This window comes from Camelus dromedarius, chromosome 14, assembly GCF_036321535.1.
Source record: "Camelus dromedarius isolate mCamDro1 chromosome 14, mCamDro1.pat, whole genome shotgun sequence".
In the NCBI taxonomy this organism is placed as follows: Eukaryota; Metazoa; Chordata; class Mammalia; order Artiodactyla; family Camelidae; genus Camelus; species Camelus dromedarius.
This window is the reverse complement of record NC_087449.1, coordinates 42,116,466-42,327,219: the sequence shown is the minus strand read 5'-3', so window position 1 is coordinate 42,327,219 and position 210,754 is coordinate 42,116,466. Positions and strand designations below refer to the sequence as shown.

The 210,754-nt window shown below is 42.2% G+C and overlaps 7 protein-coding genes across 20 annotated transcripts; 6 read left to right on the top strand and 1 right to left on the bottom strand.

The window, feature by feature from the left end:
* The first annotated feature begins 901 nt into the window (after positions 1-901).
* Positions 902-46,164, top strand: SMAP2 (small ArfGAP2). Of its 5 annotated transcripts, none has more exons than XM_031464887.2 (10): positions 902-1,428; positions 27,400-27,533; positions 28,779-28,864; positions 29,835-29,913; positions 33,583-33,669; positions 34,882-34,963; positions 35,989-36,098; positions 36,878-37,043; positions 37,668-37,984; positions 42,432-46,164. In XM_031464887.2, exons 1-10 carry the CDS (start codon positions 1,326-1,328, stop codon positions 42,555-42,557), a joined length of 1,290 nt encoding a protein of 429 aa, XP_031320747.2. In that variant the 5' UTR covers positions 902-1,325; the 3' UTR covers positions 42,558-46,164. The 5 variants fall into 5 exon arrangements, with proteins under 5 accessions (XP_031320747.2, XP_064349768.1, XP_064349770.1 ...); XM_064493698.1 differs by lacking the exon at positions 902-1,428 and adding an exon at positions 1,964-2,221; XM_064493700.1 differs by lacking the exon at positions 902-1,428 and adding an exon at positions 20,051-20,112.
* Positions 46,165-57,741: 11,577 nt separating this feature from the next.
* ZFP69B (ZFP69 zinc finger protein B) lies at positions 57,742-69,203 on the top strand. 5 transcript variants are annotated; one of them, XM_064493696.1, is made up of 7 exons: positions 57,742-57,832; positions 59,051-59,408; positions 60,073-60,345; positions 62,628-62,713; positions 64,178-64,304; positions 64,562-64,657; positions 67,767-69,203. In XM_064493696.1, exons 3-7 carry the CDS (start codon positions 60,222-60,224, stop codon positions 68,933-68,935), a joined length of 1,602 nt encoding a protein of 533 aa, XP_064349766.1. In that variant the 5' UTR covers positions 57,742-57,832; positions 59,051-59,408; positions 60,073-60,221; the 3' UTR covers positions 68,936-69,203. The 5 variants fall into 5 exon arrangements, with proteins under 5 accessions (XP_064349766.1, XP_031320745.2, XP_010995255.2 ...); XM_031464885.2 differs by lacking the exon at positions 57,742-57,832 and having other exon boundaries at positions 58,937-59,391; XM_010996953.3 differs by lacking the exon at positions 57,742-57,832 and having other exon boundaries at positions 58,937-59,408.
* An 8,220-nt stretch (positions 69,204-77,423) lies between these two features.
* ZFP69 (ZFP69 zinc finger protein) lies at positions 77,424-91,731 on the top strand. Of its 2 annotated transcripts, none has more exons than XM_010996952.3 (6): positions 77,424-78,058; positions 79,195-79,680; positions 81,128-81,213; positions 86,040-86,166; positions 86,500-86,595; positions 90,383-91,731. In XM_010996952.3, the coding sequence occupies exons 2-6, from the start codon at positions 79,554-79,556 to the stop codon at positions 91,516-91,518; spliced, it is 1,572 nt and encodes a 523-aa protein (XP_010995254.1). In that variant the 5' UTR covers positions 77,424-78,058; positions 79,195-79,553; the 3' UTR covers positions 91,519-91,731. The 2 variants fall into 2 exon arrangements, with proteins under 2 accessions (XP_010995254.1, XP_031320748.1); XM_031464888.2 differs by having other exon boundaries at positions 86,497-86,595.
* A 5,590-nt stretch (positions 91,732-97,321) lies between these two features.
* EXO5 (exonuclease 5) lies at positions 97,322-102,137 on the top strand. 2 transcript variants are annotated; one of them, XM_031464892.2, is made up of 2 exons: positions 97,322-97,461; positions 100,643-102,137. In XM_031464892.2, exon 2 carries the CDS (start codon positions 100,650-100,652, stop codon positions 101,760-101,762), a length of 1,113 nt encoding a protein of 370 aa, XP_031320752.1. In that variant the 5' UTR covers positions 97,322-97,461; positions 100,643-100,649; the 3' UTR covers positions 101,763-102,137. The 2 variants fall into 2 exon arrangements, with proteins under 2 accessions (XP_031320752.1, XP_031320753.1); XM_031464893.2 differs by having other exon boundaries at positions 97,325-97,461; positions 100,624-102,137.
* Positions 97,322-122,632, top strand: LOC116147049 (zinc finger protein 684). Of its 2 annotated transcripts, none has more exons than XM_031464891.2 (5): positions 97,322-97,461; positions 114,780-114,817; positions 118,470-118,596; positions 118,919-119,014; positions 121,053-122,632. In XM_031464891.2, the coding sequence occupies exons 2-5, from the start codon at positions 114,803-114,805 to the stop codon at positions 121,940-121,942; spliced, it is 1,128 nt and encodes a 375-aa protein (XP_031320751.1). In that variant the 5' UTR covers positions 97,322-97,461; positions 114,780-114,802; the 3' UTR covers positions 121,943-122,632. The 2 variants fall into 2 exon arrangements, with proteins under 2 accessions (XP_031320751.1, XP_064349765.1); XM_064493695.1 differs by lacking the exon at positions 97,322-97,461 and adding an exon at positions 113,152-113,435.
* A 9,727-nt stretch (positions 122,633-132,359) lies between these two features.
* LOC105103378 (zinc finger protein 684) lies at positions 132,360-144,141 on the top strand. 2 transcript variants are annotated; one of them, XM_010996955.3, is made up of 5 exons: positions 132,360-132,805; positions 133,545-133,621; positions 136,578-136,744; positions 137,057-137,152; positions 140,687-144,141. In XM_010996955.3, exons 3-5 carry the CDS (start codon positions 136,600-136,602, stop codon positions 141,604-141,606), a joined length of 1,161 nt encoding a protein of 386 aa, XP_010995257.1. In that variant the 5' UTR covers positions 132,360-132,805; positions 133,545-133,621; positions 136,578-136,599; the 3' UTR covers positions 141,607-144,141. The 2 variants fall into 2 exon arrangements, with proteins under 2 accessions (XP_010995257.1, XP_010995259.1); XM_010996957.3 differs by having other exon boundaries at positions 132,361-132,805; positions 136,618-136,744.
* A 23,144-nt stretch (positions 144,142-167,285) lies between these two features.
* Positions 167,286-206,740, bottom strand: RIMS3 (regulating synaptic membrane exocytosis 3). Of its 2 annotated transcripts, XM_031464894.2 has the most exons (8): positions 206,438-206,739; positions 190,825-191,003; positions 185,163-185,410; positions 179,645-179,786; positions 176,691-176,803; positions 174,461-174,562; positions 173,985-174,124; positions 167,286-173,259 (listed from the first exon to the last, which is right to left on the bottom strand). In XM_031464894.2, the coding sequence occupies exons 3-8, from the start codon at positions 185,377-185,379 to the stop codon at positions 173,047-173,049; spliced, it is 927 nt and encodes a 308-aa protein (XP_031320754.1). In that variant the 5' UTR covers positions 185,380-185,410; positions 190,825-191,003; positions 206,438-206,739; the 3' UTR covers positions 167,286-173,046. The 2 variants fall into 2 exon arrangements, with proteins under 2 accessions (XP_031320754.1, XP_031320755.1); XM_031464895.2 differs by lacking the exon at positions 190,825-191,003 and having other exon boundaries at positions 206,438-206,740.
* Between the last annotated feature and the right edge of the window lie 4,014 nt (positions 206,741-210,754).

Sequence of the window (210,754 nt, the reverse complement as noted above, 5' to 3'; positions counted from 1 at the left end):
AAGAGAAAGACAAATACCACATGATGTCATTTATATGTGGAATCTAAAATATGACACAACTGAATTTATTTATGAAACAGAAACAGACTCAGACATAAAAAACAAACTTATGTTTACCAAAAGGGAAAGGAGATGGGGGAGAGATAAATTAGGAGTTTGGGATTAGCTGATACAAGCTACTGTATATAAAATAAACAGCATGATTCTACTCTATGGCACAGGGAACTATATTTAATATCCTATAATAAATCATAATGGAAAATAATGTGAAAAAATTGCACTATTTCAGGAAGATTTAGAAATGAAACAAAAAAGTGTCTAGGCACCAGGAAAAACAATGTCCAAAGATGACATTAATCACAAGAGGAGGGCTAATGAACGGGGAACAGAATTCACCAGAAGCAGGCATTCCAAGTGAGAGGTAACTAGAATCCTCGGAAAATTTGGGGAGGGTGAGATGTCCCCTTACCCTGGATTAGGAGTTTGGGCCCATCTGTTTGTTGAAGAAAAGAATAAGCTAGAGGACTTCGGAGTATCCACAAGTCCCAGGTTACATAAGGATGGTAAATATTTAACTCAGAGACGTTTGTAGGATTATATTGAGATGGTTCATATAAAGCGCTTAGCACAGTGCCTGGGACATAGTAAGAGCTCAGGAAATGTTAATTGTGGTCTTCGTTCACTTTCTTCCACTCCCTCCACTTCCTTTCCGCCGAGCTCCATTCATTCTTTTCCAAGGACATGCAGGGGGCGTGCCCACTCCTCCCTCCGCCCCACCCAAGCTCCGCCCCTCACTTCTGCCCGGATTGGTTCCTGAGAGGCGGAGTGGAGGGAAGAGCCCAGTCCGAAGCGGTGGGGGCGGGGCGCATGCGCGGGCTGGGCTGGGTGGAGGAGGAGAGGAAGAGCTGCCGGAAGTAGGCAGCCGAGGTGGTGGCCGAGCCGGAGGCAGCTGCCAGGGAAACCGAGGCGCGGGACGCACGGCCCGCAGACAGGCAGGCCGGGGGGGTCGTCGCTGCGCCCGGCACGCGGGAGGCCCGAGCGCCCCCCTTGCCTGGGCTGAGGGTCTCTGCCTGGTCCGACAGCCTCGTCGGGACTCGGGCCTTTCCCTAAGCCCGCCAGGGGGCGCCGCGCTGAGGGGCTGCAGAGTAGGAGGCAGGCGCGGCTGACCTGAGAAGGGGCGCCGGGCCGGGCCGGGGGAGAGGGCTCTCCCCCGCTCAGGAGGTGCCCCTGGGCGGGGAGCTGGGAGTCCTCACCTCCGGACTGAGGCAGGGGTTTCTGGGGGCGAGGAGGGCGCGTCGCTCTCTGCCCCCGCCGGCACCCTGGCCATGACGGGCAAATCAGTGAAGGACGTGGATCGGTACCAGGCGGTCCTGGCCAACCTGCTGTTGGAGGAGGATAACAAGTTTTGTGCGGACTGCCAGTCTAAAGGTAGCGCATCCCTCTCGGCGCCCGGGGGGTCCAGGCTCCAGGTGGCGCCGGGGAGGTGGCCTGTGTGGGGAGGGGGTTTCTGGAGCTTAGGTGGCCTCGATGATCTAAATGGTAACGTGTGCTCCCCTTGCTGATGAGGCTGGTAGGGGTTCTGCAGCGCCGGGGTTGGTGTGGAGAGAGGTTGCGAGGGCGAGTGAGTGTGGTTGCAGAGGCGGTGATGGTGGGAGTGGAAGTGGTGTGGTGTGTGCAGGTGAGAATGTCTGTATTTCAGGGCTCTGAATGAGTTCTGGGCCGACTGTGAGTCCAGAGGCAGTCCAGAGCTCGCAGCCTTTCGCTTGCGAAGCGGGGGTTGAACTGCAGTGTGTGTGTATGAAAGAGAGACAGAGACAGAGACAGAGACGGAGACAGAAAGAGAGAAGAGGAGGGAAGGGGAGGAGGGAAGTGAGATGACGGAGACTAAAACTGCTTAAACGATTTTTAAAGGTGGTGAGCGTTGCAGCCTGCTGGTTAGCAGCTCTTTCTGTCATTTTACAGTCTTGCTGAGATCTGACAGAGGGCTTAGGTGGCTTTCCTCTTCCTGGATGTATGGAGGGGGAAACTGCCTTATGCAGTGACACAGTGCGGATTTCTAGACAGCCTAGCCCTGGCTCGTGGAGTGTTAGAGGCCTGATGTGTGTGTGGTGGCTGAAACTAACAGATTGTGGCAGCAGTGCAGGATCGGCTTAATCAGTGCCAAGAAGGAAGCAAGGGATGCATCGAATTTGTTGCTTCCATGGCGGTCACCCTTCTAAAGGTGAAATATGATCATTGTAGATTGGCAGGGCCATTTAGTCTTTGTTTTCTGTGCCCTCAAAGATTCATGATTTGATACAATTACAAATCAGTATGCTAGGAAAGCTTGGTTATTAGTGAAATGTTTGTGATCGACATTTATTCTGTTTTCTTTCTTTCTGAATTCTTTGGAATATAATTGGAGGAGTTGGGAAAATTCTTTTTTGGAGAGAAAGGGATAGGTTTTGGGAGCTATCGTTTACTTTTGTTCATAATGCAGTCGATTTGCCTGGGTTGTTTTCCATATAGCATGTTGGGCATATAGTACACAACAGCTGTATTTGCCTTTATCAATATTGAGAAAGGAAGTATGCTCTTAATTGATATTTTCAGTTAATTAACTTTTATTTTAGAGAAATAAGGTTATGTAAGGAGAACAGAGGAGGGATACATTGATTTGGACACCTCATAGTATATTTTAGTGCCCTTGGCCAAGAGATAAATGACATGTACAGGTCCCCAGATGTCTTTCTTGAATTTTTGCATTGGCAAGAATTCATTTTAAAAAGTACTTTAGAATCAATTTATGTTGAGTAGGTTAATTTCTTATAGTTGACTCTTGTGAGATCTTGTGCTAGATCTGTTGGAAGATTCGGTTTAAAATTTAGGAGTATATCTCTTGGCTTTACTCAAATTCCCTTGTGTCCTCAGTTGACAGATCTTGAGTCACAGTAAAGCACATCACTGGAGTGAGCATTGCTACACCTGGGGAGTCAGATGACATTTCGATGATTAGTACCACCCCCCCCCCAATTTCGCTTACCTCTTTTATACTTACTCATATTCCAGTAAAATATAGCACATGGAAGAGAGGTTGATTCATCACTTCTTCCTCCAAATTTTCCATTGCTCTTTATCAATAGAATTACTGGGGATCACGTTTGAAACATTAGTCAGTTCTTAATGAGAGCTAGTAACTGCCAGCTTATAAACTTTATTAACTGCTCTTCATGATAGAATCCTGGTTCCTGAAACAATTTCTTTTCACAGATTGGTTTTACAGTTTAGCTTGGTGGCTTCAGTGACTTGGCCATCGTATTAAAAATAAGATGACAATGTGTCAAGCATCTTCCAGTTTAATTAAATAAGACATTTAATTGTTGTGGCCTCGGTTTATCCAGCTTGTGAATTAGCTAGCCCTTTCTACTCTTTCAACCCCTCTCACTCATTTTCCCCCTCCTTTTTCCTAATTTTGGTTGTCTTAATGATCATGTGGACAACTATCAGATCACGGAGGGAAGAGACACTTGGATCCGTAGATTGTTACCTGTTGGCGCCGGTTAAAAAAAAAATTGGTGGGAGGAGGAATTTAAAAACTATGGGCTAAAATGAGTTTTGAATTTGAGTATTTATTGGTCTGTCTCATGTCCTTTCTTACTTAGAAAGAGCTTGAGAGCTCAATTGTATGGAATCTGGTGAGTGACTGCTAATCCACTAATATGAAATCAAATGATGTAGCCCTGGATTGCAGAGCTATGAGTGGGTATTTTTGTAATGTTCCAAAATAACTCTGGCTGTGACTCTTCTTTTAAAAATCTTATACTGATTTAAGAATGATATTATCTTTTAAGTATGTAATTTGAACATCAGAATAGAGAACAAGCGTGTGGTTTCTTTATGTAGTGCAAGTTTTGTTGGTACTGGGTTTTTTTTTTAACTCCCTTGAGCACAAGACTCACCAGTTTCCTGGACCTCTAAGGCACTGAAGTAATTTCTGTGTGAGAACGGAAGCTGCTTTGGTACTGCCTTAAAAAAAAATACCATGACTTTTTTTAGGCTGAAAGATATGGTTTCATCACCCAAAACCCTTAAGTTATTGTGACCTTTAGGGTAAAAATTTCGGACTGACTTAAGTAGTGGTAGAACAGAGGACAAACATACTGAAAATTTCAGATGTGTCAATGGTTAATTCCACCTAGTTGCGGCCAGATCCCATTTTTGGATAGACCGTTGGTGGGGCTGTACTGGTCCAAGGTTTAGTCTTTAGCTCTGCAGTTCCATATTTTATCAGTGTGCCTGGAATACCTCCTCATCAACCTCTTCAGAGACTGGTTTAAGCTGGACACTCTCTTATTTACCGTGGAAGGCTTTACCTTTCTGATGACCTGAATACTTGTATCCTCGATTAGGACACACTTACCTCAGTATCAAGGTTCATAAAAAAACTGAGAGCTGTTTAATGAGCAAAGAATTAGAATGGAAGAAATTTGATGGTCTTCAGGAATATTTACTTCAAACTGTGAAACACCACATGGAATTATGGAGTCTGACAGAAACTTTGGAATATGTTTTACTTTTCTATTCTTCTGCTACATCCTATCTCCGAAATGTTTCCCCAAATCACCTAACCATTGCCTTTGTTCCAACTCTCATTATGTATTCTTAACTTTAAATATCCTTTTTGAAAAAGGTAGCACTTTCATGTGGTTTAAAATTCAAAAGGCTCAAAAGGGAATATGTGCCCTGAAAAGTTGTGTTCCTGTCCCTGATCCCTTAGCCATCATTTTTCAGTGGTTCTGGAAGTACCCACTGTTGGTAATCTCTTATGTGCTTTAAGAGATAATATATGCATAGACAAACCACTGCATTTAAATATATACCTTTGCAGTGCTTTTATGCAAATAGTAGCATGTTACCCAGAGTTCACAGCAGCTTGCATCTTTCAATGGAGAGTGTAACATGGAGGGTGTGAAGATTCCCTCTGAGACACATTAAAGAGCGTCCTCATTCTTTCAAGGTATTAAGTTGAAGGATATGCTTAAGTAGCTTGGAAACTCTCTGTTCTCATTGAAGTCATCTTAGAAAGTGTCCTAAGGCCCATCCACAGCACATATAAGCTCACCTTTCAGGTGGCAAAGAATCAGAGTAGCAGAAGGAGCTGTAGACTTGATTTTGGAACATCCGGTTCAACTCCAGTTAAAAGGAGTTAAAAGTTATTTTAACTTTGTGACCTTCAGCACGCCACCTAACTTCTCAGTTTAATTTTCCACGTTTGAAAAATGAAAAATGCCTCATAAACTAAAGTGTTAACACAAATGTAAGCATTATTTATCATTACCATTGCTGATCTTATTTATTTTAGCTTGGTTTTATTCATTCCACTTTCTGACTTGATTCCATTCTGGTTACTGGAAGCCACAGTTAGAATGACTCACCCAATAATTCCCTAGTTTTTAAGCCAAAACCATTTCCTATATATGGGGTTGTAGCATTTTTACAAATGTACTTTATGGTACCCTTGAGGATGCTCTCTGGATGTTTCCTGACTCTTCAGAAGATTAGACTAGGGAATCTTTGTGTAGAAATGTAAAAATATTACCTGAGTTTTAACTCTGGTAAATTAATCTTTAGCTTTGCTTTACGTTTGTTTTTTGTCAGTAGCTAAATCATTGCTTGTTAAACATCATTCCTTAGAACATCAACATTCCTATCATTTTAAAATTGTTTTAGCTGTATCTGTGGCCCCTTTTAAGAGATTTTTAAAAATTCCATCAGATCTGGACAACAGAAGGAGTTTTGCTTCCATCTCTAGTTGTTAAACATCCTTCTCCAGCCAAGATCAGATTACTCTCCAGGTCTTTACAGCTAATGCACCTTAACTCTGACAGTCATGGCTAGGTTGACACAGTTTTACTCAAAGTAGTTTATCAAAGTCCTCATTAGATTGTCTTTTAATATCAACTTGCTAAACCTGTTCCCTGGGAGATACTTTCCTATTCAGAAAATAGTTCTTAAGCACCTACTTTGTGTCAGACACTGTACCAAGATATGTAGGTTAAAAGATAGGGCTTTTGGTCTCAAAGATTTTATAGTCTAAAGGGGAAGCAGATGTGTAAACAGATAAATGATGCAGTGTAGTAATTATCATTGTGGCATTATGCACAGGGAGAAATGAAAGCTTTGAAAAAAGCAAGCAAGTCTGTCTCAGGAAGTCGTGGCTCAAAGAGACAGTTAGGCTGTGTCTTGAATGATAAGCATGACTTTGTCAGGTGAGTTTAGGAGACTTTGCATTCCAGACAGAGGAGACAGGATGTACAAAGGCTCCAAGATGTGCCATCCTGTGTGCATGATTTTTCAGTATCTTCTGACTACATTTGGGGATTGGTAAGGGATAAGGTAGGCAGGGACCAGTAAGGTTAAAATCCTAGCTCTGTAGTGACTTGCTGTACGGCATTGACATTATGAATACGCTGTAGACTCTCTGTTGTGTAAGAAGCCCACAGTATTGGAAGTCCACCTGATACTCAAATGTAATTGTAAATATTGCAAACATGAAATGCTTTCTAATTGCTGAGTAGTAGAAAAGGTCTGAGTATTGTGCCCACTAGATCCCCTGGACTTGTACCATCATGACGATGTTAAAGTATCTTGGAAGAGTCTAGTGAAATGCCAGCAGTAGATGTCATGCCATTTCTGGAGTTGATGATGTTGATTTTTGAGGCTAAACATGCTTTCCTACTCAAGCAGTCTAATAGTGTTGAATATTTGATGTGTGCTTCTTGGTTGCTCAGTGCTTAGGATGTATAAACAGGTAGCTGCAGCCACATCTCTTGGGTACACTTTTCAGCAAATCGATTGCTTTTAAATAAATCAGAAAACTGTCTTCTTTCTGCATTTTTCATCTGACGTCATTATGGTATGTAGGTGGCAGCTTTCTTGGGCACAGTTGTCTACATAACTGTTCACCACATGAGTCATTGTCTGTTTCTGTTCTGCCTGAAAATTCCATCTCAGAAATGATGTCATGCAGTTGGAGATCACAACACTTGACTCATTATGTACATTGTATGCTATGCTTTGTATGTTATGTTGGGACTTACCTGTGCCATAAAGAAGGGATAAAGTGACTTATTATGTGGACTCAGACTCAGTTCCTCTGAATAATATCCCCTGTGAGAAAGATGCCCAGCAAGAATCTGTATGAAGCACATACGTTTTACATCTAAGCATTACAATGCCTGACTTTTGTTATTGTGTCTGCTTAAATCCTTATCACAGTCATACTTCTGTTTAATCAAGCTGCTAGTTTAAGTAGATACTAACTTGGAAGAAGTTCTGGACCTTAACGTTACTTTATTTTTACCAAATTCCTCTGTTGTTAAAGAAATATTCCCGTACTGGTCAACTTTTTAAAATTGTAATTTGCCACAGTTAACACGTCCACTAGAATGGAAGCTCCCCGAGGGCAGGGGCCTTGTGTCCGTTTTTTTCACTGTAGTATTCCCAGCACATAGAGCACCTCTTGGCGAAGATCAGAGCCTCAATAAATACTTGAACAATATAAAATCTTTGTTTCTTATTAGAAGACACCTTTTATAGGTTATCCAAATATTTGTATAATTATTAGGAAAGCTAAATTTTAAAATGTATTTTAGGGGGTGAGGCTATATAACTCGGTGGTATAGCACATGCTTCGCATGCACCAGGTCCTGGGTTCAATCCCAGTATCTCCATTAAAAAAAAAGTAGCTTAATAAAATATATTTTGAAGTCAGGGATCCTTCAGAGAAACAGAAACCCTTGGTGGTGGTACAAGCAGAGGGAATTTAATATGAAATAGGTTGCATAGGTGATATAAAAGCCAAGAAGGTAAATGGGCTGGTGAGACAGCCTAGAGATTGGCAACACCTGGGAGCTCCTAGGTCCCTGAGGAAATTAGAAGGTGCTGGTATCACCAAAGGCCAGAAGCCTGAGCCGTCTCCTGTGAGCCCGAAGCGTGGAAAGAAGAGCTGTCTGGTGGCAGCTGGAACTCAGACCAAGTATGACAGAGAGCATTACCCTGGCTCCCGCTTCTCCTGCCTTATCCTTATTGGTGCCTCCCGTTGATGGCACTTGCCCAGAAATCAGTTGACAAGGAGCCTGGGAGATGTAATTCCCTTTGATGGGTAGGATCCAAGCTGAATCAGGCAAAAGCACCTAGGCACTTTAAAAAATCTCCTAGATGTAATTGTTTCTCCTTATTAGTAAATAGTTGAGTTATTTTGGACAAGCGATAAGAGTTTTCAGGCAGATACAACCTCTTGTGCTTGGAAAGGATCTTAACTGTTGCTGAAACAGTAATTAATCCTGGGGAATAATGTAGCAACTCAGCCATTGCCTATATAGTCAGGATATGTGGCTTCTGTTGACTCTATATTTGACTTTTGGTCTCTTCCAGGAGCAGTTTATCGTTTGGTTACTCAGAAAATAAGTTCCCACCCTGTTAATTCTGAGAAGTCTTAGGCATGATGTGTGTACATTGAGCTTGTCCCATCTACAGCTCAAAACTTGAGTCAGTACCACTTAAGATGTACAAAGAGGGTTTTGAGGCTTGCAGCCTTAAAACATTGTACAGATTAGACCTTTCTTGACTGTTAAGGTGGAGCCAGTTTTCCTTGACTCATGTATCTTTGTCTGTTTTTTACCCCCCCCCCCCACTTCAGATAGGTTAGCACTGGGGGAGAGAGGTGAGATCAGTGGATTTACCGTCTTCTATACTGGACCTGAAAAGTGTTATTCGGAAGGTTGCTGCTGCTCCATTTAAGGGCAAAACTTCTCAGCTTATTGCTACTAGTTTTCTTCTTGATTATAAAGTGTTTAATGATACAAGTTTAGCACTTTCTAGAAGTACTTTTTTCGTCAATCAGGTCACCTGCCTTTGGGCTCCTGCCACATTAATGCAATTGGTGGCACTAGGCCAGCAAAGGCTTTCAGTGGAGTGTGAGTGTGTTTGCCTTCAGACTGCTATTTTCCACAGAAGCTGCGGATAAGGGACCCTCACTGAGTAGTTACCCACAGTAAAAACACAGGATTCATTGTTTTTCTCTTTTCCCCCCAAATTAATTTCCTCTTCGCAGGTACTTCTGTAATTCACCGATGTAATTAAAATGTAAGTTGGTATTGTACAGAGCGTATCAGCCCGTTTCCCAGAGTACCAGTTCTCCCCAGCCAGTCCATTTCACCTTATGACGTATATCTGTGCGTTTCTCAAGCCTCACGTTGAATAATTACCATATTTCGTTACTGTATTTGACTCTTCCATTTTCCAAACTTTCTCCTTCCCTACCCCACTCTTCTGGATCCTATATTTCCCCACAGGCTTTGTGGATGCTGGTCCATTGATGGCTGAACTGCAGGCCCCTTCCCAGTGGAAAACCCCAGAGATAAGCCAAACCTCCCTTCAGCTGTGGCCACCCGTCAGCATAAGGTTGCCTGGTGGTTGTCTTCAGTTTGTCCACTGCTCCCCTAACCCACCGTGCTCCCTCCTGTGTGGCTGAAACTTGCCCTGGAATCCCACCTTTGTAGTGTATTGCTGGGTGATAACAGGATTTTGTTACTCACCTTTGTAACACGTTGCTGGGATTTTATTATTACTGCTCGTTTTCGTTTTCAAGCAACATTAACTAGTTCTCTGACCATTTTTGTTGACCACGGCCCTCTTTTCCCCCATTTCTATATTTCCTCTGGGTATTCTGGTTTGCTTTTAAATACCTATGGGATATGGTTTATTTAGAAAGTGCTAGGTTTCATAAGCCCACTTGGAGAATGCTTTGTTGATCCTTACTTAATTTCAGGTCAAAACTTTCAGAAAGAAATGTCTTAATCTGAAACAGTAAGAACTGGGTACCTCATGCTTCATGTCATTTCTCCTCACCCAAAAAACAAATGTGTAACTTTCTCATTTTAGAATGTACTGAAAATAGTAAAGCAAGTACAGGAGGAAGAGAGACCTACTCAGCTGTGGCCGATAAGCCTGTCCCAGCAGAGTGATGTGAGAAAACAGAGCACCTTTTCTTTTCCTCTATTTCAAATAGCCATGCTGTCTTTCGCAGCAGTTGCTAGAGACGGGAAGGCCATAAATCCCCAGGCCTCTAGCACAGAGCTTACATCTTTAGATGTGGGTTTCTGTGTTAATCCTAAAATGTTACTTTCTGAAGTGCACACGAAGTAAATTTTAACTTCTTCCTCTTTTCTTATCTTACTGGAAGTTCCCCACTATGAGCGTGGATTTAGACATGAGTTCTCTAGTATTTCAAGCCTTGAGTTTAAATTTTCGTCTTAATATTGTTTCTGTGCTTATATCTTTGGAAAATAATTCCTTACAGAATTTTCCATGTGAACTGGTAACATCTTATGCTGCAGTATAAAGACGGTGAGAGACGGGGCATTGGTGTGTTTTTCTTACTGATAACTTTCCCAGTTGGGTTATAACTGACCCAAGGCCTCCAACGAGAAATAGGAAGGAAAATCCCTGTTCTTATCATGGTGCTTGTGTTCAAAGTAGCTGTAAACAACGGAGCTAATGGAAATCAATTTAAGTGTGACAGCTTATTTGAGAAAGAATGAAAAGATTCAGGCTCTTCTGTGATGTTGAAAGCATTTTTACTGAAAGAATAGCTGTTTGGAACTGGGGACCTTGACTCTCTGAAGGTAGGCATGAGGAGCTGGGTTAGAGGAACTGTTTCAGACTGAGGAGAATTTTGAGAAAAGGTCTTTCCTATGGTGTGAGTGTTAGATTAATGTTTCCAGCTTTTATGTGAAAGTAAGCATCATTAGATATAGCATTGGAATCAGGAAGACTCCAGATCACCTCCTCTGAGCATTCTGACTTGGTTCTGAGCCTAATCTGTGAACAGGAGCCTGACACAAGTGACTCAAATTGAGGATCCATATTATGGGCAGAGTAAAAATAGGCTGTTTCATTAGATTTCTTATACATTTAAGGAGAGAAAAGATTTGTTACCATAGGAACAGCCTCTCAGACGAGTTGTGCTTTTTTAGCTAAACATCATTAAATGCTATTTCTCTAAAAAAAAAAATAATTTTTTCTCACTGTGAAAGTTATTCATATCTCAGGTGAAAATCATTGGAAAGTATGGAAAAAGTACAACAATGCAGAAGATACTTTACACAATCCTATCACCCATTTTTTACTCTAGCTTATACTGTAATCATTTTATATTATTGTTTTGCTTAACATTATCATAAGCATTTTTCATGACATTAAAAACATTTAAATGCCTTTATTGTATTCCATCATTTGAATACGTCATTACTTAACTTTTGCCCAATTGCTGGACATTTGGGTTTTAATTTTTCAGTGTTATAAAGTAATGGGACGTTGTGAATTTTTGTTTTGCTGTTAGACTGATGGGTTATTGATGTGTTCAGAGTTGAATAGTTATGTGGGCCCTCTAATTTTAAAAAGTTGTCAGGGAGTCCTCTGGGTTGAGCCCATGCAGAGACAGCCTTGCTGTGGGGGCTGTCATTTTGAACTGCTTCACTATTGTGGGCATTTGGGGCAAGAAGCAGAGAGCTGGGGGGAGTCCAGGCTCGACCATGAGGAACACATATATGGAACGTGGTCACAGCAAGACGGGCCAAGGTGTAGGCCTATATCTCACTTACAGTCTTCCGCATTATCTACTTGACATGTGGAAATGCTGTTGTGCCGTTATCAGCATCTTATCTTGTTCATTCAGGCCTCCTTCACTTAAATTCAGTCCACTGGGAAGGAGGATTGGAAGCCCTATATTGGTGGAAAGGGAGTAACAGCTACTGGTTTTTGTTTTTTGTTTTACAAGGCTTTCCTTGAACTGGAAATTCCACGAGCACAGGGACTCTGTCCCGTGTTTACCTGTTACCTGTTACCTGACGCGCAGCATCTGGTACATAGTGTGTGTCTCCATCGTGAACACTATTCCAGTAATGTGTGTTCAGATCATAATCTTTGTTTTGTTTTGTTTTCTGAAAGTCACCTTCTTCCTCTTAGCTTAGATGTTTGAAGCTCTGTGACATTTCAGGAAGCCGAGCAGGTAAATCTCGTGGTTGCTTTGGGGGAATTGCTTCTTTGTGCCATTTCTTTTGTGTGCTTCTGGCATCTGTGCCGCATTGAAAGCTGGAGCCAGTCAGGAAGCTAGTACCCTGCCTTTTCAGTAGGAGGTCTTAGTGTGATACATCATCTTGGGGAAAATGTAGCAGGGGGTGTGAAACAGGAGGCTAAACTATCAGTCCCTTAGTCTTTTTGTGGGATGGGAGTAAATATTTAGACACCATTCTTAGGTGCCTTACAAATTAATAATAACCTTGCAGCAGTTTTAGAAGCTCTCCTTGTCCCTGCTGGCACAGGTTTGTTTAATTTGAAGAACCTTGCTTTGGCTTTTGTGAAGCTGCGATTTTTTTCCCTACGGACCTGCCCTGGGTTCCTCTGCATAATGTTCCCTGTGCAGGAACTTTCCATGCACACAGATGGCATAGCTGCCCTGGCCCTTGCACCACTCCTTCTGACCTGGACCTCATTATACCCAATTCTGAAACACCTGCTTTTGACCCATTGTAGTGAATGTCTTCTTTTAAAAGGGCAAATCTTCACCTCTTGCTCTGCGCCCTTAAGCCCGGGCTGTTTTGATGACTAACATGCCACCGGACTAACCGTCTGTACTTTGATCCCAGAATTCATTTCTATTCTGCTCTTTGTTTAGAAATGAAAGTTCTCTAGCTTGTTTGGATATGGTTGTGATTCAGTTAAACTGGCACTGATTTTCTGTCTGTTTGCTGCTGGTTGGGGCTCCTCTGATGTTCTGGGAAAGCGGCCTCACACCGTCGTGCAAGAGAGAAGTTCACGAGTCTGTGGTCTTGCACAAGGCTTCGTTTACTGACTTGGAAGTTTTTCTGAGTGAAAAGGCTCTGCCTGTGTGAAAGGCATGAGATTCCATTCAAACAACTGAAAACCAAGTTCTGCCTGGCTGCTGGTTCTTGCGCTCTAGTGTGTTACACTCTTCTCCATTTCTGGGCTTCTTTGGAGGAAGCAGAATGTGGGCATGAAGGGCTGTGGATAAGAGCCTTCACGCACAAGCTCAGATGTTGGGCTTCCCTGCAGCAGGGAGTGACTGTGTGTGGTCGTAGGAAACAACACCTGCAGAACAGGACAACCGTGTAGCGACTGTTACTGAGCATCTGCCGTGTGTAACACACAGTTGGGGTGTAGAAAGATGATTCTCATTCCAGTCCAGCTGATGATTTCTCCTCTGAACTTGGGTAAATGACTTAACCACTCTGGGCTTTAGTTTCTCCAGCTGTGCTTAGGCTAGTTAATCCTTCAGGATCTTTCCAGTTTGGGAATTCTGTATCTAAATGTTTATCTGTTCGTTACAAAATAAGAGAAGAGGCTTTTCCACAGAATTGGTACATTAAGTATATCTCACATGCTCCAAACCGAATGGCTTAAGGATGGTTTCTCTAGAGCAGGACTTCTCAACCTCAGCACTGTTGACATTTTGGATCCTTCTTTGTTGAGAGGTTGTCCTGTGTGTTTAGTAGCTTTCCTGACCTCACCCACTAGATACCAGTAACACCCCCACTTTCTGCCAGTTGTGACAACTAAAAATGCCTCCAGATGTCATGGCCCCTTAGGGGGACAGCTGCTTCAGTTGAGAGGCACTGGTCTAGAGGGAGAAGAGTGGAACTGTTTGAATGTGGGCTACTTTTAATATCTGTTTTCATATTGGTTCTCCTCTCCTTATTACCAATCCTGGAGATGGAGGATGAAGAGCAATCTCATTGGTCAGGAGCTCTGTCACCCACCTTTGGTAGTTTCTTTTGAAGATATGCCTCCATCAAGTGGGCAGGCTCACTTTTCATCTTCAGTATGTTTTTTCAGAACATGAGTAGATATTGGTTGTTGCAAAGAGGAAGTTAAGGTTTTAACTGGAAGTAACCAAAAAAAAAAAAATGTAAAGAACTAAGTGTCCCCAGGGGGTGAAGATAGTAAATTCTAGTGAACCAAGTTGACATCTGTTCCCTGAAGTGAGGTCGTGAGTGATAGGAAATTACTTTAATCATAATGTCAAGTTTTGAAATATCAGGTCCACCAGGCAGACTGTGAAATAATTCCCTAGCTATTAGCTCAGCAGTCCATCCCTGCACACTTCCTCCCCCAGCCTGCTGTTAGCCGTTGAGGCAGTGATTGAAATGTACTAGCTCTCTTATAAGGTGTGGTTTTTATTCTTGTTACTTTTGCCACAAAATGTTGGTTTTAGGTTGAATTACTTTACATTTGCCCCCAGTGCCATTTTTCCTCTTCTCTTTGCAGTCTGCTTTCTTAACTGGATTTGGTGCAGAATGATGCTGTTTGCTGTTTGGGGTAGAGTGTGTTCTGTGAGCATCCTTGCCGGGATGCTCTGGGATCCCAAAGCCACGACTGAGACACTCGAGCCTGTGTCAGTCTCTGTCCCTCAGTCCTGGCAGGCCCCGTGCTCCATTCCAGCTGAGCCTTTGCTGGAGTAATTGGCCACATGGAGCCTTCAAGCTAAACAATTGTTTGTACTGAGATAGTCTCACTGTTTAGCTCCTAGTGAAATAATCTCCTTCCTGCCCCTGATGAAAGCAGCTATTTTTTATTTCCTCCCTCCCTTTTTCAGAGAAGCCGTGTTTCAGCTACCACTCTTCTAGCTTATTCATAAATGCTTTAAGCAGGGTCTTTGTGTAGAGGAAACTGGCTAGAGCCAAAATATCGTGGGCTAACTGGGATACAAGGAACATTAAGGATACCCTTTCCCCTAATTTTCTATGTAGGATATTTCAATTACCTCTGTGTGGTTTTCTGAGTAATAAGCAAATCAAATCCCAAGTCCACATAAGAAAAATACTTACACTAGGTTTTTTTTTTTTTTATAAGTGTACTAAATTAGGCAGTTGTTATCTAAAGGAGCTCACAAAATAAAAACAAACATAAAACCCCAGCACAGAATAACCATAGCTGAGTGCCACAGGAGAACAGCAGAGGGCTGTGGGAGTCAGAATAGGAAGGAAAAAAGGCTTGGTGGAGAAAGTGGATGGAGCAAGATTTTCATAAAATGATGTTTTGCAAAAAAGAAGTAATAGCCCACGTAGAGCTATTTCTGAGAGATCTTAAGTTGATCTGGAAAGTGCAAGTAGTCCAGCTTTCCTTATAGGTCAAAACTGAGAACCTCCAAAATACGAATTCAGGAAAGAGAATCCACAGGGAGAGATGGCAGATTGTCCAGGTGGCCCCAGTGTGTCCTACTTCCCTCTCTCGCTTTGGGTGCGTCTTCTGGATTATGCTTGCTTTCATCACGCTGCTGCCTCTGCTCTAAAGCTATGGCTCGTGTATGGACACAAATCACTTTCTTTGATTCTTTTCCCTTAGCCCCGTTAACACCATTCAGAACTTTGAATAGAAAGGGGGAACCAAAAAAAGGGAACTTTTACAAAATATGTGAAACTAAGAAAATAGTCACCTTTTGAAGGTTTAATTGCTGGCTTACCTGGGATTGTTCTCAGTCCTTGTTCTGCTTCATAATCCTAGGGTCACTTGCCTTGGCTTCATAAGACCCGTGTAGATACTTAATTACCTTGCTTGATTTCTTTCTCCTCAGCACCAGGCCCTGTCCCATGTGAAAGGTGCCATCTAAGGACCCACCACCCAGCAATTGTCTCTCTAGAGAACTTGTCCTAGAGGATAAAGCCAAACTAGCCTTGTTATGCTGCTGCTCACTTTGGGCTCTTTTACTCATTTCTCAGTGAATGGGTATTCAGGCCCCTCCCTGAGGTTACTGGCATCCTCCAGGTGGAACTCAAGATTCTTCAGCAGGAGAGGGGCTTCCCACTTGGAGGCCCAGCACTACATACCACAACTTTCATACTGGTCTCTCAGGGGACCATTTACTTAACAAGAACTGTGGACATACTTTTTTTCTTTTTTCAGAAGGGAAAACTTTGATTTTGACTGCATAAAATTTAAAAACATTGAAACAGCAAAGTATATGCTAAACAAAATAACAAAGGTTAAAAAGAAATTTAAAAATCAAGAAACAAATAATTGCAAAGTGTCAATTCCCATAATCTTTGAATTTAGGGCTAAACTGATAAAAATATTACTAAGTTTAGCTGGGGGTGTTGTTTAGTTTTTGTTTATTTTACATTGTTTTAAAAGCCAATCAAAATTTATTGGGATAAATATTGTTACTTTTATAGATTTTTTCATGACAGCTTGTTGCATTTCCTGTATTGTCTCAAATGTCTCCACCTGGTCATGTCAAACTGCTATTAATGGTTTAAGTAATAGAGGACCTTTTATTGCAGTCGAAGTACAACAGTAATACTGTCTAATTCTAGAGAGTCCAATGAAGTGGAAATAATATGTTCTTAAGCATTATGTTAAACCCTATCATAGGAATTATAATAAAAGCAAGTTTAGCATCAATTGAATAATAGCCATTAACTAAAAGGAGAGAAATAAAAATGACTTTTAAAGAGAGAAAACATAGGCAGATGTCCTGCTGTGGTTGTGGATGTTCAGGGGTGTCTGCTGTGGAATTAAGTCAAACCTGGACATGACCCTGGGTCCCTCAGTGCTCATGATTTAGCCTCCTCTTTCCCTGGAGACCCGATGAACCCCCGACCCGCTCAGGCCTCTCCTTGCTGAATAGCAAAGTGGAGGAGCCACTGGGGGAAAGCTGAGATTTAAACTCTTCTTTAGCCAATTTGTGTCTCCTGCAACCATATCTTTTCTTAGCTCACTGAGCTTCCTCTGAGTCGACAGAGATGCCAGCCAACTTTGTTGAGGTTTTTTTCTCATGGGACATGATCCATCTTTGACAGAAGGAAGTCTTTCCAATTCTCTCTCTAGGTCTTTGGCCAGCTTTCTGTAGGAGTTGCACTTCTGGTGTATACTGCTGATGTTTTAGTACACTTTGGGAAGTTTCTTCTTTATTTCTAAGCAGTGAATTCCCTCCTTGGTTAACTTTCTGCAAAGTTTTATTATATGTTTTTGATGTAGTTCAGTCTGTAATTGAAGTTTCAGCTGAAGCTTTTGAATTTCACTTTCAATCTATGAATATTCAAATTGCAAAAATGACTGCTTAATTTGGGACATTTCTCATTTGACTTGTAAACTCTTTTTCATTTGATTTTCTTTATGTAATTTTTAAAATGTTCCTTGCTTTTCTCCTTCAAGCCTTTTTAAGGGAACATTTAAGTTAACAGCATGGATGAGTTTCTTCGAATCAACTTCTGACTCATCGTCTAGATGGTCTCCATTTTCTGATGCATTCTTTTTGTCTGGTCCCAAATCAGCATCATCCATGTAATCTCTAAAGAGAGCAGGCAAATTTATCCTCTCCAGCAGTTCCAGTCATAGATTTTTAGCTGGCTCTTTTTTATCATTTACAAACTTATTTCATCCCATGTATGTGGGTTTTCAAGCATTTTTTCCATAGTTCCACACTCTTTGCTTCCATCCTGCATCTTCTTGGGAAAGCAGCCCTAGGCTTTCCTGAAAATGAGTGTTTTCAACCATACCATCCATTCTTTCCCTCTGATGTTGTTCCACATTCTTCTGAGATATTTTTAGGGTGTTTTGGCACCAGTCACTAGGAATTGGAGAGATTTTGACATATCTTTGAGTGACCAGGTATGTCCTTGAAGGTAAGCCATCATCACTCTGTGAAATAAAAGTTTAGGGGACTCACTTTTAGTTCTTTCTTGAGAAAGTCTACTATGTCCTCAGTAAAGAGCTGGACCTGTTCAGATTTGTATTGGGTTTTGCCATACTCAGTGTCTGTAACGTCATAGGACTGGCCTCCATTGGAAGCATCAGCTTGTGTGATCAGTCTAACCTTCTCACTGACTTTGTGAGGTTCTTCAACTCGGGCTAGCTCTTTCCCCATCCTTAAAATATATCAGCTCTTTACTGTGGAAAACAGTCATGGCATCATATACCAGAACCTCCCAGGAAACCCCAAGAGACTGGGGCCTTGCCTCACACTTTTAGACAGCACCACCAACAGCACTGCACAGCTCCTCCAGGGCTGGCTGGAAAGACATCTTTGTGGCAGTCGGAGGCCCTCTGGTTAGAATCAGGGACTCACTTTGTCCAGGAGTCCCTTAGTCTGCCTCTCATCTCCAAATCAGAAAGAGGCCTCTGGGTGTCTGTGGGTAGGAGTCACCCTCTCAGATTTCTCTGTGTGGCCAGAACATGGCAGCTGGCACTTTGGCACACAGTTTTAAGGCGAAGTGATGTCTTTGTTGGGGTTTAGAAGTGAGAAGAGGAGTAATAAGAATTGATGCTAGAAAGGACCAGATCATGGAAGAATTTAAGTCATACCTAGAAGTTTGGAGTTCAGTTCACAGTGGAGGTCTAGTTACATGATTTGAATGGGCAGTACCATCATCAGAACATACCTTGGCAGAATGTCCTTATTCAGAGCTACACACAAAGAAAGTTCAAACTAGGACCTGGTCCTTTTCCTTCTGAAGAATTCTGGGAAGTAGAGTTGAAGTAATAATAGTACAGATTGGTTGACTTGATAGTTCTTTATTACCGGAAACATCACTGAAATATATACTAGTTACCATCCACTAATGGGATAGCTGGAAAGGAAGCATTTCAGCCTTACCCACTACCTTCTAATAGTAAAATAAGGAAAATAAGACTTACATGCAGCAATATTTACTAAAAGTTAACTGCCCACCCTTTAGTTTTTTCAGAGTAGTTTACTGAATTTTAGAGATACCATTACTATCTTTTGGAAGAGGAAAATTTTAAGAAATAATCTAATCTAGGTAAGGACATTGACTCTCAGAAAAGTGAATTGACTTGTCTAAAGTCACACAGCTGATTAGTGGCACAGCTTAGGTAACCCATATCTTTAGCTTTATGGGGCCAGGTAGGTAGCATGAGATATGTATAGCATGTTACTGGACTGATTCAGTGCAAGTACTGATTTTCCTAGGATTTAAAGGAAATGAATAGCCAGTGTATAGTGAAGCTGAGAAGGCTATGGCACCAAGCTGTGGCATGTGCCTTGTTTTGGTCCTGACCCTTTGGCTGTTTTATTGTTTTAGACTTATTCCTTTCTGTAGACTCTCTTTCAGTGGTATTTAATTGTGTGGTCCGCCCCCTGCCCAGAGCAGAGCAAAGTTAAGGCATATCCATTGTCTGTAAGCACTGCTAACAAAAGAAGATGAAGAATGTCTCTTTCCTAGTGGGGTCTAGTTCCCAGTCTGCTTTCCTGTTGCTATCCTAGTGTTGTAAGTTTTAATGTCTTTAGAGAAAGGACATTATAAGTTAACTGCAGAAATAGATTTAGATAGATTAACTAACCATTTCATCAGTGAGTGCTTAGCAGTGTTCTACTTCACTAACCTCCTTTGTCTGGTTACCTGGTAGGAGGATAGTGTTGCTTTGCTTCATTTCCACTGATGTCATAGCAGTCTGTTTGCTGCGTCTGTTCTATCATTGACCTCCTGGATTAAGTTGGCTCAACTGGCTTGTATTTTGGTTGAGTGTATGAATAGCTGCTCTCTTCTGTTAGAGTCTCCAAACCTCTATCTTTATCTTGTACTTTTTGTTATTTTATACAAATATGAGAGGAGTATAGAAGTGGCACCAGAAGGTAAAAATGGTAAGAAGGCAGATTAGTGGGATTCAGTATAAGGAAGGCATCTCTACAATTCAGTGCCATCCAACAGTAGAACAGCCTTCCTTTTGAAATGGTACATAACTGACTTAGCACCAGAGCTGTTGAGGAAGGTACCAGGTGGTCACCTGTAGAAGGATCTCCTGCCTGCATTCAGTGGGAGGTTAAACTTAATGACTTCTAATATTCTTTCCATCTCTGAAATTCCCATTTTAAATTCCTTGGTATAGTATTTACCTTTATTCTCAACTCAATCTCAAAAATCTTTCAATGTGCTGTGTCTTAAACATTTAGAAAGCTTAACTTCCGCTTTTTTCAAATATTTGAATGTGAACAGTGTCTCTTTTTGACAAAAGGAAACAACATTCTTGCAAGATGGACCGGATGGAAAGGGACTTTTCCTGCAGAGCATTCTGGGAACAGAGGTTGATTGAGTAAGCTCTTATTTTGGTCTCAAGCTTCCTTAAAATGCTTGTACTTACAGAAATTCAAAGTTGCTGTTTATTGTTATTTAGGAATAGGGAACTAGGTGAATTCCCTTTTGTGTAGGTGGAAAAAGCCTAGTAAACATACCTCTTGGTAGCCCTACTTAAGTTCTCCAAGATGGCACAGATGTTTTTGTGTATTCTTTGTGGTGAATCAGGGGTTGAAAGGATATTCTAAGTGGAACTGAGGTAACTAGCATTAAAATTGTTCTTAAATACTGCTTCTTCACTTTGTCTCCCACTTCATGCTGGAGTTAATGACAGGCCATATCAAGAGAAATTTGCCTCTATTTTCAAATCAGAGTGTGTTGGTTTGGGTCCTTCCTTATGTGTCTATCATATTTAAGCCAGCTTTCAGTGCCAGTGAGAGGCTCCATGAACCGAATTTGATTTCAGTTTTTTTTTAGGTTCATCAAGAGCTAACGTCTTCATAGATAATCTCATGTCGCATTTTCAGAATCACTGAATTTCAAGCAGGAAGGTACCTGAAAATTTCCTACAAGTCAGCTAGTAGAACTGTAGTAGCAGAAGGGACTTTACAGCTAGTGGTTCACCCACCCACTGCGCAGGGATCATTTCTCTGCCGTCCCTGAGAGGTGATCATCTAGCCTCTGCTTGAACAATTGTGCTTACTGGGATTCTACTATTTCTGGATATGCTGCATTTGTTTTCACACAACCTTAATTATTAGTTAGAAAATTCTTCCCCAGAGTGTGCTAAAATCAACTTCTACTCATTGGTACTAGTTCTGCCTTTGGAGCCTCACCAAAGTAACCTAATCTCTTTACTGTGTAGTATCTTAGCCTTTAAGGTGTTTGAAAACTTCTCCCTTCATTTTGCAAAACAGGCACAATTGTATACTTTTATCTTACTTATTGATGACTTCATTTAATAAATATTTATTTTGTATGCACTATTTGCAAGCCTTGGGCTAAGTGCTTGGATAAACCATGAAGGGACGTGTCTTTGCCTTCTAGAACTGACAGTCTATTTAGGGCAAGAGAGGCTTGTAAGCAACTAACTGTAATAAGATCTGAAATATTAGAAGAGCAAAGTGTACAGAGGACTACTAGCCATAGGGGAGGTCAAGGTTTATTCCATTGAGGGCCTCACAAAAGAGGTAAAATTGGACTGGACTTTGAAGTTTGTCAAGTAGGGAATGGGGGAGAAAGCCATTCCAGGTGGGTGTAGGCAATGAGGCTTGAGTCGTGGCATATTTCAGAATGATTATTACTCAGTCATATGCAAATTACAAGCTCTTAAAGGGCTTATTGTCATGTTAAGGATTTCAACTGATCCTGCAGCTGGTAAGGAGCCATGGATGGCGGTGCCCTTTTATTTTTGTTTTTGTTTTGGGTAGGGGGAAGTAATTAGGTTTGTTTGTTTGTTTGTTTTTAATGGAAATACTGGGGATTAAACCCAGGACCTGGTGCGTGCTAAGCAGGTGCCCTTCCACTGAGCTATACCCTGCCCCCTTAAAATACCTGTACTGTTTTTCTCATTACACAAGTCATACAAGTTCATTGCGAACAATTCAGAGAGTATATTAAAAAATAGAAAAGAAAATAGATATTTCACAATCCCATTACCCAGAAATAATTGCTTTTTAATATCTTAGACATATTATTCTAGATATTTTTCCTGTGCATATGTATACAGTTATTCACATTCTTAAACAAAAATGAATAGTTCTGTGTATACTGTTTAAAATTGGATTTTATAATTAATATAACATGGACATATGATATTAAGAGCTACAAAATTTTTTCCCTTGTTTATGATGTCATAGTTCCTTTATGTAATCTGTTGATGTTTCTAACTTTTTTAAGAACATTAATATATTATATAAACATTCTTAATACATTTCTTTGAGTACTTGGTCTGTTGTTTCCCTGATGAATTCTTACAAGAGGTGGGGGAGGGAGGAGTCAAAGGATTTACTTACTTTTAATTAGTTTTTAAACAAATTATGCCTCTCTGCTGTGTGTGAGGAACTGTGCTGTGCCTGGGAATGTAGCAGTGAACATCACCTATCTGCTGTCTGCTCTTGTGACGTTTATAGTTTAGTGGAAAAGACGTGTCAAACCATCACGCAAATAAATATATGATAAAATATGGTACAACTTAGAAGGAAAAGGTAAAGGGTAAATGAAAGTTTATAACCTTTTAAGTCCTTTTAGAGAATGTACCAAAGTATATACAGATGAATTGGTATTATATTTGGAATTTACTTTGAAATATTCCAAAGTTGGGAGTTGAATGTGTGGGAGTATAGCTGAAATACGATTGGCCAGAGGTTGTTAATTGCTGAAGCTGCTAGTTAATTATACTCTGCTTTTGTATATTTGAAATTTTCTGTAATAAAATGTTTTTACAAAAATAAAATGTTTTTTACCAAAAGAAAAGAGAGAAGAGAGAATATAACCTCGTTTAGATGGGGGCATCAAGGAAAGGCTCCTTTGAGGGAGAAACTTTTCAGCTGAGACCTTCATAATATATAGGAGTTGACCAGGCTGGAAGTGGTGGATGGTGGTTGGGGAAAGAGCTTCTAAGGCAGTGGGAACCGTATGTACAAAGGCCAGAAGCCCTAGGTAAGGGACGTGTTGGTGTTCTGAGGAAATGAAAGAAGGCTGGTGTGATCAGAGTTGAGAGGATGGGGAAGTAGCCATAGGCCAGATCTTGTAAGACCTTGGAGAGCCTTGTTAAGGATTTTGTCCTTTAATCCAATAGTGATAGAAGGAAGCATTCCATAGAAGGATTTTAAGCAGCTGAGTGATAAGGTCACTTTTGCTTCTTTCAGAGCTCAAGCAGACTGTTTTGTAGAGAATGGTTTTGGTTTGGGGTTGGAGGAGAAGTGAATGTAGAAGTGGAGAGACATTAATTAGGAGGTTATCACACTGGTTCAAGAGATCTGTTGACTTTGGATTAGAGAAGTAATGTTGCAGATGGAGAGAAGAGATACTGATTTGAGAGACATTTGGTCTTGGTGATGGTATAGATATGGTGGTTGAAGAAGAGAGGTATCAAAAGTGTTGGATAAATTTCTGACTGATGCATTTGAATGGATGGAGGTGTAATTGACTAAGATGGAGAAGAATGGAGGAAGAGCAGGTTTTGTGGCAAGAGACTGAGAGTTCGGTCTAGAATATGCCATTCATAAAATTTGCTCCAATTTACACTTTCATCTCTATATATGAGACTACATGAAAGATTTATATTCAGGGCCCTGATATGTATTAGTTTGTGTTTTAGAGAGATAATTCTGATGAGAGTCTGGAGACCAATTAGTTGTTAGTCTATGAGCTCTTTGAATTAGGGAATCTCATCTTAATTGCCTCTGACTTTGTATTTCTGGTACTTAGGAGGCAGAGTGCTTGGCACATGGTAGGTACTTAATAAATAATATTAAAAGAATGAATGCTTATAGGTGAGCTATGAGAAGGTCCATGTAGAAGTGTGTAGATTCTGGGAAAGTTTCCAAGGTACATTCAACAGGGCTCAGATGGGGGATGGAAGAGAATTGCTCTCCTTTCCTTGGCCCTTCCTATTAAAGAGCTTTTCACCAGCTTTGTGATGCTGGCAAGTCTAACTATGGGTGTCCATTGAAAAAACATTAATGTTTTTTTTTTCCTCAACATTTACATTTTGAAACTCCATAGGTTAGAGATCAGTGAGTTGTAATTATTATAATAGTAGCTTCAAGCTATTTGTAACTCTAGTTCTCTTCTCTCTGCTGACTTCTCAAGCCCAGAACTCTTCTAAGCCTAGCAGCTCTGGTGATAGGGGAAGTTTTAGCAGCAAGAGAAATTTGCAGCCAGGCAGCAATAGTTACTCAGTATGTAGAAGCTGTCCAGTAGTTGAATAAATTGGATTTACTTATATGCTTTCCATTTTACAAATGGAAAAATAAGCCCTAGAGAGACTTGTCGAGAGGCATGCAACCAGGCAGCGTAAGCCCAGATTTCCCTGATACTGGGCTGGTACTTAGTACAGCCGATTTCTTAACAGATTAACCAAATCCATATACTTTCTTCATTTTCACTGATTCCTTATTGCAGAGTGATTATATGTTAGTTTTAATATTGCTTAATGCTTCCTGAGCCTGCTCAGAGGCCCCTGAATATGCTCACTTAGCCGTGACCTTGCTATTGTGTTGTGCTAATCACTACCAGTTTATATCCTCTGCTTTCAGAATTGTTTGGAATACTGCCTCTCAGAGTCTCTTTCCATGTTTAACTTCAAAATGGTATCTTTCATATTTTCTCCTCGGTTGCCATGACCAGTGTGTATTGAACAATTGGGTCATCTTTGCACGTATCCCATATTTAAGTAGGCTGGCCCTGTAGCGGCAATACCAAACCCTGTGGAATCCAGGCACGTCAGGTTGTCACCTTTCCGCCTTCCTTTGTGTGTGTAGTGGAAGTGTGTGGGCACAAGGGCAGGGTGGGGGTGTACAGCAGAAAAGGGGAGCAGGTCAGGGTTAGGTGGAATAGTTTCAAGGAATATTTTGAGAGAGATAAAGGAAGCTGCTTAAAATTTCATGTTTTCTAGAAGACTTTGAAATTGTATCCAGGGTAAATTTCTTCTTTCTGCTATTCACTCAGTTGATTCTGGATCTGATGTTTTAGGAATGGAACTCATATTCCTGTCTAACAAGCAGCATTCTCTAGTGCTGCACAGTGTTGGTATATATGTATGACGGGGTTAACCTGCCCGTGTCGGTGAAGAAGACGAATGGGAAATGGGTTCTGGAAATCTCAGTCTATATCGTGTTCTTATATGTAGCTCTCTTTTATTATTACCCCTCCATACTCTAAGCACCGTGAGGTGGATATTATTGTATCCATTGTGTAGGTGAGGAAACTGAGGCTTAGGAAGTTTCAATATCTCTCTTAAGGTCACACAGCTAATCGTTGATGGAGGTGCCCTTCAAACCTAAGCTTTTTTCTGGCTGCAAAGATTGTGCTTTTAATAACAACCCCATTTCCCCACATTGTCAGCCATATAAGTAACTCTCTTGTGTTTTCCTTTTCTCCAGTTTCAGAATCCTTTTGGAACATGCAGTTACTGATTAATAAATCTAGTTGCTTAAAGCTTGCCGAGGCTGAGTCTCTGAGATAGAACTGTCAGTATTTCACAGGAAAATGTTATAGGAGGGATGTCAGAGGGGGCAGAGGAGGCTTTCCTCTGACTTCTTATGAAAATACCATTGCCTGTGTTTCTGTACTGAGGCCTTCTTAGTGGCTTCAGAATATCAGGACGTAGCCTTGTAGTCCTCAGAGGCAAAGAGGCTTTAAATACTCTGGAATGGAATCAGGAGAAATTCCACAGTTGTGACGATAGCTTAGATGTACAGGAATCACCTTCTCCAGACTTAGCCCAGGAAGCAGAGAGCGTAACATTCCACAGCTAACTTCTGATTAGTGTTTTTGGCTTCTGATTTTGTTAGCAAACAGCCATGGTTTAACTATCTTATTGTGAGTTCCAGAATCTAGAGCAAAGGGAAAATAGTAAAGAAACATGAAATGTTAACTTTTGGCCCCATTTTAAATCCTGGGCAGCTTAGATTTTATCTGAGTTCCTTTATGAAAACTGTAACCTGAAATAGACACTCAGCACCCTAAGGAACCTTATTCACATCTGTTTAGGTTTTTTGTTTTGTGTTTATGTAACTCCTTGTCACTGAAGGAAGTGTGTGGATTATCTGTGTGTTTATTAGCTTCATGGCAGATCTACTGTGCAAATCTGTGGGGATTTGAAGGGACTTGAAGTTCTTTTTAGAAGATAAATCTGAGCCTCTTGAGAGTATAGCAGTAAGAAGGTATTGGGATAAAATTTCAGGCTGAGAACACCACCTGGTGGTCATAAAGAGGACTTGAACCTTCTGTATTTGTAGTTTTCACCATAGTATATGAGTGATAGCTTTGTCCAGAAATTACATTCTTATTTATAATAATTGAGGATTCAGATTTCTAAGAGTAATTTTCTGCAATATGATTCTAGCATTCCTTCATTAAAACTGCTGTCAAAACTGGCAGGCGAACCAAATCATTGGGTCCTGCAGAACTGAAATCTTGTGTCCTTTGTTGTTCCAAGTGCAGGTCCGGCTTATCTCTGTGGAAAATCAGTTAGTGTCTTTGCACCTCTTTATCACAGTCTCTAGCTTTGACATCATGCTAATTTTACATGGTTAATTTCTGCCTAGCGGAATGATGGAGAAGGAAATATTAGTGATTTTTCAGTAAGTCTTTGGTAGACATCATATAAAAGTAAGTCACTTTTATCCTGTATAGGAATTTTGAAGAGGAGTTTGATAATCTTCCAGAGTGATTGTTAGAGTGAGCAAAGTTGGCAAGAGATGGGAAATTATGTAACAGTTTTTTACTGGAATACGTATCTGAGGTTTCTTTTTTATTGCAAGAAGCATCTTTATTATTCGACAGTCTTGAATCTAGATCATTCTGTAGTTGGGTAAAGTAGGGACATCAGCCCAAGGGGAAAGGATCCTATAAAGTTAATCTGGATGCATATTTTATAGGCCTGGTGGGGAGGGGAGGATAAACAAAGTTTTAAATTTCAGGCTGAGCCTTGAGCTGGCATGGCATGTCTGTATCTTTTTTCCTAGTAGGAAAACTGAATCCGGGCCCCACCACCATTGAAAAGTTTCTTGAGGGAATAAATAGAATGTGACATGACTCTGAACTGTTCTCCTAGGATTTTTTTTTAAATATAGAAGTAATAGTGTTACAATATTTGCATTTCAACACTCATACTATCAGACACTGTAAAAAGCTGCTCCATACACAAATGCCCACATATTATATAATTCCATTGATATGAAATGTCCAGAATTGGCAAATCTACAGAGACAGAAAGTAGATTTGTGGTTGCCAGTGTCTGGGATTGAGGGAGGTTGGGAGGAAACGGGGAATGCCTGCTGATGGGCTTGAGATTTTGTTTTGGGGTGATGAAAATATTCTGGAATTAGATAGTTTTGATGGTACACCACTGTATGAGTATACTAAAAATCACTGTGTTGTACACTTAAAAAATTTAAAACTTAAAAGAAAGCTAATTCTTGGAGGAATGAACAAAACCAATAAAAAAGGTGAATATGGTAACAATTCTATCACTTACGTACTAGCAACAATGTTGTCTGATAATATAACTATTCCAGTTTGGGTACTGAATGTTGTTTTAATTTGTTCTTTACTGTCCTTTTCCTGACCTTCACAGGGCCACGATGGGCCTCCTGGAACATTGGTGTGTTCATCTGCATTCGATGTGCTGGAATCCACAGGAATCTCGGGGTGCACATATCCAGGGTAAAATCAGTTAACCTCGACCAGTGGACTCAAGAACAGATTCAGGTATTTACACAGCCCAAGGGTGAGTCAACTGCTTCCACATTTCCATATAAAAGTAGTTCCAGATGAATTTTAGTTCAGTCAAGCTTGGGCACAAATGTGAAGATAAAGGAAAGTTTAGTTATCAAACACTTTATGTCATATTTTAAAATTTTGATCTTTATATTTAAGGTACAAGTTATTCTACTGATATTTTATCTCCTTCAAAACACAAATATATTTAAGGTACAAGTTGTTCTACTGATATCTTATCTCCTTCAAAACACATGGATCCAGGAAGGTATAAAGGGTGCTCTTTGGATTATTTTCTAGGACCCTTGGCATTTGCAGATCTAATGTTTGTAGTTTTAGATATTCACTGAAAAAAAAACCCTCCAACATGCAGACTTATAATAATGTTTTATTACAAAATGCATATATGAATTTTGCTTGCTGTTAGGTTGGTGGGTTGGGAGTGAGACCCTTAAGTTAGTGAGTTCAGCCTGGCCTAAGATCTGCACCTTTGTGTGGCTTTGTTGTTCTCTATTCTCTTCCTGCATTGAAACTTGTTAAAGCAATTTAAATTTTTGGGGGGGAAAAGAAAGGCTCCAGAGAAAACCAGCTACTAAAGTTGGTGATGGAAATAAGAGATTATGTTTAACAGAAAGTGGCTATAGAAGTTACTTTAGATTATCTATATATATTACTATCTATATATAGAATTGATAAAGATTCACTAAAGGTCTGAAAGTTTAGTTATATTTTTCAGTTATACGTTATTGTATCTCATGAAGGAAATCGCATGTCATGGAGGTATTTGGGAATTTGAAGATTTTTTCTTTAATCTTGGGATTTATCCCTCACAAGTGTTAAGGAGTCTGTTTCAAAAGCCTAGTGGGAAACACGTTTATTGGTAATACAGCTGAATAGGTTAATTACTACTATAAACCCAGAACTGTAGTTATTGCTGATTATTGCCTTCCAAGTAGATATTTTGATTGGCAGCTGTGTGTCTTGGACTTTCAAATAAGATCTTGTCAGACAAATCTTTCAATGAAAGGAAAGAGGGTGGCAAGAAAGACAGCAGTGGGAGCAAATGGTTGGGAGCAGAGAGACTCATGGACTGGAGATCAGAATACACAGGTTTGAATCTTGGTTCTGCCACTCTCTGGGTTGGTTCTTCAATTGTAGAATGGTGCAATCAGGTGACAAGATTTTCAGTTCTTTCCTGATCTGACATTCTGTGTTTCCACATCTCTTCGATCGCAGTGCATGCAGGAGATGGGCAATGGAAAGGCAAACCGACTTTATGAAGCCTACCTTCCTGAGACCTTTCGGCGACCTCAAATAGACCCGTATCTTTTCTGGAGCAACTTAGAAGACTGAGTGGTTTTTTGGTGTTTTGAGAGAGTCATGTAAGACTCAAGGCCCATGATCTGTCTGGGTCATCTTTATGTGTGGATTAGTCAAAGTCTTGCTTTTCCTCTCTTCTGCAGCCAAGACACATGGAAAGTACATGTCCACTTTCTCATGTCAGAATGGTGGGGTCCCATGGGAGAAACTCATTCAGGAATTAAGACTGCAGTGATTCACTGTGAATTCTTCCATAGAGTGACATCTCCAATAGTTTTTGGATCTCTGAAACTGTTTGATAAAAAGAATAGTTTATTGTGCTGTGTTGAATCAGCAAAACTATTGTTTTTAATGCCTTTTTATGTCCTAGCTGAAAGAATTAATTATTGTTGGCTTAATCAGTAACTTTCTTCCTCTACCCCCTCAATAGGAGAGAGCACCCCCTCACAAAACCAGACCCCCTGAAGGCACCACTTCATGGACTGTGGTTTGTGGGCCCTCAGAGTTGGCTTTTGGGTGGGTGAAGGTGGAAGCTGTTAAAATTCAGATTTGGTGCCCTGAGGGAGACCCACTGGTCAGAACCTGGTACAAGAGTTTATATTTTTAAGGGGCACCCAAGTACCTTTGTTTAAGATCTGTTGAACTAAGGGCTTTAAAATGGATAATTGACTGCTTTGCCTGTATTCTAGAACAGTCACAGTCTCCACTGATGTCAAAGTGAAGGTTAATCCCATTTGCTACTATCATTACTCTGGAGGAAAACCCTAGGTAATGGTGATTCCCTGCAGTAACCAGGAAGGAGGCACTTTAAGGTTGTGGTCAGGGAAACTGCATGTGAGGAGACAGGAGCCATATGCAGACACCAGGCAGGAGGGAGAGAGGAGAGCAGTGCTCCACGGGATGCACCCTGACCTTTTATGTTCATACTGGGAGAAAGATTCATTTGATTTATCCTTAATAAGCTTTTTGCAGGGCTGTTGAAGGATTTATTCGAGATAAATATGAGAAGAAGAAATACATGGACCGAAGTCTGGACATCAATGCTTTTAGGGTTGGTTGTCAATCTTTCAAACTTTGTTCATAATAAGTCATTTGATTATTAATCAGGCCAGGGAAGAATTTGAAGAAAAGCTACCAAAATAGTCCACAACCATCAAAAAGGAAAAAAAAGTAGAGGAAAAGGTCAATTACTGAATTGAGACCATGGGATATCATGGAACAAACTTTTGCCTCAGGGATGGACAGGGCAAACCATCAGTGAGTTCTTTGCCTTGATCTGGATTTGGGTGTTAGTGATTCCCAGTTCCAGATTATTTCTTCAAATGGACACGCTGGGTCTACTAGATCTGATAGAATAATGTCTGTGTGTAGGTATGTGTGTTTGCAGATATACGTGTGTATGGGCATTTTTTCCTGTAAATGAAGTCAACAAAATTGGATGTAATTAAATCACCAGAGTTTCCTTCAGTCTGACCAGCGTATATTTCCATTGTGTTGATGGACTGATGGCCAACAGGACCCTTGTTCCTGGAAAGGGTTTTAGGAGACTCACTAGTTGCCAAGTATACCTTCCATCCTAGGCCTGTGCTTAGGATCTGAATTATAGTGTGTGATAACTAGGGCAAGCATAACATACAGGCGGAGGTACAACGTGGTTTCCAGAAGAAGAAAATATGCCCGACTAATGACAACTAAAGGAGAACTAATAAATACGACTGTTTAGTCCTTTAGAAAGCCTTTGGCAAGATTCTACAGTAAATTTGCTTTGGAATAGCTGACTGTCCCTCTAGCCATGGAAGTATGGAGAAAATGGGATTCTCTAGTTCTAGCACAGGACCCATCTATCTGTCTGTCTGCTATTTATTCAGTTATTTCACTATTTATATCCTGACTGTGGGCCAGGGATTTTTTTTGAATTGAAGTATAATCAGTTTACAATGGTGTGTCCATTTTTGGTGTACAGCATAATGTTTCAGTCATACATACACATACATATACTCATTCATATTCTTTTTCATTATAGGTTACTACAAGATATTAAATACAGTTCCCTGTGCTATACAGTATAAACTTATTATTTATCTGTTTTATATATATTAGTATTATATATAGTATCTGTAAATCTCAAACTCCCAATTTATCCCTTCCCACCACCTTCCCCCTCTGTTACTTATTTTAATGGAGGATGTCCTAGCCAGTGAAATAATTTAAGTTTACATGGGCTCTAAGCCCTTCCAGGTAATTTAAAGTCAAGCTAATTGGAATCAGCTCCAGACTGATCTTTTGAGCTTGTATAAGAAGGGGCACTACTGGAAGGTGAATTTCAATGTAAGCAAGTAAGTGAAGGGTAATATGTGTAGTTGGGTAAAGATAATTACTTCTCAACGTAGTGTGAAGAACTCTTACAGTCATCCAGAAAAGGGACCTAGGAGTTACTGTAACTGTTCCAAGAAAAAGTTAACCCAGGGTACAGCTACGGCTTGGATAATATCATCAAAAAGTGTTTGAAACCAAAGCATAAAAATTTCCTTTTATTGTAGAAAACTATGGTCTGTCTGCTTAGCTCTGTTCATGGTGCCAGAACATAAGAAATCAGATGAGGTCAGAAAGGGTATCGGAGCTAATCCAGAAGATGAGAGAAGAGGGAAGAGTTGCTATGTGGAGATAGTGTTCATTGGTAATTATGTTGCTGGTGTCCTGTACCCATGAAAACAGCCTGTTTTACTGAATGTTTTCACTTAGGAAGGAAATATTTCTGATGTGCCAAAGAGCTACTTTACAAATTTTTATTTGACTTGGCAAAAAAGAATTTTTTTTTAATTTGATGTACCTAAATTAAAAAAATATATTTTTGTGAAGATTTATATACCAAGAATTAGTATTTGCTAAGTGAAAACATTTAATATCAAGTAAAAAAGAAACTGACTTTGTTAATTGAAGAGTATTCTTTTTAAATGGACATATAAAACATTTTAACTACAAGAATAAATAGTGTTCTGTGTTAAAGCATCACACGATGTATGAAACAGACATGGCTGCATGTGTTCTTTGTGATTATAATATCACTTTACAGATGATAATTAAAGTGGAAAATCCATGCCTGCTCTTACCTTTACTAATGATTATCATCTTGGAGTTCCCTTTTTTTTTCTATGTCGTTTCTTTTTTGTTTTTTTTTTTCGTAAAGTGAAAGCAAATTTATTTAGAGAGATACACACTCCATAGACAGTGCAGTCAGTTCATCTCACTCAAAAGGGAAAGTGGCTTAGGAGATACACACTTTATAGGCAGAATGCGGGCCATCTCAAAAGGCGAGAGGGAGAGAGGCTGAGAGGTGTAGGGGTGTTTAGAGTAAAAGCAGATACAAACTCCACAGACAGAATGCTGGCCGTCTCAGAAGGCAAGAGAGCGAGCGACTTATGTAGTTACTTTTTGAAGATGTAATTATAATACAATGATATAGAATGACCCCTGCTTTCATTCGACTTAACACATCTTGGGTTGTTTTTTTTTTTAATGTTACTTTTTAGTTTTCACAACTTATAATTGTTGCATCTTACTCAGTAAGGAGCTACGTCACAGTTTATTTCACTATTCTCTGTGGCATAAAGGTTGTTTAAATTTTTCTTCAGCGTAAATAATTCTGGGATGAAGTTCTTGATGTATATAACCTTTTCCATGTTTTGGATTATTTTCTTAAGATATATTACAAAATATGGTGTTATCTAAGTCAAAGGGTTTCATTATTTGTCTCTTCACACTTTTGCCAATATACTTTCCAGAAGCTGTACTACTTTATACTGTCTTCTCAGCATAGGGGAAGCGTGGTAGTTTTCCACCATCCCTACCAACATTCGGTATTATTATGAAGATCTTTCTCCTCCCCGAAATGCATTTTAAATTTCACTTTTTGATCATTAGCAGGGCTGAACATTTTTTTATATGTATACTATACTTCCTTTTATATGCGTGTGTTCTTGTTTACTTTGTGATTCTATTTTGCATTTAGATGTTTATTTGATGTTAGAAATGTGACCAGTAACTATAATCTCTAAGAGTATTATTATTAAATAGCCTCTGAAACTAACACAAACTAAGACTTTCCAATATCTTATTTTTGATGTGCTTTTTGGTTCTATGTAGGTGACACATTCAGGACACCCTAATAGAGATACTTTAAACCTTTTAGTCATTTTTGCCTTATTTTCTTGGTTTTTGTTTTTCTAATCTTTAAGCTTGAAATTGTGGTTTATTTTCTAATTTTTAAAAAAGGAGAGATGAAGAGTGAAAGGAGTTTTGACTGAGTTCGTAAAATCACAGAGGATGTATGCCAAGTAAGATGAGCATGAACTTAATCACTCACAGCGGTACCAAGATGAGCAAGTTAAACTTGGGTTGAAAAGGGGCAGCCAACTGATGAAACATTTTATCCTCTGTAGATAACCGAGTCTGCATATGGCAAGAGTCATGAGTGGGTTAGACAGAACGAGGAGGGCAGGTGCTTAAGACATTTGAGGGATGCCTCTTACAGCCTTGAGGCCAGCGTGGAGGAGGCCAGCTCTCATGCCCCACACCGAGAAACCCCCGAGTGTGTCAGACCCCTGCATCAGACTCAGTAGGGTCTCAGTTGTGTCCTTTCGGGACATTTGGAGTTATAATTGGTTGAACTCTTAGTCACCATGGGGCCTGCTCTTTGTCTTGTTTTGTTAAATCATCATAGAAAGAAAAAGATGACAAGTGGAAAAGAGGGAGCGAACCAGCTCCAGAGAAAAAAATGGAACCTGTTGTTTTTGAGAAAGTTAAAATGGTAAGTGGGGAAGTATTTGCACTGTGTGGATGGCCCCGGGTATGTTTACACGTGTGGAGGGAAGGGGAGGGGTGGGGTGGGGTGAGAGGTGGTTGATAGCACCTTGCACCGTTGCACCTGGGACTAAAGGGGTCCACGTTTAGATGAGATCACCTGCTGCCGTCTCTGCTGCTTTCCCATTGCCTTGTTGCTGTCTTATCTGCTCTGTAACACTTCCTTTTGGGGCCAGATGGGAGCTTAGGGGCTGCATCTGTCCCATCTGAGGGAGAGGCACGTTTCATGCCAGAATGCCAAGGCTGTGCAATGCCTTCTGAGCAGATGCTGCATTCGTCCTTCTCTCCTTAGACCGTCTGTGCTTCATTTTCCTGTTGCAGTGAAGAACAGTCTAGAAGCCAGGCCATACGAATCCATTTCCAGCAGTCCCTGCTTATACTCTTGCTCTGTCATACTGAAGTAGACACCTTTGTTTATCCACAGGACATATGGTGGCTGTGCTAGTAGAGACTCTGATATAGGGGTTTGGAATCTTGGGAAAGAGGGCTTTTTACTATTTGCTTGAGTAAGAGTCCTTTATCATCATTCTGAATCTCACTGTCTGCAGAACACAGTCATTAGTGATACTGGCAGAGTGAATTAGGTAACCTTTAAACTGAGCTCCCTGTTGATATTAAAGGTTTTCTAATCACTGGAAGATGTGTTGGCTCTTGGCTGTTGAACCGTCAGACACCTACCTTTATTCTTAGCTTTTCCTGGGACCAAAAACTGCTGCTTCTGTTGCATACCCTGATCTGTGGTTGTCTTGGTTTCAGAAAGATCTGTTTCTTTAAAAAGGGGGGTGGGGGAGAGGTAGGGTATATAGCTCAGTAGTAGAACGCATGCTTAGCATGCATGAGGACCCAGTTTCAATCCCCAGTACTTCCATTAAAATAAATAAATAAACCTAATTACCCCCCCATATATATACACATATAAAAGAAAGATCTGTCTCTTCAGAAAGCCAAACAAACACAATAGCTCTGTTTTTTCACTTTAGGTTTGATTTATACACTGGGTCTCCTGACACGTGACACTTCCTGCGTTGTGTTTCTTTCGTAACCCTCTTTTAATAACAGCAACTGTGCTACAAGCATACCTGTGGCTTTACGATGGGGAGGGGGGAAAGTGTTCAAAAACACCCACTTATTTCTCTCTATAACATTTTTTTCACCTTAGCCACAGAAAAAGGAAGATCCACAGCTACCTCGGAAAAGCTCCCCGAAATCCACAGCCCCTGTCATGGACTTGTTGGGCCTTGGTAAGAGTTGGACTTTTCCACTCTCGTAAGTTTATGAATTTTGATGAATCCTCCATGGCCCTGGGAAGAGAGGTCGAGATGGGGTTCTTCAGTTGGGGTCTTCATCACTGAGATCGCACCCTCATGTTCTTCCTGTTTTATATCCAAGCAGCTGTTCTCAGAAGCGTTGATATTTTTCAGGGGAACAGTACGGTAACAGTCAGGAGTAGTGGTTAAGCATAGTAGTGGTTACGCATGGGCGTGGCAGCCAAGCCCTACTCCGCCACTTACCATCTATGTGACCTTGGGTAGCTTACTTAACCTCTAAACTTTCCTTTCCTAACCTGTGCAGCAAGGATGATGTGTCTCTACATCAGAGGTGGTGTTGGAAGGATTAAATGAGACAATGCCTCTCAAGCTCTGAGTTCCTTGCCCAGTACTTGCTCAGTGCTCAGTAAACATTAGCAGGTTTCACTAAACTAGCGCCTGTCAGCCCTGCGCAACCCCCTGTTCCCCCTAGGGCCCTCTCATTTTCCAGGTGCAGCCTCTTTCTAAGATGGCTTGTTACCTTGTGGTCATTTTCCTCCAAACTTCTGAAACCCTGAACTCGTGGTTCTGCCCCTTCCATAAATAGAGCTTGTTCTTACCTTTCCCAGCACTGATGGCTGTACTCGTTTCAGGCCATTTCTGCTGATTTAGGTTATTGGGTACTTAAGCTTCTAATGTCAGTGCTGTTCATTTCTCTCTGAAAATGAATCCTGCACAGCTTTGCCCCTCAGATAGCCTCGCAGTAGTGCTGATGTAGCCTTCAAGCCTGGGTTTCTGCTGCCCGGTGCCTGGAAGCTGGGCTGCAGGCTTCTCCAGAGTGTTCTGGGCAATGTGGGGTAAGGCCTCTCGTGAAATGCCCCGTCCAAGCTACATGTTCCAGAGCCTAGACTTCTCCATATGATGGAGCATAAGGGGCTTCTCTGCTTTTTGTCTAGAATGGAAGGAAGGCATGGGCTTAATGAGCAGTGCTATGTTTTAACTTTGCTCTCTCTTTCCAGATGCTCCTGTGTCCTGCTCCATTGCAAATAGTAAGACCAGCAACACCCTAGAGAAGGATTTAGACCTCTTGGCCTCTGTTCCATCTCCCTCTTCTTCGGTTTCCAGAAAGGTGAGTGTTGTGGGCTCCTTGGGATTAAAGAGCATTCTGGAAAGGGTGATTTTGATAACTTAATCATGGAACCACATCACGCTTCCTTGATGGAACTGGACTTTGGTTTTCTTGATTCTTTCCTACATGCTGCATCATCTCTGTTACAGGCTAAGACAACTATTCATTCCATTTGTCTCCCGCCCGAAAAGAGTGGGCCCCTTGAGTGGGCTTCTGCTGAAGGTGTGTCAGGTTGTAAAGGCTGATCCCATAGGTCAGCTCCTCAGCCTGAGTTATTATTGCCAGAGAGTTTGTAGGTAGGAAAGACTTGAAACCTTTGATGGCTACCATTTGTGGAATACCTACTGTGTTCCGGGCACAGTGCTACATGATTTTGTATCTCATTTTGTATACTTCATTTATGACTTAAAATACTCACAACCCTGCAAAATGGAGCTTTTACAGATGAGGAAACATTAATTCAGAAAAGTGACTACCCTCTTATTACTCAACTAGTAAATGGCTGCACTGGGATCTTAACTCAGTTCTCCCTGGCTGCATCCTTTGTAGGTCATTTTTATTTGTTTTCCACCAAATGACATTGTTTTGCTAAAGGACAAAGCAGTGTGTACCAGAGCTTAACTATCAGGTGTCTCTAGATATTTGTATGGAAAAAATGTCAGGAAGCTATGAACTTGAGCCCTGAATTCTTATTGTAATGTTAGAAGTGGCAGAGAAATGAGGGAAGTCCTTCCAGAGACTATGCCAATTGTCCCCCTGCCCTCTTTGCTCTGTCTAAGGTTGTAGGTTCCATGCCAACTGCAGGGAGTGCCGGCTCCGTTCCTGAAAACCTGAACCTATTTCCAGAGCCAGGGAGCAAATCTGAAGAAACAGGCAAGAAACAGCTCTCTAAAGATTCCATCCTTTCACTGTATGGATCCCAGACGCCTCAGATGCCTGCCCAAGGTAGAGCTCATGGGGGTCATGGCCACGTGCCAGATAGAGACGTGAGGACTTACATGCAGGAATTTTTTGTTACGATGGGGCAGTTGGGGGCCAGACAAGCCTGGTTGTGACATTTCTTGTGAAGCCACCAAGTATCAGGAGATAGAAATGTAACTCAGAGCTGTATTTCCATGGGGTCTGGTGTCACACGTCTGTCAAGTCTGACTTGGTCTGGATCTGGACCCTAAAAGGGAAGTGGCTAGGATAGCAGCCCATTGGAAACCATAGCAAGTCTTTTTTTTTTTTTTTTTCAATTATTAGATGGCTTTTTTTTAAATTGAAGTATAGTCAGTTTACAATGTTGTGTCAATTTCTGGTGCACAGCATAATAGTTCAGTCATACATATACACGTACTCATTTTTATATTCTTTTTCATTATTAGTCACTACAGGATATTGAGTATAGTTCCCTGTGCTCATAGCAAGTCTTTTAGGGACTCTATCTAACCGTTTTGCTGTGTGAAAGAGTATTCTGAGTTGAGCAGTCCTGAGAAATTCTAGCTGGAAAGGAGCAGCCACTGAGAGTTTGAACTGACCTTACACATGCTCCTCTTTAACAGACATGTATGTTTGTTTTCTTGGCAGCAATGTTCATGGCTCCTGCTCAGATGGCATATCCCACAGCCTACCCCAGCTTCCCTGGAGTTCCCCCTCCTAGCAGCATCATGGGGAACATGATGCCCCCAACAGTGGGCATGGTGGCCCAGCCAGGAGCTTCTGGGATGGTTGCCCCCATGGCCATGCCTGCAGGCTACATGGGCGGCATGCAGGCGTCCATGATGGGTGTGCCAAATGGGATGATGACCACCCCGCAGGCCGGCTACATGGCAGGCATGGCAGCTCTGCCCCCGACGATGTACGGGGTCCAGCCGGCTCAGCAGCTGCAGTGGAACCTCACTCAGGTGAGAGCTGCTCCCCTTCACTTGGGACAAGCGTTTTGAGCCTCCTTCAGGGCTGTCTCACTTAGTGTCTCTCCCTTATCCTTTGAATCCTTTACAGTATAAATGGAATATCGCCAGAGACATCCTTAGGTTTGCTTTTTTTTTTTTTTGATAAAAATTCTATCTAATGTCAGATTTTTTGCTTTTTGAGGAGTTTTGAGTTCCTGTAGAATAAAGGTAACTGCCTAATTCTAAAACTCTCCACACATTCATCAAAACAAAACAAAAACAGCCCATACAGATAAATAAGGAGAGCAAATAAAAGCACCTATAATCTATGACTCCTGCATCTGACAGACTGAATACTGCAAATATCAGATTACGTGGCAGCAGGCATATCAACACCCAAATCCAGCAGAGCCAGCATCACAGAGAGACTGTGTGAAAGGAGGAGAGGGAGCAGGGGGCTGGAGGTGATAGAACATAGATAAAATCACCCCAGAAAGGAAAGCCCTGCCCTGGTTAGAGACATGCTGAAAAGAGGCCTAGGACTTGGTGGTGTAGATCCCTGGTTAACCTGAAGAATCGGAAACAAGGGACTTGAAATATGTGGCATTAAAGGTGGTAGCTTTGGGAAAGCATTGCTTTTAGGGGAGATGAGGATGACTTAGAAGGAGTGGGTGCCCTTTGGAGACCTGGTGCTGAAGGGGAAGTAGGAAATGAGAATGGAAAAGAATTGCAAGATCAGAAGATCCATCATCCTCCTCCCCACCAAATAGTCATTTCACTATGTTAACAGAAGAGGGCACTTTTGAACTAAGAAACCTAGGAAGTCTCCCCAGACCCTCTCACCTGTCTGTATTATTGGTGACTCAGAAAAATAAGGCGGTACAAACTGAACAGAAAGTGGCAGGTGACATTCGTACAAAACTACTATGAATTGAAAATAGTAAATGAAAATCAAAACATTTCCCCCCCAAAACCAGTCACAAAGTAAATGAAAACTTACACAGTCCACCAACCTGAATTAAATGTCCTTTAACAAACACTTGCAGATAAGACAAAACAGCTTGAATCAGAAATTCAAAAGCTTAGAACCAAAATGGACCAAAAAAATGGAAGTTGTGAAATTGAACTCAGGAAACAAACTGAAAAATGACACAATTGTCTTAGAAATAAAAGCTGAATTACAAGTTAGTCAAAGAACAGTAGATTCAGCTGAGAATATATTTGACATTAAGGAAAGACATGAAACAGCTCAAGAGAATAAAAACTCAATATAGAGAGCAGTAGAAAAGAATCAGAGAGAAGGTAACACACAAGTTAGGCAAAGAAGACCTAACATAAATATATTTGGAGACTCCCAAAGTAGGAAGACAAAGTAGTGGAACAAAATTAACATATTTAAAACTAACACAAGAACACATCCTAGAATGAAAGACTCGACTATAATATTGAAAGAGCCCTCTGGGTATCTGGAAAAGCTGACCCAGAATGGTCAACTCCAACATATCCCAGTGAACCTTTAGACTTCATGGAACAAGAAGAATTCTCAGGGCTCCAACCCTCTCCTTACCTGCCACCTCCCCCAAATCTGTCATTTACAAAGAAAAAAGAACGCCTAGGTTGACGGACTTCCTAACAGCAACATACAAAAAGACAGCAGTGGGGGTAGAATTTTCTAGACACTCAAGTACATGTGAGACAAGTGTTTTATAATCAGCCAAGCGATCCTTCAGGTGTCAAGGCTATTTTAAAAAATCTTAAATATACAAGGGAATCTTAAATCTTAAATATACATCAGGGAATATCACACTTAGAAGCTTTCCTGAGAAATCTACCAGAAGATAAGCTTCATCCACCTGAGAGATGACTGGGGACATTTTGGCAAAATGACTGCTGGTGATTGTTTTATTGAGGATCTAAGACTCAAAGATAATGACAAGAGTGGAAGAATATATGTTGCATTCTGACAACAGAAGCAATACAACTAAAAATGGTGGGAGGAATAAGGTGGAAAAAAAGGGGAAAGTAGAATAAATTGATTGTTGCACAGGAAATAGAAGTCAAAGGGTGTAATAAGCTGACAAACCACATAGTAGAAGCGTGAGTGCAGAATACAGAGACCAAAGACAGAGTATTAGTATAACAGTAATCACTAGAACAAAAACAGGATGCTTGATAAATACCAAAGGAATTTTTGAAACAGCAATAGAATACATAGGCTGAGGTACAGCCAATATAATAAACACAATTAAAATGTAATAGAATAGAATTGCAACCAAACATCATTCATATAAACAGGTATCTCTTCTATTAAAAGAAACAGTTGTTCAGACTAATACACAAAGCAATGCCTAATTTTATGCTAGGTAGAAAAAGTACAGCTGAAACAAAATGATTCAAAGTCTGGAAATAAAGAGGCAGGGGAACACCAGACAAGCAGCATGTGTGCGCTCGCACGCACGCACACATGTGCTGTGTCTATTGGGGTTGGGTATCAATGGTGTACTTGCTTTAGGAAAAGTATTCGCATGTTTTCCTTTTGCTGTGGTTTGGGATGATTTATGTAGTCTTGGTCTTTGGAGATGATTTTTTAAAAGTTCCTATTTCAAAGGTTATTTCTCCCTTGTCATCTCTTATTTTGTATCTTTGTGCTCTCCTTCCCCCTTCTCATTTACTATTTTTTCAATCAGGCTAACTAGTGATCTATTTTGTTAATTTTTTCAAAAAAAAAAAAAGGTTTTGTTTTATTTTTTAGTTCTACATTTTTCTGTTCTCTACCTCAGTTTCTGGTTTATTTTTACTATTTCCTTCCATGTGCTTTCTTTTGATTTACTTTGCTCTTGTTTTTCTAGCTTTCATAGTTGGAGTTTTAACTTACTTATTTTCATTCCTTCATGTTCATTCATATGCGTAGTGGGGTGCTGCAAAACTGATGGGAATGTGTCAAAAGGACACGTGAGCCAATTTCTGGAGGCTCCCACCGTCTAAATATGGGGCAATTTGAACATCAAAAAGAATGACACTAATGGGTTATATATAACACATTGAAGGGAAAAAAATCCATAAGTCTGTAGTGATTTTTTTTTAAGCGAGTGTGGGATAGAGGAAGGGAAAGCCTTCTTTGCAGAAGAATGACAACTTATGTCATAGAAAGGACAAGGTATTCACACATTCTCAAAGAAATACCTTTCAGATTACTCATTAATTACAATGAAAACATATATGATGGATACTACCTTAGACAATTGATCAAACTTTAAATTATCAACGATGGGACACATTAATTTCATGTGCTTCCTGGTGTCCTGTACAATATCTCTTGCATGGAATTCTTGCCAAAAATATTTAACTTGGATCCAATCGTGAGAAAACATGAGATAAGTCTAAATTGAAGGCTTTTCTGCAAAATAACTGGCCTGGACTCTTAAAACAGTGTCTGGAAAAAAAATGAAAAAATGGTGGGGAAACTGTTCTAGATTAAAGGAAGCTAAAGAGATGCAAAAATGAAATGTAATATATATTAGAATATAGTATTAGCATTACATATCTGCAATTTTCAGTGCTTATCAAAAAATTTTAAAAACATATATATATATATATATACATATATCAGAAAATTAGGAAAATGTTAACAATTGGTGAATTTAAGGAAAGCGATGGGTTTCATTGTACTATTCTTTCAACTTTTCTGTAAATTTGAAATATTCTTTGAAAGTTGGGAGAAGAAAAATAGCCCTTCTCCTACAGGAAAAAAAGTTATATAGAAAATGTACCAAGCTTGGGAAATTTAAGGCATTTTTCTCAGATAAATAGGTTCTTCTGTTCATTGCCAGAGGCCAGTCTTTCAGTTGAATTCATTAAGAGGCCCCCACCCGACCCAGGCCTTAGTCCCCAAACTCTGTTCTCCAAGCAGCTTCCCTTCTCATGCACTGAAGACCTGTTGGACCTGTTGGTCTTTTTTTTTCCCTTTATTCATTCTGAACAGCCCAGTTTCTTTTCTCTCTGTTTGAGCGTGCACAGCACTTTCCCTGACACTGTCAGTAGTGACTCTCTGCTGGAGATAAGACAGGAGGGCTGGCCTGGAGGCTCCTCTTTGTTCCCTCCAGTTGGCTCCGGCCCATGTACAATAGCCCCCTTCTTTTCAGGATGAGAGACCGGAAAGGAAAAAGAGAATAACTCCTCATGCCACTTTTATCTTGACTAGCTCCAGGATTCCTGCTTCCCCTCCCTGAGCATCCGTCCCTGACAACATCTCCCTTCTGAAAAAGTCCTTCATTTACATGGTCTGCTGTCCTCGAAATGATCTGTGAGGGTTCAGGGCAGTTTTGTATCACGACAGAGTTCCCCTTTGTCTCCCTCTCCCCTCCCCGCAGACCCAGACGGAAGGACTCCTTCCCTGCCCTTTGCTCTGATTGGCTGCATGCCCACTGCCTGGTCTGAAAGTCTCCTCTCTCCCTTCCAGATGACCCAGCAGATGGCTGGGATGAACTTCTGTGGAGCCAATGGCGTGCTGAGCTATGGACAGTCGATGAATGGTGGAAGCGGACAGGCAGCAAGTCAGACTCTCAGCCCTCAGATGTGGAAATAAAAACAAAACACCTGTATGACTCCCACTCCCCCCGGCCCCCTCCCTCCCCGGTTTTCCTCTTTCCCCAACTCCTCCCACCCCACCCCCTGTCCTACCCTTCTCTGTTTGGTTTAGAAATTGCTCAGTCTGTCATTTGGGGGTTGGCATTCTGCCCAGCCCAGGCGTGTCCCAAACACGCAGCCCTCTCTGTTGCTTTATGTTGTTGTTCATGTCCCCTCACCGCCCTGACTTCCTCCTAGCCTCAGCCCTGGTCCTCTTCTGGCACCAGCACCTTAGGAATTGTTGACAGAAGGCACTTAGACTGCAGGATAAACATGCACACCTTTGAGTACCTTTCCCACAGGGTTAAACCTCCTTTCAGACTCAGAAAGTTCTGTAGGGGTTGTGTCTTAGGCACAGAAGGGAGGGTTTAGAGGTCCTTCTATATGTGTTGATAAGCTATTTCTCTGTGTTTAAATTTTGGGATGAAAAGGGAGGCATCGTGCTCCCTTGATTTATAGGAATGAAGAAAGTACTGAAATAAAATTAAATACTCCTTAGGTCTTAGATCACATTGGCCCTAGCCCTGGGGTGAGGCAAACCTCTTCCTACGAGAATGAGCAAAAATCTGACTCTACTGTGTCCTCATTGCTTTCTGGATCTGAGACTTCAGAACTTGCTGCTTCAGTCAGCCTTTATTAGCACCAAAGACTCTACGAAGGGCCCCCACAAAAACACTCACCCCTTTCCCCATCTCAATCCTGCCTTCAGTAGGATCTGGCTTTGCAGCTGGAAGACCAGCCCCTCCAGTGGGAATGCAGAGCTTAACATGTGTACTAGCTTTGTGTGTGTGTGTGTGTGTGTGTGTGTGTGTGTTCCCCGCCTCCCATTCTCTCCCCATCTGCTCTGGGTATTTTTGTTTTTGTTTTTGTTTTAGCTTTAGGTTTACAACAGAGAGGAGTTAATTTATCAACAGCCTAAAACTGTTGCCAGTTTTTTGTATAGTCTAAAAAAATTACAGTCTCATGGGTAGCTCCCTTCCTCCTTTCCCCTCTCCATCCCGCCAGTCACTCTTTCATGCCTGTGTGTCCAGGCTACCCTGTGTCCCCACCTGTTCCAGGTGTGTGAGGCAGAGTGTCTGGGCAGCTTTCCTCTCAGCCACTGTTCACCCCACTCAAAAATTAAAACAAGAAAACTTTGCTTAAAAGATTTCATCTGTGGGAACCACAATTCCTGGTTGCCTTTCTCCTGTGTATGTGTAAATTCCTTAATAAATATCGCAGGGAAGGACGGCTCTCACTGTGTGTCACTCTTGGAGGTGGGTGAGTTCTACCCAGGTTCTCTGCTTTCCAGAGGAAGTTCCCCCACTTTCTGTATTTTAAGAAACTTTGTACAGGGGCCCAGGACCAGACCCAGACTCAGGCAGTCAGGAAGAGGGCCTTTGTCCAGTGGTGTCTGAGTTGTGAGTGAGGGAACTGTGGGTATCTGTGCCTGCTAGAGTCCCGGAACACCAGAACTAGGAGCACCCCCTTCCTCTCCCAGCTAGAGAAGCTGAGAGCCCCCCTCCCCACCTTCCTTCCTCTGAGTACCCCTTGAGAATCCTTCCAGGTGTAAGTGAGAGGATAGCACAGTGGCTAAGAAAGTCAGCTCTGGATCAGGCTGCCAGTGTTCATTGCCCTTCTTACTCTGTGACCTGGGCAAACTATGTCTCTGTAAGATGGGGTTCCTGGTAATACTTAAGGTAGGATGAAGCAATTCCTGTGGGGCACAGTATTGGGCACTTTGCACTCGAATGTTAGCAAGTATTGTGTGCCAGACCTATGTTAGGCATTAGTTCACTCAAATGTTTAATAAGTGCTTACAATGTCTTAGGCTCTGGAGTAAAACGGTGAGTCAAAACTCCCTGATCGCGTGGGACAGTGTGGTAGGAGAGATGGACAATAAATAAGTAAATAAATTATTTAATTTCAGGTAGTAATAATACAAGGTAAGACAAATTTAGGGGAGAGGGTGGGTAAGGGACCGTTTGGATGGGGTAATCAGAAGTAGATTACAGTTGAGCTGAGACCTGAATAAGGAGCCAGTTGTGTGGAGATCTGGAAAAAGCAGAGCAGAGGTAGGTGTCTGCGTGCAGAATTGTTTGGTGGAGGTGTTGGTTTGGGAGTCATGAGGATGTGGATGGTGTGTAAAGCTGTGAGACTGGATTAAGTCACCTAAGGAGAAAGAATAAAGAGAAGAGGACTGAGCCTTGGGGCCCAGCAGCTTTTAGAATTCAGGAAGAAGAGATAAGAAAAAATGAATCTGACATAGTCGCTGTTCTTAAGAAGCTCACAGAATCATGGAGCAGCAGACTTAGAATCTCTTACCCATGTGTTATGGGAGCTGGAGGGCACCACGCTGTTCGGGAAGCCTTCCTAAGGACAGAGGCACCTGGGCTGAGTCCTGGAGGCGAGGTAGGAGTTAACTAGTGGGTGGTGTGGGGGAGGGGAGAAGAGTATTCCAGACAGATAGTACCATGTGAACAGAGACCTGCAAAAGCACAGGACATTCCAGGAAGCACAAACGGTTCTATGTTTCTAAGGTATGAGTGAGTCAGGGTGTGGTGAGAGCTGAGACAGGTGGGGTCAGGCCAGATCACGGGGGCTTCCTACAGCCTAGGAAGGAGTCTAGCCTGAGGTGTTGTAAACAGTGGAGTGACATGGTCAGATGTGAGTTTCAGGCAGCTCACAACATGTTTGAGGGAACAAGACCAGATCGAGGGGACAAGAGAAGGGTGAGAGCGGAAGCAGGGCTAGGGTCGTAGAGGGAATGGAGCTTCTTGGAGCAGCATTTCATGAACTGTTTATGAGGCATGTGAGATGCTAACAGGTGTGGCATCAAAATGCTAAAATAAGTTTGGGAAAGAGCATGTTATGTCACCTCTTGCACATCTAGAATACAATATCCAAATAGTAATGGCTGAAAAGTCATGTGGTAAAGACCTTTTTTAAAAATTAATAGACTTGATTTATTAGCGCAGTTTTAGGTTCACAACAAAATTGAGTAGAAAGTACAGAGAGTCCTGTACACCCCCTGTCCCCTACCCAACCTCCTCCACTTCTGACATCCTGCACCAGAGTGGTACATTTGTTACAATCAATGAACTTGCACTGATACATCATGATCATCCGAAATCCATAATTTACATTAGAATTCATCTTGGTGTTGTATATTCTACGGGTTTTGATAAGTGTATAATGACATACATTCATCATTATAGTATCATACAGAATAGTTTCATTGTCTTGAAAATCGTCTGTGTTCTGCCTGTCCATCCCTCCCTCCCCCATAACTTCTGGAAACCACTGAAATATTTTTTTCTACTGGCTCCATAATTTTGCCTTTTCCAGAACGTTGTATAGTTGGACTCAGACAGTATATAGCTTTTTCAGATTGGCTTTCTTTCACTTAGCAATATGCATTTAAGTTTCCTCCGTGTCTTTTCATGGCTTGATAGCTCATGTCTTTTTAGTGCTGAATAGCATTTCAGTATCTGAATGTACCACAGTTTATTTTATCTGTTCACTTACTGAAGGACATCTTGGTTGCTTCCAACTTTTGGCAATTATAAATAAAGTTGCTATAAACATCTGTGTGCAGGTTTTTGTGTGAACGTAAGTTTCCAGTTCATTTGGGTAAATATCAGGGGGCATAATTACTGGATCATATGATAAGAGTCTATTTAGTTTTGTAAGAAATTGCCAGCTGTCTTCCAAAGTGGCTAAACCACTCTGCATTCCTGCCAGCAATGAATGAGAGTTCCTGTTGATCCATATCCTAGCTACCATTTGATGTTGTCAGTGTTTCTGGACTTAGGCCATTTTACTAGGTGTGTAGTGGTACCTCATTGTTTTAATTTGCAATTACCTAACACATAATGTTGAATATCTTTTCATACGTTTGTTTGCCATCTGTATACCTTCTTTGGTGAGGTGTCTGTTTAGGTTTTTTGCCCATTCTTAAAATCAGGTTGTTTGTTTATTCTTATTGTTGAGTTTTAAGAGTTCTTTGTGTATTTTGGATAACAGTCCTTTATCATACGCGTCTTCTGCAAACATTTTCTCCTTGTCTTGCAGCTTGTCTTATTCACTTTTTTTTTTCATGGTTTTCTAGCATTTACCAATACTCATTTTTCCATGGAATCTGTTTTTCTAGAATATCTAATAACCATAGAATACCAGTTAGGGAAAACAATCAGAAAAAATAGGAGGTAGGATTGGGAGGTCTACATGATGGATGAGATGTGGGATGGAGGGAGAGGAAGGAGTCAAAGAAATCTCCCTCGTTTTAAGCTTGTGTGAGAGAGAATTTATAGCAGGAAGAGAAATTGGCTTTTCTTTTTTGGAGGGGAGATATGGCTAATTAGGAGTCTGGTTTTAAGCATGGTGAATTTGCAATGTCTGATATATCCAGTTCTAGTTGACCAACCAGAAATGGATTTAAGAGTCTGAGGTTAGAGAAAGAGGCCAGGATAGAGAAGTGAATTTGGGAGTCAGCCCCATAGAGGTGGTAGTTAATGCATGGAGTGGATCACATAAGGTAGATTTTCAAAATAAGAGCAGTGGTCTGTAGACAGAACCTTGGGGAAAATATTTATTTTTAATAGGGGATAGTAGGGGGTCCAAGAAGGAGAGAAGGTGGGAGGTGGTGAGGAGGAATAGTCAGAGATGGAAAGCAAAAGAAAACAAACAAAAAACTCCAGGAAAGTGCAGTGTCAAGGAACTCTAGGAATTAGAACATCAAGAAGGAGGGATGGTCACAAATGCTAAATCGGCAGGAAAATCCAGTGAGAGATGAATTTATAAAAAGACTTTTGAATTCAACATTTGGAAACATCTGCAAAAGCAGTTTTAGTGGAATGATGGGGCCAGAAGCCAGATTATGCTGGGTTGAGGAGTGAATTGAAGGAGTTGAAAAAGTAGAGGAACAGGCTCTATTAACTTAAATATACATGGTAAGATTTTAAGACTATTCTGCTCTTAAGAATATCGATTGTATAAATTACAAACCAATGAAGAAGAGAACCTTGGAATAAGAAACTGCAAGTGAGTAAAAATATCAATCATCTCCCCCAAGAAAAAAAATCAAGGTAAGAACAAAAAACAAGCATAGAAAAGTGGGGCAAAATAGATTTTAAAAATAATATGTTTGAAACAAGTCAAAAACATAAAAATACAATAAATAGAAATGGAACAAATACAGTTAAAATATTGACATTGCCAGATTGGATTTTTAAAATACATTCCTACGTGCATCTTCAGACCTTTCTTCTAAGATCACTTAACTTCAAATGCAGTATATCCTGTGGAAGTTCCTTTAGTGAAGGTCTCTTTGAATCTTGCCTGAAGCATAAAGATAGGAAAATGTTTAAAGTAAAAGAACGGAAAAAGAAATACCAGTCCACTACTAATTAAAAGTAAGCAGAGATCACTATATTCACAAAATAGTCTTTGAAATAGAAAGCATTGTTAGAAACAGAAAGGATTTCTGTGTAATAATAAAAGGTTCAATTCACAAGGAATAGATAACAATTCTAAACCAGTGTGCATTTTTTAAAGTCTCAAAATAAATAAAAATTGATAGAATTTGAGAGAAAAAGACAATTCACCATCAGTGCATTAAAAAAAGTCTCCACCAGGTTTCTTTTGTGGAAACTAACCACCTGAATCTAAAATTTATATGAAAATACAAAGGATCTAGAATAACCATGGAAAAAGAAAGAACAAATTTGGAAGGATTAACTTACCAGATTTTAACATTTGTTATGAACTAGAGTAATTAAGACAGTGTGGAATTGATGCAAGATAGACATATAGACCAATGGAATAGAATGCGGAACCCAGAAACAGCCCCACACATTGGTGAAAATGCAGAGCCTAGGATTAAAGGGAGTTTTTAAAATAAAAGAGTGCTGGGACATGGGCTATACATATAGAAAAAAAGTGAAATTTACCCCCTCCCTCACACTGTAACAAAAGTGAATTCTAGGTAGATTGTAAATCTAAATGTGAAGTGCAAAATTATAAATCTTCTAAAGAATATGAAGGAATCCCTTACTGACTGTGGTGAAGGGAAAGCTGAGTTTGAAAGCACTGATCATAAAAAGGAAGACTGATAATGTTGATTACATTAAAATTAAGAACTATTTATCAAAAGATTCCATTAAAAGAGTGGAAAGGCTTTCCACAGAGTAAGGGAAGATACTTGGAACACATGATAAATGGCTTGTATCCAGAATATATGAAGAGCTGCAAAATAAGAAAAAGACAGGCAACCTAATAGAAAAACACAATGTAGACTTGACTAGGCACTTCAAGAGGATACCCAAATGACTAATGAACACATGAAGAGATATCCAGTCTCGTTAGCAATTGGGGAAATACAAATAGAAACCACAGTGAGACACCACTAAACGCCTACCAGAATGACTAAAATGAAAAAAGATAATCCAAGTATTGGCAAGTATGTGGAGCAATGGGAACTCTCATACACAGCTGGTGGGAGTGTAAATTGACAGGAAGTACTTCGGAGAATGGTTTAGTATTATCTATTAAGGTATACCCATAACTCAGTAATTATACTCCTAGGTGTACACCGAATAGAAATGCATATACATGAGCATTAAGAGATAAGCACAAGAATGTTTGCGGAAGGAAGCATTCATGAAATCACCAAACCGGAGACAATCCAAATGTCCATCGGCAGAAAAATGGATAAATAAATTGTGCTATATTCATACAATAGAATACTAAACAGCAATGAAAATTATCAAGTTACAGTTATATACAACCGCATAGAGGAACCTCACAAACTTAATGTTGAAAACACTTTTCACTATATCATCTGGAAGTATGTTGCAGACATAGTGATGCTTCACTCCTAAATATTTGCGTGTGCACCTTCTAAGAGTGATAAATTCTCCTATATAACCACAATACCATTTTCATACTAAGGAAAATTAATAATAATTTAATATTACCTAAAATTCAGTCCATTTAAAATTTTTGCCAGTTATCCAAAGAATATCTTTTGTTTCTTATTTTTTCTAAACAATATCCAATCTAGGTTTATGCATTGCATTTGGTTATTATGTGTATTTGATTTCTCTTAGTTTGGAACAATGCCTCTGACTTTCTTCTTCAGGACATTTACTTTTTAAAGGGCTCAACACAACTGGTAGAAAGTTTTACATTTTGCATCTACCTGGAAACTGGAAAGTAGATCTAGATTCAGATTAAATCTTTTGGCAAGACTATCTCATAATTTGGGGTATATCATATCACACCAGGGAGCAAATAATACTCAGAGGAAGAGGCTTATACAGTCGTTGGAAAAAATATGAGGAATTCATATGAAAATATTGAGTGTTCAATCAAGAAGAGATTTAAAGTCAGGCAGTATTTATTGAAATGTGTGCATCTACCATAGATTTTAGATTTAATGTTCTGGATCCAGCATCTGGGGGTGTTTTTAAGAAACAAAGCTGAAGGTTATATTGGCTAATCCTAAAAGCCGAGATGATAGAAATTCCTTTGTATAATGTGGAGAAAAGATTCCAAGACTCAAGGAATTCTGGAATGAATTACCAAATATGTCATCCCACATGCTTGTCTTATAATGTGACATTGGCATTCTTCCATTGAAAGACGGGGTCTGTTTTCTCTCCCTTTGAACGTGAGTAGACCTTCATAACTGCCTTAACCAATAGAATGCAGCAGATATGATGTAGTGTTACTTCTCAGGCTAGGTTATGAAAGAGCAACATGGCTTCTTTGTGGCTCTCGCTCTCTTTCTTGTCCTTCATACCAAGCCAACATATTTGAGAAAGCCCAGGCCACATGGAGAGATCGCATTTGGGTTTCTGGCCAACAGCCCTGGCCAGGCCCACACAGCAATGAATAACCTTCAGATGACCACAGCTCTTTGCCTTCGAGTCTTCAGTTAGGCTCCCAACATCATGGGGCAAGGACAAGCTGTCTGCACTGTGCCCTGTCTGAATTTCTGACTTGGAAACTATGTGAGAGGTTATAAATGATTATTGAAGTTTTAAGCAGGAAGTAGTAGGCAATCTATAATATAATCTAAAATCTACAAGGAGTCCTGCCACATTGATGAATTATTTGAGGCATGTTGGGCTGACTTTTTTAAAGGAAGGAATGAGTTGCTGAACTTTCTACCTTCTGTATTAAAAAAGAAGTACAGTACTCGATGAGTCCCTTTGGAATTGTGAGGCACATATACGGTAGTTGGGTGTGTTGGCCCAACAAATTTTGGAGATGACCTGAAAAGCTGCCTAATTCAAGTGGAGCCCACAAGTTTCTTCTTGTTCAGGCTACAGGCACTTCTTCCCTCAGGCCTTACGATTCAGTAGATCAGTAGCAGATCAGGATACGGTATGGACACTCTTACGAGCCCCAATTAAAGAACCACCAAGGAGGCAATTATGGTTTTCAAAGCCATGTACTCTTTGGGAAGTAAATATTTCCCCACCTGGCTTTGGTGTGGATTGGATCCCAGATCACGAGATTCTAGGTGCCATGGGACCAGAGCTGCCTGACCATCATGAACTGAGTAATAGTCTGTCTGGACCATATCCTTGGAGAACCCTCAATGTCAGTATCTGTAGATCTTTTCTCTTAGCCTGACTGGAGTCGCTGGAGAAGTTTTTTCAAATTCGCTTCCCAGATAGTATTTACCTGGGTGGAAGCATTCTGGGAAAAGGTTAAGAGTCTCAAGTTCAGTGTGTAAATTTTCAGATATCCTTGCCCCATTCCTTCCTCCAATTCCAGCATATTACCCTGCCCTTAACTGTGCTTGGTGGTCTTCATTCAGAGACTCCCCTGATTTCTCTTCTGAGGCTGCTCCTTCAGTCTCCTGCAGACAGGTAAGAAGACAGTCGCCTGACTGTGGAGTAGCGTAGGAACGCTGGGGGCGTAACAGCTTCTAACAGATTTGCAACCAACATTCTATCTTGAGCATTGCTTTCACTCCACATTGTCAGAGGCAACCAATTTCTTTGCTTTGGGGGGTTGTGTCATGTAAATCAGGTTGCTTCTTGGCTTTCCTCACTGCTCACTTAGGATTCATCCTTTTCAGAACTCTTAAGGCTGTCAACACTCAGCCACCCATTGTCCAGTTGCCAAAATTTTGTTATTTTTCTCCTCTCCATTCAATGTGTCCCTCTGGGTTTATGCCTTTGGTTTTACATCCCTTTTTCCACAGTTATGATGGGATTTTGTGAGGGAGTGGGGCTAAATACATGTGTTCCATCTGCTCGCTTCAACTAGAACTTACAAATCACAAGACAAGGACTAGGAAGGCAGAAAGCCAGGGGATGAGACCCTTCTTTTGGGGAAGGGTGTAATTTTCCCAGGGAAGGAAGTTATAGGCTAAGAGCCTTAAGTAAAAATGTCACCTGTGGGATGAAGGTTGTGACAACCATCCTTGTGATGTCCCAAGTGTCAAGTAATTTCTGTTTAAGAGAGTTCAAGTTAATTACAATTATGATTCTGAATTTCCCTGACTCTCTCATGAAAGTTATCATAAAACTGTACAGTCTGGTTTATGAATTTTGTGGGGGCTTAAGGAAAGTAAGATGAAGGCAGCTTTATTCTGTCCCATTGTTTCCCAGGATGGAGAAGGGGCATTAGCTTTGAGTGCCCATCCCCAGGGAAACCAGTAGACCCTGGAGAATTGTTCCAGAGAAGATAAGAGAAAGTAACCTTCTGTTTACTCTCGTGTGTTAGTGAAGGCTGTTCTTTTGAAGAGAAAGAAGGTGCCAGCAAAATTCTGGATTATTTAAGTGGAGTGGCAAGATGATTTACAAATGGAATGTATTCACTGGAGGCAGACACTCAGAGCCAGGGGTGACTGTGACTCTTGAGAGACAATTTTAATTGTTACAATTTATCTTTTTAACTGTTTAATTGAATTAATTTATTCCCACATATAGGAAAGTACACAAATTATAGCTTGGTGAATTGTCCAGGTGTTTCTTTTTAATGTGTACTAGAAGAAATAAAATTGGTACATTAAATATGGACTTTCAAGGAGATTATTGCTTGGGATGAGGGTAACATAGGTTGGTAAGGCACTCATCTTACAAGGACTGCATGAGTCACGGGATCATTGTTCACACAGTGATTTGGGTTCTCTCAGAAACACATCCCAAGACAGGGATTGGAATGCAAGGAGTTTATTTGGGAAACACAGGAAATACCAATAAGGAGTAGGGGAAATGAGACAGGGAAAGGAAAGTAGCCTGTCAAGGGTACACTATTAAGCTAGTTACCTCTGTAGGAGACTGGAGATTAATCTCACTGGATCTCTGGGAAACTACATAATACAAACCTAGTAGTGGGCAGACTGGGCATTGTCCGACCAACTGGCGGGAGTCAATGGTTGAGGGCTGGTGGTGGGGGTGGTGGAAGGATAGTACGTGTTAATTCCTTGCCCAGCCACAGAGATAAAGATGCTGGCAGCAGGCATGGCTGGGGCACACTGGAAGGCCTGAAGGATATGCACAGGACACAGACAGCATCAGCTACTGTAATTAAACTTACCACCATAAGTGCTTGGAAGCATGGGTATTATAGACAGTATAGAAGGATTCCTTCTGCATTCTTTTCAGCATTCTTCTGCTGGAAGTTGACAATCATCTGTGATGGAAAATATGTAGAAGTTTCTATAATTGAAAATTGAAATTGGGCCTCACTGTCATTACTGATAATGTTAATTTCCTTTTCACCCTATCACGAAACAGTGGTGAAAATGGTATTTGTAAGGGAGATGGAGATATAGCTCAGTGGTAGAGCATGTGCTTAGCATGTATGAGGTCCTGGGTTCAATCCCCAGTACCTCCTTTTTTAAAGATGGTATTTCTAAAGGATAAGGCTGGACATTGAGATAGAAATGTGAACAATAGGGGTGATCTGAATAAAATGTACTAACTCTGCACAGGGAGAACCTGGACATGGCAGGTTTAAGATAAACACTGAATAAAGCTGTTAAGATTATCAGTACTATAAGACTGGGTCCCTGAATTCTCCCTTTTTCTTGGGGTCCATGAAGAGATGGGCAATGATTTCTAACAAGTTCTGTTTCATTCAGAAGCTCATTGGTTTTGAATGAAACCATTGAAGAGCAGTGTGTCTTCAAGATGCTGAAATAACTTCATCTTTCTGGATTACGTACACTTTGTAAGCGCATGTGCCTAACTGGCACTGGCTCCAGACAGATCTATCACTTGAAGGATCTAAACACAGTCCTGCAAGGCAAGGTTTAAACCAGTTTTCCGCTCGAAAGATCAAGTACATTAAATTACAGTGTTGTGTAGCTAGAGTGGTGGAGTGTACCTCTTTTAAAACGATAAGTTGGGTTCCTCTTGTTTGAATGATGTGCTGATTAACTTATCTGAACTACTCTCTTAGATTATATTTTGAAGATTATCAAAAGACACTTGAAAGACTTGCTAAAAATGTCTTCATAGGGGTTCTCTGAATCTGATTGCAGCAATGAATAGATAAGAAACCCTCTCTCCAGTATCTTTGATCTTTAATCAAATAACAACACATTTTGAAGATCAAATTCTAGATACTGTATTAGATGTCCTATTGATAAATAATAGTTAATTAAACAAAAATTTCTCAATTTTGGTTAGTTTCTAACTGCACTGGAGATGGAGTTACCTTGCCCTTATACACCAAGAATGCATGTGAATTAGGATTTCCAGTGCTGGATCATACCAAACCTGAAAACGGGGAACCTATTAATATAAAAGCCCACCTTTTTTATTTTTAGTAAGTGACATTAATCCAAATATCTCTCCCCACTTTTAAACTGATAAACAGTTCCATTCTTCACATTGAGAAACTTATTTTGTAGATATGTGCTTTTGTAAATTGGCTGGATTTATTATTGTTTCTTTTCATTGTTTTGTTTAAAATTTTAATTTCTTGGATTTAATATTTTTATTATACTTTGTGACATATAATGCTTTCCAATTTACAGTAGAAAAATGTGTTCTGTTTTTCAATACATTTATTAAAATGGAAACGGGAGTTGAGGGTTTCAATACGATGCAACCAACATCATTTGGCATAAATACCCAGTTCAATCTCAGTGTCATAATAGCCTGCTTTTGGATCATGTTATATTCCTTTTGTTTAATTCATGCACGTTAGGAGTATGGTATGTATTTTTCTCTCTATTCAGATTATCCTCACCAATGTAAGTATGTATATAGTATGTTAATATATTTACATACATATATACACAAACGGACATGTTTGGGGGATAATTATTAGTCTGAATCATATGAAATTGCCTTTGTATATCAAAACTGATTAAATATCAAGTTCACTTGACTTAATTTAAGACTTTCTCACTTAAAAACATCTCACGGAAATCCCACCAAGTGATGGTATAGCTCTGATTCTTTTTTAAGACCTTTTTTAGAATCTTGGGCGTGGGCCCATCATCAATTATTCAGCAGTTTCCTATTTTCTGCGGTAAAGGCAGTTCTGCAGTAACCATCCCCGTACAGCTGTCCTCTGTAACAATGCCATTTTCCCCGCCAAGGGATCGATTCTCAGAGTAGGGATGTTTTGTCAAAAGAGCATATATGTTTTATTTTAAGAGATATTACCAGGTTGCTTTCCAGAAAGGGGGGTACCCGCTTTGACCACCAACATATGGGAATATTCTCTCCCTGGATTCCCGCTTGTAATAGCTGTTATAGTTCTTATTTTTGCCCAGTTTGGGTGTAAAGTGATGTCTCATTATTACCTTTAATTTGCATGTTTGGCTATCTTTTCACATGCTTGTTGACTATTTGGTTTTCTCTTCTGCGAATTGTCTAACCATATCCTTTGCCCATTTTCCTGTTGGCCTATTTCTTTTTCTCCCCTCACCTCTACCTCTTTTACATGAGTGAAGCTGACTTGAAATCAGTAGTGGAGATATAGTTCATAGACTGTGAGTGCCCAAGCATTGGTTAGGTTACGTGCATTGTTGGTACTGGATCTGCTGAGTTTAATTACTGTGTTAAATGTCTTAAAAGTTACATAGTGTTTGGATGTTACAATGAAAAAGTTATGATGTACGTAGAAAGGCACAGAAACAGAGTAGCACAAGATGTGATAAAAATCTAAGCCTAAAAATAATCTGAAAATGCTCCTCCACTAAGTATTAAATAAAATTTTATCCTATAAGAAGTAGTGCTTTAATTTAATCACAGCATTTTCCTTTATTAGTAGTACATAAATAATGGTGTGTTTTAAAATAAATGATGTTTTAGAGTCAGTCAAATACATATTTTGTCTGTCATCTGCATTACAAATATCTTTTTCAGATGTGTCTTCTTTCTGTTGACTTTGTTTAAGGGATCTTTTGCCAGCAAAAGATTTTAATTTTTATCTAGTCAAGTATCTTGATCAAGTTTTCAGACTCGGTTAAAAGCATTTCTCCCACTGGTAGATTGCATATGTAATCGTTTGTATTTTCCTGCAAGATTTTTGTTTTATTTTTACATTTAAGGGTCTAATGCAACTGAAATTATTTCTGAATATGGTTTAAGATACGGATCCATTTTTATTTTCTTCCAGATTGATAAATACTAAAATTCTATAGATTTCACTGATTAAGCAATTCATCCATTTCCTGCTGAATTGAGCTACCATCTGTGTCATTTAATAAATTCTCAGATATACTAGAATCTATTTTTGGATTCCCTAGTCTGTTCCATTGTTTTATTTGCCACTTCTCACACCAGTATCATAATTCTATGGCCAAGATGACTTTTCAGTATGTTGTGATACCTGGCAAGGCAAGTCTCCCATAATTGTTCTTTTCTTTACTTTTCTTGTCTCTTCTTGGACCCTTATTCTTGCATGTAAATTTTAAGATTTTTTTAAACTTTTTTTTTTGTTGAGTTACAGTCATTTTACAATGTTGTGTCAAATTCCAGTGTAGAGCACAATTTTTCAGTTATACGTGAACATACGTATATTCATTGTTACATTTTTTTTTCGCTGTGAACTACCACAAGATCTTGTATATATTTCCCTGTGCTACACAGTAAGATCTTTTTATCTAGTTCCAAAGTCAAAGTGAAACCCTGTTGAAATTTTTTAAAATTTTTTTTTAATTCTTTTTTTGGGGGGGTAATTAGGTTTATTTATTTCTTTATTTTTTAGAGGAGGTGCTGGGGATTAAACCCAGGACCTCCTGCATGCTAAGCATGTGCTCTACCACTTGAGCTGCACCCTCCTCCTGTTGAAATTTTAATAGGAATTGTAACAAAGTTTTATATTATTTGATAGTTATGTTATCAAATCTTCCTCAAATATTATAAGCTTTAACATTTATTCGAATCTTGTTTTATGACTTTTAATAATTTTTATTTTCATTTTCTTATTATTAAATTTATTCTGAATAATTTTAGCTTCTCATTGCTATTAGGGTTGGAATATTATTTTAATTATTATGCCTCTATAATACAAGATAATAGGGCAAATTATACCCATTATATACAATTATATTGGTAGGTCAAGTCTGACTGTATTATTGTTGGAAGTTTTATTGGCCTTTCTGGAATATTTACCATTCCAGGTCAACTTTAGAGTCATTTAATTTAGTTTTTTTTTTTTTTTTTGAAAGTTGAGATTTTGATTGGGGAGCATTAAAGTGGAAGAAGAGTGATGTATTTAGAATGTTCTATTTCAATCCATAAATATGGTGTATGTCACTATTGTCTCCATTTAAATCAGCAAACTTTTGGTGTGGTTTTATATATAATGTCTTGCATAATTCTTATTGTTTATTCTTAGCAATATTTTTCCAGGAGCACTCATGCACCAATACCTAAACCCTACCATTAGCATTTTACTGTATTTTATGCTGTGTTTCTGTTGAGTAGTGGGTAGAAGTACAGACTGCCTGGATCCACTATTTGCGAGCTGTATGATGCAAGGCAAGTTATTTAACTTCTCCAAACCTCAGTTTTCTTATCCGTAAAGTGGGAATGATAATAGTATTTGCCTCAAGGTGTTGTTAAGAGGACTAAATTGATTAAAATACGTTGTGCATTTAAAAAGAAACCTTCATACTCTGTAAATACTATATGCTAGTATATTAGTCTGCTTGGGCTGCTATAACAAAATATCAAAGCTTTCTGTGGCTTAAACAACATAAATTTATTTTCTCATAGTTCTGAAGGCTGGAAGTCCCAGATCAAGATCTGGAAGGGTCAGTTTGTGGTAAGGGCTCTTTTTTCCTGGTTTGTACATGGTGATTTCTTGCTAAATCTTCACATGACTTTTCCTCAGTGTCTGCCTTCAGAGAGGTATTGAGCCTTCTGGTGTCTCTTCTTAAAAGGACACAAATCCTTTGGGTTGAGGGCCCATTCTTAGGACCTGTTAATCTTAAATACAGACAATCCCCAACTTACGATTTTTCCAACTTTAGGATGGTGTGAAAGGGATATGCATTCAGTAGAAACCATACTTTAAATTTTGAATTTTGATCTTTTCCCAGGCTAGCAATGTTGAGTATGATACTCTCGCATGATGCTGGGTGGTGGCAGTGAGCCTCAGTTCCCAGTCAGCCATGATCACAAGGGCAAAACAATACACTTTACAACCATTTTGTGCCCAGACAAGCATTCTGTTCTTCACTTTCAGTACACTATTCAGTACATTACAAGATATGCAACTCTTTATTATAAAATAGGCTTTCTCTTAGATGATTTTGCCCAACTGTAGGGTAATGTAAGCTTTCTGAGCATATTTAAGGCGGGCTAGGCTAAGATTTTCAGTAGGTGTATTAAATGCATTTTTGACTTATGATATTTTCAATTTACTACGAGTTTATCCAAATGTAACCTCATCATAAGTCCAGGAAGATCTGTACTTCCTTACTACAAATACTAAATATAGCTACACTAGGGATTAGGGCTTCAACATGAATTTGGGGGGCTGGATGTGGGAGACACAAACATTCAGTTCGTAACAGCTAGCGATCACAGTTTTATTCCATTTTCTAAATTGTTATTTTTGTAAGCTATTGATGTAGAAGAGAAAACAGCATTACAGTATAATCATTTTTTTGCAAAAAAAATTAAAATGCATGAAAAAACAAAAACATAAATGGTGTGTGTGAGTGAGTCTGTGCGTGTGCGTGTAGATAGGTACATTTGTGCAGCAAATGTTAGCAATGCTTACTCTGCCTGGTGAGATTATAGGTCATAATTTGTATTTTGTGGCATTTCAGAAATATAAGGAAAGCAATTAACGTAAGAATTAATTGAACAGTAGAACAAAAAACAACCCGATCATGGTATTCTTTTACTGAAAACACTTGACTATATTGCACTTTCAGTCTTTTCCACGTTCATATTACGTGAAAGTGGCATAGATTCTTTTAAAACAAGCAATGTTGTTTCGACCGAAAAAAAAAAGATGTTTCCCTTTGTCAAGGGTTTCAAGTCTCCCCACGGAAACATTTACACGTCAATTCCTGGCAGAGGAGAACTGGTTCTCTTCAGTAGTGTCCGGTGGGGACGACGACACAGCCTCCAACACCTTCCGCAGGAGCGACTGCCTCACCTGGGTTCGGCCCCCGGTTGCGGGCAAACCCAGAGAGTCGGGACCGCCGAGCGCGCCTCCCGGGAGGCGCCTGGCGGCGGGCGGGCTACCCCGGAGGACGCTGGGAACCGCGAGCGGAGGCTTCTACCGCGCACGCGCAAAGGCCGGGCTGCGCTACTTCGGAGCATCTCGTCGCAGTGCGGAGACCCGCCCGCAGAGGCGAGAGGGCGAAGGTGTGTGGTACAGGCAGGTGAGAGGGGTGAACGGGGGCTCTCTTGGTCTGGGGAGGGGACGAACCGGGAAGCGCCACCTCCGCCCGGCCCGCCATCTCCCGTGGCGCGCGGTGCGCTCCGCGCCCCAGAGTCGGGCTCAGACAAAGGCTGCGAGGGCTGGGACCGGCCGGTCCAGCCCTGGAGAAAGGTTTATCTTTCCGTTTAAGGAGGAGGAAACGGGGTAAGAGGGGTTATGCGATTTGCCACAGCCAACTAGTGAAGGAGCTGGGATTCAAACCCAGATCCTTCTTGATTACAAATCTCAGACTACTTTAAATATAGTACTGCCTGAAACAAAGAATTGGGTTTTATTTGTCTCTTTACGCTTCACGACACCAGCATAGTGTTTCAGACCATGTAAACTGTGTATATCCACTGTCTCTGTGTATCTTTTGTAGAAAAAACTTTTCAGTGATTGGTGCAAGTTCTAGAATTCTGACCATGTGAGTGAACTTTCTAGATCCTTTTGCTGACTCTTGATGTTTTCTGCTTAGCATCGTCAGGGGACTGTAGAGGTCCCCTGACCTGGAGCTTCCACCTGCCTGCTGAGGAGACAGATGGAACTCAAGAATGGGAGATATTCCTTGAGAGCCTGGAGAGTAAAAGGTCCAGACTCCCGATTTTGGCATTGTATGTTCCCAGGGTTCCTGAGAGTGGAGGACACCTGTGCATCTGTGAAACCTCCCATCACAGTTTCCAGCAGTTTCCTCGTCAAAGTGGACAAGCCAAGGCAGGACTCTCTGCCTTGTGGGCTGCACCAGAGTTCTCCAGAAAGGAACACTGAAGCCATCATGCTCCAGCAGCTCCTGATCACCCTGCCCACCGAGGCCAGCACCTGGGTGAAGTTGCACCATCCAGAGAAGGCCAAAGAGGGGGCACCCGTGTGGGAGGATGTGATGAAGATATTTGAAGAAGGTGAGAATAGATTGCTGGGTGGGAGGCAGGAAAAGCAGCATCCTCTAGTGTGGGAAGGAAAGTAGACACTGGAGCAGAAGCATCTCTTGGGGGAGACAGTTGGGTAAAAGATCTCTGGAGTTACTTGATTATTACTTCTGGCCTGGTGTTTTCCATAGTGGTGGTTAGCTCAACCTAAAACCAGTATTTCAGTGTCATGACTGTGTATGTTATTTCTTTTTATCTTCCCCATGGCTGTGTGGGGCTGGGAGGACTTGCTTGATTTTCCTGATATTACAGTGAAGAAATGTGAATCAAATGAGTGACCTGTCCAGGTGCCTGGTGGGTAGGTCCAAAGTAGAAGGCAGCAAGGAAAGTACCAAGTGAGCCTGGAGTATCTTGTGCTAGAAAAGTAAAGAAGAACTCAAAGACTAATGGACGTGTACCAGAAGGATGCAACAGCCCAGTTCAAACTTGGGACAGTTTAAGTGTCCAGACTGATTGTAACATCTTGAGTAAATAACATTCCGTAAGTCCATGATAACACTTAAAATTAAGAAGCAGGGAAAAATTCATGCCAACATTAGAAGTGGCTAATACACTGATTTATCACTTTGAAAATAGATTATTATGGGAATGAAGGATGCAGCATTTACCTTGCTTTTTAGATAATTTTCAGAAAATACCTGCTAATAATAAATGTAGAAGGAATGATGGAATATTTTACTGTAAGTGAAATAACTGGAAGGTTGTTGGGGAACAAAATATTCACATGGTGTCAAAGTATTGCCCCCACAAATCACTTGCTAAATGCCAGGGAAAGAACATACTTTTCCAACTGCAAGATCTGGTGGTCACTATCTTAACCAAGTGTCCCAGTGATGGGATAACCTGACTGTTTGAGCCTTCTGGGTCATATAATGTAAAGCACATGGTATCACCCATGAAGTATCCCTGTTTAAAGTGTTTAGCCTGATACAAATTAAACTTAAAGGCCTAAGTTCTGGTTTAAAGAAATTACAGGGATGGAGAAGTAAGATAAACCCACCATGAGGATATAGTAAGATGGTGCTGGTCTCTTAAAAAGCCAATGTCATGAAAAAAAAAAGGGAAGTACTATCTAGAGTAAGAGAGACTTTGAATAACAACCCCTTTAACTGTATGAGCCTCGATTGGCTCCTAGTTTGGATAAAATCCAGAATAAAAGACAGTTTGGAAACAGTTGAAGAAATCTGAATACGGACTGAATATTTAGATGATACTATGGAATTATTGTTAACTCTCTGAAGTATGATAAATGTTTTTATGGTTATGCAGAAGATTCTTTGAAGTATTTAGGGAGGAAGTATCATGATGTCTGCAATGTTGAAGTGGTTCAGAAAAAAAAATACAGGTAGATGAAGCACATATGGCAAATGTTAACGATCGTTGAACGTAGGTAGTAGATATGTGGCTGTTCAATATCATGATAAAAAGTTAGGGGAAAAACACAAGGACAGTAATTCGTGTGCCTTAGTTACTAGTTCATATTTTTAATGCCTCAAATTCAGCCAGTGTTTCTTGAATTCTAGCAGCCTGGCAGGGTATTAAGCTTAACTTAAGCAGATGGGAAAAAATGAACCAGATATAATTTCTATGCATTTACTCATGCTAATAATACTCAATTGGGGGAGATAATTATAAAAATAAACATAATAGGAGGTAGCCTGAGTTAGATACCAGAGTGGAGATAAAAACCCAACTTTACAGGGATACAAGGGAGAGGAAGCTTTTTTCTCATTAAGGAGGTCTGAAAAAGCTTCACTTGAACTGGTCTAGAAGGATATCTCAGTTTTTCACTGAGTAGGGTTTGGGGTAAAGTACTGAGATGGTTGCCATAGGTCAAGTATAGTCAAAGAATGGTGAATAGGATTATGCGGTGGATGTGTCCAGTGCGTAAAGGATGGTGTTTAGAGGCAGGTAATACTTGGAGAAGCAGCTTTGGACTGGTTGTAGAGGATCTTGAAGTTTATGGTAAAGTGCTTGGATTTTTCTTTCTTGTAAATGGAAAACGTCTGAGGATTTTTGAACAAAGGAATGTCCTGATAGGTCTGTGCTTTTGGACCAGCATTGGCCATTGGGAAACATTCATCCCCCAATCAGTGCCCTGCAGCTCCTCCTCACCATGGAGGCTCCAGTCTGCTTTTGCGTTACTCTCAATGTCCCTCTTTGTGAAATGTGTGAGATAGGAGTGGGTCTGCAGGCAGCTTTTCTATTTGGGGGTTTGGGAAGATACAAACCTCATAGCTCTTTTCCTTCCTCAGCTCTGCCATCGCAGGATGCTGATGAGACCCAGAGAGAATGTTTTGAGGATGAGGTGACCTCTGGGTCCCTAACAGCAGAACCCCAGGTGGGTTGGAATATCCTGTAACTTTCTTGAAGTTGTTTCTCAGATTTTTAAGGGCCCTGGACTTTTAATTTTCTTTGACTCGACTTCCTGGATTAGATTTTCTTAGCTTGTTCAAAACCAAGCTGTGTGAATTGATTTCACAGATAATTTCCACCATTGGTAGTAACCTTCTTCAGGAACCCTCTTGTTTCTAGCAAACCTCTAGTCATTAATCCAGCAAATTTACAAGTCATGTTGAGTGTGTTTTTGTGTGTGTGTGTGTGTGTGTGTGTGTGTGTGTGTGTGTGTGTGTGTGTATAAAAGTATATAATGTAGTTCTTGCCCTTAAACCTCTCCGGATGTCCTCCAGGGGAAAAACAAACATTGTAAAACATTTTTAAAGCAACCTTTTAAAAAGAACAGAGTGAGATTCTGATATTCTTGGAGCTGTATACACTTCATTAGTGACCTTTAAAAGAGGATTTTTGGTCATGTTCCTGGAGCAGAATTGTAGATGAATAGAAAAGTGAGTAGAGAAGCTACTGGCAGGTCACAAAGGGCGCAAACTAAATCAGCTGAGCAGACAAGGAAGGGAAACTTCCAAGGGCGGCCCAGTAGTGTCTGTGTATCATAAATGAGCTCATCAGAAGACAGTAGCACTGGCAGCAGGCAAAGCTCTGCACAAGCAAATCCCAGAAGCATAGGGAAACTCAAGAGAATTACAGAGAAATCAGAGAAAACTGATATAGAAGGAGATATTCTTAGAGATGGATGCCAGTGTTAGCCCAATAGGCCTGAACTGCACTCCAGAATTATTTAAAATACATAAAAAGCATTAAAATAGTCTCCATCCTTAAGGAATTTGTTCTTATCTCAGCCTTCTGGCTCCTGGGTTCTCTTCACATTTGGTAACGTTTAAAAAAATAACTGTCTAATGGTTATTTAATTTGTGTAGATTGTTCATAACTGGCTCTTATATTTCACAATACAGTGTCTGCCTTGGTCAAAGGAACTTCCTTACTAGGTGGAAGTCACGCCCTCTCCAAAAATGTGCTGTTCTCGCCTACTTTTCTTACTAACAGAAATGCCGAGCCCACGGTCTTTTACCCATACTGAAATATTCTCATTTTAACCAGTTCTTTCAGCCCCACCAGGGTCCTTGTCTTCTCTTGTGGCCTTAGCCCCTTTTGGACTTCCCCCTTTCTCAAGTTTTCCTAATCTTTATTGTCCTTAATCTAAATTACTGTATACTGTTCTGTCACCTTCCTTCATAGAGTTCATGAGTATTTTGCCTTCAGCCAAATTGTAAGTTGAAAAAGACAACTTATACACTCCCTGCATTGTTTTGTAACCTCCAGCAGAGAATCAGCCGAACAGCTTTCAAGAGGGTGGCCAGAGAAACTTGGCTAGAGTCTCTTAGCATCTCGACAAGTTTAGACCAACTTCCTGAACTCTGGCTGAAAGGGAACATGTTTGGTGTTCTAGGAACTGTTGACCTTCAAGGACATATGTGTGGACTTCACCCAGGAGGAGTGGAAGCAGCTGGCCCCTTCTCACCGGAATCTGTACCGGGAGGTGATGCTGGAGAACTATGGGCACCTGGTCTCAGTGGGTAAGGATTGGGCTCCCTTTGTAACTAGAACCTGCCTATTGGAATAAAAATCTTTATTTCTAAGCTAAGTGCTATGCTTGGGCTTTGGGTTCTGTGTTAGAGATTTCTGGTTCCTTCTGAATAGCAAGTCAGGATTCCTGTGGTCTTCTCTGCCCTGGTCTTTCTGCTCTACCCTTCAGAAGGCCTGAAAGACAAAGAAAATTCTTGGGATGCCTTTTTGACCTCAGCACATGCAGTTTTTTCTTCTCCATGAGCAGGATGTCAGCTTTCCAAACCTGGTGTGATTTCCCAGTTGGAGAAAGGAGAGGAGCCATGGCTGACGGAGAGAGAGGTTTCAGGAGGTCCGAGTCCAGGTAAGAGCAAGGCAGGCAGGGCCTTTGTCATGTTTGCCAGAGAGCTCTGCTTAAAGGCTTCTGCAGGCCATGGGGATGGCTGAGGCCACCTGGGTGAGACTTACAAGAAACCTGATTAGCACTCTGTCCCTGCTTTCCTGCACTTGCCTCTTCTCGTTAGTTTCTCTGGAGTCAGAGGAAAAGAGATGCCTTTCTCATCAGGGTTAGCTGCCTTCACCATCTCTCCTGACCTGACTTTTGTGGTTTCCTTGCTTTTCCCCGGGTTCCAAACCTTACCCTGATAATGGTTTCTTTCTCCTGTACATTCAGATATTCATGGATCTCTCCTCATTAAAGACAGCACCCTTCCCTGGAATCTCAAGTTGTTTTATCATGGCTTTCGCTTTCTCTGATGATTCCATTTAAATTTTTTTTTCCTAAATCTTATTCTGTGCTCATAGCTTCAATTCCAACACTCTTTCAAACTTGTGCCATTTAACTTTTATATCAGATAATTTATGACAGTCAGAAATCACTGCCGAGTTCCTTCTTACCAAATTCAATGGCTTTTAACAGTCTTCTTCAGCTTCTAGGAACAGTAATTATGACAGCTCTTTTCCAGGCTGGCTTCTGTGAGTTCTGAGCCTTCTTTAACCCCATCTTGCAAAAGGAAAAGAAGGCTCTTAGGTTAAGAAATCTGTCCATGATCCATTTAGCTGCTACTTGGTGCAGTCAGTATTTGAATTCTAATCATCCTAGCTCCATGGTTCACGGTCTTATGGCGCTATTCTGCAGTGCAGCATTAGGTTATACAGACTTCACTACCTTCTTGGCATCTTTTTTTCTACCAGCTAGTTTAATAATTTTTGTCCCCTCTCTTATTGCTTTTTCAGTGCTTCTCATCAGTATCCTTTTTAATGCAGATATATCATTTATGCCTCTGTTAGGACAGGCTGAACTACTGTAGTAAATAGACTCTAAGGTTTGGCTCAAACAAAATAGGAATTTCTCTCTCGTGTACTGGTCTGGGGAATTGTTTAGTGCAATGGACAATTCTTTTCCACCTGGCAATTCAGGGACAGAGATTCCTTCCATATGGTGGCTCCACCATCCCCTAGGGCTGCAATATCGTCTAAGATTAGCCAGCAGTAGGGAAAAAAGGCTTATTGGGGAGGCTTTTAGGGGCCAGCCTGGAATGGTTCATGTCGCTTTGCCCTCTCATTCACTTCATGGGGGAGGAGCGATTTCAGCGGACAACCCGCGGCCCCTCCCACTACCCCTGAGGGGCCTCTGTCTTTCACGCTGTTCCTCTGTTTCTGTACCATCTCCCACAAATGCACAGTAATGGTTTCAGCTATCCCTTTGACACCTGTCTTCTTCATATTTTCCTCTTTGTCTTATCCATTCATATGAACTCTATTCCTGCATGTCCCTGGTGTTTGGGGCATCTCTATATAAATGTTGTCACTTCAAACCCAGTAGATCCAAAAAAAGAAGCTTTTTTCTCTCCCAAACAAAGTTCTCATCCTGAGTCCTCCTGTTCTCTCAGCCTCTGAGACTGGAAATCATGGTATCAAGAATGTATCATGCTTTCTGCTCTGTTTTCGCTTCATTCCCAGTGGTTCCTTCTTTAATATTACCTGCTAGACAGTGTCTACATCTCCGTGGATAACATTGCTAAGCCAGTCCCCATCATCTCATGCCAATCACTGTAATTTCTAGTTGCATTTATTGATGTCTTATTTTCTTTTTCTGAATCATTTTGAATGTTACTGCCAGATTTGACCACATGAAATATCGCATTTATCTTGTTCTTACCCTAAAAGAAAAGTCAAGTAACTCCTTATTCCCTGTAGTAAGTGATCTAAATATCTTTACTTGCTTTTTAAGTTTACTCCAAAACTTATCCAGCTATTACTGAGTAATTTATGGGCTATTACTAAAATGAGGTTAGAAATCCTGGGGAATAAGGTTTTGCTGTGAATGGGAAACATCTTAGGATGGCATGGTCCAGAATGGTTGGATAGGACTAGAGGGTAAAAATCCAGGACACTCCCTCTTCCAAAATTGTTGTCTCATGTATACTATAGACAGAATATATATTCTCTATCCTTTAAGATTTTACAGTGTAATCAGTTTTTTGTCACAAATTAAGAAGCCATTTTTCATCTCTTATGTAGGCAAAAATTATGAAGGTTGATAAAATCCAGTGAGTTTTCAGGAAAAGGCACCCATATTCACTGAGAACACACATATTTATAACTCAATGCATCCTCTTTCATAAATCATATGAAATATTGACAGACAAGTATACAAATTTATGTATAATGAATGATAAAGTGAAAACTTTGAGACAGCCTAAGTATTTTTCAGTAAGGAAAAGTCAAAATAATGTATCCATAAGTGGAATGCAATACAGTTGTTAAAAAGAATGAGATAAATCTAAATGTGCAGACATGGGAGGAAGCCCATATGATATAGTTGAGTTAAAACAAAACAAAACAAAACAGATGCAGAACAGTGTGCATTCCATGATCCCCCTTTTTTTGTAGAAATGTATATCACCATTTATATACAAATTCACACCTTTACATATACGTATTGTTGGGAAATGTGTGAACAAATGCATTTCAAAATCCTAAGAGACTGGAAGGAATGGGGATGAGATTGAGAGAGGCTATCCCTTTTTAGTAAATGTATTACTTTTATATAATGTTTTATTTTAACATGCAAAAACTATAGATGAAGACTTGAATTTTTTTAATAAAGAAAATTTTGTCATAGAAATATGGGCTTGAGATGATATGGTGTTAGAATCTTTATCTCTGTCTTATCTCTTGATATTTGCCCGTACAGTAATGCTAAGATTCTTCTTAGTCCATTTCCTCTTGCAGTTCACATGGATGAACTCCTCCCAGTTTCTTAAAGTCACTTCACTTTTAACAGCTTCTTTCCTTTGACCATTCCTTTACTTTTGTATCAGCTCTCTGGTGGCAAGATCATATTTGAAGACAGCCCAAGCCTCCTGTGTCTAGTATATGTTATTTTTTCCCCTCCTGTTCTCAGAACGGCCACTTATTTTTTCAAGGGCAGTGAATATGGGTCATTTATATTTTTTAATTTCTTTTAGACTTGGAGAGCAAAACAGAAACCAAAGGGTCAACTTTAAAGAATGACATTTCATGGGAAGAATTACACCATGGCTTGATGATGGAAAGGTCCACAAGAGGAAGCACCTTGATTTCCACATTGGGAAGAGTCTCCAAATGTCATAAGTTAGAAAACCACCAGGAGAACCAAGGAATGGGTGAGGGGCAAATCCCCTTGATCCACAAGAAAACACTCACTCAGGAGAGAGGCCAAGAACCTAACAAATTTGAGAAAAGTATTAATGTGAGCTCAAAAGTTGTTCCCGGACCAATAGGTCCTTCAAGAAGAAGACACTGTAAATATGACCTATCTGGAAAGAAAAATAGATACAATTTAGATTTGATTAATCATTCAAGGAGTTATACAAGGATGAAAACCTTTGAATGTAGTATTTGTGAAAAAATCTTCAAACAGCTCATTCATCTTACAGAACATATGAGAATTCATACTGGAGAGAAACCTTTCAGATGCAAGGAGTGTGGAAAAGCCTTTAGCCAGAGTTCATCCCTTATTCCACATCAGAGAATCCACACTGGTGAGAAACCCTACGAGTGTAAGGAATGCGGGAAAACCTTCAGACATCCATCATCTCTTACTCAACATGTTAGAATTCATACTGGGGAGAAGCCCTATGAATGTGGTGTATGTGAGAAAGCATTCAGCCAGAGCATTGGGCTGATCCAGCATCTGAGAACTCATGTCAGAGAGAAGACTTTTACATGCAAAGACTGTGGAAAAGCATTTTTTCAGATTAGACACCTTAGGCAACATGAGATTATTCATAGTGGTGTGAAACCTTATATTTGTAATGTGTGCAGTAAAACCTTCAGTCACAGCACATACCTAACTCAGCACCAGAGAACTCATACTGGGGAAAGACCATATAAATGTAAGGAATGTGGGAAAGCCTTTAGCCAGAGAATACATCTTTCTATCCATCAAAGAGTCCATACTGGAGTGAAGCCTTATGAATGCAGTCATTGTGGGAAAGCCTTTAGGCATGATTCATCCTTTGCCAAACATCAGAGGATTCATACTGGAGAAAAACCGTATGATTGTAATGAATGTGGAAAAGCCTTCAGCTGTAGTTCATCACTTATTCGACACTGCAAAACACATTTAAGAAATACCTTCAGCAATGATGTATGAAATATGTTCAACATCAGAAAATCCCCAAATTGGAGTAAAAGCCTCTAAATCAGTGGTTTTCTGACTTTTGGATTTCAAGAACCAATAATTATTTTTACTGATTTGATCCGCTATTACAACTTTTAAATTTTGCCACATTTTTTTAGAAAAGATTTTGCCAGCATTGTTTCAGAAAAGAAAGGGCATTGTAATACTTAAAACTATAGGAAAGATATAATCATGGAGAACTGTCCTTTACACTGAATTAAATCAGCTTTATGAAAATCTCCCCAGATTGTCTTTATTTTTCTCATGTCACTGTGGGCCAGTGAAATCATCATGGCAGGTCAGTGATCTGTGGATTGGCTTTAAGAATCACTGTTTTAAATATCCCTTTAATGAATCAAAATATATCATAATTTTTATTAGAGCCCTTTATATGGCTAGAAGAGGTATAAATTAAAATGTCAATTGTCTCATTTCTAGAACAAATAATGTTAAAGGGAGTTTTCTAGACTTGATAGATAACCTACTATACATGAAGTACTTAAATTTTACGGTTTCTAGTAGAGAGGAATTGGCAAACTTTTTCTGCAAAGGGCCAGATAGTAAATATGTTAGGTTTTATGTGCCATATGGCCTCTGTCAGGACTGCTCACCTCTACTGTTTCAATGTAAAAGCACCTAGAGACAGTGTATAAACCAGGGCATCTCAGCCTTGGCACTGCTGATAATTGGGACCAGATGCTTTGTTATGGGCAGCTGTCCTGTGCTTTTTAGGGTGTTTAGCAGTATCCCTGGCTACTAGATATTAGTAGTCCTCCCACCAATTGTGACAACCAAAAATTTTCCCAGACATTGCTAGCCCCCTGTGGGGCAAGACAGTTTCTAGCTGAGAAACACTGACATAAATGAATGGGTGTATCTGTGTTCCAATAAACTTTATTTAAAAGACAGGTGTTGGGTTGCATTTAGTCTGAGGGTTGTAGTTTGCCACTCCTGCTATAGAACATGTAAGATGACTGGTGTTGACAATAGATTATCAGTTAATGTCAAATTAGTATGTTCATTTATATCGTAAGTCTTATTTCCTTATCAATCCCTTTTTGTGGCAAAAAGTTTCTTAAAATCACAATTGTAATGTCATTGTGGAAACCTGTGAATTATTTATGGAGATATTTACGTAGACTTCAGTTCATAATGATTTTTTGTTGTTGTTCATCCACAAGTGCTTTGGGATATGTCTCTAAAAGATAACCACTCTTTTAAGACTTAACCACAGTGCTGTTATTACACCTTAAAAAATTAGGCCAGAATACCTTAATACATACTTATGCCTTTTTAAAGATAGATGTATTGAGATTGGTGGCTGCCACTTTAATTGTTTTTAATTTTCCACTTGCCAAGTGTGCAGGATTAGATTCAAATGTGCTTTCTGTTGAGTGGGAGGGTCTTTCAGATAACCCCCAGAGAAACACATCTATTGGCCCACCAAAGAGGCCCAAGGAGAAGGTGACTACAGGGGTCAAACTGAGGCAGGGAAGTGAGAGAGGGAGTGGAGGAGTTAACTCTTAGTACCTCACTGTATTGATAAATATTGTGTCCTTTAAACATAACTGGAGATTGGTCAAGTTCAACTTCTTACTCTTAAATGGCAGAACAAACAATTCAACTGCCTGTGCATTGTGTGAACTATCAAAAGTAAAGCTATTAATCCAGAATATATATACCATTATCCCTAAATTTTTCCTATTAGTATATTTTTAAAAAAATTCTACACTGGCCTCTAACTCCTAAGTTTCTTTGATTTTGATGGGCAGAAGGACAGAGTGGGGATGCACACTGTTTCTTGTATATACAGTCTTCCATGTCTCTGTGGTCTTAGATTTCCCAAGAATTTGGGTTTCTCTGATTGCTTCTTTTAGTGACAGCCATGACCATTACTTTTCTCTGTCTACCGTCTGTGCCTCAGTGATCTCATGTCTTATGGCTTAAAATGTCACCTTTATTTAAATGCCAAATTCGCATCTCTAGCCCAGATCTCCCTTCTGAACTCCAGCCTGATCCTGCCATCAAGCCTTTGCACTAGCTGTTCCTTTTCATAGTATACCCTTCTCTTCTCATCTTTGCTCAAATCTTGTCTTTTCACTGATGTCTATTCTGATATTGCAGCCTGTCCCTTACCCCACAATTTCAATTTTCCCAACCCCCCTTAACTTTTTATTTCTTTGTCCATAACACATATCACCTAACATACTAGGCACTTTACATGTTTATTATGCTTATTTACTGCTATCTCCCCTTACTATTATGTACCAACACAAGAGCAGGGATCTGGAATAGATCCTGGCACACAGTAGGGACTCAATAAATATTTGTTGAATTATTTTGATTTGAAGTGAATTGAATTATGTATGTATGATGACAATAGAATAATTCCTATACTTTCTCACCTAGACTTTACAGGTAGGGAAATCTTTTTGTTTCTTTTATTTCTTTCCAAATGGATCAGAATTTATAAGCCCCCTAAGAGCTGTGACTCATAACAGACATACTGTTAAGACAGAGGGGGCATTTTTAAGTTAATTTGTTAAAAATACAGTTAAATATGGCTGCTTAACTGAATGAGTTTATCTTTGTGTTGTAAACACGAATTTACATTACCACCTTCCCTCATCCCAAAGGAGACTAGAGTTTATTCTCTGGAAAAGGACGAGTTGCTCTGGAATTGGGGACACCAGACACACTGGAGACGGGTAGAAACAAGGTGGAAATGGAGTCTGAGCTGTGGCACCTGCAGCCCCTTCTTCCAGGGAGAGCCAGTCCCCTTCAACAGTCCCCCATCCCATTTTAACTCATCCCTCCGTATAGAATTTATTTTTTGACTTTTGCTCATCTCAACGTCACTGAAAAGGTTATTTCCTATATTTTGAGTCTGTGTTTTTACATCCGATACAATTGAGATCTAAACATTTCTACTTTCCAAATTGCTAGTCAATTATCTGAATACCCCTCATTGTTTGTCATCCCCTTTCAACTGATTGTGCCAAACACACGTTGTACATCTACACAGATGACCTTATTTAAACTACATCATCCCGATGAAATGGGGTTGAACAGCTAAGCAGTCGAAATGTTGGTTGGTTTAAACTCCTGAGACAGAAGCTGGGCTGTGTGTGACATTCATGTGACTTTTAATTTCTCCAAAGAGACATGTTTTTATGAAGATAGATGTAATTGATTTCAAAACATTGGCAAGTTTCCTCTACGTTTATTTTTCTAAAAGTTCCTTTTCAAAATATGTATGGAGAAGCCCTGACACCCAATGTAATGGCATTTGGAGAAGGGGTTTTTGGAGATTGTTAGAGGGAGATGAGATCATGAGAGTGGGGCTTCATGATGGGATTAGTGCCCTTAAGAAGCGACACCAGACAATGAACTCTCCCTTTTCCTCTTCTGTCTCTCACTCCTGCAAGCACAGAGAAGAGGTCATGTTAGCACACAATGAGGTGGTGGCTGCCTATGAGCCAAAAGAAGATGCCTCAGAATGAAACCTTCCTTGCCAGCACCTTGATCTTGGACTTCTCAGCCTCCAGAACTGTGAGAAATAAATTTCTGTTGTTTAAGCCACCCAGACTTGAGCAGACGTACAGTATTATACCTACTTAAATTTCTGAATAAACCTTAGTATTCCACACTACTTCTCCCAGCTCTGTTGGATTTGTGTCCTCTCCCCACATCCTCCTTTCTCTCTTTCACATATTTTAATTCTCTAAAAGTATTAAAAATGCAGTACTTATTCATGGGTGATGTTTGGGGAGTGGAGGTGGGGTGTGCCAATGTCAACATTCAGTACACAGTAAATTTGAAGTTCATTTTTGTTATTTTGTGTCCTCTTTGCCTATGTGTGCTTTTACATAATGGGATCAAGTTTTAGATGTTTTTGGAATTGAAATTGTTTTTCACTAAATATTAAATGATGCTCAGATCCTGAGCCTTCATAGCAGGGTGGTAAAAAGCTTGCACTCAGGAATCATAAAAATCTGTATTTAAATTCCAGCTCTACCACCACCACCTCCAGCTGGTGATCTTGGTCAAATTACTAATTTTTTTTAATCTTATTTTTCCATCTGTAAAGAGGCATTTTTAATAGGCACTCCACAACAAATTTGTTATATGTGGTATACAGAGTCACTCAAAAATAGAAACTATTAATGTTGCATTTTATGGTTTTTAAACTTATTTAAAAAGCAAATGTTCATTTATGAAAACAGAGATGTATAGGAAAACAAACATGACAGTACCCAGATATTACCAATGTAAAAATTCTGCTATAAAAAGACAAATACTGTATGATTCCACTTATTTAAGTGGTAGCAAAAGTAGTCAAATTCATAGAAACATAAAGTAGAGTGGTGTTTGCAGGAATAAGTGGGGCGGGGGAGGGAGTTATTGTTTGATGGGCACAGAGTTTTAGTTTTGCAAGATGAAAAAGTTCTGGAGATGTGTTCCACAACAATCTGAATATACTTAACACTATGGAACTGTACACTTTAAAGTAGTTAAGATGTTAAATTTTATGTTACTTATTTTTAGTACATGCACACAAATTTTTGGATGTATTTCTTTCCAACAGACACACTCTAGTACCCAGTTTGAAAATTTTTTCAAACCCACTAGTACCAATGCCATATCACTTCTTCACTGACCTCTACTTGTCACATCCTCCCTTCTCTCCCTACCCAGCTTCAGGCATTCCCTTGCAGACACCCCCAACTCCCTGCATGTATATTGCAAACACCCCATCTCTGTCTGTTCTGGTTGCTATAACCAAAATATCATAGACTGGGTGGTTATAAACATCAGAAATTTATTGCTCACAGTTTTGGAGGCTGGAAGTCCAAGATCAGGATACCAGCATAGTCAGGTTCTGGTGAAAGTCCTCTTCCAGGTTGCAGACTGCTGACTTCTCGCTGTGTCCTTACATGGTGGAGGGGCTAGGGAGACAGACCCATAGGTGTCTTTTTTAAGGTCACTAATCTCATTCATGAGAGTTCCACCCTCCTGACCCAATCAGCTCCCAAATGCCCCACCTCCTAACCACCATCAATTATTAGGATTTCAGCATATGAGTTTGAAAGGGTCACAAACGTTCAGACTATAGAACACCTGAATATATGTTCCCAGCCACAATCTCTCTCAGCACTTCGGATTCTTAATTCCAACTGCACATTGACTCTTGGGTGTGTATTAGGCATTTCAGATTTAACAAGTCCATTTCCAAACCTGCTCTGCTCCCAGTATTTCCTGTCTCAATAAATAGAAACATTGAATTGCTCAAGCAGGATCATCCTTGACTCCTCTTTCTCCAAAACTATGTTCAACCCACCAGAAAATTCTGTCGATTCTGTCTTCAAAATATAACTTTTCTCATCACCTCCATTGCTACCACCTATTTTCTTTTACACAGATTATTGCACACTTGCATCCCCCGCAGTTTATTCTCTAGAAAGCATCCATTTTATGTTCTTACCATGATTTGCGTCAAGCAATATGGCATTCCTTGGTGATATATGCATATGCCCACACATGCTCCCAGCTCAAATTCTTTACCTTCTGCTAAGATGCTCTTTTTTCAGAGCCCCCTTGTAGTCACTGTCCTCTAAAAGGTAGCTTCTTATGGTAGCTCACAGAGAAAAAAATGTGACAATGAATATATATATGTTCATGTATAACTGAAAAATTGTGCTCTACAGTGGAATTTGACACAACATTGTAAAATGTTTAGAAATCAATAAAAAATGCTAAAAAAATAAATAAAAGGTAGCTTCTAACATCATAGATTAGTTTAACCTGTTTTTTTAATTTACTTAAATAGAATCATATGTATTATTTTGTGTCTGACTTCTTTTGCTCAATACTGTATTTGTGAGATTCATCAACATTGTTGTGTGTAGTTGTAGTCTCTTTATTTTCATTGCTGTGTGTACTCCACATTGTATGATATAACAGTATTTATTTGCCCACTGCACTGCTGATGGGCATTGGGTGGTTTCCAGTTTGGGGTTAATATTAAGAGTGTTCTAGGAACATTCTAGAATATGTCTTTTGGTGAATGTTTGTATGCATTTCTGTTGGTTATATACCTAAGGATGAGATTGCTGGACATAATGTTCAGCTTTAGTAAATACTACTGCTAAATACTTTTCTGAAAGAGTTGTACCAGTTTATACTCTCACCAAAAGCACCTGAAATGTCTGGTCCTTAATTTTAATGTGGATCAATTTATCAATTTTGTCCTTTAAGTTTAGCATTTTTTATCCCATGTAATAAATGTATGCCCACTTCAAGGTCATAAAAATATTCTCCTATTTTCTTCTAAAAAATTTATTGTTTTACTTATCACATTTGGATTTGTAATCCAACTGGACTGATTTTTGTTTATGTTATAAAGTAAGGATTAATATGAATATTCAATTGACCTATCACCAATTTATTTAAAAGATCTTCTTTTTCTCCACCCTTGTCCTAAATCAGGTGATGGTCTATACATAGGTCTGAATTTGGACTCTTATGTTCCATTGTTCAGTTTGTCTATTCTTGCACTAATACCTACCTTATTGTCTTAATTACTATAACTTTATAATAGGTTTTCATATTCAGTAATATAAGTCTACCAGTTAACAATATACATTTTCTACTTACCAAAATTTAATGTTAATGAATAATTCTACTCTCCTCCACAATAGTCCTTGAACACTTTAACTATGACACTTTAATTTAGAATACTTTAACTTCATTCATGCCCCTTTCAACCTATATGCTATTTTTCTCAGATATTTTAATTTGATTTTTTAAACTTCACAAATCACTAAGATATTTACTCTACATCATTAATTCTCATTTAGATTGAGGCACATGTTTTGCTGTCATTGTTCTTTCTTTTTTGCATTTTAGTCCTTTTGTCTGGAATCATTTTCTTTCTGCCTTGAAAATTTTCTTTAAACTTTCTGTAGTCTGCTGGTAGCAAACTCTCTGTTTTTAATTTTTGTTTGTTTGTTTGTTTGTTTGAAAGTGTCTTTATTTCTCCTTTATTCTTGAAAGATTTTTTGAAAATTCTGCGCTGAATTCTGGGTTGCTAATTATTTCTTCTCAACACATTGACGATTTCATCCCACAGTCTTTTGACTTCCATTATTGCTGATGATAAGTTAGCTGTCACAATGCTGCTTGTGCTAGTTATCAAAATTTGCCACTGTATTAATTAGGAATTTCTGCATAACAAGTAACTCCAAAACTTAATCGCTTAAAAAATTAAACATTTTTTAATCTCACATTTTTAATGGGTCAGTAATTCAGAGGCTGCTTAGGTGGGAGTTTTTGGCTCAGGATGAAATCAATATGGGGTTTCAGTAAGATGTCAGCTGAGGTGGGAGCCCTAGTAACACATTCCTTTTAAGATATATGTATATATATATTCATTCCAGAGTTTTATTTTTAAAATGACTGTTGTTTTCTGAGTTGAGTTGGTATAAATATCCCTGCCCACTATTACCAGAAAGAGGAACTCCAGCCATCCTCTATCCCCCTCTCCACCTGCTGCTTCCTTTTTCTTCATAGCTCTTACCATCACCGGGGGTATTAACTCTTTATTTTTCTATTTATTGTGGACTGAAGAAAAATGCACAACCTGAAAGATGTGAGTTAATTTTTACTTGAGGACCTTACTGAGGACTATAGCCTGGGAGACAGGCTCTCAGATAGCTCTGAGGAACTGCTCAGAAGAGGGGAGCCAGGATACATAGGAGTTTTTGCTGAAGAGAATCATGTAGTCAAACATAAAAAGATTACTGTTAATCACAAAAACACCCAGACATCTCAAGTTAATGATTTTAGTGCTGTTCTATGTATAGGAAAATAGAAGAGTCTGGGCTTATTGAAGTTATTCCTTAGATATGCATCTGGTAACTATCTGGGGCCAGTATCCAGAGCACAGAATGTTTCCTGTTTTTCTCCAGCCTGAATTCCCCTCAGGGTGCACCATCCGTGGCTGATGGCTTCATGGTGGGCAATTGGTTGTTTACTGGAATGACAGGCAACCTTCCCATTCCACATTATTATTATCTATTTAGTTCTGCTAGAATTAAGATCGAAGAAAGAAGAGACTGTGTTTTGATGACTGGGATCTCCTTGGAGCCTGCAGCAATGTGTGGAGGATTTAGGCTCTCAGAAGATAGTTGTTGCACAAATGAATGAATGAATGAATGAATGACAGAGAAAGGGCTTCTCCACCGGAAGAGCTGGGCGGCCAAGTGTTCTCTTGGGACCTCTGTCAGGAAACGAGGGCGATCTGCCAGGGTGGGGCTGTCCAGGGACTGGCAGCCCTCGGGGGGGCGCGCTCCTCGGGTTCCGGACTCCGGGTTTTCACGAGCGCCTGCCTCCCCGAGAGGGCGGGGCCCTCGGCTGCTCCCCATGGGCGGAGCCGGCGGCTGGGCGTGCGGAACCCGCCGGAAGACGCGCGGGCTCTGGGGTTGGTGGCTACACTGCTGTGTCCAGGGACCGCACCCGGGGCTGCCCGGGCTGGGGTGAGGGCGACCCGGGGTGCGGGCAAAGGCCAAGCCGCGTCGGGAGGGCGGAGGCGCCGGGATACCAGGGCTGGGGCCCAGGAGGCGCGGCGCCGGTGGATCTGGCCGCTGCCGCCGGCCCGGCATCAGAACAGCAGTCGGCGAGGTGCATCCTCGCCCCTGTCTGCGGAAAGCCGGTTCGAGGCACCCGTCCCATTGCGGTCCCCAAAGCTCCTCTCCTGAGGGTGCGGCTGGGAAAGGACACCTTGGAGGGGCAGTGGGGGATCTGGTGCCGCAGCACCTGCCCTAGGCCGCCTCTGGGGAATTTGGAAAAGACCCCCACCCAGTCCGGAGGCCGACAGTCCTCTGGGGTTCCGAAGGAAGCCTGTGTGAACGTTGGGCGATTTTTGAAGAATCATTGTGTTGGGTAGGGGTGCGATCTGCCTATAAAAGGCCGGGAAAGAACAAAGTCTGTTATCCCCAGTCTTCTCTAAAGAGACACCCTCTGGAGCTGAAAGCCTCAAGAACGGGTGCTCTCGCGCCCCCATCTCTGATCCTACCAGCTTCCGAGGCCGGTCTGGTGAGTAGGAGGCTACGCTCGCAGCCTGTGTCTGTAAGTCTGTAAGACCGAGGTAGGCATATCTGGGAGCAATGAGAAGGGGCATCCTCGAAATAAAGCTTCTCTGTCTTTAACTGTTTCCTAAGTAAGATTTGAAAGTTTCTCCACTTGGGTTGCAAACCATTTTACATTTTATATATTCAGGGGCAGGATATTTTCCACATGCTCCAATCCATAGGCTCCTTTCTCTGCATCAGTCACAGCTAAAAACAAAAAGAAGCCAAATACCCTGTCCCACAAACTTCAAAAAATTAGGCCGGCTTTCTTTCCACGGAGCTAACACTAGGACTGTTCTTGGGGCCCAGGTACACTGGATCTGGTCGCTGTGGAGACCTGTTCAGATGCCAGGGGGTTCGATGGGATGATAGATTTGGGTTGTTTCCAAATTTTCCCTTTACAAACAGTTCTGCAATAGTCCTCATTATACATCAAGTTCTCTACTTCCTCCATTTGAAGTCATACCCCTCTCCCCCAATTTTTACATTTTCTGAAACCAGGGTGCGTCTTAACAGAGAGGTTTAGAGGAGCTGCCACTGCTGGACATCCATGTGGGTGGCAATGTGTCTGTCACTGCTTGCCCATGTGAAAACTTGGCTATGTGATTGTTCCATCAGCTGAGATACTCAGACTTTAAATTCAGATCTGTAATTGTTTTTTTTTTAAACTTAGATAATGCTGTGATGCAACATTAAAGCAAAAGGTCTATAATAATGTTTATTAAGGGTTTACTGTATGCAAACATTTTTTCAATTAATCAGTGCACCCTATGAAGTACAATTATCCCCATTTTCTAGATGAAGAAACTGAAGCTCAGAGAGTTGAAGTACCTTAGAGCTTTTAAGTACAAATGTCAGAATTCTAACCCAGGCTGTCTGAGGTCTAAGCTTATCCTCTTAACTCCCAAATCTGTGTCCAGGCAGAAGATACATGTGCTTACAAGGAGGGAGGTCAAGGCAGAGCCTCTGAGTGTGTGTGGGTCTTTGGCTGTGTGTGTGTGTGTGTGTGTGTGTGTAACTGGGAGATAGAGCCACATGCAAAGCATTGGTTCTACTTATTCCCATATTGATGCCAAATCCTTGTTTTTGGATCTTTTGCAGCTCTAAGTATATTTCTGCAAGTTCTGGAGGTTGGAGCTGTATGATCAGTTTTCTGGATCCCTCGTCTCCTGCCTTTTTCTCTGCTAGAAGAATATAAAGAAGCATGTACTCAGACCTACTCAACCGGCTGCCTCCCAAGGAGGCAGTACTTGATTTAAGAGAGGAGCCAGTGTTTCAGAGCTGTTAAAGCCACATCAGCCTCTAGGAGCCACCAGGTTCTCCTGCCGCAGGGACACGCCAAAGTCCTGAGGGCAGGAGGCTGTGATCAGAGGAGGACCATGCAACTTTGATGCCTCTCAGCATAGGCTCTGGCCGGTTCCTCACTGGGAAGTGGACAAGGCCAGTCAGGCAGCAGCATCATGCTGCAGCAGCTCCTGATCACCCTGCCCACAGACACCAGCACCTGGGTGAAGCTGCACCATCCAGAGAAGGCCAAGGAGGGGCCGCCCCTGTGGGAGGATGTGACGAAGATGTTTGAAGGAGAAGGTGAGGGTAGAATGATGGACTCGGGAGGGAGGAGGGGGAAGGGTTCTCAAGTTATGTGTGGAAAGATAGGTACACACTTCATGGTTGGAGCCCCTTGGGGAGAAAATTGGAGGAAAGCACTTCCTTGGGGCTCATGCTTATGGCTTTGGGGACGGGACTGCTATGAGAGAAAATGTTGGGCTCTCAGCACTGAATCCTGGTCACATGTTCCCCATGCTGCTCCCATCCCCTATCCTCAAATAAATACATGACAGAAGACAGAATCCAGGGTGTTACCCACCAGCGGCTCCCAAGTGTATCCGTGCGATTCACAGACAGCGGGGTCAAAGGTTTCTACCCCCTTAAGCCCTCCAGTGGTTTTCCTTCTTAAGTTTCAGTCATTTTAGCCCCAAACCAATATTTTTTCTTTCTTTTCCTCTCCTGCAAAGTGGAAGGAATGACATGCTTGGTTACTCTCATTTTATCTTTAAATGTATGAGTTCAGTGGGAAACATGTCCAAGGTTACACATTATTTAGTGGTCTGATCAGGATAGATGGATGGACAGAGGAATTCCTATGTTTTATGTGGTCTCTTAGTTCATACCTTTAAGTCTTCAGATTCAGCCTGTATTTACTGTATTCTAGCTCTGTCAGGCAGGGTCTTTGCTAAGCATCCTGACAGATGGAAAAATGAGTAATGATCCCTAATGCTAATTATGAGTTGATAGAAACAGACACATACCCAGATCAAAAGAATAGAATGGAGCCCAAGAATATTCTATGGTAAAATTGTTGTGGAAGACAGGAGACAGGAAACAATCTTCTGATTGTACTTAGAGCAGTTTTCACAAAGCAGATGCTATTAAACTGGGCTTTAGAAGATGTCTAAGTTTTTTTTTTAACATTTTTTATTGATTTATAATCATTTTACAATGTTGTGTCAAATTCCAGTGTTCAGCACAGTTTTTCAGTCATACTGTCTAAGTTTTTGATGGAAGAGTCAGAGAAAGGATACAAAAGTTGGGTACCTTGAAAAGTGGTTCAGAGAATGGAGACTCTTCCAGTCTAACAGGGTTAAGAATGTGGTTGACATGTGTCCCACAGGTAAAGGATGGTGGTTAGAGGAAATCAGTGCTGGGGAGAAACGCTTCAGGCAGCTTGTAGAGCGCCTTGAAGTCCATGGGAAGTGTCTATATTGTTCTTCCTTGTCAGGAATCTTTGAACAAAGGCATGGTCTGGTGGATCTGTGCTTTTGGACCATCATCGACCATTGGGAAATATTAATGCCCAAAGCAATGCCCTGCAGCTCCTCCTCACTAAGGAGGCTCCAGTCTGCTCTTGAGTCACTCTCAGTGTCCCTCTTTGTGAATGTATGAGAGAGGAGCCACATTCAGCAGGTCTGCAGGCAGCTTTTCTATTTGGGGGATTTGGGGAGATACAAACTTCATAGCTCTTTTCCTTCTTCAGCTCTGCTGTCTCAGGATGCTGATGAGACCCATGGAGGAAGTTTAAAGGATGAAGTGACCCCCAGGTCCCCGACAGCAAAATTCCAGGTGGGTTGGAGTTTCCTGTCACTTTCTTGACATGCTTCTTGGTTTTTAAGATTATAACTTGCCTTTTGTTTTGGAGTTGGGGTGTGTTGAGGCTAACAAGTTCAACCCAGGGAGCTCAGTGCAAGTTGCTCTCGTATAGAAAACTGGGCCCCAGTGGCAGCAGTTTCTCTACTCATAGAAAGCTTGTTTCTAACTGACATCTAGGTCTAACATTGTGAAAACTTCTGTAGAGAAAGCAAAACGAGTGACATAATTCTAGCCCCTAAAACCCAACAGATACCCCTGGGATCTAAGCTAAACCTTAATTTTTATGAGTATTTTATACTTAAAACTTGTGAGAAAGAAAGTTCTGACATTCTTCGTGAGGTGCACATATCACTTCATGAGGTGGTTCTTAGAATAGTACCAGGAGCAGAGCTGAAACTGCAGCCAAAGGAGACATGAGTGGAGAAGAAATGGTCAGACCACACACATTAGACACGCTGTGTGGTTACAGCAGGGTGTGGAAACGGTGTCCTCACTGCCTGGTGGAAGTGGAAGTGAAACAAAAGGAAAACTATGAAATAAATGAGAGATGAGGACTTGAGTAAGTGATGTTATTCAAGGACAGAAGAGTTTTAAGAGAGAAGAACCTGAGTTCTGAAAGTAGTATAGGATTTGAACTTATCTCTTGTATCTACTTGCTCAGTGTTTTTTTTTAGGTGTTTACAATCCCAGTTTCCTCAGCTAATTCAGATACTAACACCCTGTAGGACTGAAATGCATTCCAGGAGTATTTCCAGTAATATAGAAGCAGTAATAATAGTCTAATGTTTGAAGAGTTATCTCCACATTCAACTTATCTGGAATTCTGATTTTTTATCTCCTGACATATATCAGAAACTGATGGGATTTTTAGCACTGGAAAAGATTAAACTTCTTAAAATTGAGCTCTAGTTTACGTATAGGAAAATACACTTAAGAAAGTGTTTAGTTCTATTTTGACATATTTATACACCATGTAACCAAATCAAGATACAGAACATTTCCACCATCTCAGAATGTTCCCTTGTGCCCCTTTCCAGTCAAAGCTCTGTTTTGCCCCTAGTAGAGAATACATGGGATCTCTGCATTATTTCTTATAACTGCATATAAATCTATAATGAAATTATATTAATATATAATAAATGTATAATCTCAAAGAGTTTATTTTAAAAAAGAAATCTATATACTGCAGTTGTTGGTAGTAGTCTATAAATGTCAATTAGGTTAAGTTGGCTGATAGGTTGTTCAAACTATATCTTTGATGAATTTTTGTCTACTTCTCTCATTTACTGAAAGGAGTGTTGAAATCTCTAATTAATGTGGTTAATTAAAGGGTCTAAATCTCCCTTTAGTTATGTCAACTCTATTTTATTTATTTTGAATTCTGAAACGTGTAGGATTGTTGTCTTCTTGATGAATTGACCATTTATCACTATGAAATATTTCTTCTTTATGCCTAATAATATTCTTTTTCCTTAGCCCAGTTTATCTGATTTAACGTAGCTCCTTCAGTGTTCTTTTAGTTATTGTTTGTATGGAATAGCTTTATCCATTCTTTTACTTTTAACCTATCTGTGTCTTTATATTAAAAGTGTGACCTTCTTAAATATAGGTGGGTCTTGCTTGCTTAGCCCATTTACAGTTACATAATCATTGATATGGTGGGATTTAAGTGTATACTCTTGTTCTTTGTTTGCTGTTTGTCAAATCTATTGTTTGTTTCTTGGTTGCTCCTCTCCTGCCTTCTTTTAGGTTGTGTAGTCTTTTAATATTCCATTTTATGTCCTCTAGTGACTTTTATAGCTATACTTCTTTGATCTGTTTTTAGTGGTTGCTCTAGCCATTACAATATGCATTTTAAAATTTTTATTTATTTATTTATTTATTTTATTGAAGTACAATCAATTACAATGTGTCAGTTTCTGGTGTACAGCACAATGTCCCAGTCATGCATGTACATACATATATTCATTTTCATATTTTTACAATATGCATTTTTAACATGTCACCATTGAATATTATACTGCTTCACATATAATATGAAAGCCTCATTTCCCCACTTACCCTTCCCATTCTTTGTGTATTGTCATCGCGCCTCTCTCTTTACATGTTATCCACCCCACAGTACATTGTTCTTATTTTTGCTTTTAACAGTAAATTGTCTTATAAGGAATTAAGAAAAGGAAAAAAATCGAGTCTTTCATATTTGCCCACATATTTACCAATTCAGGCACTTTTCATTCCTTCCTTTAGTTCCAAGTTTCTAAATGGCATCATTTCCCTTCAGCCTAAAGAACATCTCTTAGCATTTCCTGTAGTGTGGGTATTCTGGTGACAAATTCTCGCAGCATCTGTCTTTATGTGGTCTTCCTATTTGAGGGTCTTTTACTGGATATAGAGTTCTAGGGTGGCTGTTTTTCCCTTTAAACACTAAAGATGTTCCATGATCTTTTAGCTTGTATTGTTTCGGATGAAAAGTCAGCTATTATTCTTATTCTTCCCATAAATGTGATGTCTTTCTGTTCGTTTCTTTGTTTTATACCAACTTTTCTTGTTTTTTTGTTTGTTTGTTTGTTTCTCCTTTCCTACCTTCTTTTCACTACTTTTATGATCTTCCCTTTTATCTTTGCTCTTCAGAAGTTTTAATGAGGTGCATAGACGTAGTACTTTTTTTTTGAGTTTTTTTTGGGGGGGGATGGTTTGTTGAGCTTTTGGATTCATGGGTTAATGTTTTTAAATTAAATTTGGAAATTTGTTTGGCCTTTATTTCTTCAAATACTTTTTTTTTTTTTTTACCCATTCTCTCTTCTTCTTCTGAGATTCTAACTACATATATATTAGACTATTTGATATTATCACAGGGTTTTCTCTCTCTCTTTCTCTCTCTCTTGGTGTTTCAGTTTGTATACTTTCTATTGACCTGCCTTAAGTTTCACTGATCTTGTCTTCATCAGGGTCCAATCTGCTATTCAGCGTAGCCAGTAAATTTTGCAGATCTTTTATTTGCCAGTTGTAGAATTTTCTTTCAGTTCTTTTTTAGCCTTTCTTTCTCCTCGGTTACCCTGGTGTTTTCACCTATTCATATTTTATTATAAATTCTTCAACATACATTTAAATAATTGCTTTAAACTTCTTGTCTGCTAATTCCAGTGACCTGGTTACCTGGGATTTTGCTTCTTTTGATTTTTATTTTCTTGTTTATAGGTCAGATTTTCTTCCTTCTTTACATATCTAATAATTTTTTTTATTGCAATTCAGATATTGTGTATAAAAGAACAGAGGAGAATGACGTATGCATAGGTAGGCCCATTTCTCCATCAGCCTGGAAGGACTTTGGTGTTGAGGAGATTAACTCTCTTCGACAAAACTTCGGATGCATGGCCTTTTGGCCAAGCATCTGTGATTTCATATTGTTGGAACATTTGTTGTATCCCTGGGGGTTGCAGCTTACTATAAGTTTGCTGTGGCTGAACCAAGAAAGAAGGCATATGCAGATTTCTGCAGAAATTAGGATTCCATGAAAGGTTTTGAGGAGATGAGGAAGGTGGGTATCTTTCAGAGTGCAAAGTGATTTTGGAATGTGAAGAATTTCTTTCGGTTGAGTTCCATGGAGGTTTATCCCTGACCTGTGTTCCTCAACTGAAACGTGAATATCTGGGCTAAGGACTAGTTTCTCTTAATAAATAATTAACAAATTAAAAATACATGAATATACATATATTCGTTTTCATATTCCTTTTCACCTTAAGCTACTACAAGATGTCAAATACAGAAACTGATACAACATTGTAAACTGACTATACTTCAATTAAAAAGAAGTTTAAAAAAAAACTGAGTGGAAGAAGCAATGAACTAGTCTCAACATCAAATCAAATCAAGTGAAGTGAATAAATATCCACTGAGCACCAAAAAATAATATATATATATGAATAGATAGATAGATAGATATAGTCTGTTTGTTTGGTCTGTTCTGTTTATTTCCAGAAGACTCTAAGGTCTTTCCTCTGACTGGTGGTTAAGGTGAGGGACTGAGTATTCATGTTTTCCCTAGAGCTGTGGCTGTGTTCTGGCTGACATACACTTTGAGTTCACTTCTGATTAACCCAGCTACCTCTGCTGAGGGGCTGATCCGTTTTAATCCCTTCAGTATTTGAGCTAAGGAGAGGTAAGACCGCAGTTCCAGACAGTTCTGTTCATCTTGCATTAAACTCCAGCAGGGCCCCAGAATTTCAGCTCGGCAGGAACACACTGGTTTCTTTGTGACAGTAAGTGCTGAAAGCCTCTCTCTCCCCTCCCCCAGCCCCTCTGATCTCATTTCCTCCCATTCTCCCCTTTGCTAGCCCACCTCCAGCAATGCTGGCCACTCTCTTGTTCCTCAGACAAGCCAAGGATGCTCTCACCTCAGGTCTTTTGTCCCTGCCTGGAATGCTGTCCCCTCAGATGTCCATGTGGCTCTTCCTCACTGAATTCATGTCTCTGGTCAAATAGCACCCTTGCAGGAAGTCCTTCCCCAGCTATTCTGCACGAAAGGTCCTCACTGTGACTCTCCCTGTTTTCCCTATCCTACTTCATTTTTTTCTAAGACACATATGACCATCTATCCTCTATATTTAGTTACTTATTTATATTTACTTCTTACTTCTCTATATTTAGTTACTTAATCTCCAGAGAATCGCCAAACAGATCCAGAGGAGGCTCCCAGTAAATCCAGTTTAGAATCTCTCAGGATTTAGAGTACTGTCAGACATCTTGGACCTTGATGGAGGTGGTCTGACTGAAAAGGAATATATTTGATGTTCTAGGAACTGTTGACCTTCAAGGACATATGTGTGGACTTCACCCAGGAGGAGTGGAAGCAGCTGGCCCCTGATCACCAGAATCTGTACCGGGAAGTGATGCTGGAGAACTATGGGCACCTAGTCTCAGTGGGTAAGGATGGGCTAAACCTACATCCAGAAACCTGCCTATTACAGGAGAGTCATAATTTCTTAATTATTAAATGTTGTGGATTCCCTGGAGTTTGGCCTTGGGTTCAGTATTGGAGATAGATATCTCATTCCTTTGAAAATCAAGCTAGAGCGTATCTGAACCTCCTTTCTTGGGGGAACAATTTTACTTTGTAGAACGAGAATAGAAAGACGTGCTGCAGTGCCCCTTTCCATTTTGAGAGACCCTAAATGCCAGATGACTGGAACTACATGCTAGGGATGGTTCTTCAACCTTAGCAGAAATATTCATACTCTTTTTTCACTCCATAAGCAGGATATCAACTTTCCAAACCTAGTGTGATTTCCCAGTTGGAGAAAGGAGAGGAGCCATGGATGACAGAGAAAGAAGGCCCAGGAGATCTGAGTTCAGGTGAGACCAAGGCAGATGGTACCTTTTAATATGTAGGCCAGAGAGGGGGAGAGCATAGCTCAGTGGTGGAGTGCATGCTTAGCATGCATGAGGTCCTATGTTCAATCCCCAGTACCTCCATTAAATAAACAAACAAACAAACCTAATTCCCCCCCAAAAAAACAAACAGAACAAACAAACAAACAAAAAACACATTCATCATAGTCCCTACCACCTGATATGAACTGCATTCACGGGACATGTGTATAAGAACATTCAGGCAACCAATATATAGGCCAGAGAGCCCCACATCTCCCCAGGCTGTGGGGAAGGCTGAGGCCAGTGGACAAGCACTGAACCCGATTTCACCCCTCCCTTTGCCACCCTTTTCCTTCAACTGACCTTGCAAAGCTCTCTCTGGAGTTGGAGGGAAGAGAAGTCTTCTCTTCATTAAGGTTAAACTTGATTTTTCCTCTTTCTTCAGCATCCTAAAGTCTGCCAATCGAGAGTTCCTTTCTTAAGCAATCAGATGTACGTCGTCTCTCCTCACAGAAAACAGATCTCTGGTCAGGACTGCCATCGCATTCTACAGATCTTTACTCTTCTCTCTTGCATTCTGTCTCCACAGTCCCCCAACTTCCATTTTACAATCCCAATTCTGTTCTCACTTGCTTTTTGACTCATGTATCTTAATCTATTGTGACAACTACTTTGTTATGGAAATTTCTGCAAGAAAAATTACCACAGGATTCCTTCTCATCAAGTCCAGTGGTCTTTAACAATCTCCTTAACTTTGCTTTTATTATGAAATATTTAGACATTCAGAAAGGCATAGAGAAAATTATAAATTTCTGTGTAGCTTCCAGTTGGATTAAGAAATAGAAGAGTTGAAGCCCCACTGTCTCCCTCTTACCTTTTGAAATAACCAGCTCTTCTGAGGTTAAATATTTTCATTGCTATATGTGTCTTCATACTTTTATGTCATGTGGTGTATATCCCCGGACAATATATAATACTATTTTGCATGTTCTTATTCTTTAAATAAACGGTATATATGCTTCTCCCACTTGCTTTTCTCTTTCAACACTGTTGATATTTACCCATATTGCTCTGGTTCATTCATTTCCATTGTATTCATAAACTACACTTTATCCATTTTCCTGTTGATAGACATTTGTAGTGTTCCTGAATTTGGGGGTTACAAAGATGCTGCAGTAAATCTTCGTGTATGTATATTCTCATGCATATAAGCAAGTGTTTCCCTGGGATACTTGCTGGAAGCAGACTTGTTGGGCCATGGAGGAGATGCACCTCTGTTTTGCTAGGTCTCACCAAATTGCTCTTCAATGTAGTTGCACCAATTGCAGGTTTTAAGCGTTTCCAGAACTCAGCATCTTTGTCAACACTTGGCATTGTCAACCTTTCACATTTTTATAAATTTAGTGGGTGAATATGGTATTTTGTTGTTTCTTTCATTTTCCTGATGACTAATAAGAGGGAGCATATTTTTCATGTTTACTGGCCATCCATCCAGGATTTCTTTTTTGTAAATTACCTGTTTATATCCTTTGCCAGTTTTTCTATTTTTTTCCTTACTGATATATAGAAAAATATATATGTTATTTGATCATTTTTAAATTTTGCTTTTCCTATTTAGGTTTAAATCTGAATTTATTTTTTATGTAGTGTGAGGTGAGGATCTTGTTTCACCTTTTCCATGTGGATAATCAGTCCAGGAACCATTTATTGAATAGTTAATGCCACTCTGTCACCTGCCAGGTTTCCTTGAGTCTATTTCTGGACTCTATTCTGTTCCATTTTTCTATTTTCTATCCCTACTGTAATGCCAAGCTGTCTTAATTATTGTATTTCATAGTGAGACTTAATATCTTGTTCTTCAAAATCATCCTGGCTGTTGTCAGCCCCATGCTTTTCCATTTGAATTACATAATGCATGTGTCAGATTACACACATACACATTGACTGGAATAGACTTGAATTTATAGATCAATTTGGGGGGGGCAAAATTAATAGTATGACAGTGAGTCCTCCTGTCCAGGAACATGGTATATTGCTCCACTAATTGATATTTACCAATACAAAAAAATAGTTTCAGAATTTTCCCCCATAAAAGGTCTTTTACACATGGTACATCCTTCGTCAGATTCGTCCTGAAGAACCTACATTTTGTTGCTATTGCAGATGCTATAAATTTTTTAAATGATGCCTCCTCTTTGCTGCTAGTGTGTAATAACATGATTGGTTTTGATCTTCTAGCCAGCCACCTTGTTTCACTCTGTTATTAATTCCAATCATTTGTCCATTCTCCTGGGATTTGTCTTTTTCAACTTATAATAATGAAAATAATAATAAAAGCTACCACAAATGTTCTTTCCCTGCCTCTGGGTGAAATCTCAAAGAGGTCCTGTAGATAGTCCAGTCCCTTTAAATAACAAGAACAGTCTGATTTTAGTGAAATGTTTAGTTCGGTGCAATAATAAAAACTCCCAACCTCAAAGTTAAATCTTCTCTCCTCCCCTAGCTTGGACCTGCTTCAGCTTGGATACTGAATTGGAGGGGGTCATAGATGGCCTGTTCTCTCTCTCCCTCTCCTCTTCTTCTCTTCCTCTTTCCCTATTTGGGGGCCTGCAGAGCGCAGACTTTATTATGGCCTCTATTCATTTAGAATTTGGAATTTGGAAGTACTAATGATCCTTCTATGTTGATCAAAAACCCTACGAGAAGTCACACTATTCAGGAATACAGAGCTGTCAGTTGAAATATTAGTCATGGTACAATAAATTATCAAGTAAAAAAAACAGTCAGAATTTTAAAGGTTAAAGGATATTTTCATAGAACATAACAATCGTTGCAACATAGCAGGCTGGGTTTCTTACATAAATAACACTTCCTGGGACAGGTGAATAACTACAGGAAGCAAAACAATGTGTGAATATTAATACAAGTTTCAATAATAGAGAGCTTGACATTCTTGTGAATGTTCTTACTTCAAACCTCATTTTTTGAACTGGCTGGAGTGGGAAAAGGGAAATCTTTTCATCTTTCTGAGAATGTTTTCCAAAGTAATTATCAATTAAAAAGACATATTGTTAGTTCAAAATTTGTAGATACTGACAGGTATATGTAGAATAGATAAGATTATACTGTATAGCACAGGGAAATATATACAAGATCTTGTGGTAGCTCACAGCAAAAAAAAATGTGACAATGAATATATGTATGTTCATGTATAACTGAAAAATTGTGCTCTACACTGGAATCTAACACAGCATCGGAAAATGACTATAACTCAATAAAAAAAGTTTTTAAAAAAAGGCATATTGTTAAGACACAGCCCTGAAATTTCATTATTTAGTATTAATAGAAAAGGAATAAAATGTTCAATTTTTAACTCTGTATGTAAAAATCACACTTTTACCCTGTTTGTTCTTTTTTTTTTAATTGAAGTATAGTCAGTTTACAATGTTGTGTCAGTTTCTGGTGTATAGCATAATAGTTCAGTCATGCATATACATACATATATTCATTTTCACATTCGTTTCCATTATAGGTTACTGCAAGATATTGAACATAGTTCCCTGTGCTATACAGTAGAAATCTGTTGTCATTGTTTCTTAATTTAATTTCCCATTTCCTCTCCAGGCTACATAACCATATATAAATATAGTCAAAATCTCATGTACTTTATATGTATTGTTATCTAAATCTCTATTCCATACCCAGTATAATAATTGATTTTTCAGAGCATAATGAAGATGAGTTATGTGCATTTATCCATTTCTTTCAGACTTGAAGAGTAAGACAGAAACCAGTGCGTCAACTGCAAAGAACGACATTTTACAGAAACAGTTAAATCACGGCACGATGATGGGAAAGTTCATGAGGGATGATGTCATGTATTCCACATGGAGAAAAGTCTCCAAATATGATGATGAGTTAGAAAGGCACCATGATACCCCTGAAAGAGACGCGAGACAACCCATCTTGACTCACAAGAGGAGAGGCCAAGAAACTGACAAATTCGGCAAAAATATTGTGAGTTCAGATGTTGTTATAGAACAGAAGCACCGTAAGTGTGACACACCTAGAAGGCGAAACAGATGCAAACTAGATGTAATTAACCATCCAACGAGTTACATAAGAACAAAAACCTATGAATGTAATATATGTGAAAAGGCCTTCAAACAACCCATTCACCTTACTGAACACATGAGAATTCATACGGGTGAGAAACCTTTCAGGTGTAAGGAATGTGGAAGGGCCTTTAGTCAAAGCGCATCCCTTACAACACACCAGAGAATCCACACTGGTGAGAAACCCTTTGAATGTGAAGAATGTGGCAAAGCCTTCAGACATCGCTCATCCCTTAATCAGCACCATAGAACTCACACAGGGGAGAAACCCTACATATGTGATAAATGTCAGAAAGCTTTCAGCCAGAACATTAGCTTGATCCAACATTTGAGGACTCATTCTGGAGAGAAACCCTTTACGTGCAATGAATGTGGCAAAACCTTCAGACAGATTAGACACCTTAGTGAACATATAAGAATTCATACTGGGGAGAAGCCCTATGCATGCACTGCATGTTGTAAAACTTTTAGTCATAGAGCATATCTGACGCATCACCAGAGAATCCACACTGGGGAGAGACCCTACAAATGTAAGGAATGTGGGAAAGCCTTTAGGCAGAGGATACACCTTAGCAACCACAAAACTGTTCACACAGGAGTGAAAGCGTATGAATGCAACCGCTGTGGGAAAGCCTACAGGCATGATTCATCCTTTAAGAAACATCAGAGGCATCACACAGGAGAAAAACCTTATGAATGTAATGAATGTGGAAAAGCCTTCAGCTATAATTCATCTCTTACTCGACACCATGAAATACACAGGAGGAATGCCTTCCAAAATAATGCGTAAAAACAGATTATTCAACATGAGAACAAAAACCAAGTCTAAATCAGTCATTCTATGCTTTGAATTTCAGGACTCTAAATCTGAGGAATTGACATAATGATGCCAACTTCTGATTTTGCCCACCATGTAAATAAATGCTACATTGGTAACTACTGATACCTCCATACAAAGTACTTAATCAAGAATAAAGGATGACCCTTCAAATTAAATTCAACAGAATAGAAAATTCATACATTATTATTTTTATGATTTCATGGTAGATTAAATATCTTCATGGGCAATGACTGATTTTTCAGACTGGCATTTGGAAACTACTGTTTGAAATATCACCACCCCTATTTTTTTAATTAAAATTTTATTTTTTTTAAAAGGGAAAACTTTCACATGGTATGAAGTTCATAAGACACAGTCATTTTTACAAGTGAAAAGCCTTCTTCCATCCCCCACCACAAAATTTACCTAGAAGTAACCGTTTTTTATAACTAGTGTTTTGTGCGCCTTTCCAGAGATTTTTCAGTTTACATCCAAGAGAATGCAAATACACATTTTTTCTTTTTAACAATAAATAGCAGCCTCCTATACAGATGCATCTGCATGTTACATTTATTGCTTCACCGTATATCATGGAGGTCATTCCATATCAGTAAATAAAGTGCCTACTCATTCTTTTTCATAGCTGCAGAGTATTCCATGATTTGAATATACTTTAGCCATTTCACTACAGATGGACTTTTTTGGATTTCTGATCTTTTGTTTATATGATCTTGCAATGAGTAGTCAACATTTTCATTTCTCACGCATATAAGTACATGCATAGGGTAAGTTCCCAGAACTGGGATTTATGTGCATTTGTATAATGGATACTGCCAAACTGACCTTCACAGAGATTGGACCAATTTATTTTCCCACCAGTAAGACATAGAACTATAGGAACCATATCCGGTGCTGAAGCATCTCCTGGACCAACAGCTCTATCATCATCCATCAAAGAAGTATCAGCTTCTCTCAATAACATAGCCTAGAAGTACCAGGTGAGCTGCATCCCCAGAAGGAGCAGCACTTGCTGTCCTTGAAGCCAGAGAGAAATCTGCATCTTATTGAATAGCAGCCAAACCCACCAAAGTTTCAGTTGGACAAGGAGAAGACATCCCTCCACCAACTGCTCTAGTCCCTGACTTCTGAACCTGGAACTGTCTGATGAATAAGAGTCCCATTAAAGAGACTGGTCCACCTGCCTTAGTAAGTATAGTCTTGGCTGTAACCCCTTTGTTTGGAACGGAGGAAAACTGACAATTGAATCAGGGTACTTAAGATGGCAGGGTATACCACAGACGATCAACTGACCACACGTAGCATTTTAAAGGATGGCTATGTTAGCAAGTTACAGTTCACATGTGGAGGGAGACAGAAACGAGCTAGGACACAGTTGTCTAATTAATAAACATTAATTAATGAATGAGCATTAATTAATTAGTTGACATTGCTTACTATGTTGTGAAAGCTGAGTGCCAAGGTCAGGACCACAATGATTTTGTACATGTTTCATTTTTCATTCTGGTAAAATTTTATTAAAGTTTTAGTGATTCTGCAAAATGTTGATGGATTTCCCCTCATCTCCATCCCCACAGCCACTACTCCAGTTATAAACCAAATCCTGGCACTTAGGATCCTTCATTACATCTAGTCTTCTTTATAACTTCTTCTTCCATTTACTTCTCTCCTTCCCACACAGGCTCTGACTACATCAAATATGTTACTTGAGACTCTAAGTTGCAAGTAACAGAAATCAACTGAGGCTAGTTAAGTCTCAAAGGGAGGTGTTAATAGAAGGATATTAGTGTATCTCCTGTAATTCAAGGCAGTGATACAGTATAACGGTGGACAGAGACCAGGACCTGAAACACCGAAAACCTAGGCACAGGTTTCTCTCCATCTCTCACCTCTGCTTTGTGTTTTCTTCATTCTAGATTTTTTTTAACACCTCATTGCAAATCATGCTTACCATCAGCTTTAGATTTTACTATCTTCAGTTTCCATCACCCAGAGAAAAGCTGTCTTCTCTTTCTCGCTTATCTCAAAATCCTGGGGAAGGCCTCTTATTGGCCCAGCTTGGTCAGCTGCCCACCTCTAAACAAGTCACTTGTAGGCAGAGATTGCAGCTTCTGTGGGAACCATGTGGATGGCGTGAAGAGGTGGTGGGTGGGGTGATGGGGAGGGCTGCTGGAGCGGTGGGAGAGCAGGAGAAAGGGTTGCTGTTCCGAATCCTACTTACTCTTCAATGCCAGCTCTTCAGATCAGAACTTTAGAATTGGAGAGAGTCTATGAATTCACCTAATTGGAACTTCTCACTTTATAGATGAAGAAATGGAGAATCCTCTTCTTTAATTACTCATGTCCTTTCACCTGAGTCATATTTTCGAGCACTTTTTCTGAGTTGTTAGTCTAGCTTTCCAAACACTTGCCCTTAATAACTTAACGTATCTGCACTTTGCCATTATAAGGGTTTTACTTCTTAGATCTCCTTTTGCCCCAAGAAGATCTTTCAAAAGTCATGCTTCAGAGCCTACCCATTGGCTCTGCCTTTTATCAGTGCCTATTCATTCATTCTACTTAACCCACAGGCACTTCTTCTGCGGTTATGTGAATGTTCTTCCCCAGAGCTGTGTCCTTAGGCATATCGTCTTCTCAAGCTATACATTTTGTCTGATTGATCTTTTTAACATCCCAACATGTCTCACATCTACATCTGTATCTTAGAAATCTCTCCTGAGCTCCAGAACATTATATTCAACATCCCACTGGATATCTCCACTTGGGTATCTCATAGTCACCTCCAAGTCAGTATGTTCAAAACTCAACTCAATTTTTTCAATAAAATCTGTAATCCTTAATCCAGGAAATGGTACCACCCCTCATCCAATTCTCCAGTTTATACTTCTCCCTCTCCCTTATTGATCATTTCCCCTAATCTATCACTAGGTCCTATGTATCCTATTTGGGATCTCTTCAGTATGTATCCTCTCTAGTCCCATTGTCAGTGCTTTAATGAGGCTCTTAGCATTTCCTAACTGCTTAAATAGATTCCTGGTTTTTTTTTTTTTTCTGTATTTAATGGACTCATCTCTCTATCTTCCCCACTGCTGCTAGAGAGATCATTTAAAACACATAACTAATCAAATTATTGTTTGAAATCCCTAAATGGTTTCTCATAAAGGACAGATTCCTTAATAGAACAATTGGTATAGAGCATTGCCTATTTTTCCAGCAGTAGCTCCCAAACTTCCCCCCAAGCATACTTTTCTCCAGCCATAAAGAGCTCATAGTCCTCTAAATATTCCATGCTATTTCATGGTTTCTGCTCATCAACTGTGCTGGGGTTTTTTCTTCTTTCTGCCCAACTTCTTTAGTTAGTTCCTACTCATCCTCCCAGATTTAGTTCGTGTCACATCCTCAGGGAATACTACACAACATTTTGTGAAGTTTTGGGTGAACACTTGAATTCTTGGCTAAATTTACTAAATAAAGAGATCAGCCTTATCCTGCAGGAATTTTGGCCAGAAAGTGCTAACATGGGATTTAAATTTTACAAAATTACTCTGGAATCAGTATGGAAGACAATGGCTTGACATGAAGCAATAGCCAGTCCTATACCACTTCAATTTGATTCACACTGTTGCTTGCTACACTTCCTTCTTTTCTTGCCCTTGCTAGCATGGGTTTGCACCTTAAAAAAAAAAAAAGCCTCCAGTCCTTGCCTCAAGCTCTGTTTTTGAGAAGATTCTGGCTAAGACAAGCATATAACCCCAGTTTCAGTAATCAGGGTCAATGGGACAATTTCTGGACTTCCTGTTTTTCCACTGGACATAAATCTGGAAGACTGTTGCCCTGGGAGATACTGGCAGTGGAAGAGGAAGGAGGCTGCCAATAAGTAGAGAAACACAGAGGAACTAAATCCAAGAAATGGAGACAGAAATCTCAATTCTGGTCACACTGTTTTATGCCTGGATCAAGCCTCACCTGAAGCTAGAGCTCTTGGGTTTTCAAACTGATAAAAGAATAAATCCTAATTGATTCAAGGGTTCAAATGTCCTACATTTGAGGCTGCCTGTTTTTAGCAGAAGCTTGGCTCAGTCTTAAGTGCTTAACTTATTCCCATCTCCCCTGACTTTCTAGCTTAGGGCTACCTTTTCTGGCTTTCTCCAACTAAGTAACACCCTATTCAATGACCAGAAATTGGTGTTTGGCTGAGGAGAGGCTGATCTTACATGGTGACGAGAATCTTCTCATACTGTCAATGGGTTTCTCTTAAGCGTGTTAAAGTTATGTCAGTGATTGTTTTAGCACCTGTGGGGAACACAAATTTGAGCAAGGTAAGTTCCCTGCTGGTAGGTTCTGCTGCTCAAGAGCAACATTGTCCAAGAGAAATATAATGTGAGCCACGACACAAATGTGAACCACATTAAATAATTTAAAAATTTCTACCCGCCACATTAATACAATTAAAAGCAATAAGTAAAATTAATTAAAAAATAGATTTAACTCAATATATCCAAATATTACCATTTCAACATGTAATCAGTATAACAATTATTAGTGAGTTACTTAATTTTTTTAACTAAGTCTTAAAAATACAGTATATTAATAGTTACAGCACGTCTCATTTTGGACTAGCCACATTTCAAGTGCTTAAGAGCTAAACATGGCTAGTGGCTACCGATGGCTGGGAGTCGCTTATAGGTCAAATGACAGCACAATTCCGTCCCGAGTCAAAACACACGCACAGCCAGCGGCGCACGGGAAGGACCGGTCCAGAGCTGTATCCTGCATCAGGACCCTCCTCCGCCCGGCAGCCAACGGGCTCTCGCGGGATCCGCGGACTCGCGAGGACTAAGCGGTGCCGCTGAGGCCTCTGGGAGGGGCGGTCCTTGGGCAGCCGCTGGGCATTCTGGGCCTGGTCTCCGGGAGGCTTCTTAGGACGCACAACAGCAAAGGGCCTCTTCCGGACTTTAGCGTGCGCATCGAAGGTAAGAGTCGGGGAGCTGTTTTGAGGCTGCGGCGTTCAGAGGAGTATCCGAGGTTAGGGGAAGGCCGGCGAATGGGGGTGGCTGGTGGAGGTGTTGCGGTCTGGAGCCCAGGGATCTGTCCCCGCTGTTGCCGCGTCCGCCTACCGGCTGGGAACGTCTCCGTGGCAGCGGTGTGTCTCGTCTGTCTGCTCTTGTGCCTTTAGGACCTTGCGCCCTCCAAGGACCCTGCTGTTGGCTAGGACCCCTTCCCGAGGCCAGCGACCCCTTGCTCGCTCCTCCAGGATATTGCCGGGAGTGCTCAGTAAACTTTCGGGCATGCTTGAAACTCCCGGGAAGACAATGGTTTGGGGCCGGTGGGAAGGCTCCCGCTGAAGGCGGTAGTTTTCGGGGCCCACAAGTCTGGGCTGCACTTAACAAGTCAGGATGTTGAGGGTGAAGGCAGTGGCAGTTCCTCAACAGCAGGAGCCCGTCAGAGAGGAAAAGCCTCTGATCTGAGATCTCTGCTTGAGCTTCTGGACCTAGGTTGGGGCTGAAAGAGGGAACTGACCTTGGAGCTCCTGGGGGGACAGGCGTTATTTTTGACCCTTTCACTTGCAGGGAGCAGGGATTGGATCAAGTAACTGCATCCAGGGTATGGGCAAAACGAAGAAGTCATGGAGAATTTGCCCTCGGAGAGAGGCAGGCGTCACCTAGGACCTGGGTTGGGCAACAGTCTGTGCAGTGTGGACCAGAGAGGAGGAAGCGCCACAATGCGAGGGACAAGTGAGGAAGGACCAAAAGTCCCGGTTCCACCACAGCAAGGCCCAGAGTTGCTAATCTGAATTCTTCGATTGCAGACTTTCAGAGCTCCTTTCTCCTTCCTCAGCCTCGTCATTTCAGCATTCTGCCTTTTCCTTTGAGAAGTCAGATCATCCAAGTCCAGGTGAGTAGAAGTTTCCTCTCTCCTAAAGTTTACTCATTTGTCAGAGGGAATAGATATACTGTCTCATCTCTTCCTTGGGAAGGAGAAGGAGATCCACATTTGTTGAGTGCCAGGATGTGTACTGTGTCTTATCACTCAGTAGTTTGGGTAGCTGAGTGTGGTTGGAAGGAGTATTCTAATTTTAAAGATGTATCAGAAAACAGGAAACTTACATAAGAGTATTCGTAAGGCAAGTAGCATACTACTACTGCTGACCTAGTTAGGATCAGGTTCTGAACCCAGATCTGTAGGACCGGCAGACTTTTGACACTATGCTGATGTTTCACAAACGTCTCATTCACTTACCACCTGATGATTTTTGCCATACCTGGGGCCTACCTGTATTATTTTTCTCATATTTTTAATTTTATACTTACATTTATTTAAAAAAATCAAACTTATCCTGAGAAACACTGTATGAGAAATTATGTATTTGATGGATGCTCTAGTAGCTTTATATTTATTCTAGCATATATCTAAAGGTGTTGATCTATGTACCATATAAAATCATCTCTTGTCAGAAAGATACAGAATGTATTTTGGGACACCATGCACTGCATTATGCTTTGGCTGGATTTTTTTCTGTGTAGGAAAGTCCAAGCAGCATATCTGGGTCTAAATTGTCCATCCGCAGTGCATTGTTTTTTTCCTTTAGATGAATAATTCCACAGAGAATGCCCCTTTTTGTGTCATCTCTACAAAACATTTCACTTACCTATTAAGGGCTACCCTGTTCTGAATGTTGTGTGTAAAGCAAGTAAGAAGTCCCTACATTTCAGGAGCTTACTCTCTCTTTGGGGAGTTGATACATATACGTGAAATAATTAAACCAGTGCTGTCCAAAGAACTATCTGTGATCAGGGAAAAGTTCTGTCTCTGTTCCTTATAATGTGGTACCCACTAGCCACATGTAGCTACTGAGCACTTGAAAAGTACCTAATGCAAGAAAGAGAAAATGAAAAAAAAAAAATTTAAAATTTTGTTTAATTTTAATTAAATTTAAGTTGCTATATTGGATAGCCCAGGTCTAGATACTTGAAGTAAACTATTTTCAAGGTCAGTTGATTTGGATTTAGTGCCCTCCCCCTACGGAGGTGACGGGTGGGGAGGGAACAAGCCAAAGTATATGTGTTAATTGCTATTTAACTTTTGTTTCTTGGTGGAGGGTAAAGATTCTTTCCCACTTTCAGGGACTTTATAGTCCAAATAACATACTCATTATGAAACTGTGTTCATCGAAGACATATTTATAGTTTAAGAGACTTGTGCAAATGTGCAGCTTCTGTGTTTTATTACTATTGACGTGTCCTATAAAGCAATCACTTTATAGGATATACACAAAAGTCTCAGCATTGTATTACTTTTGTTCATTGCAAATAACTTTTCTTCCAGCTATCTGTGTTTTCTTTCATTAGGGACATTTAGGCTATGTAAAAATTAGGAACAATGATAACTAATATTAATAGCATTTTCAAAGTATCAGATCTTAAGCGTTTTACATGGAAGTTGGTGTATTCAGCTCATTCATTGCTCATTAGCGTAGCAGGGAGGAAACTTGGTTCATAATTCCCTCAATCAGCTTGAATTCTCTGTCAAGTTATTTTCCTGGCACCCAGAGTCAAATACTAGTGGGCTAGTCATACCTTGTTTTGTTTTGTTTTCTCTCTATACAGAGTTAGGTATGTGGGGTTAGAAAGAAAGCTTAAAAAGAGTATCTTCACAGGACAATTTGCCTAATTTCCTAAGACTGAAAATACTTGAGAGACAAAATAACCAGACATACTATATAGTCTTTGTTTCTTGGTTTAAAGAAAAGCTATCCAAGCTGTTTTTAGGGCAGTTGGGAAAGTTTGAATATGGACAGGACTATTAGGGAATTATTAATTTTGTGAGATGTGCTGATAGTATTGTAGTTAATATAGGAATCTTCTTTGGAAATGCATGCTGAAGCATTTATGTTTGAAGTGTTATGATGTCTGTAATTTACTTTAAAATAGTTCAACTTAAAAAAGCACATGAAAAGAAGCAGATACAGCAAGCAACATGTCAATAGTTGTTTATTTCAATGGTGTTCATTGTTCTGTTCTTTCAATCTCCTGTATTTGTGAAATTGTTGTAAAATGAGAGGGTACTTGTCCCACAGGAGAGTACTGAAATACTGGATTTGAAGCACTTGGCTCGGTGTCTAAGCATACCATAACTGTGCACTAAATATTCACTGTTATTTATAGCAAAATACAGTAATATTTTAAGAGTATTCATTAACAGATATTTTCCACTATAAGCTAATTTCTTGTGGAGGGAGAAAACCTCCACAAGTGGGAAACATCAATTTCCATAAAGTTAGGAGGAATTTATGAAGTCAGTAAGGATAAAGTAAAACGCACCAAGAGCCTTTTCTCCTTGCCATTTTTTAAATATATCTCAAATACAAAAAGCAACTGATGTCCACATGTTGCTGTGAATATGCTCTCTCATGACTTCATGCTCTTGCTTTGTGTATGAGTAGGTCTATTTGTATTTGTCTGTAGTTAGTCTGAGTTTTGTCATACTATGTTCCAGGGAGCTACATTTGAAAACAGTCATTGTAGAGCTGATTTTTCTCAAGGAACAGTTTGTTATTGAGATTTATTTTCCTAGTCAAGGACTTTGTATCAAAGAAATTGTAGAAGTGGCCCATGGTAAACTGGCAAACATTGCTCCAGCATTTATAATGATCCATATTCACTTAAAATAATGAAATAATGTCCCAAGTCAGTAGAATTTTGAAGGAAAAAAGGCAAACCTCAAATCTCCTTTTAAATGAAGGAACTGAGGACAAGGAACATGATTTGCTTAAAGTCACATATACTATTTTAGTGCCAAATTCAGGAATAGAACTATTTTGCATTAAAAAAAAAATTTGCCAAGTGTCCATATAAGGATGATGCAGTGAGCCTTACGATTGTTAATTGTACCTATACTACAACTCTATAGCGTTACTAATTGGTCATAAATAAATAAGCATCTTTAAAGACTGTGTATAAATAATGGTCATGAATCTTTTTTACCTTATTAGAATTTGAAAGTGCTTTTGAAAATGTTTTTATTTGGATAATGCATTTCTTTAACATGATATGCAAGGCCTTTGCCCAATCCACAGCTGTACTATGGCAGAGCCTGGGGAAGAGGAGGCAGTGTCAGCAGAGGCCTCAGGGTTCTCAGACTTGAGTGACTCAGAGTTTCTGGACCTGGAAGATATGCAAGAGGCAAGTACTTCACCTAGCGAGCCTGGCCCTTCTTCCGAACTCCCTGGGAAGGATGGCAAACTCATTAGCTTACCAAAGTGGAAAAGAGGATTGGATGTCTCATCACCTATGGAGCGATTCTGTCTGAAATACTTATATGTCACTGACCTGTCTGCTCAGAACTGGTGTGAACAGCAGATGGCATATGGGAAGGAGCTTCCTGGTTTCTTGACACCTGAGAAGTCAGCTGTTTTGGACACTGGTGCCAGTATCCACCTAGCAAGAGAACTAGAAGTTCATGATCTTGTGACTATCCCCGTCACCACTAAAGAAGATGCTTGGGCAATTAAGTTTCTGAACATACTATCAATGATTCCCACTCTGCAGTCAGAAGGGCGCGTCAGAGAGTTTCCAGTGTTTGGAGAAGTGGAGGGTGTACTTCTTGTTGGAGTGATTGATGAGCTGCACTATACAGCCAAGGGGGAACTGGAACTGGCTGAGCTCAAGACACGCAGGCGCCCTGTGCTTCCTCTGGATGCTCAGAAGAAAAAAGACTGTTTTCAAGTCAGCTTGTACAAATATATCTTTGATGCCATGGTACAGGGGAAAGTGACCCCTGAAAGCCTAATCCACCACACAAAACTGCATCCAGAAAAGCCACTGGGACCTTCAGTGCTGAGGCATGCCCGGCAGGGAGGCTTCTCTGTGAAGTCCATGGGTGACCTCATGGAGCTGGTCTTCTTGTCTCTAACACTGTCTGACCTCCCCATTATTGACAGCCTGAAGATTGAGTATATCCACCAAGAGACTGCTACTGTGCTGGGTACAGAGATCGTGGCCTTCGAAGAGAAGGAAGTGAGAAGCAAAGTGCAACACTATATGGCCTACTGGATGGGCCACCGAGAGCCTCAAGGTGTTGATGTGGAGGAGGCTTGGAAATGCCGGACGTGCAGCTATGCAGATATCTGTGAGTGGAGGAAGGGCAGTGGGTTGCCCAACTCTGTGCTAGAGCCACAAGCCAAAAAAGCCAAATGAACGGGTGTGCCCTTAGGAACTTTGATCTTTCCTGTTCCCAATATATTCAGCAGAGAAAACAGAACCAGTCTCTGAGCTTGACATTCATGGAGAATGTTCTTATTTTGGTTCTTTTCATATTTCCTCACCCTCTAACCTCACAAATCCATGACCAAGGCTCAGGGATGAGTGGGAGAGTTCTGGGATTATACTGTCCCTGGAGCTTCGCCATAGATTGCCAAGAAGACAGAGGCTCATCATGGCTGGAGCAAAGGTATCCTTCAGCAATCACTGCTTTTCTAAGAAGAGTCTTCAGTTTCTTGTAAGTCTTTTTTCTATTTTTTTCTTAATCAAGGTGTCTACATTTTATATAATGAAATAAAGTGAAACACTGTCCAGGTTGGTTGAACTGATGTTTTTTTTTCATAATTTCAACCCTTCAAAGGGGACCACCACAAATAGTTGTGTGTGTGCTATTCCAAGCCTTTAAGTACGTACATAAACATATTTCTGAAGTAGTGGAATGAGCAGAGCAAGAATTTAAAAGAAGCATAATACGTATACTCAAAGAAATAAGGAAAAGTGAAGCAGAAAGAGGAATTCATATACAATGAAAATAGTAAATGTGAAAAACATAATCCATGATGTAACATGTGACATTCACACACTGTACAATCCAGCAAGACTACTAAGTATATGCTAAGAGAAATTCTTATACATGTACAGCAGGAAATATGAACAAGAACTTGGTAGCACTTTGACAATAGCAAAGCCTAAACCGAGAAACTATCTAGTGCCTGTCATTGGAAGAGTGGCTGGTGTGGTACAGCAGCCAAAACACATGAGCTACAAGGACATGCAACCATGTGGATGAAACTCAGCACCACAATATTAAGTGAAAAAATAAGTCCCAAAAGGTTACATATGATATAATAATCTCTTTATAAAGTGAAAAACAACAAAATAAAAACAGTGTAAGGACAGTGTAAAGGTAATGGAGAAGAACCTCAGAGCATCTTAGAGGAGTCTCAGTGGAGCCTTTAACTGGAAACATCACCAAGGCCAAAGGAAAGAGTGACATGAGCATCACCTGGAAGGAGAAGGCTTGATTATGGAGACACCACGAGAGAATTTGCAAACGTAGCTGGAGGGATAAGAGTTGGCAGGGGTGGGGTTTCTGTATGAACTAGAAGGTCAAGAGCCAGCAGAAGATGGTGGATATTGTTAGTGTGACTGCATGTTATACATGAACTGGTAAAACGAGGATATTTATGGGAGTTAGAGGTGGCCTCTGGAGGCCTTCTGAGCTACACGTACTCTTTTTTTATGAACAGTGGGAATCTTCTAATAATAACTCTTCCCATTTTCTAAGTGAGTATTATGTCCCAGGCACTGTGCTAAGCACATTTTATGATTAAATTTATGTATCCATTAGTATCCCTGATGAGGGAACTCAGGCTTAGGAGGGTTCTAAAACTTGCCCAAGTTCCCACAGTTTGAAAGTGATTGACTTTAGCTGACATATGTCTGTGCCTACGCTCTTAACTATTAGGCTGTGAAGCTTTTCTGGCTGTGTTAAGCTGCCTGCTCTGTACGTTATTCTAAGCCCTAGGAAGTTTGGAATCAAATTTGGGCATGGTAAACTAGACCTTATGGGACAAGCAGTATTAAGCAAATAGTCTTCAAGAAAAGAACTTGCTCAAGGTTCTGTAGCATCATCTTAGTTATAGCAGAATCTTTAAAAAGAGGAAAAAGAGAAAATCAGTTGGTTTTAGACAGTGACTAATAGAATTTAGTCAGAATTCTATAATTCAGTAATTCCCTGAGCTCTCAAATCCTTATTTTAAATTAACATCTTTCAGTTATCACTTTATGGTTTCTCACAAGATAGTTGAGGCACCTATAGTTGGGATCACCTCAGGATTAGTGGAAATACTTCCCTGGTTTGCAGTTTCTACATATCTAATAAAGTCATCTCTCCCTTGTGAATTCTGTCTGAGGTCTGACCTACAAATTATGAACCTCTTCGTTATTTTTGTTCAGTGAGTGAGCAAATAAAAAGAGATGTCATAACAAAGCTATTTCTTGATTTGTGGGGGGGGGGGGGTTGGTTGTTTTGTGGTTTTATGTTTTGTTTTGTTTCGTTTTTTTTAACTTGTTTTTTAAAACTTGCTTCCTGGGCCAGAGAATAGGTTAAGTACCTTAATTAGGATTAGGTTCGACTGTTCACAATACAAATTGCCAAGACAGTGGTATTTAAAATAGAATTTTTTTTTCTCTCTTATGAAAAGGAACCCTAGGTACCGTTAGTCTAGGTCATGATGACCCATATGTCAGGAGTCCAGGTTCCTTCTCTCTGTTTTCTCTGAAATCAACAGGCATTTTCCTACTTCATAGTCCAAAACAGCTGCCCAAATTCCAATCACCCATTACACATTCAGCATAAAGCTCAAATAGGAAACGGGCATCATTTTAAGGACATATCATAAATTTGCAGCGCTTACATCCCACTGGCCAAAACTTGGTCACCTGGTCATAACTAGCTACAAGGGAGGTTGGGATATGTCACTTTTATTCTGAGAAAGCATATGTTCAGACAAAAACAAGATTCTGTGAACTGCAAAAACCGGAGAATGGATATTGAGTGACAGCTTGCCATCTCTGCCCCACTGAGATTTTCGGTAACAGAGCTTGCACTTTTTGCCTTGCCAAGGACTGTACACCCTTGGGGAAAGGAGGAAGATGGAACATGACTAGTCCTTAACCGATCTCCACAACTCCATCCTGGCACCAGAATGTGTCAGAACTGACAGTTAAGACTAAGTTAAGACTCATGATTTTAAAAATCTGATGTCATGTGCTAGATGGAATTTGAACAATTCTTTCTCTGCCTTGCATATTTTGGGGCAAAAGCATTAGACTTACAAGGTCAGCTTTTAGGATTTGATACTTCCAAACTCATTGGAGGCCTGCAGGAGGCAGAGCCTCAAGGCCTTGAAATCTTGAAGTCTTAACTAGTGATTCTGGACATCTCATGGCACAAAGAAGAGAGCAGGTGTGAGAGGATCCAGCCAAGATAACTGCGTTCTGGCCCTCATGCTTTGTATAGAGAATACAGACAGGTAAACTGGCAATGACAGAGCCATGTGATAAGAGCTCGCATAGGGTGGTACAAGATATTAGAGAAATCTGGGCAAGATGTTAGGAAATCGGCACTGGGCTTTTAGAGATCAGGAAAGCTTTCTGGTGGGAGTGAAGACTGCTGAACAAAGTGAATTAGCTGAGTTAAGAAAGTTTGGGTAATGTTTCAGGCAGAGATTGGTACGTGCAACAGCCTGGCAGATAAAGAACATGGTGCATTCAGAGATCAAAAAAATGTATTAAGTTTAGGTAGTAGGATGAAGGGAAGTGGGAGAAGACAAAACTAGAGAGATAAGCAGGGCACAGAATAAGACCTTATAAATCTTGTTTTAAGTTTGAGAGTGAGAATTGATTAAATTCTTGCCCCTAATTTCTCTCTCTCAATTTTCAATATCTTAAAACATTTGTTTTTTATTGAGATAAAATAAGTAACATCAAATTTACCATTTTAACCACTTTAAGTTTACAGTTCAGTGGCATTACATTCACATTGTTTGCCATCCATCTTCAGAACTTTTTTATCTTCCACAGCTGAGATTCTCTACCCATTAAGCACTGACTCCCCATTCCTCCCTCCCTTCAGCCCCTGGCAGTCACACTATACTACTTTCTGTCTATGAATTTGACTACTCTAGGTATAAGTGGAATCATACAATATTTGTCTTTTTGTGACTGGCTTATTTCACTTAGCATGATGTCTTCAAACTTTCATCTGTGTTTTAGCATGTGTCAAAATTTCCTTCCTTTTTGAGACTGAATAATCAGTTGTGTCGGTAACTTTTAAAAGTAAGTAGAAGCCAAGTAGTGTTGCAGAAGGGGAGCTGACTTGATAAAGAGAACGTGTTGCAGAATGATTTATCTCAGATAGATCTGAGATCAGAAATACTGTAGTGGTGTCACAGTCCACCAGGTTGTGTAGTTGTCAGACCCTCAAATGTGGAAGCAGAAAATGCAGAGTGGTCCTGTTGTTATGGAACCAGGGGGAGGCTCCAAGCCCTGGAGGTCTGGATGAAGTGAAAAATGAGCTGCCTTGAATTCCAGGTCAGTATCCCAGGAATATTGATGAAGGCCCCGTAAGCAAAATCTGTGAATGTGGGGCATAAGTAAGCTAAGAATCGTCATCCTAGCATCAGTTTCTCCAGTTCCACTGAACTTAACTTCTACGTCTTCCATAATGACTCCAGTAACCACAGCATTTATTGTGTATCTTTACTGGGAGTATCTTTTTCAAGTGTGTGACTTACCTTTTATTGTCATGGTGTCTTTTAATGAACAAAATTTTAATGAAGACCAGTCTCAATGTTTTACTAGTGCTTTTTGTGTCTCATTATCTTCCTACTTCAACACACTTTCTTTTACTTATCAATTTATTTTGGAGTTGTTTTATATTAATATTTATAGTTTACCTCCTTTTAGCAGCTCAAAGGATTCCATTGTAAAGATACACTACTGTTTATCTAACCAGGCCTCTATTTACATACACTTAGCTTATTTCCTGTCTTTTCCTACTACAAACACTGTAACAATATATAAAGTAGAAAGTAAAAGTTGCTGTCACATACACACCTATTAATCCTGAATCCCAAAAATAACTATTGATAGAAAGTTGATGAGGTTCTTCAAGACATTTTATGGACATATCAGTATATCTTTATATATAAAACAAATATGTGTGTATTGGGGTGTATGTGATTAGACACAAAAAATCCTCCATAACTTGCTTGTTTGAGTCAAGTTTTATCGTGGACATATTTTCATATTAGTATCATATCAGCAGCTGGATAATACAGTATTTCATTCTATAGGTGTAATGTAATTTATTATTTACTTATTCCTTCCCAGTCGGCACATACAGGGATAAATATAGACACATAGATGTGCGGAGCCTGTATATAAACATTGATACTGCGAATATTTTTCTAATTTTCCTCCTCTTATTCCAAGGCCTAGACATTTTGGGGTATAAGATAGGCAATTTAAAATACATCTGGATCCAGATTGCCCTGTGAAAATATTATACCTTTTAGTCTCTAGGATCCCCCAAAGCAAGGGTTTTTTGTACTTGTCACTGTTATCATCATATGACATAATAACTCAAAATTATTTTCTAAAAAGAAGTACATAAAAATGTATGTTCTTCTACACCCTAACAGTAGTAGTATAATTTTTTAAAATGATGCCAGTGTGAGATAATTGATATTTTAACCTTAATGTTTTAATTTGCACTATTCAGATAATCTGGGAAGACGAATATCTGTCCTTTATTTATTGATAATTTGTACTTTTATGAATTTCTTATATTCACTGCCCATTTTTAATGAGGATTTTAATCTTTTTAAATGATTCTTAAAAGCCAGTTTATTGCATGTCTTGTAATTTCCCTTATGGTGGAGTTTTCTGATAAAATAATACATGTTCCACATGTTCATGATCTAAAAAATCCAAAAAATACATTAAAGAATAGTAAAAGTACATTAAAATGTAAGGAAGAAAGTACTCCTTAAATTTTTTCAACTATTTTTTTTTGGTTGTTGCTTCTCTTATTTTCTCTATAATTTCTATTATATATGTTTTCTGCATCTCCTAATTTTTCCTCTTATTATTTTATTCTGTCATTTTCTCTTAATACTGAGAAAATTGTTTGTGCTGGTCTTCAACTTCTTCAACTTAGAAAATATTTCTTTGAGTATTATCCCTCTATTCTCTTCCCTCCTTCTGGACTGCTTGTTATATGTACATTAAATTTCCTTGATCTGCCTTCTATATCTATTATCTTTTGTCTCATATTTCACTTTTTACTTTTTATCTTTACATTCTAAGAATTCTTTGACCTGTTATCTAGTTAACTAAGTAAGATTCCTGCATTTTTCCAGTTTTCTCTTCTATTCAAGAAGCCATTGAAGTTTTTGTTCAGTGATTTATTTTTCATGCCACAAAATCTCACTGTTCTCTGATTTCCCTTTTTCCGCATAAGGAATAAATGTTATAAGCATAACAAGTGTAGTAGATGCTTCACCTGAGTATTGAGCTCATCAGAAAGTCCACACAGAGACCATTAAATGTGATGAATGTGGTGGGGATTCAAACAGAACATAGGTCTTTACTATAAGGAGAATTCACAAAAGGGAGAAACTGTTTAATGTGATACATACGGTAAAGTCTTCAGTTGTAACACAATTCATATTCGTTGCACAGAGAGTGAGTCTATAAAAATGAAGGTAAGGCTTTCATTCAGAGAGTTATTTACTTTGTTAACCAGTATGATAAGGGCTTTTTCAATGGTATAAATTAAAAAGAGAAACAATAGAGCCAGAGAAACACGTTTTTGGGGGGTGCATTTATATATTGCAGTATGATTACTACAGTAGCTTTAGCTAACATCTGTAAAAATTTTTTTAATTTAATTTTATTTTTTGTGTGTAGAGGAGGTAATTAGGTTTATGTATTTCTTAGAGGAGGTACTGGGGATTGAACCTAGGACCATATTCATGCTAAGCATGTGCTCTACCACTTGAGCTATACCCTCCCCTCTTAGCTAATAACATCTTTATCACATTACATAATTATCATTTTTTTGTGTTGAGAACAGTTAAGATCTAGTCTTTTAGCAACTTTAAAATTTATAATACAGTATTGTTGACTATAATCACTATGTTGTGCATCAGATCTCCAGAACTTACTTATTTACTGTTTGTAATTTTATACCTTTCTATAGCTGCCCAATTTCAACCCACCCCTCCAGCCCCAGCCCCAGCCCCAGGTAACCATTATTCTACTGTTTTTATGCATTGAAATACAGAGAAACTCTTACATGTGCAATTTGGGGAGAACATTTTAACAACTTTTACAGCTTCTAACTAAAAAATATGATATCTAGGAAAGTAATCTTATTAGTACCTTGAGTAGAGTGAAATATATAAAATTGGTATTCATGGAAAAACTGTTTAGGAATGTTTACTTGCAAGTCACTCAGTGGCTATGGATATATTTCTTTTTTTAGATTTATATTCATATAAAAATGAATAGAGCTTTATCTTTTAATCTCATGGTTCATTTGCTGCATTATGAACATAATAATATACATTCTCTCCTAACATACGCTCTAGACTCCTACTCAGAGACATAATTGTTTCATCTGTCACTTAGCTTTCTAAATCTTAAAAATGTTACATCCAGTGATCAAGATCAAGTGTCTTCTGGACTTCTTAACTTCTCTTCCATTTAATTTTAGACATATTAGCCTTTGAAACTGGAACTCATAATTCTCAGAGGTCTAGAGTAGTCATTAATTAATTACATGGATCCACTGTTTTAATAGACCTTGATAATAATTTATTTAAGATACTTTTTAAATGTCCAAGTTGAACTTCTAAAGATGAAAAGTACAATGTCTGAGATGAAAAATAAGCTGGATGGGATTAATGACAGATTTGATACTGTAGAAGAAAAGATTAGTGGTTGCAGATTTAGCCAAAATGAAACAGAAAAAAAAAGTACTGAAAATGAAAAAACATCAATTAGCAATGGGAAAACTTTAAGTGATGGTCTAATACATATGTAATTGTTGTCCACAAAGGAAGGGAAGGGACAGAGGACAGGAAAAGTATTTGAATAAATAATGATGAAAAATTTTCCAAATCAAATGAAAACTGTAAACCCACAGATCCAAGAAGCTCAATGACTTCTCCAAGAAACATGGAGAAAATTAAACTAAAACACATAATAATCAAATTGTTTAAAGCCAGTGATAATGAAAAAAATCTTACAAGTAACAAAAAAATAATAGTAATAATAAAGAGGGAAATAAAGAGAGAGGGAAAGAAAAATAAAGATGACAGCAGACTGTTTGTTGGAAATGATAGAAGCCACAGAAAGCAGTGGAGCATTATCTTTATTAAAGTCCTTAAATTAAAACTATCAACCTAGAATTCTTTATGCTGTGAAAATATTCTTCAGAGGTGAAAGTGAAATAAAGACTTACTGACATACAGAAGTTGAATTCATCACAAGCAGGCCTATATAGAAATAATGTTATACGAAGTCCTTCAAGCAGAAGGAAAATGATACCAGAATGAAATCTGGATATATACAAAGGAAAGAAGACCGTAGGAAGTGGTAACTATGTGAGTAAATACAAACACTTTAAAATTATTTAAATCTCTTTAAAAGGTAACTTGCCCATTTAATAAAGTAATGATAATAGAGTGTTTTGTGGGATTTATAATGTATTTAGAAGTATGACAAAAGCATAAAAAGCAAGAAGGGAAAAATGAAAGTTTACTGTTGTAAAGTTCTTTTTTTAATGCCATTTTAAAAATTGAGATATAATTGACATGTAACATTATATGTTATAGGGTTCTTATATTCTGGTAAGTGAAGTGGTATAATATAACTTGAAAAGTAGTCTGTGTTAAAAACGTATACTGTAGACGCTAAAGCAACCAATTACAGAGACAAAATAAAGATATATAGCTAATAAGCCAACACAGAAGATTAAAATAAAGTCATTAAAAATCATTAAAAATGTTTAATCCAAAGGAAGATTGGGAAAAAAGGAATAAATTACAAATGGGAGAAATAGAAAACACTTAGTAAGATGGTAGGTTTAAACTGGTCATACCAATCATATTAAATGTAAATGTTCTGAAGAACTTATTAAAAGGAAGTGATTGTCAGATTGTAGGAAAAAGACGAATATAAGCTTCCTAAAAGAAACTCATTTTAAATATAAAGATAGTAATAGGTTAAAACTCAAAGAATGGAAAAAGATATACCATGTTAACATTACTCCAAAGAAAGCTTGTCAGTAGAGGGTGCTGGAGGTACACTAGAGGAGGAAGTTGTGATGGTTTATTTTATGTGTCAACTTGAGTAGGCTAAAGGATGCTCAGATAGCTGGAAAAAACATTATTTCTTGGTATGTCTGTGAGAGTGTTTCCAGAAGAGATTAGCATTTGAATCAGGGTGTTGACTAAGTAAAGAAGATCTGCCCTTACCAGTGGACAGTTATTATCCAGTCTGTTCAGGGCCAGAAGGACAAAAAATGTCAAGAAAGGGCAATTTCTTGCTCTCTCCTTGTTCTGGGGCATCCATCTTCTGCCCTCAGTCATTGGAGCACCCGGTACTCCAAGACTCACACTAGTGCATGCACTCTACTCCTGTTCTCAGGCCTTTGGCTTCAGACTAGGCATAACACCATCATTTGGCTCTGTTGATTCACAGGCATTCAGACCAAGACTGAATTACACACACTGGCTTTCCTGGTTCTCCAGCTTGCACACAGCAGCTTGGAGAACTTCTTAGCCTCCATAAATGCTTGAACCAATTCCAAACATCCATCTCTCTCTCTCTCAATCTCAATCTTTCCCTCTCTCTGTATTTGAAGAAGAAATACAAATAAAGTCTACACAAACTTTCAGAAAATGGAAGAGGAGGGAAACGTCCCTACTCATTCAATGATACCAGCATTACTCTGATACCCAGACCAGATATTACATGAAAAGAAAACTATAGACCAGTGCAGTGTACCCTGTGAACATAGATGCAAAGATTTTGAATAAAGTTTTAGCAAATAGAATCCAACAATATATATAAAGGACAACACACCATGACCGAGTGAGGTTTATGCCAGAATTGTAAGATTGGTTTAAAATTAAAAGTATCAATGTAATTCACCACATTAATATACCAAAAATGAAAAAAACATGATAATAGATACAGAAAATTTTTTGAGAAAATTCACCACCCATCCTTCAGAAAACTAAAACTAAAAGGGAACTTCCTCAGTCTCATGAAGAGCATCTACAGGAAACCTACAGTTAACATTATACTTAATGTATTTCTACATCGTCACAACAAACAATTGGAAATGGAAATTCAAAACTACAACTTATAATATCAAAAATACGAAATATTTAGGGATAAATCTGACCAAAAATAAATGAGTTGTACACTGAAAACTAGAAAATATTGCTGAGAAATTAAAGTATACCTGAATTAAATGATGAGATGTATCATGCTCATGGACTGGAAAACTCAGTATTGTTAGGATGTCAGTTTCCCTCAAATTGATCTATGGATTTAAGACCCTAGCCAGACAGCTTGCGTGATGCATTTATGGAAATGAAACTATAGACATTTTCACATTCACTCGTCTTTATTTAGCATCTATTATGTGCCAGGTCCTGGAGGTATAATCATTGACAAAACTAAGATTTTATTCACACCAATTCCAATGTGCAGGGTTTTCCCCACCACAAGTAATTTTCAGACACCAGATGTTGTCCTACAATTCAACACAATTCTGACACTATCTACCTGGCAATAATGTCAGGTCTTAGAGTTTAAGGGTTCAGTCCTTGAAGACTGCCCCGCTGCCCCTCCTTCAGATGCCAATTACATGTCCAAGTTATCTACTTGTGCGTCTGACCTACTAGCTATAGGTTGGAGGTTCCAACAGCCCCCTCCTCAGGTTTTATTAATTTACCCAAGTGGCTCACAAAACTCAGAAACATTTTACTTACTCTACTACCAGTTTGTTATTAAAGGATATAACTCGGGAACAGCCGGGCAGAAGAAATGCATAAGGCAAGATCTGGGGAAAGCATGGCAGTTTCATGCTGTCTCTTGGCACATCACTCTCCCCACACCTCCATACATTCACCAGCCCAGAAGCTATCTGAACTCTATCTTTTTGGGGTTGTATGGAGGCCTCATTACATAGCCGTGATTGATTAAATCATTGGTAGTTGATTCAACCACCCTTCTCTCCCCTCCCAAAGGTTAGAAGGTGTGGGACTGAAAGTTCCAACTTTCTAATCACGTGGTTGGTTTTCTTGGCAACCAGGCCCTATCCTTAAGTGCAGTCCAAAAATCACCTAGTTAATGTAACAAAAGACACCATTATTGCTCTCATCACTTAGGAAATTCCAAAAGTTTTAGGAATGCTGAGCCAGAATTGGGGATGAAGGCCAAAAGTATATTTCTTAGTCTAAATCACAGTATCACAAAAACACTGCTTTTTAATCTGCCGCACAGATTATTCTCTCAGTCTTCTTTACTGGGTCCTCTTCATGTCCCAACCGAAGCTGGTGTATTGCTAGAAGAAACTGAACTGAATAAGGGTATCTTATTCCCTTAGCATCCTGCTGATTTAGATTTTCCAGTACTTAAAAATTCTGGTGTCTATCATTTAATGATAGACACATTTCCCTTTTATAAATGAGCGCGTCTCTCTAAGCAAAGCCAGAGACACCAACCCAGGAATATCTCCTCAAAAAAGCAGAAAGCCTCCGACACCTACCGGAAACCAACTCCACAGGCCTTGTGGGAAATGTAGTGTCAGATGAATAGCCTGCACCGCAGGGGAGCCTGGGAACTCCGGGCGGGTAGTTACTTCCGCACACGCGCAGTGGGGCGGTAGTCGGTATTCCGTAATTTTCCAACCAGCGTCTCATGAAGTGAGAGTGGGTTTCTCCCAGATGTAGGAGAGCTCTGTAACCTGATAAACAGCTTAGAGCCGGAGCTGGGAGCGTGATGGTGCGAGGCTGGCAGGTATGACTCTGCAGAACTCGGGGGACATACGGGAAGGGCAGGGGGGAAAAGGGACTGGTTTATTAGCTTGCTCAACCGAAGATAAAACTTTAAAACTCTCACGTGCGGTAACTTCATTTTGGGTGTGTGGGTCCTGTCCAATTTTGGAGTAATTCAGAGAAAGCAAGAGAAGGGTCTCACTGCCACTGGGTGGGTTCCTAGATCCCAGGTGGAGGTAGAGCAGCTCTGCTTTCCTGCCCTCATAAGTAAAGATCACTGTGTAGAAGTCTGCATCAGACTGCACCTTTCCTGATTTCAGGAGCACCGTTTGCTGTACCAGAGCTTGCAAAAGGAAATATTAAACCATTTTAAGGGATCTAGGAAGAAAATATTTCTAGAGAAAGTTTGGTGCACTCTTCTTAGGATGCTCTCATAACAATCTTCTGAAATAAATGTTATCTCCCTTTTACATATGAATTAACTAAAGCTGAGAGAGGGGACGTTAACTTTCCTAGACTCACACGGTTTAGTATAGTGGAAGATCTGAGATTCAGATCCAGATGAGTTTTCTCCACATTCCATTCTTTCTGCAAGATGAAAAAAAACAAAAACCCTGCAGAACAAAGTGTTGGACTTACTTTCCTTTTGAACTATTCCAGTAATGTATGCTGAGTAAATTTCAGCTTGTCTTCTTTTTTTTTCTCCAATTATCTCTTGGTGAGTCTGAAGATTTTCCAATGAAGACTGTAAATAAAGCTCGGGGTCCCTCTTGCACATTTTAGCCTTTCTAGGGCCCTAGAAGTGCTGGTTGGAATTTCAAAAAGCCCAAACTGGGCTCATAGCAGTTGGTGAGTTCCCAGAGAGAAAGAAACAGATCTAGAGTCTAAACTGAAAACTCCTGCTTAAAAAAAAATTTCCCCAAGTCCCTCCATCCAGCCTTCTCAAGAGACCTAATTTGAGATCTCTTACTCCAGCTATAGAACAGAGACCAAGAATCACAGGAAGGAATGGCTTCCAAAGATAGTGAGCTTCAGAGATCAGGCTTTTAGTTATCCTTTTAACTCATTATTATTTACTTAGGATAAATTTCTGAGAAAAAAAGGCACTGGTTTAAATGTTAACAATTTGCTTTTAGGTCTGTAGGACAGAAATGTATAACATGTCAAACTCCATGTATTCATAACACAAGTAGAGATCGTTGCTTATAAAATAGGAATTTTCTGACTTGCTAGGCATGTCATTCTCCCACTGGGTGGCATTTTCTGAGGCTGCAGCGTGTGTGCTTCTGTTCTCATAGAGCATGGTTCTATATTGCAGTCCTGGTATTTCATGTCTTTATTCTCTTCCTCATTTCTGCTTTCATAGATCTCTGTGCAAGTGCTGCAGAAATGATCAACTTCAAGGTAAGGCACCCACTTTCTGTTATTTAAATCTCTTAAAAATCCGTATAAAAAGGAACTGTGTAGTCAGGGGAAATGTAGATTCGATCCAAAAGGAAATTCAGAAAATTGGTAAGTTGATATCCAGGTTATAGGCTCTGTACATAGTTGGAGCTGCATATGTATAACCAGTCTTCCTGGGGATCATAGGAAATGGATAGCCAACCAGTTAAAGTATTGGCTTTTTCCTTGAGGATAATTCAAAACAATTCCTCAGATAAGTAAAAATTTTTTCCTGGCACAATTCTCCAAAGAAAATATCTTACATTGGGATTTCATAGGGATAATGTTAGAAACACTGTTGATGGTGACAATCCTGTGACAAATATAACATCAGATTTTCTGTGACTTTCTTAGACTGTTTCCTAGAATAAGCAGGGAACCTAGTGCCAAGAAGTGCTACATGAACTCAATTTGTAAACCCAGGTACATAGCCTTTTTAATGTTCATTTGGATCCATAAGTAAACCTTGTACCTTTTCCAGAGTCTTCAGGAATTCTTGAGCATTTTCTCTTCCATGTGAATTTCACAATCAGCTTGCCAAGGTTCATAAGAGTATTTTTATTGTGATTGCACTACACTTTTAGATTAACTTGGAGAGAATTTGTAACTTTTCAATAATGAGTTCTCCATTTATTCAGTTTTTCTTTTGGTCCTTCATTACAGTTTTATAGGTTTATTATCATAACTCTTGTATGTTTCTTATAATGTTTATTCTTATATATGGTTTAAGTTGCTATTGAGAATGGGATGGATTTTTTTTCATTATATTTTCTGATTGGCTATTCTGGTATATAGGAATGTATAGGTTTATCTATTTGACTTTATGTCAACTTACAGAATTCTTACTAAGTCCAAGAGTTTTTTACTTGCTTCTTAGATTTTCTAGGTAGACCATCCTAAACTCTTCAAATGGAGTTTTGTCCCTTTTTGCCCAATATGTATGTCTCCATTTTTTTCTTGTCTCATTGTAGTGGACAAGACTTCTCATAACTAATTTTGAATGGTATTGCTAGCCAAAATCTTTTTTGTTCCAATTTTAATGGCAATTTTCCTGGTGTTTTACTGTTTCCTCCTATATTCTGGTAGATAGTTTTTGTTTGGTTGGTTTTTGTTTTTTGGCTTTTTTAAAAAATCAAGTTAAAGATTTTTAGCTCAAGATTGTTTTCGTAAATTGAGAACTTTTTTCTTCTATCCTTTTTTTTTTTTACCTGTCAATGAAATCATGTGTTTTATTTTCTTTAATACAGCAGTTTAAAGATTTCATTTCCCAAAACTGAACTGTCTATGCATTTCTAGGATAAACCTTACCTAGTCTCTTAACTTTTTAAAGGGACAGATAGAAAAAAAAGAGGGGGGACAGATAGTAAATATTTTAGGCTTAAAGGCCATATACCCTCTATGGCAACTACTCAACTCTGCCCTTGTAGCTTAAGTAAACAAATGGGCATAACTATGTTTCAGTAACATTTTATTTACAAATATAGGAAGCTAGCTTGTGGGTTAGTTTGCTGACCGCTGCTCTGTATAGTTTTAACTATCTCTTTGTGATGGATGTGTTGCCATATGCCTTTTTTTTTTTTTAATTAAAAAAAATTTTTTTTATTAATGGAGGTACTGGGGATTGAACCCAGGACCTTGTGCTTGCTAAGCATGCACTCTGCCACTTGAGCTATACCCTCCCCCTCCACATGCCTTTTTTAATTTCAGTCTAAGTTAAACATGATTTTGACTTTATGGTTAAGATGATATATTTTATCATATAAGAAATCTCTATTTTTCTATTTTATTATGCTTATGTGAGGCTAGCCTGTTACCCTTATAGCCTCACTAACATCTTATTACACTTAACATGTTTATTTTGCAGTGTCTAGTAGATTGTAAGATCTCTGAGGGCTGTAATAATTTTGTTCTTTTTTGTATAACTAGTATTGTACTTGGTATGTCCTCATTAAATACTGTTATGAGTGAATGAAGAACATATAAGCAGTATTTTAAAATTATTCTATTCAGACATAATTCACATACTACAAATTGATCTCTTTAAATGTATACAATTTAGTTGGTATTTAAAAAAATATAGTCTCATAATTGTGAATTGTCTAATTTAAGAACATTTTCATTACCCTCAAAAGAAACCCCATACTTATTAGCAGTCACTCTCCACTTCTTTCTTCCCCAACCCGAAATAACTTTGTGTTTATATGGATTTGCCTATTCTGAACATTTCATACAAATGGAACCATACAATATGTGGTCTTTTGTGACTCTTTTCTTTCACTTAGCACAATATTTTTCAAGGATCATCTCTATAGTTTTACTGCTGAATAATATTACATTATATGAATATACCTCATTTTGTTTATCCATTTATTATTTGATGGATACCCATATTCTTGCCACTTTTACCTATTATGAATATTTTGCGTGGATATATGTTTTCAATTCTTCTGGGTATGTACCTAGGAAAAATTGCTGGGTCATATGGTAACTCTATGTTTACCATTTTGAGGAACTCCTAAACTGGTTTCCATAGTTGCTGCACCATTTTAGAATTCCACCAGCAATGTCTGAGAGTTCCAGTTTCTCCCTATCCTTGCTAACACTTGTTGTTGTCTGCCTTTGATTTTAGCCATCCTAATGGGTGTGAAGTGATGTCTCATTGTGGTTTTGATTTGTATTTTACTAATGATGTTGAACATCTCTTCATGTGCTTATGGACCATATCTGTCTTTGGAGAAATGTCTGTTCAAACCTTTGCCCATTTTTAAATCAGATTGTCTTTTTTATCATTGTGCTGTAAGAGGTCTTTTTATGTTTTAGATACAGATATCTTGTTGCAAATATTTCCCCCTATTTTGTGAGTTGTCTTTTTTACTTTCTTCATGGTGTCCTTTGAAACATAAAAATTTTAAATTTTGATGAATTCCAATTTGTTTTTTCTTTTGTCACTTATACTTTTCCTGTTATGTTTAGCGTCTAAGAAACCACTGCCTAATCCAAGGTCACAAAGATTTACTCCCTTGTTTTCTTCTAAGAATTATATATGGTTGACCCTTGAACAACATGGGTTTGAACTGTGTGGGTCCACTCCTAAGCAGATTTTTTTCAATAAATACATATTACAGTACTGCATGACCCATGGTTGGTTGAATCCATAGATATGGAGGCTGTAAAGTTACATGTGGATTTTTGAGTGTGGGGAGGGTTGGCATCCCTAACCCCCAGGTTGTTTAAGGGTCACCTGTAGTTTTAACTCTTAGATTTAGGTCTCTGATCCAATTTTAGTTCATTTTTGTATATGATGTGAGGTGTGTGTTTTGGGAAGAGTCTAACTTCATTCTTTTGCATGTGGTTATCCAGTTATCCCAAAGCCATTTGTTTCAAAGATTGTTCTTTTTCCCATTGAATTATCTTGGCACTAGTTGAATATTTTTAACACAATTGTTGTTTCTATCACAAAGTGTGTTTCTGAATCAGGTGTACAGTAGTTACGATACATAACTTTCTGAAAACTCACCAGTGGACATGATATGATCCTAAGAGGCTGCCATGTTTCTCTTGCAAGTCCTCAAATGATGCACACTTTAGTTTGAAGATCCATGTACTATTCCAGGGATCAGTGACACTCCAGGATGTGGCTGTGGAATTCACCCCAGAGGAGTGGCAGCTTCTTGACTGTGATCAGAGAACCTTGTATTGGGATGTGATGTTGGAGAACTTTAGAAACCTCATCTCAGTGGGTAAGGACAGTGGGTGGTAACTTTTCATTGAAACTCAGAATGTTTTATTAGTGCCCTTCCTTTAAGAATTGTGGAAGCTGTGAACATTCTGAAGCATTAATAAGTTTGGCCCTGAATTTTTGTGGTCAGAGATTCTTAATCCCCTTTGGGGATCAGATAGTGTGTTCATGCTTCCCAGATGGAGGCAAAGGGTCTTTTCTGTTCTAAAGCCTGTTTGTCATCCTTTCCAGGCCCTGAGACTCCAGGAGGCAAATCCAAATTGTGAGGTAGTTGTTTGTCCCCAGCACTTTGTCCCCAATTCTGTGTTGTTTCCCATGAACAGGGTGTCCAGACACCAAGACAAAAGTGATCTTCAAGGTGGAGCAAGGACAGGAGCCATGGATGGTGGAGGGAGAGAACCCACGTTGGCGCACTCCCGGTGAGTCAGCGAAAATCAAGTAGACGGGAGTCTATGGAGTTGGGATCCCAGGTGGCGTGTGAGGGACAGGCACCTTTGAAATACTTTTCAGGAAGCACCTCTTAAAAGCCACACACCTTTGGAGGTGACACAACATCCTCAGATCCCCAAGTGGCACCTTCACTTCCACTCTCCCACGTGGCTGCCCTTCCTCTTTCTCAGCTCTGGTGTCGGGAGATGTCCCTCCTCTGCTCTGGCTCCTCACACTGCCTGTTCCATCTAAGTGCTTGCTTGGTTCTCTTAATTCCTAGAATCCTCATTCTTCTTCCCTCCTCAACACGATCGCAGATCTTTTCATACACCTAGTTCTAATAAAGTGGTTAGATTGTGTGGATTTGATTTTATTCCACCAACCACTGTGTAACCTAATTCTTTTGTAGCACAACTTTATTTATGAAATAGGGATAATATTAATCTTTACCTCAAGTTTTTGTAAAGATTATATGAGTTAATAGATGCAGAACCCTTCAATTAGTTTACAGGCAGTAAGTGTTCAGTATATGTTGTTTTTATTTCAAAACTGTTAGTAACATATGCTCAAATTATTTTCTTTTTTTTTAAAAAAAAAAAGTCACCCCTTTTCTTGCAGCAGGTACTCCACCTGTGTACCCACCTGGTTCGTCTTTAGTCTTCAAGTTCACTTGGGATATCTGCCTTCTAGTGCATCTTTCTGTTTCACTTGACAATAGTGATATTTTTTTGAAATCCTCCTCCAATTTTATTTGAATTGGTTCTCACTAATATGCCTTCACCCTTTCTTACTGCTTATTCCCCGTTTGTGTCTTGCCTTTTCTTCCATCTTCTGCATTTCTCCCCACAATAACTCCCTCAGAAACTTCATCACTCTAAAGGTTAGTTATTTGTTTTGTGCCATCTTCAGCCTCTTTGCCTCATGAACTTTCCATTCCCATAATTTTATCCCACCTGGCCTTATTGTCTGTTTTTTCATAGTAACCAATTTTTAATATCCTTCAGCCTTTTACCTTTATCTTTACAATCAAGGGTAATGACTGGCCTGTTGCTTTGTAGTCTCAAAGTCACTGTGGTAAGCGGTTTGGTTTTTTCTCTTAAGAATTTCTCCTTAAATACTACCTATGATTTATTACCTGTGATTTCAACTATTGGTTTACCCAAGTAATTCAAAATAAAGTCTTCCCTTTCCACAGAGCTCATAAAAGAAGTATGTTTCAAATGAGTAAGACACCAATTAAGTGTATTTTAGATTCCCTGGGGCCCCACTTTCTACTAACATAAACCAAATGGGTTTTAATTCCTGATATGCTATCTAGACTGTTTCTGTACCTATATTGCCAATTCCGTTCTATTTGCTGGTTCATCTTAGATGTTCCTGCAAGATTTATTCAAATTACTTTATTTTTCTTGTCAGTCTTCTGACAAATAAACATAAATTATTCCTTTATAACCTGTATTGTGGTCTTTAAATGGCTTATAAGACCCTCTTTAATGTGATCCCATTTTGTTTATCCAGAATTGTCCATCTTTTCCTATTTCATGGCAGTTGGACTCTTCAGCATCCTCTGTACACAATCATCTTCTCTGTATCAGTCCTTTTGATTCTGGTGTGCTCCACCTACTAAAACCGGCATGCTGTATTTTTTTATTTTCCCTTAACTCTCTTGTTTCTTGTTTCTTGTTCCCCTGGTTACTTTGTTCATTGATCTCATCTCCATAGTGGGCTCTCTTCATTCTGTGAGCTAACCATGCACCTTTGTTGAACAGCTTTATTTCTTTTGTACCCTACCCACTGTACCTTGTACCAGCTTTACTACCTTTCCTCAGGCTCACAAGTTAAGCCATCTGTTCTCATTGCCAGTCTGTTCTGTTTCCTCTTCAGCAGTTTTATTCTTAAAGCTCGAGAGCAAGGCAAATACAGGATTTGCTCCACAATGACAGATTAGATTTGAAAACATGTAAGTTTCTTTCTATAACCATTGATGGCAGAAATTAACTAGGAATGTCTTATTGTACTCCTTTTTAGAAGCTGACTGCCCAGGCAAGCACCAGGAAAGCAAAGACAATGTTTTGAACTCAGTTTTGTTCACATTCTGTAAAATTCTGACTGTGGAGAGACTCCATGGTTATAATATGAGCACAGGTCTTAATCCTACAAGAAAAAAATCATATAAATGTAAGTCATATGGAAAGAGTTTGCAGCCTACTTTAGACTTACTTAATTATAACAGATGTTATACTAGAGAAAACACTTACAAATGCAATGAATGTGGGAAAGCCTTCAAAAAGAAGTTTCATTTTATTAGACATGAAAAAAATCATGCAAGAAAAAAACCCTTTGAATGCAACGACTGTGGAAAAGCCTATAGCAGGAAGGCACACCTTGCAACTCATCAGAAAATCCATAATGGAGATAGACCCTTTGTGTGCACTGATTGTGGGAAAGCGTTCATGCATAAAGCACAACTGGTGGTCCACCAGAGACTCCACACAGGAGAGAAGCCTTACGAATGCGGTCAGTGCGGGAAATCATTCACTTGGAACTCTTCCTTTACGCAACATGTGAAATCTCATACCCTTGAGAACTCCTTTGAATGTAAGGAGTGTGGGAAAACCTTTAGGTATAGTTCGTCCCTTTATAAACATTCTAGGTTTCATACAGGAGAGAAACCCTACCGATGTATCATATGCGGTAAAGCCTTTGGCAACACATCTGTGCTTGTTACGCATCAAAGAATTCATACAGGAGAGAAACCTTATGGGTGTATTGAATGTGGCAAAGCCTTCATCAAGAAGTCTCATCTCCTTAGACATCAGATAACTCATACAGGGGAAAAGCCGTATGAATGTAGCAAATGTGGGAAAGCATTTTCCCAGAAGTCAAATCTCATTGTACATCAGAAAATTCATACATAATGTTCACTTAAAAGTATGAGAAAACCTTAAATATTTTATAAACCTTATTAAGTAGAGAATTCATGGTGAGGAGAAATCCACCAATTTGAATGAATTGGAAGAATAGATTCCCATTAAAAAATTTTTGATGCCAATCATGTTCTGAAAATGATAATAAAGTTTTTAGTGAAAAGATCACAGAAAACATTAATTTATAGATGATAGCCCGTAGAGCTTGGAAAGTAAGCATAAATTAAACAATCAAGGAATCAATGAAAACTACATTTACCATCTCTGATTTTTTATTTTTGTAATACATTATACACTTATGCAAGTGTGAGTATGAAATATGCTTATATATTACGTTGAATCATATCTATTAAGAGTTTCTGCAGTAACTTTTTTTTTTCTTCCATCCTAACAACATGCAAGTGAAAAAATGTGGTTTAATTTGTAGTATGAGTTTCAGTAATATTTTCATCCATTTGCTGGCACTTTGAATGGGTATGGCAGTGTTGCTGAATCTCAGAGTCTCCTCTTTAGTTCTAAAACTTGTTATAAAGGTGTTTTCCTATGTATGTAAGCATGAAAGCAAAAAATTTAACAAGATACCGATTGAGAGGGGGAAAGCGGTTGTATTCCATATTACAGTAAGTATTCAGTTGCGGAAAAGAAGTATTTAAGTATGTAAATAAAACATTTGCACTTCAAGTGTATCTGTCTTTTTCATTGGTGTATCTACATAAGGTGTAAGCATAGCTCAAATAGTGCTTAACTGAGCTGTCATCTGTATTTCATTTTAATACAGTAGAGTATCATGATACTTTGCAACTTTCAGGGAGCGAGTGTTTCGGTCTGGTTTTTGTTTTCTTGTATGAAATTGATACTGGTTTGGCCCCTAGGTGTGTGTGGAATTTTCTATATAACAGCATAGGCAGTATTAATCAAGTTGAAAAGAGCAAGTTTTTTGCTTAGCAACTTCACTTTGGAATGTGACATTTTGTAAGTTTCTTATATTCCCTTAAAAGGATGAACCAGCCATTATTTAAGCTACTGTTTTTATTGCTATCCACAATATTCCTTGATGATATCAAAAAATTTTATGTCTTTTCTTGAGTTGTGACAAAACAGCTTGAACCTAAATTCAGAAATCAAGCCTTTTCAAGTTTAAGCTCAGTTACAACTACTTGGCATTGTTTTTCTTTCATTCATCATTTTTTTGAATTAATGTTGAGTAATGATTATAAATGAATGACAGTGCTTTTTTGAACAAGCATACTATAACTTAAGGATCTCAACTAAATCTCATTGGCTGACAAAGATTTTTTTGCTTGACCAAACTTCAGTCAGGCTACTGAAGCTTCCCTCCCGTAGGTCCATCTGTACACTCCCTTGTAAAATCTAGTTTTAGCAAGAACCCTGCTAAGTCATTTTAGCCAGAACCCTCCACCCTCAATATCTGATCAGATTCCTCATTCTCCATCATCCTTCAGGTGATGTCTGATCACCCTGGCCTGTCTTCAGGAAGAACTCTGTTAGGTGGGTTTAGCCAGAACCCTCCTTGCCCCTGATGTTTTCTCTTATTAATTTTCCATCCACTGACCCTCCACCCTACTCCTTGGCTATAAATTCCCACTTGACCATGCTGTATTCAATCTCTCTGGGTCCAATCTCTCCCGACCCCAACTAAAATCCCATTGCAGTGGTCTCTACCTATCACGCCAGTCCTGAGTAAAATCTGTCTTGTCATTTGTCATCTTTAAGAAATGTGACTGAATACTTTTTTTCTTTCACATTTTCCCAGTTATTTTAGGAGGCTATGTATTGACTACACTATTACCTTTCTTTTGGGATTGTCTTCAGAATCAGTTTGCTAGCCAAATTCTTTGGGTATGTATTGTCCCGGGACGTGCCTTTTTTTCAGCTCAACAGTTTCATTTCCTACATGAAATCCTCGTTTTGCCCTGCCTAGTGTTCACCGTTCCCATCCTATCTCCTCTCCCCATGTCCATGCTTCTCATCTAAGAGACTCCAAACTACTTAAGACTGCAGAAAGAGAATGCATTTTAGGAGGGAGTAGGGGGCTCTACTGCTGTCAGCATGACGTGAGGTCCTCTTGGGAGAGCAGCTGTGTAGGTCAAGGTGGCAAGAAATGTGCAACGGTCTGCGAATAAAACAAGGGAGTTTTCATTGTAACATATCAGGAAACATATAATCTAGGTTCCATAAATTAATCTGCTCCCTTAAGTGAAAGAAGGAATACAGTAGAGCAAGTTAAAATATATTTGTGTGAACAAATACACACTGCCACCTTGAGAGTTTTTGTCACTGACCTCATTGTCTTAAGCTGTGCAAGATGTTGGCAAGAAGAAAACCAAAACTATGCTTAGCTCCACCCAAATGTCTCAGATTCCCAGAACTCCCTAGTCTATATTCTGTGGCTGAAACAGCCATGGACAATTTAAGTGATAAGTCCCTCGATTTTTCTTATCTCTTAAGAGTTTGTCATGCCTTGAGATTTTTTTTTTCACTTTATAAAAAGAGTGAAAAATGCCTTCTTTCTCTTTTTTTGTACATAGGGCAGATAGGGCATTTCTCCCACCCCAATGAAACTGTTCAGTTTTTCTGACTTTATCATATATGCTAACTTTTAAGAATCAAATACAAAAGGTATAATGAAAAGAAAAAAGTGGTGAAGGGAGATGTGAGTTTAGGAGTCTGAGTTCTGGAAAGGGGTAGAGAGTTTAGACCTTATATATAAAAAAAAGTAAGGGTAATCTGAAAAGCATTGAAATATAATGTGTAACTTAAAAATCTGAAGAGAAGACTAATAAAAATGTCATAAATCCAACAAAGCAGGAAAGAAAGGTAAGATAAATAAAAGCAAAAAAGAAGTGCTTTAGTCTTTATAATTTCCTTTGCAAACTAAAAGCCTGTTATTTCCAGTGAGCTAGAGCAGCCCACCAGACACTCTTGCCACCTTGACCTATGCTTTCAAGTGGATCTCACACTACACTTGCAACACTGGAACCCTCTACCCACTTCTTAAGGGCAGTTTGGAGTTTCTCAGATGAGGGACAGGAACAGGGAGAGGAAGAACCAATATTGTATGTTTTTTGTACTGTGTTTAAAGTTGTTTGAATTGCTTCATTTGTTTGCATGTTTGTGACTGACTTAAATATGCAGCTAGTTTCCTTTTTTTCTATTTGTATTTGATGTTAGAGTTTTTGTTTTTTCTTTTTTTTTCTTTAGGTAATGGAAAATTTCAAACATACACACAAGTAGAGAGAATAGTATGATGAATTCCCATCCTGTCTCCTACTTTAACAATCAGTAATTCAAGGCCAGTCTTATTTCTTCTATACTCCTTCCCAGGATCCACTCACTCCCAATTTATTTTTGAAGTGAATCTCAGATCATTTCATTCATAATACTTCAGCACCTATCTCTAAAAGTTAAGGATTTTTTTAAAAATACATAACCATAATAGCATTATCTCTACTAACAGTATTCATTAAAGTAATCCAACATATATATCCAATTGATGTTTGAATTCCTCTTTTTTTTAATTTATTTTTATTATATAAGTTTCAGCTGGACAGCATTATATAATCCAACATCTGAATATACTATGAAGTGATCACAAGTCTGGTTACTATCCATCACCATACAATTGACCCATTTTGCTCTCCCCCCCAACCCCCTTTCCCTCCAGTAACCACTAATCTGATCTCTGTATCTATGCATGTTTTGTTTTATTTTGTTTGTTCACTTATATTGGGTTTTTTTTTAGATTCCACATATGCATAGAATCATACAGTATTTGTATTTCTCCATCTGACTTATTTCATTTAGCATACCTTCAGGGTCCATCCATGTTGTCACAAATGGCAGGATTTCATTTTTATGACTTAGTAATATTCCATTATGTATACATACCACATCTTCTTTATTGATTCATCCATTGACTGACACTTAGGATGTTTCCATATCTTGGCTACTGTAAATAATGCTGCAGTGAACATCAGGGTGCACCTATCTTTCTGAACTACTGTTTTTGTGTTCTTACAATAAATACCCAGAAGTGGATAGCTGGGTCATATGGTAGTTCTGTTCTTAATTTTTTGTCTAATTTATTTTTAAACAAATACTTCCAAGGTTCAAAAGTCAAAACTGTATCTTTTTTATCCCATTACCATGCACCCTATAGATAATCATTTTCATTCATTTCTGCTTTATTCTTCCAGGTACATTTGGCAAACACAGACACACACACACAGTGTGTTATTAGATATTGTTCTTTCTCCTTTTTTCTTACACAAAATGTAGCATGCTATATATAAACTTTTGCACCTTGCTTGGTTTTTTCCCTCTTAACATATATATCAATCAAGGCCCAACCAGGAGACGGGAACCACACAGAAAATTTTAATGTAAGAGTTTTTAACTATAATAGGGGGTTGGAATAACAAAGGATTGGCTGATAACACGTAAAGAGAACTCTAAAGAATATAGAAATAGAAGAAGCAGCCACCACGTCTAGGGCTCAGGTAGTGTGCTCAAGGAGGAGCACTCCCCCCGCTGGTGCCGAGATCCTGACCTTGGCTGTGAGGCCTCAGCTGTGGCTCACTGGACAGCAGAGAAGCTGCTTAGACTCTGCACCTGCAGAAGTTGCTGCAAATCCACCCTCTGCAACACTGGGGGAAGCTACTCATTGGGAGGTATCTCACTGGAAGCAACATGCTAAAAAACTGCTATGGAAGGCCAGGGAAGCTGCTAGCCACTGGGTGCTGCTGGCCGCCATGCAGAGCAGGAGCCCGGCACTGAGGGAGCTAAAATGTTGCAGGAGCTGGAGGCATCCTGCTATAAAATCAATGAAGGGGGCGCTGGGGGAAGCTGCTGGCCTCGTTTACTGCTTTTTATTCCCTACGGAAATAAACTGAAAGAGCCTGGTTGTGCAGAGCAGAGGGTAGGAGGTTGGGAATTGGAATAAAACTTGATCTTGCGGCAAGAATTAAATCAAGGTTATAGCTGACACATACATCATTAAAACCTCACATCAGTTTAAGATTTCTCAGAGAAAATACCCAATTAATGTTATGATGCTCATAAAAACTTTCAACTGAGCAAAATAGCCGGAGGTAGGGAGGTGGAGACTAAAGATGTGCTTCTGCCTTTGAAGTCTTATAGGGTCAAAGTACTTGAATTAAGATAAGAGAGAGAGAGGCTTGGGACCAAGAAAGAAGATAAATGTAGTACATCTTGTCCAGGACAGAACTGTGGCCATGGCTATAGACGCCTGGGGCTGACTGGGATCACACAGGTGAGAAGTCTTTGAGACAACTGTACTACCTGATTTTTAAGAGACCACAACTGTGCAAGACTTAAAACCAGCTCTTGGAGCTCCGACTGTCCACGTGCTGAAAGTGAGCTAAGAAAGCTGCACAAGAGGGCAGATTCTCTAACGTCCTTTCCAGCCGGGGATAATGAGGGCAATGAAAAGGGAAGGACATCCCAGAGAGGGAGCCAAGGCCTATGGAGAACAATGAACAATGACAACAAACAACAGTAAAGCATAATGAACAAAGCTACTCCCAGGAAGGAGAACCAAGACCTAAATAAGGATGACTTCTCACCCCAAGGGAGTACTGTATTCAGAATTAAAATGGACCTGCTGTGTCTTCCATTTTTCACCTTTCCTGTTGGGAATGTATGCTGTTGTCACTCTGTCTCTATTCTACCCTGTTCCAAATCAAAGTGTGTGTGAGGTACAGAAAACTTGTCCATTTAATTCACAGATATTCAGCTCAAGAGGAGCCCCATCTGGACTTGATGAGAAGACTACCACTTACCAACATCCTATTTATACTACTGTGCATTACCCAGAAGTCCTGAACTTGGGAGTCTGATACTATGACAAGACGAGACTTTTGGCTTTTCTTCATTGGGAAGAAGGTGCCTATATTTTGCCTTCAGGAGGGAACATGAGTGAATATTTAGTGACAGTGGTTGGTTGTTAATGCTTTCACTAAATATTTCTAACTCAATTCCTTTTAGGCACTTGTAGGACTGAGTTTTCTGGTTTCTTTGTGTTTGATGCCAAGGGATTAGTTCTGGCCCATGAATTATGACAAAACTGACATGTGTTATTCCCAGTCAAGCATTTAATTGCTGATACAAGACCCCTCAAAGCTTGATTTTCCTCCAGCATGGCAACTGCAATGTTCAAGATGGTGACGACTCTTCCAGCCTGAGTTTGACTATGAGACACAGAGCCCTGTACTGTTCTGCTGTAATATATAGCAAGTGCAAGAAATAAATTTCTGAGCCTTAATCTTAAATATTAATCGACTAAGATTTGGGGATTGTGATAGACTAAACTGTTGACTATGATGCCATTCAACCAGTTCTAATTAACTCAATCAAATTTAATTAACTCAATATATTCTAAAGACTGAAAAATCCTCTTAATATCAAAAATGTACCTAAAAATATTCCTTCTTGCAAATGTAATTTCTCATGAAAAGAAACTGTCTCTAACAGCCTTACTTTGAAAAATTCTGATTTTCTACAACAGCATGTTGCCTCTGGAATAACTTAGCTCCAATCACCTTACAGTACTTTGTCACTGTTAAGGGCTGAATTGTGCCCCTCCCCTTGCCAAAATTCATATGTTCAAGCCCTAAATCTCAGTACCTCAGAATGTGACCATATTTGGAGGTAAGGTCTTTAAATAAAGTCTTCAGGTTGGGTCCTATTCTAATCTGACGGGTGTCCTTTCAAGAAGAGGAAACTGAAACACAGACATGCACACAGAGGAAAGACCAAGCGAGGACACAGCCATGAAATCTCTGCAAGCCAACGAAAGAGGTGTCAGAAGAAATCAAACCTACCAAAACCGTGGACTTCTAGCCTCCAGAACTGTGAGAAAATAAAATTCTATTGTTTAAGCCACTCAGTCATTGCTATTTTGTTACAGCGGTCCTAGAAAACCATACAGCCACTCTACTAAATATTTAAGTTCATAAGTGGATGTGATCAGCCTAGATTGGATATCATGTTCACCCCGTGGCAGGAGAGCAGAAAACCTTGATTCACATTACCACCAAGATCTCATGTAATAGGAACAGAGTCATCCCCATAAAGAATAAAAGGGTCTGTTACCAAAAGCAGGAAGAAGTGGGGCTAAGCAGATGCCCAATAACATTTCATCCCTTTGAACACGAACTTTCTGTTATATAACCACAGTTCAGAGATCAAAAAATTTTTTAAATTACCACTGATACAATACTATTGTCTAATCTGTCATCCATAAAGTCCCTAATTGTCTCAATATTGTTCTTTTTAAAATAAATTTTTACTTTTAGAATAATTTTAGGTTTATAGAAAGTTTCAAAAATGGTACAGAGAGTTCCCATGTACCCCTCACCTATTGCCCCTAAAGTTAACTCCTTCTATTACCAGAGTACAACTAAGAAACCAACACTGGTGTATCACTATTAACTAAATTCCATATTTTATTCATATTTCACTAGTTTTCCCACAAATGTCCTTTTTCTGTCCTAGGATCCAATCCAAGACACCACATTGCATTTACACCAATAATGTTCTTCTTAATCGTTTTTTTTTTTTTTTCTGGTCCAGGTTCCAAACCAGGATTACCCACTATATTTAGTTGTTATATTTTTTAAGACTCCTTTAATCTGGAACAACCCTTTGGCTTTTCAACATCTTTCATGACATTGATATTTTTTGGAGAGTACAGGCCAGTTATTTTGTAAAGTGCCCCTCAGTTTTGGTTGGTCTGATGTTTCCTCATGATTAGATTCAAGCTATACATTTTGGCAAGTATATCACACAAGTGATATTCTCAGCATTTTATGTCAGGAGGCATAATGTTGACTTGTCTCATTACTGGTGATTTTAACTGATTACTTGGTTTAAGGTGGCATCCACCATGTTTCTACATCATAAAATTACCATTTTCTCCATTGTAATTAAGTAATTTATAGGGGAAATAATATCCTGTTCCTCATCAAACTTTCACTAGAGTGCTAGATTTAACCCTCTGTTAATCAACCGGTTCCCCGTCCATCTTTTTTTTTTCTTTCTTAAATTTATTTTATTTTATTTTATTTCAGTCAAAGAAACCAGCTCTTTGTCCCACTGAAATTCTCCCAATCTAAATTTTTCAGATCATGTTCTCTTAAACTCACTCCAAGTAGGCTTTCCTCTACACCACTCCACTGAAACTGTTCTTGTTAAAGTCACCAATAAAATTCTAATTGCTGTATCCAATGATCAAGTTGTCAGTCTTAATTATCAATAATTTTGGACACAATGTATCACTCTATTCACTTTGAAGCACATTTTTTTATTTTCACTTGGCTTAGAGGATCCACATTCTCCTGGTTCTCTTACTTCACTGATTTTTTTCCTTCTCAGGCTCTTGCTGATTCCTTCTCATCTCTACAAACTTTCAACTTGGGAATATACCAGGTCTCAATAGTTGGACCCCTTCTCTTCTCTTTGTACACTGTCTTCATTGGTAACCTCATTTGTTTTGAAGTCTATCTATATAATGATATCTCCCAAATTTATTTCTTGTGGACATCTCCCCTGAACTCAAGCATATCTGCTCAGTATCACCAGTTGGTTGTATCTAATTGGCATCTCAGATTCAGTGAGTTCAAAACAGGTCCTGATCTCCCTTATTCTCCCTAGCTCTGCTCCTCCTGCAGTTTTCTCCATCTCATCTGATGGCAATTCCATCCTTTCACTTGATCAGATCTGAAACTTGGGAATCATCCTTGGATCCCCTTTTTCTCTCATACCCTCCCTATGACGTACAACAAATCCTATGGGGTCTGCCCTCAAATTAGACTTTGAATTCAACTACTTCTCACTACCTCTTCTTCTACAACTTGGTCTGAGCCACCATCATCTCACTTCTTGACTATTATAATAACCTCCTAACTGGTGATGCCCTTGCTTCCCTCCAGTCTGTTCTCACAGCAGCCAGAGTGATCTTACTAAAACTCCAGTCAGACCATGCCACTCCGCTGCTCAAAATTCTCCAGCGGCTTCTATTTTCACTCAGAGGAAAAGCCAAAGTCCTTACATTAAGGTTATAAGTCCCTCTGCAGCCTAGGCCTCACCCTTCCTTACCTCTTTATTATTCTCACATTTCCATGCACACCCTCCTTGCTGTTTACATGTGTGGTCATTTTCTGCTTCAGGTCTTTGCTCTTGTTGCTTCCTCTATTTAAAACACTTCTCATTTGGCATGAGTTTGCAGCTTCATTTCCTTCAGGTCTTTGCTCAAATATCTCCTAACAGAGGCCTTCCTCAACTACTCTAGTTAAAATTATAGTTCTCCACTACTTCCTATCCCCTTTCTTTTTTCCTTTTAAATTTTTAATATTTTTTATTGAGTTATAGTCAGTTTACAATGTTGTGTCAATTTCCAGTGTAGAGCACAATTTTTCAGTCATGAATATACATATATTCATTTTCACATTCTTTTTCACCATGAGCTACCACAAGATCTTGTATATATTTCCCTGTGCTACACAGTATAAACTTGTTTACCTATTCTATATATACCTGTCAGTATCTACAAATTTCGAACTCCCTGTTTGTCCCTTCCCACCTCCCTCCCCCCTGGCAACCACAAGTTTGTATTCTATGTCTATGAGTCCTCTCCCCTTACATTGTACTATTTTTCTCCATAGCATTTATCAATATCTAATAAAAGAGAGCATTAGCTCCATGAGGGCAGGTGTTTTGTTTGCTTTATCACTACTGCACACTGAAATCAATGCCTCGAATATAACAGGAGCTCAGGCAACATGTTTTTGTTGAATGGATATTAGATATATGCTTACAAAAAGGCGTGACAGTATACAGTACACACACATTTTAAAAGGGGCGGGGCAGAGGGATGGGAGTTGGGGAGTCGGGGAGAAAGGTCTGAAGAAACTGTAAAAGAGAAGTTACAGAAATTGTCTCAAACCTGGTCTGGGAAAACGGTTTTTTGGCATACGATAATTCATGATTTCATTATGGGAAAAATTGTCATTCCTGATGAGTAATATCTAAATGACTTGAATGGGATTAAGACGTTCTAAAAAGCTAGTTGTCCACAAACCCTGATGCCTGTCACATAGACTCCTTTTTGTAGCTAGCCAACAATGATTATGTAACCATTCTCTTTTCCAGTATAAACGCTTTCCCTGAGTGAAACTTGAAACTGGCCTCTTGCTGTTGTTCTCGTATAGCAAGACTGTAAAAAAAAAAAATTGAAACATACTCATACATAACTAGGCTGTCCGAAAGAAACAAACAAAAAACTCGAATACATTAATTTACATAGTTTATATTTTTAAATTATTTACAGTTGTTATGTTACTCCAGTGTTACTAAAATAAGTTTAATTCCTTTAAAACATAAAATGAAAGAAGAAACTCTTTCTTTAAATAAATCACTTTTATTCACCATGTCTATGTCATATGTTTTCTATTGTCTTGCCTATACTAATCAGTAAAGGTTACGTACACGTTTGCTTTCCATATGACCACAGCCCTCCATGAAGCCCCAGTGACACCAAACTAGAACTCCCCAGTAGGCTAAGTGGAAACCCCTGAAGCCTTCTGGACCGGGACTCCACGAGCATTGTGGGAAATGTAGTCTCGGGTGGATTTCCCCTGGGAACGCTGGGGAAGCTGGGTAGGTCACTACTTCCGCACACGCGCAGTGGGGACTTCAGGAATCGTCTGCGTCCCTCCACTTGTTTCAATTCTGAGCGCAGGTGACCCAAGAGGGCTTGAGGCACAGTTGGGGAGCAGAAACCGGTTTGTCCGCTCATGCGAAGGAAGTAAAATTGTAGGTAACCCCTACGCGCGGGGGCATTTGGCGTAGAGAAAGCCGAGTAAGGAAGGGCAGGCTCCCGTCTGCCCAGGTCTGGCTGCGGCGGGGCGGGCCAGTCTCCGTTGTGTTGTAGGTAGTGTGTGCTGCGTGGGGAGCCCATGCCTGTGCGTGGAACCTTAACTCACCTCATTCCGCAAGGCTTTTAACTCGCAGAAGGCAGTTAACCCCTTCAAAGTGGAGGGGAAGAGAACCAGTATATCCAGAGCCAGACAGTGTTAAGCACTTGTTTAAAGTATGGCATTTATTTACCACGGTTACTTTGTGATGTTAAATATCCTCATCGTTTTACAGAGGATGGGCAACTGCTTCAAATCACACAGCTAGTAAGTGGAGCCGCTCGCTAGTCTTCAGACTCAGTGCTATTTTACCCAGAGCTCATGATTTGCAACACAGTAATTTGCCTAAAACGAAGAGTTACTTTGTTTAGTTTGTATTCTTTTTAAAGAGTTAATGCTAAGTGAACTTCAACTAGTGATCATTGTTATTGAGAGAACTCTTGGTGTCTCTGCAGGAAGACTGTAATTGAACCTGTGAGTCCCTCTTGGGCCTGTCTCAGTTTACAGCGGCCCTGGTTAAAAATCTACAAAAAGCCAACCTTGGGCCACAGAATGGTGAATTTACAGAATTGGGACCCAGCGTGAAGGTTCCAGTTGAAGGAGTGTTGCCTCTCTATCACCCAGTCCATCTTTTCTAGGGAACAGTTAAGAGGAAAGAGGTTAATCCGAGGAAGATGCTCTCCTGACCTGTGAATTTCACCTCGTTTCAGGAGAGGTAGGAATCAACTCTTGTCTCTCCTGTCTAGTGAGAGTAGGTCTTGACTCATAGCATTACATGTAAGTACCATCAAGGACTGTGTCCGTGGAGGTATGTCCCACATGTTTCAGGAGAAAAGTGAGAACTGCAGAAAATGAAGAGTGGGTGTATGTGGTCAGGCTCCACAGGAAAATGAAACTCACAGGAGGAGAATGAGGGTATGGTCAAGGGGAAGAATCAAGAGCTACTATAGAAGAAATTCTACTTGTTTCCTAAATACATTTATTCATTCTCTCTCTCTCAGGCTCTCACAAGCACACATTCACACCAGTGTGTTCCCTTCATTCCTCATGGGTTCCTTCAAGATTAAACTGCCTCCTTATTATCTCACTTGTCACATTTACCCTTTGGGGATATACTGATTCCCTTTCTCCCCTTACCTAAATGCAGAAACAGTATACAGGGTAATCACAGCCTGGTAGTGCCAGAAGGACTTTTAGGAGTCTTCTAGATCTGCTTCTTCATTTTGAGGAGGAATCAAACTAGCCCTGAGATCGCATTTGAGTGCGAGTCCCACAGTTTGTGAGTGGCTGAGTGTGGCCTGATATCCAGTCTTCAATTCCCAGACTATTCTTTTTCCTGCATCGCAGTTCAGTTGGGCCGAAGTTGCTTAATAAATTTCTTTTGAAAACATGTAACAAGGAGATTCATTCATTCAGCAAATATATGCTGAATGTCTGTTGTGGACCAAACACCTATTCTGGAACTGGGTGTACCACAATGAGCAAAACAGAGTCTGTGTTTTCATGGAGGAAAATAAACAAAACCCAAATAATCAGATACATACTCTGTCATTTGGTGGCAGGTGCAATAGAGAAAAAGACAAAGTAAGGGTGTACAGAGTGATGGTGACAGTAAGGGAGTCTCTTTTACCTGAAGTGGTCAAGAAAAACCTCACTGCTCAGTGAGCTGTGAGCAGAGACCCAAAGGAGCTTAGAGAGTGAGCCATGCAGTATCTGGAGTTTTCCTGAGAAAGAATAGTCCAGGCAGAGGAAATGTACAGAAATTCTGAGTAATCATCCTTGGTATTTTAGAGGAAGAGCAAGAAAGCGACTGATCAGAGTAGGTCAGAGGAGAGTGATGGAGGGGTTGAAGCAGATGAGCTTAGAAGAGATAGAACAAGATGGTGTAGGGCCTTACAGACCTTTGTTTAAATTTAATGTGTATATTTTTAAATGGTATATACTTATATGTGTGTGTATATATGTAGTTGGGAAAATACTGCATTATAAAAAATTAGAAAGTACAGGTATGTAAAAAAAAAAAAAAGAAGTTATATATGATCCTGCTATCTTTACAATCCTAAATAATAATTATTAACATTTTGATATAGGACCGCTGAGTTTGTGTGTCTCTGCGTCAGCATGCATAGTCTTCTAAAAGGGGAGGAGAGGATCATGTTTTACGTGTCAAAGTACTTTTTTACCTACAAATATAAGTGGAACCTCTTTCCTTAACAGTATCTTTCTACAGCATCTCTTTTTTAAAAATCAGCATCGTATTAATGGACATTTAAGTTATTGTCATTGTTTTCATAGCATAAGCAATGATGTAAAAACAGTGCTTTTTATCTCTCCCTTTCTCCCTTTTTTATTTTTAAAAATAATAGCAATTTTACTAAGTGCTTGCCACATATTGTTCTGAATGCTTTACATGTATTAACTTATGTAATCCTCATAAAAATCCTGTGATGTGTGTACTATTATTATCAGCATTTTGTAGGTAAGAAAACTGAGGTACAGAGCAGTTAAGTAACTTTCTCAGGGTCATACCTTTAGTAAGTGGAGTAGCTGAATTTGAACTTGGATTGCCTGACTCTGGAATCCAGGCTTTTAATCGTTGTATCCATCAATTTTTATTGCTATTTCTAGAGAAGTCACTAGGTCAGAAATTAACCATAAATTGTAATAGATCGATAGGGCAGAAATGTATGCATCTACCCAAGGGAGAACATCCTTGTCCAAGTTCCCTGTAATCCTGTCAGAATCAAAAGTTGGTGCTTCTGGAACATGACTTCTCTGGCTTGTTTGAAAGCTCATTCTTCCACCAGTAGCCTTTTTTGTAGTTGGTATATGGGTATTTATTTCTAGGCAGGAAAGGCACGGAACCACTTCCTTCCCACCCTCTCCCCCAGTCTTGTTTTCATAAGTCTGTGTCCTTTCCCACGAGCAGCAGACAATGACCAATTTCCAGGCAAGACATCTATCCATCCATCTATCCATCCATGTATTCATTCAAATTCAGCTTTGCTTTCTGGTGAATATGCAGTGACTTGTAAGACTCCATATATTAAAGTAGAAAAGTATTTTGAGGTAAGAATATAAACAGGAAAAATATACATTGAAATTTAAATTGAAGAAAGGTTAAAAAATTGATACGGAGATTATAGGGCCTGCACAGTTTGTAATGTTGAGATACAAATTCATGTTTAAACTTGGCAGTCATAAAAAAGGACACCTAATCAGTGAAATTATGGCCTTGTCCTAGAGAATAAGGTATAACAATTCCATAGATAAAGGTTTTCCTGGCACTTACTTATTTATTATGAAAAAAAAATTTAATGAATGTTTATATAAGAGATTTGTCGTAAATACAGTAGCAGTCTCCATATGACCATTTTTCAAGTGTCCCTTTGTAGAAGCAGAAAACATGAGGCCAAAGCAAGGCTTAGTGAACTTAATATTTTCTATTCTCTTCTCTTCCTCTTCCTCCATAGATACATAATATATGCATGTATATATACATATGTGTGTGCATGTATGTGATGGGAGAGTTTTAATATGATTTTCTTCTGTCACAAATTTAAATTCTGAATCAACTACATAGTTTTTAGTTGTCGTATGTAACTTCCCGCAAACTCTGAACAGTGAACGTAATTAGAGGAATTGCTCTGAATCTCCTCCACATGCCCTAGTGGTGCTCACTACAGTTCGAAGATGAATGTACTATTCCAGGGATCAGTGACATTCCAGGATGTGGCCATGGACTTCACCCTGGAGGAGTGGCAGCTGCTGGGATGTGCTCAGAGGAAGCTGTATTGGGATGTGATGCTGGAGAACTTTAGAAACTGTATCTCAGTGGGTAAGAGCAACTTCCCTGTGTAACTCAGCATATGCTATTAGTGCCCTTCCTTTAAGACTTGTGGAAGCTGTGAACGTTCTGAAGCATTAATGAGTTTGGCCCTGAATTTTTGTGGTCAGAGATTCTTAATCCCCTTTGGGGATCAGATAGTGTGTTCATGCTTCCCAGATGGAGGCAAAGGGTCTTTTCTGTTCTAAAGCCTGTTTGTCATCCTTTCCAGGCCCTGAGACTCCAGGAGGCAAATCCAAATTGTGAGGTAGTTGTTTGTCCCCAGCACTTTGTCCCCAGTTCTGTGTTGTTTCCCATGAACAGGGTGTCCAGACACCAAGACAAAAGTGATCTTCAAGGTGGAGCAAGGACAGGAGCCATGGATGGTGGAGGGAGAGAACCCACGTTGGCGCACTCCCGGTGAGTCAGCGAAAATCAAGTAGACGGGAGTCTATGGAGTTGGGATCCCAGGTGGCGTGTGAGGGACAGGCACCTTTGAAATACTTTTCAGGAAGCACCTCTTAAAAGCCACACACCTTTGGAGGTGACACAACATCCTCAGATCCCCAAGTGGCACCTTCACTTCCACTCTCCCACGTGGCTGCCCTTCCTCTTTCTCAGCTCTGGTGTCGGGAGATGTCCCTCCTCTGCTCTGGCTCCTCACACTGCCTGTTCCATCTAAGTGCTTGCTTGGTTCTCTTAATTCCTAGAATCCTCATTCTTCTTCCCTCCTCAACACGATCGCAGATCTTTTCATACATCTAGTTCTAATAATGTGGTCAGATTGTGTTTACTTGAGAAGTAAGGAATGAGGTATGAGTCCAGAGTGTTACACTGAGAAGATTCTCTCTTGATGGAAGGCAGTCTCAGAAATAGTGAAGAATTGTCTTCTCCCCCATTTTTCCTAACATTATTATATCAGTGGACTTAGCGTTAGTAGGGTTTTGAGCTTGGCAGTGATGATGTTGTGTTGGACATGGCGTGGCATCACGGTAACAGTAGTCAGAGAACCTTCTTAACCACACAATATATAAAGGCACAAGTTGGTAGAGCCTAGGAGTCTGTGGTTCAGATCCCCAGAGTTAATGGAAGCTGTAAGTGTGGAAACCAAAATGTGAAATTTGAGTTGAAGAGTGGTGTCAGGGGCAAAGTAGAGTTCTGGAGGCTAGTATATCTGGAAGATTGGAAGAGGTTGTAAAGAATAGGATTAATGATCAGGAAAAACTCTTCTCAAGTAGCAGAAATAACTGATGATAGAAGCAAAAGGAATTTACATCTGGTCTCTTTTATAAATGTTCTGCGGAGCCTCTGTGATCCTGGGTATATGTCAGCATTGGAGAATGAACCCTAGCTAGAACTTGAGTTGGAGAACTTTCTACAGATATGCTGCCACTATTTGAGTGGTTTGAGAGGATATAGGAACATGCCTATAGGTAAAGGGGAGTTAATGGCTTGAGAGTCCATTTGGTGGTTGTGTGCAGGGTGAGTAAGAATAAAGAAGTGTATGGAGGAGTCTAGAGAGGACCCTAAGAGGATCATTTAATTTTTAGATGTTGTAGACTTTGATCAAACTTCTCCAAACCAATCCAGCTCTCCTCATTTCCCCATAATGCCTTTATCTCCTTGTTCCCCTCATCACCCAACTCATTTATTCCTCTCCCCATTCTCAGCTTGCTCTATGTCCCTGTTAAGAGAGCTTCTTAACTTTCTTTGTCATCATTGTAGCTTTACTTTGTGTCTACTTCGCCATCTTTCACAGGTTGGAAAGTCATATTTATAAATAGAAAATCTTGTTCTCATTATTGTTTTCCAGAAGCGTCCATTTCAGCAGTTTCTTCTTAGTGCCCAGGGCAGGGCAAATACAGGTTTATTTTTTGTTCTGTAGTCCGGAATGGGAAACCAGGCCTGAAACCAGAGACTGTGTGTGTGTGGTTAAAATGACAACAACAACAACAACAACATATAATATAAAATCTGTACAATTTTACTTGCTATAAAAATCAGCAAAACTTTTAAGTGTACAGGACAATATTGTTAACTATATGCACATTAATGTTTGGGGGACTCTCTAGAACTTCTCCATCTTGCAGAACTGAAACCCTGCATCCACTGAACAACAATTCCCTCTCCTCCCTGCCCCTGGCAACTACCATTCTACTTTCTGCTTCTGTGATTTGACTATTTTAAATACCTTATATAAGTGAAAGCATGCAGTTTTTGTCCTTCTGTGACTGACTGTTTTCACTTATTCTGAGGTCCTTGAGGTTCACCCATGTTGTGGCAGGCGACAGAGTTCCTTCTTTTTTAAAGTATGTATATATCACATTTCCCTCATCCATTCATCTGTCGATGAACTTCAGATTGTTTCCAGCTCTTGGCTATTGTGAATAATGCTGCAGTGAACATGGGAGTGCTGGTATCTCTAGGATTCCAGTTTTCAGGGTTTTTTTGGTAAATACCCAGAAGTGGGATTGCTGAATCATACGGTGTTTCCATTTTTGGTATTTTCAGGAACCTCCATGCTGTTTTCCGTAGTGGCTGCACTATTTTACATTCCCACCAACAGTGCACAAGGGTTCCAGTTTCTCCACATCCTTGCCAACGCTCATTATTTTCTGTTTTTTGGATAATGGACATCCTAACAGGTGTGAGGTGATAGCTTATTGTGGTTTTGGTTTGCATTTCCCTGATGACTAGTGAGGTTGAGCATCTTTTCATATTCCTGCCAGCCGTTTGGAGAAATGTCTATTGTAGTTCTTGCCCATTTTTTTGCCATTGAGTTGTAGGGGTTCCTTACATGTTTTAGACATTAACCCCTTATCCAATATGTTTCTAAAATACTTTCTCCCATTCTGTAGGTTGCCTTTTCACTCTGTTGATTGTTTGCTTTGCTGCATAGAGACTTTTTAGTTGGATGTAGTCCCACTTGTTGGTTTTTCCTTTTGTTGCCAGTGCTTTTGGTTCCACATCCAAGAAATCATTGCCAAGACCTATGTTTAAGTCTTTAGTACATCTTGAGTTGATTTTTGTGTATGGTTTTAAGTTTAGGGTCCAATTTCACTTCTTTACATGGGGGTATCTGGTTTTCCCAGCACCATTTGTTGAAGAAACTGTTCTTTCCCCGTCGTGTTGTCTTGGCACATTTGTTGAAGACCATATATGCATGGGCTTATTTCTGGGCTGTCAGTTCTTTCCCGTTGGTCTATATGTCTGTCTTTATGCCAATACCATACTGTTTTGATTATTGTAACTTTGTAATGTGGTTTCAAGACAGGAAGTGAGAGGCCTGCTGCTTTGTTCTTTCTCAGTTGTTTTGGTTATTGGAAATCCTTTGTGGTTCCATATGAAATTTTAGAATTTTTTTTCTAATTCTGCAAAAATTACATTGGGATTGCATTGAGTCTGTAGATCGCTTTGGGTACATTTGGGACATTTTAATAATAGTCCATGAACACAGGATGTCTTTCCATTTATTTGTGTTTTCCTTAATCTCTTTCAGCGGTGTTTTGTAGTTGTCAGTGTAGAAGTCTTTCATCTCCTTGCTTAAGTTTATTTTATTATTTTTGATGCTATTGTAAATAGGCCTGTTTTCTTAAGTTCCTTTTCAGATTGTTTATTTCTAGTGTATAGAAACACAGCTGATTTTTATGTTGATTCTGTATCCTACAGCTGTGCTGAATTTATTTGTTCTAACTTTTTTCATGAAGTCTTTAGGGTTTTCTGCCTAGACGATCATGTCATCAAGGAACAGAGATTCTTTTACTTCTTCCTCTCCCACTTGGATGCCTCTTATTTCTTTTTCCTACTTTATCGGTCTAGCTAGGACCTTAGTACTACATTGAATAGAAGTGGTCAGAAGAAGCATCCTTGCCCAAAAGCATTGACTAGAAATTTCTTTCTATAACATGATATTGGGAGGAGTAACTGAGAATGTTTCATTTTACTCCTTTTTAGAAGGTATCTGCTTACTTGATGATGAGCTAGAGAGACAGGAAGGAAGCAAAGACAGTTTTTGGAACCATGATATGTTCACCTTCAAGAAAACACTGACCAATGAGACAGTCCAGAATTGTAATCTGAGTATCAAATTTATTTCTTCAAGACAAAAACACCATAAATGTGAGTCAAATGGAAAGAGTTTGCAACCTAATTTACACTTCCTTAATTATAGTAAAAGTTATACTAGCAAAAACCCTTATGAATACAAGGAATGTGGAAGAGCCGTCAAAAACAAGTGGTGTCTCATTAGACATGAAAAAAAGCATGCAAGGAAAAAAACCTTTGGGTGCAATGACTGTGGGAAAGCCTTCCAAAAGAAGTCTTGTCTCATTAGACATGAAAAAAAGCACTCAAGGGAAATAAAAACCTTTGAATGCAATGACTGTGGGAAAGCCGTTAACAGTAAGAGACACCTTACAGCTCATCAAAAAATTCATAGTGGAGAGAGACCCTTTGTGTGCAGTGATTGTGGGAAAGCATTTACACGTAAAGCACAACTGGTGGTCCACCAGCGACTCCATACTGGAGAGAAGCCTTATGAATGCGGTCAGTGTGGGAAATCATTCACTTGGCACTCCTCCTTTGCACAACACGTGAAATCTCACACACCCGAGAACTCATTTGAATGTAAGGAATGTGGGAAAACCTTTAAGTACAGTTCATCCCTTTATAAACACTCCAGAATTCATACAGGAGAGAAACCGCACCGATGCAGAGAGTGTGGCAAAGCCTTTGCAGACTCCTCAGTGCTGGTCATGCATCAGAGGATTCACACAGGTGAGAAACCCCGTGGGTGCACTGAGTGTGGCAAAGCCTTCATCAAGAAGTCACATCTCCTGAAACATTACTTAACTCACAGCAGGGCAACAAAATAAATGTAACACACATGGGAAATCTTTTAACCAGAAGACACATCTCACCCTCCATCAAAGAAGTCATAAAAACAAAGAAGCTTTGTAAGTGTGGGGACACTTAAAATTTAGCCTTTTAATAAAGCAGCAAAGAATTCATCATGAGAAAAACCCTATCAGTTGAATAAGTGTGGGAAAGTGTGTCCTGAAATTCATATTCTGTAAGTGATATTACTGATTTTATTGAAAAGATTACAGAAAATTTTGAGCCATAGACAACTTTACAGTAAAGCTGAGGAAGTTGTGAAAAAAAATGAGTAATTAAGGCACCAGAGCAGTATAATTGCATATATACACTGCCCTCAACTTACGATTTTTTACACAAATAATACAAATGTCTGCATTGCTTAAGAAATTTTTATAACCGTAGGTTTGAAATATGTGCTGTGCACATTATACAAAATTATATATGATGATGGTTGCACAACATTGTGAACATACTTAATGCCAATGAATCGTACTCTGAAAAATGGTTTAAATAGTAAATTTTATGTTACGTATATTTTACTATGATAAAAATATGTAAGTAAACTTAAACCGCTTCCAAAATTATATCTATTAAAATCTCTGGTAAACCCCTTCGCTATCTCTTCAAAGCCTAAAATCGTCATATCCAGAATTGCCAATTATAAGTGAAATAATAGGGCTCATGATTTAGAGTAAAGGTCAGTGCTACGAACTTGATCTCTAACCATTTCGTGGCACCTATGAATAGTTGTGGCAGTTGTTCACTGAGACTTCTTGAGCCACCTCTTAGATAGTAATCAGGGACAGTTAAGAAGTCTACTGGTCTGCTCACCTGAGACTATCTCGTAATAGGTTCTGTGCAAAACGTGTGTGTGTGTGTGTGTTTAATCCTGGTTGACCAGACAACAGCTGTGTTTTGTATTACTCCAAGCACTTAGTACAGAGAAGGAGGCATCCTGCAGGTAAACAGCCTTAAGTAAAAGCCATCCCATTTCACTGACGCAGCTCCGTAAGTAGAAGTCAGCCTAGCTCAAGCAGCATAGAACTGGGGTTCTTAGTTTAGAAAAATTAGGTGTCATGATGCTTTGTGAGGCTTCTGGGAAAAAAAAATCAATTATTACCTTTTAGTTTTAGAAATTGTCTCAGAGATATCTCAGGCTCATTTGGAAATTTCCAGGTGGCTAGCATAGGTAGATCAAGCTATTTTGAAAAGCTTTTTTCTACTTCCTTGAACTGCTTAGCAACTCTTTTATAATTCGACATTATGTAAATTCTGTGGATTCCTTTTAAAGACACGTGAACTAGCGATGAGGTAAGTGAAACTTCTGCATTTCACTTGAAGTGTTACTTGCTATTATTAAAGAGTCTTTAAGCCCTTTCTTCAGATGTATTTGTGAAGCTTATGTACAGCATTGAGCTTGAACCTGTATTCACAAAACCAGGTTTTCTCTTGCAAGCATACATTTTTGGATTAAATGTGTGAACTTGGAATTGTTTTTCCTCATTAGCATTTTTGCAGGGTGATGAAAGACTTACGAATGAAAGTGATTTTCTGAATATCCATCAAATCGAAGGTAAACCGTGTCTTACAGCACTTTCATACTAAAACTATATGCTAATTAAACTTAGGCAATCACCCCAAATCGCTTGGCAGACCACAAAAGTATACATGTAAGTTATAAACTCAAGGAGCTTTTTTCAAAGCTGCCTCTTCTCTCACTTCCTTTTAAAGCTGACATTTTGCTTTATTTAACATTTTCTCCTCCTCTCCTGACTTTTTCTCAGCTCCTGGCCTTAGCAGTAATAGCATCTGAGCAAATCTAGACGTTAAGACAGCAAGAAAACACCCTTGAGGCGGGGAAGGGGGAGTGTTTTCATTGCTGCTGGAATGATGTGAGCCTCCTAAAAAGAGAGGCCTTGCACATCAAGGTGGAAAACTGAGAGTAAGAAGGGGCCCGGGAGGTTCATTTGGTATTATGATCTGAGCTCTTAATTAAACTGTTTGTTCCCTTTCTTATAGAGGAAAATAATTAGCTAACTATGAACCATAATGAACCAGAACTCATTCATGACCTCCGAAGAAGAAAACTCTAGGTCCAGAGGATTTCACTGATGAATTCTACCAAACACTTAAGGAAGAAATAACAATTCTTCACAGTTTCTTCTAGAAGATAAAGAGGCAATACTTTGTAGCTCATTTTATAAAGGAAGTAGTAACCTCATGTCAAAACAAGGCAAGACAGAAGTCACAGTCTTCTGTAACCTAACCACAGAAGTAACACCCCCATCACTGTTGCCATGATCATTTCATTATAAGAAACTGAAAGGGAAATTAATATTGTTAGTATTTCTTATTCTGTTTGTTAGAGGCAAGTTATTATGAAATAATGCAAGAGGAAGGGATTGTCCAAGGCTGTGATTACTTGGGGACGTGAATATCATGGGAGCCATGTCAGAAGCTTGTAACCACATGCCCTTTTTAGATGACCTAAAATAAAAAATTCTAACAGTCTTGGAGTTCACACAGTAGAATGGCCTTGCAAATGTGCTGAGTGGGTTGAAGGTTTTAGCCAGTACAAAAATATTTGCAATCATAAAAGTGTCTATACAGGAGGGAAACCCTATAAATGAAGTAAACATGGTGAGGGTTACTCTAGAGCTGCCAGTCTTAGAGGTCATCAGAGTACACATGAGAGAGATACCTTATACATGCGGTGAGCATAGTAAGGGCTTCACCAGACGTTCTGCTCTTCTGCATCATACCCTCCACTCAGGAGAAAAAGCATGTCAGTGTGGGATGTGTGGTAAGAATTTTTCTCAAGAGCATAGAAAACTCCAATTTGAAAAGATACATGCACCCCACTGTTCATAGCAGCAGTATTTACAATAGCCACGGTGTGGAAACAACCTGAATGTTCATCAACAGATGGCTGGATAAAGAATGTGTGGTATATATACATACAGCACACTGGAATACTTCTCAGCCATAAAAAGGATGAAATAATGCCATTGCAGCAACATGGATGGACCTGGAGCTTGTCATACTAAGAGAAGTAAGTCACAGAGAGAAAGACAAATATTATATGATACCACTTATATGTAGAAGCAAAAAAAGTGATACAAATGAACTTACTTACAAAACAGAAATAGACTCACAGACATAGAAAAACTTATGGTTACCAAAGGGGACCGGATGGGGGAGGGATAAATTAGGAGTTTGGGATTAACATATATAAAATAGATAACAAACGAGGACCTACTATGTAGCACAGGGAACTATATTCAATATCTTATAATAACCTATAATGGAAAAGAACCTGGAAAAGATTAGCTATATGTATATATATAACTGAATCACTTTGCTGTACACCTGAAGCTAACACAACGTTGCAAATCAACTATATTTCAATTAAAAAAAAAATTTTTTTTTTCTTGGAGTGCAAAACTTGGCTTTAATGAAACAGCCCTCTGAGGAGAGACCCTTTAAGTGTGACAAGTGCAGTAAGGCTTTAGCACGTCACACTCCACATAATAGAAAACTGATATTAATGAGTGTGATAGGAACTTCAGTCAGAAAGGAAATACCTTAGTAGAGTCGACATATAGGAGAAATCCTTTACAGTCGACGTGGTAATGGACTGTCAAAAATGTGTTACAGACACGCAGCAGAGACACCTATTACAAATGTGACAATCGCAGGGGGAAAAGTTTACCTAGAACCTTAGAACTCATAACAAAATTACACATAAGAAATAAACCATACCAATACCCTAAGTGAAATTTAAATGAAAATATTGTCAAGTGTTTTAATGTGACAAGATTATATAAAGAGTGACCTTAAGTTTCTGTTTATGAAGAAGCAATAAAAGAAGTTGAAAAGAATTATTTCTATGGGACATCCTGGACTCATAATTAGACAAACAACTCATGTAGAGTTGGGTTCATACCATGACCTGTCCAGCGGTGCAAGGCTCTGCCAAGAATGTAAGCGATCATGCAGGTAGTCCTGGGTAATCATGTCCTATGCAGTGTCTAAAATCTTGTCTTGAGACATGTGAAACTTTCCACTTTCACATATCTTATGTGAGTGTTCTTGTTTCTCACAGTGTGGTTTGCGGATCACCTGTATCAGGATTAATCAAGGTGAGTACTAGAGTGTAAATAATACTTAACATTCAGTGCACAAAAACGTCAGTGTGCGTAGTTATCTGGGGGTACTTGTTAACGTGCAGATTCCTGGGCCTCGACCGCATCTACTCAGTCTGTGGGTGTGAGGACCAAGGATTTGCATTTGTAAAAGCTCCTTCCGCCTTGTAGATGATGAGTCTGTACGCCAGAGTTGGAGAACTCCTGCCCTATATGGTATTTGTATAAGGAAAAAAGCAGAACATTGGGTGGCATTTTACTAGTGTGCTGAATCTACTGAATATAGGAATTTTTTTCAGTCGACTGAAATAAGGAGTAAAATTCAGGAGACTTGAAAATGCACATTAGCTGCCCAAGCAAATGTCAACAGCGTCATCCATGATGAGCTGGGTGATGACCACACATGAAAACTAATGGGGACAAGCAGCCACAACCGAGCTTTTAAATGATGTTATTGCTAAAGCTTCAAACAGCATTAAGCATGGTTTGGTGTGGAACATACAACTTGATAAGGGGAATCTGGTGTGAATCTGTTATATATGAAACATTAAAAAAAGATTGAGAAATTCCTATACTAGAGTAGGATACTGGTTAAATCATCCTCAGTGCAGTGATGATTGAATTAGAAACATCAGCGTCCATTCAGTCTGTCACTGGAATAATTTGTGCTGTCTCTGGCATCAGCCTGTTTACTGTAAACAGTCATATGGAATGGTATAAACATGCAATTTGTACCCTCATCTGAGTCTGCGTCAGTGGTTCCCAAATGTGCCTGGGCATCTGAATCCACTGCGGCTTGTTAAAAATAAAATTATCTTGGGTTCCACCCCGGGAGGCTGAGATTCAGCATTTCTGAGAGAAGGCTTGACTAAGCATCTCAGCTCCAGGTTTGGAAACTGCTGCTTTATACTCCTTTTCTAAATGGAATCTGGGCATCCAGGAGGCTGGCTAATTCAGAGTCTAGGTCATGGCAAGTAAGACGGGCCTGGAACACCCCGTTAAAGTACTGATGCTCACTGAGTTGCCTGGGGTTGTGATTAAGGGAAGTAAGAGGACCAGGCAAGAAGAGGGCTTCCACTTATGAGACGGTAGCTTTGGTAGTGCCAGCTAGCTGGCTCTCTCTCCTGGCCTCTCAATCTCCCTCTGCACCACTTCTGAATATAATTTTTAGCATCTCTCAACATGTGAGATACTATTAACCTTCTAGCTATAAAGTCCTTGAAACCACTTCCACACTTGCTCTTAAAATTTCTGAGCTTCACTTACCCATTCAAATTGACTTAAATTCAACTGTGAATTGTTCTCAACAGTCTAATTGGATGGTAAGTGTTCCTGCATTGAAAGCCATTCATTCATTTAAGAAGCATTGAACGCAGATCCTATGAGGTGAGCTAATGGGAAAGGCTGGGATGCTGGTTCCTCCTCCATGTACCCCTCTCCGTAGGCTGGAAATGCCTGACCCCCCACCCCCACCCCGGGTGTTAGCCAAGGTTGGCCAGCACTATGTACTTCACTCAGAGCATTCTGGAATTTCAGTAAGAATTGTTATTTTTGAGGACATCGGTTAGATCACGTAGAGCATGATTCTCTTTATTCATCTTCAGTGAGTAACCGGAACTCAGAGTTCATGGAAGGCTCTCAGCAATAGCAGGTGAAAGTGTGAATGGCCTAGAAAATTAGGGAGACGTCTGTGACTTGAAGCAGTAAGGAATCACTTAAGGTTTTATACCAGGGGTGCAATAAACAAAACTGGATGTTTCAGGTAGAAAATTTGGCAGAGATATGAAGAGTATTTAGAAAGCACGTGACAGCTGTAAATGCGAGTAAGAAATCCAGCATTGCAGTCATGGAGTGATAGAGACTAGGCTCAGGCTACAGTGGGAAGGGAGCACATGGGAGGATCTAAGAGCTAGTTCCTAGAAGAACTGATGCAGGAGAAACGGATGTGGGGTGTGAGGAGGGCCGTGTGCCAGGCTTCGGCTGAGCCCCTGGGATGTGCCCCGCCAAGTGTGGGTCCTTGGCTTCACGCAGGAAAGAATTCAAGAGCGAGCCACAGTTGAGTGAAGGTAGATTTATTCAGAGGGATAACATTGAAAGGCAAGAGAAAGGTCATGAGGTATGGGGTTGGGTGCTCAGATTAAAGGTAGGTACACATTCCATAGACAGAATGTGGGCCGTCTCCAAAGAGGAAGAGAGAGGGGCAGTCGCAAGGCATCGTGTTGCCAGTTTTTATGGGCTTGGTGGCTTCATACGCTAAGTGGAAGGACCAGTCTAAGTAGCCTGGGGAAGAGGCTGGGATTCCTAGGAAGTTGGCCATTTCCCACTCTTTGACCTTTTGTGGCTAGCCTTGGGACTGCCATGGTGCCTGTGGGCATGTTACTCACATTGTTAAAATATTACAATGAGTGTATAATGAAGCTCAAGATCTACTAGAAGTTAAATCTCTCATCATCTTGAGCCTCAAGGCCTGCTGGGGGTTGAATCTTTCACCATTTTGATGTTAATTGCTGTAGCATTCCTTGAATGGCTGTGCCCTGTCCCCTTCCTGTCTCAAAACTGTAGAAAACAAGGGGGAAACTGGTGGTAGAAATATAGTACTCATTCAAGCTGCCACCATAGTCCCCAGGAGGGCATGTTACGAAGATGAAACAGTCAGATTTATTCCAAGGATTCTGAATAGCACAGAAACAATGGGCCTGAGTTTTGGACTACCAGTCTCACTGATGGGAGGCTACCATTTCCACTCTGGTTGGCTTTAAGACTGTACGGAAGTTACTTAATAGCACTGACCACCATCTGTCTTTTCAGTTCAAGTTGTCTGGTACCTACACTCCAATAATTCTTCAACCCCACTGGGGTTTCCCAGGACCTGATGCCCCCTACTTTCCATGATCCTTCCCTATCCTCCTGTCTCCACTTTCCACCTTTCCAGGATTATAGATCTCTGTAAACAGCTACAACCCCCCTCCCCTCTCTTTCTCTATCCATCATATTAACCTAGAAAGCCCCCAACCCTTGATAACCCCAACTCTGACCCTGAGCCTGTACTCAAGCAGCTGCTTGTTGCTGGAGAAAAGTCACACAACACTGACTGCCTTTACATTCACCCTCAACTGGGTAAGTATAATTGAATAAGCTTCGCTCGTGACATCATCCAAGTAATTTTATTTTAGACTCTTACCATCCCTTTAATACTCTCTTATGGAGTCACCTCCATTCCTGGAAGAGACTCTGGCAGACCTGCACTTTTCTTCTCTTAAGAAAGAAACAGCCCTACCATCGCTTCCAGTTCCAAATAGTCTACACTTCCACACAGTGATAAGAATGTCCAGACATGGCTTAGTGTTGAGTCCTGTGACCTTCCCCACATGGAACAACTTCATCACTCTGCTCCCTCCTGTCTTCCTGCTCATCTCCTCCCCTATTCATTAACCACTGTTCAGGACCCACCAGAGTGTAAGGACAGAGGAGGAAGGACAGTAGCATGTGAACTGGTGCTCTTAACACCTGCCTTCAAGCCCTCTGGTGCAAGCCGGCACTCTGGTTGGCTCTGGTAGATGGAGAAAATCAGTGCTCTCATGGGTGCTGTGATGATTATTCAGAAGTCTCCTGTCGCTGACATAACTCTCCCTGATCGGTCAGTGATGCAGAGCAGTGCACCTGTGTTCTAGGTAGCTGCTTGTGATTCCTTCCCCAGCCCTGCCATCAAGCACCGCTTCTCATCCTGCGTCAATCAAGGTTGCTCCACCCCTCCACACAGCCCTGTTGAACAGGACCTAAGATAACACCATGCCAGCTCCCTCTCTCGCTCTTGGCCCACCGGAAACATTTGTATCCCCTTGTTATTGCGCATTCCAGGAATGAGACCTGTCCCACTGCAGCAAAACGCCCTGACCAATGCAGTCAAACAGCCCTCTGGCCTCCAGACTTCCATGTCCACAGTCTGCTGTAGCTTTTCCCGGCATCCCCAAGCCTCTTTGCTTCCAGCTTAGTTAACATGACTCAAAGCTGTCCTGTTGGGAGGTCTGAAGCCCCTTCAGTAGACTTGGGTTCCAGGGTAGCATCCTCCCACCTGACCAGAGTGGATGGAGGACTCTCAGCTTGGCGTCAGCAACATTTCTCCAAAGAGAACCCTTTGCTGGTCTCCTCCTCTCACTCTCTGCCCCCTTTCTGTGCATCTTGGTCTGGCTGAGAGTTCAAGGAATTCTAGAAGAGATTCTTAGACCATTTTCTTTGTAAATCCTCAGAGGATGATCTGGCCCCTCCCTCTGGGATTTCATATCTGTTGTATCTTGTTTCACATCTATTATGTCTTGTTGTCAAAACTTCATTTTTAACAACTCGTTTCACTTTAAAGAACCACCCAGGAATTCTATAGTTTCCTAATTAGCGTGCGGCCTACTTTCCAAAACAACTCAAAAATCAGGGCAGTGATGTCTGAACTTGCAGAACCTGGGTTCAGACCCTCTCTCTGCCACCTAGTAGCTGGGTAACCTCAGGCAAGTGATTTAACTTCTCTGTGCCCCATTTCCTCATCTGAAAAATGGGCTCCAAATGGTACTTACTTCACAGAGTTTTTATGAGGATTAAATGAATTGACACCAACAAGGTGCTTAGAACAACCCCTAAAGTCTAGTAAGCACTCAGTAAGCGTTATTACCGTCTCCTCTTTCTGGAAACCAGCTGTAGCTCACCCCACTCTCATTTGATGACTTTGCCTCATCTTTTTTTAAAAAGTATTTTATTTATTTATTATTATATTATTTAATTATTTTATTTTGGCTTTGGTGAGTAGGAAATTAGGCTTATTTATTTTTATAGGAGGTACTAGGGATTGAACCCAGGAGCTCATGCATGCTAAGCACACACTCTACCGCTTGAGCTACACCCTCCCCCCTTTATCTTTTATTGAAAGAATGAGGCAACCAGAAAGGGAAGCCCACTGCCTTCTTCCTGCCACCAAATCTACCAGCATGCCTGCTTCTCTACTAATATTCTTTCTGTCCTCTGCCCCTTAAAATATCCTTGCCAACCCCCTGACCCCAAACTGTGCGCACCCTGTTCACTGTCAAGGACTTCTTCAACTTCCCCCTCCCTCCAGTGTCACTGACCTCCCCGTCTCACAACACGCAAACATATCTTAAAACAAGAGTGCAAACACCAAACCCTTCCTCGGCAGCCTGTGAAGGGTGGGGTGGGAGAGCAGAAGAGAGACTCCACATCTCCCCCATGGAGTTGTCGAGAGAAAAAAAATTACCTACTAAATGATAACAAGTCCTAAGCACGGCACCTAGCTTGCAGCGAGGGCATACATGTTAGCCACGTTACTGTCATTGTTGCGCTTATTCTTGTAAATTTTCCTTTCAGTGCTTGCTGCCGGAGTGGAATCTCTTAAAAATGATATTGCCGGCAACAATTAGGGATCCAAATTTAAGACAGAATCCACACAACTCCCTGGAAGATAGGAAAGGATCTCTAATAGAGCCTGTTCCCTCTCCATCAATCAGAGGCAACCGTCCTCTACCTGCCAATTGTCAATTTTAATTATTTCACTCTCTTAATAGTTTTCCATTAATGTTTCTGCATATAAGAGGACAATGTGTTTTAAACATTTCAAAAGCAACTTTGTTCTCCAGTATTTTTATTTTATTTTATTTTATTTTATTTTATTTTATTTTATTTTATTTTAATTTTATTTTCAGACTATCAGTTGTCCAGAAAAAAATAATATTAAAAGCACAAAGGAAACAGATTTCCTATCAATGGAATATGCATCAGGTTGACGTCAGACTTCAGATGAAAATCTGCAATACTTGTTGCAAAAATACAGTGAAGCAACAGCTTCAAATTTCTGGGAGAAAATAATATTGAACCTAAAACTCTAAACTCAAGTAAATGCTCATTCTGGTGTGGGGGCTTGTCCTTTGTGTTCCTGTCCCTTTTCCCAATGTGGTCATTTAACGGGAAGAGCACAGAACTAGGTGCCAGGATTCTGAGGCTGTGTGGCCCTGGGCAAGTGTTTTCATCCATCTTGGCATAGTTTCTTCTTCCTGAAAATGGAGGTAACATCCCTGCCTGATGAATTTCTAATGAGACAAACAGTGAGAAATGTATTGGAGCATCTAACACAATGACTAGAGGGAGACTCTAAATTCTCCTTGACCCACCCCCGTGCTCCAGATCCTTCTTCCCCTGGTCCCCAGACCCCAGGCTTGGATTTCATCTAAATTATTGCTTGGTGAGTGGGTCAGTATTGATGTTTCCTTCAGGTTCAGTCCCTTCCCTGGGCAGTATTCAGTGGGCTTTCCCATGGTGGGGAGATAAGAGGCTTCTTGCAGGTTCTGATAATGACTAGACAGAGGTAGAAGGTGCCTCTCAAGGATGGAGAGTGGCCACCTCCACTGCCTCTGTCTAGGCCCCTCCCCAAGGACCAGAGGGGCCCCTTCCACAACCTGGAGAGCCCTACACTTTGGTCCACTGCCTAGTTAGCCTGGAAATTTTTTACAAGCTCCGGATTGGATTCTGTCCAAATTGTGCCCCTAAATAACTGTTAGGTGACTTTGGACAACCCTCGGATCTTTGTTTCTTAATTTATAAGATGGAGAAATCTGTACTCATGGATCTCAAAGGTATCTTTCAAGTCAAAACCTCATAGAATTTTGGACTCTTTTAATGGAATCTGAGTCATAATGGCATCAAGCAAACAAAGAATGCAGAACACTGAACCCAGCACTTCTCGGCTGAGAGCCATGCAGAGGAAGCTGCCCTGTCTTCCTGCTCCACCTCCTCTTCATCACACTTCTCCCCTTGCCCCAGCTCAGCTTTCCGCTCCCTCCCTTCCTCCTGTCCTGCCTCTTGTCCCTATGACTTCCCAGTCTCTTGGCCCTGTGCCTACCTCAGTCACCAGTTACTCAGCCCAAACTGGTCCTCTTCCTACCTCATGCCCAGACCGGCTCCCTCCTCTTACCAGTTCTGCACCCTCCCACCTCCCTGCCTGGGTCACCTCCAGCCTGGCCTGTCCCCCTGCCCCTCCTACCACCTGCCTTCCTCCTCTCCCTCTCCCTTCCATTCGCCGCCCCTTCCGACTTGCTCCCCTCTTCTCCCGCACCCCTCCCTCACCCGTTGCACCTCCTCCTCACCCTGCCTTTCCCCACACCTGCATGGGCCTTAGGCCCAGATAAGCCTCCCTAGTTCCTGCTAGCACATCTGCCCCAACCAGCCGTCACCAGACCTGATTCCCACTTTCTATCACGGGGCCATGTGTTTCTACCAGTGGGGCACCTGGCACGTCCCAGAACTCTTGGGAATGTGGTACGCAGCATCCTGGTGACCTGGTGGACATGGGGGACACTGGATGATGGCCAGCAGGCATACAACCTGGAGGAGCACCTCCCTCAGGTAAGAGCCTCTTTCCCAAGATGGGTTCTCAGCTACTCCCATGTCTTGGTTATCTTGTTGCCCGAGTTTAGCGTATGTCTTCACTCCCATTCCTTACACCAAATATAAAGGGGAGCAAAGCTTAGGGAAAATTACAAGTGGACTCTGAATTTCAGTCCCTGTACATCTCAACACTTGAGTCATGGACACTGATACACACACAGACACGTGCCGTCCTGCACCAACTCCCAGTGGCCATAACCCTGTACAGAGATCAGCTCCAAGTGCAAGGCAGCCTGAGCCTGATGGTGGTATGGATGGAATGCTCCTGAGACATTCCGTTTCCCCGTCTTTTTATACAATCTAAAAACCTTGGTTTGGACCTCTCGGTTTCCTTCTGTAACATATTGGTCAGTTGAGGTCCATTGGCCATGGTTCATAACATGCTTTTATCATTGGCCTGTGCGAGGCCCCTTTCTTGTTCATTTAGTTATTCACTTTTCTGCCCATTTCTCATTTCTCCACTCCCATTGTAGAGAAAAAAGCCCTCTGAAAATATTTTGACATGTGGGTGTGTGTATTCTTGCAAAATATGTGGTGTTATGTTGGGAACTGTATTTTTAATTTTCATACATGATATTATGCACTAGACTTTATTACATTTACTGCCTTTTCACCCAGCACTATTTTTAAGATGTGTGTGTGTGTGTGTGTGTGTGTGTGTGTGTGTGTGTGTGTGTGATCTGTGCTCCTAACTTCTGCACTGTATCCTGCTAAGTGTCTCCTCCACATTATACTCATCCATTTTCCCCAAGCAGATGGACACCTAGATGGCCTCTAACTCTCCACCATGGTGGACAGTTCCCAAATGGCCATGCTTATACATGCCCGCCTTTGGTGCCATGTGGGAGTTCGCTGGGATAGATGCCCAGAACTGGGAGCGCTGAGCTGAAGGGTGCTCTAGTCAGTCTTCCATTATTCACATACAAGTGTTCTTGCTGGGTAGAGAAGTCATTCATTCTATACGCATATTCATAGAGCAACTTTAGTAAACTCCCTCTGGGCCACTGATGTGCCTGAGACCTAGGAAGTGAAATAATTTCTCAAACCTGCGAGATAACTTTTGGTTCTGCTGAGGCGAAGACTTTTCTAACCAGACTACATTTGACAGCTTTGTCTAGATCTCAGTAAATGTTCTCTATCCATCTGTGGGGTTTTGAGGCAAGTACACACACATACAAATCAAAAACTATAGGATTTCTCCTCGACCCCAGCACAGGCAAGCTTTAGCTACTCAGTCAATACCCATTGTTAGGCTTTATTTATAAAGGAGCTGCTTGCCGGACTTCTGCAACTTCTTTGTTCTCATGATTAATAGTATTACCAATCTCAGTTGTTACCGATATATGTCAATCCACAATGCTTCATGCTTTCAGAAGCTGCTGGGATCTTTAGTTAAGTTCCTTTTCCTTAGGCAGTTTGCTCCCCCTGAGTCGCTCATTCCTGCCTGGTTAGTTGTCCAGTCTTGAAGGCTGTCTCCCTCTGTAATTGTCCCTGCACACCACCTGGGCTCTGGCCAAGCCATGAAAGATACAGGACTGGTGATGGCTGAGCTAGAGAAGAATGCAGGGGCCTGCCCTTAGGGAGAACATGACTGGAGTTTCCTGGGCAGCTCCCTTCCAGGCGTATCATCTCATCTACTTCCCAGGAATAATCCAGAATAATCCTCTATGACCGCCGAGACTTTCCCTCTATGAGAATCCAACTCCTGCAGGAAGAGGGAGGTTTCCAATGTTCAGATCAAAGCTGTGATTTTTCTCAAGTGGAATTTACAAGGCAGCAGGGTTTGGAAGGCAGTGGTAGTCTAGATCCTACATGGCTGTAAGCATCTGATTTACAGGTGATATTTTTAAGATAGACATTGCTGAGGCACAATTTACATAAAATAAAATATATCCATTATAATGGTACAGTTTGATGCATTTTTATAAATACACACACCTATGTAACCACTACCGCAATCCAGATATGGAATATTTCTATCATCTCCCCAAATTCCTCTGTGATCCTTTGCAGTCAATACCACACATCCCAAATCCTCAGGTAACACCGATTGACATTTTTTCCCTATAGATGACTCTCATGTGGTCTAGAATTTCATATGACAGTCTTTTTTAAATTGAAGTATAGTTGATATACAATGTTGTGTTAGTTTCTAGTATACAACATAGTGATTCAGTTATACATATATGTTCTTTTTCATTATAGGTTACTACAAGATATTGAATATAATTCCCTGTCCTCTACAGTAGGACCTTGTTGTTTATCTATTTTGTATATGGCAGTTTGTATCTGCTAATCCCAAACTCCTAATTTATCCCTCCCCTCCGCCTTTCCCCTTTGGTAACCATAAGTTTGTTTTCTATGTCTGTGAGTCTGTTTCTATTTCATAAATAAGTTCATTTGTTTCATCTTTTTAGATTCCACATTTAAGTGTTATCTTGCGATATTTGCCTTTATCTGACTTACTTCACTTAGTATGACCATCTCCAGGTCCATCCATGTTGCTGCAAATAACATTGCTTTATCATTTTTATGGCCGAGTAGTATTGCATTGTGTGTGTGTGTATATGCATGTGTGTATATGTATATACCACAACTTCTTTATCCAGTGATCTGTCAATGGACATTTAGGTTATTTCCATGTCTTGGCTATTGTAAATAGTGCTGCTATGAACATTGAGGTGCACGTATCATTTCAAATTAGAGTTTTCTCCAGATATATGCCCAGGAGTGGGATTGCTGAATCATATGGTAATTCTATTTTTAATTTTTTAAAGAATCTACATATTGTGTTCTATAATCACTGCACCAAACTACATTCCCACCAACAGTGTAGGAGGGTTCCCTTTTCTCCACATCCTTTCCAGCATTTATCATTTGTGGACTTTTTAATGATGGCCATTCTGACCGATGTGAGGTGATACCTCATTGTAGTTTTGGTTTGCATTTCTCTGATAATTAGCGATATTGAGCATCTGTTCATATGTCTGTTAACCATCTGTATGTCTTCATTGGATAAATGTCTGTTTAGGTGTTCTGCCCATTTTTTGACTGGGTTTTTTTTTTGTTACTGAGCTGTATGAGCTGTCACATAACAGTCTTTACTCTTTTGTGTCTGCTTTCTTTCATTCAGTGTGCTGTTTTTGCCATCCATCTGTGCTGTCCATTTATCGGTAGTTCATTCTATTTAGTGCTGATGAGCAACACATTAATCTGCCACAAATTGCTTTCCCATTGCACCTGTTGCTGGATATAACAATTATCAATTTATTGCCTCTCAACTCCAAATCTACCCTTCATTACCTACTCTGCGATAGTTGGATAGCCCCTTTATGCGTTTCTCCTTTGCAGTGACAACAATATAGAGCTATGTCAGTAGGTGGTGCTGGAGGGACATGGCAGGAGGAAGAAATATTTCCTGGGTCCAGGGTTCTTCCGTTTGCTTCTCTTCCTTCAATTGCCCTGCTGCCAGAGGCACATGCATGGGCATATCCATTAATGTTCTGTCCCAACTGTGTGTCCAGGGCATGTGATGCCTATGAGTTCACAGCCTCAGGCCTACCCCTGCTCCCACCTTGCTAGATCCCTCCCATTGTAGGCTCTGTGCCCCTTGGGCACCACCCTCTGACTCCCTTGTGCACCTACCTGCCAGCCTCCACCCACCAGCTCCCTGGAAGGGTGTTTCCAGTGGCCCTCCAGACATGGGCACATGTGTCCTAGGCCTTCACGGCTCAGCCTGCAAGTAGGTTCCTAACTGGACTCGCCCAGGGCACTCCCTGCCAGCCTCTGCTGCCAGTACCCCAGAGGAATGCTTCCTGATGACCTGGAGTCTGTGGACCAGGCCTGGCCTGGGCTCCCAGCACACCTCACATCAAATTACACGTTCTTCAACAAGGTTTGAGTCCTGGCTTGATGGAAAGGTCCCTCTTCAAATTTGTTCCTTCCTCGGACACTCCCTCAGCTTTAGAATATTCTGTACATTTCTCTCTACACTGGTAGCATTAATAATTTTTAACCTTAAGGTTTCTTTGTTCTAATTACTGTGTGGTTTCTTTGTTTTGATTGACCCCTGACAAATACATTAGACATCTGTCCTGCTTCCAAGTTGGAGCTATTATAAATAAGGCTGCCATGAGCATTTCTGTCTTTCAGTGGACACTTTCATCTTTCCTGATGAACAGCTGAAAGTGGAGTTGCTGAGTCTCGGGGTAAGTGTGTAAGAAATTTACAAGAAATTGCCAAACTGTTTCCCATAGTGATTATACCAGTTTCTGTTTCCATCTAGAATGCTGTTCCAAGGGGAAAGGTATAGCTCAGTGGTAGAGCGCATACTTAGCATGCACGAGATCCTGGGTTCAATCCCCAGTACCTCCATTAAAATAAATAAATTAATTAATCTAATTACCTCCCCTCTTCACCAAAAATTAAAAAAAAAAAAGGAAAGAAAAGAAAACGTTAAGAACGATGCTCCGCAGGCCCACCAACACTTGATACAGCCAGTCTTTAATTTTAGCTATTCCAATGTGTGCAGCTTCCTGATGAATTATGGTGATACATATCTTCCCATGTGCTGATTGGCAATTTGTTTCTCTTTTTTTGTGACACGTCCATTTAAATCTTTTGCCCATTTTTACTTTGTCTTATTAAGTCATCATCTTATTCTAAGTAATAATGGTATCTTTCAAAGAGAAGACATTTTGAGGAAATCCAATTTATCTTGTTATTTTTATTTTAGGGTTAGTTAGTGCTTTCTGTGTTCTAAGAAATTGCTGCTTACCATAAAGTTGTGAAGATGTTTTCCTATATTTTCTTGTAGAAGTTTTATAATTTTAACTTTTATGTTTAGGCCTATGATCCATTTTGAGTTAACTTTTGTTTATAATGTGAGGGGTAGAGGTTCATATTTTTCCATTCAAATATCCAGTTGCAGCAACATTTGTTGAAAAGATTATTGAATGATTCTGGGACCTTTGTCAGAAATTAATTGGTGGGGGGAGGGCATAGCTCAGCAGTAGATTGCATGCTTAACATGCACAAAATCCTGGGTTCAATCCCCAGTACTTCCATTAAATAAACAAGTAAATAAACCTCACTACCTCCCCCCAAAAAAGTTAAAATTAAAAAAAAATTGGCCGTGTGTTAAGTCTGTTTCTGCACAGTGCTCTTTTGCATTGATCAATCCTTATGCCAATACCATTGTTACTTCATAGTCAGTCTTGCAGTCAGGTAACATAAGTCTTCCAACTCGGTTCTTCCTTTTCAAAATTGCTTTTGCTTCAGTTCTTCTGCCCATATTTTAAATGGGTTGGATTGTTGTTTACTTGCTTTTTAATTGAAGTACAGTTAATTTTGAATGTTGTATGATAGCATGGATGGATTTGGAGGGAATTATGCTAAGTGAAATAAGTCATACAGAGAAAGTCAAATACTGTAAGATACCACTTACATGTGGAATCTAAAAAGAAATACAACAAACTAGTGAATATAACTGAAAAGAAACAGACTCACAGATGCAGAGAAGGAACTAGTGGTTACCAGTGGGGAGAGGGAAGGAGAGGGGCAAGATGGAGGTGGAGGATTAAGAGGTACAAACTATCAGGTATAAAATAAAATAAAGCTACAAGGATGTGCTGTACAACATGGGGAATAGAGCCAATATTTTACAATAACTATAAGTGAAGTATAACCTTTAAAAATTGTGAATTACTATATTGTATACCTATAACATAATATTGTACATCAACTATACTTCAATTTTTAAAATGTGATATTATGAAATAAATACATAAATTTTTAAAAATTGCTTTTACTTTTCAAGGTCTTTTGCATTTCCACATAAATTTTATTACTGGTATGTCAATTTCTTCCAAAAGCCTCCTGGAATTTTTACTGAAAGTGTGTTGACTCCAGAGGTAAACTTGAGAAGAACTGACATCTTAACAATATTGTGTGTTTCAATCCATGAACGGGGTATGACTAACTCTCCATATATTTATGTCTTTAATTGCTGTCACACCACATCTCTCCGATCATTCTTCTGCAATCACATCTCCTTTTGACTACAGCTGAAGAGTTTTCCACTTTTAAAGACCCAAGTGATTAGAATGGGCCCACCCACGTAATGCAGGATAATCTCCCTGTCTCAAAGTCCTTAATTTAGTCATATCTGCAAAGTCCCTTTTGCCATGTAAATGAACATTTTCACAGGTTCTGGGCATTTTATGTGGATGTCTTTAGGGGGCCATTATTTGGCCTGCCACACTTCACCACAAATACTGCTACGATGAATATCCCTTGTACATGTCCCTTTAGTGGATCAATGCACAAATTCATAGGTCTTAGTGTCTGCGTATAATTGTCTTGCACTCCAAAATGGCTGTACCAGTTGAACCTCCATATCCTTGACATCACTTGGCAGTATCCAGTTTTCTAATTTTTGCCAGTTGGTCATTACTAGTATAAAGTGATATCTCTTTACTGCCTTGATTTGCATTTCTCTGATTATAATGATTCTGAGGTTATTTTCATGTGCTTATTAACATTTGGACTTTGCCTGTTTATTTCCTTTGCCTGTTTTTTCCACTGAAGTTATTACCCTTTTATTGTTGATTTGCAGGATTTCCTTGTATATTCTAACTATTAATCACTTGCTGTTTCTTGACACTGTCAATTATCATTCTGCAATCTGTTTAACTTCTGTCCATGACACCGTTCATTAAATAGAAATCTTTACTTTTAATGTAATCCCAGTACACAGTTATTAATGTATAATTTGTGCTTTTGAAATATTAAAACTTCTTCCTTGCCCTTAGTTCACAAAAACTATTTCTTTTACATTTTTAAGAATTATCTTTACAGTTGGCCTTTCAATGGGTCTATTAACCCATCTAGAGCTTATCTTTGTAACTTGGTTTAGGTGGGTGTCGGGTCAAGCCACTCAAGATGGCTGTTCTCCTGCTCTCTGTACATCCCCTGCTCAACCAGGCCCTGCCTCACTCACAGGACTATCCAATCCCCTTAATTATAGGGCTGATCAGTAACTGCCTACGTGCTTGCCACCTCCCCCAGCTGCTGGTTTCCCTGGTAACTGATGAGCCAACCTGCCATCAATTCCCCCTATAAATGGTAGCCGCCCTCTCCCCTGAGTAGCAAAGATTGCTGCCCTGTCCTGCCTGCCCTCTGTGGTGCACGGAGGGGTGTCACTCCAGGACCCTTTGCTTCAGACGTGTAAGATCCCCTACCCAATAAGCTGTTGGTGTCTCTGCTGCTGTCTCCAGGCTCTTTCTTCCATCTCGAGGCTGGGCAACTACAAGGCTTGCAGGCCTGCAGGATGCAGCCCAACAACTGGTGAGCCAGCCAAGAGGCCGAGAAAACTCCCAGGAGTGTGCCGAGATGTGGGGAAATAAGGACAAGGAACAGAAAGTTGCAGAGTAATCCCGAGGCAGCCACGTGGGGCCCTGTGGCAGCTGACTGCCATGAGAGGGGTCTTTCTCTCCTATTATATTGATGATGTCCTGTTAACCTCAGGGTCTCTTTCCAGTTTAAAAGTAGCAACCCCTTGCTCAGGGTTTACCTGACTACGTGAGAATGGCTGGTGAATACAGACAGAACACAAGGACCTGGATTATCTACAAAATACTAGCATACCCCTGACCCGCCACCCCTGAACAACTACAGACACAGGCTTTGGGGATATTAACTCAAGGACAGGCTTGTGAATTGGACGTGGCCAGTTACCCAAAAGGGTTTTGTTGAGGGCTGTGGCAACGGCAAAATAATAAGAGTATCCTTGAGCTTCTGGTCCCAGCTCTGGAAGGGGTGAGCAATGATACGGTGTGGTGGAACAACAGCTATATGCCATTATGAAGCATTACAGGTGGAAGACATTACAAAAGGTCTACCTGGGTGGTCAAGCAATGCCAAAACCCACTGTTTAGGGTCTAGAACAGCTGTATGTGACATAGGGACCCCATGGACAGCCACCAAGGAACCACTTCAAAGGCCATGAAGTTCAGGAACAGACTGATAAAAATAACATACACTTAGGATTTCCACCTGCCTTACAACCCCCCTGCTGCTGGACTAAGTGAAAGGATGAATGAACTACTTAAACAACAACTGAGGTGGGAAACCTGTTCTCTCACCACGTGGACCAGGAGGCTCACTCAGGTCCTCCCAACTGTAACTGAACATCCCTGGAGCCATCGTCCCAGGGCTTACGCACTACGGTCAGGACAATAGCTCACTTTCGTCCCCACCACAGGATCCACCCCCCAGGGGGACACATTATAAAATGGCCCTAGAACTGGCAGGTAAAGCCCCAGTGGTTTGGGTTTGTCATGGGGAACAGGATTAGAAAGACACTTACAGATTTCACCTGTCTTCTATGTGGTCCCACCTACGACTACTAATATAATTATTCTGGGCTCCCTACCGGAGAAGGCACCATTATATTAACCCTGAGGTCCGTTGTTCTGTCACCTCTCCAGTGCTTGGCACAGGCTATGGGGGCTGAGGGTGGACAGGTGATATGGTATGGTATTGCACACCAGGACAAAAACCACAGGCAGGGGTGGTATTATTGCAGAATGGTTTTACTGCTTGTGCTTTGCATAATGGTCATGTCTGTACTGCGTAATGGTCAGCCCTGTAATGTGCCTGTTAAACATCTCAGATTTCATCCCTCGCCTGGGTGGAGGGAATCTGTTTGCAGACTGGGCGACAATGGTGGCCTCACTTGGAAATGAGTCTGATTGCTAGGTCTGCAGTGAGCTTCCGTAGAAAATCAGCGTAACTAATGAGACCATGTGGGGACGACTGAGGACTCTCACCTTTCTCCTGTCCCACATGCCAAGTGCCTGGCTCTAAAATTGCCCACTTCTTGGCGAGTCCCTATTGTTAGCATACTAGGTGTCCTACTCTTGATACTCTTTTCAGCTGCTGCTGTCTGTATTGCGCTGGTGGCATTTGGTTGCAGTGCCCCCTACATACCTGATGCCAGGGATATTGCGGAAGAGGGGTGGACCAGGACTGTTAGGGTCATACAGGGTACACAGGGGTGGAGGGTCAGGCCACTCAGATGGCTGTCCTCCTGCTCCCTGTACATCCCCTGCTCGTCCAGTCCCTGCTTCACTCACATGGCTATTCCATCCTCTTAATTATAGAGCTTGATCAGTAACTGCCTACATGCCTGCTTCCTGCCCCAGCCGCTGGTTTCCTTGGTAACTAATGAGCCAATCTGACGTCAATTCTCCCTATAAATGGTAGTAGCCTCCTTCTCCCACAAGTAGCAGACTGCTGCCCTGTCCTGCTTGCTGTCTGTCATACCCCATGGGGAGTTTCTCCAGGACCTTTTGCTTCGATCGTGTAAGATCTTTCCAATAAACCATTTATGTCTCTGTCACTATCTCCAGGCTCTCTCTCCCATCTGGAGGCTGGGCAACCACAAGGCTTGCAAGGCACAATGGTAGGAATTTCTTTTTTCCAGATGGTGAACCAGTTTTTCTAATATTTTGAACCATACATTTCTCTCCACTGTTTTTTTTTTTAATTTAATTGTATTTTTTTTAAATTAAAGCCCACGGCTCTTGCTAAGGCTTTTTATTTTTATTTTATTTATTTTTTTATTGAGGAATATTCAGTTTACAATGTTGTTTCAATTTCTGGTGTACAGCATAATGTTTCAGTTATACATATACATAGATATATTTGTTTCCATATTCTTTTTTATTATAGGTTACTACAAGATATTGAATATAATTCTCTGTGCTACATACAGTATAAACTTGTTTATTTTATATGTAGTAGTTGGTATCTGCAAATCTCAACTTATCCCTTCCCACCTCATCCTTTCCCACCTCCTTTCTCCCTGGTAACTCAAAGTTTGTTTTCTATGTCTGTGAGTCTGCTTCTGTCTTGTAAATAAGTTCATTCGTGTCATTTTTTTTTAAGATTCCACCTGTAAGTGATATCATAATATTTCTTTCTCTGTCTGACTTCACCTAGTATGACAATCTCCAGGTCCATCCATGATGATGCAAATGGAATTATTTTTCCTTTTTATGGTTGAGTAGTATTTCATTGTGTGTATATATACACAAACACCCCCCCCCCCCCCAGCCAACAACTTCTTTATCCAGTCATCTGTCGATGGACATTTAGGTTGCTTCCATGTCTTGGCTAATGTGAATAGTGCTGTTATGAACATTGGGGTGCATGTATCTTTTCAAATTAGAGCTTCCTCCAGATATATGCTCAGGAGGGGGATTGCTGGATCATATGGTAAGTCTATTTTTAGCTTTTTAAGGAATCCTCCATACTGTTTTCCATAATGGCTCCACGAAACCACATTCTCACCAACAGCATGCAGGGGGGGGGGGTGTTCCCTTTTCTCCACATCCTCTCCAGCATTTACCATTTGTGAGCTTTTTAATGATGGTCATTCTGACTGGTGTGAGGTGATACCTCATTGGAGTTTTGCTTTGCATTTCTCTGATAATAAGTGATATTGAGCACTTTTCCATGTACTTATTGGCCACTTGTATGTCTTTGGAGAAATGCTTGTTTAGGTCTTCTGCCCATTTTTGGATTGGATTGTTTGGGTGTTTTTTGTTATTAAGTTGTATAAGCTGTTTGTATATTCTTTTCCCCCACTGTTTTAAGGTGCCTCTTTTGTCAGATATTAATTTCCCAGATATACATGTGCCAATCTGTTCCCTTCTTTAAACAGAAGTTGACTTAACCATTCATAGACTAACATTATTGCATGTAAGTTGTAGAGTAAGTTTAGTTAACATACAAACCGAAATTTTTAGACTACATTGAACTTATAGATTAATTTAGGGAGAGTTAATATCTTTATATTAAACTGTCTATCCAACAACAGGGAATGTCTCTTCATTTATTCGGATCATCAACTCTTCTATTAGAGTTTGAAAATTCTCTCCATAGACGTCTTGGTATCTATCCTGACTGGTGTTGTCTGAGCTTCCTAGATCTGTGGTTTGGTGTCTGTCATTAATTTTGGAAAATTCTTGGCTATTATAAATTTCAAATATTTCTGCTCTATTTTTTCTTCTTTGGTATTCCCAATATACTCATGTTATACCTTTTAGAAATTGCCAACAGTTCTTAGATGTTCCATTCTGGTATTTTCACTATTTTTTCTTTTCATTTCAGTATGGAAAGTTTCTATTGTCCCGTCTTCCAAGCTCACTGATTCTTTCCTTGACCATGTCCTATCTAATGATGAGACTATCGAGGGCATTCTTCACTTCTGCTCATTTATTTTGACTTTTACCAGGCTTTTGATTGCTTAGTCTTCTCTACCTGCTTGCTTTACTCATCTGTTCTTGCATGTTGTCTACTTTTTCATTAGAGCCCTTCACATATTAATAGTAGTTATTTTGAATTTCCTGCCTAATAATTCCAAAGTGTGTGTCACAACTGATTCTGACTCCACGGCTTGCTTTTTCCTTTCAGACTGTGTTTTTTTTTTTTTCTTGCCTTTAATATGTCTAATATTTTATCTAAAGCTGGACCTGATGTATTGGGCAATGGGGTATATTGGATAACAGGAACTGAGGTAAATATGTTGTAATGGTGTGGTTTTGTTAGTCTGGCTAGGAGTTCGGCTGTATTTAATGTAGCTATAGTTGTCTTAGATTTCAACTTTCTCTAGTGACCTTATTTTTATCTCCCCTATTGATTTGGGGCTTCCCTAAGAACTTCTTTCAGAGGCTGTGTCTTGCAGCTATTCCAACAGTAACACACTAGATTCCTGTTCATATTGGGGTAAGTCGTGGGACAGAGGAAGCACTGTATCATGCTATGATTGCATCTCATTCTTTTAATGGGTCTGTTTCGCTGTGTTGTGACTTTCACAGGTGCTTTACTTTTCTTCTCTCCTCAGGTGGGAGAGGAAATCTAGAGGACCCCAGAGTGGGGAAAATGCCCTTCTCCAGGTGATTCTGGTTGTGTTTCCCTTGGAGAGTAAGCCTTTGCTATCGAGGAAGCTCTGGAGGTGCTTCAGAACTATTTCTCTTTCCCTCCTCCTGATAAAACTACTAGATCTTTCTCAGATCTTTACTGTGGGTACCCAGAGAGACAAACCCATGTAAGTATGCCGCCTTCCCAAGACCACAGCCCCCAGTTGTTCGTCATTCTCAAATTAGTCCACATTCAGCTTCCATCCATTTGTTAATATTAACACTTAAGCATTCCCATCAGTTTTTGGCTCCAGTGGGTTCTCCTGGTAAGCATATATTAGCTCTAATTCTCTATATGTGCTTGTCTCTCCAGATTTCAAGGTAGCAGTTTGCCTTGAAACATCAGTTCTGAGAGGTCCAGTTCTGAGAGGTCACTGATTCTCCTTGCATTCATCTTAAAGAGAATGTCAAGTATGTTCAGTAACATTTGCTATAGGCTTTTTGGTATATGACTCTTATCAAATTAATCTTCCATTTGCCAGAAGTTTTATCATAAATAGGATTAAATTCTATAAAATGCTTCTTCTGCATTAGGATAATTGTAATTTTTTCTCCTTTAGTCTATAGATGTAGTGAATTACAGTGATGAATTTTTCTAATGACCCACCCTTGCATTCCTGGGATAAATACCAGTTAATTATGATGTATTATTACTTTTTTAAATCCAGGAATCTTATCTTTATTTTTTTATTAAAGTATAGTTAGTTCACATGTATTATTTTTTAATACACTGTTGGATTTCATAGTTTGTATTTAGGTTTTTTGTACCTGATTCTATTTTTCTTAGTATTTACTCTAGATTTTAGCATGGATACTTAAGGAACATTGAGGTTATTCAGTGTTTTTAGCCTCCTCAAGAACATTCTAAGGATCAATTTATATGCAATCATTCTCCAATATTTTTAGTTCATGACTATATTTTTTAACTTTAAAAATTAAGCATTATTATAGTTTTATAATCTGTATGTTAATATTTATTAATTTTTAAAACTTTCATCTTTTGCTCACTTTCTTAATTTCAGCCCTTCCATCTAGGATCATTTCCTTAATTATAGCAAACACAGTAAATGCTATCTGCCAGGCCCTGTTCTGAGCACTTTAAACATATGACCTCATGCTAACCCCCCAATAAATTCCCTGTAAGTTATGTACCATAGTCCTTCTGTCTGAAGAACATCCTTTAGAATTTCTTCCTCTGGATCTCAGATTTTGTCTGTCCTTTTGTCTTTTTTCTTTTTCTGTTTTGTTTTTGTTTTGTTTTTTTTTTTTTTGAGAGAATTTTGCTGGTTAGAAGCAGAAAAGTTCTTAAACTCATGAGAGTGTATGGGATATCTCAGGGAGAGCAGAAGGGAAAAGAAGAAACAGAACCCTTGGGAGTACCAGAGCTTACGTATTGGTCTCCTGAGCTTTCCCCCAAGGAATGGTACTCACTGGAACTGCAAGGCCAAAGGCCAGAACCAGAGCAGGGGAGGCCACATTGGAGGACTCTTGGGCTGGGGGAAGCATGTGCTATGACATTGCTATATTTTGTCCATCTTCTGTACCCCTAGACCCGGTCCTAGGAGGACAATGGCACTGCCCATAAGTGACTAAGTGACCCTCCCTGAGGCAAGGAGGGGAAGGGTTGTTCTAGAGGTCAATGATTGCTATAGTTCACGGCACTGGAGGTCAATGGCTATGTCTACTGCTTGTATCAGGTGTGGCTGAAATAAGCAAGACTGCCCCAGCCACATGCCTGAGCAGAGCTGCTGGAACCAAGAGCTCAGAAAGAAACAGTGGGCTGAAAGCAGTGGCCTTAGCTCCATCTTATCGTCCCCTCTAGTTGGTTCTGGGCATCTCTTGTGGAATCTGTGAGAAGAGAAGGCTTTGAAGCCTGTAAGCTGCCTGGAACAGTCAGATTTCATGGCCCAATGACATCACTGTGGCAACAGAGTTCCCAAAGAGGAGTCAGAGGCCCAGGTCTGATCTTTCAGGCCTTTTTCTGAGATGTAATTCTCTGTCCTGCCTCTCAGCCAAGGCATCTTCCTTCCTCCTTTAGTCACCTGCAACCCCATTTTCTCTTCCCTAGAATCAAGAACTGTCTTCAGAAAGCAACACATGAAACCATTTTCAAACTGACTTTAATCATTTTTTGCTGCCCAAATACTGTACATGCAGAAGCCATGTGAAGAATTTTCTCCTCAAGGGAATTGGCAAGAATGTTGTTAAGAGACAGCTGGCCGTCCTGCCCAGCCATCCACCTGCCACCTGGGAGCCACAGCGAGTTTGGAAAGAAGCTGCACATAGAAAATGTATAGAGCGCAGATATAAAAGGCTAACTGCTTATCTAAACAGTGTGCTTGTCAGTCCCTATCAGCTCGCTCTCTCTTTGCAGGATGCATTTGGAAATTCTAAAAAAGGGGTTCCTGCTGCTTGTTAATTTACATTCTAAAGGAGTAGATAGAACAATCAGGCCAACTTTTCCTAAGGAAGCAGCCACTCTGCCTGCTGAGATGGTATCTGGTAAAAGACATGCTGGAGAGAAGAGTGATGTTTAAGAAGCAAAATACTTTGAAGGGAAATAGGTTCCCTCTCTCCTCCCATCAGAGAGCATTTCCTTTAAGATTCTCCCACTGATGTCATTCTAGAAGCAGAAATGAGGACCAACCCAGCCTCGTCTGCTGGTGGGGATACTGACCTACACAGGTGCAGCTGAGGCTGCGACGTCACATCAGCACCTTGGAAATTGTCCATTGTAGACAACCCTTAATTATGTCTCATCATTACACAGGAAGAGAGGAGCAACGAACCACGAAGGTGTGGAAGCACAGTCTGGTAGGATTCCCAGAGTTCTTGTCGGAAGCAGCATCTGGGCATGGACAGTTGGGGACCTGCACCCAGCTGAGGGCACCCAGGGCTGGAGGGAACCAGCCCGTGGAACCAGGTGCCGGGTGCACCAGGCTCACAACCCTCATCAGCTCCAGATCAGACTTTTGAAACCTAGAGGGGAACCCTGGAGTAACTAGCAAATGCTCTGGTTTTGCAGATGAGGAAGCTGAGGCCCAGAAAAGGGAGGAGCCTTGCACAAGGTCACAGTTTCTGGCAAAACTGTATGTTAGAGCCTTCGATTCTCTGCAGCCAGCTGTCCAGGGCATTGACCATTGGGACAGATGCTCTGCTGCCCCTGGAATTCCCAGGGCCCATTTCTGTTTGCCAAGCTCTCTGGAACCTAGTCCCAAGGACCCTTCTGGCATCAGTGTGAACTCCTTGGGAGGCTCAAGGCTCCTGGCCTTACTGGCCAAGTTTCCAACCAGAGCCCAGGAAGGTTTTCCCCAAGCAGTAACACTCATGCTTTTTGATGAGCATCCGCCCCAAGCCAGTCTGTGAGAATGCAAGTTTCCCTCACAGGCACAGCCTTGCTGTGCCCACAACAGCCCAAGTTCAGGGTCGAGGGGACGGGGGAGTTGCTTTGCTACATGGAAAGATTAAGCCCTTTGTCAGAGAACAAGGTCCCACCATCAGGCAGGCCGATGCCTGAGCCGCACGTGTGCAGCTCAGCCGGCAGAGCTGGTGCCCAAGGAGGCCAAGTTCCTCTCTTTGGCATCAGTGACATTGCTCTGAGATGCTCAGGCACTCTTTCAAAATAACCCTTTCCCAGCCAGACCAGGCTGAACCAGCCCCCATCAGGCCTCACCGGATCAGGCAAGGCTCCCCTGCCCTTCAGTCATGATTGCTTTGTTTTGTTTTTCCCCATCTCTTCTGACCTGAGTGAAAAGCAGACTTGAGGGAGAAGGCGGGTGAGGAGTCTACATTCCTGTCTCCTCCCTGATCATTCAGTGAACGGTAATCCAGGACAGGAAGCAGCATTTTCAAGAACCTCTTTCCGTGTCAGGATATTGGAGAAGAAAACACCGGGGAGAGGAAGAGAAGGGGAGGAGTTGGCAGGGCAGCAGGCCTCTTTACCCTCTTCTTGCAGCCACAGCAGAAATCCCGCTGGACCACACCTCCTGGCTGCGAAGGATGCACCACCACTCTCCACCGTCACGCAAAGGCAGCAATTTCTTGCATGGGGTTTGCACAGTGCAGGAATCAATCAGAGAAGCAGAAGAGCAGCCTTCCTGAAGCCCTGCTGCTTTCTGGGCCGAGGAAGATGGGGAATTGGAGGTATCCGGAGCACTGGAGCCCCGGGGAGGTGGGGGGAGGGGCACGGCAGCTCCTGGGCAGCAGGGCGCGGAGCAAGAGCCCTGGTTACAGGTCAGGGCTCCTGGTAACTCAGTCTAAGATTGTGCTACATTTCATTTCCAAAGAAGTACCCTTGGAGGGCTCTGTTGTCTTTAAAAGGGGTGGGGGGCTTCTGCACTCCTCAAGGCTGGCAGTGAAAGAAGAGCTCAGGCATGCTTGCCCTGGTGGGGGTCACGCCCCTGGGAGCCCAATGATCCCACGAGTGATGAGCTGTGGGGATGCCCCCTCTGTCGGCCCCTGAAATGCTGGCAGTGCCTGGGGCTTGCGGCATTACTGACAGCCTCCTGAGAGCTCCTTTCCTAGGAGTGCGGCGTGATGGGAGAGACTGGATGGGGAGTAGTTTGGGAGATGTTTCTTCCCTGAAGGGTCACACCCCCTCTGTCACACCAAGACTTGGCCCCATTTGCTGGAGCCTGATTCATACCAAAGGCCCATCACAGACTTCCCTTTAGGGAAGGAAGGAAGTGGGACAGATTGAACAGAGCAGAAAGGTGAAGACAGAGACTCTGAATCATCCATCACGGTTCCTGCCCAACAGCCCAGCATCACTGCAGGGCCACTCTTGTCTCTGCCACGTTTCCCACAAATTCTGCCTGAGCCGAGGAGAACAGGATGACAAAGAGTCTTCCTGCTGTCATCAGCGCTGGCTTCCCCTGGTCTAAGGGGGCAGGTGGAGCCAGGATACTGCATCTAACAGTGAGTTGGTCCCAGGTTAGGGAGAATTCTGAGCGGATCATGTTTCTTCCCTCCCTGCCATGCCCTCTTCAAAGGACAGATGCTCCCCATCCAGGGAAGGCCAGGAGTCACGCCTGTGCTCCCTTCTCTCCTGGACAGGCTGGATCCAGAGCAGCTTCTCAGACGAGCCCCTGCATCCAGGCTGCAGAGAGCCAGACCCTTAAGTCCAGCCACTCACCATCACATATGTGCATAGCCTACATGACTCTACCCTCATGGGGGGAATCCAGGTGGGGATTAGGAACCCATTCGGTACAAAGGGTTAAAAAGAATAATTCCCCAAGGTCAACATGTGGGGGAAATTACTTCTCATCAGTGAGGTGGGACAGCCGAGTAGCCCAACCCTTGGGCTGTTTCGGCAGCTGGGGATTGTAAGCAGGTCAGCAGAGGTACCAACATCTCGGGCCCTACCTCTGGCTAGAACATCCCCTGTGCTACCAACCTTCCCCTGGACACAAGAGGCCAGCGGCCTTCAGCTCCCCAGCAGCAGCCTCTGCTGGTTGCTCCCTGCCTTCTGTCTTCCTGGCCCCTAGATGCATGAGAGTGACAGCCCTCACTGACATCCCGGATTCCCGGGGTGACTGCATGGGCTGGGTATCATTAAACTCAACGCCACATCACATCGGCAAATGTCTACACTACCCCCACGGGTCACTAATAATCCCCCCACTCCGAAGGTGTCGGGCATCTTCACCCCCTTCTGAGGGCCACTGCTCTACATCACCGACAGGACATAAGGATACTCTTTTGCAAGAGAGTTTCCTCCCTCTCCCCACCCTAGGATCTCAAAGCACAGAGCCCTTTGCCTCATTTTAGAAACAGGAGGAAAGTGTGTGCACTAGCCAGTCCCGCCACTAGGAGAGAAATTCTGTAGAAAGAGAAAACTCAACCCAGCTGCCTCCTCTCTCCACTCCACGCACACAACTGTTCCTGCCTCTGACGATCCAAGAACGGAGGCTCCAGCAGGAGTCAGGGGCCCAGGAGCTCATTCTGTTAGTTCTTACTGCCCTGACCCACTTTTTGTCTGTGGGCAGGACCGATGGGGTCCTGGCTTCTCCTAGTTTTCTTGGGAGGGAGGTTGCCGGGCCCTGGCTTCAGCCTAATGTAGATCCTGCCAGAAAGGCGACCCATTGGTGGAGATGGCTGTCTCCAGAGAGCCTCTTCCTTCACCCCCACCCCGAGCAGCCACCTCCATGCCCACTGGGCTCTGGTTACAAATGGAGTCCAAGCATGTCTCCACTGCTCCCCTGGGTCACTCCCCTCAACCCCCACGTACATGATTAGAGACACGCAGCCCTCGGGGATGATGTCTGGGGAAGAGGTAGAGGGGAGCCTGCCCCAGACCTTGACTCCTTGTGTTACCTCTTTCCTCCCCACCAGACATGGACCCGAGGGCTGCTGTGTTCATCTCCTGGGTGGCAACCTGTCTTTCAGCAGGCATCTCACAAGGTCCAGTCCAGGCCTTGGTGTCCACCCACAGGGCCCAGCTGTCCAGTCAAGGCAGGGTTTGAGTGGCTTTGGGCAGCTCCAACCAGACAAGGGTGGAAAGAAAGCAGAGGTGGGTGCGGTGTCTAGAGCAGGCCGGGCCCTCTCCACAGGGCAGCAGCGGAGCACGGGAGGCAGGCGGGGGGAGTATTGCTTGTACAGAGCTGGTGACTGTGGCGGTCTTGACTTCAGAGCCAGGCTGTCCATGGAGCCAGGAGGCTGGAGCCCGCGTGAGTCTGAGCTCCCAGACAGGGACCCTGGTCTGGAAATGAGCTAAATAATAGAGCCCCAGTGATCAACTTCATGCAGCTAGTCCTCAAAGGTCAGACAGAATGATCAACAGGGCTCAGAGCAAGTCAGCCCCGGTCCTCCTCATTCCAGCCAGCAGCCCTGCCCTCAGGGGCACCTCAACAAGCCAGGCACCACCCCAGGACGAGCCTAGAGGGGCACAGGGCCACCCTCAGGGCCTGGGGAGGACACAGGTGCCTCCAGGGGCTGCCTGCTTTGGCAGGTAACATCCCCTCTGAGGCCGACCTCTCGCACATCACATCAAGACCCTCCAGCCTGCACCTCCTGAGGTCCACTGGGAGAGCTGCTTTGGCATGTTGGAGGCAAGGAGGCTTGGAGGGAGACAGGAGGTGAATGCTAAGGGAGGCACCAGAACTTCCCCTCCAAGGAACCTGGCCAGCAACCCTAGGAACTGATACCTCCTCAGATCTGACTTGCAGGAAGGAGGTGATGAGGGAAAAAGCAATCTCCAAGCCCTCAGCTCCCCGGCACCTTCTACTCCCCGGAGCCCAGGCCAGGGTTCTCTGTGAGATGCTACATGCTGCCGGTGCCTTCGGTGGGAAGAGCACCTGGAGTGCCGGGGGGAGAGGAGGGGTGTCTGGGTTCCCTGGGGGGCCTCATGTGGCCAGCTGCAGTGGAGGCTACATTCCTCAAAAAACAGCAGCAGTGCTGGGAGACGGAGAGGTGGAACAAAGAACAAGACAGAAAACTAAGCAAGGACCACCAAGAACAGGCACAGACGGGGGGCACATGGGCTCTGCCCTGAACCCAGGACCAGATGGCATGGACCAAGGACCACGTCACCCACTTCCACCCCTGGACTCGGGGGGGGGGGGTTGTGTCCATGCAACACTCCTTTGTGTTTCGTTTCAACAAGACACAGAGACATGAATTTCAGCCCATATAGTCACCAAGACCACCCAGACAAATGAACAGATCTAACATGATCACATACAGACACAAATGCACACACAAACACACAGGCACACACACTAGAGTCTCCACTGTCAGCTGGGACAGGCCCAGTAGCCAACAGGCATGCAGGAGGGCAAGGGATCCAGAAAGACGTGAAGACTATGTACATGGGAGGAGGTCACCCCTTCCCACACAGCATCCTGGCCTCTTCCTGAGGTCCTCAGGGGCACGAGGGGCTGGTGGCACTCTCCAGGGAGGACTGGGACAGGCGCCTGGTGAGGGAGCCAAGGGTGGAGTCTGCCACTGAGGATGTGGGGAAGAGTTTGTACCAGCCGGTGACTGCAGCACTCAGGTCCAGCTCGTCCAGCATGATCTGGGCCATGCCCATGAAGCACTTGTGGTCCATGCGGCCGTAGTCTCCCCAAACAATCACCTGCCAGTGGGGAGGAAGAGAGCGGAGCTGAGCCACCTCTCTGACTCTAGGGCTGGGCAGTGGGCCCAGGAATCTTGTAGGAGTTTTGCCAGGGCACTGATGGGACAGAGGCAGAACTCAGATTTCAAGCAACAGATTGCTGAGTACTTCAGGTAAGCTGGCCTCGGCCCTATAGACTTTATACACATTATCTCAACTGTTACAACCATCTAGGTAGATGTGCTATGTATTATCTCCACAAAGAGGAAATGCAGCTCAGAGAGGTTAATTAACTAACCCAAAGATACACAGTAATTGGTGGCAGCACTGAGATTAGAACTTGGGTCTGACTTCCAGAGCATCCCAGATGACAGCCTTCCTGAGGGAAGAGCGGACTGGGAGTCCAGGACCTGGGTCACAGCTCTCACTCTGCTGCCGGATCACAGGGACAATAAACACGAGCGCCAGGACAGGACGTCAGGTGGGAAGCCACCCAGGAAGAAGGCATCTGTCAAACCCTGCTTCTACCTACCAGCTGTGCAAGCTGGAGGTAATCGAGTTCTCCCCCAAATCTCTGTTTCCTTATGAGTCAACCAGGGCAATAACATCTCACTGGGTTGTGACAATAAATGGATAAACATGTCTTAATGAGCCTGGCACAGGATAAATCATAAATGAAACAAATTTTAAGTTACAGTTTGTAGTCTTTGAGAGTTGCTCTGCCCCACTGGCCCCAGGACACACACCTGCAACACCTTGCCCTGGGGCCCCTCGTCAAAGAGCAGAGCCTGCTGGTACAGGGGGTCACAGGTCTTCTTGGTCACCTTCGTCTTCTTCTTGGCCAGGCAGGCCCCGTTCTCGAGCAGGTAAACCTTGATATAGGTGGCTGAGGGATGGAAGAAAGCATGATGGGGAGGGGTCCAGGGAAACAGCCATGGCCTGTCCCATCCCCTAACCTCCAGGTGATCATGGAGGTGAGCAGGGTGAGTAGGATGAGCTGACCAGTGGGCAGCAGGTGGAAGAGACTGACTCAAACACCCACCCTTCCACCCTCCCCCCCATCCCTGTTCACTGGCCTTCTAGGCAATCCGTGAATCCAGTGTTGAGAAAACAGACTTAGGCCAATGGGGAGCTGGGACTCACTAGATCCAGAGCTCAGCTATATATCCCTCCCTGGCAGGACCCCAGTTCCAAAATCCCTGTCCCAGCTGCTCTACCTCACCTGGGAGGGATTTGGAGCCTGGTTTGGGGGTCAGGCCCCGAGCCTCAATCACTTCCACCTCCAGCTGGCCGCTCCGGTCCATGATGGCAATGTGCACGTCCCCTGCAAGGGAGAAGAGGGGCGGTCCAGGCAGAGCCAGGCCATGGGGCAGGTCGGCCAGCTGCTGTGCAGAATGCCAGTCTGCAGAGGATGCTACCACACTGGAAAGGACACAAGACGGACAGAACTGCATGCCCCAGAGCTGCTCTTGGGAGACCACTTTAAAGTGGCTGAGAAAAGTTCTGATAGGGCCCTTGGGGTGCAGTGGCAGCATGACCCTCAAGGGCATGCTTGGCTAACAAGAAATGGTTGCCAAACTCCCATGTAAGTCTGGTTATGGGGGTGGGAGAAGGGCTTCTGTTTCACTGAACAAGTTTGGGGACAGAGTTCCCTGTCAGGAAGAACAGTGTCAGCGGCCCTCAGCCACTCCCCCAGATAAACATCAAACTGAGATGTAAAGGTTATCAGTTTGCAGAGATGCAGAGATACAAGTGTGCCCAGGATACAGACACGTCCGGGGGGATGAGGGCCTGCTGGTACCCTTGATAAAGGATGGAGGGAAGGCTAGCAGAGGTCCCAGGAGCAGAGTACTGAGAACTCCTTACGGCACCCCAACAAAATGGATTATCCACCCAGGGCGAGTTCTCTGCTTGGAGTCATGTCATCTGATTTCTAGAACTCTTAGCTTTCTTTGACACAGGAACAGGTTAGCAGACTTTGAAATTCTGCACTAGTTACTTGAGACGTCCTTCAAAGGGGTGCAGCATCACAAGCCTGATTGCGGAAAAAGTTAAATGGGCTGGACTTTAAGTTCAGTCACCCATTTTAGATTCTCTGAGCTGTCATCCAATTGTTGGTATGTGCACACTTTGGAAGCTGGAGATTTGTTACTTTCAGGAGATATCCTGGAATTCATCCCTCTCCTTCTAGCTATTCCTAGGGAAGGGGGAAAGGGGGAAGGTCGGGGAGGTCTCAGGAATTAATCTCCTCTGTGTTTCACTGTTAACAGTCTGAAAAAGATGAGCCAAAGCAAACCTGTCCTTCCCAATTTGGGACACCAGGGGGCACCACGTACAAATGCTCTAGGCTGTGATGCATTAGCCTTGTGGAAGTGGCTGGTTCCTCTCTCTCAGCTGTGGGCTGGGCCTAAGGCTAGGAAAGCAGACTCTCCAGGCCCTTAAAAGCCCGAAAGCAAAGGCTGGGAATTCGCCAAATCCAACCCAAGAGCCAGATAGGAGCTGACGCTTACCCTCTGAGGGTCCCTGTGCTCCCCTCTTCCAGGAGACAAAGGCTCAGGGGTGAGCCTATTAGAGGAAGACAGGGCAGTGCAGTGGGAAGAGCCCTGGCCTGGAACGGAGGCCAGCTCCACTGCGTGGCTCACAGCAGGGCTCTGTCTGCACTCGTCCTCCTCATTTGCTGTGAGGTCAAAGGTTAGACACTGTCTACAGGAGGGCTGAGTGCAGACGTCTGGGTCAGACACTGCTCAGGTCAGACTGATGGAAGGGGAGGCGGTGGTGGTGAGGAGGCATCTCTGGGGAAGCCAGCCTGGGAGGAGCTGCTTGAAGCCAACACTGCAGGGATCTAAGGGAGAGAGAGAGAGGGAGGGAAGGGGCCAGAACTGCAGCTAAGAGAACTGAGAATAGATTGTAGGGAGTACTTCCTAGCTGCAGGGAAGAGGGATGAGAAAAGTGCTAAAAGGCTTCTAGGTGCCAGGCACTGTCAGAATAACAAGTCAAATAAGACCCAGTTCCTAAGGAGTAAATGAAATAGTTTTGCAAAGCATCACATAGGGTCTCGATAAATTGTCTTTAGATTGCAGAACTGAGGCAGGCATTACTAGTCCCAATTTACAGCTGAGGAAACTAAGGCTCAAAGAAGGGAAGTGACTTGCCCAAGGTCCCCCAGAGAGTCAGTGATGCAGCAAACCCCATTAACGTCAATGCTGTGATGATTTTTGTTCACCATTTTATGCCCAACACTTAGTGCTGCCCGGCACACAGTAGGCGGTGGGAGAGCAGATGAGTGTGTGGTGATGTGAGGGAGAGAATATGCTGGAAAAGCAGCTGCAGGGTGGTGGCCAGTGTAGAAAGGCTGGAACCCCTTTCCTCTCTGATGAGGGAGGGACTGATGAGTGATATGCTAACTCTGCCACACTGGCACAAAAGCCCACACTGCCCTTAAGACGACTCACCCATTGGTGGTGTTGCCAGCGTCTGTCGCCCCACAATCTGGGCTGGTCCCAGCCCATCCAGGAAATCGCTGAACTGGCTTTCAGCCCCGAGCCGGGTGGTGGGGAAGATGAACCTGGAGAAGGAGGCAGAGGGGTGTGTGAGGGCATCTGGATGGCCCCTGGGGCACTGGGCACTTCTATGCCTCAATCTCCCCTCTGCAGAGTGTGAGGGTACTACTTTGGCTGGGGACAAACAGAACTGTTCATCTCTGCACATTAAAGAAAAATACTTTGATGTCACTTGAGAAAGAGACTAATAAACATAATTATGGCATTTAATCTTCAAGCACCAGAATTTCTAATGTAACCCTGAAAAGGCAGGGCTTGCTGGACATCTGTGTCCTCATCAGGGGCTGTTAATGCCAAGAATCAGAGATGCAGGCCAGAAATTTCAATTCCTGGAGAAAGTTGCAAGAACTGAGGTTTAGTTGATTGTAAGTTTGAAATCCAAATCAATAATGTAAGATGGTGCCCCAAACTGCAACTGAGACCAAAATAACACGATTACAGGGTTGAGATGAATGACAATTTATGCTGGGTGGTCCATAGCTGTGAGGGGACTGGAAATAGTAACAGGATAAACTGACAGTGATTGAAAGTTGGCCAGATGCCAGCAGCGTACTACGTGCTCCTGGTGTGTATCATTTAAGCCTTACAATCACTGTGTGTGGCAGGAGCTATTAGCCGATTTTGCAGACAAGAAAACAGAGGCTCCAAGAGGTAGGAGACTTGCCTTGCCTGTAGAACAGAGATGATGCCCTACTATACAGGATGATGGAGAGGATTAGGGCAGATGGTGAATGAACAGTTCCAGACAAACAGGAAACAATCAGTGGCAGTTACAGCTGCTCTTGTTGTGAGCATCAAGGAAAATGTGCTACATTTTCACGTCCTCTAGCCTAGACGTTCTGGGTGTGGCTAGCAGAGAAAGGACAGGTGAGGGACTGCCGAGGGACTATGATGGACCAAAGAAAGTTCTAAGATCTCCCAGAACAGCCCAGGCTCCTGCCTAGAGAGAGAAAAGTTGTCCCAGAACAAATCCGTTGTTGGACCGTTGGCCTGAGTCTCCGTTGGCCAGTGACAGGCAGGAAGGGGAGACAGACTGCATATGCTTATCAGAGAGGGCCTGTGTCTCCCCAACTAATCTCAGCCTCCACTCCCCAGGGGAGTGCTTCAAGGCCCATCCATTTTTATTGGCCGCAGTCAGCAATAGCCTAATATTGCATTTTTAGGACAGAGGGATCTGAAAAGGTTAAATGAATAGCCAAGACATGGAAGCAACCTAAGTGTCGGTCAACAGGTGAATGGATAAAGAAGATGTGGTATATATATAATGGAATATTACTCAGCCATTAAAAGGTGAAATGATGCCATTTGCAGCCACATAGATGGACCTGAAGATTATCATACTAAGGGACGTCAGAGAAAGACCAATATTATATGATATTACTTACATGTGGAATCAAAATATAATACAAATGAACTTATTTACAAAACAGGGCAGACTTACAGACATAGAAAACAAACTTACGGTTACCCAAGGGGAACAGGAGAGGAATATATTGGGAGTCTGGGATTAACAGATGCACACTACCATGTTATAAAATAGATAAACAACAAGGATTTACTGTATAGCATAGGGAACTATATCCAATATCTTGTAATAACCTATAATGGAAAAGAATAGAAAAAAAAGAATATAGATCTATATATATGTATAACCGAATCACCTTGCTGTACACCTGAAACTAACAATATTGTAAATCAACCATAGTTCAATTAAAAAAAAAAAAAAAGGATAACAACAACAAAAAAGAAAGACTCTTCAGGTCACAGAATTTCAAGAGCTTGGTATAGAGATTGTAGAGATTGTGAACAAAGGTTATAGTGTCATATGGCCTTAATTCAAATCCTGATTCCACCAGCACTTAATAGCAGTGACCTTGGGAAGGTACTATACCCTCTTCCTGTGCCTCAGTTTCTCCACTTGTAAAAATGGAGATAATGGTTGTACCAACATCCCTTAGGATTGTTGTATTAACTGAGACACTGTTTTTGGCCTGAGAGTGGCTGGTAGACCCCAGAGTAGGAGGCACTGATCTAAAGTGCCCAGTGATGCCCTGTATATGGTAAGATGCACAAAATGCTAGCAGCTAGAAGGAGGTATAATAGCGAGATATGTGATCACAGAATCTTAAATAATAGAGCCGCAAAACCCTGAAATCACTGGGCCTTGATGAAGCCGATTCAGAAAATCTTAGTCATAAAACAATAGTGTCATAGATTTAGTAGAGATCCAAGGGAATACCTAACCCAGAGACTTTCAAATTTTGGACTGCAAGCCATATACACATGTAAGAAATACATTTAACATCACAGACCTAGCGCATCAATATATATATAAAAGTTCACAGGGTAATTCTTCCTTTCTATTTCCTTTTCTAATGCTGGTTTTGGCCCACTAAACTGATTTTACTTCCTGCCTGCGAGCCACCACCCACAGTTTGAAAAACACTGATCTAGTCCAATCTCCTTCCCTAAGCTCCAAGCAAGGCCAACTGTGAGAACTTCATTCATCTGAGCCATAGCAATGTTTTCAGATTTTAAAGGATATTAGGATCCCATTTTTCTTTCTAAACCTCTCCTCTGAGCCGGGCAGTGTGGAGGTGCAAAACATACAGAAGGATGAACTGCTCCTGGGCCACTGGGGTATTCAAACGGGAAACAGCTGCCTGGAGCAATAGAAAGACTGGGGCCCAGGCAGCAGGTGTCCAGGGCAGGGGGACACAGGGACGCAGGGATACAGAGGAACCCAGATTATCTGGGGACCCAACCAGGAGATTTTCTAGCCCTGTGCTTATGACTAGAGAACTGAGGAGGAGGGTGGGGACACGGTGGGGGTGGGCTGAACGCACGTGCCATCGGAGCTATTGCTGTTGGTGCTCCCGTCCGTGGACTCCCGGCTGCCCTGGCGAGGGACCCGACTCCGCATCTCCACGGCAACACCCGTCTCTGTGCTTCGCCGGATGTTGCTGCGCAGCTTCTTGGTGGCCCCTTCTGTGACCCGCCGCCCGCAACAAAGCACAGAGAGGGAAAATGGTCAGATTACCAATGAGGCTTATTTGAGAGCACTGCCAAAGTCATCCTCTCGGGAGGGGGCAGGACGGGCTGGGCTCTGACTGGAGGCAGAGGCATTGCTGAGATAACCTCTAGAGCTTGTCTGCACCCTGAACCCCTGGCCCTGCTTGGGGCAATGATGCAGACAAAGCAGACCAGGATGGCTGGAGGCAGAGTCGAGATGGTGGGGCTATGGGTGGAGAGTCAGCAAGCAGAGCTCAGCCCTGCAGCCCTCAGCCTCATCCCTGCCAGATTCCCCTGCCATATCCCTTCCCACTCAGTCGCAGTCCTTGCCCCAAAGGGCTAAGTTTCTTGAAAGTTTGCCTTCTCTGGAATTCCCACATTTGGTTTCCTTCTTCCAGGTACACCATGAACCCTATCATTCCCAGATATCACAACCTACCTCTGTGATACCTTTACAGCCCTATTAAAAAACCCTTGTGAGCCCTGGCCACTCTCAAACTAACACTCATTCTCAAAGTGGGTTGAATGTGGAGGGGGTTGTGTGTGGAGAGGTGGAGAGGCCATTAGGAAAACAAGACCGAGAAGGATGGCTAGGGTGACCTGAACTGACTTTGGCTTTGAGGGAGAGGTCTGCAGAACCTCAGAAGCCGTGTGGTGAGAGCTCACCCCCAGGGTCTCTGTACCTCCTGTTTGGGGAGCCCTCCACCTCTCAGCCTCCCTCTTTAGCCGTGCAGGGAACATGGGGCACTTTACCTCTCCTAGTAGGGCACCATCCTGCCTGGGTTTCCATGGCAACCTCCTAGGCATTGCAGTGTGGTCCCTTTAGACACCCTGTCCTAATGGGGGTGGGGCAGGGGAAGCAGAAGACGGGCCGTGGGTTTGCAGGGACTTCCCCTCTTGAAGCTCGGCTGCCTGAGGAGCTTGATGGAGAAGGAAGTGGTGCTCAGATAAGGGCTGTACCAAAGAAGCCTTTTGCTGTCACTGGTAAGAATCCCAGGCAAATTAAGAGCAGGGGGAGAGGCCAGGGTGGGGCAGGCAGCACAGCCCCTGAAAGCAGTGGGGGGAGGGACCAAGTGGGATAGTCAAGAACCCAGTCAGGGAGAAGGGGGACTTTATTCCTCCTGCTTTGCCCTATTTATCTTTCAGGAAGTCCCACCAGGAGAGGAAAGGCTGAGAGGGCCAGCATCACTAGTGAATGGGAGGAGGGGACTGGGAGTTGGAGTGGTGGGGTGGTAGTGAGGAGGAATGTGTCTCTGAAACCACCCCAGCTTCTGGGATATTTGAAGAGCTACTATCAAGGAATCAATGAGCCCATCAATGTGTCTGTCTGTCTGTCTCTCACTCACACACACATACACAGCCACATTAGCTCATACATATTTCCTTCACACAGGCATAAGCAGACATATATGAGTACCAACAATCACATATATAAATATAGTTATCTCACATACAAGGTCATGTGTATGTTCACACAACAATCACATAGTCATTAAAGGTCCTACCAAGTCTTAGTCATACGAACCCACGACATAGTCTGCCACATACATGTGACGTTCACACCATAACACTTGGGGTTGAACCCATCCACTCAATCACATAGATGCAAATCCACAAATGGTGTGACCCACCACACATAGAGGGCTGGGCAATAATCGTGGGTGTGGGGGGACTTGCCCTGTCCCTTGCTCCTAACTGTCACATCCCCTCTAACCCAGTTAGAAGACAGATGGGTGTGTTGGGGCTACACTTTTCTCTCCCTCTCCTCGAATCCCTCCAGCATTGACTCTGAGCTGAAGTCAGAGCCTCACCACCTCATGACCCCAAACCCCCCTCTTCTAGAGCTTGGGAAAGCTTTGACCCATTTGGGAGAAAATTCACCTTCTTTGACCTGCCCAACCCACTGTAAGCCCCTGGATAGGGGATGTAAAGAATCCTGAAATGCACCCCCCGCCCCACCATTTCACAGGTGCAGATCCTGGTGTCCAGGTGCTCCTGGGGCCAGGGCTAGACCCTAGGCCCTCTGACTCCCAATCCACTCATGTGCTACTTTTCACTCCCCTCCGCCAACTCCTCATTGCTTTGAGAAGTGACTCAGCAGAGATTAAGCTCCATGTCTCTGGGTGGGAAGAAAGGTCTTGCAATCTCAGAGAAAAGTCCTCTGCTGTCCAGTCTCTGAACCCTGTTGATCTGAGGAATAACTTTATGTAGCCTCTCCCCCTAGAAAACTGGGCCAAGTTGCTCGCAATAATTCTATGGTTCTTGGAGACCAAAAGACATCCCATCTGTTCCACCACATAGAAGGGAGAAACATTCACAGCCTCCAGCAGCACTCCCCATGAGATCTCCTAGCAGGATCCTGAGCCCTCACCCCACCCTGGTCCACAGCCCAGAGCATAGGAGGGGAGAGTTGCTGTCCTTGGTACTGAAAAGAGTAGCTCCATTTGGGCAGGGGCCGGGACAGCCCAGGACGGCCCTATACGGACCCAGCCTAAGGCCATGCCAGAACCCACCTGTGTCCTGGGAGCCCAGAGTTCTGACCCCAACTTCCTCACTGCTTCCACAACTTAAAGAATGTTAGATCTAGGAGAAAGTTGTGAGATAATCTTGTGGTTTCCATTTTACAGAAGAGGAAACTGAGGCCCAGTGGGAAAGTGACTTTCCCATGAGGAGCTAGAGCCAGGACTAGTCCTCTAAAGCTTCAGGGTGAGTTTTTGGAAGACCACTTCAGGGCAACGTGAGGAATAAGTGGAAAGGGCAGGGAGGAGGCAGGGGAACTAGAGAGGCGGCTGTGCAATAGACCAGGCTTTGAAACAAAGAGGAGGGGATGGGTGGGGCCCAAGCCAATGTAGGGCATGGAGGCCCCTGGGAAGGGCAGATTCAAAGCCCAGAAGACTGGGTCCAGGAGAGGAGTTCCTCCCCCACTTCTTACAGCCCTGCCCTGCAGGGGCCTGAGCTATGCCACCAAGGGCAGCAGGGTCACCCTGCTAGGGTCTTTTCCCAGAAGAGTTTCTAAGGCCAATGCCCACAGTGAGTCAGCCCCATACATTCCCTTGGCGCCAGACTCTCCCACGCAGGAAGGAGCTCTAAGCAGGGACATGGGCAGCCTCAAGGCCTGGGAGAGAAAAATGGGGATAAGGAATTACAGATGGGAGAGGAGTATGCTACAAGCAAGGAGCAGAGCTGTGGAGGCCAAAAAAGTCACTTCTTTTCTGGCCCTACTGTGTGACCACTGGTAATAATAACACTGACAGTTTACCAAGTGTCTACTACGTGCCAGGCACGAGGCTGGGTGTCTTTGCCTATCCTATCTCATTCACTCTGCTTGCCAACTTGGCAAGGCATGTTTCATTGTCCTTATTCTACAAACAAGGACACAGGCTCAGAGAGGTGAAGTTACTTGCCTGAGTCACCCAGCTAGTAAATGATAGGGTGTACCTCCGAAGGCCAATTTGAAGCCCTTCTCCAAAAAACTGCCCTCTCCTCTCCAGGCTCTGATGCCTCATTGATAAAATGAGCACAGCAGACCAGATGATCTCCAGGGCCCCTTCTTGCTCTGACATTTGGCAACTGGATGATTCATAACGACCTTTGGTTAAAAGGGCAGGGGGCATTCCCCTGGCTCAGGACCCAGGCCATCAGCTGTGCCCTTGCACACCACACAGACAAGTGATCCAGAAGCCCCATCATCATTCATCTCCCCTCAAGGCTGGAGGTCATCCCGGTGTCTGCTCCAATCCCTGCCTGCTGACTGTAGAGTTTAGATAGGTGGACAGTCCCAGGCAGACCACTGAAATGTCTCCCAGTAACTCAGGCACCTGCCCTGGCCTTGGAAGACTGTCTCTCCAAATCATTTGGCTCTGAAGAACCCTTTGGATCTAAAGCTGAATCAGCCGATTCAGCCAGAGATCAGCAGGGCTTGGTTTCCTGGAGCCAGACTCCTGGGGCCTAACACCTCCTCCACCCTCCTAATCTTAGTCCCCCCAACTTGGTTCTGTCCCAGCCCAACTCCTGGATTCCCAGATCCCATCGCCCTGACTCCCTAGTGTCTAGCATATTCACAGAGGCCGTGCTTACCCTGGGGCACTAATAATCTCAAGCCCCCTCCCCATCTAGCATTTCTCTGAGCCAGAAACCACATCACAGCTTGATTGCTGGAAAAGACCATCCCACATGCTCCTGTGGAGGGCTTTGTAAAAATCTATTTTAAGGCCTGGAAATGTCCCCCACCCCCACCCCAACTGGGAGTCTTGATGAGCTTTCTCCCCGGATCCTCCGGCGCCCCCACCCCCTCACCACCCCCATCCAGCTGCCTATTTGAAGGTTTCTTAGGGAAGTTGTTACTCTGAGCAAAATAAGCAGGAAGAGATTTTAAAACAAAACCAGCTGGTGTCTGGGCTGATGCCACAAAGTGAGCAGGTCTTGGTGGGGAAGACTGGCTTCTCTGTGATGTGAGCTCCAGGTGAGACTGTGTGTGACCAGATGGGTCACCCACCAGTCTGAACATCAGTGTGATTCTATAACCAGGTGTCTGAGAAAGTATAATGTATTTACCAGGCTGTAGCTGTTAGGGTAGTGTGTGAATGTGGCTTGTGAGGTATGTGCATGCGTATGTGTGACATGTTTCTGTCACCACAGGCCATTGAGTGTGCATGTAACTGTGCTTCTGTGACCTGAGTCTGAGCATCTGTATTCAGAGGACTATGTATGGTTTGCATGACTGGTTTTATATGTGACCGTGTGCAGCATGAACGAATGTCCTGTGCTCTCCTGGCAGCAGGGGTAGCTTTCCAGAGCAACCGAGCATGCTATTTACATGACCATGCAAGCCGTGTGTCTTTATGTGTATATGTCTCTCTTGTGGCTTTGTAACACATGTGTGCGGCTATTTGTCCTTAGGAAACTTGGAGATTACAGGTGAGACTGAATCTTGTGGGTATGTGCGTCTATGAAGTTGTGGTGTCACCTAAGGACAGTGCCAGGAACATGATGGTGGTTTACTGAATAATTGCTAATTAGTGTGTAAGTCTGTGCATAAAGGCAGCAGAGTATAAAGATTGGGAGCATGAACTCAGAAGCCTAACTGCTGGAGTTTGAACTCAGATCCCACCACTTCCAGGTGTGTAGTTTGGGGCATCTTGCTTCTCTTCTCTGTGCTTCAGTACCTGCCTCGAAGAGTTACATGAGGATTCAGTGAGTTAGGACACAGACTGGACCCAGAATGGCACCTGGTATGCGGTAAGTGCAACATAAGTGTTGTGGGCGTGGGGGAGCATACCCACGAGGACAGTCCCTGGGTGCCCTGTCACTGCGAGGTGCCCCACCCCAGCCTGGGTGCCCCATGCTCCTCACCAGCTTGTGGGAGCTGAAGTGTGCTCTTGCTCCACTGGGTTAGGCCCACGATGGCCACCATCTTGGCCCCAAGGCTGCTGCGCCGCTTCTTGGCAGTGGTGGTCCCGGTCCCGTCCCCAGCCTGCTGGGATCCGCAGATTTCGCCGCTGATGCTGGAGCTCCGCACCACGTTCCTGGAGGCCGCAGCCGAGTCTGGACCTGGCTCCCCGTTAAACATGGTCCACAGGGTGGCAGGGCTTCAGGCAACCCTGTGGGGGAGGGGAAGAGACAAAGGGGTCCTACATCAGACCCTAGGCCACTCTACCGCGGCCCCACCGCTTCCTAGCTGTGTGACTTTGGGGAAGGCGCTCAGCCTCTCTGAGGTGGTGAGGATTAAATGAACAAATCAATGCTGGGGGTGTGCAGAGAGTCTGGCTCAATGAACAGGACTGACTATTCTCATTAGCACATGGCTGCCGGACAAGTGACCTGGTTTAGCAGTGAAGATGGAGGCTGGGCAGCCATGTGACCCACTCTTGAATTCCAAAGGCCTCTCCACACTCACCGTGTGACTTCAAGACTGAACATCTTGGGGTTTCAGTGACCACCTCAGCAAAACAAGAAATAAAAGCACTTACCTCATGGGATTGTTGTAAGGATTAAGTTAGATAGTGCAGGTGGGAGTGCCTGGAACAGTGTAGGCACAGAGTAAATATTCAGTAAGTGTGACTGCTGTTTGCATAGCCAATAATGAGAACAGGGAGAACAAAACTGGCTCCAGCCTGAACAGACTGTGGAAGGGGTCTTCCTGCTTGAAGGGGGTGGGACAGAAAAGCGTAAAGAAGCAAGAAAAATCACCCTTAATTGCACTGCCAAGAGGCAGCCACTCTAGACATTTTAACCTATTTCCTCCCAGTCTCTTTTCTACACATTAAAAAAATAACTGAACTTGTACTGCAAATACAATTTTATATCCTGGTATTTTTGCTTTAATGCTATATTACAAGAATTTCCCAACGTCATTAACCCTTTGCAGAAATGTTTAAATGTACCATAATGTTCCATTGTATGGAGGCAGTATAATTGACTTAAATATTTCAATAGTTACCCCTCAGGTAAGTCCAACTTTCTCCTCTCTCTCTCCTGTCTTTTAAACAATGCTGCAATAAATATCTTTCTACACTGATTTTTATCTGCTTATTTCCTTAGGACTGACTCCTAGAAATGGAGAGGCTGGGCTAGTGAGTGTGAATACTGCTGCTAGCCTTCTCCCCGGAGCCTGCTTCCTGACAGAGTGCTGGTTTTGTCCAAATACCACCTCATCCTTTGTTCTAGAGGCAGGTCCTGATTTGTTTAAACCAGTGAATGGCATTCACCTTGGTAAATCTTACTAGTCCAAGGTTAGGCATATGACTAAGTTGGCCCAATGTGACTTAAGGGGAAGATGTGGACTCCATGCTTACAAGAGCAGTGGGTGTCTCTCCCTCCATCTCTGTCTTCCCTTCCTCACCCCTCTCCCAACAAAGGGCCTAGTCTAGAATGAAACCAGTGCTGCTGAGGGCAGAACGGCACAGAAACACAAGGGAACTCAGGCCACCCTGCAGCCAGCCTTCTCTGGCCTTCCAGTTACATGAGACAATGTGTTTTCCATTGCTTAAGAAGTCTGAATCAGGGTTCTCTGTTACATCCAAAAGCATCCTACCTAATACCGAGGGCATAAACATTTTTCTGATTCTTGGAACATATTGCTAAGTTCCTTTCCAAAGTATACAAATTTACTCTCTAATGCTTCATTCAACAAATATTTAAAGGGAATACAGCTGATATTGTATAATAACTATAAATGGAGTATAACCTTTAAAAATTGTGAATTACCACACTGTAGATCTGTAACTTATATAATACTGTACATCAACTATATTTCAATAAAAAAGATTGAAAAACAAAAACAAAAGTCAGTTATCCCTAAATTGATCTATAGATTCAGTGCAATCCCAATCAATATTCTAACAGACTTTCTTACAGAAACTGGCAAGATTCTGTCCTAAAATAATCAAAGCAATTAAAAAACTTTATCCATTCATTTTTTAAAACTGAAGTATAAATGACCTACAACACTATGTTAGATCCAGGTATACAACACAGTGATTTGATAGTTCTGTACATTACAAAATGATCACAAGTGATCCCAAGTTTTAACTATTACTTATATTCATGCTAAGGGTCATCATTTTATTTAATAATATACATTGGAAAAATATTTTTTTTCTCTGAGTATAAAATTAAGAAAAAATTAAAAAAAAATGTAAGCCCCTAAAATTCCAAGGACTATGCTGAGTGCCAATGATACAGTAGTGAGCCAGGCTGACTTCATCCTGCCCTCCCAGAGCCTGCAGTCCACCAGGAGGAGAAACAGTGAAAAACTAATTATGCAATTAAATATTTAATGGCAGTTCCGACCAGTGCTAGAGAAGAGGACAGAGGGTGCTCGTGTGACAGGCTGGGACCTGGGACCCTTTGCTGCAGTGCTTGCCCTGGACAAATGTCTCCTGGAACAACAGAAAAAAAAGAAACTCTAAGGGACTAAAAATAACTACGTGCATGCACAGTTGGGGCAAATTATGAACAAGATACAGAAAGACCAAAAATCCAACTGCCACTTTTGAGGTGTTGGGGAGCAAAAAGCAGGGCACTGTGCATGATCTCTGTACACAGCACCACCAAGGGGTGGGCAGACCACCTAAGCCATCCCTCGGACTCAACTCGTGGATCTGTCCCTACCTTCACCCCATTTAAGGGATGAGCTTGCCCCCAAGCAGGCAGTGAACAAGGGAACCTGTTACTTGTCTCCCTCCCTCAGGCTGCAGCAGGAGTCCCAATAAGCCTTGCCTGAATTCCTCATCTGGCTTCTTATCAATTTGTTTTGATTAAAAAGTCCAAGAAGCCAGGTTGGCAGCACCGGGTGCCACTCTAGGGGAACGGGACAGCAGGTGCCTATGGCTCTGTTTTTTGCAGAGGTGGGATCTCCTGCTGTTGGCCTCTACAACTTGGCTGGAAGCCCGAAGCCCAGGCAGAGCACCAGAAAGATCCGCTGTGGGCAGGCTCTGTGCCTGGCCCTTCCCAGCTCTGTCCTGGCCCCCAGCGTTTTCCCCAAGGCAACTCCTCATCCCAGGGCTCAGGACCCTGTCACCCTGAGGGAATCTGACTTTTCAGAAGGACACAGAAAGGGGAGGGGAAGTGGGAGTGGGAAGGGAAGGCACCACTCCAGCTGACCAGGAAGACAGTCCTCAGATAGCTGAGAATGGCTGCCTGGGCTCCCGGTCAGCATGGCTCCCGCCGGCCTGGCAAATGTGGGCTGACAGTGGAGATGAGTTAAAGCCACGTCTTGCCTTCTTTGCAGCTGTCTGGGCTGTTCTCACTGGCCCTGTGACGTGTGCAGAGTCTCAGATCATATTTCTCCATCCATCCCCCATCAACCTCGCAGCCAATGGAAAGTCCCTCCGGACCTGGGCCTACGATGACCTCTTTAGTTTCCAATTCTAGCGCCAGTTGGTATGTTTTGTGGGTATCTGCATGGTCTTCTGGTGAACGGTGGGAGAGGGCTTATCTGATACCTTGAACTGGCTATGGAGTAAGACTAACTTTCTCCTTAAAGTATTTCTGTTAGGTGTGTTGTTATCTCTGTGTCACAGATGAGAAAACCGAGTCTCGGAGAAGTCAAGGTCTCACCCATCCTACTCAGCTAAGAAGTGGCCAGGCCTGGACTCCTGTTTCCACAAAGAGACAGACACGCTCAGCCCCCACCCCTTCAACCCAGAGCTCACCCAAAGAGGGGGGCCCATCCCTCCCGCTCAGGCTTTGCCCTGGGTCTCTGAGCTCTTTGAGAAAACTGCAAGCAAAGTATCTAAGGTGAGTAAACCGCCTCTGGCCCAGGTTCCCACGGCTGGCGTGAGCACTGAGGGGCGGCAGAGATGCCACTCAGACCACAGCTGGAGAAACAAGTGCTTCCCTGGTGCCACCGACAGGAAGCTCAAGAACACTGCTCCCAGGGGGAAAGAAGGGAAGAGGGCAAGGGACAAGATTCCTGACCCGGCCAACCCCAGGGCTCATGTTTCCTCATGAATAATGGATGGAACTGACAAGCAGATGGACATCCAGGACTCTGTACCTTTCAGGGCCATGTTCTCATCTTTAACCACCTGGGGATCACCCAGGGGGCCTGGGAGGGGGTCTAGACAGGCAGGCCACCCCCATGGGGACAGGAGGAGTCAGACCCAAAGAACTGGACCCAGGGTCTTAGGGCCTGGTCCCAAGCCCTGGGAAGGGCAGCCTGGGAGAGTTCAGAATCAGGAGGTGGGGTTAGATTGTACACAGATTTTTCTGTGTGACTGTCTCTGAGCCTTGGTTCCTCATCTGTGTGTCAAGTGAAGGGGTCAGATGAGGGGACCTCTAAAGTCCTTCTGACTGGGAGAGCAGGGCACAAACACAGACTGCAGCAGCAGGCTCAGAACTAGGGCTCCAGTTGGCAGCCAGTCTAGCTCAAGAGGGGCAAGATGGAGAGCCAGCCAGAGCCGACCACCTGGCCCCTATAAGAAGGGATGTTCTACTCACAACAAGCCCCCACCTCGAGCCATCAGACCACAGGGGTGGGAAAGGGGCTGCAGGCAGAGATGGGAGCTGAACGGTGAGGGGCTGGCAGGACACAGAACACAGCACTTCACATACTGGTGGTTCTACAGGACTGCTAAATGAATTTCTACGAAAGTCACCTCAACAATTCCCTGCCTCTGCGCAGACTGTCCCTTTCCCAGCCCAGGTCATGGCTCCTGGCAGAAGAAAACCCTCCATGATCTCGCTGGGTCACAGGAACCTCATCCTGCAGCTCTCCCTGCTGACTCCTATCTATTTGCTACAGTAGCATCTATGGCTGCAGCTTGGACAAGCCCTCCAAAGAGGAAGGCTGCTGGTCCCCACTCCTGCCAAGCTCCATGCCACTGGTACCTTCTGAGCTCCCCAAGGAAAGAGCCTAGTGTTTTCTTTCTGGCCCTCAGTGTTTGGCCTCTACTCTGGGATCTCAGTACCCTAAGGGCTCCCCAAACCCTCTCCTGGATCCTGACAACAGCAGGACTCTGGGCTCTGCCTGGCCACCCTGGGCCCTGTGGTCCCTTTGACCATGTATCTAACCAAGTAATGAGCCTTTTTTTGAGAGTCAATGAGACTAATCAAAAGCCCAAGATGAATCTAGCTACTCATCCCTTCAACAGAAATGACCAAGGAATGTCATAGGGTGACAGACTGTTAGGCTGGAAGGGACGGCAAATTATTAAGGTTCTTACCACCCCTTCCAATCCTCCATCCACAGCAGACATCACTAATCCATCTCATTCTCTCATTGGGGCCAGATTTTTTAACCTTAGAATCCCTCTTAACACAGAGCTGCAGCAGCAACTGATTAGAACCAGCTCATGAGGTAAAACTGATTTGCTTCCCTATTCCAACCTGAGCCTTTTATTTTGCAGAGGAGGAAATCAAGGCTCAGAATGGGAAAGAGACACACCCAGGGCCACATAGAAAGTTGCTGACAAAACCAGAGCTCCAACCCAAGACTCCTAACTCCCAGGTCCCACATCACCTGTCAGGTGCTTCCTACCCACCTCTCATCTGGAAGAAAATCCAAACTCACCAAACTGATGAATCTGAGCGTGGTGTTCCCATCACAGGGGGCTGTACCCCTCCCAACAGCACACCCTTAGGGCATTTACACAAGCCTTCTGTTAACTTCTGCTGAAACACCAGTTTTCAAGAAGGAAGGAGGTGAAGACAATCAGGGTAGATCCCAGGAGGAAGTGATGTGATAAGAGTCTGGAATGAAAGAGGGGAGCTTAGGGGAAGGGCTAGAGAAGACATTTGTCCTCCAGGGCTTCCAGTAGCTCATGGAGTAAAAAGACAGACTTTGGAGATAGTTGTGTGACCTTGGGCAAATCATTTAAACTCTCTGATGCTGTTTCCTCCTTTGTAAAACTGTCCGGACTCCTGGGCCCCCTAATCTGCCTTTAAGCACTTTAATGTCAAATTGCTGGTACTGAAGCCAAGGGACTCATCCAGGTCCAACTGCTAAGGAGCTTCAGACCCTATTTTTCCTTCCTCTGTCCTCCTCCTGACCAAGGGGGTTTATGTCCCTCCCCAAACACTGTGACACGACCAGCAGTCAGGATTGTGTGTGTGTGGAGGGGCTGTCAGGGGGTGGGTCCACCTTTCCAACTTCTGGGTCCACCCCCAGCGTGTAAACCTGAGAAGGTCATTCAGCATCTCTGAACCTCCATCTCTTCTTCTATGAAAGGAGTCTACATACCACCTGGACCCAACCCGGCTCTCCAGCCTGGACTGGGGATCAGATGAGATAACAAGCAGCAGGAAAACACAGTGATTAAAAGCACAGGCTTTGGAGGCAGACAGACTTAGTTCAAAACCTAGATCTGCCACTTACAAGCTGTATGACACAGGGCAATTTCCTTAACAAACGCCCTGAGCCTACAGCTGCTCATCCCTAAAGTGGAGATAATAATACCTGCTTTAGGATTCTTAGATGAAATATTGCAAAAATAAGGATTGGTACATGCTAAATGCTCAGCTGGGCAATTATATTATTACTATTCATAATGTGCCTTTGTAAACGGGAAAGGACTTCACATGTGTTAGTGCTTATTAGTCTGGATTGCACGCCAGGTGCAACCACTTCATGGGAAGGCCAAGAGGATCACCTCCCACTCCAGCCCCAAGTGCTTCCCCCCAGAGCCCAGGATCAGTGTGGGATCTGGGTCCCTGCACTTCTCAGTTGAGGTGGGAGCTGGCATGTGAGGCTGTGCGCTTCTTTGCCAGCATCTCAGCTCCTCGCCCCTCAGTGGATGTTGGATCTGGCATTTGAGACCCCTGCCCCAACCATCGTCCAGCACCAGAGCTGCCCACCACGTCGCCGGTGCCAATCTGTGCTCAGGTCAGAGGCCAGACTTAACCTTAGAATCCCTCTTAACACAGTGCTGCCTCAACAACTAATGAGAACTAGCTCATGAAGTAAGACGTATTTTTTACCTGCATCCACTGGGGAGGGGTCCCTTGTTTCTAGCCTTTCCTCTCCCTGCTCAGGGAGAAGCAGGTGGGTGACAGGGCCTGTGTGTGGTGCAGCTCCCTCTGGGCCTAGGGAGCACACTCAGCCTGAGTGGGGAGCACTTTGCCAGCTCTCCTGGTTGTGTGACTTCTGTCTCCCCCAAACCAGGCTCGCACACTCACTACACACAAGGAGAGACACGGGGTATCGAATTTCAAATGTGTGATCACACACCATGAAGATCCACACAAATGATACACAAAGACATGATCACATGTGTACACAGATATGCACAAACCCCCGAGACACTCACCCACACAAAAGCACACAGAAGCAGCCACACTGACAGTCACAGGGGTTCGCAGACTCACACCCACACACACTCACACACCCTGGCCCCTGTCCAGCTCAGAGAGATGGAAAGAGCCCCATCCCTTCAGTGGGCAGGAAGGCAGGAAATGTCTTACCCAGATCTGTGCAGTCCCTTGGCCAGGCACCCACACCAGCTCTGAGCAGGCACTTGAGTGAGCTTGCACACACACATTCATACACACTCTGGCCCCCAATCTCACCCTCCTGGCTTCCATCCCCACAGTTTGGACAAAGGATCTCATCATGAGGTTTGTAGTGAGGAGATGAGAAGGCTGGCAGGGAGCAGCTGCTGTTGCCATGGCTACTGAGCTGACCCACTTCTGCTCCACCCAGCCTGGCCCACCCAGCCCAGGCAAGGGGCACAGGCAGCTTTGGGTTGGGGGCAGGGGAGGGGCTCTCCCATCACATGGTAAAGGGGCAGCCCTCTGAGGGTGTGGCAAGGGATGGATTGAGCACCAAATAGGCTGCGTCCTGATACGAAGGCAATATCCAGACATCTCTTGAGGGGAGCAGGGTGCTGAGGACCCAGCCCCTACAAGACTCAGCCCCGGTCTCCCCCAGCATTGGGGCCTCTGGCCTCAGGGACACACAGAGGTCATGCAGTTGCCCCGGACACATTCTCATAGTCCTCACAGCAGCACAGGGGGTCAGGTGGCCAGGCCCAAGTTGAGTCCCCCAGACTCTAAGGACTCAGGACACCCAAGGTGAAGCAGACCTAGAGCTGGGACAGCCCCGTCTTCCTTTCAGAACAAGGTTCCTGAGGGCAAGACTTGTCTTCCCTACTTGGACTAAGGGCTGCTGGGAGATGGCCAGGCCTTCCTTCCTTAGGTGGGTTGCCGTGTGTCTTCTCTCAGCCAGGGGGCTCCTGAGGACATGACCATGTGTCTTCCTGCAGAACTGGGTTCACAGAGGAACAACACAGCCTTCAGACAGCTCAGTCTTGTGAGGAGACGGCTCACAAAGCAGAATGAATCACTCCTGCGTGACAGCCTCCGGTAGCTCTCCACTCCCTTCAGGAGAAAGTAAAAGCCCCTCACGAGGCCCACGAGTGAAGTGACCCTGCCACCTCGTACTCCCACCCCTCCTCTGCACTCCGGCTGCACTTACATTCTTTTTGTTATTATTATTACTACTTTTTTATTTGAGGTACTGGGGATTGAACCCAGGACCTCCTGCATGCTAAGCACACGCTCTACCACTGAGCTATACCCTCCACCCTACACTTATATTCTTTCCCTCCTCAAAAGTGCCACTTTGTCCCCTGCCAGCCTGGAATGCTCTCCTCCAGCCCACCCTCACCCTCACACTCCGAGGACCCAGTATCTGTCTGTCGTGCCAACTTTGCTGGATAATCCCTACTTAGTGCTCAGTCCCACTCTGAATGTCATGTCCTAGGAGTCTTTCCAGACAAGGTAGTCCCCCTGGCATGCTCCTCCAGACCCAGTATTGTCCTTGCCTCTTATGGGTTGAACTGTGTCCTCCCCAACAAAGACACGTTAAAATCCTAACCCCTGGTACCTCAGAATATGACCTCATTTGGATGTGATGTGATTCATTAAACTGAGGTCATACTGAAGTAGGGTGGGTCCCTAACCCAATATGACTGGTGTCTTTATATGAAGATGGCCGTGTGGAGACAGAGATAGAATGGAGAGGGAAGGGCATGTGACAATAAAGGCAGAGATTGAGGTGATACAAGTGAAGGAACCCCAAGGATTGCCTGCTGTCCCTGGAAGCCAGGAGAGAGCCAGGAAACATCCTCCCTCAGAAGGAACCAACTGACACCTACTGACACCTTGATTTCAGACTTCCAGCCTCCAGAATTGTGACAGAATAAACGTCTGTTGTTTTAGGCCACCTTGATTGTGATACTTTGTTACAGCTGTCCTGGGAAACAAATATACCCCCGGTCCTAACTCCTTCAGTCTCCCAAACCCCGCCCCCGGCTATGAGCTGCTTGAAAATAGGAACCATGCCATTTTCACCCTCAATCCCCAGTGCTTAGCACATAGTAGGGCTCTGTAAATATTTGTTGAATGAATGAACAGTGATCTAAAATAGTGATATAGCTGGGTAGTAGAATGGTGAATCATTTTTATTTTCTTCATGTGACATACTGTGTTTTCTAAAGTTACTACTTTAGAAACTATTAACGGTGTCATAAAGAAAAAGCTAAAATACGTATTTTTCTTTTCAAAACATACATTAAAATAAAATTTCCACCAATGTGTGTGTTGTGGACAGAGAACAGTTCTGTCCTACGCTTGATGACTGTCTTTTTATTGATTAATTGATAATTGATTCCTCCTTTTTATTGAGTAATTGATTAATTGATTCCTCCTCCTCCAATTGATTATTGATTTATTGATTAATTGATTCCTCCTGTCACTAGAGTGCTTCCCAGATTCAGATTTATAGAGCTTCAGCTCTGCCACCTTGTGGGGCATAGATTCCAGGTGGAAGCATCCAGGCAGAGTGCACATGCTTTCCAGCCATTTACATCAGCCACCCCCTCTCATAGCTTATGGAACTTGGCCAGATGTGGCAGCTGTCACCTGACAAAGGCTGCTAGGCTTGGCACTTGAGAACACCACTAGGAAACACCCTGGCTGAAGGCCACTTCCAAACAGAAGCAAGATGCTGCCCTCAATGAACACACCATCCAGTGCTTCTCAGACTTAAATGTGCACAGAAATATAACCTAGGGATCTCATTGAAATGCAGATTCTGACTCCACAGGGCACAGGAAGGTGGAGCCTGAGATTCTGCATTTCTAACAAGCTCCCAGGTGATATCCATGCAGCTGGTCTACAGACCACCCAAAGCACTGAAAGGAAAAGATAAAATACTCTGGCTGTTCTGCAGAAAGAGTGACCACTTCAGGATGGGGAGACCAGAGAAGGCATCATGGAGAAGTTCACTGCAGAGCACTTCAAAAGATGGGTGGGATTTGGAGAGACAGAGGTGGCAGGAAAGAGGTGGGAATTAGCTGGGAAGGTCCAGAGAAAGAATGGCATGTTGAGGGGCTGGTGAACAGAGCAATGCAGCTGGAGCAGGAGGCAGGTGCCATTGTGGAAGAGAGGGCTGGAAAGGTAGGCTTGGAATAGCCAATGAAGGGCTCTCAATGCAGGGCTAAGAAGCTTGGCTTTAATCCTGAAGGGAGTGAAATCTGACATGGCTTAGATGTAACATTTTACAGAGATCAATCAGACACAGTACAGAATCAGAAGAAAGCCTGACAGCAGGAAGAGCAGTCAGGAGGCAGGTAAGAAGGTCTGCACTGCTTCAGATAGTGCTGGTGGAGAGAGGAAAGCGGTGAGGGAGTCATGGGACGGCTTGAGGGGATTGCCTAGAATTAGTGATGGGACAAAGTTAGGGAAATGGAAAAAAAAAACATAATCCAACATGATTTACAGGAAGGGTGGGAGCTGACGGATGCCATCAGCAGAGTCTGAGGTCCTAGAGGGAAAAACTGAGTTCCCGTTTTAGAAATGATAAGTCTGAGATAATATTGCAACTCCCATATGGAGGCGTTGGGCAGATTCCCTGGAGTTCAAGAGAGCAGTGTGGGTGGGCAGGATTTGGGTGTGTTCCCCATAATGAAGGAAAATGCCCAGATTAGGGTACAGAGTGAAGACAGGGTAAGAATAGGGGTAGGAGGAAAAGATAATCTGCTGAAGGAGGGAAAATCAGCAGGTAAAAGTAGAACTAAGAGAAAATGTCATGAATACACAGATGGCCAAACTGGAGGCCCTACCACCCCCTGACATCGAGACCAAGGAGAGGCCTGTGCAGCCAGAGATGCAGGAGGGCAAAGGAAGCCCAGGCCTGAACAAGAGTACAGCTTGAATGGAAAGCAAAATTTGGACTGGTGGAGAAGAGGGCTGGTTCCTCTGGGGAGGGTCTGGGTTGCAGCAGGATCCCAAGGGGCCCGGGGCTCCCAAATCCTTATTCCAACTCAGCCTAAGCACAGGAAGGACAATGTCCCCACCCACAAACACAGACACTGCACTTTCACACCCATGTGGCTACAGAACCCTCAGGGGCAGAGCAGAGAAGCGGAGAGAAGAGGTCTTTAGAGCAAAGCCTTATTGCTGGGAAGCGAATAATTTATCATCCAATTAAGACTCTTCTGAAAGTGAGCAGAGACACTAACAATCACATCAGGACCACAGCTGTAAATGAGGAGTGTCCCAGGCAAACCTAGCCCCATGGTTGCCCTAGCCCTGAGGGATACTGGATACCCCCCAAATACTCATTTGGCCCCTGTTCTCCTTTCCTACATGGGGTGGTGGAACTGACAGACAGGTGGTAGGGGCAAACTAGCTCATCCTCAGAGGCAGGGGCACCGCTGAGGGTGTCGGTGGATGGGGAAACCTCTGCCGCTCCCAGCCCCGCCCCAGCCTGAGCGCTGACGCCCCCGCCAAGAGACGCGGCAGCACCACGGACAGCGGCCGGCCGCCGCTCCCTGCCGGCCCTCCTCTGGCCAGGGCCGCCGCGAGGAGGATCAATATTTCATGGGGGAAGGGGCTCTGATTACCAGCCTCCGCACCAAGCCGGGCCGGAAGGCGCCGCCTGCCCGCGCCCGCCGCCCACTCTGGGGACCCTCCCGGGGAAGTCAGCGCACCCACGGCCCCAGCCCAGACAGACACTGCCCTCAATGCACTCGGCCTTCCCAGCACAACCCCCTGCCCAGCACCCTCTCCCCAGCACAAAGCCCCGAGTGCACGTCACACACCTGTACGCGGCCACTCAGACACACCACATTGCCGGACGCGCGCTCTATAAAGACGATGACGTACACAAAACAACAGACACACACCACACCCAGCATGCAGTCACCCAGATGCACAGCGCACACACACATACACACAGCACATGCCTCACAGACACACTTTACACTAGATACAGTCACCACAGACCCACCTGCACATCACACTCAAGACACACTAGACACCTTGCCACACACGCCGAAACTCACACTCCGTACAGAGCCTCCCCCACATAGACCCTCAGACATATCCCTCAGAGGTACATTCACCACGGACACACCAGCACACATCGTATGCAGATGTACATACAAACTCTCACATACACACACACAATATGCCTTCGCAGAGACCCCTGGACATTCACCATGGATATGCAAGCACACACCCCACACTACTCAGGCTCTCCACCCTCCTGGAGCCCAGGCATGCCCTCCCACAGTGAACATGGAACTGGGGAAGGACAGGCAGGACTTCCCTCCTGCTCACCTGGCCCTGGTCTTGGGCCCTGTGGATAAATCCTCTGTGTCCTCTGAGGCCTCCTAAATCATTGCCCAATCTGCAGGGGCAGGCAGTCCATGGCACAAAAAGGTGGAAAAGGGGGGAGCAAGGAGTGCAGGACATTTGAGACCCCAAAGCTTCCTGGCTTCACTGTCCCTCAAGCTCTGGGGACAGCCTCACCCTCACTCACGGCTCCGGCAGCCTCAGCACTCCCTGGGATCCAAGCCCTTTGGGAGTCACTGAGGCCCGTGTTGTGCATGGAGACCTGGAGGACTGTGGAGTCTGCAGCTTCTGCTCCCCCCAGGAGTGCCCAAGTCCTGCCTCAGAGGCAAGGGGGCATCCTAGTTCCATCCAGATACCCCAACTCCAAGAGTCCCTTCTCAAGCAAGCTGGAAGGCAGTGGCCCACATTCTCCCATCTTCAGGACAACTATGGCAGAATTCTCTGAAAGAAACCCAAGCCAGGGCATGAGGTGAGGAGAGTGGAGCAGGCTGGCACAACAGGAAGAGATCTCCAACTTTTCCAGATAGGTGCAGGGGATTTGAAAAATCATTCAAGTCCACATCCCCGATGTCACCGTACAACTTCCCAGTTTTGCATTATCCACATAACATTGTGTGTCCCTCAACCATTTCTGCCAAATGTCCATACACCTGTCTTGTTCATTATTTTCTTGAAAGTGACACTTTTAACTTAAATGCATTTATTTTAAATAGAAATTTTGTGGTACTACCATAAACAGAAAGCAACACCATTTTTAATAAATAGAAAATGACAGGAAAATAAGTACAGTGAAAACAAAGCTATATTATTAAATTTTAGCTACACAGAGCTGCCAGTCAAGATCTCTTTGTTTAAAAGGGAGGGCAGCAAGTGTTGGAAAGTTGTTAAAGACACACTAGCACTGCACTGACACTTTATCCCTGGGACAACCTTGGACTCAACAGACTTGAAAGGGAACCAGCTTTCTATATGAGTCAATGCCATGTATTGGCAGGTCCACAAGCCACCAAAAGAAAGTCATCTCAGGCCTCACTGAAGGTACCCAGCCCACACTGGGAAGGAACCTCTAGGCTTGCCTGCCTCCTGCTGAGCTTGGTTGGCACAGTGGCCAGCTGGCACCCTGTTGTCATGATCCATTCTGTTAATAACAATCCTTAGAAATTGCTCAGTTCTCTCCTATTTAAAAATTGTCCTTATACCTACCATCTAATATGAGCCTCATGGTAGGAATTAGCATCCCCATTTCTGAATGAGAACATGAGGCTTTGAAATGTTAGGAGACTTGTCTAGAGTCACACAGCTACACAGCGTAGGTCCACGAGTAAAAGACTCCCACCCAGATGTCTTTTCTACTCTACCTGCATCCATCTATCCCACAGTTGAGAGCCCTTGCTCTGGGCTGGCCCTGTGCTGGGCAGTGGGGAGCAGAGGGAGGATGGTAACCTGGTATCTGCCCCTGAGGCCCTCACTATCCTGAAAGGTAAGCAGGCAAATAGCTGAGGTTAAGAGCTTTCCTTCTGGAGTCACACCGCTCCTGTCCTTAGCCTGTAAATGTCACTTCTCTGAACCTCAGTTTCCTTGTTTTTAAGATGGAGATAATAATAGTACCTATCTTATAGGGTATGAGGATTAAATAGTACATGTGCATAGTGTCTGGTACAGAGTAGGTGCTCAAAAAACCACTTACTAATAGGAAAATACAAAGAATATAATTAATGCAGGTAAAGAAGGGGGAAGGGGGCGGTAGACATGCATGGCTCTTCACTGAGGAAAGGAAGCAAGTTGAGTCTTAGGAAGTGAATAAGATTTTGGCAGAAAGAACTGTCCTGACTGCTCACACCCTCCTCTTCCCTCTCCCAGTCCGAAGAAAATCAGAGTCTCATCTCCCTAACTCTCTGCTCAGCCTCTGAATGACATTTGACAGGTTCTTTGGTGCCTGCCCTGGACACTGCCACCCCAAGAAAAGACTCCTCTTGAAGTCACAATGCCAGGTCTGCTTTCTCCAAGTGCTGTCCAGGTGGAAGGTCGAGGACCAGGCTCACCTGACCCTGTAAGAATTCTAGCAGATGTCTTTTGAAGTATTTGTCCAGATAACAAACAAACAAGAGCCATGCTAGCATGTCTGACTTTGTGATCCTTCCCTGCAGGCAGCAGTTGATTGGACAACAGTAGACACCTGACTCCCTCAGAGCCAATCAGATCCTCTCCTGGGAGTTTGGACTTGGATCTGCTAAGCTTCGGGTTCTACCTCTGAATATGGCTGGAACTGAGGGGTACAATACAGGAACTCTAGGTGGCCCAGTATCTGGAAAAGCAGAGAAAACCCAGTCTGGGGAGACAGAAAGGTGAAGGCAGCCAATAAGGCACAGAGAATGGCTGTTTTAATTTCTCCTGGCTGGCCTAGAGGTCCCATCTCCCAGAGACTAATGATTTTCTTACTCCTCAGTTCCCAGGAATCCCTTGTGTCCTCATACTAAACCCTCTTTACCACCAGGGCCGGCTTGAGTGGGTTTCCGTATACAAGCAAAGAACTAACTAGGGGCAGGGGAGAAGCTGGGAGCTGGAGGCACACAGATGAACAAACATAGGAAGAGCTCAGTTTAATGGGAGACAGAGAGGAAAAGATGTAGACTCCGTATGGATGTGGCCGAGGGAGGGTGTGCTAACTCTGCACAGGGAGGGCTGGGAGGGTTCCTCAGAGGCTTCACATTAAAGGTGGTAGCTGAGATGATTTTGAAGAATGAAGGATGTTCTCCAGGGAGACAAAGCAGGGGTGGGGAGGCATTATAAGCAGAGAGAACAGCAAGGGCAAAGGCACAGAGGCACAAAACTGCCTGATGTGTTAGAAGAACAGGAGTTCAAAGTGTGTGGGGGGTGAGTAGGGGAGATGAGGCTGGAGAGGCCGTCAGGAGCAGATCATAAAGGGCTTTGAATCCCATGCTAAGAAGCTGAGACCTTTCCTGTCCACAATGGGGAGCTATTGAAGTATTTTAAGTAGCAGGGGGTGACAGGGTCAGTTCCGTGTTTTAGAAAGATCGCTCTGGGGCTGTACTGAGAAAGGACTGGAGAAGACAGGCCTGGAGGCAGGGAGGCTAGTTAGGATACAGCAACAATGATTCATCTATTCCTTTCATTCACAGAACAACTCACTCTTTACCTACTATGTGCTGGGGCGAGGCAGAACAGGATTGCTGACCCCACAGAGTCCACAGTCTAGCAAGAAGGAGAGACAAGGAAAAGCAGGTCAAGTGTGCTAAGGGTTGTGAAGAAGTACAAGGTCCTATGGAGGGGAGGGGCGGGGTTTAGTTTCTGGTTTAGGCTTCTCTGCAGAAATGATGTTCAAGCTGGTGTCTCTCTGGAGGAGACAGATAAGGAAGGGGAAGGCGTTCCAGGACGAGGGAACAACATGTATGAAAGTCCTGCGGCTGGGGGAGGAGAATGGTACAGACGATCCAAAAAGGTAGGCAAGGACCAGATCCCACAGGGCCTCGAAGACTGCGTCAGTCTGGTTATTCCAAGAAATCTTGGAAGGTTCTTAAGCAGGGAAATGACACAATCAAGTGTTTAGAAGATTACTGACTATGGTGTGAAACATGAGAAGAAACAGGGCAAGAACAGACATGTAAGGAGACCAGTTTAGGAGGCTGTCACAGTGGTCCAGGTGAGAGCGGACTCTGGTCTGGAGTGGTGGGCAGGGAGGGAGATGATGGACTCAGGCGAGACACTCAGGAGAACTACCAGGACTTGCTGAAGACTGGCTGTGGAATGTGGGGGTGAGCGAGAGGGAGGTGTCCAGGAGAACTTCCAGCTTTCCAGCTTGAGCAAGTGGGTGGATGGCGGGGGCAGAGATAAGCTGGGGACACTGGAGGCAGAGCGGGTGCCGGCAGGCGGAGCTGGGACCTGAGTTTGGACATAGACTGATCATGAGACATCTAAATGTGGTCCAGCTATGGTTACCAAAGGGGAAAGGGGAGGGGATAAGTTAGGAGCTGGGGATTAACAGATACACATTACTAAATACAAAATAAACAACAAGGACCTACAGTATAGCACAGGGAACTATTTTCAATTTCTATAATAAGCTATAATGGAAAAGAATGTGAAAACATATGTGTGTGTATAAATATATATATATATACACATACATGTATAACTGAATTGCTTTGCTGTACACCTGAAACTAACATTGTAAATCAACTACACTTCAATTTGAAAAAAATGTAAAAGAAAAAAAATTTTTTTTTAATGTGGTCCAGGAAGTAGTTAGATCTGCAGATCTTGAGCCCAGAAGAGATTATTAAAATCAAGTAAATGAGATTACCTGGGAGTAGAGGAGGAGTGGGCAACACAATGAGGCCAGGCTGGGGCATTTCTGAGGAATCATGGTAGCAGCTGGGCCTGGGGGCAGAGTGAGCTTGGAAAATCAGAACCGTGAAATCCAAAGGCTACTTCTCTCAGCCCTGGGAGGCATCTGGCTTTGGCTCTAGCTCTCCTGGCCAAGTATCAGGCCTGGGCACAGGCACTTTCCAGCTGAGACAGCCCTCCCTTCCCCACATGCTTCCTCCTCGGTAAACTCCAAGTTATCCTTCAGACCCAGCTCAGGAGGCACCTTGTCCTAGTGAAGACTTCCTTGGTCCAGGCATGTGCTCTCCCACCTGACAGCTCTATCACTTGATAGCTGTGTGACTTTGGCCAAGAATCTTAACCTCACTTTCCTTTTCCATACAAGGGAAATAATGATCGTACCTGCCTCATAGGGCTGTTTGAAACTGAATATGCCAAGTGCTTAGCTAAGAACCTAGCACACAGTAAGCACTAAATAAATGGTACTATTATTAACATCCCACCCACCTTGGGACAGTTAGTCATGCCCTCCACCTTGTGCCTCCTCCATTTGGGAACTATTTGCAGGTCTGTGTTGCTCCCTGTCTCTTCCTGTCCCAGCTCAATTTGGAGGGCTCTATAATATGCAGGGCCTAGTGCTAAATGAAAAAGCAGGATCCCTTGTTCAAACTTATTAAGAATTTCAAGATGATGACAGCCAAACGTTAAACCAAGTGTGGGGTTCTTCTAAGTGCAGGTTGCACAACCACAGACTTGTGAATGCAGCCCTGCCCCTACCCACAGCCAGCCCTGGGCCTCAGCCTGGGTGTTAGCCCCCCTGCAAGAGAGTTAAAATGCCAACCGACACTGTGATAGGCTTTTGTGATTTCCATCTGGAATTTTTTTTCCTTCCCAAGAAAGATAACATCAACCCCATTTTATAGTCAAGGACACTGAGGTTCAGAGACAGGTGTGCCTTGCCAAAGGTCTCCCACCTCATGACTGCAGAGCTGGGATATGAATATAGGTCAGCCTGGTGCCAAAGCCCTGCCTCTCGCCCTCTGGCTCCCCTGGGAGGTCAAGAGAACCTGGGCCCAAGAGATGAACTTCGTCAACAAGGCCCAGAGAGAGGGAGCTGGAGGGACTGGGACTGGCCCCCTCCCTCCTGGGGCCAGCCGCATAAACAAGCTGCTCCCTGGGCACCAGGGCTCCTGCACAGGGAAGGGGGTAGGAGAGGGCAAAAGGTCAAGCCCGAGAAGGCTCTGCTTGAGGGCCACAGACCCCAGCCCATGCTCTCTGGAAATCAGTCCCTGCCTCCTCTGCTTCAAACCCTTTAGGGGCTGCCATTAGCTTCAGGATAACCCCCAAGTCTTTAGTATCCTGCTAATTTAGTTTAGATAGACCAGGGAGGTCTGGCCTGGCTGTGCTGACTCCTGCCCGCTCTCCACCACTGCTGCCCTCCCCCACTACACCAGGCCTGTTCCCGTCACCAAGCTCTTAGCATCCTCAACTCCTTGTCACGCTAGCCTCCCTGAATCCCTCCTTTCAACACATGACACGTGTGTAACTACCTGGTCCAGACTGTCTCCTGGCTAGAATGCCCACTCCATGGAGACAGGGGCTGCCTGGCACACGGAGATTAGTACATTAGATGTCTGAGTGCATCATCCTGCAACAGAGGCAGGAGGGCCCCGCACTCCTTACCACACGCCTAAAGTGGTCACAGAGCCTGGAAATGGAGGATGCGGGATTTGAACCCAGGTCTGTCTGGCGCCTGAGAAACTGGAGTCCTCTCTGCTGCTGTGACTCACTGTTCCCAGCCAGTTCACCTCCAAACAGTGAGCAATTTTTTCTAACCTGTGCCCTCAGTTCACACACACTCCAGGCAGCACAGCTCCTTTGTCAGGTCAGCAAAACACCAGTGCAGGAGACAGCGCCACTGTCACTGACAGGCCAGTATAGAAGCCACCCCTCCCTGGGTGCCAGCAGGGGAGAAACCCCCCACCCCAGGGCAGCCAAACACTAATGGGGGAGACACCCCTACTGTCAAATGCTGGTACTGGAGGCATATCCTGCACCTCATGTCAGCAGAAGGCCAGTGTGAGAGACACTTCCTGACATCCCCCTCAGCATGGGCATGCACAGAGTCCCCCAAGGTGGTGCTTCCAGGGTGGGGTGTGGGGGGGGCAGTGGGGCTGGGCCGCTGCTGCAGCCTGGGAGTGGGGCAGACTCGGGTGAGAGTTCTCACATGGCACTAATGAAATCAACCACCAGCCTGCCCCCTCCTCCCCAGGGACCCTCCAGGCTCCAGCTGATGCAATGCCCGGGCCAGATAATTGTTTTCTTCCCTCCTTAAAGGGCCAGCTGCTGTTGCAGCTGCAGACATCACCTAGACCCTCGACAGACCCCACAGAGCTTAGCACCTGGTTAGGGACAGGGCAAGCCCAGAAAGTAGCAGCTCAGCCCTGGGCTCCGCAGAATAAAATCCAATTATGTCCAGAGACCAGGAGTGTCTGCGAGCAAGGAGGGAGGGGGAGAGAATAGTTCAGAGACAGTGCCTAGCCCACTGAGACTGTGTGCCCCAAGGGAAGGGACCTTGGTCCCTGCTGGATCCTCAGCCCTGGGCTCCTGCCTGCCTGTCCCATCAAGTCCTTAGCACAGGGGTTGCTCTGGGAGTTCAGCAGTTACCTACTGAGCTGCCTTGAGTGCCAGCTACTGTGCTAAGCAGCTCAAATCCACCATTTCATTTACTCTTCCCAGCAGACCTAGAAGGTGGGTCTGTTTTACCTAAGGAGGCTCAGAAAGGGGAAGTGATTTCCTCAATAGCGCATAGCCAGAAAGTGGCAGAGTCTCTGCGTTTGAAGCCAAGTTTGCCTGACTCTGGGCTTCATATCCAGCAGAGGGTGGGGTAGGGGTCGAACCCCAGGGCAGGAGGTCCCCAAGCCAGGCAGCTGGCACAAAAGGCAGGGAAGGGGTCTGTGGGCCCTAAACTGGCTCTGAAAAGCACGGCGCTTAGACTAAGCAGTTTCACAGACCCCTTCCCCCATATCCACCAGAGAATGCCCCATTAGGCTGCCCACATGCCCCCAGGGACAGTTGGCAGCTGCCAGATTACAAACTAATTGGTGGCTGGCAGCAACTGTGGGGCTGGCTAGTTAACTCCTTGGTGACCAGGCCTAGCCCAGAAAGGCCCTCCCCTACCACTTCAGGCCCCAAACTCAAGGACCCTAGACTTAAGAAGTCATCATGGGCGGAAGACAGGACCAAAGGGACAACAGCCTTCCTCTCCACAGCTAGACAACACATCTGGGTCTTGGGGTTGGACACTGACATTCACCCAGGCTCCCCAGTCTCGAAGAGCCACATCCAAATAGCCCCCAGGTGGCAGTGCAGCCAGTGCCCCTGGTCTGTGGCCTGGGTATGGCACTGCCTACCCCATCCAAGACCACAGGAACTATGGGCCTTCCCTGGGTTTCCAGGCCCAGGACACCGGGAAGAAACCCACTCCTCAGAGATGGGCTATCCAGAGAAGATGATGTGGGCACAAGTTCAGGCAGCCTGTAGGCCAGGAGGGGAAGACATCCTTCCCCTGAATGAGAGGTGCCCAGGTTTTCCCTCAAGGATCTTACCAAGCCTCCCTGAACCATGGACTCTCTACCATGGATGGACCAACTGCCTTTCCCAGATTCCCAGAAGCCCCCTCTCCCCACCCTAGGGCTGGAGGGGGCATCATCCCTTTTCTTTCATGGGGTGGGGAGTCCTCTGGGCACCACAATGGTGTCTCGTTGGGAGGAAAGAGTAGCCAGCTTCTCAACCAGGGCACAGGCAGGAGGGAGAAAGGCAGGCTGCCTTCCAGCTCCCTTTCCAGGAGGGATTTTAAGCACTTTCCAAAAATGCCATGGGAGGCAATGCTGTTGAAGACCAGGGCCTCAGGTGCTCTGAGCACCAGCAAAGAACCTAAGACTCTGGGGCCCCCTACTCCGTTTTCCGGGCTTCCCCGAATACCTAATGTTCCCTTCTCATACCATGGCCCCTACCCAGAGTCGTCACACACACTGTGCTCCTCTCCCGGGCCCCCGGCAACTCCGGCCCCAGACCCTCCATGCTCAGATCCCTACGTGGCGCCTCAAGACCGGAGACCCCTCCCCCGCCCCGTGGTCCTGCAGAGCTCGGCAGCCCCCTCCCCACATCCACCCCCAGGCCAGCGAGGCCTACTGACTCACCCGGAGGTGGGGCTGGGGTCCAGACAGGGAAGGGTCTCCGCTGGCCAAGGCGGCTCCGCAAGGCGGGGCAGGTGCTGCCCCGGACCCCGCCCCGCGGACCCGGCGGTAGGCGCGGCCCGGTCCCAGGCGCGCGGCGTACTCCGAGGGGCAGGGGCGCGGGGCGGGGAGGGGCGGCGAGAGAGGCTCACGGGGGCATCGCCAGCCACCGGGCCGGGCAGCTCTGCTCCGCCCGCCTGCGCTGCCGGCTCCGCAGCCGCCACGGTTCTCAGCCGCCGCCGGGTGCAAAGCCCAATCCCGGGCTGGCGGGAGGCGAGCAGGGAGGCGGGGCCTGGCGGGGGCGGGGCCTCGGACGGGCGGGGTCTATGTAGGGGCGGGGTCAATAAGGGCGGGGCCTGTGGTTGGGGCGGGGCCTAAGGGAATCCGGGGAATCTGAGTTTGCCTGGTTGGGGGCGACCTACCGTTATAAGACATCCAAGGGGCAGGGTGGAGAGAAAGCCCCAAGCCTCTCGCTGTCTCCAGAACACTCCTGCTCATGCTTGCCCTCCCTCTTCACCTTCACCTCCACCTCTGTCTGTTCTTTCTCTTTTTCCTTCTCTCTGGGGGACCTCCCAGGATCTCACTGGCACCTCGGTACCCTGTCACACCCTAAACCAGATCCAGGAATGTCAGACAGTGAGAGAAGGGGAAATGACCTACAAACATCAAATCCAATTTACAGATGGAAAAACTGAAACCCAGAGAGGAGAAAAAACTTGCCCAAGTGACTGCTATGAAGAAAAAGACTTCATGATGTCCCTTTCAAACAGAGGGTAAGGGAGTAGAGAGTGTCCTGCCCTGAGACTCAAGTTAACCTCCCTCCCCTCATCTCTCCTCCCAAAGCGGTGGTGTTCAACTTGGGATGACTTTGCCCCCAACTCCTGAACATTGGACAACGTCTGAAGACATCTTTGGTTTTCACAGCTGGAGGTTGCTACTGGCAACTACTGAGAAGAGATAAGGGATGCTGCTAAACATCCCACAATACACAGGACACCTGCACACCAAAGAATAATCAGGCCCCAAATGTCACCAATGCCAAGATTGAGAAGCCCTGCTCTAGGACCTAGCATCTGCCTAAATGGAGCTTCCAAATGGGCTCTCGGAGTCCTGGGTTCCTTGGCAGCCTGGGACTTCAGGAGGATGTTGTATAAAGCCTCTCCCAGGGTCATGTCTGCCCCCATCTTGCGTGCTTAACCTTCCTCAGCTGGTCAATGCCACTTTTGGGCCCCAAGTGTTCTTAATTCCACTCATTTACACAGGGGACCATATGATTACTATCTGTCTTCCTAATTGTTTGCTGAAGGCAGGCAGAAGTAGTCTCCTGCTGAGGACATGGATTAAAATGTGAATGGAGAGTGGAAAGGTGTGGGGAAAAAAGAAAAATAACTGGGATTAAATGACTTTCCCAGGGATAGCTAACTCTGTCTTCTACATACCCCTCACCACATCTCATTCCTTCTCACCTGTCTTTGAGAAGAGTAAACTGAGACCCAACTACGTGGAGAGCCTGTAGCTGGGTCCCATAGCCGGCCAGCTGTGGAGGTGGGACTCCCGATTTTATTCACTTATTAACTAAACTTTTGTTATCATCTAACCTACATCAGGCCTAGAACTGAGGCGTGTGCTGTAGAACAGTTGCTCTGGAGCAGCAAGGAGGATTAGATTGGGGGGTGAAGATGGAGGCGAGGGAAGTAGCTGCAACAATGGTGGAGGTAAAAGTGGGGGACAGCAGAGCTTGTGAAGACATGGAAGAGAAGGGAGGCGTCAAGATTGCTCTGTGTTCCTTGTATGTGCCCCATCACAGAGACATGTAAACTAGCCACCCCCTTGGGAATCATGGTCCCTTTGCACATCTGATGAAAACTTAGACTTTCCCTCTTGAGAAGTATGTAGATGTATATTTCACATATAATTTCAGGGGCTCCAAAGCTTCATATTGGCTTCCAGAAGGATTGGGTGGGGGAAAAGGGTAGGGGTACTGGTTGATTCTTACGTGCATATAGGTGGGAGATTATAGCTCAGTGTTAGAGCACGTGCTTAGCATGCATGAGGTCCTGGATTCAATCTTCAGTACCTTCATTATATAAATAAATAAACGTAGTTACCGCCCCTGCCACAAAAATAAAAAACTTAAGAAAAAATAATAAACTTCATTAAGTGCATATAGAAGAATAAACATGCAGAGACCAAAAAAATTTTTTAAAGGAATGGAAAGCGATTCACCTTACCTGATATTAAAACATATTATAAAGTAAATATATTTAAAGCAGTGTGGTATTGAAGCAGACCTAGAGAAATCAGTGGAATAAAATGGAATATAGCCATGGACAACCACACAAGGGAATTTGGTGTAGGATAAAGTTCGCACTTCAGGTAAATGGGGGGAAATATAAGCCTTTGGACAAATGGGTGGAATAAATGGCAAGTCATTTAGGGAAATAAAAGAGAGCTGTGTCCTTACTCTGCACCGAAATAAACTCCAGGTGGAGCTCACATTTAAATAATAGCACCATAATGTACTAGAAGAAAACATAGTGAATGTTTTTCACAATTAGGGGGATGAAAAAGACTTTCTAAGCACAATGAAACCTGGAAGCCAAAGGAAAAACATCGATAAAATTGACTATAAAAACTTCTGTAGAGAAGTGATCGTACTTAAGTTTGAAAGACAAATGACAAAGTGGAAGGGATACATCCCAGTTACCCTCTAATCTTGCACTCTCTGGCCCGCCAGCCCCTCCCCCAAGCCACGAAGGCCATGAGCAGAAAGGACGGCCGTGGCTGTGAGAGTCAAGGCCGAGTACATCACAGAGGCTCCTCCCACGGCGCCCTGGCCAGCGCCCACCTGTTCAGGGGCCGGGAAGCCCCGGAAATCCCAGCCGGGCCATCTGGGTCCACAGCAGGTGCCTTAGCACAACGCAGCCAGTCTGCACCGAAGCTGCTCACCACTTCTCTCGTGTGGTCATACTGGGAACTGCAATCCTCGGATCAGTTTATGCAACTTCCGAAGTTAAAGCGGGAACATTTTTCTTAACATAAGTAACAGTTGAATTTTGAGGAAGCTAACTATGTTGCAGGCATTGTGCTAAACACTTAAACATAGAATATTTCCTTTGATCCTTAAAACAACTTTCCTATGCAGATCCACTGTATTATCATCTCCATTTGATAGATGAAACAGGATTTGAGAGAAGTGACTTGTCCAGGCTCTAAGCAGCGGCATCAGGATTCCAGGTCCGACTCCTAGACCCATTCTTAACGTAAGAGAGCCAAGTCCTTGGGAGAATTCAGTAAAACAAAGTCTTTTGAGGTTAACCTTGATCCAGGCCTTATCCCCGGTGCTGACAATTCAGAATTATCAGCCATTAGAAGAGACAGACAGAGAAACATTTCTGATACGGTGAACCCTGGAAACAGCTAGAGGACATGTTAATCCCAGGAAGGGGTAGAGGGAGTGGAGAGGGATCCCAGAGGAGCTGTCCTTGAAGCTGAGTCTTATGGAGTTTGAGGGAGGAGGGAAGGAGTTGGGTAGAACTACAAGCCCCCTCGTGAGGAGAAAGAGTAGGGGTGAGGGAGGAGCAGTGGTCTACATGCCCTGAATCTGAGGTAGTTATAGATGAGGCTGGACAAATACACAGGACCAAGCTGGAGTCTGGGCATGGAGGAATTTGGGCACAAAGATTTTGAGAACTTTTCCACGTTTGTGTTGGCTGGGCCTAGGGACCACCTAGACCAACTCTGCCTGCATCCTTCCTCCCAGATAGATGCTCCCCACCTGAGGTCAAGGTACCAGTTGCCCAAGCTAGCAACCTGGAGTCACTCTTGACTCCTCCCTCGTCCTCACCTCCAATCAGTTAATTATCAGGACCTGCCCAATTTACCTCCTAAATACTTCCCAGGTTTCCTATCTGCTTTCCATCTCCTTGGCCACTCCCCTCATCCAGACTGCCTTCCTCGCACTCTTGAATCCAGCTGCTGGCAGTGAAGTGGCTTCACCACCTCCAAACTCTCACATAAGACAAATCCTTCTAAAGCAAATCTGACCACATCCCCTCTCCTGTTGAAAACTTTTTTCATTGATCCATTCAACAAATATTGAGCAAGTGTTTGTTACAAGTCGAGTACACGTGAAGACACGACAATAAGCAAAACATAGAATTTAAAGCTGATTGGGGGTAGGTGGGGGCCGTAGCTCAGTGGTAGAGTGTGTGCTTGGCCTGCACGAGGTCCTAAGTTAAATCCCCGGTGCCTCCAATAAAGGAAATAAAGATGAAATTT

What these genes read in the sequence shown, in the direction of transcription:
- SMAP2 (XM_031464887.2), top strand. Translation starts at nt 1,326, where the DNA reads ATGACGGGCAAATCAGTGAAGGACGTGGATCGGTACCAGGCGGTCCTG. An exon ending in TGGACATCAATGCTTTTAGG is followed by an intron (nt 29,914 to 33,582) that starts GTTGGTTGTCAA and finishes AAATCATCATAG; the next exon opens with AAAGAAAAAGATGACAAGTG. An exon ending in GCCTCAGATGCCTGCCCAAG is followed by an intron (nt 37,044 to 37,667) that starts GTAGAGCTCATG and finishes TTTTCTTGGCAG; the next exon opens with CAATGTTCATGGCTCCTGCT.
- ZFP69B (XM_031464885.2), top strand. Translation starts at nt 59,007, where the DNA reads ATGTTGTTTCGACCGAAAAAAAAAAGATGTTTCCCTTTGTCAAGGGTT. An exon ending in GCAGAGGCGAGAGGGCGAAG is followed by an intron (nt 59,392 to 60,072) that starts GTGTGTGGTACA and finishes GTATGTTCCCAG; the next exon opens with GGTTCCTGAGAGTGGAGGAC. An exon ending in GATGAAGATATTTGAAGAAG is followed by an intron (nt 60,346 to 62,627) that starts GTGAGAATAGAT and finishes TTCCTTCCTCAG; the next exon opens with CTCTGCCATCGCAGGATGCT.
- ZFP69 (XM_031464888.2), top strand. Translation starts at nt 79,554, where the DNA reads ATGCTGCAGCAGCTCCTGATCACCCTGCCCACAGACACCAGCACCTGG. An exon ending in CCCCGACAGCAAAATTCCAG is followed by an intron (nt 81,214 to 86,039) that starts GTGGGTTGGAGT and finishes TTGATGTTCTAG; the next exon opens with GAACTGTTGACCTTCAAGGA. An exon ending in TGGGCACCTAGTCTCAGTGG is followed by an intron (nt 86,167 to 86,496) that starts GTAAGGATGGGC and finishes TCACTCCATAAG; the next exon opens with CAGGATATCAACTTTCCAAA.
- EXO5 (XM_031464892.2), top strand. Translation starts at nt 100,650, where the DNA reads ATGGCAGAGCCTGGGGAAGAGGAGGCAGTGTCAGCAGAGGCCTCAGGG.
- LOC116147049 (XM_031464891.2), top strand. An exon ending in TAGAAACCTCATCTCAGTGG is followed by an intron (nt 118,597 to 118,918) that starts GTAAGGACAGTG and finishes TCCCATGAACAG; the next exon opens with GGTGTCCAGACACCAAGACA. An exon ending in CCCACGTTGGCGCACTCCCG is followed by an intron (nt 119,015 to 121,052) that starts GTGAGTCAGCGA and finishes ACTCCTTTTTAG; the next exon opens with AAGCTGACTGCCCAGGCAAG.
- LOC105103378 (XM_010996955.3), top strand. Translation starts at nt 136,600, where the DNA reads ATGAATGTACTATTCCAGGGATCAGTGACATTCCAGGATGTGGCCATG. An exon ending in TAGAAACTGTATCTCAGTGG is followed by an intron (nt 136,745 to 137,056) that starts GTAAGAGCAACT and finishes TCCCATGAACAG; the next exon opens with GGTGTCCAGACACCAAGACA. An exon ending in CCCACGTTGGCGCACTCCCG is followed by an intron (nt 137,153 to 140,686) that starts GTGAGTCAGCGA and finishes ACTCCTTTTTAG; the next exon opens with AAGGTATCTGCTTACTTGAT.
- RIMS3 (XM_031464895.2), bottom strand. Translation starts at nt 185,379, where the DNA reads ATGTTTAACGGGGAGCCAGGTCCAGACTCGGCTGCGGCCTCCAGGAAC. An exon ending in AGCAATAGCTCCGATGGCAC is followed by an intron (nt 176,804 to 179,644) that starts GTGCGTTCAGCC and finishes CTCCTTCTCCAG; the next exon opens with GTTCATCTTCCCCACCACCC. An exon ending in CCCAGGGCAAGGTGTTGCAG is followed by an intron (nt 173,260 to 173,984) that starts GTGTGTGTCCTG and finishes CCCCACTGGCAG; the next exon opens with GTGATTGTTTGGGGAGACTA.